This window comes from Necator americanus, chromosome IV, assembly GCF_031761385.1.
Source record: "Necator americanus strain Aroian chromosome IV, whole genome shotgun sequence".
Lineage (NCBI taxonomy): Eukaryota > Metazoa > Nematoda > Chromadorea > Rhabditida > Ancylostomatidae > Necator > Necator americanus.
In genome coordinates, this window is record NC_087374.1 from 21,476,371 (window position 1) to 21,707,152 (window position 230,782).

At 41.6% G+C, this 230,782-nt stretch overlaps 45 protein-coding genes across 66 annotated transcripts; 10 read left to right on the top strand and 35 right to left on the bottom strand.

Annotated features, from left to right (window-relative positions):
- Positions 1–1,968: 1,968 nt before the first annotated feature.
- On the bottom strand, positions 1,969–6,195 carry RB195_002214 (uncharacterized protein; the record flags this gene model as incomplete). Its single annotated transcript, XM_064199372.1, has 1 exon — positions 1,969–6,195. One exon carries the CDS (start codon positions 6,193–6,195, stop codon positions 1,969–1,971), a length of 4,227 nt encoding a protein of 1,408 aa, XP_064055254.1.
- Positions 1,969–11,872, bottom strand: RB195_002215 (uncharacterized protein; the record flags this gene model as incomplete). 2 transcript variants are annotated; one of them, XM_064199374.1, is made up of 5 exons in its annotated part: positions 1,969–6,121; positions 10,760–10,845; positions 10,911–11,125; positions 11,667–11,801; positions 11,863–11,872. In XM_064199374.1, 5 exons carry the CDS (start codon positions 11,870–11,872, stop codon positions 1,969–1,971), a joined length of 4,599 nt encoding a protein of 1,532 aa, XP_064055253.1. The 2 variants fall into 2 exon arrangements, with proteins under 2 accessions (XP_064055253.1, XP_064055255.1); XM_064199373.1 differs by lacking the exons at positions 1,969–6,121; positions 11,863–11,872 and having other exon boundaries at positions 10,704–11,125; positions 11,667–11,781.
- Positions 11,873–12,020: 148 nt separating this feature from the next.
- On the bottom strand, positions 12,021–12,326 carry RB195_002216 (uncharacterized protein; the record flags this gene model as incomplete). The annotated part of the gene is made up of 1 exon (XM_064199375.1): positions 12,021–12,326. The coding sequence occupies one exon, from the start codon at positions 12,324–12,326 to the stop codon at positions 12,021–12,023; it is 306 nt and encodes a 101-aa protein (XP_064055256.1).
- An 813-nt stretch (positions 12,327–13,139) lies between these two features.
- Positions 13,140–16,555, top strand: RB195_002217 (uncharacterized protein; the record flags this gene model as incomplete). Its single annotated transcript, XM_013444543.2, has 4 exons — positions 13,140–13,205; positions 13,280–13,374; positions 13,447–13,543; positions 16,469–16,555. 4 exons carry the CDS (start codon positions 13,140–13,142, stop codon positions 16,553–16,555), a joined length of 345 nt encoding a protein of 114 aa, XP_013299997.2.
- A 12,250-nt stretch (positions 16,556–28,805) lies between these two features.
- RB195_002218 (uncharacterized protein) lies at positions 28,806–43,503 on the top strand (the record flags this gene model as incomplete). 2 transcript variants are annotated; one of them, XM_064199376.1, is made up of 20 exons in its annotated part: positions 28,806–28,931; positions 36,230–36,336; positions 36,405–36,573; positions 37,121–37,222; positions 37,416–37,487; positions 37,665–37,824; positions 38,863–39,022; positions 39,162–39,279; positions 39,774–39,920; positions 40,459–40,593; positions 40,712–40,837; positions 40,931–41,044; positions 41,115–41,183; positions 41,669–41,728; positions 41,865–41,972; positions 42,146–42,389; positions 42,452–42,599; positions 42,660–42,750; positions 43,003–43,128; positions 43,456–43,503. In XM_064199376.1, 20 exons carry the CDS (start codon positions 28,806–28,808, stop codon positions 43,501–43,503), a joined length of 2,430 nt encoding a protein of 809 aa, XP_064055257.1. The 2 variants fall into 2 exon arrangements, with proteins under 2 accessions (XP_064055257.1, XP_064055258.1); XM_064199377.1 differs by lacking the exon at positions 43,003–43,128.
- Positions 43,504–45,490: 1,987 nt separating this feature from the next.
- RB195_002219 (uncharacterized protein) lies at positions 45,491–46,529 on the bottom strand (the record flags this gene model as incomplete). Its single annotated transcript, XM_064199378.1, has 5 exons — positions 45,491–45,602; positions 45,830–45,883; positions 45,937–46,030; positions 46,295–46,417; positions 46,481–46,529. 5 exons carry the CDS (start codon positions 46,527–46,529, stop codon positions 45,491–45,493), a joined length of 432 nt encoding a protein of 143 aa, XP_064055259.1.
- A 2,002-nt stretch (positions 46,530–48,531) lies between these two features.
- On the bottom strand, positions 48,532–53,687 carry RB195_002220 (uncharacterized protein; the record flags this gene model as incomplete). 2 transcript variants are annotated; one of them, XM_064199379.1, is made up of 4 exons in its annotated part: positions 48,532–50,185; positions 50,281–50,542; positions 50,655–51,474; positions 53,622–53,687. In XM_064199379.1, the coding sequence occupies 4 exons, from the start codon at positions 53,685–53,687 to the stop codon at positions 48,532–48,534; spliced, it is 2,802 nt and encodes a 933-aa protein (XP_064055260.1). The 2 variants fall into 2 exon arrangements, with proteins under 2 accessions (XP_064055260.1, XP_064055261.1); XM_064199380.1 differs by lacking the exon at positions 53,622–53,687 and having other exon boundaries at positions 50,230–50,542; positions 50,619–51,333.
- Positions 53,045–53,647, top strand: RB195_002221 (uncharacterized protein; the record flags this gene model as incomplete). The annotated part of the gene is made up of 2 exons (XM_064199381.1): positions 53,045–53,260; positions 53,603–53,647. 2 exons carry the CDS (start codon positions 53,045–53,047, stop codon positions 53,645–53,647), a joined length of 261 nt encoding a protein of 86 aa, XP_064055262.1.
- A 2,355-nt stretch (positions 53,688–56,042) lies between the features above and the next one.
- Positions 56,043–58,003, bottom strand: RB195_002222 (uncharacterized protein; the record flags this gene model as incomplete). The annotated part of the gene is made up of 5 exons (XM_064199382.1): positions 56,043–56,142; positions 56,201–56,263; positions 56,316–56,406; positions 57,788–57,865; positions 57,958–58,003. 5 exons carry the CDS (start codon positions 58,001–58,003, stop codon positions 56,043–56,045), a joined length of 378 nt encoding a protein of 125 aa, XP_064055263.1.
- A 3,609-nt stretch (positions 58,004–61,612) lies between these two features.
- RB195_002223 (uncharacterized protein) lies at positions 61,613–62,288 on the bottom strand (the record flags this gene model as incomplete). 2 transcript variants are annotated; one of them, XM_013452785.1, is made up of 3 exons in its annotated part: positions 61,613–61,714; positions 61,836–61,946; positions 62,262–62,288. In XM_013452785.1, 3 exons carry the CDS (start codon positions 62,286–62,288, stop codon positions 61,613–61,615), a joined length of 240 nt encoding a protein of 79 aa, XP_013308239.1. The 2 variants fall into 2 exon arrangements, with proteins under 2 accessions (XP_013308239.1, XP_064055264.1); XM_064199383.1 differs by having other exon boundaries at positions 62,262–62,273.
- Positions 62,289–62,290: 2 nt separating this feature from the next.
- RB195_002224 (uncharacterized protein) lies at positions 62,291–62,958 on the bottom strand (the record flags this gene model as incomplete). Its single annotated transcript, XM_064199384.1, has 3 exons — positions 62,291–62,374; positions 62,741–62,871; positions 62,952–62,958. The coding sequence occupies 3 exons, from the start codon at positions 62,956–62,958 to the stop codon at positions 62,291–62,293; spliced, it is 222 nt and encodes a 73-aa protein (XP_064055265.1).
- Positions 62,959–63,392: 434 nt separating this feature from the next.
- Positions 63,393–65,062, bottom strand: RB195_002225 (uncharacterized protein; the record flags this gene model as incomplete). Of its 2 annotated transcripts, none has more annotated exons than XM_064199386.1 (4): positions 63,393–63,554; positions 64,493–64,609; positions 64,816–64,923; positions 64,976–65,062. In XM_064199386.1, 4 exons carry the CDS (start codon positions 65,060–65,062, stop codon positions 63,393–63,395), a joined length of 474 nt encoding a protein of 157 aa, XP_064055266.1. The 2 variants fall into 2 exon arrangements, with proteins under 2 accessions (XP_064055266.1, XP_064055267.1); XM_064199385.1 differs by having other exon boundaries at positions 64,976–65,044.
- Positions 65,063–65,333: 271 nt separating this feature from the next.
- On the bottom strand, positions 65,334–68,626 carry RB195_002226 (uncharacterized protein; the record flags this gene model as incomplete). The annotated part of the gene is made up of 10 exons (XM_064199387.1): positions 65,334–65,477; positions 66,659–66,802; positions 66,865–66,951; positions 67,039–67,203; positions 67,380–67,517; positions 67,569–67,617; positions 67,721–67,860; positions 67,968–68,068; positions 68,177–68,321; positions 68,444–68,626. The coding sequence occupies 10 exons, from the start codon at positions 68,624–68,626 to the stop codon at positions 65,334–65,336; spliced, it is 1,296 nt and encodes a 431-aa protein (XP_064055268.1).
- A 556-nt stretch (positions 68,627–69,182) lies between these two features.
- RB195_002227 (uncharacterized protein) lies at positions 69,183–75,880 on the bottom strand (the record flags this gene model as incomplete). 2 transcript variants are annotated; one of them, XM_064199388.1, is made up of 13 exons in its annotated part: positions 69,183–69,395; positions 69,448–69,568; positions 69,627–69,760; positions 69,916–70,037; positions 71,489–71,567; positions 71,642–71,749; positions 71,826–71,946; positions 72,003–72,082; positions 72,302–72,478; positions 72,555–72,691; positions 73,312–73,484; positions 73,583–73,718; positions 75,781–75,880. In XM_064199388.1, 13 exons carry the CDS (start codon positions 75,878–75,880, stop codon positions 69,183–69,185), a joined length of 1,701 nt encoding a protein of 566 aa, XP_064055269.1. The 2 variants fall into 2 exon arrangements, with proteins under 2 accessions (XP_064055269.1, XP_013308240.2); XM_013452786.2 differs by lacking the exon at positions 75,781–75,880 and having other exon boundaries at positions 73,583–73,713.
- Positions 75,881–76,235: 355 nt separating this feature from the next.
- Positions 76,236–78,107, bottom strand: RB195_002228 (uncharacterized protein; the record flags this gene model as incomplete). The annotated part of the gene is made up of 7 exons (XM_013452787.2): positions 76,236–76,331; positions 76,479–76,568; positions 76,685–76,792; positions 77,044–77,166; positions 77,232–77,378; positions 77,927–78,004; positions 78,060–78,107. 7 exons carry the CDS (start codon positions 78,105–78,107, stop codon positions 76,236–76,238), a joined length of 690 nt encoding a protein of 229 aa, XP_013308241.1.
- Positions 78,108–78,129: 22 nt separating this feature from the next.
- Positions 78,130–82,766, bottom strand: RB195_002229 (uncharacterized protein; the record flags this gene model as incomplete). 2 transcript variants are annotated; one of them, XM_064199390.1, is made up of 8 exons in its annotated part: positions 78,130–78,204; positions 78,345–78,389; positions 80,113–80,224; positions 80,279–80,364; positions 81,551–81,622; positions 81,733–81,852; positions 82,039–82,125; positions 82,584–82,766. In XM_064199390.1, 8 exons carry the CDS (start codon positions 82,764–82,766, stop codon positions 78,130–78,132), a joined length of 780 nt encoding a protein of 259 aa, XP_064055270.1. The 2 variants fall into 2 exon arrangements, with proteins under 2 accessions (XP_064055270.1, XP_064055271.1); XM_064199389.1 differs by lacking the exons at positions 78,130–78,204; positions 78,345–78,389 and having other exon boundaries at positions 80,101–80,224; positions 81,551–81,631.
- A 2,434-nt stretch (positions 82,767–85,200) lies between these two features.
- On the bottom strand, positions 85,201–90,616 carry RB195_002230 (uncharacterized protein; the record flags this gene model as incomplete). 4 transcript variants are annotated; one of them, XM_064199394.1, is made up of 7 exons in its annotated part: positions 85,201–85,307; positions 86,057–86,137; positions 86,557–86,628; positions 87,312–87,404; positions 87,484–87,525; positions 88,939–89,097; positions 90,556–90,616. In XM_064199394.1, the coding sequence occupies 7 exons, from the start codon at positions 90,614–90,616 to the stop codon at positions 85,201–85,203; spliced, it is 615 nt and encodes a 204-aa protein (XP_064055273.1). The 4 variants fall into 4 exon arrangements, with proteins under 4 accessions (XP_064055273.1, XP_064055272.1, XP_064055274.1 ...); XM_064199393.1 differs by lacking the exon at positions 86,557–86,628; XM_064199391.1 differs by lacking the exons at positions 86,557–86,628; positions 88,939–89,097; positions 90,556–90,616 and having other exon boundaries at positions 87,484–87,556.
- A 5,524-nt stretch (positions 90,617–96,140) lies between these two features.
- RB195_002231 (uncharacterized protein) lies at positions 96,141–100,599 on the top strand (the record flags this gene model as incomplete). Of its 2 annotated transcripts, none has more annotated exons than XM_064199396.1 (4): positions 96,141–96,240; positions 97,055–98,200; positions 98,278–100,050; positions 100,103–100,599. In XM_064199396.1, 4 exons carry the CDS (start codon positions 96,141–96,143, stop codon positions 100,597–100,599), a joined length of 3,516 nt encoding a protein of 1,171 aa, XP_064055276.1. The 2 variants fall into 2 exon arrangements, with proteins under 2 accessions (XP_064055276.1, XP_064055277.1); XM_064199395.1 differs by having other exon boundaries at positions 96,219–96,240.
- A 4,379-nt stretch (positions 100,600–104,978) lies between these two features.
- Positions 104,979–105,341, bottom strand: RB195_002232 (uncharacterized protein; the record flags this gene model as incomplete). Its single annotated transcript, XM_064199397.1, has 1 exon — positions 104,979–105,341. The coding sequence occupies one exon, from the start codon at positions 105,339–105,341 to the stop codon at positions 104,979–104,981; it is 363 nt and encodes a 120-aa protein (XP_064055278.1).
- Positions 105,342–105,406: 65 nt separating this feature from the next.
- RB195_002233 (uncharacterized protein) lies at positions 105,407–105,799 on the bottom strand (the record flags this gene model as incomplete). 2 transcript variants are annotated; one of them, XM_064199399.1, is made up of 1 exon in its annotated part: positions 105,407–105,799. In XM_064199399.1, the coding sequence occupies one exon, from the start codon at positions 105,797–105,799 to the stop codon at positions 105,407–105,409; it is 393 nt and encodes a 130-aa protein (XP_064055279.1). The 2 variants fall into 2 exon arrangements, with proteins under 2 accessions (XP_064055279.1, XP_064055280.1); XM_064199398.1 differs by having other exon boundaries at positions 105,407–105,775.
- A 14-nt stretch (positions 105,800–105,813) lies between these two features.
- On the bottom strand, positions 105,814–106,242 carry RB195_002234 (uncharacterized protein; the record flags this gene model as incomplete). The annotated part of the gene is made up of 1 exon (XM_064199400.1): positions 105,814–106,242. The coding sequence occupies one exon, from the start codon at positions 106,240–106,242 to the stop codon at positions 105,814–105,816; it is 429 nt and encodes a 142-aa protein (XP_064055281.1).
- A 95-nt stretch (positions 106,243–106,337) lies between these two features.
- Positions 106,338–112,585, bottom strand: RB195_002235 (uncharacterized protein; the record flags this gene model as incomplete). Of its 2 annotated transcripts, XM_064199401.1 has the most annotated exons (4): positions 106,338–106,531; positions 106,659–106,938; positions 109,767–110,026; positions 112,510–112,585. In XM_064199401.1, the coding sequence occupies 4 exons, from the start codon at positions 112,583–112,585 to the stop codon at positions 106,338–106,340; spliced, it is 810 nt and encodes a 269-aa protein (XP_064055282.1). The 2 variants fall into 2 exon arrangements, with proteins under 2 accessions (XP_064055282.1, XP_064055283.1); XM_064199402.1 differs by lacking the exons at positions 109,767–110,026; positions 112,510–112,585 and having other exon boundaries at positions 106,659–106,935.
- On the bottom strand, positions 107,078–107,705 carry RB195_002236 (uncharacterized protein; the record flags this gene model as incomplete). Its single annotated transcript, XM_064199403.1, has 3 exons — positions 107,078–107,160; positions 107,257–107,356; positions 107,556–107,705. The coding sequence occupies 3 exons, from the start codon at positions 107,703–107,705 to the stop codon at positions 107,078–107,080; spliced, it is 333 nt and encodes a 110-aa protein (XP_064055284.1).
- RB195_002237 (uncharacterized protein) lies at positions 108,428–109,979 on the bottom strand (the record flags this gene model as incomplete). Its single annotated transcript, XM_064199404.1, has 3 exons — positions 108,428–108,548; positions 109,428–109,501; positions 109,767–109,979. The coding sequence occupies 3 exons, from the start codon at positions 109,977–109,979 to the stop codon at positions 108,428–108,430; spliced, it is 408 nt and encodes a 135-aa protein (XP_064055285.1).
- A 1,260-nt stretch (positions 112,586–113,845) lies between the features above and the next one.
- Positions 113,846–115,127, bottom strand: RB195_002238 (uncharacterized protein; the record flags this gene model as incomplete). The annotated part of the gene is made up of 2 exons (XM_064199405.1): positions 113,846–114,648; positions 114,977–115,127. The coding sequence occupies 2 exons, from the start codon at positions 115,125–115,127 to the stop codon at positions 113,846–113,848; spliced, it is 954 nt and encodes a 317-aa protein (XP_064055286.1).
- Positions 115,128–119,512: 4,385 nt separating this feature from the next.
- Positions 119,513–131,981, bottom strand: RB195_002239 (uncharacterized protein; the record flags this gene model as incomplete). Of its 2 annotated transcripts, XM_064199407.1 has the most annotated exons (13): positions 119,513–119,664; positions 121,881–122,055; positions 123,086–123,178; positions 124,535–124,650; positions 124,714–124,886; positions 125,348–125,439; positions 125,499–125,610; positions 128,371–128,423; positions 128,501–128,715; positions 128,798–128,801; positions 130,214–130,519; positions 131,253–131,342; positions 131,853–131,981. In XM_064199407.1, the coding sequence occupies 13 exons, from the start codon at positions 131,979–131,981 to the stop codon at positions 119,513–119,515; spliced, it is 1,710 nt and encodes a 569-aa protein (XP_064055287.1). The 2 variants fall into 2 exon arrangements, with proteins under 2 accessions (XP_064055287.1, XP_064055288.1); XM_064199406.1 differs by lacking the exons at positions 128,798–128,801; positions 130,214–130,519; positions 131,253–131,342; positions 131,853–131,981 and adding an exon at positions 129,362–129,407.
- Positions 130,182–131,334, bottom strand: RB195_002240 (uncharacterized protein; the record flags this gene model as incomplete). Its single annotated transcript, XM_013446857.2, has 2 exons — positions 130,182–130,519; positions 131,253–131,334. The coding sequence occupies 2 exons, from the start codon at positions 131,332–131,334 to the stop codon at positions 130,182–130,184; spliced, it is 420 nt and encodes a 139-aa protein (XP_013302311.2).
- A 976-nt stretch (positions 131,982–132,957) lies between the features above and the next one.
- On the top strand, positions 132,958–135,271 carry RB195_002241 (uncharacterized protein; the record flags this gene model as incomplete). Its single annotated transcript, XM_013446858.2, has 8 exons — positions 132,958–133,035; positions 133,513–133,580; positions 133,693–133,824; positions 133,976–134,105; positions 134,163–134,240; positions 134,483–134,577; positions 134,922–135,025; positions 135,237–135,271. The coding sequence occupies 8 exons, from the start codon at positions 132,958–132,960 to the stop codon at positions 135,269–135,271; spliced, it is 720 nt and encodes a 239-aa protein (XP_013302312.2).
- A 3,406-nt stretch (positions 135,272–138,677) lies between these two features.
- RB195_002242 (uncharacterized protein) lies at positions 138,678–142,490 on the bottom strand (the record flags this gene model as incomplete). 2 transcript variants are annotated; one of them, XM_064199408.1, is made up of 4 exons in its annotated part: positions 138,678–138,797; positions 140,792–140,900; positions 140,948–141,020; positions 142,409–142,490. In XM_064199408.1, 4 exons carry the CDS (start codon positions 142,488–142,490, stop codon positions 138,678–138,680), a joined length of 384 nt encoding a protein of 127 aa, XP_064055289.1. The 2 variants fall into 2 exon arrangements, with proteins under 2 accessions (XP_064055289.1, XP_013302313.2); XM_013446859.2 differs by lacking the exons at positions 140,948–141,020; positions 142,409–142,490 and having other exon boundaries at positions 140,792–140,911.
- RB195_002243 (uncharacterized protein) lies at positions 141,379–141,734 on the top strand (the record flags this gene model as incomplete). The annotated part of the gene is made up of 2 exons (XM_064199409.1): positions 141,379–141,475; positions 141,547–141,734. The coding sequence occupies 2 exons, from the start codon at positions 141,379–141,381 to the stop codon at positions 141,732–141,734; spliced, it is 285 nt and encodes a 94-aa protein (XP_064055290.1).
- A 5,441-nt stretch (positions 142,491–147,931) lies between the features above and the next one.
- RB195_002244 (uncharacterized protein) lies at positions 147,932–148,702 on the bottom strand (the record flags this gene model as incomplete). Its single annotated transcript, XM_064199410.1, has 1 exon — positions 147,932–148,702. The coding sequence occupies one exon, from the start codon at positions 148,700–148,702 to the stop codon at positions 147,932–147,934; it is 771 nt and encodes a 256-aa protein (XP_064055291.1).
- A 120-nt stretch (positions 148,703–148,822) lies between these two features.
- RB195_002245 (uncharacterized protein) lies at positions 148,823–149,575 on the bottom strand (the record flags this gene model as incomplete). Its single annotated transcript, XM_064199411.1, has 1 exon — positions 148,823–149,575. One exon carries the CDS (start codon positions 149,573–149,575, stop codon positions 148,823–148,825), a length of 753 nt encoding a protein of 250 aa, XP_064055292.1.
- A 214-nt stretch (positions 149,576–149,789) lies between these two features.
- Positions 149,790–150,871, bottom strand: RB195_002246 (uncharacterized protein; the record flags this gene model as incomplete). Of its 2 annotated transcripts, XM_064199413.1 has the most annotated exons (3): positions 149,790–149,899; positions 149,952–150,080; positions 150,157–150,871. In XM_064199413.1, the coding sequence occupies 3 exons, from the start codon at positions 150,869–150,871 to the stop codon at positions 149,790–149,792; spliced, it is 954 nt and encodes a 317-aa protein (XP_064055293.1). The 2 variants fall into 2 exon arrangements, with proteins under 2 accessions (XP_064055293.1, XP_064055294.1); XM_064199412.1 differs by lacking the exon at positions 149,790–149,899 and having other exon boundaries at positions 150,044–150,871.
- Positions 150,872–154,268: 3,397 nt separating this feature from the next.
- On the top strand, positions 154,269–156,419 carry RB195_002247 (uncharacterized protein; the record flags this gene model as incomplete). 2 transcript variants are annotated; one of them, XM_064199415.1, is made up of 4 exons in its annotated part: positions 154,269–154,292; positions 155,107–155,167; positions 155,944–156,041; positions 156,354–156,419. In XM_064199415.1, 4 exons carry the CDS (start codon positions 154,269–154,271, stop codon positions 156,417–156,419), a joined length of 249 nt encoding a protein of 82 aa, XP_064055295.1. The 2 variants fall into 2 exon arrangements, with proteins under 2 accessions (XP_064055295.1, XP_064055296.1); XM_064199414.1 differs by lacking the exon at positions 154,269–154,292 and adding an exon at positions 154,979–155,032.
- A 2,386-nt stretch (positions 156,420–158,805) lies between these two features.
- On the bottom strand, positions 158,806–176,654 carry RB195_002248 (uncharacterized protein; the record flags this gene model as incomplete). Of its 2 annotated transcripts, none has more annotated exons than XM_064199417.1 (12): positions 158,806–158,915; positions 171,779–171,899; positions 172,015–172,157; positions 172,752–172,824; positions 173,006–173,094; positions 173,161–173,257; positions 173,399–173,488; positions 174,241–174,393; positions 174,498–174,588; positions 174,699–174,804; positions 174,861–174,993; positions 176,607–176,654. In XM_064199417.1, 12 exons carry the CDS (start codon positions 176,652–176,654, stop codon positions 158,806–158,808), a joined length of 1,254 nt encoding a protein of 417 aa, XP_064055297.1. The 2 variants fall into 2 exon arrangements, with proteins under 2 accessions (XP_064055297.1, XP_064055305.1); XM_064199416.1 differs by lacking the exon at positions 158,806–158,915 and adding an exon at positions 171,607–171,671.
- On the top strand, positions 163,942–164,190 carry RB195_002249 (uncharacterized protein; the record flags this gene model as incomplete). The annotated part of the gene is made up of 1 exon (XM_064199418.1): positions 163,942–164,190. One exon carries the CDS (start codon positions 163,942–163,944, stop codon positions 164,188–164,190), a length of 249 nt encoding a protein of 82 aa, XP_064055298.1.
- RB195_002250 (uncharacterized protein) lies at positions 164,537–164,827 on the bottom strand (the record flags this gene model as incomplete). Its single annotated transcript, XM_064199419.1, has 1 exon — positions 164,537–164,827. The coding sequence occupies one exon, from the start codon at positions 164,825–164,827 to the stop codon at positions 164,537–164,539; it is 291 nt and encodes a 96-aa protein (XP_064055299.1).
- Positions 165,328–165,576, bottom strand: RB195_002251 (uncharacterized protein; the record flags this gene model as incomplete). The annotated part of the gene is made up of 1 exon (XM_064199420.1): positions 165,328–165,576. The coding sequence occupies one exon, from the start codon at positions 165,574–165,576 to the stop codon at positions 165,328–165,330; it is 249 nt and encodes an 82-aa protein (XP_064055300.1).
- Positions 166,201–167,025, bottom strand: RB195_002252 (uncharacterized protein; the record flags this gene model as incomplete). Its single annotated transcript, XM_064199421.1, has 1 exon — positions 166,201–167,025. One exon carries the CDS (start codon positions 167,023–167,025, stop codon positions 166,201–166,203), a length of 825 nt encoding a protein of 274 aa, XP_064055301.1.
- Positions 166,299–167,025, bottom strand: RB195_002253 (uncharacterized protein; the record flags this gene model as incomplete). Its single annotated transcript, XM_064199422.1, has 2 exons — positions 166,299–166,400; positions 166,477–167,025. 2 exons carry the CDS (start codon positions 167,023–167,025, stop codon positions 166,299–166,301), a joined length of 651 nt encoding a protein of 216 aa, XP_064055302.1.
- RB195_002254 (uncharacterized protein) lies at positions 167,127–167,471 on the bottom strand (the record flags this gene model as incomplete). Its single annotated transcript, XM_064199423.1, has 1 exon — positions 167,127–167,471. One exon carries the CDS (start codon positions 167,469–167,471, stop codon positions 167,127–167,129), a length of 345 nt encoding a protein of 114 aa, XP_064055303.1.
- Positions 167,372–171,586, top strand: RB195_002255 (uncharacterized protein; the record flags this gene model as incomplete). The annotated part of the gene is made up of 4 exons (XM_064199424.1): positions 167,372–167,439; positions 169,524–169,683; positions 170,232–170,504; positions 171,287–171,586. The coding sequence occupies 4 exons, from the start codon at positions 167,372–167,374 to the stop codon at positions 171,584–171,586; spliced, it is 801 nt and encodes a 266-aa protein (XP_064055304.1).
- A 1,237-nt stretch (positions 176,655–177,891) lies between the features above and the next one.
- Positions 177,892–192,455, bottom strand: RB195_002256 (uncharacterized protein; the record flags this gene model as incomplete). Its single annotated transcript, XM_013446864.2, has 12 exons — positions 177,892–177,972; positions 182,330–182,466; positions 182,942–183,081; positions 183,142–183,297; positions 184,225–184,298; positions 190,779–190,896; positions 190,991–191,100; positions 191,287–191,426; positions 191,551–191,626; positions 191,963–192,108; positions 192,184–192,331; positions 192,420–192,455. 12 exons carry the CDS (start codon positions 192,453–192,455, stop codon positions 177,892–177,894), a joined length of 1,362 nt encoding a protein of 453 aa, XP_013302318.2.
- Positions 192,456–193,949: 1,494 nt separating this feature from the next.
- Positions 193,950–202,218, top strand: RB195_002257 (uncharacterized protein; the record flags this gene model as incomplete). 2 transcript variants are annotated; one of them, XM_064199426.1, is made up of 25 exons in its annotated part: positions 193,950–194,003; positions 194,368–194,370; positions 194,698–194,799; positions 195,520–195,644; positions 195,712–195,815; positions 196,081–196,183; positions 196,241–196,310; positions 196,381–196,493; positions 196,759–196,829; positions 196,947–197,048; positions 197,166–197,264; positions 197,884–198,035; positions 198,161–198,251; positions 198,827–198,946; positions 199,101–199,195; positions 199,637–199,721; positions 199,776–199,858; positions 199,936–200,077; positions 200,186–200,276; positions 200,541–200,636; positions 200,740–200,827; positions 200,890–201,036; positions 201,409–201,474; positions 201,986–202,040; positions 202,139–202,218. In XM_064199426.1, the coding sequence occupies 25 exons, from the start codon at positions 193,950–193,952 to the stop codon at positions 202,216–202,218; spliced, it is 2,337 nt and encodes a 778-aa protein (XP_064055306.1). The 2 variants fall into 2 exon arrangements, with proteins under 2 accessions (XP_064055306.1, XP_064055307.1); XM_064199425.1 differs by lacking the exons at positions 193,950–194,003; positions 194,368–194,370; positions 201,986–202,040; positions 202,139–202,218 and having other exon boundaries at positions 194,719–194,799; positions 201,409–201,576.
- A 1,681-nt stretch (positions 202,219–203,899) lies between these two features.
- On the bottom strand, positions 203,900–229,192 carry RB195_002258 (uncharacterized protein; the record flags this gene model as incomplete). 3 transcript variants are annotated; one of them, XM_064199427.1, is made up of 10 exons in its annotated part: positions 203,900–204,064; positions 204,149–204,223; positions 204,744–204,905; positions 204,966–205,088; positions 206,032–206,182; positions 208,586–208,667; positions 216,725–216,865; positions 224,134–224,255; positions 227,736–227,835; positions 229,120–229,192. In XM_064199427.1, 10 exons carry the CDS (start codon positions 229,190–229,192, stop codon positions 203,900–203,902), a joined length of 1,194 nt encoding a protein of 397 aa, XP_064055308.1. The 3 variants fall into 3 exon arrangements, with proteins under 3 accessions (XP_064055308.1, XP_064055310.1, XP_064055309.1); XM_064199429.1 differs by lacking the exon at positions 229,120–229,192 and adding an exon at positions 215,345–215,497 and having other exon boundaries at positions 227,736–227,791; XM_064199428.1 differs by lacking the exon at positions 229,120–229,192 and having other exon boundaries at positions 227,736–227,791.
- Between the last annotated feature and the right edge of the window lie 1,590 nt (positions 229,193–230,782).

The window sequence follows — 230,782 nt, forward strand, 5'->3', positions numbered from 1 at the left end:
GCTGTCTCTAAGCAGGATGCAGGATGAAGTGCTTGAATTGGATCAAACGGCCATGAAAAACTTCCGTTTTGTTTTTCATACATTTGTTGTGATTGTGACGTACTGAGCTCCCATGTAACTCTTTCGTTGTTTGAATTTGCTTCGGCTTCCTACTCTTTTTTCTGCAGATGAATTTGTTGTTTGTTTTCTTTGTCGTTTGTTTGGATTTTGTTCCAAAATTGACTTCGAAATATCGTCACCAAAAGCTGAAGGGCAATCCCCTCCCCCATTGCTTCGTCTTTCAAGGCCACATCTCCCAACGGAATTTGACAAACCAATTTCTATCTGTCCAATCGGTTATCACTTCCTCACCATACACATTGTATATCTTTTGAGCCGTGGCCGCAGCACTTTCACCTTGTGTAAATTCCTACAGCAACACAAAGCGGAAGTGTATTTTCTGGTCTCTCATTTCCGATGAACAAAATGTTTAGATCCAACGTGCACAATACCGGACTGCTGTCTAGGGACTAACCGAAGTGCTGCATGCGTAACGATAACAAAATTCCTTGTTTGGGTAACCCATAGTATGGGTAAACAATAAGTGTAATAAAAACAATAAGTGCCATGTACCTGTGCGAAAATTATTTAAGACTGAATCTAATATATTAATCTTCTACATTCTATCTATTCTAATATATTCTATCTGTTCCTGGGAAAGTCGTAGTGGACGTCTTCCGTTCGGCTGAGTTGTCATGAATCGTTGGTGGTCTCTCACAACGTCCTTGCTGATGTGTTTGTATTTTTCCTCAGAACAAAACAGCTGTCATAAAACTCTTCCTCTGTCACGTTTTACACATTATCTTATGAAGAGGAGAAAAAAGAACAAACATTAGAACGTATAAGTTACTTACGAAAATATTTCCTGAGGAAATGTGAGGATATTAAACGACTTCTTTCTCTGTTTCTCATCTAAAATAGTTTTCATGTAATCCCGCGTATAGTTCCTTATTCTGTTTTCTCATATTTCGGAGGTCCACGACTTTTTTATCTCAGCGATCCCGGTTTCGTTTCCTCCCACGCCGTGTCTCCCACGCTCCTAGCGATCGTTGTTAGTAAGCTGTTCTTATGCGTTCGCCCGGCTGCACTCATCTTTATTATTATGTACGGTCGATTACAACTGGCCGACTTTGTCGCATGTTTTGTTGGCTACGATGCACCGCACACAGCTGTTCGCACCCACCGTCAGCTCCGCGTAGTGGGAAGAGGACAATCAAGTGTGGCGCTCAGCAGCAGCAGCAGCAGTAAAGTTGAGCCAGCGATAACAGCCGGACAGGCGGAGTTGGTGCCACAAGCCTTATTTACTCTGTTTCGAAGCAACGAAAACTTTGATGGAAGACTGCTCCGATTGGTTTGAGTTTGGGTTTCAGTGGATTTTCATCAGATTTCCTTCTCTGCCACGTACCTGCATGCTTCTTCTTTTTTTTCTCTTTCCTTGAAAAAGTTACTCAAAGCTTCGGAGTTCATGAGGAACGCTTTGTTCTCCAGAAATTCTTGAGCTTTCCACAATTTTTTTTAAATTTTATTTTAAATTTCAACACATTAAAGAAAACACTGATCTCTACTATTGAACTCGAACAATTCTGGATTTCCCTTAAATCCCAGCAATTTCATCATTTTTGATAATTCCTCCCCTGGTACAAAGCCTGACAAGAAAAGGAGGGGGTCGGCCACTGATGTCATGATTGGCTTATTCTCACTTCTTCCCGCTATCGGTAGCAAATCATCGTGTCTTCACGCGTGTGTTCCAATCTTTTGATGTGGAAAAAGGGGCGACCACATGTGAATGAAGGAATATGCGTATCAACCACTCAGAACGCCTCTGGGTCGTCTCCTTTCTATTAATGAACCGATCACTTTTTCTGCGTGACCTCCGAGACTTCCGATGTTTCCAGAGTATTCTCGACAGCTTCTTTCAACAAAGAGGGATCAATGCTCAGAGGAACGATATTCACGTGCCAAGCATGCTCTGGCCACATTGGTACCCGAACTGAACTGATCACGTATGAAGATTCCGCGATAGACCCCTCCTGAGAGTGCTTTCATATGTGTATCGATCGCTAAGGGGAGTTTTGTTTTTGATGCTTTTGCAGCCTTTGCTAATACACGTAGCAGGTTGTCGATTTTCGAAAAAACGCTTGAGATCAATAAGTTGTTCTTGTTGTTTGTTTTCTGATGTGGTAATGTAGTAGTAACCATTGTTTCTACTCCGTCATTCTCATGGACGTCAGATAGTGTCTTTATCGACTTGATAGACCACTCACTATAGTGATTTTCTAGCCAGCGTGGTCCTTTGATCCAGTCGTGCTCGATAATTTCTTGTGCTGTCATACCTCTGGTTCCAGCATCAGTTGGATTGTTTTCGGTGCTAACATGGAAGAATTTGACCGTCGCACCACGATTGTCGAGTTGCTGTTTAATGCTAAGTATTTTTGCTCGCTGATTTGCTACGAAAATAGGAACTTTTTTCGAAGATTTGATCCAGTACAAGGCAATTTCACTGTTCAAAACTATGTTCACTTCTTCGATTTTTGCTTGAACAGCTGATAATATGCTGCATCCTAATCTAGCTGCTATAAGGATTCCGAGCAACTCTAATTTTGGGATAGTCTGATGCTTTTTGGGGGTTAGTCGCGTCCTTCCACAGATCAGGATAGAAATTGTGCCAGAGGGAACACATTGTAAGTATGAACAAGCTGCAATTGCAATCCTGCTTGCATCTGCGAACAACCAAAGGCGTTTTTGGTCACTTGCTCCGGGTGATAGAACGTACCTAGGAATTGATAATGTTGCTAGATCTACTTCTTTACACAATTTGTACCATTCGTCGCATATCTTTTGATCGAGTGGAGTTCTCCAGTCCACTTTTGAATCAAAGATTTCTCGCATCATGGACTTCAGTCTAACCATGAGCGGTCCTGTGAGACCTATTGGATCATAAATCGAATTAATTTGGCTCACATTTCTCTTAGTCAACTTTTTATTGTGAGCAAACTTTGTTCTCACAGTAAAGTTGTCTGATATAGTATTGTAATCAACTCCTAGTATTTTCATTGATCCAGATTGGAGTTTGTCAGGATATGGAATTCTTGGATTTACTTCTTCAGAATTTGAGATATACTCGCGTAGATTCATTCCTATCTCGCTGAAGAGATACTTTGACTCCTTGTATTTTCTTACAGCTTCAGGAACCGATTCTGCTTGCAAAAGTATATTATCCACATACAAATTTTTGGCAATTTCTGCGGACAGTTCCGAGTTTTGGGATTCCAAGTAGGACAGAATCGCCATGTTTAGTATACTCGGACAAGCTGTAACGCCAAAAGGCAACCTTCTAAACCTACATTCGACGACGTTGTCTTTTGTTGGTGGGTGATTGACATTCCGAAGCCACAAGAATCTGCATAGATCCTTGTGTGCGTCTATCAATCGAATTTGTGTGAAGGCAGATTCAATATCACACATTAAGACGATCTTCTTGAACCTTGAGGAGGTAAGAATGTCGTGTATTCTGTTAACGAAGGATTCCCCTTTTCGAATGACGTCGTTCAGGCTGAGGTGGCCTCTTCGTTTAGACGAAGCATCAAAGACTATCCTTAAAGGGACCTTTTTCTGTGGCTTCCATACCCCTGTATGTGGCATATAATATATTCCAGTCGCATAGCGGTCTGCTGTGTCGAAGGTCTCTACGATCCCTTCACTGACATATTTGTTCACAAGATCGCAGTACCACTGCTTTTGTTCAGGATTAAATAAGAGGATGTTTTGTAAGGATTCTAGCCTTCTTATAGCTACTGAGTAGTTATTTTCCAATTGGATTACATTTTCTTTCAGCGGAAAGGGAGCTGTGATGATGTTGTTTTCAAATGAGATCAATTTCGAGTATTCCTCGAAATATCTTTGAACTTTTTCGTCTCCCTGGGTTTCTTCCGGCATGATACCGAGGCCGTCCAACTCAAACATTTTCTGTAAGAGTTCTTGTTCCGTGTTTCCGGAAATTCCTGTCAGGCTGTGACATACTGTGTTAGCGGTTCCACTTACTTTGCTGATTCCTCGACTATAAATTGTGGGTCCAAAAACCGTTTTTGCTATATGGAAACCAGATGGTGTTCGGATTCCGTTTGCTGGATCCGTAACTAAATCGTAGTAGTAGTCCAGTCCAACAAGAATGTGTGGATTTTGATGCTCACTACGAAACTTTGAATTTGCTAAACAAATAGTGTTTGTTTTCAAGAACTCAATATCTTCCGTGTTCAATTTCACTGAAGGGAATCCGTTTGTTATGACTGGTTTAGCCTGTATAGTCATGCAAATTTCTTCTCCGAAAGCAGTTCCTAGTTTTACTGGAACCTTATGACTTTCGAAGCACTCGATATGGCCGCCAATTCCGGACATGGTGCAGATTTCGGTCGTGTTCTTGGGTAGACTGAGTTGTTCTGCAAGATTTTCTTCGATTACTGTTTTCTGCGCCCCAGAATCGAAGAAAAATAGCACCTTTTCATATGTCTGTTTTCTGGCGTTCCAAATATTGCCTTCAGCAGTCATCAATATCAGTTGTTTGGTACTTTGACTGTGCTGATTGGAGTTTTGGTTGATCTGTGGGGGTTCCACAGACACCTGAGTGTTTATTGGTTTGAACTTTTGTGGAATATTTCGATTGTTTTCTTCTCTATTTTGCCAGCTGTGTTGCTTTTGCTGGTTTTGGCCAACACGAACAAATTTGGGTTTCGAGTTGTTGTTTTGGCTGAGTTGCTCTGTCTTAAAGCAGAAGCTCATATGGTGTTTTTGTCCGCACTTTAGACAGTCTGATTTTTGGCAATCAAAGTTGCTATGATTAGGGGAGCAACATTTCCAACAGCGATTCTGCTCCTTAAGTATCTTGCGGCGAATGCTTTGATCCGTCACCGTTCGGCACTGCATTGATACATGATTGTCCTTATGACAGAACAAGTAGTTACGATTAGTCTTTAAGTTGTCATGACTGGTCTTTGATGGGATGGCCTTGTTGATATGTTTATGGCCAAGTCTGCTTTCGACGTAAGCTTTTGCAGTGATCTCTGTTTTTAAGAGATTCATGAGGTCATCAACTGTTTGCCGGTCTTGTGATTGACTGGCCACTAATACAGATTTTATGATGTCTTCAGGGAATTTAGATAAGATGGTTTCACACCACATTGGGTCGCAGGTCTTCCCTACATGATATCCTGCAGAAATCATCTGGTTGGTCAGCATTCTTATTTGATCAAATGTTGCAGAGCAGTTGTCTGCGGAATTGTTTGCCACACTCATACTGACCAATTTTTTGACTATTTGTGATCTATTAGACTGGTGATTAGGGTAATTCTCTTGTAAAGTCTTGATCAACCAATTGTAATTTTCAGGAATGAGTTTTATCCTTTTGATGGCTGTTTGCGCTCTACCCTTTAAACTTTCTTTGAGTAGGAGTATCTTTTCCATAATGTCCAGTTCTTCCTTGTTATGGACAAGGGCTTCAAAAATGGCCCAGTATTCTGGGAAGTCGTCAGAATTCCCGTAAAATTTTGGTAGTGTGGCTTGCGGAGGTTTTATTGACCTCAGCGTCCTTTTGGCTGTGCCACTATTGCATGTGGATGCTGAATTTGATGTGTCTTGCGAGCAAGATGACATTATGGTGTCTCTCACGCAATTTTCGTTTGTACTATCAATTTCACCATCCCCTTCTTCGTTTTCTTCATTGTTGATGTTATTGTCTCTTTGGGGCTTTAGGGACATGTATCCCAGTTTGATTTTCATATTTTGGCGCATATTTTTTGTTTCATCAAGGCGCGCTGTTAGCATGAACGTTAGGTCGTTTGCTTCAGCTATCGCAGATTGTAGCTGCGATTCTTCCTCTATTTGTTCAATTTCAATCATCAAATCCTTCCTTTCGGACTTGTTTTTGCAGTTTTTATACTCATCTTTAACCTCGTTATATAATTCTTGGAGGTTTTCTCTTGCCTCTTTTATTTGCCTTATGCTACTTTGTAAAGTTGCTGTGGCTGATCGGCATTTCTGATAAGTTTCCTCATCTATTGCTGAGTACTCAACCTGTTTAGTGTATTCCCTGTAACGGGATACTAAAGTTTTTAGCGTCGTTGCGCTGAGAACTATTGGTGTTCTGTGAAAATGCAGTGCCATTTCTTTCTTTATGCACGTGCAAATGCGATAAACTTCGCTTGACCCATTGTAGCTTTTGACAGAGGTCTGATCAACTGTTTCTTGACAGTGATCTGCGTTCCAGTTACGTTTGTAAGGGAACGACTTTTTGCCCAATTACTGGGATGAATCTGATGCGCTTCACGGTCTTTGGTTTGACCGCATAAAATGCTCAATGAGCTAGTCTCTTTCTTCTGGCTTCAAAGATGTTACTTTTTGACGCGGGAGAGTAATGGCTTGTTTTAGCCGATGCACCAAACTGTATGAGTGGGTGACTAGAAACTTTATGGTATTTTATAACCCTATTTGAACAGACCAAAAAGAGGTGGTTCAGTGGAATGTCTTTATTATGTGAGTACAGGTGAGTAGAACAATTGTCAGCAATAGGATTGGATGAAAAAGTGGGCAGAGCGTAGTCTGCCGCACTCCTTGACCGTACAAGTCGTAATGTTTTAGCATAACCATAACCGCGAATAACTCCCTAACCCTTTATACCACGCCACTTATACAGCATCGGGGTCGATGATATCGGCTTAGAGGACACCATCGGATATGCTGATCCTGAGCACGTACCTAGTATATCTGTCTTTGGCAGAATAAATACGATTGAAGTGAACCCACACGCGATTCCTTCTTCCAACCACGCTATCCAGTATTATTCGATTTATTCGCTCGCGCAAACTTGGCGCAATGGCACATCGTTGCGGGATCTAGTTGCTCGTTGGATGAACATTTCCAGTGGTGGACCAGGTGGATATGTGTTTCCGCCGCATGATGCACTTATTGGTGAGCTAGTTCTTATTGGATAGCAATGTTTTCGAGCTGCGCCCATTTATCCGCAAGGGCGCCTTTACCCATCTGGATCGACGGAGCGTGTTGGGTACTGGCTCTGGAGGACAGGTTATTATAATTACGCTTTCTAGATATCGGTTCCCTCAAAGATTAAAGGCATCACCCCACGAATCTGAGGTGGTACGGATTTCAGGTGAGGTATTTGTGTACGGGATCGTAGATTATGGAGTGGTGGGTGATTCCGTCCATTTCTTGCTAATTGGCGTAAAAACGGTCCGGAAGATACGGCTGGCGCTTCAATCGAACTCGTTGTAGAAAATAGCGCGCCGGAAAGCTCGAAGCCATATCTTCCGGGCCTTTTTTTTACGGCAATTAGGAAGAAATGGACGGAATCACCCCCCTCCTCTCTCTCTCTCTCTCTCTCTCTCTCTCTCTCTCTCTCTCTCTCTCTCTCTCTCTCTCTCTCTCTCTCTCTCTCTCTCTCTCTCTCTCTCTCTCTCTCTCTCTCTCTCTCTCTCTCTCTTAATCTACGATCCCGTATACGAATACCCCAGCTGAAATCCGTACCACCTGAGTGTTAGTAGGACGATTTTGTGTTCAAGTAGCACAAGATTGGGTAGGAAATTCATTGAGAAATTGATAGAAACAAACCATGTTTTATCTACGGTTGTCGAAGTTTTACTCATGGTTCACTTTTTTCCGAGTTTTCTTTGAAGTCGAAAAGAACAGTACCTGGAAAAGGTATACATAGATCTTAAACGAAAAAAAAACCAACATACGTCGTCTAAGGCTTTTGTATTTTTGGAGATTAATGGGATTTTTGTAGAGATGTAGAATTTTTCAGTCGTTAGCGATTTTGCTTCTTGCCAATGAACCAATAATCTTTTCCAGAGCAGGAGTTTCTAAAGTGGTGGGGAAACTTGATGACTGTTTGAAAAAAAATATTTATGGAGTCACCACCATTATTCTTGTATTATATTGTAACTCTAATTAGCTTGGGTTAGAGTGTATAAAGGTGGAAATCGATTTCGATTGGTTCCTGAGACAATAAAGCTAAGTTTTTTCTTTATGCTCTCTTCGAACAATGTGATCCTTTAGGTGTTGACCATTCAAGTGTTCCCACAAAATATCGTCACTCTGGATGAGATTTTCTCCGCGAAATATAAATAATATGAATATTTGAATAGCTGCATCAGTTTTTCGCTGTTTTTCGGTTTTGCAATGTCAATAGATAGCTTCGCACGTTGCAGTGGTCCGATGAAATTGAACCGCAAGTTTCGAACGGATCGGATTTCGAGTAATTCGATACGTCGACTATCATGCGAAAACCTAGATCGTGATAATTTACAATGTCGGAAAGCTAATCGAAGAAAATACAATGACCGAATCAGTCGAAGTGTTGGGTGCTTGATGATATATTTAATGGTGTTCAAATGTTTGCGGTACCTGAATTTATTGCTAAAGTATTTTTCTTATTTCCACTTTTTCTTTCTTTCTTTCTTTTCTTTTCTTCTAGTTGGGCGGGCAGCTCGGCAAGTTCTCGGGGAAATTGTAGGTGTATTGATCTTTATTTGCGCTTGGCCAGGTTCCAATCCAGTGCAATAGGTTCTTCGGATTCTTTTTTCTGTCATTTACAAGCACGGATGCTATGGTGCTGTTATGTTCAAGTGACTTTTAGGTTCTCAAATTCACTCAGTAATTTATCTATTTACTTATTTATCTCCATATTCACTTGTTTATCTGTTCCACAACAAAGGTAGACGTTGTGATGGGAAAACAACAAATTAACAAATTTCCGCAAACAAAATACTTTTTTTCTGATAAGCTTTACTAGAACTGTGCTGTTTTTCTAGGGAGCACCCTCTTAGTTCTCTTCACTCGTATTTCTGAGGAACACAGCCGTGAGGGAGGGCGAGCTCGTAATCGTTTTTGGATTATGAGGAAATCCATTGGCGCAGGTTCTTGTAAACATTGACAACCCGTCCGCGTTCTTGCTTCCCGTAATCGTTTTGTTCTCGTTTTCTACAAAAAAAAAATGGTGGGAAGTATCCCTAACCAAACGTAGAGAATGACACCAGATCAACAGGAAGCTTGAAGTTTGACGATTTTTCTTCTGGAATATTTTAGGAATTTTCAGTTGTTAAGTTTTGAAGCCGAAACGAATTCCCAGTGATTTGTTCGTTCATTTATCGATAGTTTATAACTTACATATCTGCTTCTCTAAATACAGAACAATTAAGGTTTTTCCTTTCAATAATAGAAAAAAAGAGTGGCTAAAGTGTCTGGCGTCAACCAATCCGCTTGGGATGCGCCCCCACGTTCACTTCAATTCTGAATCGTTTGAGGTTCACGAACGTGTAACTGGCCTATACAATGACTTGCGGTGGCTAGCCGATGTGTCAAGTCAGTGTTTTTATCCTCGCAGACAAGTCTGGCACCAATTTATCGACCTCGGAGGGATGAAAGGCTTGGTGAGCACTGGGGCGGATTCGAACCTCCGATCGATCGTGCAAGCAGTGGAACCCCTAACCGACTGCGCTACACCCACCCCACTTATCCTTTCAATAAATCCATAAAAATCCTATGTTTTTTCTTCATAATTCTTATTCTCCCGTGATCATACTCGCACTTAACTATGTTTTTTTTTAAACTCTGCAGAAACATCTTAACGTTATGAATAGGCCGTTTGTTCTTTTAATGGTTATTCGTTGTGAAATTATCAAATTCTTCCTAATGGGTCTATTCTCGGTGATTGTTTTTGTTCCTTTTATGATATTCGTCCCCGTTATTAGAAAATTTCGAAACTGCTCAAAAATTTTTCATTCCATATCTCAAAGTTCTTACACGCTGTTTTTCTTTCGGGTTTTCTTTCCTTGTTTTCTTAACGCAATTTTTTCGTTGTTTTTCTCAGTTTTTTTATGTTGCTTAACCTTATTTAATTATTTGCTTCATGAAAATTCTACTTTCTCAACGGGACGGGCATTGACAAGTTTGTTTACGGCCCTGAGCCGAAACGATTAATTTGAAATAATTTAATCAACATTAGCTTGGATGTCTGAACAATTAGTGTGGTTAATGTGTTTGTGTGTTTCTCCATAGATTGCTTCAAAATTAATGGTTGTTCATTTCCCAGCTTCGTCCACGTCTTTTTTTCCAGTACTCTCAAATCAATTTTTTTTTGCTGTTTCATCATATGAGTAATTCCCGATTCATGAAACATAGTAGAAGATTTCAAGAAATTTCCAGAAATTGTTCGGATGTCAAGAAAAGAAAATGAATGAATGTGACTTTCAAATCAGATTATGGGGCCGAGGAGAGAAGGTGAAAAAGTATTTCTTTGCGCGCGACAGGTGCAAGTTCGTTGACTCAATCAATACTTGTTCGTCTAGCAACCAAGAACTTTGTAAAGGAGTCCTAGTTCGGGAGTTTCTCATGCTCTCCTCGTGACTTTTTCTTGTCTTTAATACGATTTATCTATTCAGAAACGTAAGTTAAAGAGAATGATTGACGTCGGAATTATCCCAGCACGGAATCCTTTTATTTATGCATAGATCCTTGTATAGCCTCAATAGCAGTGCAGAGCAGGCATACTATTCTTCTACTTTTTACTTTCTACTTTTTCTAATTCTTCTACCTTTTCTTTAATTTTGACCCTATTTGTTCATGTTGAAGCTATTTATTGAACTGTTCCAACTGTATTACATGTGCTCTCGTTGTTTGTCGATTTGCTCGAGCGCGTACCAGTAATACTTACATGTGTTCCAGTCGCGCACGAGGGTAACCCAGTGGCTTTCCTCGCGAGATACTCGAAGGGCATCGTACTTTTCCTTGAAGGACTTCCTAAAGAGGTCTGACCATCGGGTCGGGGGTCTTCCTGCGGTGTCGCGCGGTATCCAGTCGCTCACGGCTCTGGTCTCGTTAAAACTCATCACGTGTCCGGCCCATCTAATTTTACCTTCCTTGGCATATGCAGCAGCATCTCTAATCTTCGACAGTTGACGTAGGAGTGAACTTCGAATTCTCTCTTTCGCTTTCGTAAAGCGAGACATTCCTAACATCATCCTTTCTATTGAGCGTTCTGCGATGTTTTTTTCCTCCTGCTTGCGAAACGCCCAGGTATCTAAAGTGGATGTCAAAACTGTTGAATAGGTGAGCCGGAGCTGGATGTTCTTAGTCTGGTTCACTACGTGTTCTTATACGAACCCCAGTAATGTTTTTTTCGAATGTCCAACCCGTAGGTCATGAGAAAAAAATTACTGGGGTATGTACATTACATCACTGGTCCCGTAGGTTCATCGTGTTATTTTCCCGACCTGGATTTTAAATATGCGCAGATGGAGCATTCGAATACATTCGTTCCGTTCTTCGTGAACATAGTCTTGTTTGTGTTCAACCGAGGGTCGATCTTTTTATATGTTCTGTTAAATTCTACCAGCACTCGTTCCGCCTGATGGATGCTTGATCATGTAAGAGCGATGTCATTACCGAGGATATTGTACCGGCAGGTCGTCAACTTTCACTCCCATGTTATCCCATTCTAATTGCATTCTCGAGAGTCGCAGTGCATATTTTGGGCGGATTTTCTGTCACACTGTCGAACCTCTCTTTTCATGTCGACGGAAATGGGGGAATTTCGGTTGTGAAGATGCTATATCACTCACGAAGTATCTTTATGTATGGAGTAGGGACGCTTTCGTCGCCCAAGGCCTCCATGACCGCTTCGGTCTCGGCTGTATCAAAGCCTTCTTCAAATCGATGAGAGTGAGACAGCGGCATCTTGCACTGTCGCGATACTTCTGTGAGATTTGAAAGGGTGTGTATGTGGTCAATGAGGTTGAACCTTTTTCGACACCTTACCCGCTTCCATAGCTGTCCTTCACCTAATGTTCTTTCAATCCTGTTGAGAATTATTTTTGTGGAGAGCTTATAGACAATAGAGAGTAAGCAGATAGTTGCCGATGTAATGTGAATTTCCATTCTTGTACAACAGTACAATCTTTTCAGCTTTTCACTGCTTAAGAACTTTGCATTCCAACAGATAACGAATGAAGAGCTTCGCCAGTGTGTTGAAGGACTGGCGATTGGTTTATCAGATGGTCAGACTTGATTCTGTCGAGACCTGGTGAAGTACGATTCTTAACAGAAATGGTGACATGTCGGACTTTTGAAAAGAGGACCTCTGGGATGACATGTCCATCTTCCATCACATGGTGAGGAGGCAACTGGAAGTAGTGGTCGGAGAGATCTGGGTAGAAGTTGTGAATGGCCTTTTCAATCTCTTTTTTCGATGCTGTAGTTTCCCATGTCCGGAGAGCGGTCATTTTTGCTTAACGATTGACGAAGTTCCGAAAGATGTAACGAATGCTTTTGACCGCCTTTGCTGTTTCGGCCAATATTGTTGCTATTTTTTTTGACGTTTCATTTTACTGCCCGTTTTCAACTTCTTACGAGCTCCGACGTGAGTTCCTGACTGTCTGCAGCTCGTGCAGTTCCACGCTGACGTATTAACACGATTTATAGAGACAGTAGTCTTTTGGTGATTTCAAAATCCTGCGTAGCTTGTACAGTCGTCAAGGTGTTTTACAGGCTGATCATATTCGTCGTCGATGTTGTTCATTGTAGTATCTTCAAAAAAACCTACTAGCCAAGCGGGGAGGATGATCAATGATGGTTCTGAGACTTCGCTTCGTGGATTTTCCGGGTTTCTCTCCTCTTTGTGTGAAGAAAAATCTTCTCGAAGGAGGCGATGATCCCATCCTATTATATATAATACTTTGGTGCAACAAGGATATCCATCAGGCTAAACTTTTTATTGACGATTACGTGGCCAATTTCATTATGGCACTCTCCATCAAGTGACTCCCACGTCCACCGTGGAAAGGAGGGCTTCTGAAATTGTGGGTTCCCATGGATGGTCTTAGTCGTTATGATAAACTCGGAAAGCCTCCCTCCTTACTCATTACATTGATGGCCGTGGGTTCCGATGCGAATTTCTTCGGGCGTTCTTCGGATCGTAATTTGTTCGAAAGAGTCGATGTTTTTTGCCATACTCGTGTTGTAAAGGACACCAATTCCAACAACTACTCTTGTCGCATGTTTCTAAGAAGTGAAGTCGTCTCATCTCCGTCAGTCGTATGAAGTCGGACTTAATCTTCCTGGCTTGCAAAATCGGATCTTCAATGACCGCTTCTGATGCAAGCGTGCGTGCGTTCTGAGTACAAATTTTTGGAGCTACAATTTCCTTCGGAGTCAGGAGACTCCTTCTTATTTTTAGGTCCCACTACTTGTAAAACCCATAGGTAGGTTGCAGACCTCTTTGAGCTCCACTGGTTCTCTGAGAGAATGTGCAGTACTCCCGAATGGAAAAAGGTGGTTATTTTTTGGAGGCCACTACAAGCCATCACCCTTGCAACTTCCACTCACGTGATTGCAGATTTTCAGCGGGAATGACATACGTCAAACAAGAGCATTTTGTGTCAATCCTGGCACATCAGAAATCGGTAGATCGTCCATTGAATCCACCTGCATCTCAGGAGAGGTACAAATTTGCCGGTTCGTGATTAGCTTATTACGCGCCATCCACGTTGAGGATGCGCCATGTTGCCTTCGCCACTCGCCAGCTGTGGTGTCTCTAATGAGGGATCTCTGCACTGAATTGTTTACACTATTACATTATCGTTATTATTCTTTTATGAATGAATAAACATAACTTTATTTATGGGTTCCAAGTCAGATAATCACTTCAAAATTCCCGATCAAATTTTCACACAAAATATTCCTACATCAGAATATTTGTATTCTTATCACAGTTTATCTCAAAGGAATACACACAAAGGGGAATATCCTTGTTTTGCTGTACTACACAGAAACTTCGGAGACTAAGACTGTTAGAAGCAAAGATCACTAAACAGGATAGACATAATTGCCGGTTGCTTTCATTTGTATCCCTTTCTCCTCTTCACAGGAAGTTGACGCTATGACCTTTTTTTGGCTTTGCTATCGTTAACAATCACTTTCACGTGTGCTATTTACATTCCGATCGTTTTTTTTCGGTTTCCAGCGCCGTTTGTTCGCTGAAAAGGTGTGGTAGCATTCGGTGATTGTTACGTTCTTTTCCTTTCCAAATATCATTCCGTGTATTGATCAGTCTGCGTGCTATTCCCAGCTTCCTAATCTCCCCACATTTCTTTAAAAAATTATTCTTATATTCTTAGACATGAAGAACCATCTTGAATTGCTGCTTCTAAAACTATATTCCCTTCTTCTAATTTTTCCACGCTTATACCTTGTTTTCACTTGCGTGTTCCGCGAAACTTTTAGTTTCTTCGATTTTACTTCACTCACGGTTACTATGAAAAGTAATATTGTATAGTTTGGTCCTATAACTATTTCTGACTTTCCTCCAGGAATCTCAGCTGTTAAATTAAGCGTGTTTTAATCTAGTAGACGTTTGCATAGTCCTCTCCTTCCTCGGGTTTCTTTTTTCCAGCATAAAGATCTCTCAGTAGTACATATACACAATACATTGCTATATATATAATATATATAAGGAAAATAATTTGGAAATAATAACTTGTTAGAAAAAATAATTCCTCTCGGTGAATTTACCCTTTTTACCGCTTTCACGATGAATCTTTTCTATATTTCTCTTGTTTCCTGCTCTTAACCTATTTGAAAATTCCCCATGGTCCACTTTGTGTTTCGCATCCAAAGTGACTCATTTGTTTCGCGGAAAAAAGTCGAATGACCTTGCTGGTGTATTCCGGCGAACGTTCGATGAAACTCGCATGACATCATCGTTTCCTCCCTTTCATTGGATGACAGCACCATGTATGTGTTTGCAGCGCACTTTTGTCTCTTAATCTAATTGATCCCACCTTAGAGCGCTTATGCAACCGTATCGAGTTGGGTGATGGCACTGATAGGCTACGTAACCCCTCGACTTATGTTTCTGATGACTACAATTTACCTGGAAAGGCTTTGTGCTGTTGAAAGATTGCCTTCCTACAATGATTGCTAGTTTGGTCTTGGCAGAGAACTTCGGTATATTGTAAGAGGAAATTTTGCTAACAGTTGCAGCTACCCTGCGACATTCCCAGACTTAACGGGAAGTAATTTCTCGGAGTCATGGAGTCATGCAGAATTCCCTTCTATGTATAGTACCCTTGTATGGGGTATGTGCTCTGTGTTTTGGCGCTCCAAGACACTGCGGAAGCTTCGTGTGATTTCCAAGATTTCGTCTCAAGCCAGTGACCTAATTCATCACTTGTTACCAATATCGTGCATATTCATTTATTCATCATCCAGCATTTCCGCACGGTACTGCCACTTCTTTTACTGTACTGTACTGCAGATTCACAGAAAACGTATAGTAGGGTCAAAACGACATGAAACACGCACGCCATTCCGTACGCGGCTTCTCCTGAGGCGCCTCGGTGGAGCGTAGCGGGTAGGAGCGTGGTGAAACCCTTACTGGCACCACCCCTCGCCGCAGTTAGCGACGGTCCTTCATCGGTTTTCGATTCCAACTGTTGCCTCCACCGCGCCGTTTCGAGTGCGTACGTAAATGCACCACAACTACATTCCTGATTCATGTGGTTTTGACCAGACCATATAGTCCTTTTGACCCGACTATGTGGTCTGTTCAAAACGACATCAGTCTCAGCGTAGTTACGTAAGCGGCTACGCTCGAAGCGGCGTGATAAAGGCAGCGGTTGCAATCGAGGTGCGACCATCGTGAACTGCAGATATGGGTGGCTGTAACGAGGATCCTTGCACGATCCCAACCGCTATGCACCACACCGCTTTGAGCGCAGCCCCCCACCTGACTAACTGAGCCTCATGTCGTTTTGACACGACTCTACGTACGCCCAGATCGGAGATTAATTCAGTAATTAATGTTTTGAAGGCATCACCCCACGAATCTGGGGTGGTGCGGATTTCAGGTGGGTTATGCCTATACGGGGATTGTGAGGAAGAGCGTGATTCCGTCCATTTCTTTCTGATTGCCGTAAAAAACGGCCTGGAAGATGCGGCGCGTGTACAGAGCTGGGGCGCTGCAATAGAACTCATTGTAGAAAATAGCGCCCCGAGTAATCTACGACCCCGTATAGGCATAACCCACCTGAAACCCGCACCACCCCAGATTCGTGGGGTGATGCCTTTGGGCGAGGGAATTCCTTGACATCTTGATGTTTCACCGTTCACTGTGAATAATTCTGTTTCAATGTTTTCATAATTAGATGTTCCGCCTAACCTAAACCGATAAATAGTTAGGCCTTCTAGATTCGTTTCATTGACGGGGGATTATCATGTGCAGAGCAGCTGTGGATTCCGATCCAGTTATTCTTGGTCTTTCACTATTCAACTTTCGAGAAGCAAGTAGCGAAGTAAAGAAAACTCATGAAAAAGGCTTTCAATATAGCTCGCATTTAAAAGTTGGTCTGATTTGGCGTTCTTTCAGCAAATCAAATTTGATATTCTTCTTAGTGATGTGGAACTAGACGTTCGTCGTCTATTTGAAGATATCCCGAGATTTTCCGTGAAATGAATGCTATGTAGTGCAAACTTTTTGGATTTGGCGCCTAACCTTGGGTGTGAATAGAGGTACCTCCAATTTAACATTAATTTAAGAAAAAGTGTGGAACACTCATAAAAAAGTATTAACTGACAGAATATTGAAGAAAAACCAAGCGAGGAATAATTCGAGGACCCGAGACCAATTAACATTTGCTATCTTAGCAAGTGAAAGTTATGCGCTGCGCTTTCAATGAAAGGAATTTCGAGATTTCACGCAAACGAACATCGTCAATGAAATTTATTTCGACACGTAGCTTTACGGTCTGTTACGATGACTCACCACACTTCCTACAAATCAGCGATGAACGACTGGTTTTTGTGACATTATGAATAACGCTGTCTTCCATTTGCTATGAGAGTGTCAGGCTTAGATTTCTCCTCCTTTCTCAGTCACTTTTTTGTCCTTAGGTCATTTTTTCTGATATTCTGAGTTCTTTTTTCCAGAGATGCTTTCGGATATACCACTGTTAAGTTGTTCTTGGGGCGATCAAGATATACCATAGAAGCTTATGTGATTTTCTCTAGTTTTTGATGACACTTCAAATTTCTATCAGTTCAGGAGCATTCACTTTAGAAAAACATCGAGGTATTTCCTTAGTAAACACCACCTCAGGGTTACTACTCGTCCGAAACTAGGAAAAGAGCCGAATTCTCTTGACGTCTGAAGTGTAGTACTGTATACACACCTTCTGCAGAGTCGGGAAGAAGATCGAGTACACTAGCACTGAAGCCGGAGACGTTTAGGTTTTTGTCACGTATGAGAACGAAGTTTTTCGTCAGCAGGTAGCACTGTATTATGTGATGTCTGTAGTTGCAGAACAATATCGTTGCACACAGATGCCCTTGGTTGGGAGCATGTTTTCGTTCTGAATACCTTCAACGACGCATAACCGAGTTGATTTCAACAGACTGTAAAGATAACCATCTTTTGATTTGAAAAGTGGAGGAATCCAGTTTCCCTAGGAGCAACCACTCGTCTACAAGTAATCTTCGAATGCCTGTTGTTGTGAGCGTTTTTTCTTCATTGTTGACAGGTTTCTTTCGGGGGCCGCTAGTCGCAATTTCTCAGGGATTGCAATTATTTGCTAGATTTTATTACATACTGCTAGCAGGAATTACACAGCTTCTACTCCCTGCTTATTTCTTGCTCCTTTTCCTTCCAAAGTTCTGCGCCAGTTTGGTTTTTTCCTCTGCTCGAGAGAGAAATCAAGGTTATTTCGTTAACTACGGGACATTTCATTCTTTTATTCGTGTTCATAACTGTATCAGACTGGCTACTTTTATTATTCCGTTAGTTTTTTCTCTCGAAGTTTACTAGCTTGATACTTTTTCGATTTTCTTTCTTGATACTACAACATAGCACGAAGTTGACGACATTAGGATCTCTCCACGAAAAGCTAGGATTAGGGGGTCGGATTTTCTTAGGAGGAATCCTACAACGCGCCACGTCTGAGAGCGGGCGGACGGAAATTAATGATCCTCTTTCAGCAGTATACTCAACCAAAACGAACGAATAAACTGGTGAGAGAAAGCGTGTGCAGAAATGGCGCGTCATGCGGTGCTTCGTAGGAAAATTCGTACAGAAAGGACGATACCCACGCCGCTTTTCAGGACGGTTAGGAGGAATTGGGCGCGACCACGCATATACTCGTTTTCTGCTATCGTTGTTCCTTGTTTTTTGTGGAGAGATCGCAATACCGTCAATTCATTTTTATGCTGTCTTCAATAAGGCGAATATGGTCTGAGTCTGAGAGCCGCAATTATAGCTATAGTTGGGTCAAAACGACATGAAGCAAGGACCGTTACGTAAGTGACCGCGCTCGGAAGCGTTGCGGTCGAGACAGGGGTTGCAATCGAGGTGGGACCATGGCGAACTGCAGAGGTGAGTGGCGGCGTGAGGGTCCTTATGCGATCCCAACCGCTACGCTCCACCGCTCCGCTTCGAGCGCAGCCGCTTGCGCAAATGTCCGTGCTTCATGTCGTATTGACCCGACTATTTGAGTGTAGACACCTTATGATTTTACACTAGCAAATCCACGACTCGAATGGATTGCGCTTCCTCGACTCTTTTCGACGAATCGTACATGTCTGCCTACATGAAGTCTCCAGGAAAGAGATTTTAACACGAACGAGGAACCGTCTGCAAATCAAATGCAATTGTTGTTGTACTAAGATGTCAGAGAGTAGAATCTGGGACTCATTACCGTGAAAAAACTGAGAATTTTAGAGACTTTCCTTGAATCCCCAATTTCTTGTTATTATTTTTTCTATTCAGTCATTTTTGCGTCTCAACTCGTGTCTTTATTTATTCGTTCATTTCGTTTCATCCATTCGTTCATATACTCTGCCATTCATTCATTCATTCCTTCACTCGCTCATTCATACATCCATCCATTGTTTTTAGTGTTTAGCTGTTTTGTTTTATTTTTATTTATTATCGGTTAGCATTGAAAAAAGTACGCCGTGTTGGTGAATATTACGGCGGTTGAAATTGCGTTGTGAGTTGCTCTTGGAAAGTGGAAAAGGACGTTATTGGTCTCCGTTTTTTTTTCACTCATTGTTCCCTCGCCGTTAGATTTGTCGTGTGGGGCGTTACGGGGTTTCTAGAATTCCCCTGGAATTCCCCTAAGGAATTTGGGCGCTTATTTCCGTTGCTATTTTTTTGAAAAGAAAAAACGAGGTTCTTGGGTTGGCGCTGGTTTCGAGAGCATGTCGGCCTGGATTTGTCACTGAACGGGTTCTACAAGAGATCGCAGTCGCAGGATTGGCGGTTGTTGAGTCGGACAGGGGGATTAAGTGCTGATGTCCGTTACGTCGGTAGTGTTGCGACATGTTTAATCGACGGCTCTGCGCGACGGCTCATTTCCACATAATACCCCGATCTTCGTGGTGTTTGTGCTGTGTAAGCAGTCTTTTCCCTCGATTTCCATTTACTTGATTGTTCATGGTACTGAAACGGTTAAGTGCTGGACTTTGAGGACAGCGCGGAACGTTCCAGACGTGTACACACATCCACGAAACCTATTCACACCCTCCAGAACCAGAATTCTCTGCGAATTCTCACGAGAATCGGAGCTTTTTTCTGTCGGCATTTGTCTTTTCTCAGACATTCTAGCTATTTTCTTCACATTATTATCCTCTGCTTATTCCTCTATGGGTGATTACCTTCAAAAAATCTTCAGTCTCTCCTTAACTTGAATTTTTGTAATTTTCTAATCTACTTTCTCTTTAACTCAACTGAATAAGCAATTTTTGCTTATTCAGTTGAGTTAAATCTTTATCTGCCAAAATAAAAGTTGAAGTCGAAAGGGGCTCCGGTCGCTGAAACGTTCCTTCAGCTTTACTCATATCATATAAGGTTTTTAGTGTATTTTTCGAGAAAGGTTTGGTTCCACAAAAATTGTCTGAAATGTTCTTAAATGCTTTTCAACGAAAGCATCCACACCACATTATTGGTTCTGCTGTATTCCCGACTTTTTAGCATCATTTTTTGAAATTCAACAATGGAATGTTTTTGTGCAGAATAGAGATTAATTGTACAAATTTCCAACCCCTCGTTCCTTAAACGGTCGCCGATGAATTGTTTTGGCCGTAGATCACGCGTTTTCATCAATTTCTCGCCAATTATTCTATGGTGCGCCAGTGCAGCCCAGCTATGTTTGGGAGAATCTAAAAAGAATGTTGTTTATTTCTCACTGGCAGCGTGTATTTACGGAGTGAACCAACTCTGAGTGCAGAATGCACCACTCGAGCGTGCAACGGCTCAACATCTCTGCTTCCCGGAGAAAAATCGTTCACGGAGCGTGTTCGGGCATGCAGCTTTTGCTGCCGCCGATCTTCGATCTTTCGCACGCGACCACTTTTCTTTCGTCATTCGACCGACGGTGTCCTGAACGCCGCTATCAGCGCGCGTTTTCTCTCGAATGATACGTTTATGTGAGTGCCGGCGCAGGCTTCTCGTGCACTAGGTTGTCTCGCGAATTCCCTCCCACGGTCGTTGATATTTTTAATTCACAGCGATCTGGGTTCAAGGCCAAATTCTTGCTATCAACCTATCAAATCGATGAACGAAGACTATCGACGCTTCAGCTCACTATTGATGTTGGGAATACATTTGTTGTTGAATAAGAAAGAAAAGTCAGAAAATAGGAAAGAGAGCCAAAATGTAATTTATTACATGGGTGTTTTCATAGTTCTTAATTTGATGTGGATTTACGCGGTGACGTGACACATTCATTCGTCAATTTCTAGTCATCCATGCAGAAATTATGAGTTCGACGTATTTTCTTAAGAATTTAAATTATTGCTGAAATGGTGAATGTCTCTAATACTCTAACAGGGGAAATAAGAATCGGATTTAAGAACTAGACGTGTTTGCTCTTTTTTCAACTTAAATTTAATTTTGTCCTATTTTTTGAAGTATTTGTAGGATGTGAAATTCTGTGACAGCTCTCTCATCTGCATAATAGAAGAACGTTGTTCATTGGCTCTCCAGTCAAAGGATGGCTAACACACCGAGAAATATGACCCGGAAAGGCTCAAATTTATGTGTTTCTCTTTTCTCCCTTCAAACGTTACCTCTTACGATTTATCCACTATTTTCCATCCTTTTATCTTCTTTAATACCATCTGCTTTTTCTTTTTTTAACATCTCCTGGTTTTCTTTGTTTCGTTTCGGTTGAAACCCCAGTTGCTGCTCCTCTCATATCACTCACACCCATCTTTTGGAGCGGTGTCCGGCAAGAAATTAGGCATACTCTCTTTCACTGACCGAGGTTTTCCCGAATCTGAAGGTAAACAAACAAACATCAGCAGCTCCTTATAATTCCCCTTACAAGACGAATACAGAACCAGATTCTGTATCCAACGAAATTGTCCTAAGAGGATAAATAGGATGGAAACAAATTTATCGCCAACTCTGTTTCCAACAATGCTAGTCAGTATAATTAGCTTGATTTCCTGTCGAAAAATCGTGTTGGTAAGACGAATACGTGGAAGTGGATCCACAGGCGACCCCTTCTTCGAGCCCTGCTACCCAATATTAGTTAATTTATTTGCTGGCGCAAACTCGATACAATAGCACATCGTTGCGGGACCTACCCGTTTACTGGTAGTACACATCCAGTGCTAAAACGAGTGGATATGTCTCCGCTTAGTGGTGCTATTAAGATAATATTTGTTTTATAGCGATATATACAACTCAGTCCCATTTATCCGAGAGAGCGCGTTTGCGCCCGGGTGGAGAGACGATATTGTATACGGGCGCAGGAAAATAAAACCCCATTGACAAGGACGCATGAAGGATCTCAGTGTATTTTGCTAGAGTAAATTTTGTCGATTTTATCAGTGCTTCAGAACGGTTTTGGTTGTGAGGACATAAAGTGTGAAGTTTCGGCAAGTATCTGCTACTGGGAGGGAACCTACAACCCTGCGATGCCCAATCACCGGTTCAGCTGGCGTTGATAATGCAAATGTTGCGCGGGGACTAGTTCTCGCATCCTTTGATTTTCTAGGATATAGAAAATACAACGATATCAGAGTTGTTATCTAGCTGCTCCTTATTTTTCCACTCTTCTTTGCAAACAGCGTAGATGCGGAATTTCTTATTCTAAACCTCATCATCTTTTTCGTCTTCGGAATTTTCCAAAAAAAAGGAAGGGAAATTTCCGACTCTGTTTCTGTAACTTGAGTTTTTAGTTGCATACATCATCGTTTGAATGATGAACTGACACATTCTTCTCTCATTCAATACTTCACATTACAACAACAAAAAAAGGGCACCATCTCATGTGTTTATTCCGATTTCGCATTTGATAAGCGAACCGTGCACAAAGCGCTACCGTTCACTGCGGAATGTGATTGTTTTTGTTCACCGGAGGATGTGTAAATTATGGGGACTCCATTCGTCCCTTATTGAACCGTGCGAATCTGTTTTGCGCCGAAAATAATAATAAATTTCTCTCGGTCAAGTTCTGTTTTTGCAAGATCCCGTTTTTGTCCATCACGTTACCGTCCACGATGAGGTGCTGGACACAAATCAGCGTCTTCGTCCCTCTCTTCCTCGTCCTCTCAACCCAACAACAGGCGATAGCCGATGGCTCTTTTCACTGTTCAGCCACACGAAAGGAATAGAATTGTCCTGCTGACTTTCGAAGATAAACGAATGTCGACATTGATCCCGGATATGGAGTCCGGTTGACGGCGGTGACTCAGGAAGTTAACACTTGCACAACAATTGTGCCCCAGTCGTCGATTAGTGGTCTGCAGCAGATTGCTTCCGGGACATTCTCGAAATTTCGATCGTCTTATTCTTTTGTGCGAGTTTTCTTCTCTCGTAAAAACAGTTTTCGAACACTTCTTTCGTTTGATCTCGTGGCCGCAAACCGCTGTAGCTGGCCGAAAATGAGAGATACTGCAAGATATCTCCAAACCTTTTTTTTTTGAAACCTCAGCTAAGAATAAATCAAGTCTGCCCCATTCCTGCTAATAGCTTACACAAACATTTAGATGTTGCAGTAAGGAACGTCTACAGTAATGCTGAAAATAGCTTCAGATCAGTGTCAGCACTGAATTGCTTTTTACTCGTAACTACGTCAAAGTGGAAATGGATGGATTTTTCTACTTGAATTTCTTTCTTGAAAATCAAATTTCGAATTACTCGGTTCCAAGCTTTTCTGAGGTAGTCGGTATTTCGAATGTTCGAAATTCGAAATTTGCACTAAACACTCATTTGAGTTGATCGGTAAAACGCATGGGTCGAGCACGCTTCTTGCCTGTGCGGACTGGAGCGCATTTTCGAAATGAAGGCTGCCAGAATGAGCTATTCCAGTGATTCACGACCTTTGTCCCTTCGTCTGCTCGCGCATTTCCTCATTCCTCTTCTAGCAAAGACGGCTATTCCTGAGACACATGGATAGTATTTGTGCAGTAATCGTTTTCCCTTTCTCTCAAATTGATATTCGCTCAATCTTTCTCGATTTTTCCTCGTACTCAGCGAATTTTCACTTCTAAAGGTATAGAAGATCCGCATAGATGTGGATATTTCAATTTTTCGCAATTTGTCCTCTCTTATTGGAGGAGAAATTCCCCTTCTCTTTTTACTCTTCTATTATTCTTCTTTTTTGTATTCAAACAACTCTCTTGCTTGCTATGCGATTCTCCGTTTGTTTAGATATGAATTCCTTTGAATCGTGAGATGAAGTTATGCATAGAAATGTTGAATCACGGCCAAGCATGTCAAATTTTCCATCACGGATCTTAAATCGTGAATTCAGGTCTGAATTGGAAATATTCTACTAAATATACTTAACGATAAAAACTCTAGTGTTATTGTATAATTAATGTGCACATCGTGCCTACATGTGACAAGAAAGAAGATGAATATTAATATCAATACTTTCTCCAAACAAATGAATGTCTTTTATGAGGAAATTTTGATGGAACTAGGGCAGTACTATGTATCTTTCACCGGAAACCTCGATGTTCGAGACGCGGTATTCGAGAACCATAGCTGAGCAGCCGATCGACGAACTTCTACCGACAACAATTGTGTTCTCTCGCAATTGAATGATGCAGAAGATTCGAAGGGAAACTTCTTGTTTCTGGGCCTATACTTCCTCTTTTTTTCATTGGTTTTCCTTCATTTGTGGACTTCAAGTTAATTTTTGAATATTTCAAATTGAATTGCTCGAATTGAACATTTCAATCTGAATGTTTTAAGTGAACTCAGTTTGTTTGAAATAGTAATATTTTCTAAAAATATTACTATTTCAAACAAACTGAGTTCACTTTTTTCATATAATACAACGATGTCAAAAGGATTTTGGATTTGCTGTGTATTTTTCTTCAGACAAAAGCGAGCTGTAAATTTTTTCCCTCCCAAAAGTTGCGTTGATCTAAAAATGCTACTGGAAAATAGTAGAAGAAATGAAACATTGAAAGAGAAAAATACCAACTTTTGACTCCTTTTCTGTTTTATTCTGGAAGATTTTTGTTGTTACTGTTTTTTTTTTCGATTTTGCCCTCGGAAATATGTCTTTGAACCACATAATAAGCATTATGTGGTTCAAAGACATACTAACAACTATCTCTCTGGACAGTTCGGAAACGAGAATCCTGGAATCCTAACATTCTTTTGTTTTTGAGAGCAGGTGGTTGATTGACTTTGTTACAAAAGAGCTCTCGTCACTTTGACAAGGCTTTTGCTACTTGTCCGACATTTCCTTTTTCCCCGGATTTTAACGAAGCTAAAACGATGATGGCTACAGGGGTCGGCTGCGGTTCGGACGGATATTCAGCCCAAAAGCGGCTAAGAAATTTCCGGATGGTGAAACATCTCGCTAAGGATATATTTATTGTGTCTTTGGAGTGATAAACATGCAAAAGCGAGCGTCTTATGTTCTGCTGCAATTAAATTTGCTGTTGAAAATTCCAATCGAGCAATTTCATCTCCGTTTCGGAGATTAGACGAGTTTTCACGACGAGTGAAAGAATTATCTCTTATGCTAATTCAGCATGGTTTACGTACTGGAACGTTTCTCGGAAGATTGGACGAGGTGTGCCACCGGTACATTTATTAATCAGGTCAAGAGGCACGTCCACATTTCTGCAACAGTCATCGAGATGGACGTGGTTTCGCCACGACAGAGCTGCTTTCCAAGTTGTACAGAATTGCTGCTATTTCTGTGGATTTCCGCGTAGTTTTGGCTGCAAAGCTCAGTTTTCCGTCGGTTAAAAAAGTTATTGTTTACCATAATCCTCGCAATCTACGTGCTCTCGAAAATTTTTACATGATTACATTTTTCGAAAAACAACAGGAATTCCTTTTGTGCCAGTGCTTGCGACCCCGTGACGAAGTGCAGTGGGAATTTTCATTGTAAAATCCACGAAAAACATTGTGGACAGCTCCTAAACGCTGCGAAAGAAGTACTTGCTTATTACCTAAGTGCAGGGGTTGCAGCTGCTCGCTCAACGGGATTGATAGTTATGTGACGGGGACACTTCCGCTGCTTGTTCTTCGCCGACCGGATCATTGATCGCTTATAAATCACGGTTGTTCTATTCTTTCCCGTTTCTCATGTCAAATCACAAATTTAAATTTTGTCCAAGTGTTTCGATTCCGAAAAAAGAAAGAAGAGAATGAGCGAATTGTTGCCGCGAGAAGCCGCTTCATAAAGCCGGAGATTTCTTTCCTCGCTGCCTGCGTCTCCGGACTGGCCCGTTCCCCTTCGATTCCCTCTGTTTCTTTGCACTCCAACCATTCACGTGAACAGTGCGTTTGGAACTTCAAATTGATTATAAGTTAGTGGAAGTCTGTTGATATTCCCTGATCATGACTTGAATCAGAAAACTAGCTTTTCAGTTGGAAAATGTTCAGTTTCCATAGTGTAACATTTGCTTTCGATCTGAAAGTTCATATTAATCACTAACGTTTGATCAAATGATCTACTCGTTTCTATTTTTTCTTCAACCTTCTTTTTCGTTGCTTTTTTCCTGAGATTCTGTGATTTTTAGCACCGGAAGTTTTGAATGTTGACGTCTAGAGCTCAAAAATCTCCACTTGATTGCAGTTCTGTCCAAACGCAGCTCAGCTGGAGCCAGCCAACGATGAATGTGGCTCTTTAAAAGAATTTTGAAGTGGACTCCTTGGTGACACCAGAATAATTATTAGATATGGCAAGGACAAAAGAAAAAGAGTTTTCCGTCCTTTAAATCGTTAGTTATGTTTACGGCTGCTTTCAAGCGGTTGTCCTGAGTTGAAACCAAAATATAAATTGCCGCGTACACAACTGTATGAGTAAACCATAAGATAAGATGATTTCTTTGTTTCCCAACTACATTTGCTTCTTTTTTCTCTTCTTCACAACATTAAAAATGATCCATGTGTTTGTAAATTCTACCTGAACGCGTTTCAGTCAACTCGACGGTCAAATCAAAACGAAGAATTGCGTTTCGACAAAACTTTCTTCCTGTCAACGAAATCGCTTTCCTGCCATTCTTCGGTTTTTAAAGCATACCGTGCTCTAAAAATCACGATTGAGCTCACAAAAAAATGATTTCATTTCCTTAACCCAGGAAATGATGGGATGAGTAGCCGAAATTCACGTTTCTTTAAGACGACCTATTAAAGCCATTTCTCACTATCATTTCATGTTTTTTTAAAAATTGTTTTAATAATTTTTAATGGTTTCCAAAGTAGTGGTCAAGATTGCAAAACACTAATATGTCATTTTTTTAAAACACCTCCTCACTTAATTGTAGAAAATTTGTCACAGTCTTCATTTATGTTGTTTACTGGTTTCAACTTGATTTCAACCACTCCTCTTTCAGTGTTTTCAAAATTATTCCAGGGCATTCACTAGTTCTTTATTTCAATTATTTCTGTTATATTCCTTTTCAGTTTTAATTTTTCAGCTGTTCGCAGAGAACTAACGAAAATTTCCAGTATTACTTCGGTGTTGAAGTTTGAAAATATTTCAGCACTTGATTCCGCACCTATTCGTTCTCCGTTCATTCAGAACTTCTTTCGGTTTGTCTTCTCCCTGTTTTCTTCTTTTTTATTTTTTTTCTCGTGCGATAAATAAAGGATTTCCCTGAAGAGCCATTCTTCCGTAGTGGAGGTGAGAGGCCGCGTGTTGAAGCCACACAACATCATCAGTAAAGTCACCCGTTTGCTCTCTTTTCAATTCTTCCTTTCTTTCGTTTTCTTCCTTTCAGGACCTCCTTCCACTTTTTGTTCTGAATGGTAACGTTTATCTAGAAATATTTAGCAAAAAATCAAAAGTTTGTGTTGTGCGGAACAAAAATTCTGTTCTAGAGGATTTTTCCTTCTCTCTGCACGATTTCTCCGTTCCAGTAGTAGTGGAGAGTGGGATTATTACATAAGTCACAATTTTACTAAGAGACTTATTTGCTCAACGCCAGCTGATCACTTGATGCCATCAACAACTCTGCTTCGGCCTATTTTCGCCCTGTTTTTCTTCGGTTTCCTTTCTAGCACTTTCTTTCCCTCGTATTTGTGCGATTACAAGCACTTCGACGACTAAAGCCTAACTTCAGCATTAAATCTCTGAAACTCATAACTAACTTATGTTTCGTTCGTTGGTTCTAAAAACGACATTCTCGTCGCGATGGATTTGTTCTCTTCGCTACTTGGGAATTTCTCTCAGTTTTTGTTTGATTATTAATGATTTTTCTGAAGCTGGCTTGTTACGAAAAAGTTCGATTTCTTTTACTTCACGCTTGTTTTGTTCGAACTTACATGATTCAATTTTTTTCTGAGTTTATCAAATTTGTTCGGAGATGAGTCTCCAAGGACGACCATCTGGAAAACTATGTATTTCACGAGGGAGACAGGGAGGGAAGGTGCGAGAACGTGGGATGCGCAAAGCTGCCGCTCCTCTTCCTAGCAAGCACAGCGGTTTCCTATCCGTGAGATGATAAATAAAACACGCAGATAAAAAATAAAATTATTGGGTCCACGGAGCGAGGTAGAGTAAACGAAAACCAACATTTACGAATATTTAGGTTATCTTCTTGCTGGTTAATTGGTCAGCAGGATTAAATAAAAGTAAAATAGAGCTGGTCTCAGACGGACTTTATGTCCGTCGTTTTTTTTCCCTATGAGTGTTTCTCTTTTTTCCTAATGCTTTTACTTTTGCTATGTCGAGAAGTCATTATTTTTCTGGCCAAATTCTCCAGTGTATAGTAATTTTCGGGTACGTTGTTAGGGTGGTAAGTAGGTAAATATTGTAAATAAACGAATAAGAGGAATAAAAAAGTAAATGATACCTCAAAGGATCTGATCAACGTTTCATCTCTCATCTCTACATTTTTACTTTCACTTCCTTTTACTGGAAATACAAGTATGCGTTGTAGATACCCTCAACATTCGCATCGTATTCTAACGATTTTTTCGATAAAAACATTTCCACTTGAAATTCGTGAAATATTAAGGAACCGCCCATGACCTAATCGAAAACTAATCCTACTGTCTGTGTTCTTCAATATCCAGCGATATCTTACACGAACTATAATCTTATAATCACCGCCTTTCATTTTCTTACTTTTCATTCCTTTTGTTCCTCTACTTGCTGCTCCATTTTTTTTTTCATTCGCGTCATTGTAGGAGTGTGTTATTCGCGTAGGTCATCGAAATTAGCTTTCGCTAATTTCTTTCGCTCCAAGTTTCTTTCGCTCCACTAAATAATTGCTCCTTTCAGATGAACATATTATTACTAATATTTCCGTTGATATGTTTTTCACATGCAGCTGACGACGATGTGCAGAAAGAAACTGGGAACTCGTCCACAACAGCCGAAACCGCTGCCTCCACAACAGCTCCGTCCGTGAGTTTTTCGCTTTTTCAGGTCATAATCTCAAAATAAAGGAGAAAATTTCGACTTTGACCTTTCACCGGTTGAAAAGACTTCTAAATCCATACCGTAGATGCCTAAATTTTGTGACTAATTTTTTTGTTCGATGACTAATTAATGTGTAAAGATTTAATTTATTATAATGTAAAATCTTAGTAATCTAATATTAATAACTGATAGTGAACTTCCAGATTTCTGATTTTTCCCCTTCTTCTTTGCATTTCTGTTAGTTTTTTGTTTTCAATAGAAATAACTTATTTACTACGATGAGAAATATGCTTACATATTAATGTTTCATTCTCCATTATATGCACGTCTTTTCTACATCTCTACGTAATTTACCGTAATATTTCGAAGCACTTCTCGTCCACGCTGAGCACTAATCCACGCCTGTCTATCTGCAATTTCCTATTCTCTTCTCTGGGGAGATTCAGCCTCAGATTCGTGTTTAGACAATTGAGAGAATACCAGCCTAGTTGCCATGGGAAACACTCACAGAAAGAGAACGAAAAGGGGAGGAAAGGAAGTAAGCAAGAAAAAGAAAACAGAGAAGAAGGGAAGAATGGAGGGGAGAAGCAAGGATGAATGAACGAAGGGATGAAAAAGAAGTAGAAAGAAGCAGTTCGTTAGAAATCACCTAATGAATCACGTTTCCGTGTGTGAGTAGGTTTCTGTTTTTTCTGTTCAAATATAAATTTTAGCTGCGCTGGTCCACTATTTGCTTGTACTGATTAACAATGACCCTCTCACTAATCCCCTTCCCCATTTACACATGACGCCTGTTTTATCCGCAGCGTAGCAGACTGACCTTTCCTCGATCAACATCTTCGTACCCCGCTCATTTGTACTTCTTGTCCGTAATTCGGAGACAAAGATCGACGGAATTCCTATATCCTGTCCGGAATGATCTACTCCTACATTTTTATGCGCTTCCATGTGCTTCGAACCAATGTGTCGGAAGTTTCGTTAAGGAACGATATTTCTATTCTTCGATGACGAGCTCTTTGCTACTTGGCTGTAGGAAATCTCCATCATTCCGCTGCCCAATTTGTAGCCTTATTTATGGATAGATTGATTATTCGTGTAAGAAAAATTGACTTCAGAGGAAAATGTTCCGCGCAAATCTCTGTATTTTGCATGTAAGAACTAACGAAAGTAATATTTCCTCGACAAATATTAACAAAAGAAATTAACTGAAATCCATTTATTTTCTGGATGGGTTGATAGTGTAATTTTTTTTTGTCCATTGCACAGACATTGATGAAATTGGGTTTCAAGAAATCTTCGGAACACTGGGGATCTAATGAGATGCGGAAAAAAAGCGTCGACAAATCACAGTTGATCTATCGATAAGCCGCATTCAATGAGGAAGATGAAACGAAGTGCTTTTTTCTCTGATTACTGCTCTGATTTTTCCTTATTGCACCAGCAACGTTTTCAGTTTTCATGTTTTTCCTATGATCATGTGTTTTCTGAGCTGTATTGTTCCAAATCCATCTTCTCCGGGACAAGAAATCGCAACAGCAGCTGTTGTTTATGTTACTTTACTTAGACAAACTCGTTTTTTTCTAAGATGCAACGTTTCAAATCTACCAATGAGAGCTCTGAATCCCCTCATCGAGTTTTTTTGGTGATTTCTTCGGAACTTAAATCCACTGGTCGATGATTGTCTGAGCTAAGGGGGCGGAGTTTATTCCAATCTTTCAAACGCCTATAAATGGATGGGCGCAGATGGGTGTCGCCGCTGCTCTTACCTCCTCAATCAGTTTCCCCTTGTATGCTGTCGCTGCCTGATGTTATTAGGTGCGGTGCATTGACGCAATTTTGCGTACTGCCCTCAGGGCATACGCAGGTTTTCAAATTATGCGCGCGCCTATTCGTCCTCCAAGTGTCCAATTCTATTCATTCCATTGTCTTCCGCTCTTTTCTACTCGTTTTCGTTTCTATCAAAGAGGACACGCGAACAATGTGGCTCTCTCGTGAAAAGGGGAGTTTTGGCCGAAAAAAGGAAGCAGGAAGAGCGGCGGACAGCTGATAGCTGATCGATACCCGCTTTTTCTGGTATCTCCGCTGCTTTCGTTTTGTCCGGGATTTCTTCTTCTTTAGAGGCGGCTATTGCGCAGCCGGAAAGAAATTCCGCTCTGATTGCACGATCGATTGTTGGTTCGAAATCGTCCCAGTGCCGACCGAGCCTTCGCTCTCTCTTGGGTCAGTGAATAGGTACCAGATTCATCTGAGAGGACGAAAACGCTCTACACTTGGACACATCAGCTCGCCTCGCTATAGTCATTAAAGGCATCACCCCACGAATCTGAGGTGGTGCAGATTTCAGGTGGAGTATTCGTATACGGGATGGGAGACTACGGAGAGGGAGGTGATTCCGTCCATTTCTTCCTAATTGCCGTAAAAAAACGGTCCGGAAGATACGGCTTCAGGCGTTTTGGCGCACTATTTTCTACGGGAAGTTCGATTGGAGCGCGCCAGCTTTGTGCGGCGCCGCATCTTGCGGGCCGTTTTTTAGGGCAATTAGGAAGAAATGGACGGAATCACCCCTCTCTCCATAGTCTCCCATCCTGTATACGAATACTCCACCTGAAATCTGCACCGCCTCAGATTCGTGGGGTGATGCCTTTAAGGGTGCAAACGCGTGCATGAGCCTAAAACGATTCTGAATCAAAGTCGAACGCAAGGGAATTGATCGACGGAACACACTTTATCCTTCCTTATTTTTCTCTAGTTTGAAATAGGGTCAAGTCCGAGGCGAGGCGAGTCCCGGGCTCCTTGGAACAGCGCAGCTCTACTTTCGAATTTTCCTCGAAACCTTTCCAATTGTACACTTCTACTGGCCGGTGACCATAAATTTTATTCCATGCGCTGGTAAGCAGCGCGAGGAAAAATCCGCCTTGTCTGTTGTGATTGAGACGGATTACCAACATCGATGTCACAGAAGTGTTCCGCATGTTTTTCCCCCGTGACGGACGAATTCCTAACTTCTGAGATTCTCAATCGCTTTGTGTTCATTCTAGACATCATTGAGCATTTTCAGTAAACATTCGTCCGTGATGGCCGTTTCTTTCTTATCGAAGATAAAGTGATGTCCATCTCTTAGCTAATCAAAAACCCTACATTGTTGACTGAAAGCATTCGCGAGAAAAAAAAATTCTCGATTAGGGAAGCGGTTAAAGCATGCAGGCGGCATTTTTGCTTGTTTTTGTGTTACGCGGACGAGACTAATGCTGACAAATCCGTGCCTCGTCAATACGAGCTGCCCGGATTTGCAGAAGGACAAACTCTGGTGATTTGCTGTAGTTGTTTTCAGGCTGGTGCTAGCTATGCGTTACTTGTTGCTCTTGTTCCTCCTACCACTTTCGATCCTTGATTGGACCTGCGCTTGAGTCCCAGGTGGGAATCGCGTTACGAAATTGCTGACAAATCCGGCCTGATTGTCGCTCAGCTGTGTCGCTCCTTTCCTACCAACTTTCTTCTTTGCCTTTCTAGATGAATTACTGGTCTTCGTTCACTTCATGCAGCCGGGTCAAAACGGCATGAAGCTCGACGAAGTCGCGCAAGCGGCTGCGCTCAAAGCGGCGCAGTGGAGACAGCGGTTGGGATCGACGTAGGGCTATCGCGAACTGCAGCCGTAAGTGGTGCTGGCAGGAATCCCCCTCCATCCTACCTGCGGGCGCATCTGCAGTCCTTGCGCGACTGCAGACAAGCTTCATGTCGTACCCGAATATACCATCAGTTAGATTGGCGTCTCCCTAACGAGTGTGTGATAGTTAGATTGGTTTTTTGATAAATTATGAGATGAGAATAGCTTTTTAGAAATAACGGGGAGTAAAAAAAGGATGAGTTCAAAAAAAGTGTTCTGGCCTGACGAATGCATCGTTTCTTCAGTGAAGGTCTCGAATGCTTTGAGAAACTGTGCGAAAACGCTCTGATTTCATACATTTTGAGGTGGACTGTGGATTAAAGTCTTGCATATTCCTATATCTTTAGGGGGCAAAAGTTATGTGAGTCATTTGTCTACTTTGACGCTACAAATATGCTTCAAACATCGGAGATTCTACAAACAGCTTTTTTGAAAATCGAAGCGAAATCGATCTTAACTGATTAGTTTCATTTTCTTTCCATTTTCCATGTATTTGTACGTTCCTCATTGCGACATTCCACAAATATTCCGATGCGGAATGTCCATATATAAGCAGTGATGATTTATCGTGCCCCTTCTTCCAGGCTTCGATGTGATTGAAGTGTTTTTTTCCCTGGAAGGGGCGGGTCATTCGTTCCCGTCTCCCCTGAGGTACTCCTTCTTCTCGCCGAGAAGAAACGCGGACGTTCCTCCGTATCGCTCTGACATTCGCGGCCCTCAAAATCGTTTTGTTCCTCTCCAAGGTTTTCCTGGACATCTCCCGGGATTTTTCTTTTGTCCATACCGTAGACCTATGCGTCCATTATGCAGAAACCTACCTACTGAACTCACTGCTTTCTTATTCTTGTTTTTTTTTAATAGTTTTCTAATACATACTCAGAAGAGCACTACACAACGCTCAGAATCCCTTTAAAATACAGCTACATTTTATCCCTCCCAGGAAAGGAAAGTTCTGCAAGTTCCCGAGCTCATAACTCGCATTTACGAGTAAAAATCTACTAGAAGAGGTTCGGAGAATGCAGGTCCTCAAGAGACTTCTAATTGTGGATGGAATTTGCATTTTCCTCAATGAGCGAAGTCTGCATTCCTCATAAAAGTTTTATGCTTTTTATAGTTGCAGTCCCGTTAGAACACCAGTCAATGTCGACTCTCCTTTTTTGTGGTTCTCTAGAAACGTCTCTCGTCATTTCGTTGTCCCTGCAGCAAATGAGTAGCCATTTTTACAAATAGCACATTTTCGATCTTTCTCGAAAGATTAGAAATTCGGAACAATTTGCAAATTACTGCACATGACATTTCGGCAAAACCTAGCGACCAAACCAGATCCTTTAGAAACATGAATTTACTACGTTTTACGCGCATTTCCATGCTACGAGTTTTTGACACGCATTTCCAAACCAAATTTCCCACAAATTTTTGTTATATGGTTTTCAATGGGTGGAAACATGAGAATAGAAAAAAGTGAATTTGCAACAGGGAAGAGACCGTATCCCACATGAATCTCGAAAACTAGAGCAGGAAAACGTTTCTTGCCCAGAAATGTTCATGTTGGAGGCTACCAAGAATTCCGAACATACAAGAAATGGAATACCTCGGCCGAAAACCCATAGAGAATTTTGAAGAAATATGATATTTTGAAAGAAGGTCATAAAAATGCTTCGAACGGATTCCCAACATTATACACAATTTCCATTTACCTATAGGAATTTTTCTTTCCTTTCAATCATCACAACATGTTGCTAACTTATTGTTTAGATTATTTGAACTAAAAAAAGACTCGAATTCTTGATTTAAAAAACTTGAAAAGAATAAAATTACATGAGAGTTCCCAAATCTACAGACGTGCAACTATGGGTCATGAAGTGAGGTTGAGACCAGTTCAGGAAACTGCTTTTTTAATTTGCATTGTAATGGACGTCGTCCGTTCCCGATAAACAAGCACTTTTAGTTCAAGTGGACGAGTTTTTCTTCCTAGAAGAAGTAGAAGTGGGGGAAGAATGTCCAAAAAGACCTCCATCTCGTTGCAGTTGCGTAAGCGGCTGCTCTCGAAGCGGTGCGGTGGAATGTAGAGGTTTGGACAGGAGTGGGATCATCGCTAGATCCTCTCGGATTGCAGCGATGAGTGTTGCTGGTGAAGGTCCCACCTCGATCACAACTGCGAGCGCAACCGCCTATGCGACTGGATCGAGCTTCAGGTCGATTTGATCCGAGCACATCTTGTTGCATGCAGATTAATCAGATAAAGTATTACGTTCTGTTCTCTTTCTGTGTGATTTCCCCCTCCTCTTTCATTATATCCAAACTGCTTTCTAATTATATGCAAATTTGCTGTATTCGCGAGAAAAGCGATGGTTCTATGATGAAATCCATACGCTGTGGGTGTTTTAAGGTAGTAGGAAATGAATAGATAGTTTACGAGACTGTTCTGTGCAAAAATGCCCTTTTTCCTTCCTCTGTTTCATTCTTCGTCCACTATTGAGTTCTCTCTAAATACTCAGAAAAAAAGGTGTAGGAGCTCTTAAGAGATTTCATCGTTGTGATAATAATATGGTCAAAGAAAACAGCGAAACGAATAAAAAATAACGAAAAGCACCTATTCCACTTCTGCCCTTCAATTTCTGGAGTTGACAGAATTTTAGGAAAACAGAACAGAAGCAGTTTTGCATAGAAGAAGACAGTTAAACTGGTTTCCTCATCGTTTCCCACTAACATCCGCAGCCTGTGTGCGTAAATCGTTGATGTCAAAGAAGTGAAACTCATCCTAGAAGTCGAAGCACTTTTGCGCACACTCCTAGTTTATCTATGCAGCTTGTTTGACACTCTCTGGGTTAGTTTTTGTAGGAGAAAAATGCTGTACTACTGCAATGCTGTAATACTGCAATGGCAATGAATCTATGAAGAATTAGGGTTGTTGCATTATGCGAAGAAAGAGGGCGGGTTGAGGATGTCGGTACTGCGTTGATGATCCATTTCCCTCCACCCTCCCTCTCTGCCTCATGCGCTAATTTCGTGGCAGTTAACATCATTTTCATCCTATTTTCATTTTTTTCCGCAGGATGAAATTTTTCTTGAAAAGTTGTGTCGCTTTCGTTTTCTTCGTTTGTTTCTGTGGAAATCGAAAAGCTCAGTTTGTCTTCTCGAGTCCATAACGAGACTTCAGCCCACTCCGAGTTTATTGCGCTCAGAGAAAAACAAGCTGCAGAGCAGCTATCGCGTCCTTCCCCTTAAATCTTCTTTTTACCGTTGCTGTTCTGTGAATGTCAGTGTTGGGGGACACGCTAAAAAAACACTCCACGCTGGTAAACTTTCGGGGTTACGGAAGGAGAATTTAACGTGTGGTTACTTTGGATGTGTGAGGAGGAGGAGGATTGGCTCCTCTGTGCGCAAAATTCTTCCATCACTGAAATCCCTTTTTTTCCTTGACTGGTTCTACTTCCGAGCGCTTTCTGATTGTCTAATCCAACTCTGTGCTGGCCACTTTTCATTACCGTAGACGTCGTGAACGAATGAGTTCTAGAAACTTCCAGCCGATCCTCATGTCCTCGTTCTTTTTTTCACTGCTTAATTTTCATTTAATTCTATTTTCCTACCAGGCGCACTTATTAAGTACACTTTTTAGACCAACGCAGCTCCACCTGTAGCAGCTCCAAACACAACAATGCCGCGTCAGCCAAGTATATTTGGGATGCGAGTTGAGCTACCAGCTGATGATCCCTTTGGCTACGAGTAAGTCCTGTTGATGTCCGAATTATTTTTTTTTTCAAACTGCTGTAAAAAAAACAACCCGAATTTAGTAAACACGGAGTGTGTATTGTGACTCCCGACGAGCAATTCAAGGTGGTGATCTATGGAAATCATCTCGATAAAATCGCTCAACTGATTTTCACTCCTACGAACAGTTGTGCTGATGGCAAGCATGTTGTCGACGCTACAAACGATTTTATAGTACACTTCACTCATAAGGTGGGTCTGAAGCTGCTGCGAGTTCGAGTATTAAGGACTTTTTCCTCTGCAGAAACTAAAACTGAAAGTTCACAGAATAGCTAGATGATAAGGAGTGGAACAGTTAAAGGCAGCGCATCACGAAACTGACGTAGTACAGAAACCCAGGAAACCCGCAGAGTTCGGGATGTAGATTAGGGAACCCATCTAGGCGCCCTTCAATTCCTCAAATCTTCCTGAGGAAAGGCGTGAGAAACGGTGTTTGTTCCTACGAGGTACCTGAAAACGCACCACCCCCTATGCACACCCTGCGTCCCTGAGCGAGCGGTCGAAGACCATTGCATTCTCACCAGCGTATTCGAGTAAAACCAATGAATAGGCTGCTGAGGGGACGTGTTCTAACGTACTTCGTAGGAACAAACGCCGTTTCTGTGCCGTTTTTTTTATGACGATTGGGAGAACTTGAGCGGAACCACGCTGAGTTCCGTAATCTACGACACGTGATTTCCCCGGGGCTTCCACACTGCGTCAATTTCATGATATGCTGCCTTCAAATGTCCTCTTTCAGGCGACGTTTCATCTAATCCTTCCGATGCTTCCCGAAAGCATTCATGCATACAAAATGTGCGTTAAACCGAAAGGTGCCCCACCAGGGATGGAGCTGAGCCCGGTGAGCCCGGCAAAAGTACCAGTACTTATGTTTACTCGGACTACCGCGACGTGTGATTGGGGCAGAGCAGGCACAGGGCGGAGGGGTAGTGTGTCAGACGTAGGAGTCACTGGCGAGTTGCGGTGGCTCGGGGAAGCATAGGTGCTGGCAGCTGTAAATAGATCACCGTTAGTTTAATAAAGAAAGTTTTTAGCTGGATGACATATCAACATGGATCACGACCGAAAAACCTCCGAAAGAGTACTTTTTGCCATTGCCAGTACAGGTAGACTGCTATTTCATATGAATTTCTACTTTGAGTTGAGTTACTCTCAAAAAGAAAAAGAAAGAAAGAAAAACTGACTTTGTTCGTTCATCTGCTTCAGCAGAGATCTCCCTCACGTCCCACACAGAAACAACACTTTCTCATCTCATTTCACAGCAGATTTCTCTAAAATTTCAGATCATGGTAATCGTTTTTCTTCTCTGCCTATCCGCACTGTTCTCGGGTCTCACGCTTGGCCTAATGTCACTGACCCCACAGGAATTGGAGCTTGTCATGAAGGCTGGTTCACCCAGTGAGCAGAAATATGCAGCGGTGATTCTACCGATCAGAAGAAAAGGTATCCTTCATTCCTCTTATCGATGAACCGTAAAATTGAGAGAAATCGTTGCTGAAATCATAGGCGGCACCAATCAAGCCCGATAGCGTTTTCCTTCGCACAAACTGTTTATTTTTACATAGACTGCCGTTTAAACAAGAAACAATTGAAGAGAAATAGACAGGAGAACCCTAAACGCGTAGGAGTGCTGGGAAAACAAGGACAAAAATCGATCTCGGGAAACGTAGCAAGTTTTACGTCCGACGCGACGCTTGCGTTGCGCAATGATCAGACGTCGCGACACGAGCAAAATTTCGGGCAGAGAAAGGGTTTATCAGGAAAAGAAAGCGCGGCAACTCTAGCCTGCATGTTACCGTCATCGTAGAAAACACAGCTAAATGCTGAATTGACGGCTGCAGCAACGTGCACGTCAAATTTGACGCGACCATCTATGATGAGGAATGTGAGTGGGAGGAAAGGAGTAACGCTGTCGCTAAGCTTTGAAGATCTGCTTCTACTCTCGTTATGTTTTCATTTTTGAAGACGAGCACTTCCGTATCTGAGCTGTTTTATTTTTTTTTCCGAACGAGTGCTGAAGAAATTGCAGTCGTTACGTAATGCGATATGCTCCCGGCAGTCTTCACTGACTCTCCCCAGACTCCTAAAAAATTCTAAATTTTGTGGAATCTCCGCGGGAAACGAAGGGGGTGAGCCAAGAATAGTCCTTAATGATTCGGAGCGACTCGAACTCACTTGTGAGTGGAGCTGGCGATTGTAGCTGCACCGCGCTTCGTATCTTTCCGATCCGAAAATACCAAGCGGGGTCGTTTCGCTAAGAATGCGTATTTCTTCAGTAGTCAGGAGATGTTTTCTTTTGAGTTGGCGCTTGTTCGAATTATTTCCTGCAAAGAGCATATTTTTCGCAATACTATTAATATATTAGTGCAGAATATTATGAATGTGACTGGAATTTCAATATTTACCATACTTACTTCACTTTATTCGTTCGGTTGTTATCCATCTATACAACATGCTTTACGAATGCCTATGCATTTCCAGGGAATCTTCTCCTATGCGCTCTTCTTCTTGGCAATGTCATCGTAAACGCTGCAATTTCGATCTTGTTCGGTGAGCTGACTTCCGGCCTGCTCGCACTGCTGGTTTCTTCACTAGGAATAGTCATCTTTGGCGAGATCGTTCCACAAAGTATATGCGTCAAGTGAGTTATACTGGCTATCATTAATTCTACTCCTCGCGATATTCTGAAGGTTCTTCGAAGAAGAAAGTACGTAGGAAACGTCCCCGAAAAAAACACCTTTTGTTGTTTTCTTCACGTTGTTGCTATGATACGTTTTAAGAAAAGGCTTGGCCGTCGGCGCACATACAATTATGATCACGCAAATCTTCATATTTATTACTTATCCGATTGCATGGCCTGTAAGCAAGTTGCTCGACTGTCTGCTTGGTGACGAATATGTGAGTTTTTTTAAAGTCCATTCCATCACTTTGTACACCTCTGATTTCGAGCTTGAAACTCAGTGCAGATACACGGTTACGATGTAAGTTCTATCGTGAAGGATGTGCGAAAAACTAACAAATGAGAAAAGACATCGCTGTTGATGACATACTTCACGATGAAAACATATCAGATTGCGTTTCACCTCTCAGCGTAGTCCTGTTCCGTCCGATTGTTTATCAGATGATTGCGCATGTAATTAGTCCCAGATGCGCTGCTCTGCTAAACTCTACAATCACATTTTAAACCTTAGCTTCACCGTGCCATTAATACTCGAAGAAATCGTAGGATCATGTCCGGCTAATGGTATTAACTGCACACATAAAGGATACATGTGCATGTTGTTTTTTTTTTTCGAAAATGCGCTATTTCTGCACACATAAAGGTACATGTGCATGTTTTCTCGGAAAGGTGCTATTTTTACTTTCGAGGAAACTATGCTCAAAAATTTTAGCAAGCCTATGATCGGAAGCGCCTCATGGAACTAATTCGTATGTCGATTAAAGATGACAACGGACAAATATCGAACGAGTTGAAGATCGCGGTTGGTGCCATGGAAATCGCTGACAAAGTTGTCGAGGATGTGATGACCAGGCTGGCGGTAAGTCTAAATGTTGCGCTGTACCACTACTTGCTAGTTGTTTAGAGACTTTATCGAGATTGCCTAGACTTTTATGAATATGCCACGCCGGAATAGCTAAACATACGTACCGCGGTTGGATTTTGACAATAAATTCTAGTAAATTAAGAGGTTAGGCGAACATCTGCGTCTTCGTACTTGAGTTTCCAAAGCCTCCAATTTTACTGGTTTCGTTCTCGGAATCAAAATTTTGCTTCTTCATTGAATAGTTTTGTGACCACCACGTGCAACAAATCTAGCGTTACACAAAGTTGCTTTGGAATCAATGCCTGCAGATCGTATCGTAATATTCGGTGCGATTGTTCACCTATATTACTGTTTTGTTCTGTTCATTGTTTGTTCATTCGCTTATACAATTGTCACTGACGAAAATCTCACGTTTTCATAAAACAGACTTAGTCTATAACAGATTATTCGGAAGAATTCACGGTGGCATGCATCGTTTTCCATTGTGATGTGAATGATTCTGTTCAAATTAATTATCGGGTACTTGTCGTAGGATGTGTTCATGATTCCCGACACAACAGTGCTGAACACGAAAACTGTGGCCGAAATTGTCAGGATGGGATACACCAGGATACCTGTATATTCTGACGGCGACAAGAACAATGTCACTGATATTTTGTTTGTTAAGGTAAACCTTGCATGAGCGTTTTTCCCTTTCTTCGCCCCTTGCTTTCTTTTTTTTTCTTGTCGACACTTTGAAAATATTATGTGCATGCGTTTTCTCCTCACAACTCACCCCTTTCGAGGATCTTGCCCTTCTCGATCCTGACGATAATTTCACTGTGAAAACCGTGTGTGGTTATCACAAACACCCTGTGAAGTTTGTTTTCAACGACACTCCGTTAAGTATTCTTCTTGAGGCGTTCAAGAAGGTGAGTACGAATCATGAGATCGACGCACTAGTTTCCATAGCATGTTGGAGACCAGTGCCTAGCTGGTATATTGATTAGGCGGGTTATTTTAAGGGCGAAGGACATCTAGCCATGGTTAAAAAACTCTGCGAAGGTGATGATCACGATCCTAGTTACGAGTTGGTCGGTGTTGTCACTCTTGAAGACATTGTGGAAGAAATTCTACAGGTTGGCTACAGTATCTGTTCAATTGGGGTGCAATCTACTCAACATTCTACTCAACATTGTGATTGTTTAGGCCGAAATCAATGACGAATTTGATGTCGTTTCCGATAATGTTAACAAGATTAAAAGGAAAAATTTGCAGGTAAATTTTATCTGAAATAGTTGTTCTACATCAAAATGTCCCTTTTTGGTCTCATAGCCGTGAATTCTCATCCTTATTGGCTCTCCTTTTGAACTGTTCACTGTAACGCCCAGTTTTTTTCCTTTCTTAAAATGGTTATTCTTATTTTTATCTTCTGAGAACTAAGAATTCAGCTCCAACAGGAAACAAGTTAGCGGCGTTCATAGTAGGATCAAAACGACAATTGCGTATGCGGCTTCTCTCGAGGCGCTTCGGTGGAATGTAGCGGCTAGTACCGTGGTGAAACCCTTGCTGGCACCACCCATCGCTGCAGTTTGCGACCGTCACAACTCAGTTCCAATTGCTGCCTCCACTGCGGCGCCGCGAGTGTGTGCGCAAGCGCACCGTAGCTACACTCGCGATTCATCTCGTTTTGACCCGACTATAGTTGTGTCAATAGTGATCTTTTTTGAAACTGCAACGATTGTAAATTACTACTATTTCAGCAACGTGACATGTCGAAGATGTTCGACAAGGAGGCACCTCAAATACAGATTTCTCTCCAAGTTAGCAGTTTTCTCGTGTATTCTTCTTTTGTTTCTTCGGAGACTTGTAGAGATATATGCAGTGGGATTAAGCCATCAAAGTCTTTTCTGCATGTCCATATTTTCCTGGTAAGCGTTACAGACGATTACTTTGCAGATGCAGATGGTCGCTATTCAATGGTTGGTGGCTAACGAGGAGGCATTTTCACCAACATACATAGACACAAACGTCTTGGAACGCTTGATAAGAACTAGTGCTAGAAGGGTTGGTTACATCGTTTTGGCTTGAAAAGGTCAACCTCTTTGCAGTTCCTCAGTCAGACCGAGGAGTTTTATTATTACTTAGATTCCATTCTGTAGTATCTTTAGGGTTTGTCTGTCGAGCTTTGCTTGATCCCTTTCTGCTAAAAAATCGAATGAAGTTTATACTTCTCTTAGGTTGACATCTCTGCCTTGATGGCGATGTCCCACGATGCTGTTAACGTGCCGAGATTGGCGAAACTGTACACCAAGGACGAAATGAGTGATCGTTTTGTGCTGATCCTAGAAGGCCGAGTACAGGTCACCATTGGTCAAAGTGGAATGATGTTTGAAGCTGGACCATGGCATTGTTTCGGCAGCGAAATATTGAAGAAGCTGTTACAAGGGGCTGCCACATTAAGTCGTAGCACCTCTATTGTAGGTAGGTGTAAACTCTGAAAAAATTTTCCGGTTGACTTATGGCATGATTGCTTTTCTTCTCAGACACAACTGATCTTTCTTGTCGACGTCCTGATCTCATGTTTAAACCTGACTATTCCGTTGTTGTTAAAGAAGACTGTACCTATCTGGATGTAAATGTTGCTGCTTATGTAAACGCTTACAAATCTTCTTTGATGCAGAGGGAGAAAGGGTTTGTGTTACTCTTACCATTGTATTACTGAGGTAAGCAGTAATAACGAAGTGTTTGCAGACGGGATGACGTGTCTATCGACGGATATCCTGTATTGTCTCGCTCTCCATCTCCGACAAGACGAAAAAACACGATCTCAGCCAGAAAAGAGGTTCCTTTATGCTATATTCATGCATTACTAACCGTTATCCTTAGTGATATGAAGACAACAAAAAAAGACGGGATTGGGAATCATTTCTCTGGTTCGAGTATATTCGAACCCTGGATAGTTATTCAGTGGAATGACAAGTTACCTAATTTTAACCCTGTCAATACTCATCGTGGTTGTGGATATGCCACAATTTTATCGAGAAATAGGGCAGTGCACAACTACTGCGACAAATTGATTACTATAAATTTACAGTCGGCTCCGATACTTGATCCATCCGCTTTGCTGGTACCTGCTAAGGTACGGTCATCACTAATAGAGGCAAAAGATGCCGTCAAAGCGTTAAACGCAAGAGAGAACGGCATCGCTCATGAAAATGAGGTTGGGACTTGTGGTTTATCTTGCAGTTATTCTTTTAGCTTTAGTTTTAGTCGGAGGCACTTTGGTATTTTACACTGTCTGCTTAGGTTTAGCACGCTTTCCTGTGTTTTTTTTAAACATTCTTTCTTTCAATGCTACAGAAAAAGGGGGTCGTTATCGAAACTGTGCAGACAGAATTAGTGCCGTCACAGTTTTCCCAATCTCATTTTTCGTCCTTTTTCCAAACAAGATATCGCTCGAATACAAAAGAGCGCATCTATGGCTGTATTTTGGAGATTTATCTTTATTAATTTCTTCTGAGTGATTTCTATATGTTTTTTTTTTCAGGAAGAAATGAGCTTGTTACCGGATACGAAACTTGTTGAAAGTGTATAGATCACATAGATACGTTATTTATTCGTTGTTTACACTTTATGTATTACGGGTACGCATTTGTCGATCATGTTGTATTCTTTAAACAGATTGTCTATATCAGGAACGAATCTGCCTTTCCTTGTAAATGAGGGAGATTGTTGTATTTTCTCTGATCTCTTATTATTAGTCTGTGAGTCAATAAGTGAAGTCGCGTCAGATGTTTAACATTAGTGCCTTTACAAAATGATTATCTAGTGATAGAGTATCTAGTCCTGTTAATAAATAATAAATAGTCTCTAAGCGTGTGTTTATCTCTTTATTCCCATTGCTGTGCAGTAATGCTTGGAGTTATACCCTTCCGAAGTGTTTTTGTAATTTTAGGATTTGGTCCTTCGCCAAAAAATATGGCATGTGCAGTTAAAATTGTGCACTTTCGATTGATATTTCGAAAGGGTTGAAAGAGGAATGTACACCTAATCCTACGTCCTATAAGCAAGTACTGTTATCCCAACACATGGCCGCAGTATTATGAAACCATGGGACCATGGCGATCTGAAGAGATGGCTGGTGGTAACGTGGATCCTTCCACGATGGGTGCGTATCGTTAGGTACCCGCAGCCGATTATCTGCAGCCGGGTAAGTGCCTGCAGAAGAGGCTGTCGGTAGGCCAGAGCAGGCATATCATGGGCTACTTGTGATCACTAAGCCACGCCCATCCATCACCATATCACTGAGGTCATGAGCAATGTTTGTGTTGCAATAACGTGATAGAGTTGCCCTCTACGAAGGTTCAAAGAACAAAAAGGCAACAACGTGGCAATGTAGAAAGTGGAAGAGAACGTAGAAAATGAAGATGCTAAAAATGAAGCAAAAACATAGGAAATTTGTACAAGAACAAAACAACATCAGAAAACATAAATGCAGCTGACTATGTTCCAAAATAAAAGTTAAAAGGTGTAGAACCGAGAACCAGGTTTTTGAAAGATGTAACTGTGTGGTTGAAAAAACTGTATAGAAGATATGGATGTAGATTTGTATTTACACAGACTGTTATATCCTTGTAAGTTACTGCAGTAGTTTGTGGAATTTTGATTTTTTTTTCCTTTACGCAAATAAAATGTACAATTATTTCCTGTTCCTGGTGTTTCGTATGCAGACGTTCGATATATCTTTATACGTAAACGATCGACACTCCATACGGAGGCAGTAGCAGAGATAGCGTGCCCCTGTGAGGTATGCTTCGCACCTCATTAGACGATGAGAGTCGCTGATGAAGGATGTGATGGGCGGGGCATGAAGCAAACGCAGCGCAGCGCTCTGCTGACGCTGCGCAGCGCAATTGACGGTCATCGTTGCCAGTCGTTTTCCCTAATGATCGGCTGTCGCGGCGGCTGCGGGTACCTAACGATCGTCCCCCTTCCACGATCCCAACCGTTAGGGCCCACCACGCCGCTTCGAGCGCAGCCGCTTTCGCAACTGTCCGTACTTCGTGTCGTTTTGACCCAACTATATTAGTATGTAGTCCGTACAGAAATACTGTAGTAATGCTGCAGCGAAAATGGTTCCATGGCTGAAAAATCCTCATAACGTGTCATGCATGAGCCATATTCAACAGCAGTGTTTGTGTGCAGTGTGGAACAACTTGTTATGTTTATTATGAACAATTAGACACGTTTATTTGTTGGAGGGAACCAGCCAATTCGGCGTGCGAATTTTCCTTGTTGGTCGAGAAACCTATGCTCTTTTGGAAATTCTATTGTCGTATCAATTACTTTGGGTTTTACAAACTGAAAGCTCTCAAAATTCGATCAACACGACAGAAAATGGTTCTTTAGAGAAAGCGAAATTAAAAAGTATGCGAACTTTTCGAGTACCCAAATAAACCCTGCTGCGGAGAGAACCCTCTGTGAATAGAAATTTTTCTCCTTTAAAAAAGATTTAAAAGTAGAAAGGAAAATTAAGTGATAATATTCACTGAGGGTAGTATCGATATCGGTGCGGACACCTCTCAGTCTTTGAAGTCCTTGCACAGATCACACGTCCATTTGCAGAACTTCTTCTTTAGTTCCGTCGGGATGAAAATGCTGTCGCAGAATCCTCCCTTTTTCAATTCTGCGCACCTATAATAGGAAGGAGCTGGTAGAAATAGACAAAACCGCGTCACTGTGAATCCAGGAGCATCACCCATACGACACGGTCCTACGCCGTGGTGCTCTTCTACCTTCCTCATTTCTTCTACCATTAAATGTTTTATGAACATAATTTGAAAAGGTAACGGTCACAAGCCACTTACCGTTCTCGCACTAAATGCTCAAGTCTTAATTTTCACGAGACAACAAACACTCACTCAGCATAAGTGTCGAAGCACTTCTCGCATCGATTGCACGTTCTACGACAGAACCTGTAAGGGGGCGTCAGTTGATATCTACATGTTTGCTGAAGAATGTTCCGTACTTGTTCAGAAATTCGCAGTAGCGAGGGTCATAACATTCTGCCTTGAACCTTTTGCAATTCACGAGGGGATTGTCCTCACAAACATGATGAGCTTCTGAGATTATAGTTACTTTTTTGAACATATATTCGTAAAATATTGCAGATAGATAGCAACGGTGGTCTCAGTTAGAATAGTCGTAAAGGATGGAACTGTATTAGTTGGGTTGAAAAGTTATCCTGTGGCATCTACACACAAAACTTAAATTATTTGGAGAAGGAATTTGTACTCTGTACAACACTTGCAACACCCAACTCTTGATTTGCACCCGTTGCTGCGTATGTCTCCGGGGATTCCACACAACCCGGGCTTGCGACTTACTGGTTGTTTTAAGTGCATGCGTAGATGCAGCGTGCGAAGTTGTGGTAGCGGTTGAATCTGCTTGAATTGTAGCCGTACGCTCGGGAAATTCAATATCGGAGCTCACAAGAGCACTGGGAAATCCTGAAATACTACTGTATTTCTGGATGCTATAGTTAGAAAGAAGGTAGGCTTGGTCTAGCTTACCAATGAGAATAGTGAGAAGGAAAAATGAAACCATCTTTTCGTGGAGCATTCCGGGTTACCCTTGATTATGAAATTTGTCAAACCAATATTTATAGTAGCGCATACCCGTGTTATCTCGTACCACCAGGGTACAACTGACACTTATCTCTTAAGTTCATTAGACCTTGTGCATCGTAATGTCGATAGTCGATTCTATACAAGTGTTTTTTTTAAAGTTATTTTCAAAGCGGAGAACGCAAATAGGAAGGTGGAGGCAAAATAATAAGTTTTACTTTTGCTGTGCGAATGTCATAACCAGAAGAAAGCAGAAGCGTATAAGGTAACAAATACTGCCATAAAAAAGATACTTATATTCGTTTGAACAAAGCTCTCAGCAGTGACAACTTGTCAGAAGCTTTCCGTTCTACAATGGGCCCTAATTTCAATTTTTCATGTTGTTAGCATTCTATTTCCATTTTATCTTGGTGCATTTTGAGCTATTAATGCTCAGGCAGTTGTATAGCTTGGGAGATAATTAGGCATACAACATGATGCATAAATCCTAGACTCGAGAAGAATAACCAGAGTCAAACGTCTAGTTGTAAAAAATCTCTCCTAAAAATGACCCCCCCTCGCAGACCCTCCCAAAAACGACCCCTTCATCTCGTTCCTACCAGTATAGCTGCCCACACAGCAATCAAAATTTGGGTATAGTAAAAATAATTTAAAAAAGACAAATAAACGCCTAAAAATAAACTAAAATAATACGATATAATAAACAAATGACAAATTATTTTAAAAAGTAGTAATTCTACAAGTAAAACAAAGCATATATTGTAATACAGCGATATTAATAGAATAAATAATAACTAAAATTATATGGTCATGTTAATTATATGTTCAAGATGCCGCGTGACGTGTGCCAGATGGAAGAAGGTCAAGAATAATAATCGAGGTAGAAAAGCATTCAACCTCTCGATGGACTGACCTAGACAAGGTTAGAATATTGTGTTTGATTTTCTGTAGAATTTCTGTAATAAGGTGTGTTCCAGGTAGCTCGTATGGAGATGTGGAACAGTGCAGTGAGAAGACAAGAAGAAGAAGATGTTTATTGGAATTTACCTATATAATAAATTTAATAAATAGTTTTAATCTTCTATTTCGAGCAGCAAGGACCTCGAGCGGAGAGACTGCACGAGTAGCTCTTGGTGTTCTTGGACTTCGCGGTCACGATTCCTTTGCCGTTTCACAGCCCAAGCATGAACAGAAATAATGATAATAGCAGAAAACATTTTGCAACGAATTTCAAAAAGCTCACAAATAGACTGGAAAAAAGTGTTTGCATAAAAAACCCTTACCACTAACGCGATGATCGTTATAAAAGCGAGGAATCCGAGTACTGCGAAAAGAATAGTAGAGGATCGATCAGAGGGTGGAGCTGTCGTCGTCGTCTTATGTTGAGATGTGAGCCATGCATCTCTCAATTTTTTCTTCTTTGCCAGCCACTCCGCTGAAGGTCTTAGTTCGGAGTTAAATTCTTAAAACCGCATAAAGCTCTCTTCAGGAGTAAGGGCGGAAATATCCTGGTACATCTGTAAATACTGCAATTAGTGTATAAATAGATCCAATAAATGATTACCATAAGGCGAGAAGAGTAAAAGACGTGTCAAAATAATAAAGAAAGACTCAAGATAATAAAGAAAGGCTAACTAGAAGGCTGTCAGATTGTCGAAGATGCTCCGGTAGGCCGCGACCCATTGCACATTGGCTACTCACCAAAAATATCCTCCAGGTATATTTGCTCGGATTAGTACGAGGTAGATGTTACTGCAAGAATTAGAAGTGAGTCAGTACATATGTAGGATATAATTTGAAAAGATACTTACTTACTTAGATACTTAGATGGCCCGTCTTCACTGGACGTGCGGGCCCCAGCATCTCTTCCACTCGTTTCGTTCCCTCGCCATTGTCATCCAAGATGTTCTCAAGCTTCGTGAGTGACGTTGACGAGGTCCTTGAGCCGTATCCAGCTGAGCTCTCAGCTGGTCCATCCGTGCAGCGAACATGTCACCTCATCTCGTTGGCGTTCTCTCTCGGGGGCGTTTAGCGTCCCTTGGGATCCACTCTAGCGTTCTTTTAGTCCATCTATCGTCGATTCTTCTCATGATGTGACCGGCCCATCTATGTTTTGCTTTCGATACATATTCCGCTGGGTTGCGAAGACGGGACATTTCTCTTAAGTCGGAGCTACGAAGACCGGCAAGGTGTTGTGTGCGCCGGTTAAACTTCAGGAGACATCTCTCAAGGGCTCTGTGGGTAGTAAGTAGCTTCCTAGACGTGGCCGCGGTGTCTGCCCACGTCTCCGCTGTGTAACAGAGCGATGGAAGGACTGTCGAGTCGAACAGATGTGCACGAAGATCTTGGTCCGTCAGTTGGTCCGTAGCTTCCCTGACGGCTGCGAATGCTGCCCATGCTGCTCTCATTCTTCTATTTAGTTCTTCCTTCAAGTCGTTTTCCATGTTCATAGAACGTCCGAGATATACGTATGACGGAGTTTCCACGATTTGGGAGCCTTCAAGTTGTACTCCTCCGTCCTCGCAGTGGGCGTTCTTCATGAACTGTGTCTTCTTTCTGTTTGTTCGTAGTCCTATTCTCTTCCCTGCTTCGTTCAATTCGTTGAGCATCGTTTCTGCTTCATTGGTACTGTTCGAAAAGAGAACGATGTCGTCCGCGAAACGAAGGTTCGAGAGAAATCTTCCGTCAACACGTATGCCCCTTTCTTCCCAGGATAGTGATTTCATTATCCACTGCAATGCAGCCGTGAACGTGAACTTCGGCGATATAGTATCGCCTTGTCGCACCCCCTTTCCAATGGGTATGGTGAGGGGGCGGTGGAAAAGCTGTATCCTAGTCGTGCATTGTTCATAGCAATTGACTAATGTCCTCACATACGACGCGTCCACACCTTGATCGACCAGCGCTGACAGTATCGCATTCGTTTCTACGCTGTCAAAGGCTTTCTCATAGTCGACGAAGGTTAGAAGAAGGGGCAGGCGGTATTCCCGGCAAACCTCTATGACCTTCGACACGGTCTGGATGTGGTCCAAGCAGCTGAACCCTTGGCGGAATCCAGCTTGTTCTTGAGGCTGGGCTTCATCCAGCGTCCTAGATATGCGTGTGAGGATGATCTTGGTGAATACTTTGTATAACACGCTCAGCAAGCATATCGGACGGTAGTTCCGAAGGTCCTCTCGGTCACCTTTCTTGTGGATAAGAACGGTTCGCGAGGTCTTCCACTGGTCTGGGATCCTTTCTTTCTGAAGATAGGATGTCATGTGCGCTGCTAAGATTACATGAAGCGGATGGCCACCGGCCCGAAGAAAGTCTGCTGATATAAAATCAGGTCCGGCGGCTGTGCCAGGTTTCATGCTCTTGATAGCGACTCGTACTTCCGAAGGGAGAATCCGTGGTGGAGCTTCGCCAGTGGGGATGATTGGGCTTGGCACAGGAGTTGATGAACGGAAAAGGTTCGAGTAGAACCTCTCCGTAATGATTTCCATCTCACGATGAGAAGACGTGCGAGTCCCGTCTTCGCTCAGCAAGGCTGCTAGCGGAATATTATATTCGCGGAGATCCCTGCGGCACTTCTTTAGACTCACTCTTCTTTTTGCTGCTTCCAGAATCTTCTTCGGCTTGTATTTCGAAGGATCCTCCTGCAACGCTTTTCTGCAGCTAGTGTTTGTTACTTATTAATCGCTGTTACTAATCACTCAACATGCAATGCATTCGAATCAAGCCTCAAAGCCCTTCTTCTTCCTAACAATTCCTTTTTGGTCTTCGAAATTCGATCCAAGTTTGTCGTGCGCGACTTCGAGGCACGTTCAGCATAGGCTGGTAATCCTCTGAGCAGCATCTCGTAGTCCACGTTTGGGTCCTCCTCGATGTGCCAGTCACCTTGGGACAGGGAGTCCTCGAGTACGCAATCGTCGTAGACGACTTCTTTTCTCCTTCGTTGCCGATAGCAGATGTTCTTTTCCATCGTGTGGCTAAGTCGTATTTTCGCACGAAGATTGATCAGAACCACTACAAAAGGATGGTACTACTGAGACGTCAAGTAGACACCACCTCCGGTTGGTGAGTATGTGGTCGATCTCCGCACGAGTCGCGCCATTGGGCGATTCCCATGTCCACCGACGATGATCTTTTTTCATGAAAAGAGAGTTCCCATGAAAGAGGCGAGCGGCGGACAACAGCCCGGCGAGACGGTTGCCATTTTCATTCCGGTCCCCTAGTCCAAATCTTCCAACCCTGTATTGTTCTTCTGTGGCCTTTCCTAGTTTTGCGTTGAAGTCTCCGACAACGAATTTGTAAAAGGACTTCTCGTTGCGGACTACTTCCTCCAGCTCCTCGTAAAACACGTCCAATTCGGAATCATCAGCTGCTGATGTTGGTGAATAGCAGTTGATGATACTGATGGATTTTTGGCGCAGAGGGCGGAGGCGAAGAATGGCCACACGAGGTGACAGGATCTCGTGAGAATCGACGAGATGGACGACAGATGGATGCACAACAAAACCAACACCGCCTACATTTCGCGACGGAACCTTCTCTCCACGAATGGCGAGTGTACTTTCATTCATCTGTCGTACGTCGCTCTTTCTGCACTTGGTCTCCTGCAGAACAATCACGTAAAATTTGATACCCTCTGCAGCTCCGAAAAGGGCATGCAGGTCAGCATCTGTGGAAACTGTTCTCGCGTTGTAAGTACACAGTCTGAGACAGTCTCCATGGCGAGTCGTGCGTGTGTCGCTTTGGTCCAGAATCAATGACGTCCTGAGCAACCTGAGATTTGATCGCCTCTCACCGGTCGCCATACCGTCCGACGTCTGAGACGGCAGGGCCCAGTGTGCAGGGTGCTGAGGCAGTGAATACGCTGGAGTGGCAAAGAGACTTTTCCCCAAACTAAGCAGCCATGCCACGGTGAGCTTAGCTTTCGCCACAGGTCGTCGCCCAACCTATATGGATCAGGGAACCACCTTGCGACATTTTGCCAAGATGGTGGTGAATCTTAGCTGTGGAAAAGATAAGCGAGCTCTAAATGTGTATTCGACAACACAGTTGTACTGTTTGACGTTGATAAAGAGATGATCAAAAGTTCGATCCCCGCCGGAACCATTATTTTTGCAAAACGAAAAAACAGCTGAAAAAGAAGGAGAACGCCTTTTAAAACAATTTTTACACTATTTCCAATTATTAACAAACAATTTTACTCATCGACAATGGAAATGGACGGATGAGAGTTCGATCCCCGCCGGAATCTAGATTTTTGCAAAACCGGAGAAAAATCACTGAGGAGAACATTTCACCGGCAGTTTTTTTTTGAAATTGTATTCAGAGTACTGTTTGCCACATGTTATACAGAGGTTATTTAAGCGATTAGAACCAGGCCTTAATTGGAAATTACTGCTGGACTGGTCGGATTTTGTTACCTTGAAATAAACATGAATAACTCACTAACGAAGAGACATAAGAAGATAAAGCTGGCTGCGTTGTGTAGAGGAAAATTTGCGCTACAAAATGGCTAAAAAATCTTTTGCAGGGACTTTCTGGTTTTTTTTTTGAAACCTAGTTGAGAAAAGTTGAGAAATTTGGCATTTTTCTCAACTTCTTCTCAACTAGCTTTTTTAGAGATGAAAACTACCTGTAAAAAAGTAAAAACCTCTACAACATGCTTCAAACCGACTTTGTCTTTATAAACTAAGAGCTGAGTTATGGAAATTTGTTTGAAGTCACACAGATTTTGGCGCGTTGCCGAAAATCTGAGATTTCGCTCTTTTTCCGCTCTTAGTTTATAAAGTTTTTTCCAGTTGCGAGGATACGGTAGCGCCGTTGAAAAATTCAACTCCATATTTGGATAGAGCACCAAGAAAAACCCTTAACTGCAAATTTTGGTCTCTGTAGGTGTTCCGGTTCTCTCAAAAGCTAGTTGAGAAAAACTCGAAAATTTGAGGCAAAAATTGGGATTTATCTCAACAAGGTTTCAAAAAGACTAGGAAAGCTAGAGGCACCAAACTTTGTAGAAATATAGAAGAAATCTCTCTCTACAGATCGCAGCCAGCTTTATTGCACAAAATTCACTTTGAGCGTAGATATTCAGAAACAGGTGGAACCTACTTTGTACTAATTTTAGCCCTATTTGCGCCTGTAGATGTCTTTTTTTCGCTCAGTAGCAGCATCATAATTGCTTTTTCGACTGAAAGTAAGAAGTTCGTCACTGTCGGATGAGAAATGTGCTCTTTAAATTCTTTTGCGCTAAATGCAAAAGTAGCGCCTTTAACATGGATTCATCCCTGACGGCCACAATGAAAGCAGCGCGGCATAGATTTGAACCATCCACTCACGGTGAATCATCGGCATCAGCACATATTTCAAGAGAACATGTAATGGTCAATTAACAGATGTCCTTATCGAAGTCTTTGTAATCGCGCATGAATAAGCGGTCGATAGTGAAAGGTCACGCATAATGCACTTTATCTGCACTACACTTACCAACTTGAGCCATCGTACTTGCTTTTCATTGCAGCTATGCTTCTATTTTTACTTAGTGCTCTTACACGTCTGTTAGCTTCTAAAGATCTCGTTTGTCATCCGTTTCTAAGCGAATTTTCGACGCTACTTTTCCGTACCACTGCGAATCTTCAATATATTGAATTGACTGTAACGGAGGAGTGCCGAAGCAATGTGCAAGCTATGAAGATTGCCTCCTATGGTCTCTTAGTACTTAATACGAAGTCACCTCTGGTTAGTTTGATTTCTTTCATGTGAATTGGTAACACACAATTTTGTAGTGCTTAGACTTGATGGGTTTGACAACAAGTCGATTTTTTGAAGGGATCAGAACTTTTAGGTAGTTAATTGCATTTAAAATAATTGATTTTCTATTTCATCACCTCCACAACATTATCACGTTATTTATTATCACATTTATTCAACATTTCAATTGTTTGTGCTAGTTCAAAAGTAACCGAGAGGCTTGTTTATAGAAATCTTGATATTTTAGAAAGGATGCTCTTGCCACTGGCACGTTTCCTTTGTCTACGAGCTTCTTCTTTCTCCTTTCTGAAGGCTTTCCTTTTCGTTCAGGTAATGGGGACTCCTTTACCGCCTTGCACGTTCGACGACATATGATTTTCCACGGTTTGTGCCATCGAAGCGGCTCCGACGTCATCAAGCATAAGTTAGAACAGCAAAAAAATGTTATGTCGTCAATCGTCAAGATTAGCTCAAAAAGCGCAGTAGTTTCATTATCAGGATTATGAAGAATAAATTTTTTAAAAACCATTTTGTGGTTTGTGTACCCTCTTTTTAGCTTAACTATTTATGCTACTATAGTCTTCCCCAACTGCAACTGCGAGTCTTCTTCAATCGTTCATTCAAATATTAAACGAATTTATTTTGAACTCAAGTAATGAATATGCATCATTGACGTTTTTTCTTCCTTGAGACAATTCTTCCATTTTTTACTCGCAGATATCGGGACCTGAAAAAAAACCTTAGAATACGTTTCAGCTGTGAATATATTCTGATATGCGGTGAAAAAATGCCATTCACTGCTGATCCTCCTTCAAGTTACAGCACTGAGAAAAAAGCAGTTTCCACTTCTGTTTTTCTGCTGAATGATGTATACCTAAATTACACTAAATTTTGTATGCCTTAATATATGTTTATTTTAAATCGACAACCTCGTCTTCCTTTTCTCTTTGCTCCTTACATTTTTTCTGATTTTCCGACCCTTAGTTTAATTTTTTCTTAATTTTCCGATTCCCTCTTACGACCCCCCGTTGAGAAATTCTCAACACACGCTTGACCCTGAGAATAACGCTGACTCCGCTCGGACAGCAGGGATGAGTGGAGCTAGCGGGGCCCCAAGCTGATCCTAGGGCTGCCCGTAGAGTTCAGAGCCGCGCGGTTTGGCGGATCGGTGGCTTTGGTGGTTATTGAGCACACTGTTGTAAATAGTCAATAACAAGCAAACCGCAGAGCCACCCAACCGCGCGACCGTGCGGCTCTGAACTCTGCGAGCAGCCTTCTGCTCGCTTGCTCGCTTCACCGCGCCGGTTCGAGCGCAGCTGCGCGGATTTTCAGGTCGTTGACCCGACTTTGACGGGGTTTTGAGGAGTGTGATGTCTTCTCCATTACTTGGATGAAAATCCGCGTTTTCACGCAACTTTTTTAATTTGATATGATGGTGTTACTGAGGATAAGAAGCGTACTTTCTTGTTCTCATCTGCTACCATGATATGGTAATAAATTGCTTTAAAACGCTATCGCTTCCCCGGATGTTTGTATGAGAGAGCACTATCCAAGACGTGACTATCCGTGGGTCACGTAGTTCTCAGTGCGTCCTTACCCCACAGATGTCATCCAAGATTGTGTATCATCCTCGTCATCCACCACATCTTTTACGTATTCAAGCGGACTATAAGAAATTAACGATGTGTCACTGATCCACACTAGCACACTACACACTAGCTTTTCGCTTTCTCGCTTATCAACCATAGAAGAATACTATTGGCGCTGATAGTGAGTGCATCCGGGTTCGATAGCGAAAAATAATCGTTCTATTTCTCCGCTAATTCACTGTGGTTTTAGTACTGTTGGGAGGGTTTAGCGCAGTCGGTAAGAGGTGCGGCTGTGACTGTACGACCGATGCTTCGAAATTAGTGGAAACCAGACATTTGGTCCTTCTGGAGTTGAGAAATTGGTACCAGACTCGTCTAGGAGGTAAAAGCACTGACTGACACTGGCACCGGCTAGCCCTCGCAAGTCGTTGTATAAGTCACACACACGTTTGCGAACTTCGAACGATTCTGAATTGAAGTGGACGCGTTGGCGTATCCCGAGCGGCATGACTAGTGCCAGGCACTCTATCCTTTATCCTTTAGTAATCATGAACAAAGAAGTACATCGCATGTGTCATGACAGCTTGCAAGGTTCATTCCTGCTGTAGGACTAGAGACTGAGCACATCTAGGAAAGATGAAAGCGCTCATGGAAAGGAGTTTCTCGTCGCTTCGGGGCCTTTCGCCAGTACAGGCGCTACCTTCTATGTTAACCCAATCGACCACAAAGCGCATTAGAAAAGGGCAACAGTGAATGTGTGCGATGCAGAGAATCTGCACTGCTGCGGTCGCTTTAGGGGACATGAGCATCGGGAAGAAATCGAATTGTAAAAGTAGATGTTGGGATACGAGAGTTGTGGGATCGTCTATGTAGACCTCGGCTATTTTTTCCAGATTTTTCTTTCCTTACACTACAATTCTGATATCGGTGACCCATTGGAGAAGGCACGTAGACAGCGATAGTGCAGCCCTCGCTTTACGATGAGTGATAACAGCTTAATCAAAATAGTTTGCTCTTTGTGCGATGCATGCATTTAATTTAAAACTTGGAAGCATCTTTCATTTTTCATGGAATACATTTGAAACGGACAACAACAACACCAAAGATCAGCAGCGAGGACACCATACCATTATCTATATGTACACTTCGAAAGAAAAAGGAGTAAGCGCGAACTGGTGGTTCTATGAGCAAAATCCGCATGTCTTCTCGCAATACGCCTTCTTTTGCTCGGTGGAACTGTAGGTGCTGTTGCAGAATCCATTTGCATTCCATGCTTCACAGCTGAATTATATGCGATCTCTAGTTGGGTGGACTCTCTTGCTGATTGTTTAAAACTGACTGATCTGCGGCATCTTGGCATGTCGTTGCAGGCTCACATTTGTCGCATGTCTTTGGGCAGTATCTGTAGGAAAAACTTTAGAAGCATGGATAATGCTCTAAGAAAATTTGATTACTTATTCATTAGGTCGTTGTAGTGGAAATCTGAACATTGCGGCTTGTATTTGGTGCAATTAACGGTCGGGTCGTCCTGGCAGACAGCGGAAACTGGAAAGAAGATTTTATTGGGTGTTTGGAAACTGAAGAATTCGGAGCCCATATAATATAATACATCCAGAATCACTTCGGTTGGAGACCAAGAAAAAAAAACTTGATGTGCGTTGGTTGATGGAGGTCAATGTGAATTTTGCTATTGTAGTAGACGAGCTCGAATTGTGTGTGTTTTTCCATTAGTTCTGCAGTTTGTTTGGCTCTTACAAGGATCACCCCACGAATCTGGGGTGGCACGGGTTCTAGGTGGGTTATGCCTATACAGGGTCGGACATTGTGGGGAAGAGGGTGATTCCGTTCATCTCCCCCTGTGTCAGTGGAATGGACGACCCCGGAACGCTGTTTCTTACGACGTCCTCTATTGCAGCGCGCCACGCTTGCACCCTCCCGCAGTTCTTGTGCAGTTGTACACCACTAACATGCTTCATTATCGCAGTTCTGGAGAAACTCTTTTCTTCGTCAGTTTAGTAGTTTTTTGTGATGCCAGTGCACTTCCCCTTCAATCTGCAGGAATTAGATTTGTGCCCCAGTCTTCGTGCTACTGTTCATAGTTGGCGTTCTTTTAACATGGATTCACTATGCCTACGATTACAAAAAAAAAACGCTAATCGCGCAAGTTATGAGCGAAGAAATAGAGGGGAAATCCAATGCTTCCTTAATAAAATCTCTGAAGAGCCCTAAAACAAAACAAACGATAGGACTAATGGCAAGGTAGTTTGCTAAAACCGTGGAGTACTATACGGAAAAGGATGAAAACGAGAAGTGGACAACTCCTAGAAGTTCGTGGCGCTCTTTGAAGAGGGTTGAGAACATGCGTGCACCGATGACGCGTCAACCTGCACGCGTCGCGGTCACGCGAGGATTGCTGGGTGACTGCATATAGTTGCATACGGTGCTATGCTAGGGTCGTTTTGAAAAATGACAGCGACAGGTTGGCAAAGTTTCTGGAGACTTGAATTTTTTGAAACTGTAGACTGTGAAATGATTTAAAACACTTCAATAGAAAAGTATACCAGGGTCAAATTAACATGAAGCGCGATGCCGTTGCGTGAGCGGCTGCGCTCGAAGCGGTGCGGCTGAGCGGTTGTCGAGGTGGGACCATCGTGAACTACAGCTAGGAATATTATCAACAAGGATCCATCCTAGATTTTGCACCGTGATTCATGTCGTTCTGACCCTAATGTAGATCATCGATTGAATGGTTGGAATTTTTGCAAGATTCTCGCGCAAAAAAGGTTGTATATTTCCAATGTTTTTTTTTCTTCACATTCTTCGGATCAAATATCCTCAACTTGTATTTCCACAATTTTTCACAAATTTCAGCTGCAGAAGTAAATTGGTATACGCCTGAATGAACAATAAAACTAAAGAAACTAACCGGTTGATGTGCTGACACTAGCGCTAGTACTTGTTTTGGCAGTTGTAGATGTAGTAAGTAGCTGTACTCTGCCAATTTCTGGAATTTTCTAGCTGTTTATCACTCGACTATCACTTTATCACTTTACCACTCGAATTCTACGTTTCGCCTTAAAATAAAACCAAACTCACCTAAGCAGACAACGACAATGAAGAAATATGGTGGCACTGGTGTCATGCTGTTTTATTTTGTTGGGAACCAGAACTGCTCTCAAATCTCTGATTCTGTTTTTATAGTTGCTTCTTTTATCTCTACCAAACACTGCAAAGTGAAGGCGTAAGCCGCTTTTAAGGTGTTCTCTTTGTGAACTAGGAGATTAGTTGTTATCGGAAATGCGATGCGCTAAATAGCAGCAACTCATAAAACGGACTCAAAGATGTGTGTTAAATGTCACATGGCAGCAATATCATATGCTTTAGAGAAAATAACGCTTTTTTCCTAAAGTAGTGTTCTGCTGTGGATGGAAGGGTATGATTGCTGCTTCATTGCCCAAAATTTTCGAAGAATTGGTGGACGACAACCTTCCTGATCCAATGTTTTTGTGTCTTTTTGTTTGCTTATGTTTATTTTTGTTCTTGTTTGCTTGTCTTTTTTTTCTATTACCAAGACTATAAATCGCTTTCTTTTCGCCTCGTTGTTCCTCTTCTTCATCAATGTTCTCCTTAATGTACGCTCTGTTTGTTCTTGTACACCACGAGTCAATTTTTTTGTTGATTTCCCGAAGCAACTCTAATGTTATGAAGGGGTGACGAATTGAGCAAATGTAGACGGTGAAAAAGAGGAAAGTACAACTTCCAAAGGCAGAAGCAAACGGAGATTTACAATGTGGAACCGAAGCAGTGGGTTTTTCTTTTAGCGAGTATTTCCAAATATGAATAGAAACTCTCGAGCTTTTGAACTTGAACTTCGGACCTACGACTTACGCCTTCCGTTCTGTGTTACCACTTTGATGAAATGAGAGTTCCAAGAGAACAGTGCGATTTTCCGTCACTCCGATGGGCAATTCAGTCACATCATTTAGGTGATCTACTTGTTTGTGATCGATGAATAGCATCCGGGTCATTGCTGAAGGTCTATTTCATGACCGTGAACAAATGCTGTCGGATGCGCTGATCTTCAGTCATTTGAACTCACTTTTTCAAAGGTTTGTAATCTTTTTTCTCTAGTCACTGTTGGATTATTTATGTACACGTTTTCGTTCCACTTTCTCTTCCGCAGCCCCGCAAAATTTAGAAGGATGACAGAGGAGTTTCTTAACGAATCATACATCATATCGTACCTTCATTTTTTTTTCCTGTTTGTTATTACTATTATTATTATTACTGCTATTATTATTCACCAGTCTGAATGTCCGGCTAAAGCCGGACTTCAGACTTTCGGTGATTTTAGCTTCGCTCCCCTTCACTCATCAATGAAAGTTAATAGCAGTGGTGTTTTCTGTAAAATTATATGTGTTTTTTAAACAACGCTTTCCTTCTCTTCTTTATATTGTAAATTAAGGCGAAAGATTACGGAGTTTTCCTTCTAAACGCGTCAATTCTACATTTGGAGAATATTCGACCATCAGCTACAAACACTCCTTCGATGCCAGAATAATATAGATGCAATTTGAAAGCATTGCTCGAAGTTTGGGTATTCCTCCTGATTTCTCCCAATAGTTATCACAGAATGATGTTTTAACATTAAATGACGTGAAAGACATTATCCTACTGATAAAGATAACGTTCCACGTCAGATCACATAAACATCTTGCTGTTATTTAAGCAGCCATTTGCATGCATGTTTCCACTTTCTGGAACGGCATCCTTCAAACTTGAGGCGAAAGAAGAAGGAAATAGGCACGCAGAGGAGTCATAAAGGTGAAGAGCAAAGCGCCAAGTGGTCACAGCTATGAAACGGCTGCAACCATTTACCTTTTGCGTCATGCACACTAAGTTATTGCGCACCAATGAACTGGTCCATCGACGCCGATGGATCCGTCGCACCCCATGTTATAGCAATCTGGCGCCGTTTGACCCGTCCCACCCCCTCCTATATGTATCTAGCGCCGGCACACCAATCCGACGCCGGTGGACCCGTCGCACCCCATATTATAGCAATCTGGCGCCGTTTGACCCGTCGCACCCTCTTCTATAGGTATCTGGCGCCGTTGGACCCGTCGCATCCCCTTGTACAGGTATCTGGCGCCGGTGGACCCGTCGCATCCCCTTCTACAGGTATCTGGCGCCGGTGGACCCGTCCCACCCACTCCTATATGTATCTGGCGCCGGCGCACCAATCTGGCGCCGTTGGACCCGTCGCATCCCCTTGTACAGGTATCTGGCGCCGGTGGACCCGTCGCATCCCTTTCTACAGGTATCTGGCGCGGGCGCGCTAGTGCGACGCCGTTGGACCGGTCGCACCCTCTTCTATGCCTATCTGGCGCCGTTGGACCCGTCGCACCCCCATTTTCGAATTTCGTGACACACAGACAAACACACACACATACACACACACGGACTAAGCTCGTTATTATATATCATGATTATTGTAGTTGTTATTACTTTTATTATTACCATTACTTTTAATTCATCACTTGCTTCACTCCCGCCGTTTATCTCTCAACTTTTTTTACCTTTCACTTTTTTTCAACCTTCTTACCGGACTATCAATAACGTAAAAAATGATTCATTTTGAAATCATTTGCAGCTAGAAGTGCTCGGAGAATCACCTAGCTGCGCTCTTTGAAAGAAGTTGATCCTTGGCTAGTTGTGCTATTGTTAATTAATTGCAATCAATTGCTAACCGACTGTATAAGAAGTGCAAACCTCAAGTGTAGCCTTGCTGTCAAGGTCTGATTCGAGTAGCATGTGACATCCGCATTTTAATGGCCGACTAGATAGCGCCATTTGTCAAAGAAGTCTCCGGTCATATTCTAGTCGATTACAACTCGTCATTACTGTTAATATAGGCAGCGATACATGCAAGAAAAACACTGAGAGAACCTTATAACAGTATTTATATGTCAAATAAACAGAAAAAGGTAAACAAATCCCATGAATACACAAAACTTGTGCCGCTAACCGCTTTCAGTAGTGAGTCAATCCACTGACTCACTATTAGAAGCGATTGACGAGAACTCAGGTTACGTGACGAACATAACTTCTTTGCCTTCTAAACCGTCCTGATGATTTTTTTCTTGGCTGTGTATTCCTTCATTTTCGACTCTGCGCTGCCACAGTGCTCAGTGAACATTCGTGAATTAGTCCTGTGAGTCCGTCTCAGAAATACCGGGGATGTCCAAGGGCAGCTTGTGAGCTGTGTGCATATGAAGTCAGTGTCGTTTTCAAATCCTATCTTGTTGTACACGATGCTAGTCCATAAGTTAGAAAAATAGTAATGTAAGTTTGGTACCATTAAGATGGGCTTTCGCTCAGATCTTCCAGATTGTCTTAGTTATTGAAATGAAATAAATTCCATAAATAACAAAAATAATTCTCTTCTTAATTATTGACATCACAACACCATCCAAATACTAACAATAGCACTTAACGAACTACATTGAATCCATTTTCAAGCACAGGAAGCTAACCACCAGAGTTAGAATAACATCTGAGAAGTCATCTTCCAATTCGCTATAAATATTACGATGAGAAGCAAGAGTCGTGTACTTATCACAGCCGACCTTTCGATAAACATAAATGAAATTTCAGAGGAACTGCTGCAGGCGAAAGACGATCGGGAGATTCGACAACAGCAGTAGAAGAATAAGAAAATAACGTATACAGCTGAAATAAAAATCTAGCTTCAGTCTGTCTTATTGCGACCAACAGCGGTATCTGCTCGACCCTTTACCATCTCCTCATTCTTCTCGTTAATAATTTTCGTTACTTCTGCCGCTACTTTGTCCTGCATTCGAAAATAAAGGACGCGAATAACAAAAGCTAGCATACTTCTCCACTTCCCCTCTAAGTAAGTGAAGAAATTTGAAATATGCAAATGACTGGAGAATCTTACACGAAACACCCACCTGCTGAATAAGCTTTTGTTTCTTAGGTGGTATATAGAGATTATGACCACGTTTAGGTACAACGGGTTTCGTTTTCTTGATTTTTTGCTTAACGCCTTTGGGTAGGGTCGCCTGAAAAATTCCATTAAAGGTTGCAGCGATGCAAAAAAGAGGACTACGATGCTAGCCATCAAGCTGAACTAACAAAGTAATTGTACTTTTTCTCTGTGGCAGTGGAAGCAAGAGCCTATTTTATCCTTTTTTAACAGCAGATTACAAAATCTATAACCTAGAATGAGAAGATGTTACTTCTGTACTTGCTCTCGAAGTTCAATTTAATGAGTTGAAGAAAAGATCATGTACAGAGCGTGAAGTGTGAGCAAGAAGGCAAGAATAACATTATAGAATTTTAATGTAATCAATTCAACATCGGGAATCCGTACAAACCTTTTGCTTCATTTTATGTTGGACCATGATTATCTGATGAATAAAGTGTAGGCAGCAGCAAGGAAACACGCAGCCGATACGAAGGAGTGTAGTCGAACGCCAATAACAGATGCCTAAAAACCGAATAACATCGATTTTTTTCCCGTATAGAGTTATATGTCGTTAAATAAGTCTAGTTGTCGGTCTAAAAAAATAGAAAGAATACCGCCTCCCTTTTAAACATTTCTTTTTAATTATTTTGGCACGTCTTAAATCTATAAAAAGTCATGTCCGTGGCCGTCTAACCTAACTCATTCTCTTCTCTCCCTCCTCAAAAAAGAATCGACCTATACTACAAAATATAATTGTATAACTGCATAATGTAACTCCGTGCTCTAAATCAAGCGTCACTCAGTCCAAATAATAGATGGTAACCAGTAATGAGTTTATCTTACACACCAAAATAATTCCAAATTACTTCAACCTTATAAATCATTTACCTTATAAAAAATTCCAAAGAATCCTTTCTTCTCTGAAAGCAACCAGTTATTGATTCGTGGGACTCTCTTAAGATATGCACAAGAACAGATTACTAGAAGGGCTACTACGATAAGTCCGTCCAAAGAATATGCTGAAAAACACGTTATCAAGAACAAGCACAAAACTAGCATTCAAGCTAAGCGGAGAAATGTTAAAAAATAATTTCCTTACCGTTCATAAAATCTCACAATCCCAAGCAGGTGAATACCTTAAAGCAGCATAGTAACATCTTAAGCATAATAACGGTCTGCCAACACCCGACAGCAACTAGCAAGCCATTCAAAGCAGGATCATGGATATAAAACCAGAAGTACATGCTGTTGTAAACAACATCTCGGAGTCATAGTCGAGCATTCAAAAATAGGATTTATTAGATTTCTTATTATTCTTATTAATCTGTCTAAGTGAATCCAAAGAGATCAAAATACGAATGCTGCGAAGGAAATGTAATATACAATATCAGCGTAGCTTACAAACTATGAATTTGACAAGAGATGGCAAACATATAAGACTAGGAAACACCACAAAGAACTAGTATATATATAGTACCGCACCGTTCGGAATGTAACAAGAACTTTTTAAAACATGTGATAGATATGGATTCTCTTTGTTTTATAGTTCATAGTTCCGAAATTTCCTAACAGCTTCAGACTCGTATCTGCCAGTCTCCCATCTTGCTGAACTCTTCGTTGCCGGCTCATTGCATTCCGGTGCTTTTGCAGGCTCAGGCGGAGATATCATGGGGGTTTGTTTAGGTGTGATCCAATGCATAGACTAAAAAATAAAACAGGCCAAGCCTATCTGATTTCGACGAAAAATCTGAAATCTAACAGTTAATTCATCTGTGACTATTGCATCATAACCGATGATTTAACTGTTAATCTCCAGAGTTTGCCTAACATGCAGCTATCAAAAAAAAAAAATAAAGGATAAAGTCTCTGGCGTATCAGACCGATTGGGATGCGCCAACGCGTCTGACTACAATTCGGAATCGTTGATGTTTTTTGAACGCTCATGTGGCCTTGCGACGGCTAGACGATGCATCAAGCCAATGCTTATACTCTTCCAGACGAGCCTGGTACCAATTCCCCGACCTCAGAGCGATGAAAGTCTTGCCTGCACTAAGGCAGTTTCGAAGCATTGTTTACGCAGACACAGTCGCAATTCTTACCCACCGTGTTACACCCGTCGAAACTACCAAAACTCCACACTAAATCTAAAACTTCGGTCCTTGAAGATCATCTAGAGTTCCGCGAAAAAATATTCCCTGTTGCATCTCATCGATCAACCTCTTCTCATGATCCAAATACTCCCCAAAACAATGCTATCCATGGAGTCGTCCACAGTCGTAGAGTAGAACCCCCAAATGAAGGTCTACTGTAGAAAGTTATACCGCATTTGGAGCATTCTACAACTATTTACAAGTACACTACAACGTCGACATCCTTCCTACAACAATGTTTGTCTGCACTTGAACTCCGCCGATACCTTCAAAAGCTAGTATAGCCTTCAAACTAAAAACGCGCGCAACCGGTATCCCGCTTCGACAAAAGTAGGCTCTTCACATTTGTTTTCGATCAAAGCATCCCAAAAACAGCCTTTTCTACCTTTGAGGGGTCACACCATCGTAACTTACTAATTAACTACGCAAAAGCTATGAATGATTTAAGTGGCCTATACATTAAAAAAAAAACACCGCGACGAAATCTTACAACTTTGACGGCATCTTTATTTCGCTTGAACTCTTCGTAAGTCAGTGGAAGCAGGCAATCCAACCATGCATCGTAGCAACCACGCTGCTCTGGATCCGACAAAGTCGCATAAGCTGACTGAAAAGGTTTCAGCTATTTATGTTACTTCAACAATTCGAAAGTTACGCACAGTCCAAGAACACAAAAATATGGTCACATAATGATGAAATGATCATTAGTTGTTAATTTGGATCACCTTCTTTCTGCGTGAATACAATCGAGACAATAATGAAGAGCAAACTAAACGTAAACATAATTCTACCAAACTTTAGAAAAGAATTTACCTGCAAGCGTATATATTCATTTCTCTTCTGCTCATCATTTTCGTCAAGCAACTTGTCTGGATGAAGAGATTTCACACGAGCACGATATTCAGCAGTGATTTGATCGATCTAAAGCAATTATCTGAAACACTGCCACAGAATCTTCACATAGAAAACCCACCGTACTGGCCCTATCACATCCCAACGTGAGATAGTATTCTGGTTCTTTCTTATTTTCATTGCTTAGCATTTGATCAACAAAGTTCATCTGGAAAATCTTTTCACACTCTTTACCTTAACTCCATTGCAGAAGTCTCATTTCAGAATTTCTAGAAGAAATACAAAAGAGAAATAACTGCACAACTTTGCACAAGCTATCGTAAACTTCCTCGGCATAATATTTTATAATTTTCTCAAGCGATATATATATATATATATATATATATATATATATATTAAACACCAAACAATTACTAAAATATCAACAACAAAATCAACAGCAACCAAATTCAACAATAATCAAAGAAGGTAAAGAAAGTCTAGCCAGTTTCTTCTTTAGCTCTCCTCTTCCTGGTGAAACTCTTCTTTCTCTTCTCAGCATTCTTGGATTCTGCATGGCCATTATCACGCAAAATTTTTTGTCTCCTCTCTTTTAATGCAGCTTTTCGGAGATGTTTATAATTCTGAAATAAACGCTGCAGCTTGCCGAGCCTTCATATCCAGTGAACTGTATTACATAAAATAAGCAGGAAGATTCAGAAAAATAATACTTTTAAAGCAAATAAACTGAGAAATGCAAAGTGTAAGCAAAGGATCAAGCAACAAGAAGAAAAGTCGTCTGCAAGCAGCTTGAAATGTACGCAACGCTGATTTGATAATTTCTGTTGTTCAAAGTATGGATTTCGGTCATTCATTAATACCCTATAACAGTAAGACTCTGCTCTTGACCAAAGCTGAGTGGATACTAAAATTCCAAGTAGAATAAGAAGGACACTATCTACAAAAAATACAAACCCTCATCATACAAGATTATTTTGTTAGGATGGCTACTTGTTTTTTTTTTTTACACAGGCATGCCATTTACAATTTCATTGTTTCTCAATCATACATTGTTGATCACCCACAGATGTATTCATGAGGAATGTCTATCACAGTGTTCTATCTTTCTGAGAGTTACAATTCCCTAGGACCGGAAGTTGAGGAGGTGAGACTCAAAGAACAACTCAACAGCGGATTTCAGATAAGTGAAAGATTGAAAAGTTTTTGCTTCAGGAAACGGTTAAGGGTCCGGAAGAAGCATTATGGAGGGGGGATTGCCAACTCAACGCTTCAAGTTGGTGGCAGGTGCCGAAACGACATGCAGTTGCGCGTTGTCGTGGAGTAGGTGAGTCGCAGCACGTTTCGGTTGCTTTTCTCGGGTTCCGGCGGCCAATTCACGAAAACTTTATCGTCGACCATTGCCATTGTCGGCCATTGCCTTGCCTTGCGGGTCAGGCGCACAGATGTTCTGTGCGCGGAAAGTCGTCTGAAGAGAAGTTTCCCACGACGAAGAGGCGGGGCCAGTTGTTGACAGTAGCGTGGGCAGCGCTCCCTTGTCCAGCGCCTTGCTGATGTGGCGACCCCCTGACGTATCGCATGAGGTTACTTCCACTCAAAGAAGCTCACTCGTAGCTGATTTCAATCCATTTGCATTACAACGGTGGCACAACAGAGAAAAAAGCGTGTCCTAGCTTTCAATTTTTCCAAAGTATGAAAAAATAGGTAACCAAGCAAAAAGGTTCTCTGACTCCAAACCCGGTCGAAGAAAAAATAACAGAATAGAAAAATGTAAAGTTCTAAGTTCTAGATTAATTAGAACACTAACTTTTATAAATATATCGCGGTGATTCGCCCAACGTGGAACGATCTTTTCTAGCGGTTGTGTCCTTTTGAAATTACTGACTAGACTTTGCAGGTATGGTTCATTGCCAATGACAAAGAATTTCGATGTTGAAACACCGGCAAAAGGCTAAATAAATTTGCATTTCAAGAATACATGAGGAAGAGATCTACAATGAAAGGTTTCCTCACAGGTTTACGACATGGTGCCGCAATTTTTGCAATAACACCATCATCTTCATTTTCGTCGTAATCATTCCTGAGTATTGCCTTCAGTTTCTGCAAAGGTGCAGCCGGAATTACTTTTAGTTCAGAAGAGCATATTAGATAGTAAGATCGGTATATCTGCGTTTAAAAGAATACCACCTTATTCGATACAATATCCACACCCTTTTCTTCGCCAATAAGGTTAGGCTTAGGTTCAGTGCTCGGTGCTGCTCTCCCCATCATTGCCAAAAACGAGAAGTTGGCGTCACCATCATTGCTACCAGAGTCGGTTGCACCAAACTGTCCGGCTAACCTTGCTTTCAACTGAACAAAAGTAAAGAATTCTTAGAATGAGGTACTTTTCAGTGATAAGATGCCATTGTTTTTTTTTCACCTCCAAGTCCTCCAAATCTCCAAAAATGTATAGAATGTGAAGAACAGAAGGTTGTTGCGATATCGTTAGCTGAGAAGCTTATAACTCAAGGCAATAAAAAACTGACCTCCTCCGCGAAATTTGCTTGCATTTCGTAGTGGAAGCCATTGACCTTCTTCTTTTCATTTTTGTTAATCAGCTTAGATGCAGTCGTTTCGCTGAGCTCATCTTCATCTACTTCATCTTTCTTACAACTTGTATCCGCCTGAAAATCAGTGCATGACAGCGGTAGTAAAAACGGAAGTAAAGTTCTTACTTCTTCCTCTTGCAACCATCTGACATGTTCTTCATTAAAAGGATCAAACCTAAAAAATGAATTTCAAACAAACAACGTAGCAAGATAAATTTGAGGATAAAGTTGAAACATACTCCAAGGAAGTATTGAAGAATATCTTATCACAAATTCACCTCGTAAAAGGACGAACAGCTGCTTGCCCAGTTTTCGTTTCCTTCATCGATGACTTTAATGTTTTTTTCTGTGGTTTCACCGTACTACCTAGTACTTTTGACAAAAGCTCGAGATTCTTCAATCGCTCTTGGGTGGCCTCCTAAAATGGTCTACAAAATTATTCATAAAATAGCAATTCAATAGCAGAGTATTATGCGTAAAATGTAATCTACTGTACGGTAGTAAAAGTAATACGATGTTACTAACATTTTCGTCATCATCATCACTTCCGCTGGATTCGAACTTTTCATCAAGCTGAAATCGCGAGTCCGAGTTAAACTTTGCTTCCAGTTTCATGAGCTTCTCACCTAAAACAATGATTCCATTAGCTGTTGCAGGAAAAAAGAGTCCAACGAAAAAGATGATCCAAGTAAGACCAAATCCTGCCATATCGCAGCAAAAACAAAGATATATACCTTTCTTTCCCTCATGCCGATTAGTAATCTTGAACTGATCTTTGTCATCATCACTGTGTTCTGAAGAGCTTTCTTCAAAAAGTTTTGGACACTTCGTGGCAGTCGTTATGACAGAGACATTCTGAGAGCTCGTAGATGGATTCTCCTAGATAAAACTTGAAGAAATACACTTAAGTAGAGGAGTAATATACGATTACCAAGGAACAATCTATAGTGGCATGAACGGAAAAATTGTGAAAAAGTCGAATCAATGCCAAATTCACGTACCTCATTCTCATCGCTGTCCTCGAACACAACCCTCTTGCTCTTCTGGTCCACTTTTCTTAAAGCTTGTGACAAAACGTCTTGCCTCTGCTTCTCGAGCTGCTTTTTCGCACGGATGCTTTCAAGACGCTGAGCCTCAGAGCGAGCCCTTTTCTGCGCCTTCTTTTCGTCTTCTTCTAAGCTCATTTTCTAAAATAATGGATGAACTCAAGCATGCAAAACGCCACAAACATCAAAAATATGCTCCCTGATATTGCAGGAGAAAATAAACTTATCAAAGTCAGTCACAAACACAATTCATCGGGACATATATGATGCAAAATTCTAAACAGCAACAGAGATGGCAAAACTGAAGAAAATTAAAGACGTTAATCGATGTGTAATCAGCAATTAAAATAATGACGTAACAATTGTCGGCGTACCAGTAATCAAGATTTTCACTGCAGTGGCAAAAAAACGTGATAACAGCAGAAACAGGACATAACATTGAACAAGAGAGAAACTGGGCAATCAAAACATCCAGGAAAATCAGTCCACAGTAAATTTTAAACAGGTAAGAGTTAAGATGACTTCAGCAAAAACTTCTGAAGCAAAATAAATTGAAAATTTTGTGACAATTAGTGGAACAATTACACACAATGTTACGTAGAAACTGAGAGGAGGAAAAAACGAAAAAACAGAAAGAGGGAGTTCAAATGGAAAGAGATGCTAGAAAATCATTCAAAAGGATTTCATCTATGAGCTAAGCATCAACAGCAGTAGTCATTAATTGTAAATCTTCCAGATTTGAGTTCAACACTGCTACGAGACTTTCTAAGCCATCTTGGCACCTATCTAGATACTTCTTCAAATTCAAAGCATCCGCTTCATCAATGAAATTAGCTTCCTTCGATAGCGACGATCGCAGTGCTGCATCATCAGTGCGAAGCGTTTCCGATATTTCAGCAATACGTTCCTGAGGAAATTCATGAATAACTACAGCAAATTTTAGTGGATATTCAAAACACCTTGATCTGATATGGAGCGTTTAGTCGTGCATTAATTGACTCCAAAGCCGATTGCATGCTTTCCTCAGTGGCATCAATTCCTTGCGTGAAACGTTGAGATAACATCTGCATAGACAGCACTCTGAAAAAGGTAAAGAGAGAAAATATCAAGAAGCATCAGGAATTTGTGGTTCCCGTACCTAAGCAATCTGTGGGAAAGGCGCTGTTGTATTACTTTCTGTTGTGCCAGTTGAACGGATGCCGCCGTTACACTTGTTTCAAGTCTAGCTATACGTGATTTCATTGCTTCTACGACTGCGTTCTCCACTTGAACCTACACATGACATGTTGATTAGAAAAGCAAAGCTGTCGACCAACTACAACTCGATTAACCATGACAAAGCATAAGAAAGGACAACTCTGGCAGAAAACTGGAGAATTCAGTTAAAAATTCAAAAATATCGGATAAGAGGGCTGTCAACAACCTACATTCTCGATCTGCGCCTTCTGCCTTGCCCTCAGTTGCTCGAAGCCCCGAATTGGATATGGAAGTAATTTTTCAGGATCCGGATTCTCTCGCACAGCCTGTGCCCACAATGATGCATCAAATCCTGTGTAAGAAAAGATACATAGCATTTCAAATGGATACTTTGAGTAAAAAGTGAGGTTTTAGTTTGTTGGAATTGAACAGCAATAGAAAAAGAAATATAAAAAGGAAAGCTACGACTGTGATCAAAAGTAGAAGACATTTAAATCCAAAACTCCGGGTTTATTCAAATGCAATTTTATTCATATGTTGGCGCAACCTTTACTAACATCTGTGACAAATTTCAGTTGTTAATGGATTGCACTTGTTGGCAAAAGTTCATTCTTCGATTTTTAACATGAGTGAAAAAGATTCGGCAAAGAAATCAGAAGAATAAGGAATATTATATGAGTGTGATGCGTCGTTTGTGTGAAGCAATACGCCTCAAGAAGCCAGATTTGTGGGAAACAACTCTTGAGTTTTCAACTCGATAATGCTGATATCTCACACGACTTTGGTTGTTCACAACTTTTTCATCAAAAATTCCACTCATTTGTTCTGCAGCCGTCCTATTCACCTAATTTGGTTCAGTTTGACTTCTCAAAACTCGAAAATTATCTCTTGGTCATCATTTTGATTCGATTGAGGAGATAAAAGCGGCATCGAAGAAGGCGCTCAGAGAAGTCTATGGCTTCCGAAGAGGAGTACATTGAAGGAGATGAAGCAATTTTCAAAGAGTAATATGCCGTTTTTGTTTTATTTGAAAAGTCTAACTACTTTTTTTATAACAGGAGTATATAGGTTAATGTCACATAAAGATTTCATGTGTTCACAATAAACTCTTGAAATGCGGTGATGCGATCAACTTAGTGAAATTATAGTGGAATTGTTCGGAAAATTTTCATTGGCAGCCGTCAGAAGCAAATTTTAGGCAGTCATAAAGGCCTTTCATAATGTAACTCATTTAAAAAAAAAACTATGAGGGCCCCTCAAGAAACGAATTTTGTAAAAAGAAGTTCAAGAAACATTGTCCCAAGCATGGGTGAGATGTCTTTCCAAACTTTCCAAACAAAATACAAGTGGGAACAAATTATAACCTTAGTGATCAAAGTGTAGAGTTCCAGAGGATCACAGAGCTGCAATAGATTTAAACACTTTGTGCTCAATTGTGTGAGAAAATGATCTTCCTACAAGCAAGAAACCCGCTTGCGTGGTTGCATAAATTATTCATGAGCCGGAACGCACACGAAAAATCTCTCCGTTAATCCAAACAAAGCAGATAGAGAAAGGAGAACATTTTCCATCATCAGAAAACCGAAAAAAAGCTACTGCACGTAACAGTAACATATGAAGAAAAACCAGCATAACGGTGAAGAGAGGATATGGAGACAGAGGATGATCATTAAGAAGAAAAATCATTTTCTTGGACTTTCTAACTGAATTCTAATTATGATCATGATTACTAAATAGAAAAATGAAGGATTCCTATTTAAAGATCATATCTGAGGAGAGTGAAACAACGACAAGAAAACGAACCAGTGGGAGGATCTTTCAAGTAGAGCTCTTTTTGCTGCTTGTCCATCTTAACACGACACACGATCTTCTCTTTATCCACCTTAATTCCGAGAAGCTATTTCAAAGAGAAATTGACCACAGAACACAGAGAGACTGAATCCACATTTAACCAACTTTGAGTTGAGTTTCCAGCTGCTGTTTCTGAGTAGCTTGGTTGAAGAACTGAGCTAGCTCTTTACTAGAAATGCGACCACGAAACTTTTCAGTGACGTAGACACAAACCTAGACAGAGTAATTCTTAGCAAAACACATTATGATTCATACTGCTCCTGCCAGCAGCACTTTTTCGTTAACATACTTCCGTGAGATTATCTGGGAGCGCCTTTACACTTTCGATGTGTGCATGAATAGTTGGTTTGCTGCCAAGAATGACAAACAAGGTATCCACAAACTTCTGCTTCTGCTCACTTGTCTGATAACTAAATAACCAGGATATTCTACAAAAAAATGAGCATGTCTCTTAAGAAATAATTACTCAGTAAACGATGCCTTCACCACAAGAGCAACAATACCGTCTGAGTCGGCGTATTCTGAAGTTCGATTGTAACCAATAGCCTAAAAATGACCGAGAAAACCTATTCTGTGCCAGAAGCAAACCAAATCCCACTCTAAACAGAATAAATTTAGCGTTAGAAGCAATTTGGAAGTTTGCTGTTGTTAAATTGTGAAATAGTGAAGGTTAAGAAAGAAATATAAGGGAACGGATGGTCAATTTAATGTCTTAACAAAGAGTGTGCATAAAAAGGACCATTAGATGATGCGAAAAAGTCCCACTTTTATGCGATGGAACGGTCCTCCCTGGGTGTACTGCACAGGCTGTTGTCCATCCTTGTAGTAACCACATCCAGTACCCAAAGCAGCGGCAAGCTGATTGAGTTTTGCGACCATTTCATCACGTTCATCACCAAAAAGCTCGACCTTTGTCAACGATCGGACCAATGCATCAGATTCCTGATTTCATAGAGTTATGTAAGAGATTAAGCAGAGACAAGATGATTCTTTTCAGGTTCGGAAACGATGGATGCACTTGTAATATCCCCTGAATAGTCTGCTTTGTTTCAGTGGCCGGTTGTGCTGTAGCAGCAGAGCCGAACAATCCACCACCCAGTGGTTTCGATCCGAAGAGCCCAGTTCCTCCAGTACTTCCGAAACCAGATGTAGCTGCTGAAAAAATTCTATTTCATTGGCAAAAAAAATGAAATGTTAATGAGTTTTACTCGAAATTATTCCAAGTAAAGCGTGGCCAGTGTAGCCAGGACCAAAATTCATACTATTAACACGAACGTTAAACTGTCTTATAAAAGAGTTGGAACGCAAAAGGTAACGTACTTCACAAAGAAGCCCTAGATTTAAAGAACAATTCAAAAGTGATGAATATTTCTTTGAGTGCGGTTCAGCTTAAAGGACATCCAATAGCATCAAACAACAATAAGAATTAGCATTCTCGACCCGAAAGATACAGCGGCAGAATTTCTCAAGGATTTTCGAAAATTAGTTATGAATTCGCGCGCTGCTTTTTTTTAGTTCTCTCGTTTCATCTAAACATTCGTTTCTGAATGAATTAATAATAATAATAATAATAATAATAATGATAGTAATAATAATAATAATAATAATAATAATAATAATAATAATAATAATAATAATAATAATAATAATAATAATAATAACTCAAGAAGATTTCTGGAGAGTCTCCTTTGTCTTGATACCACGAAGAAAATCACAATTTTCCATCCCATTATTTATCTTTCTTTGGAAAGATAGAAAATCTCTTCTTTACTTACGTTTAGAAAACAGTCCTCCAGTCGTCGCTGATCCAAATAAGCCACCCGATGCAGTCGTCGTTGTCGTGGTTTTACTGCCAAAAAGGCCTCCAGACGTTGTTGTAGTTGTACCGAAAAGTGATGTTGTGGTTCCAGACTGTGGTACACTTCCAAAAAGTGGTTTCGATGCAGGCCTGTGTGATATTAATATAAAATAATGGATATAACGCCGTAAAAAGCAATTTGCTCTGATCAAAACGAGAAAGGTCTTTGAAAACGCAAGGAGCCTCACGTGGTGGTAGTGGTGGACCCAAATAAAGAGGATGAAGTTGTTGTGGTTGCAGTAGATCCAAATGTGAAACCAGAGGTAGTAGCCGATGTGGCCGTTGAGCCAAATAAAGGTTTACTTCCAAACAAACTCATCTCCACTGAAAAACATATATAGTCCGTAGCAAATCGTTCATTATTAACTTTAGGCAAAGTTAAGTGAGACGAAAACCGTCGTCTAGAAAGTCGAGAAAAATGGATATGACTGCCAATGGTATGCAGTTCCCCTTTATCGGTTCCTGCATGGTCATGATGCTAGAAGAAATCTAAAGACGCACTTGACGTGCTAGAAGATAGATAAAAGAGCAACAGCAAACAAAACGCAGTAAAAAAAGGGTAGTCAGCAAAAATGACGTAGTTTCAGCAAAAGCATGACGTATAGGTTTTTACACACGTAAAAGTTGTTAAATACAGAAATATATAACATAGAATTTGGTTCCGACCACGTCCTCGACTATTTGAACAATGTTTGTTATAATTATTTTTATAACTTCACAGTTGTTGTAATTATTTTACAACTTCACAGATTATGAAATATTATCAGCGGTTACAAACGTACTTTCTAACAAACATAATAACAGCATCAATATAAAAACGACTCATAATGCAATTCTGTAATGACCAGTATCAATAGCGAATGAAGAGACTTGCGACAAAAATAGTCTCCTTATGAAAGAAGTGTGGGAAGCAAGAATTAAAACGAAGAGGATGCGAGAAAATGTGCAAATAGATGAGCGAGTACAATGAGGAGGGGACAAGACTATTATATCTCTAAGTGGACAAAAAGTCCTTATGTACGACGAAATGACCTCTGAACATTCTACGTCCTTCCCTTAGATACATATGAGAAGGACCTTCCAGAACATTTACAAGATGCCCTCTCGCTAGAAGTCCATTATATATGAGTAAGGGAGCCTTCTAGAACGTTCCAACTATTTATGTGGTTTATATACTGTGTTCTTAACATAATTGTGCTCCCGTTCATATGTTATATATGTAACATAAGTATTTCCCAACTTTCTATCCTTTAACGTCACTTAAGTGGTCGAGGACGTCGCTGTTTCAACCAACATGACTATCTCGCGCTCTAGTGAGAGGATCGCATGGCCCAACTAGACGCGCCGCAGCGCGACCGCACCGCCCCCGAAAAGTATCATGAGTAGCGGGTATGGATACCGGCACTCCTACACACGTGTTGTTAAAACAGAATAGAAGTGGATCTGTGTGTTAGGGCGCAAACACACAGATCCACTTCTATTCTACGGGAAACAGGTGTCAAAAAGGACCCGCCCATGTGGGACTCATCGATCCATCTCTCAATTCGTCTTTCATGTGGAGTTTGCGAACATAGTGCTACATTATTTAAAATGACGTGTGACCAACTTGGTGAGAGGTAAACGGCGAGATCCTGACGATGTAAGATACGGAAATAGAAGCGCACAAAGCTTTCTTTTTTCTTTCAAATCAGTCACATATTCCATGTGATGGGGTCCAAAGTGCAGACAATACGGTGTTTGCTGTCGTCCAACTGATTAGAGTAATCATGGGTTCTGATCAGATTCTGAAACATTGGAGGAAACCATCGAAAGGATGTTTCAGAAACCGTAAATGCATCATTCTCAAAGTGAATTCGCAAAAAAGGTGAAATAGAGTTGGAGCACTCAACACTGCTCTAATTGACTGTACTTGATCTGCACTTGGGACGCAAAAATTTGTCTCTGGAGTACAAAAGTCGTTCCTAACTCTCAAAGGCGAACTGCAGAGATGTCTGGTCAATTTCGGTTTCTTTCAAAGTACACGATATAACCTAGCTATTTAGTTCCAGCATGCTTGTTTCGAGAGTTTGTTGAGATTAAGGTATTAATAACGGTTTCAGTTCTATTTTTCCTTTTTATTTAGTAGCTTTAGCCTATCTGGAGACTGAAAGACTAATGCTTAGATTTTAGACTGACTCAGCTATTCACTTCCGGTAATGTCCTTTCGATTGATGAACTATCATCCTCTCAATAGAAAGATGTGTCAATTAAGAACGGTTTTTCTGCTCTATGGACGTTTCTCCGCTCAAGCAGATGAGTGTTGAATGCCATTCCCAAACTACACCATGCAAAAAAGTTGCTCAGAAACGTTTCAATCCGCTTTGCTGCAACCTGTAAAATTAACAACTTAGCTTTACTTTGAAAAACCAGTAATATGTAGAAAAACATGTCTCATAGTCGCTATTAATTTCCTGACAGCATATGCATCGAATTAAAGAAAGAACCATCCAGTTGGATACAACAACAATATGAACACAATTCTAACTCATTTGAAAAAAAAAACAATAGTAAAACGAGACACAATAATCACATATGCTCAGATGTTATTATTCAATGAAGATCTTGCAAATGGAAACATATAAGATCATTTTGTAAAAACCTCCACGTATAAGCGAATGTTTGGCAGTTCAAGTGGACTAGTTAAACAATCAGACAGTTTGGACATCCTTAACGAACACCGATCTCGGCAACAAAGAGCAGCTTCGATGCAATCAGACTGCATCAAAAAGTCCTCTAACGCTTGACCGAATTCCTGAAGCTTTCTGGTGCGTCAAACCAATGATACGCACATAACATTTTTGCTCAATCATCCTTCTCCACTTGAGGAATAGCCTCTTCGTCATCACTGCTGCTAACCTTGTCGCCGAACAACGTTTGTTCCGATACTGACGCAGAGTCCTAAAACATGCAAGGTGTCGATGCGAATATGTCATTGGCTTGAAAGGAGAGAATGAGAAAAGAAAAGAAGACAGTTAAAAAGAAAGAAGAACATTCTTGGGTGGAAGTAGACATGCAAGCTTGCGCGTTCATCGGCAGATTAAAAACCTTGCGTTTCTCATCGGCTGGAACGATTTCCCAACGGAACGAATCTGCCTCGAGGTCTGCACGGAGTAAACGTTTAAGTTCTCTTTCGACCTGAACTGTGAAAGAAGAACAGTAGGGTAAGATAAAAAAAAAAGAAATGCTCGATAGAGAAAGTTACCAATCTATTGCATGGAAGAAAAAGAACGTAAAGAAGAAGTCTAACTTACTTCTGGGGCCTCCATATATTTCTTTTTCTTTGTCTTACGGAACCGTCGTTGTCTCACACTTTTCATGGGTGGAGTCAACCCGTGAGGATACTGCCACTGCTTCATCTCCTAAAATCACTAGTTAAAAACATGAAAGTTAGCTATAAACTAGTGCTTCGTATGAAATCCCAAAACCGTGCTTACGGTTAAGGACCCAACTATTTCCACGAAAAAAGAAATCACAACGACTTAGACATATGACACATAGCATAAATTTGGATTTAACCTAAAGATTTCATGTGTAGATAAAAGGTAAACTTGAATCAAAGATTAAATGTATGGATTTAAATCAAAATCTCATTAAGGACTAACAAACTTACCTTTTTACTGCCAGGTTTCACTTGAGACTCAGCAGGTGCTACTGATAGATCATGACTGCATACCACAATTTGAGACAAATCAGCAACTTTGTAAGTCGTTTTTTTATCAAGAGTTTTCACTACCTGAACATGCCTAATTATACAAATAACAGTTTAGAACGACTACCAATAAAAAAGATAAAACCGACTTCTACAATGCATGGTAGGTCATAGATTTTAGCACTCATAATGTGTGTTCCGAGGCGGACGTTCGCATGCCTCATATCCGTTGAAGTAAACTGTATAGCTAAATCATCCACCTCTTTGTTCTGGCTCTCCGCAAGCATTGCATCCACCTGAAACACTTCTGGACATCTTAACAAAGTTCCAACATGAAAGAAAGAAATAGGTACAGATGAACACGCGCAAAGCTGTCTTTTAGTTTGATTATCTCAGATATCCACACAGCTCCACTGATGAATTTCGAGCCAATGAACAACTCCCAGCCTATACAATTCCCGTTTCAATATTGAGCACCCACACGGCTCTAACAGTACAAGATGATCACAGTACTCCAGGCTTGTTGATATAGACATACAAAGAAGTTAAGAAAGACTATTCCATATTTTAACCTGAAAAAACTGAATTAGCTTTCGCTTCTGATATGATTAACGTCGAATAAGAAGAAGTATGCCACTTATTTTGCCCGGAATTCGGAAGTACAGCACCACTGTTGGAAACCTCCTTTTATCACGAAAAGAAATTTTTTCAAAAGAAACCAATTTCTCAAAGAGGCAGTACTAAACCCAGCTAATGCAAAAGAAAAGAAAAAGAAGACTTTAAAAAAATCAAAGAGTAAGAGATAAAAGAGGAAAAGAAATAACTACAAGTAAATAACACTAACCCTGCCGGCCACATCGGTTGGGACTCGTAGAATAAGGTGATTTTCCCAGTCTTGTACATCTTCCGTGACCTCACAGATCTGCAATAGTTGATTAGTCAGTCAGAGCACGAACTTGGAAAGAAAGCACTCCAACCTTTTGCGGAACCCGCTTGGCGAGGATTCGGGATGACCCCGCTGACATGCACAGCTTTTCGTCGCAGCAGTTACAGGACCAGTGTTCGATTAGAAATCATACAGGTACAACTTTCTACGAGCACTGATTGACGATGGCAGCCAAGCTAGAATACATTCCGCAGAAATAAGATAAAAATAAGGGGTCTTCTCAATTGTAAGACATTCATTGAAGTAGTGAATAGACGAAAACGCGATAAATCCAAAATCCCTTATAAATACCATTTACGCAAGGAAACGAACTTACTAAGAAATCAAGAATTAGGTAATTGCTGCGTAACGCCGCCCGCTTCTAAAGAAACACTGGACTGAAAGCATAAGAATTCATTCGAATTCATACGACCTGAGATTTTTGAAATCACAGTAAATGAAAATTTTTCGAAGTGCCACAATCTCATCTCGGTAGCCTAGATAGTCTTCAGCTTCAATTCAACCAAACTAAATAACAAACAACAACAATAAATGACACAACTGACAAATTATTCACAGTAGTAATATCATTAGATGATTTGACGTGGCCATATCGTCGATTTGATCACTGATCAGGACCACAGCCTTTTTCTCTTAGTTTCCACTGCCTTACATTTTCACTGAGGAAAAGATCAAAAGAAAAATTAGGGTGGAATTCAAATGTCGCTTGCGTTTAAAGTCCTTGCTGAAATAAAATCAAATGTTTGGAGTTCTTCAATCAATTTGAGCAAAAACTTCTTCAGTGAAATGGAATACCGAGTTTTTACTCAGTACATACGCAAATTAGAAGCAAAAACACCACTCATAGCTAAATTATACACTACACAACGCCACCAAAAGACATGACGTCAAGAAATCAGAGGAATTTCGAGAGCTGGCGCCGTCCACACGGCCTGAGTGCGTTTGCGTACAATGTACGAACAGCACGGAACTGTAGTAGAGCCAAAACGACATGAAGCACGGTGCAGTTGCGTAAGCGGTTGCCGCCGAAGCGGTGCGGAGAAACGCAGCGGCTAGGATCGAGTGAGGTCCTTGCTGCCACCATTCACTGCTGCAGTTCGCGATGGTCCCACCGCGATTTCAATCAATTCTATTGCTATCCCCATTGCGCCGCTTCGAGCGCAACCACTTACGCGAACGCACCGTGCTTCATATCATTCTGACTCTGCCATACAGTTGAAAGACATCACCCCACGAATCGGGGTGGTACGGGTTTCAGGTGGGCTATGCCTATACGGGTCGTAAATTATGGGGAGGGGGTGATTTCATCCATTCCTTCCTAATTGCCGTAAAAAATGGCCTGAAAGGTGCGGTGCGTGCGCAAGGCTGGCGCGCTCGAATAGAACTCTTCGTAGGAAACAGCGCCCCGAAACGCTCGAAGCCGCATCTTCCGGGCCGTTTTCTTTAGGAAGAAATGAGGAAGAGGAAGGCCATTGGGAGGAAATGAGCGGGATCCCATCGTTTCTACAATCTTCGGTCCAGTGTAGTCTTTGACCATCGGATAGCTAGATCAATCGCGGGCCTAAGACCTAAGAATTAGTCTTAGAGGACCTATGACACGTAAGTTAAAGTTACTAAGAGAAAAAGTAAGGTAGAACGTCCAGAAATAAAGGCGCCGCTGAGTGCCCAGGCTACATTTCTCCTGTTTGCGGAGATATTGATATCCATTCGACTCTAAGAAATGGATATTGATAATCACCTCGAAATAATCGAAGCAAGAAAGTGACGTCTATCCGCAGCCTAAGGCTACGCTGATACACGTGAAATTAACAAATCTATTGTTGTGTCCGATATCTTTGATTATTTAATTTAATCACGCATAGGAAGGAAGCCGCGTTCGTATACGTCCCTGTCGGTTACTCCATGTGCTTGCTCGAGAGGATTCAGAACAGAGAGGCACGTGAGTTGTTGGTGAACCACTGCCTCGGCGCCAACAAAATGTCGGCGGTTGCACATACTCTTTAAGTATTTAAGTATACAGCATCGTGCACAGAGATGAATGTCGGTTATTTATTCTTTCGAAGTTTGTTAGATCAGAATCTGACGAGATTAGGCATGGTCCATGTCAGATATTTCTGCCAACAGTAGCCGTCGCTAATGCTCAGCAGAAACATGTTGAGCGTGTCTTTGGTGCGAGACACCTGCCTCAGCCAGTAGCTGAAACGAACGGAAATAATTCTAGAGCACGGCCGACTGAGTCTGATCACCTACTATCTGTCATTTAGTATTCTTAGCCATGTGTTCCGAAACTGCACCATTTCCTGATACGTTTTTGGTTTCCAATAAACAATGTTAAGCTGAAATCGTCTCCAGATAAGGAAGTGAAAATTAAGGAAATATTTTGTCAAAAGTGATTGAAGTACGAAGCAAATGACGAACTCACCTGACATGTAATTAAATGGGATTCTTCGAAGTTTCCTTTAGAAAAAAATAATGGAAGAAATTTGTTGGAATCCTTTGTGTTGATGACAATCGACGATGCACGGAATCTTCGTATGAAGAAACTCATCAGTGATACCAAGGATACGTTCCTGTACTCAGACGGAGCTGAATTATAGATAATTGATTTACTGCGATGGTTAAGTTAGTAAGTTGTACATACAGACCGACCGGAACGTTTTGCGTGGGGGTGCGAAGCCGCGCAAGAATTTGCACAAAACCGCACGGTTTCAAGCCGCAACCAGGTGGTTCCGTTTGAGAACCTGCGATAGACTTAGCGGTGTGATTGGTGCGGGACGCTCACCTGCTGCAAGCGCAGTGCAGAGGTGAGTGCGGGTCCCATGTGTCACTTTGAGTGCGGCTTCTTATGCAATTGCACCGGGGTTTAGGTCGTTTTGACCTGACTATAAAGTTAAAGTTAAAGTTTCTGGCGTTAATCAATCCGCTCGGGATGCGCCCTCACGTTCGCTTCAATTCAGAATCGTTTGAGGTTCACGAAAGTGTAACTGGCCCATACAATGACTTGCGGTGGCTATCCGAGGTGTCAAGTTAGTGTTTTTATCCTCCCAGACAAGTCTGGTACCAATTTATCGACCCCGGAGGGATGAAAGGCTTGGTGAACGGATTCCAACTTCCGATCGATCGTGCAGGAAGCGGAACTTCTAACCGCTACACTACATCCGCCCTGACCTGACTATACCGCCGCTAAAACACCTACTATGGAAGCTCGTCAGAAGCGTACACACGACAACAAGACGCAGCGCGGCGGTCGTTTTTTGACCGACTTCTGCGTTTACGTGACTGAGAAATTAAAGAGAATAAACATCTGAAAACTTGCCTATATCTTCGAAAAGGTCCTCTTTCAGTTCACCACCTGGTTGTATTCTAAAAGGATATGTCGTAATGCCTAGTGATGGATTGGTAGGAACACCATAGTGTGCCTCACTGCTCGAGTGGATTCTACAATCGTTGTATTTCCCCTGAAACAAAAAAAAAAACGTCAGGAGCAAAGTAGTAACCACTTTAAATTTTGCAGGAACATACTTTCATTTCGACTGGAATGGTCAAGTCACCGTCATCTGTCACAAAAATAATGTCACAGTGATGTTCAGGATCCTGAAATACCTAAATACTTCATGACGGTTATCCAAAAAAGTCCTTAATAACTTCGATAACCAGGCGCTGTAAGAAAACCAGCACATTCAAGGGTTTATCACTAAACTCACATTTATATTGTTGCTTAAAAATTTTACTTCATGTCCATCCTTGCCATAGTATGTGTCTATTCTCTGCGATAATTTCCCATATGAGCAAATATTCACTATGTTTGGAATCGCCTCCCACATCTGAATGCATTGCTTCTAGTTTTTATCATATTCTCCGTTTTTTTTTTCTGGAATCGGAACCCAACCCCAACATTGGCCAAGGATCTCTGTGCGAGAAGAAGAAACATTGTGTTATTAATAACGGAGTACGGTTGAAAAGTTGTGAAGATGAGTTGCAACGTGATGGGTGAAAATTCTGGAACATACCCTGTAGAAAAACCTCTCATTGTCTAATCCATCTAGCCATTTCGATTTGAGAAACATGCATTTTCTTGAGGTGTAGATGAAAAACTCCTAGAAAAAAAAAAGAAATTAATTACTGAAATAAAATGCCGGATAGGAAATGAAAATGCTAGAACTATTGCTTCCTTACATGCTTTCTTTTTTATTTTCTTTCTTTATTTGGGAAAATATATCAAGCCGAAACAACTGCAGCTGAGGAACAAACAACACTTCACAGCAAACCCCCATTTGAAGATTAGATAGTCGTTATGGTACAGCAGAGTCAACAATGCATTAAGCACTGTGCAGTTGCGTAAGCGATAGCACTCGATGCGGTGCGCTGGAGCGTAGCCGTTAGGACCGAGTGAGGACCCTGCTACAACCGTTCATTGCTGCAGTTTGCGATGGTCCCACCTCGGCTCCAACCGCTATCTCTACCGCGCCACTGCGAGCGCAGCCGCCTCCGCAACTGCATTGTGCTTCGTGTCGTTTTCACCCGACTATAATTCTGCTTGAGTCCTAAAACTCACGTCATGATTAGCGATCCTGTAGGTGTGTAAACAACAAACAAGAACCACCACAATGAGTAGAACTAGTCCTTTGTTAAGTCGTCTGTTCAACCATCTAATCGCTGTCGTGGATATGAGGCTTGTCAGCAGTCGATCAATGGCATATGCTGGAATCAAACTACGTTCATGTTTTACTTGGTACATGAAGCGTTAATAGTAGTATTTTAAAGTATATACTTATCGTGGTCACTCAATTTATAGCCAACTGCTAACAGTCAGATCAAAATGACCTGAAGCTTAGTGAGGTTGCGCAAGCGGCTGCGCTCGAAGAGGCGCGGTGGAGCCAACTGTTGCGAGCGAGGCAAGACCCTCGCTTGCTGCAATCGGATTGTAAAAGTAAATAAGGGTCCCACTTCGATCGCACTCACTAGCACCGCATCACTTCGAGGATTCAAGTCGTTCTGATCCCATTGTAATACGGTTATTCCACTCATTATGAACAGTGCAAAAAATCGTTTGAAGTAATCAAATCTAGTACACAAATCACGTTGATAATTTCAAAATGTGAAGCAAAACGAGCACATGAAGACCAATTTTCTCATGTGTTTTTGCCTTATTTTCACATGACAAGATTTGAGAGTGTTCGGAAAAAAGTGGAGAAATCACCTACTTTTTAAAAGTTTGTAGAAAAAGAAACAATAGTGATAGAACTCACGCAGGAAATCGTTCATATCCTTTAAAAATATCACATTAGATGTTCACATGAAATTGATCTTGGCCGCATATGAAAGTGAATGATCCGATCAAATGCATATTCACGTCGTGTAGATATTCATCTTCAGAGGCGAATGTTTGTCGGATCTGGATGGGAAATCGAGTTAGGGAATAGGAAATGACGACACTCACTCTTTTTTTTTCTTGAAATCAAGAGTTTTCCGGCGTTTCAGGATGTAAACAAATTCGTATTTCAAACATATCATAACATGCACATATCACTCGATATACCTAGAATGTTTGGAGGTTTAAGAAATAGGAGGTTTTTCTCATTCCTCATTTCTTGAATGGTCTATGGTTGAGATTCTTGAGAACAGAACTGAGAAGATATTAGAAAATCGACGTTCATTTCTTGCTTCTTCGAACATTTAACGATCTCTCAATGCCTTTTTCAGTATGTATAGTTTAAAGGCATCACCTCACGATTCGGAGGTGGTACGGATTTCAGGTGAAGCATTCGTATACGGCGTCGTAGATTATGGAGATGTGGGTGATTCCGTCCATTTCTTGCTAATTGGCGTAAAAAAACGGCCCGGAAGATGCGGCCTCTGCACACGGTTGGCGCGCTACAATCAAACTCGTTGTAGAAAATAGGGCGCCGGGAACACTCGAAGCCGTATCTTCCTGGCTGTTTTTTACGGCAATTAGTAAGAAATGGACGGAATCACCCCTCTCCTTAATCTACGATCCCGTATGCGAATACTCCACCTGAAATCCGTACCACCTCAGATTCGTGAAGTGATGCCTTTAAAAAAGACGGTCGCAGAAAGTTGTCAACGTCGCACTTCATTGAGCTCAATCTGTCGGTATCGCACATTTGTTAATATATGGGTTCATGTTTTGGCAATATCTCTTTCTAGCTACTCAAAGGAGAACCTGCGACCACACGCCGGGCATTTATAGCGCAGTGCGCAGTAGCGCAGCTGTCGTCCGCCTATTTAGGGGTTCGAATCCCGCCGTTGGAACTGGCTGTGATGAAACCACTAGAGTCTCAGAATCTCATGATTGATAAACAGCAAGCTCAAATTTGCTGAGTCGGTCCACTTCTTTGTTGAAATAAGCTCCTCACAATAAGGATCCGCACCTTTTCGATATTAGCGGCTCAGAAAAAATTGAAGTTTTGGAAATGTTGTTCATGAATGAGTTATCCAGTAACAAGTGGCGAATAAATCTGCCACCAATTCACATTTAGGTGATAGATTTTCCGAATGTTAGTCATTTACCATTCTGCTGATATTTTCGTAATCAACAGATGTCTCGAACTTCCGTTCTCTCCTTAAAGGCATCACCCCACGAATCTGAGGTGGTACCGATTTCAGGTGGAGTATTCGTATACAGGATGGGAGACTACGGAGAGAGAGGTGATTCCGTCCATTTCTTGCTAATTGCCGTAAAAAACGGCCCGGAAGATACAGCTTCATTCGTTTTGGCGCACCATTTTGTACAAGAGGTTCGATTGGAGCGCGCCAGTCTTGTGCGGCGCCGCATCTTCCGGGCCGTTTTTTACGGCAATTAGAAAGAAATGGACGGAATCACCTCCCTCTCCGTAGTCTCCCATCTCGTATACGAATACTCCACTTGAAATCTGCACCACCTCAGATTCGTGGGGTGATGCCTTTAACTGGGAAATGTTGTGAGAATTCCTCAATAAGAAGTTCATTTGTTTAAGTTAGCGATTTTACTCTCTTTTTCTTCGCTGAGAATTCCTCATACATTACAAAAATATCTCTCCGTGCGACTAATATCGACGTGTTTCAAGTAGTCTTCGTATTTGAAGTATTTATTTGAGGGCACCATAACATGGAATAAATTACTATTTTCAGCTGCATTATGTAAAAGAAGGTGGTTTCTCATATATGTGAAGTTATTCCATTGGATAGCACTTGTATTCGCCGACGACACAAACGTGATAGTCCGGACATTGATCGTTGACACACGGACCAATTGGATCGGCGTCGGCACGCACTTTGGCTGCAACGAGTTTAGCTACAATGAATCCAACAATATTATTTATTGCGTCTAGTTCGAAGGCTCCTCTTTCTTCCACAAATCGAGGACCACAGGCCAAGATTTAATGGAGCAGTGATTTTTCCCCTGGCTTGGGAATGCGATGCTTTTCGCTACAATTCAAATTTTTGCATTTTTTTCCACATAATCAATAAATACTTCCTCAATACCCTCTAATCAATGACTGAAATTTCTATTGTCGCAGTTTCGTTGGCTTTTTTCTCATGAGATAATCGAAATCTTTAGTAAATCTCTTTCTAGTACGACTACAAATACAGTTAGGTCAAAACGACGACGTGAAGCAGGGACAGCTGCGCAAGGCTGCGTTCCAACAGCGGTGCGGTGGAGAAAGCGGCTGGAATCGAGGTGGGACCGTCGGTAGCGAGGATCCTTACACGATTCCAACCGCTACGCTCTACGAGCGCAGTCGGTTACGTAATCGTCTGTGTTTCACGTCGTTTTTGCACAGCTATAACAGTACTCATACAAATTGGATGCACATACACGAATAACTTTATCCGAGATCAAAATTATGAAATAGACAAACCACTGCTTTTCATCTGATCATGTACATAGATGCCAACATTGGTTTGAAAAAGTTATAAAGAAGCCAACCTATCAGTCGACACGTATGGAACGTTCCCATAGTTTTAGGACTTTGCAGCTACACGCAAAAATATCTCATTCTAACAAAAGCAAAAATTTAAACTCACGTTTAGGTCGTATACAGGTGTTATCATTGCACTGATATGTCTTTGGGCACAAACTGTTCACGCATGGTCCAAGTGTCTCGACTAAACAACGTTTTTACTTGACAGTTATGCTCACAACCAAAATACTCTCTATATGGAAATCTTTGGACAATAATTTGGATATCTGCATGCCTCAAGCGTGGTCACAACCACGATGTTGTGGTGTGAAATCTGAGAGCCCTGGTTCAATCCTACCTAAGAACTAATTGTTTACACACTAGCAAACAGCTGATAATTATTCGCAATTACACGCAAAAAACGTTGCTGAGGAAAGAGGTCGTTGAACTCAGTCTTCGAGAAAGTTCCCTTTGTGCAGGACTCAGCGAACACGACTCCGACGCAGGAAAGTGGATTGCTGTTTTTTCCTCCTTTGGCCTACGCCATCATTATAGCTTCCCTACTAGGGGAACTGTATAGAAATCACAAAAATGTAACTATTAGGTTGTGACATTTGCAGCTACCTTGATGTTTTGGATTTATTCGAGCACTTTCGAGGAGACGCAGATCTTTTTTTTTTTCTGTCACGCTGATTCCTGTATAAATTAGTTGACGATTTTACAGCTTGTCTTCTATTTTAAGGTAATATTCACTAGAAATATATACTTGTATAATATATAGTATACTACGAACTTCTTTGATTTTTCTATATCACGTTTGTGATGTTGATATGGAAAAGCCTAGTCGTTTCTTAAGCGTAACTCAGGTGATATTGAATAATCAAGCAAATGTCTTGTTGGAAATCTGTGCTCCGACAGTTACCTCTTGATCTCTCAAGCATTTACCAGGTATCATAGGTGAAATCTTCTCCAGAATTTCGGTTCTGCCGATCTTCGGACTACCACTGCAACACATTCTAAGCAGAATCTAACTGCTGTCTTATCTTTACACTATCGATAGGCGGAAACGGATGCGAGGGTCAAACTGACTGTGGCCGAGTGGACAAAAATTCCTATCAAGACTGTATATGACGAAAACTACCGCTGGAATCGGCGTACACGCAGTAATTATCATAGTTAAATTTGTCACCATCAAATTGGCTGTTGCTGACAATTTTAGTGATTCCAAATTTGGAAAAATGCGAGAAGGATGCATAGGAGAAAATTTTTGCAATGCCTTATTCACCTTCACTTTCAAATTTTGTTTCGGTGTTCATCCTCACTAATTTCCAGGATTGCACTTTCTCAAACCAGAGATTTCATAAGGTTAAAGAACTCACTTTCACTCTCATTGGGGACACATTCTGCATCAGAGCACAGGAATCCTCGTGGGCAACGATTCAGGATGCAAGGTCCCACAGCCTTGGGTGAAGCTTCAAAAATCAGTGGTATTTAACGGGTGGCGAAAAACAAACACTAGCTGCTATTCTTAGAAAATTGACTCTAACTTACAGTGTTTCAAATCAAAAGCTGTTACTACTGTATAGGCAGCAACTGCAAAAAGAGTGATTGAGATGGACCGCATAACGGAAGGTGACTTCGTGAATCTGAAGAAGTGAGATGGAAAGACAGCGTCTGTACGCTGAACTTCGAATGGAAGCGTGGTTGAGCACTCAGCGGTTGTCCTTATGTACACAGCGGTCACTCGGTAGCACTCCGAAAAACACCACAACCACAAAAAGACCACCGGCTGCATAGATATACGCACGACCGGTTCATACGATATGGGTAGCATTCATTGGATTATTTCTCGGCAACAAAGATGTACACTATAACGTCAACAAAAGGAGCTAATTTGGGCTCTACAAATGCGTGAATGTTTGCGCAAACAGGGTTCGGTAGCACCTAATGCACCACATACTTCTTCTCTTCCGTAACCTCTCTCAATGAAACAAAATCGAAAGAGCTTCCAGAGAACTTACTTCCGCTTTTCTTTATTTTCTAGACTTTAACGTTTATGCTCATTTCTTCGTTCATTAACTAAGCAGTTCTTGACTCATGTAGTATCCATAAGAATTGTACTATATACCATTGTACACTGTACGTTTTTGTATGACTACACATGGTATACTAATGGCCTACAAAAAAGGTTAAGCTCACAATCATCGCACATTTACACATCACACAGAAGACTTGCAAAGAAGCCAGCTACTCTCAGCGTTAGCCGTCAAAAAGCGAAACTTGAAGAGTGCTTTGGAAGATCACGATTTATTGCGACAAGTATGTATCATCCGAGGGGCTGCTTAGCTTATGCCGCGACTGCTGCTCTTTTTCTGCTTGATCTATCCAGGTCAGAATTCCAACTATACATTCCTTCACACTGGTCCTGGACGGCTGCCGCGTAAGTGGCTGCGATCGAGATAGGACTCTTACTCATTTCAGCGTTCTGGTCGTGGTAGGCGAGAGCCCCGCTTCGATCGTCGCAGCCTATACCGATGCTACATTTTGCGCTTCAGGTCGTCTTGTCTTACTGTGCTATACATGTAGCAAAGTGAAAACGACATGATACCCGGTGCGGTTGCGTAAGCGGCTGCACGGTGGAGAGAGAGTTTGGAATGGGACCGTTGCGAACTACAACGAGAAATGACGCCAGTAAGGTCCCACTAAATCCCTACTGCTACGCTCTGCAGCACCGCTTCGAGCCCATCCGCGTACGCAACTCCACTGTGCTGATGTCGTTTTGGCCCTGCTATACTTCTCTCACTTTCCCCAATTGAACAAGCATCACATCCTTACGGACAAGTGAGTGCGTCGCCGTGTATACGCATCTCCCTGGGTTTTTGCACATCCACAAACTATCCGCCTGTGATTTATCTCACAATACACAAGTATCATCCATAACGTGCACATTCAATCATTATTAATCCATGGCCACTCGGATTCCAAATTGTTTCTTCTTCTACGCACGATATCCGCTTTCTACGACTTTGGCCTCCACTGATGGCGGTGGCTGAACGACGACTGCAGCGGGTTGTTCGGGTGCAGGAGCCTGGATGGCACCAGTACCAACACCACCAGAAGGCACTACCATTTCATCTCCATAGGCATTGCTGCCGCGTCTTATAACTGAAGAATAAATTCATCTTTAAATGTGATTCAAAAAACGAGTTCTTGAAAACTCTACACGAGGATATGGCAAATGAACACGCATTTGGTAATACTTGATATTCGCGTCCGTGCGACAACAATGAATTTTGCTTTTATAACGTCCTGCGAACAATTGGCCTTGTTGACCACCTTTCATTGCGAACCCACGTGTTGATTGACTCGGAAAGGCGCAAATTAATTAACCAACTAGATCAAGCACCGATCAAGTATAGATCAAGTTCCGGCTTTCTTCCAATCGCGCTCGAAACGCCAGGCTTAACTTCTGCTGCTTTAAAACTTTGTAAAGCTGCAAGAATAACTCAAAAAGATATTCGTAAACGTTCCAGTAATTAGTGAGCTGAATAAGTGTGCGGATGCATTACACTTAGTGACAACTACACATTCTTTCACGCTGGCGCTGGAGATGTCTAAAAAACTTGCAAAATTAGTCTTGAGAGTGGCCGTACGCTGCTATTTGTTGAAGCTTTCAATCGACAAGAAGAGCAGATTTCATGTTTGGACTTCGCTTAAAAGCCACATTTTCTTGACAACAAAACTATCTGATTCAATCAAGTCGAAGCCATAAAATCAAAAGAATCGTTTGAATATCAATTTTTTCAGACTAAAAAGAAGATTGCGAACACATCCATAGAATGGAGTAACAAGGATTAATATTATGCTGAATTATCAAGGATTAATATTATGCTGAATTTTTCAAAAATGATCGCTTTCAAATGGACTATCGAATTGTTCATAACCGTATTCTTTCAACTTTGCCACTCAAGGTTATCTGCACTTACCAACCACAGCACAGCTGAAGTGCTGAAAAAGTGCTGCTGCTCAACCCCTTGAAATTTTCAGACTCATGCAAAACCCTCATGAAAAAGCTTACAGTTGAACGAATCAGCTACAAAGCAGTGCGATAAATTTCAGATCCGCATTTCAGAGTTGACGGAGGATTTACCTGTGAATTCACTAACGGATAACGCAAGAGGTCAAATAGTGCTCGATATGTGTTGATCATGGCGAAAACACCAAAGAAACGAACAGCCTAGGCTGGAGAGATGGGAACTGTACGTCAAATGTTCTCAACACTAGATAACCATCCGATCTTGATCGCTCCGAGCTTCCAAACAACAATGAGTCCACAACAAAAGTTCACACGATTGAAAAACTTCCTACACTGATTACTGATATAGTTGTAATCCATTGCAGGTTTACTGTGCCACATAGTTCTGTACTGAAACCACGGTCTCGCTCTGGTGAGGAGAGTCACCGTGAAGGGTTCTTCGTTCTTGACAACTACCATGAAACACAGGGGAGATAAGTAACACTAACACTACACTAACAGCCACAACCTCTGCAGAGCTCACCACTTACATATACAACACCACAGTAAGTAAACATCGAAACCAGGAGATAAAAACAAAAGCTTACCAAGATGTCGGGCCTCAAAGACACTTAGGAGTAAGAGCAACCCCACAATGCGAACGAACATGAGCGCCAGAGAGTGAGTGATTGGAGTGTTCCGCAGTGACATCAACTTTTATATGCGATCCCATACATGAAAAAGTAGGAAAACCAAAAAGTGGCGTGACGATCTTACCATAATACAAGCGCTTTTATTTGCGTTTGAGACGGGCACATTTCCTCACGAGTAACGAGGCTGGCAATCTGAGCAACGACGACAAGACATTCGTCATTGCGATTTTGATAGATGAGTGCGCAAGAATAGATTTCGTGAACGAATTTTGTACAAACCTGCTAGGAAAGCGCTAGTAACATCGCAAAAAGCGGTCTCGCCAAGATGTAATAGATTACTCGTACCTTTACGAGGTATCGGTTTTGTGATCGGTTCCATAACGTCCACGAGAAATCGGGTTTCGTACTTTCATGTTGTTTTCGTCAGGCCAAAGTTGGAACCGATGCAACTCGTAAAATTCCTGAATTTCTGTTTTCTCTTATGACGTCCGCAGATGCCGCAGACACACTTTTGAATCTATAATGAACTTTTTCCTGATTACTTATGAATTTCTTCACTTCAAAACTGTAGTCTCAAACAAGGTGGGTCAGAATCGACAGTTCACTGGAAGCGACATCAGTCAAGAAAAGCTAGACTACTAAGGAAAAAGGTAAGAAGTGTACTGTAAAATGATGCTGCGCCAATTTCAATATGATAGCTTTCCAACCGGCAAACTGCGATGCATCGTAATCAGTAGTATGCATCAGTAAAAATATTGTGCGTCTCCTGTATCTGCTTTTACTACGTAGTTTCAGAGTTAAAAGTAAATTGGTAGTATGACATCTAATTTCGCTCATCTGAAGCTTAAAAAGAAAGAACGGGAATCGAGAGGTGTCGATGCGCTCAAAAAAGCAATGCTCTCCATAAAAAAGAAATAAAGCCTCCGACAACAATCAAAATGCATCTAAGTTTATATACATACTTATATATACATATACATATATATATATATATGTATATATATATATATATATATATATATATATATATATATATATATATATATATATATATATATATATACATATACATATATATATATAAAAACTGGGATTTCAGTCTTGGATAAACAACCCCACCTTGCGCATTCTAATCACCAATTTATTCTATTTCCTTATCTTGCTTTTATTCCTCGCGCTTGATTACACACGACACAAACCAGTTGGAAGGAACGGGAATTGAGAGGTTAGTGCGCGAAAATCGGGATTCTTACTAGGGGGTTTGAATGAACAAAACATAGCTACTTTAATCCTTACATATCTAGGTTGGGCAGATTTAAGCAGGGAGAGGCTCAAATTTTGCAAGAGCATACCACTTCCTATTCTTGGAAAAGAAAACACCATAAGCGATTGTCAAGATGCGAGCATGTAGCAGATGGATCAAATATACCCGAATTCCTGCGTACCACAAAGATTTACGCGTATTCTTCAATCTATAAGCAACTTGGAACACCACCACCTCTCCTTTCACGTTATCACCAAGTCATCGAGGAGTAGGCGAGCGAGCAAATGAAGTGATTTATGGGTAGCTTGTGAGAAATGCGTCGGAATGATTTGTGGCTTTTGTCAGCCGAAGGAGTGCGAGACTACAAGCAAATTTCGTAATGAACATCGGCTTTAAAACACAACTCTTCAAACCTAGGCTTTAAAACACGTAAAAGCATGAGGGCATTTGGGCATTAACAAGTTCTGAGACTGTAGTTGCATTCTGAGACCTCATGGCGTCGTTTCGTCATATTTGGGCCGCATTTGCAAGTGCATCGTTGCGGACGAAAAGTCTAGTAGACGAAGTGGACCACAAGTGTACTAATAGACTGAGTTAGGATAAAAGGATAAAGTTTCTGGCGTTAATCAATCCGCTTAGGATGCGCCCCACGTTCACTTCTATTCAGAATCGTTCGGGGTTTACGAACGAGTAACTGGCCTATGCAATGATTTCCGGGACGAGCCGATCTGTCAAGTCAGTGTTTTTATCCTCCCAGACAAGTCCGGTACCAATTTCTCGACCCCCAAGGGATGAAGGGTTGGGGAGCACTAGGACGGATCCGTACCTCCGATCGATCCTGCAGTAAGCGAAACCTCTAACCGCTACACTAGATCCGCCCCAGATTGACTTAGAGAGGTAAGAAAAAGTGTCTGGCATTCACCTTTCCAAGAAACCTACAGCACCGTATCCTTGTTATTAACAACAAGGGATCAAGATATCCCTTACAACTTCTTTGTTCACCTCCACAAATGTATTTTTGGGACGAAATCTCTAGGAATCTTCTATGGTTCACATGAAGAAAAAATCACTTCTCACTGGAAGAATTCGTAATGTTTTGCGAAATTTTACATCTGTAGCATACAGTCAGTAGCAGAACCAAAAACGTTTAGATTTAAATACAAAGCAATCGAACGCTAGCTGTGTGTTATAGCCTTCTTTATGAAACAGTGCTTCTTTGTCATCGCTTCCTGAAGAAAAGATAGTGGGAATTCCTTATAAGTTTTGATTCTCTCCAACGATAACTTCTGAGGTGAAAGTTACTGCGACTCTCTCTCCGTGCTGCTGTTCGTTAGCGCGAAGCGACAGACACTACCAAACGCCAGCTGATCTGAGTGCAGCTGCTCGGGGATCGTCCCAGTATAATTGGAACGTCGGCGGAGACTGTAGCAGCAGCAAGACGCACTGTAATTCTCCCAGCCCACTGACTAGAGATATGGGATAAATTTGTTGAGAGGACGCCACTTCACATTCCACACCTACTCCCATTGCCATATCTTTCCTATGAAACAGCAAAAACTTGTTTTGATCTTGCGATGAAACTCGGACCTGTTGTAGTCATAAGACAACTCCAAACGACACACAAAGGATCGCCGAAAGCCGGGTGACCGTACGCATCTGAATACGAGTAGGTTAAGAATAAACAGAATGGATATGTTACACATTGACACATGGATACGTCTAACATATCCATTCCTGACGTATTCGTCTGACAAACCCTCTCTCTAATAAACTGACAAAACTCGCACTTTCACACGTAGCAAATGAAAAGTTAAAAAATTCAAAACTGAGAAGTCGTAATTGTTTTTCCTCTTAATTCTTGCAGAATCACGAGAGTGGCAAGAAGAGAAGGCGACCAACTTATGCAATCAGCAGTTCGCAGCAACTCTTTCTTTAAATTAATTCCTGACCTAAAGTTACAAAAAAACTAATCTAAAATGGATACAACAGAGCATATATAAATATAAACATATATAATAAATATGTCTGGCACAGGAGCAAGAAACATGATTGTTTCGAACTGATGATATTCTTCCTTTGTCAATAATATGTTATAAATAAATATGTAAATATGTTTAATATGTTCTATAGAACGTACTACGTCCTGAACACGCAATCAAACAGAGAAAATAACGTTTTATGAATACTAACGCCAAGTGATTAGAAGTCGACGCTCTTTAAACATGTTTCCTATTTGCCTCCAAGAAGCAAGTATTGCTAACTGTGGGAGAGTAGGTGCATGGATTCGTCAAAAGAATCGTTGGTCCAGAAGAATCTGATAAGCACGGCGCTCTGAGCTATATTCATCAAAATATGTGGAGAAAGACATCTACCGCAAAGCTTCAATTTATTGTTAGGAAAAGGAAACTTGGATGGTAACTTTAAAACAACCAAGAAACATTAAATGCAAGTACCCTAGATTACCTAATGTGCTCAACTCAGCTAAGCACACGAAATGGCATATACTAGAGTGTGGACTTGTAGATCGATCTAGCATCTTTCAGACAGATATTCCTCTTCCTTTATACGTCTAAACTTGAAATTGTATGTCAGAGAAGAGGTGAGTGCATTCACATAATGCAAGAAAGTTTTTGTATGAAGTGGCGAGGATGAGACTACTCGCAAATTAGCACGAACACGTGCGCAACAACAATTAATGGTAAAAACAATTTAAAAAAAGTACACACAGTGAGAGCCCTGATAAAAATAATTAAAATTAGTAATAATTCGCAATTAACGCAAGAAATATCCTCGTATTACATAAAGACTAGAAGGATTCTGTGGGGGGAAAAATATACGCAGTACACATTTGAGACCAAAAATATTGTGAAAAAGTAAGATAAAATGTATTTGGGGAAGGCGTAGAACTCAGCCGCGATCCTATTTCTGGAAGTGATCAACTAAATCAGTTATGGGTCCAAAACCAGAGCATTAGTTTCAAAGGATCTATGACATGTAAGCTAAGCCCAGTAAGAGAAGAAACGAATATAGAGGTTCCAGAAATAAGAGCGCGGTTGAGTGCTCCTCTTCCCAACTACACTTTACCCGAAAAGTATACCCATGGAGAACGCGCCAAAATTGGCACTTCACATAAGGAATAGTCAAGGAAAAAGAGAAATCGAAATTTGGACAGTTTTATAAGGTACAAAACAAAGCATCCGTGTTCGCTAGCGTATTAATATGCCACAGCACCATGCATGACAGATCATGGACCTGAAAACACGAAAGTGGTCGTGAAAGATCAGATGGATAGAAAAACCACTGCTTGTCAATTCATGCAGGAATGGGCAAGGTGTTCATTGTTACCTAGCGACTAGATTGCAATCTGCAAAAGAAAAGAAAAAGAAAACAGAAAAACCCAGAAAATAAACGTAGAAAGAAGCTTGGAATAAGTTCGTTCTTTTAGGCAAACCTCGTTTCGTACTTTTCTCCCATTGGATTCCTGGGTGGCTGCACAACTTGAGGATAAGACGGCCATAACGGCGATCATAGACAGACGCAAAGATGCAATCAATCATCGAAGTTAGAGATCCTCTACAAAGCTGTGCGTTTTGGAGCGACACCAACTAAACCAGTAATCAGTTTGCTTTAGTATTATGTTAGGCGCGCTCGATATACCAGTTTCTCAAGAAACCAACAGTTAGTCGTAGATGCATATAAAAGCAGAATATACTAAGAATGTCACGGCTCACGGACCCATCGCGATTCGCGCACCGTCATGCGATTTTTAAGATGGGCGATCCTGGCTCTTTGCATACATCTAGTGCAATCACGACATTGTAAGTTACTTTATTGCACAGATCCTTTGTTTTGTATGCTCTTTTAGAAAGAGTACATTATTCTCAAATGATAAGTTATGATTGGTTACTTCTACTCCTTCATAGTTGTGTTAGGTATTACATAAGTTGCTACCGTTACCACCAGTGCTCATCCATTTTGTATCCTTGGCAAAGTTTGAGCATTGTGCTGCCTATTACGTTTATGTTGTTATGCTTTATGAATATTACATAATGTAACTATATTGTTGCTATATGACTAATACAAAGTACATTTCAACATTCGAAAATTTCGTGAACTGTTAACGTGCTACGTTCGGAACAAAATCACTGAAACGTGAAAAGAACAAAACAGAGAGAAGTCTCGCAAACATGCTGTCTTTAAAAAAGAAACACTTGGACCGCATAGAACATTGTAACACCCACAGTACAAAAAAAAATGCCGCAGGCAAAATGCCACCATGGGAGCAATACGGTTAAAGGCATCACCCCACGAATCTGAGGTGGTGCAGATTTCAGTTGGAGTATTCGTATACGGGATGGGAGACTACGGAGAGGGAGGTGATTCCGTCCATTTTTTGCTAATTGCCGTAAAAAACGGCCCGAAAGATGCGGCGCCGCACAAGACTGACGCGCTCCAATCGAACCTCTTGTACAAAATGGTGCGCCAAATCGAATGAAGCCGTATCTTCCGGGCCGTTTTTTACGATAATTAGGAAGAAATGGACGGAATCACCCTCTTCTCCGTAGTCTCCCATCCTGTATACGAATACTCCACCTGAAATCTGCACCACCTCAGATTCGTGGGGTGATGCCTTTAAAGGCAGCATACCACGAATCTGAGGTGGTGCGGATTTCAGGTGGAGTATTTCTACACGGGATAGTACATTATGGAGAGGGGTGTGATTCCGTCCATTTCTTCCTAATTGCCGTAAAAAACGGCCCGGAAGATGCGGCGCCGCACAGGACTGGCGCACTACAATCAAACTCCTTGTGGAAAATAGTGCGCCGGGACGCTCGAAGCCGTATCTTCCGGGCCGTTTTCTACGGCAGTTAGGAAGAAATGGACGGAATCACTCTTCTCTCAATAATCTACGATCCCGTATACGAATACTCCACCGGAAATCCGTACCACTCCAGATTCGTGGGGTGATGCCTTTAAGTGTGGACAAGCAACTATACATGTATCATTCTTTTTCTCATTTCACCTGGGTTTCCGAACATTCCTTTGCTTCAAATAATGATGCGTAGGATGTAGCTTTATCAGCGACTAAGGGATAAATGTGATATCATGCATGATTCTAGTCAATTTTCAGTCAAACAAACATTTCCTAACTCATTCGTTCTGCTTCATCTAATCAGCTCAATATTCCAGTGTACAAACGCCAGGCTGATGCGGTCACCGTCGAAATCGGTGACTCAACGACACCAATGGCGGAGACTACAGCCGCAGAAGGCGAGACAACTGCTGCTGCCGGAGAGACCACAGCTGCAGCAGGGGAAACCACCGCTGCGGCTGAAGAAACCACAGCTGCAGCAGGCGAAACCACTGCTGCGGCTGAAGAAACCACAGCTGCAGCAGGAGAAACCACCGCTGCGGCTGAAGAAACCACAGCTGCAGCAGGGGAAACCACCGCTGCGGCTGAAGAAACCACAGCTGCAGCAGGGGAAACCACTGCTGTTGCTGAAGAAACTACAGCTGCGGCTGGGGAAACAACGGCTGCTGCTGGAGAAACCACTGCTGCCGCCGAAGAAACCACAGTTGCAGCAGAGGAAACCACAGCTGCGGGTGAGGAGACTACAGCTGCCGGAGAAGAAACAACTGAAGCAGGAGCTGAAACTACTGCTGCTGGTGAAGAAACAACTGCTGAAGCTGAAGTTACAACTGCGGCTGGTGAAGAAACTACTGCGAAACCGTACGTTGACGAACCAGTAGTTCCCAACGGTAACTACGTGGACGAGCCATACGTACCAAAGTATGGAAAGGTTACGGGATATGGAGCAGGAGAGCAGAAGACTAATAAGGTCTCTCAAAACGGATATTCCGGAAATATTAAAGTAGAGCCGTCCGGATATCGGCGAAGGCGAGCTAACGAATACGGCGACGAAAACGTAACGCCTGCTCCCGTTGATGAGAATTACGGACCTGCGCAAGAAGAAACACTCGAACCTGTAAATCAGGGATATGGGAACAATGATGCACCAAATGTAGAACCAGCCGGGTACAGGAAGAAGAGAGCAAACGAATACGGAGATGAGAATGTAACTCCTGCTCCAGGTGGTGATTCGTATGCACCAGCTCCAGAAGAAACCCCTGCACCAGTCGACACAGGATACCCCGCCAGTGAAGCCCCTCCCGTAGAGCCAGGCGGTTACAGGAAGAAGAGAGCAAACGAATACGGAGATGAGAATGTAACTCCTGCTCCAGGTGGTGATTCTTATGCACCAGCTCCAGAAGAAACCCCTGCACCAGTTGACACAGGATACCCCGCTAGTGAAGCCCCTCCTGTAGAACCAGGGGGTTACAGGAAGAAGAGAGCAAACGAATACGGAGATGAGAATGTAACCTGCGGTGGTGATTCTATGCACCAGCTCCAGAAGAAACCCCTGCACCAGTTGACACGGGATACCCCGCCAGTGAAGCCCCTCCCGTAGAGCCAGGCGGTTACAGGAAGAAGAGAGCAAACGAATACGGAGATGAGAATGTAACTCCTGCTCCAGGTGGTGATTCTTATGCACCAGCTCCAGAAGAAACCCCTGCACCAGTTGACACAGGATACCCCGCTAGTGAAGCCCCTCCTGTAGAACCAGGGGGTTACAGGAAGAAGAGAGCAAACGAATACGGAGATGAGAATGTAACTCCTGCTCCAGGTGGTGATTCTTATGCACCAGCTCCAGAAGAAACCCCTGCACCAGTTGACACGGGATACCCCGCCAGTGAAGCCCCTCCCGTAGAGCCAGGCGGTTACAGGAAGAAGAGAGCAAACGAATACGGAGATGAGAATGTAACTCCTGCTCCAGGTGGTGATTCTTATGCACCAGCTCCAGAAGAAACCCCTGCACCAGTTGACACAGGATACCCCGCTAGTGAAGCCCCTCCTGTAGAACCAGGGGGTTACAGGAAGAAGAGAGCAAACGAATACGGAGATGAGAATGTAACTCCTGCTCCAGGTGGTGATTCTTATGCACCAGCTCCAGAAGAAACCCCTGCACCAGTCGACACAGGATACCCCGCTAGTGAAGCCCCTCCTGTAGAACCAGGGGGTTACAGGAAGAAGAGAGCAAACGAATACGGAGATGAGAATGTAACTCCTGCTCCAGGTGGTGATTCTTATGCACCAGCTCCAGAAGAAACCCCTGCACCAGTCGACACAGGATACCCCGCCAGTGAAGCCCCTCCCGTAGAGCCAGGCGGTTACAGGAAGAAGAGAGCAAACGAATACGGAGATGAGAATGTAACTCCTGCTCCAGGTGGTGATTCTTATGCACCAGCTCCAGAAGAAACCCCTGCACCAGTTGACACAGGATACCCCGCTAGTGAAGCCCCTCCTGTAGAACCAGGGGGTTACAGGAAGAAGAGAGCAAACGAATACGGAGATGAGAATGTAACTCCTGCTCCAGGTGGTGATTCTTATGCACCAGCTCCAGAAGAAACCCCTGCACCAGTTGACACAGGATACCCCGCTAGTGAAGCCCCTCCCGTAGAACCAGGGGGTTACAGGAAGAAGAGAGCAAACGAATACGGAGATGAGAATGTAACTCCTGCTCCAGGTGGTGATTCTTATGCACCAGCTCCAGAAGAAACCCCTGCACCAGTTGACACAGGATACCCCGCCAGTGAAGCCCCTCCCGTAGAGCCAGGCGGTTACAGGAAGAAGAGAGCAAACGAATACGGAGATGAGAATGTAACTCCTGCTCCAGGTGGTGATTCGTATGCACCAGCTCCAGAAGAAACCCCTGCACCAGTTGACACGGGATACCCCGCCAGTGAAGCCCCTCCTGTAGAACCAGGGGGTTACAGGAAGAAGAGAGCAAACGAATACGGAGATGAGAATGTAACTCCTGCTCCAGGTGGTGATTCGTATGCACCAGCTCCAGAAGAAACCCCTGCACCAGTTGACACGGGATATCCTGCCAGTGAAGCCCCTCCCGTAGAGCCAGGCGGTTACAGGAAGAAGAGAGCAAACGAATACGGAGATGAGAATGTAACTCCTGCTCCAGGTGGTGATTCGTATGCACCAGCTCCAGAAGAAACCCCTGCACCAGTTGACACGGGATACCCCGCCAGTGAAGCCCCTCCCGTAGAGCCAGGCGGTTACAGGAAGAAGAGAGCAAACGAATACGGAGATGAGAATGTAACTCCTGCTCCAGGTGGTGATTCTTATGCACCAGCTCCAGAAGAAACCCGCACCAGTTGACACAGGATACCCCGCCAGTGAAGCCCCTCCCGTAGAGCCAGGCGGTTACAGGAAGAAGAGAGCAAACGAATACGGAGATGAGAATGTAACTCCTGCTCCAGGTGGTGATTCGTATGCACCAGCTCCAGAAGAAACCCCTGCACCAGTCGACACAGGATACCCCGCCAGTGAAGCCCCTCCAGTAGAGCCAGGCGGTTACAGGAAGAAGAGAGCAAACGAATACGGAGATGAGAAAGTGACTCCTGCTCCAGGTGGTGATTCGTATGCACCAGCTCCAGAAGAAACCCCTGCACCAGTTGACACGGGATATCCTGCCAGTGAAGCCCCTCCCGTAGAGCCAGGCGGTTACAGGAAGAAGAGAGCAAACGAATACGGAGATGAGAATGTAACTCCTGCTCCAGGTGGTGATTCGTATGCACCAGCTCCAGAAGAAACCCCTGCACCAGTTGACACGGGATATCCTGCCAGTGAAGCCCCTCCTGTGGAACCAGGGGGTTATTAATTTCTCCAACTTTTACGTTAGAAATAGTAACTTATTTGAAATAAAGTTTCCTCACGTATTGAATAACGCATTGTAAGTTCTGGTGGCAAAATGAGCCAGTTTCCTTCAGACAACTTTTGAGTTGGTTACACAATGGGATTAGTAGCACCTATCTATTGCCATCAAAGGCGCTGTTGTAACTACACAAAATCAAAGGATATCGTGTCCGAAGTTTTAGAACGCGATTTTCTAGCACAGAATATTGTTTACTCCTACGTTGCAAGGTTAAAAGAATGAAACTTAAAGCCGTTTTTTTCCACAAACATAAAGTATTGGTACGCTAAAAATGCCGAGCTTATTGCTGGGATAAGGAAGAAACTTGCTTCTTAAAGGCTGCATACCACGAAACTGAGGTGGTGCGGATTTCAGGCGGAGTATAAGGGTTCGTAGATTATGGAGACGGGGGTAGTTCCGCTCATTTCCCCCTGCATCACTGCAAACAGCTGTCGCCTCCAGAATGCTGTTTTGTACGACGTTATCTATTGCAACGCTCCACCCCTTGCGCCACTTTCGCCCTGCGATTCGTCAATTAATTCGAATTGCCTCGATAGGCAGGCGCGCTGCAATAGAAAGCATCATACAAAACAGCATTGCAGTGAATCAGGGAAAGATGAGCGGAACCACCCTGATCTCCATAATCTACGACCCCGGATATACGGATACTCCACCTAAAATCGGTACCACCCCAGATTCGTGGTATGTTGCTTTTAAGCACGCGTTAAAGAAGAGACGTAGACTACAAAATCTGTCAAACATCTCGTCTTGTAGGACAATTTACAGTTTAGAGACAGCGTCAATAGTCCAATAATTGTCTGCTCACTCGTAGGTACTTTTCTTAGATGCTTCGTAGGACGTTTCAAGGGCCGTTTCAAGGTTTTTCCGGATGATTAGGAGAAATGAAAATGAGTTTAGTCGTGTTTTTACTCGTGAACTACAACCCTAACACCGTCTATTCGTGAAGAGATCGTTACACCCACAGTTAGGTGGTACGCTACCTTTAAATTGTCTGACGCGCTGGACGTATTCGTTGATAATCGTGTCGCATGAGAAAAGGCTGTCTGAGAAGGTTTCTTGCCTTTTAAGCCTTTAAACAGTATTGCTTGATTGGGGAACGGTCAAGAGGTATCCGTATTATGTGCCGCCGCGTATCCAGGAGGCTGATGAGCGTCGTTAATTGCACCGCGCGTCTCCTGATACCGTCATAATCGCTACAGTAGCCTGATTGCTCCTCTTGTGCTACGTCTTCAAGACGCCCCGTCCACGCCACCCTCCCCTCCCATTTCGCCGCGTCTACCGCTCTTACGACGACTTTTTTTTCGCCGCACCTACAGCTCTTATGATGCGCTTTTAAAATCGAATGGAAAGGAAAGTACCTGGTATTAGATGTTGTTCGAAGGTCTACATAAAGTGTGCTTGTAAGCTAACATAAAGGAAGGAAATAATGAAATAGGTTTGTATAAGTGATATGCCATTTAGAAATGCGAGTGAAAATGAAATTATCCTGTTTCGGCTTGTTAGGTGGAAAACATTCGTCTCTGGGAATGCAAGTGATGTTTCAAAAAAAGTCCCACTGATCGGTGTTATGCTATCTTCTTTACTTTTTTCTTCGCTTTCTAAGGATTTCTTTTTGCTTATCTAGCTGGGTAAAAGTGGCATCCAACGATTAACCAGGCGCGAATAATGCTTCGCAGACATACACTGTACCTAAAGGTATATCTCGAAGATACAAAGGTCTCTCTTCACCACTAATACACCTAACCTGTCATATTGATTTTATGCAGAGAATAGATAGAAATAGAGCGATAAAACGCTGTTGAAGGAAGCTTGAAGAACCACACAAAGTTCTGTTATATAAAACTGTATAAAACATACAAGCGAGTATTGAAATATTTGACATGCGCTCTATATAAACATTACATCAAAGTGAAATTTTGAAAGGTAAAATTTAGAAAGACGTTTAAGGAATGTATACATTAATACAAGGTAAAAAGCGCATAAATTTACTGTTATTATAGCTGCTGCAGTTGAAGTTGAACAGGAATTCGGCATCGTTACACACACATTCTTATGAACTGCCAATTTAGAACACTAAGAGCATGAAATGTATTAAATTATGAGATATATGGAAATATATGCATGTTATTTCTTTCCCTGGAGCATCTTTTTGAGATAATTTTTACTTATGTAAAGTTACATTGGATAGAAGGATCTACTTCTTCTCTTTTAGTCCCAATATTATGCGCTTAGTTTACTATATCCTTACATCAGAATTCGCTGCGACAATTCGTTTTTCGCTCCCCTCTCTTCAAAATTCGCACTATCCACCGCTTCGTCGCGGCGTTGATCAGAGAGCAATAGAGGGGGGGGGTGTAGGTGATCTCAGGCGGTCGTCTAGCTGGTGGAGCGGCAGCCGTAATTACGCGGAGGAGCGCGGTGCTGGAGGGAGGACAGAAGCGGTCAGCCGGTTTTCACGGGTACCTCTTGTCCCGCACCCGGTTGATCTAGTAATTCCATTAGTTAGCATAATTACTTCTATTCTCCAATCGTGATTTTTCTGTAATACTTTTAAAAATGTCATGAAGTTCATGAAAGCTTTTAGGTTATGAAATTCCTCAAGATATTTCATAACCCAAAAGAGACTTCGCGGCGATCTCCTTACAGTGCTCGTAGAGGAAATCTTTGCTACTGAAATGATCGTGCCACTTCTAGAGGGCATCGTAGAAATTATCGTCCCATGCGTCTTTCAGTTTTTGAAAGGAGCAAATTTCAACCTTCAATTGAAACCAGGTCCCTTCGAGTTTTGAGTTGCGTTTACACTCCTGTGACCAGATCCACGGTGTTCGCAGTGGTTGACCGTCTCGCGAGTGTAGCCTAGGTTCATCCGGTTGTGTTGCACCTTTGCATATCGGTACAAACAACATGTAAAGGTACTACACAACAACACCTTCCAATAACACATACTTCAAAGTAAAGGCATTGAGATAAGCAGAGCAGCAATCACCCCTAGCTCCCACGAAAACAAGCCGTGTTCATCCTGAATATCTTCAGCGAGTCAGTTCTTGCTGTTAAGATGCGGCCTACTTTGTGTTTGTGACGAACGATGCACTTTCATCGACCTAGACTTCTGTGTTAGGTCGTCCAATTTGCGTTACGTTAATTTGTAATAATCAACAAGTACACAACAAAATTACTGGGTTCATTGGACGATGGTCTTTTCATCGACGTCTAACGTTCGCCCCATTTCTTTAACGAGTTCGAGATCGTAAGCGAAAAGGTAGCTGGCCAGGAAGATCTTCTTGCGATCGCTATACAGTGTTTCGAAAAAAAAAACTTTCCTTTAGGTATCCGAACCTGTATAGAATTACAGGTCGACCGCACTGGCGTTAGTACCATGAACACGGGAATAATTTTACGAGAATTCCTTCCCAATCACTCGCAGCTTGAAGATCGAATACTAGGGCTGCTCCATATCAACAACTCAAAAGGTGCTTGGTATAGAAAGGGATGCAAACAAAGACTATCTCAGCATCAGTTGTCCCGTCCCACCTACACCTCTAGTAACCCAGAGGATAGTCGCACGTCAGATTTTTATGATCTTCTCGGCTAGGTGGTTCCACTCCTTACTGGAGCAAAACACTTTCAACAAGCCCTATGGAAAGAAAAGTTGGCGTCCTCCGACCCCATCTTGTACAACAATGGTCCATTCTTCAGAATATTGCAGGATTCCGACGTGTGATTCCGAGGAACTTCCTTTCACATTCTAAGGACTTCAATTTGGCAATCTTTGCAGACACTAGTGAGACATGTCAACATGTGCGTACCTCTCCAATACCAATAAGTCCACATTCGTAATGGCAAAATGTAAACACTCTTCCATAAAACCTAGGATAGTCATTCCGAAATTGGTCATGAACGCTTTAACAGTGAGGATGCACCTCACATCCTCGACTATGAAATTCTGTCGGGACCGAGTGCTGTACGATTTCTTACAGTCATAAAAGCATGTCGTATTTCGGACTGTACGGGAGAACGTCTGGAATGACATTTCCGTCTTTCCTCAGATGGTGAGAAGGCAAGTGGACATTGCTCTCGAAGAGATCAGGGTAGAAATCGTCTCTGTGGTCGGGACACCAGCCATTGTTGTTTTACGATTGGCAATGTCTCGGCGGGCGTAGTGTTTTTTTCCGCCCCTGCAACTTCAACCAACACTTCTACTTCTTCTCCTTCCTAGCGCTTGTCCCGCGTTGTTGCAGGGTCCGCCTTTCTGCTTCTTTTCCATTCGGTTCTATCCATTGCAGCCGTACACAAACGCGCATCTATCATACCGAGCTTCACACGGTCTAACCAGCGAATCTTTGGCCTCCCACTGAAACGTCGAGCTTTAGAGCGGTTTTGGCAACAGAATCTTCCTCTCGCCGCAAGACGTGACCAAACCATCTCAGTCGCGCCTCCTTCATCTTCTCAGTTATCGGGACGACGCCGAAGATGGAGCGTTCAGTGTCGTTGGATACTTTCTCTTTTAACGTTACACCTGTCGTCCACCTCAACATCCGCATCTCCATAGCGTGCAGCACCCTTTCCAAGGCTTTCGTCGTCGGCCAGCACTCGCATCCGCAAAGGGCAACAGGACGCACAACCGTCCTGTAGATCTTCGACTTCAGTCGAACATGGACTTTCTTGTCGCACAGTAGGCCTGTTGCCATTTTCCATTTCATTCATGCCGCATTAACACGCGCTCGACCTTCTTGATCAATATCGCCTGTGTAAGTCACTTTGGATCAAGATATTTGAAACAGTTCACCTTGTTTAATTCGGTGCTATCGACACGAATTGAACCATCCTCTATCCTTGGTCCGCCCTCCATGTACTCAGTTTTTGATGTGTTGAGGCACAATCCATATTGCTCCTTCCAAGACTGTATTTGTTTCTGAAGATCATTTCGAGACTCCGACGCGAGCATGACATCGTCGGCAAAGAGTAGAGTCCCCGGATGCTGTTTCTCGATTTCCTTCGTTATCGTGTCCATGCACAGTATGAACAGCAGGGGTGAGAGGGATGAACCCTGATGAACCCCTACTTCTACGGAATGGCCTGCTTGTTCCAACAGCACATCGTACAACGCTGATAGACTTCGCATAAAGCAGTTTCGTCCACCGCACATATTCTTCTGGTACTCTATGCGACCTCATGGACATTTCCACTCGAGATCGAGAAAAGCACACTGCGGTTCTTCTCTCGATGTTTCTCCAGGAGGATACGGGCAGCATGGATAGCATCTATAGTGCTGCAGTCCTTCACAAAGTCGCACTGGTTGAGTGAAACGCTGACAATTTTCCTCAGACGAGCTTCCGGTACACGCTCAAAAACCTTCATCGTATGGCAGAGCAGCCGTATAGGCCTGTACGAAGTGCAGTCAGCAATGTCTCCTTTCCTTTCCAGACAGGCACGGTCACGGAAGTTTGCCAAACGTCTGGGTCCTGTTCCAACCCTCGACGCTGGGAACAGTTGGGATGGGAGGATGACAGAACTCTTCGTTACACAAGTGATTGTAGTACTCTCGCCACCTCTCCAGGATCTGACCAGAGCGGCGCAGAACGGCTCCATCAGCTCCCTAAACGATCTTGGTGTGCTCCATATCCAACGTTGAGCGATGACGCGCTCTGACTAAACGATACACTGTCCGCTCGCCTTCTCTGGTATCAAGCATGTCGTAAACAGCCTTCTAGTGGTCGGATTTCGCCCTTCTTAGCCTCCCTTTTCGCCGTTAAGTAAGCACCCCGATCTTCAGGCTGACGTGTCCTCCACCAGAGCTTATACTTGGACTTCTTCTCACGAATTGCCGCCTGAACGTCCTTGTTCCAAAACCACGTAGCCTTTTGTACTTTGGGCTTACCTAGAGTCGTATTTCCCAGAGTGTTCTCCGCGGTTAAGCGTATAACGCTGGAAGTAGACGACCACATTTCCCCAACACTACGAGTAGGGTGGGCAAGTGTAGATGGAGCCACGGCCGCGAAAAATACCTCCTTTCGATTTTTCTTTTCTGACTTCTGAATCCTGCAGAAATCGGCGATCTCGTCGGCGTAACATCCAGAAATCTGCTTGTGTTTCACGACCGCCGCTGGTGTATGTGATCAAATGCGATTTTCTTTCCCGATACTGCGTATTAGCAATGATCAAGCCACTTGCAACAGCATACTCCAGGATTCGCAACCCGTCGTCGTTACGAGCTCCATAAGCGTATCCACCATAACAGGTCTCGAACCCGTCTTTCCGAGAACCGACATGTCCGTTCACCATGTTCTTGATGTTTGAAGTCACCTCCGATTAGAAGTACTTCTTCGCCTTCCAGAGATTGGACGTACTGCTCCAAATCTTCCCAAAATCCCGCCTTCTCTTCTTCACTACAGCCCACCTGTGGCGCATAAGCAGAGTCGACTCGCTATTCCACATCTCCCGTGTCTACTCTTACAGCCATCAGGCGATCCGATAGTCTGTACACAGCATATGTCAACACGGCGTTTTCTGAGACAGTCTGCCAGTTCACGACTTCTTCCAGTAAGCGTCCCAACGTTAAGTGTTTTCAAGCGCACTGGATGTTGCTGGCGATGGCGGACTAACTTCTTTGGCCGGCTTCGTCCTCTAGCCGGTAGCCCTCGCATATTTGCCACATTGCCCGGGCGAGGACAATGCGCATCGCTTCTGGGGGACGCCCTAGCTTCTGGAGAACACATAGTTGACGTTAGCAGTATGACGCGGCGGGGCTGTTGTCCTCGGTCGGCTTGTCGCACTAGCAGGCTAGCAGCCTTTCACCGGAATCGTCGCACTACCTCCTCACTTAGCTAGCCTGTAACCTTGGGCCAAGGACCGGGCTACTAGCCGGATAGATTTGTGGCATGGTTGAACCTGCCGAGACGAACTCTCGCCACCATAGCTGCCCGACGGCCAGGGCCACCGCTGCCGCATTGAGACGTGAGGTAGAATTTGTAGCAGTCAACCAGCACTTCTGCTGTTCCTTCTTTAAGGTCTTCCTTTATCGCCTCTCCACAAAACCTTGCAAGCTCGGACATGAGTTCTTGGTTTTCTGCGGTCGATGTTGTCCATTGCGGAATCTTCCCAAAAGCCGGCTAACGTAGCGAAGAGATCCCAGTTGATGATAGTCTTGGGATTTCTCTCTCTGAACTTGGCGGCTTTCTCTGCTCTCCTTGTGAAGGAAAGCCTTCCTCGGAGAAGGCGAAGGTCTGATCCCATACAGAACTTTGGCACAACAGCGACATCCGTCAGGCGGGACCATTTACTGACGATGATGTGGTCTATTTCATTAAGGTACCCTCCACAAGGTGACTCCCGCGTCTAGCCTAGAGAGGAGGGCTCCTGAAATTGCGAGTTCCCATGGATGGTCTTAGTTGTCATGATGAACTCAGAGAGCCTCTTCCCCTGCTCATTCCATTGTAGACTGTGGGTCCCAATGTTCCTCAGGCGTTCTTCTTGATCGAATTATTTTGAAATCATCAATTATGACCTTGTAGAAGTCATTATCTTCTCGGTAGAACTTCTTCAGGTCCATATAGAAAGCTTCGATTTCTTCTTCTTCAGTAGCTTGATCTTGGAGCGACGAAGATAGTCACAGCTGGGTTTTACGACATCTTCTCATCCGCAGACGTCCGATTCGGGCTATAAGTCGTTCGAAAGAGTCGATGTTCTTTGTCATACTCGTGTTGACGAGGACGCCAACTCCACCAACACTACTACTCTACTGTCGCATGTTCTCAAGAACAGTTCTTCTCCAGTTTCATATGGCGTCCAGAGGGTGACGTCGTCTTGTCTCGGTCAGTCCGATGACGTCGTACTTGATCTTCCTGGCCTGCATCATCAGATCTTCGATGGCCGCTTCCGATGCAAGCGTACATGCGCTATAAGTACATATCGTCATTCTATTCTTTTCCCGTTTCGGTAGCCTATATGACTCGTGCAACCCCGTCTTTTTTGACGCTACCGTACCAGGCTTTCCTCCGAAATCAAGAGATTCCTTCCTATTACTGTGAAATACGAAAAAGAAAACCTCAAAACAAAAAAAAAACCATGGGCGGGTCACAAGCCTCTAGTCCCATGAGTTTTGGGAGAATGTTGCGCTCTGCCGGAGTGGACAGGTGGAGCTTATTTGTTGCAGACGACTCCGAACCGCCTCCATTGCACCTCCCAGTTACTTGATTGCAAGCTTTTGGCCGGACCGACGTGCGGGGTGCAGGATGCTCTGAGTCAGTCCTGGCTCAGGAGAAACAGGGAGTCCATCCCCTGAATCCACCCACGTCTTTGGGCAAGCGCAAGGTCGCTTTTAGCCTCCTATCCGCCACTCGGGGACTCCACATAGCCGCGCGACTGACCGGCTGTGATCCCTCTAGTGAGGGAGATCCGTGAGGCATTTCGTTAAGGAGGTAAATGCAGAGGTGGCCTTAGAGCATCTTTGCTGAATACCTTTTTCGTAGCTGGCGTCCTTCTTCTGTATACAGCTCAGGTAACAGAAATTATCGACGAGTTCGATCGGTTCTCCGTGCACCCTGATTTCAGTTGGAGGTCTCGAAGGGACGCACATCTGTTTGCACTTGAAAATCTTTTCATTTCACCGCTATACTGTTGCAGTAAGGCGTAGGCTATCCGCAGGTTCTTGCCTTCCCACGCCTTTTCAAATTCCCCCGCTCTTGACGTCCATTCGCTGTCGCGGCCTTATTGCAGTCGATTCTTTCTCTTGGCTTTTCCTGACTAAAATCACCAGTGCTGCGCCCGATACATACCACAATTGTAAGTCGATCTTGTTTCCGCAGATGCGGAGGCAAATTTTTGCGGCATCATAACCGGGAGTGTTTTCCTACAACGTCCTGGATGCACTTTGTGAAGGAATCCGCATGGCAAGATTTCTTCCTGATCCCCAACTTGAATAGCCACATGTTAGCAGAATTCCGTTCTGCATTCTTCGTCCTTTCAGACCTGGCATATTGATTTTCGGTTGAAGAGGAGCTCTCTTTCTCTTGTGGAACTGTATCTTGAAGCTGAGAAAAAGTGGACGGTGGTCAGAGTTGAATGCAACGTCCCAAACGGCTCAGGATTTCCGGATATTTGAATGAGGGATGTACCTCGTCAGAACGTAGTGGAGCTGAAGTCTGAACGTCCCCATCATCCGCTTGCTCTGCTCTTCGGGCGTTGAATGGGTTGAACCATGCCACGTAAGTTGATGCGTCAAGGCCCGTCTGCTCACATAGGTCGACAAGACGGTCACCGTCATCCGACGTGCACTCCGTTGAATGATACCATTTTCCCGGAGCATCGGATTGTTGTTCACGTCCCATCTTCGCATTTGCGTCGATTCCGAAAGACAACCTGCTGGCTGGGTATGCTAGACATCAATGCATTGATTTCATCACAGAAAAGGTCCTTATTGTTGTTTTCAGCGGTTTCTATAAATGCTCGGGCAAATATCCGATCCATTTTCCCGGAGCATCGGATTGTTGTTTATTGTTGATCCAGTGTTTCGCAGTCGTACAGAGGCACATCTAGAAGCCCTTGAGCCAAATTCCTCCAGCAGGTTCTTGTAATCGTTCCTCACAGCTATCGCTCAGCCTCATATGTTCCTTTCATCAGCATCGCCGCAGTAGATAGTATAGTCTTCGACACTGATGACGGGTCGATCTCTGATTCATGTTTCCTGTTCTGCAGCAAACGTCACACAGAGATATCATAGATCCCAGCAGGGAGGTCTGTTGGAATTCACTCGATATTGTTCGGCAGCTCAGCGTGACGGAACGAATAGTTGTTGCCAAAGATCAAATCTCCTTTTTAGGCAGTTGACCCTTCAGGATATGGGGCTTTGGCGATGTGCTGGTCGAAAACCTTTTTGCAATGTATAGGAATTTTACGCCAAAAGACCGTGTATGTCATATAGCTCATACGTTTCCAATTAATATGCATTAATAATAAATTCCCAGGTATAAGTTGAATAAGAAGTTCTCGGCCTTTTTTTTTGTTTCATTTCGACGATAAAATTATCATAGTTAGGATTAACCGATTTGAATCAAATATTTCTCTTTCCCAATTATTCAACTTTGTTTTGTTCAATAGCATGTTGTTCATTTTGATGGCAATTTCATAATTCCGCAGTTGAAGAAGTCCTCGTCCTTATTGTCAGAAAGATTGACCACCTCATTTCCTCAAGCAAGAAGCCTCTCTTGAAGCCAGTTTTATACGATCAAGAAAATTTTGGAAGTGCTTGAAAAGGTGGTACTCGCTCGGTGCTATTTCAATACGATGAATACGGTAGAACCGCCGTTTCAAGGTTTGGCCGGTTGGAGGACCTCATGGTGGATGATTGCCTTCCAATCTCACCTAACATACTGCAAAACCTTGACCGTTAATCCGGGCTTGGCGATTGTTTGGGCCGGCTAACCGCGATGGGACCACGATCTTTTTCGGCTTTTGTTCTCGTAATGTCACCTTGAAATCGCCGTATAGTGTGGCCCGATGTGATGTTTACATCGTCAGATATGGCTCACTAAAGGATTCTAGCGTAAACGCTCAGAACTTTTTACTTCACCTAATATTATGATGGCACTACACCTTTAGCGGAATGCCGGCATATGTGCCATAGTATGGAAGTCCTACATGCGGGTGGTGGTAAGACGCTGCCCGCAAATACGTGTCTTTTGAATAATACTTTGGTTCGTTGTTATATCCAGTTGCGAGTTTGTATTCCAGATCATCGCATATGGTGTGAATATGTTGTAATGAAGTCGTGTTTGTGGTCAAAAGACGCTGATTATTGCTGAAATGCTGAATATACTCAATTCATTACATGTTGTCTCTAGTCCATTGGACGTTAAGACTTCCACGTTCCGCGTCCATGAGCGGATGGTCGGGGATTGATGACATCTCACCGGTCTATTCATGTATAAAACCAATTAATAACCGGAGAGTGTACAGAGGTGCGCTTCCTAACGGACTTCACAGGAACTAAGCTAATTACGAAATCTACAATGCCATATCTAGCTTTTCCTGCGGGTTCCCTCGCCACGTCAGATTCACGATGTGGTTCCTTTGAGCAGAGTTGATTGGTATGGTGACTACGTTAACTAGGGCTACTATCTTAACGGATCAATTATCATCTCTTCCCAAAACTTATCCTAATGGCTTCCTAGCCTCTGTCTAAAAGCCTAACAACTGAAAAATCGTCCAAAGTTCGTCCTGGCTCAAAAGCATCACCCCACGAATCTGAATGTGGTATGGAGAGCCAAAGACTCAGCGGGGGTGTAGATTGCGAAAACGAATGGGATCTCGCTCATCCCTCCCTGCATCACAGTAACCAGGCGGCTTCGGAAAGCGGTTCCATTCGACGTCCTCTATTGCAAAGCGCCACCCTTGCGCCCATGGATTTTCGACGAGGCGCAGGCGGGGACGGAGCGCAAAGGTGGCGCTTTTAAGTAGAGGACGTCGTAAGGAACTGCATACCGATCCCGTCTGTTTACAGTAATGCAGGGAGAGATGAGCGAGATCCCACCCGTTTCTGCAATCACCGCCCCAGTATAGTCTTTCGCCCTCGAAAACCCATACCACGTCAGATTCGTGGAGTGATGCCTTTAACACCGCTTGGATATTGATCGGGAGATATGTTTGAAAAACGCCGTGTATAAGGCCGAATCAACAAGATACGCCATTCATTCACATCACAGAAAAAATAGCTTGTGCTTACTTGCTGACTCTCCGTGATTTCATTCTAATTACTATGTGACCAGTGTTTGCAACGAGGTAAAAGGGAGAATTTGACGAATGACTTGCTGATCCTTGATTGCTATCCAATCCTGTTTGGTGGCTCAGACCTCGAGAAACCTGCATTGCAACCACGTTTTGGCTGCACCCTTCCAACTCCCTTTTCCAGGCTCATCAATATCTTAGTGACCCACATGGTCGACCAATTGCATTTCAAAATGTAGATTATGCGGAGGAGGGTGATTCCGTCCATTTCTTCCTAATTACCGTAAAAAAGGCCCGGAAGATGCGGCTTCGAGCTTTCTCGGGCGCCCTCCTCCCCATAACCTACGACTCGTATAGGCATGACCTTCTGAAACTCGCACCACCCCAGATTCGTGAGGTGATGCCTTAACTACTTTTATTTTTCCGAAGAGGTCATCCCAGTGTTATGTATTTCTCACCAATCAACATCTATATTGCATGCTGTTACTTAGGGTCATTTACCTACTGCCTCATTACGTACTGCTGTTACTTACGTGTTTACGTTTGTAAGTGTCCGTAGTATTCAAAGGACATTATCTGAGAAAAGCTGAAAGATGAACAATAGTAATAACAGTAATGCTAAACATTCGCGACATGAAGCTCGACGCGGTTGCGCTTTAAGTAGGTGAAGCTAGTGGTTGGGATTGAGGTGGACCATCGCGAACTGCAACAGTGACATGCCGCGATTTCAAGCTGCGAGTGGTATTGCTGTGCAGCACTAAAGGATGATTTGTTCTTATGGATACGTAGGAGTCATGAAGCACTTTGCGCAGTACATGTGTACTTTACCTGTACTTGAGTCGGGTGGTATGTGTTCTAGCCAGCGAGTACAGTTTGTAGTACGTTTAAATCCGAACTGGTTTGAAATTGAGTGCAGTCGACTTAGTATGTGTTGCACCGGAGTGGCGCAAGTCCTTGTTGAAGGCGCGCGATGGCTCACTTCTCCGTATAGCGCGACAACGTGCTCAGAGCTCCACTTGTTTCAGAAGGTCTTCAGCTGTTCTAACGATCATATGAATTTCATTCGCTTTGGTGAAACCTCATCTCTGAAAGTTCCCGTTACCAAACAGTAGTGTTAGCCTTTTCTCGCATTTATTTAACGTTCGCTTCTTCAAATTTCAATTCTAAGCTGCTGTTTTTTTTCTCTCAAAAGTGATATTCGCGGTCAAAATACTAGGAAATCGCAGGATTCTGAGTACCATAAAGGGTTTGTAATTTTGTCCGTTGTAACATTTGAAACTAAGCAGAATTTTTAAAAGGAATGACAAGTATGCTGTGCCGGTCCAGTATAGTTTTCTAAAGTTGTTTCAAATTCCAATGTTCGAAAGCTCCATTAACTATGTGTGTTTTCGTTGATAATATACAATTTTGAAGATTTTATTACGAGCTTTGAAAAAGTGAAGATCTTCAATAGTAAAACTGAAATTTGAAACTAGTATCCAGATGGCTGGGCAGGTGCTGGAGCGGTTTCTGGTGGAGGAGCGGGTTGTGCGACGGAGACTGGTTCTTGCTCGGCTGGAACGGTTTCGACTGGGGCTCCTGCAGGTGCGGCACCGACTGGTTCGTCTCCATATGAGTTGGCACTTCGTTTTGACCTGTATCCTGAAGGCTCAGCTGGAGCTGGCGTTTCGGCACAGTCAGGAGAAGGCTGCTCAACAGCGACTGGCGGTTGCTCGGCAGGAGCTTCTTCAGCTGGAGCCTCAGACGGGGCTGGTGTTACCTGCTCATCGCCGTAAGAGTTGGCGCTCCTCTTGGACCTGTATCCTGATGGCTCAGCTGGTGCTGGTGTTTCGGCACAGTCAGGAGCAGGCTGCTCAACAGCGACCGGGGGCTGCTCAGCGGGAGCCTCCTCAGCTGGAGCTTCAGCTGGGGCTGGTGTTACTTGCTCATCGCCGTAAGAGTTGGCGCTCCTCTTGGACCTGTATCCTGATGGCTCAGCTGGTGCTGGTGTTTCGGCACAGTCAGGAGCAGGCTGCTCAACAGCGACCGGGGGCTGCTCAGCGGGAGCCTCCTCAGCTGGAGCTTCAGCTGGGGCTGGTGTTACTTGCTCATCGCCATACGAGTTGGCGTTTCTCTTGGATCTGTATCCTGAAGGCTCGGCTTTGGCTGGTGTTTCGGCGCAGTCGGGAGCAGGCTGCTCAACGGCCACTGGCCCTTGCTCGGCTGGAGTTTCGACAGGTACTTCGGAGGGCGCCGGTGTCACTTGCTCATCTCCATACGCATTTCTTTTGTGTACTGCAAAAAAGACAATTATTAATCCCACGAACGAATAGAATACTATATGAAGAGTTGGAATCAGTAATTCTTATTTAGTGACTCTTGAGTCTTTTTTTTTGCAAACTTTATGATATCTCCAGTTAAAATACGTTACCGAAATAACGTTTGAAGCAATTTTATGATTCGCGAAACATCTGGGTTCTCTTCCTTATAAAACAAGTCAAGAAAAGCATATCAGCTATTTACTTGAAAATATTGGACCAACTCAGTCTGGTTGGTTTTTCGGAGGAAAGCAAAGTTACAAGGAGCAAATATAATGCCTACTTAGTACTACAGATGAACATACTTGATCTAGCTGTGACAAGAGCCACCAAGGCAGGGATGAGCAGGAAAACTTTCATGTTGGCGGTGATGCCTTCCTCCTTAGTGGGTAACCTTTTATACTGTACCGCGTCTGACCTTTCAAATGGCTCGAAACCGGATTTCTTGCGCGGCATGGCTTCGCACACCCTGCTTAAGTGACAAGTGGTTATTTGATGAGATAATGCATGGAAACGATGAATTGTTATGATCAATGTCAATTTAACTTCGTTTTTCTTCTAAAGTTTATTACCACATGTGAAAGATTGCAGCAACGTGAAACTCTTTCAGTTTTTAGTGGTAATTCTCTAACCCTAGTTAGTTTTCGTTGCCTAGAGCATCATTGTATTTGTTTTGAACTTCTTTCTCTATTATTAGCAAGTAATCGATCTTCGCTGGAATATTAAATTTTCATGACTATATGACAGCCACCTGGTGGAGGTTCGATCCTGAGAGACGAACATTTCATAAGCTTATTTCTCTGTAAAGATTCAGCTGGGAAAATTACATGTGCTTTTTCTTCCGCTGAAGGTTCTCTTTCGAAGAGTTGTGCTTGCGAACTCGCGCAAAACCATCTGACAAATACTCACCTCTTTTTTGATTAGTGGACAATGATTAAGAATGACAAAACAACGAAAGCAAATACTTTTCTCATGGTTTTCTAAACTCGGTTGTTGTTCGATGTTCCTCTTTTATTTTTACATTAATTCAGTTTATTTTATTTATTTTGTATATTTGTCATTGTATTTATTTTGTTTTTTTTTAATTTCATTTGATTTACCTTTATTACCTCCATTTATTGCACGAACGATTTCCGAAATAAAGAGCCAGCGTACGTAAAGGCTGTTTCACCTTGAAGAAAGGATTTGTTTAATTTTCGTTAGGCATAGTTAGGGTCATCCCTTGATGTGGTAAACTGTGCGCATAATGTAGCCTTGTTCTACATAAATTGTGTTGATGGAATTATGGAAATCAGATTAATTGAGCTGAGCTTAGCACCATTACAAAGAAAAAACCCTCCTTGCAGCAGTGAATAAAAAACGCCTACGACGAGGCGTTTTTTCTAACATAATTAACTCGATGGAGTTAGAAAAGATGGTTGTATAATACAACGAAAGTTCTTATCTAGTTACATTTTATGTGAAACCGAACGTGAAGCAGGCAATAATGTGGTCTGCTGATCATTGTCTTCAAATGCGATAGAACAAAACATGTGCTTCAGTGTTTTGCACGATAGAAACGTTCCTCCTGATTCACCTCATCGGTATTGCCTCCTACTCGGTGGTCGAGGCGGTAAGGTACTAACTACTAACTACCAACGATTGTTTAATTCGGTATTCTTACAAGTCTTCCACTTGTTGCATTGTTTTTCTCATTGCTTTTGAAATTTGTTCAAATGTCGATTTCGATAATCGTGGAAACACTGACGGTTCAAGCATTCACATGACGTGATGTAGCCTGTTTCCTTTTCGAATATTCCAGTATTCGTAGGTGGGAAGGGGGTGTCCCGCAACTATCAGTCTCACCAGTAACGACGCTCTCATACAACATTGTTTTCTGTTCCGTTGACCTTTTTCACGACTCTACGATCAACTTCGATCTGTGGGTGCCCGAAGATGGGAAAGATAACAAATGCGAACCTGAGACTGTAGGATAGGCATCTGCTTTGTAAGGTCATCCTTAACTAGGGGATCTAAGACCACAGATTCCGCTCTGATTGCCATACCTAAGATCTCAATCTTCGCCTTACACATTTTGCTTTGGTCATGCCTCGCTCTTCGTCATTTGCTGAGTAGAGGTTCCCTAAAACAGTGACAGGATCCGTGAAAGCTAGGAAGATGAAGAGCGCAAACAAACGGTCTCAGTCCGACTGCGGTTCGGAGTAGGAGAACTTTTGTTCTTCATGCTGAAAAGTCTGCAGAATTAATTGGATAGCTGAATGCCATCATGCCATCATTTACATGACGTTCTTGTGCTTGTCGGAATGGTTTCAAAGCCGTGAATGCACAAAATATTTCAAACTCCACTTATTGGTGATTCCCTTACATTTACTGTACTGCTTAGAAGCAACACTATGTAGCGCATTGTATTCTTGCTAACTATATCTGTAGCTAAGCTGTACGTGCGCAGCGACTAATGAACTATTGACTTCTATAGTTCGTGGAAGATGGCGACGCTTATCTATCAACGACCTAGTTTCATAGAAATCCGGTGTCTCATAATAATGTCTTAATTACAGTTTTCCACGAACGAAACACTTCAGAATCTTCTCTGTGATTACGACGTCTAACTCGTTCTTATGAATCTTAATATGAAAAGTGCGGCAGCACTTGAAATCAAGTGAAGAACCAGATGTTTTCTAGAATGCCAAAATGCTCTTGTGCTTTTAGTTGAAGTGCAGCTTGGACGCATGAAAAACTGTTACTTGTCATTAGAGGAGAGAACATTTGAAGTTGTGAAAAGTCAGGAAAAAATGGTTGCTAGAGGTTTATTCGGTATCTGAAGTAGTCAGAATTGTTTTTTTTATTTGTTATTACTCTCTCTTCATTTTACTCTGACGAGAATAAGAAATCGTTCGCCTTTCCATGCTGTTTTCGACTGCCGTTGACAATAAGCGACATAAAAATAACCTATCACGACATATTGCTTCGTGAACACATTGTTTCCAAAGACTTTTCGCGAGCTAGAGAGCTGTAAGCAGCTGTAGAGGACGCCTTCCGTTATTCTCTGAGAAAGTCTGTGGCGTTTTATCCATTGTACCCTCTGAAACAATCCCTGTTTAGATTCCCATGTTTGCTTTTGCAATGACATTTTCTCTTTAAAGGATAAAGTGTTTGACGTTGATCAACCAATTTGGCTTGAGCCAAGCACTTTGGTGTTACACCACTCGCAACAGCTCCTAACTCTTCCCAACAGTTTTTCTTTGCACGGTCACTTCATCAGATCCAAAAGTTGCAGACCTCTACGTCTTGTGTCTTCATCTGCGCTGATGTTTGATCGCACTACATGGTTCAGCGCATTTTTTTCACCTTTCGAAATGCCGAAGGTCGGAAAATCGCTGACCTCGCCGAGGCGAATGATTACCGCCATTCCTTCGCTTTGAGTTGCGGCGGATGTCTGAGTGCGTGGTTTATTTTGAGTGAAAGTGTGTCCGTAGATGCGCTTAACTGGGCCAAGTAGGTAACTGCGAGGAACTCTCCTTTGCAGGAAAAACTCCAAGAGATCATCGAAATAACTCCGATGGGCAATTTTGAACAACATAATATGAGAAAAACAGTTCGGGATTTGGGATTTTCCGGGATTTCCGAATATTTGGGAATTCTGCAGTTACATTTCCCGGAAGTATCCTCCCTTCATATTTCCTAGTGGCTATTTAAATGAAATAACTCTGCATCCGATGAGTGGTTTTTGGGGATGGCTACGCGTGTAGTGGCTTTGTTGTTCGTCTTGGACTTGTCAAGAATTCTTCGTAGGTTTATAAGTCATTGCATCTGTTTGTGCGCGAAAGTTTTTGCCTTCAAATGGCATGCCTTATGCAATGAATCGCCACAAACGTTCAAATTACTGTCAGTAGTCTCTCTATAAACGTTTTAGACATCGACATCGCTTTACGTACTTCACCGTTTTTATACCCTTGCTGCTATTTTCTGTAGTCTTTTGGTTGAAATTTGATCAGGTAACACTCGTGTTGGAAAGAAGGGATCTTCTACTGTAGGTGTGCATATAAACAGCCGACTACTGTTTCATATAAATACTTTTCCCTTCAACTTATCAATGCTATGCAAGTCCGTATGGTCTACCACACGATGAAGATCATTGTAACCACAACTTAAAGAAAGAGTTCGGTCTCGCCTAGACTTCCAAACTATTTCTTCCATCAGAAATCCTTATAGATCTAATTTTCAGGTTTTTTTTCTAGCAATAGCTGGGAATAAATACAGTGAGGTCAGGTATGGTTTGGATATGATCTCTCAATATCATTGTAACATTGCAAGAAGTAATGTAGCATTATAACAAGTAATTGAAATCAAGCTGTCGATTTTTTTTAGAATTGGAACACTTTGGGGTCGTAATTCTTCGCCTTTACGTCATTATCACATTTATCACAGTTGTGTGACATTTAATTAACTGCTAGTTCGGCTGCTATTATTTGCAAAACTGCGTTTTCGACTAAAACGTTAACATCTAGTCGCGTTGACGTGAAAACTCATGGGAATCAAATGTTAAAATGACTTCTTCTACGAAATGTAAGCATTGTAATCGAAGTTCTACTTATATTTGATCAAATAAAAATCTTACAAGTGTTGAAATTGTCGAGAGGGGTTTCTCAACCTCATCGAAGTCTATCAAGCTAAGCAAAGAACGCTGCAGGCTTCTAATACGATTTATTCTACAAAAGTATATATATGTGAGTAGTTAAACAGTTCAAAAGTTTGGCATAATTTAGGTTCAGATTTATGTGCAAAGAATCCCCAAATAGCAAAGGAATATGGTCAGTTAGTTATCAGTTCAGTTAGTTATGCTAGGATAAAGATATTTGGTTGATTATAGACAACGCTGTGGCTAGAGCTCTACTATGTTCTTCTTGGACCTTCTTGAATCCGCCGTCGGTGTTTTTCATTAGCTCCTCAATTTCTTCCGTTGCGCCACAAATTTCAAGGACAACGAGTGTTCCTAAAAAAATCGTGAATAAAGAGATATTGAAGGACATAACACACTATACAGTTCAAGTCGTAGCAATGACATCATTCGAAGTTTAAACTTTGCTTTCTTCTTTCTCAAAAGTTGAATAGCTGATGTTCAGCTTGATAGATAACACTTTTGCCTATTTTGAAGATGAATTTTATCACTGAAAGATTCTTCGGAATTCTCGAGTTCTGAGGAATCTGAACATTAACGATTCTGGTTCTAACGGTGTTGTTAGCGGTTCATCACGAAGTTGTCAGTTTATTTAACTGGGTAACGTTTCCGTGGAAGAATCGCCTTTGAAAACTTGATATTAGAAAGGTACAATATGTCCGACCAACCTGGTTATCACCTACATAGACTAAAACTTAAATTCAAATTTCAAACATCGCTGTATGAGCGCTTTATACGTGTACTTAGTCGACTGAAGACCTTGGGGGTGAACAAGCTGTTGTCAGGGAAAGCTGCCAAATCTTAGAGCTATAGACCAAACACCGTGGATAGAAGTACAACAGTGATGTTATTTCAACTGATGCTGTTTCAAACGTCGAATCGCCCTCCGATATACTTTGGTCTTACAAGTCTCACTGACTCTTCTTCAAGATTAATACATTAGAAAATATTTTTGTAAGAAGTTCTTTAGCTTTGTTGCGTCACCAAACAAGCTCGACCTATTTTCTGTTTAGCTTAGCTTTTCAATCAAGTAAATTCAAATCCCTTTCCTGTTTGACGCGATATTCTCTTAAAAGGCAAGCTTTTTCATCCAATTACAAATTCGTAGATGCTTCCTAGTTCGCTGCTAAGACCGTGACTCACCACGTGTTGTGGCGCGAACCCACGAACGAGCCGGTTTTCTCGACGATGTGGTAGCTTACTTCAATAGCGAGGAGCTAAGCACACGCGTGAAAGCGCGCACAGAGATGCGCTCGCTGCGAACACTTCTACTACTTCTCGTCATTGTTCGTTTCGAACCAATGAGGGACGAACCGTATATACACTACAATGACCTTGTAAAGGCGTAAAAAGACAAGAGTCGTGTTGCACGTTGTTCGTCTTGAATAAGGAAAAAAACGTGAAGGGGAGAATTTAAGAAAAAGCAAACCAAGTTCTCAACAAAATGAGTGTTAAACTTCAAAGAAAATTAGGGACAGTACGATGAAACGAATATTGGAATTTACGAGTCACGGAAGAAAAGTTGCGATGAATGGAATGAACATCGCTTGCTACAGAAAATCTGAGGTGAGGTGTAGAGAGCACAGGGCAAGCTCTCTTCCAGAAAGATGTTAACGCTGCTCTGCTAACTTCATTCTTCATGGTGCTATACCTATGGTGTTCCTATGCTGTTGATCTGGTGTAAGTCTCACTCACAACCTACAAGCTCAACAATGCTTGAATTGCATAGGGTTAGTTTCGGATCGGTATGAGAAACAGATGATTGTTCCCGTTACAAGTCCCCTGACCTTCGAAATCTTAGACTTTAGGATTTAATGAGAAAGTATCTTCTTTAAAATCGACTACATCCTCAAAATTGATACTATTCTAAGTCCTAGTACAAAAAATTGAGGAGAAGCATTTAAGCTCCCGTAATTCGATTATAAAGTCAATTGAAACATGCGTTTCTGAATCTTTACTATGAAGCCACTTTGGAGGTTTGTGTAGGATAGTGTCTAGTGAAGTAACCGGGAGCAATTTGTTCGGACAAAAGGAATTCTAACAGTACATTCACTAAGGAAATCGGCCACCTGTGCTGATCGCAACATAATCATATTGATCTATCGCAAGATCATCGGAAAAACGCGAGAACAGAGCGTGCGTACTTATCTTTTTCGTATGCGTCAAAGTACTATAAAAGGCAGCCCTCAACTACAAGAAAAAAATTGCAAGAGGACACAAATTACGAGATACAAAATGATACAACGAAAACTCGTTCGTACAAGCTGATACTGTCCGATGCATCTATTAATGTAGCCATTATCCCCGAAAATAATCCTTTTCCACATGATGTAGGCAGGTCCAAAAGACCTGGATTCTGGTGCAGCTACGTAAGCGGGTGCTCTCAAAGTGGGACCTCATTCATCTCCGCAGCAAGAGAGGGTTCCTATTCCGTTACCGTCAGCTCCGAGGCGCCGCGTCGAACGCAACTGCGCCGCGCTTCGGATCGTTTTGACCCGGCCATATCAATGCAGAGAAGTGAGGCTGCTTACCAAATCCTTTGGTGACAAAAGGTATCTTTGTGCCGTGTTTATGCAGATCCACTTCGCACGTATTGACCAAGCTCACTGTAGATGTTGTCGAGACGGTATGTGCAACTTTATGACATCGTTCCACGAATTTCAATCGTGGAACATCATCGCTGCAACCAGCATAGTAGAAATGTCCCTGAAAAAAAGCATCTACTTGTAAGCCATTCATAACTTTTATATATTTTTATAATCGTAATTGTAACGTAAACAAAAAAGAACGTCTTTGGAGTTACAATGTGTATTCTACTGAAAAATAAAGACGTTATGACGCCATCGACGCTTAGGGCGGTGCTAACCGGCTTGGATTCAGGGTGGGGAGGGGGATGAATGATGCGCTAAGCAAAAAGTTCCGTGTCATACGCGTTAACAGAGCCTATTCTGCCTACTCCTAGTGTAGTCGATGATTTGTCTCTTTTAAATACCAAGGTAAAGGTCTCGATGGGAAAATTGTGTGACAGTTGGGGTCGCTGCAATTATAATCGGATTAGAACTACCTGAAGCTCGGTGCAGTTGCGTAAGCCGCTGCACTCGAACCAGCGCGGTGAAACTAGCAGTCGGGATCGAGGTGGGACCATCGCAGATCGCGAACGACAGTGATGAGTAGTGCTAGCAAAGGCCCACCTTAGATTCTAACCTCTACGCTCCATCGCACACATTCTTGCGCATCCGCTTACGCAACTGCACTCGCTTTGGTTCTCCTGTAGCCGCTATTGGACATAACGATGTTTTTACTAGCTCGTCCTCCATGGGTTCATTCTGGCTGATCTACAGCGTCCACGTGAATACTGTTATCGATAAGCATATGCGCGGCAAACCACAAATACAGAATTGTTTTTCTATGTTTAATAGGGATAGAAAGGACATTGTCGGGGTTTTTTCGAGATAGGGTGAGCAGTTGGAACGTGTCTTAAAAAAGGAAAAGAAAAAGCTATTTTCGTAGCATAAAGAACAACTGTTCAGATTGTTGAGCATTCCAGGTTTTAAAGGCGACTTCCCGAACCGTCAGCCAATAAAATCAACTAGCAATCAGCTCATTGCGTTTTAGTCCCTTAGAAATCGGCATGTAAGAAACTATGAATTTCTCAAACACGTCTTTTTACTAGCTTTTCTGAAGACAACTGAGAAATAAGTAGGTGAATGAACACAAACTTGCGAATTCAACGTACCGGTTCAGTTCTTTGTTCATGAAAGGGAATAGCTGAATCAGGCACGTCCGTCGAAACACCATGCGCGTTTAGTGCGGCGACATGACCAGGACTCTAAAAATGAGGATGTCCAAGAGCTATTCTCATTAAGAAATTCCAGTGCTTTTTTAGCAATCTTACCACGCCATATCAAATAAGCATACATAGAATTTCATCAATAAATCTTCTATTCGAGAAAATATTGGTACCAATTCTCACATTTTTTTTATATATTATTAAATTCGAACAACTCGTTTGTTTTCCACTCTTGTATTTCTTTTGTAATTTTCTTTTTAATTTTAAAGATATTCTTGAGAATTTACGTTTGGAGATGTCCTAAAATTACATACATTGTTTTCATACGTTCGTCAAATTTACTCATAAAAACTTGTCTTTTAAAGGCATCACCCCACGAATCTGAGGTGGTGCAGATTTTAGTTGGAGTATTCGTAAACGGGATGGGAGACTACGGAGAGGGAGGTGATTCCGTCCATTTCTTCCTAATTGCCTAAAAAACGGCCCGGAAGATGCGGCGCCGCACAAGAATGGCGCGCTCCAGTCGAACCCCTTGTACAAAATGATGCGCCAAAACGAATGAAGCCGTATCTTCCGGGCCGTTTTTTACGGCAATTAGCAAGAAATGGACGGAATCACCCTCCTCCCCATAAATTTACGACCCCGTATACGAATACTCCACCGGAAATCTGCACCACCTCGGATTCGTGGAGTGATGCCTTTAAACTAGTTTTTCTAAATTCAGTGGTCTACAACCTGCATCTATTCTTTTCTATAAAAACTAGGGGTTTAGGCGTGATGGTCATTGACACTTCGTAAAATCGTCTCAAAAAGGGATCTACGTTCGTAGATGATCTATCGATATGATTGCTGTGATAACTGGTCTTCTCAAGAACTCCACATGAATAACTGAGCTTTCCGGAAGCCGAAAGGTGAAGATACCTGTTTTTATTGTCGGGGAAAAACGATTTGAAGCCCGCTGCAGCTGCACAAGCGAATGCACTCCAAGTGGGACCCTTTCTCATCTCTGCAGTCCGATTGCAACAGGCGAACGTCCCACCTTCATAGCAACCGCTAGTTCCACTGCTCCACATCGAGCGCAGCCGCTTATGCATTTACGCCATTTTGACCCTTGCATTCAAAGGATTTATGTACTCTATTGTGTCCCACGATAAGGTGGCGTTACACCAAGCTCACAGGCGGTTACGTCGATAATACGCTTCATCAAATACCAAATAAAATTCAGCCTATTTGAAGAAGCATAGCGCTCGTGGAACAATTAAGTGAAATTAAGATCGTAGTGGTTTTCGATCTTGTCCATTATTTAGTGAACTTGAGCACCCGTGTTATTCTTCCTTTTTTCCCTTCTTTGTAGCATTAATCTGTAATTTCAACTGTTCACAGGTGCTTACTCACCAAAGATAAAACCTCGTTACATATCCTGTAGTGCTGCGATCCTCTTTCCGGAGTGAAGTCGTGAACTGTATTGGAATGACGGTTAAATAAACTCAATCGTGCTGCAGTCATGTCGTCTGAAAGATTGCATCGTACACGCATTGCCATCTGCTTGAAGTTGTTTTGCAGCAATTACAAACCTATGATAGAATCGTAGTGTAATGTCAACGGATGAAAGACAACGTTTGACGTTTCTTCAATTATTGGTTGCGTTGCGCAATGTAGCGCAATACATAACGTGCGGCAATCACGAGTTCGTAATTGCTGGCATGCCACTAGTACTGTGCAGGACTGACAATCACGGATATATACACTGGAAAAAACTGGGTAGGTTGTGAGGAAGATAACAACAACAATGAAATTCATTCAAAGGAATGCTGATGAGTTCTCCTTTTAGGATACCCTTATAAGTTCCAAAATTAAACGTCATATAACAAATTTCTGTTTATTTTCCTCCGATTACCTATTAACATTTACTGATTAAGTTACATCTAAATAATTCTTGTTTTTCACTTTCCAAAAATTCTAAATAAGATCAAAGGTGTGTGCGCACGTGACGTCTGCTGAATGTGGTTTTGTCCTTTTTTTAGAACCAAATGAATGGTTACCAAACAGGTTATGGAGTGGCTCATCGGAAACTTTCGTCGAGACCCTCGACGCTGTTCTTAGCCCAACAGTTTCTTCTCTCTCTCTAACAGCTAACAAAATTCGCAGCACTCGGAATTTTTTCTTCACATTTTCTGGCGAAATCGAACGTGAGTATGTAGCACTTACCTGCCCGCACATGGTGCCAGTACGATAAGGCAGTCCGTGCAATCGTCCACGGTTACCGTGGAAGTGTGATCAAGCACTAATAAGTTACTGTTCTGAAGAGAACACACTATACTCATTGAAGTATTGGGAACTACACAGCAAGAATTCAAACCTTGCAACTTTCAATCGCCATTGGTTGTCCAGCTACACCCCGACGAACCTCCGTAGCACTGTCAAGATCGTGGATACGGTATTTGTCAATGTCCATTCGTGGACGACGTTCCCTAAAGCATTACTTGTATTTGCTGGACAGATTCTTCTGTGTGTAGAGAAGAGAAGTAAAAGTGATCGACGATAGCGTTGTCCTTGGCTATGGATTACAATTACGACTTGTATAATTTACAGTTTATGGTCGTGGAAATACTGTGTCCTAAGAGTTGGGTACGGTCCTTGATGAGTGTTCTCTTACAGAGATAAATAGAGTAGAAATTAATGAAGAAGTTGAAGGAAATTGAGAAGGGTTTCCAGACTATGAAAAAGTTGCAGAAATCAACAGGTCAAGAGAAGTCATTCTCGAATTTTGAGTTGTGATAAAAACCTGAATTTAAAAGTTCAGGAACTAACTACGTGTTGACAGAAAGCGTAAGTTATAAAGAACGCCATAAACCTCGTTTGATTTCTAAATTATTTCTGAAGAAAGAGTGCCTGGAAGGCTTCTATTATCGCATGAAAGTCAGTTTATATTCCTTTTTTCAGGAAGAGTGAATATTATAGGAATATCTTTTCTGCCATGTTTCTTCTCCTTCAGAGTGATTGTTTCAGCGCAATTATGACAGGAATTGCAATGTTTGTTGCTTCATAGTCAAAAATTGCGGAGGATGTTGGTTTTATGGAAGGAAGAATCAAGTTTTGAATAGGTCCTAATTGCATTTATACGAAGACGTGTTGTCGTCAAATCTATTTTCGGATGTACTGAATTTTCTTCGCATTCTTATTGAATTGTGAAATCCAACATGTTTCATGATATAATAGGAGAGAAATGGAACATTTTGAGAGAATCTCACAAATCGAACGGATGCTTCGAGAAAAGTCAAAGAATAATCCGTAAAAAAATGTTCCAAATCTCCACTATCCCTAAACGCCTTCTCCTGAGTGTGTTCGTTTTTAATGGACGAATGTAGGTATTTTGGTTAGGTTGGTGGCTTCTCTTTGGCTGTTGATTACGAATAACATCGTTGAAGGGGAGGTTTGGACGTTGTGGGAGTATTTCGGACATCGGAAGGGGTTCGGACAAGCTTTTACGCCAGAATAATACTGCGCTACGATACTCAAGGGCAGGTGATGACAGCGGAACTTGTGAATCCTGACTAGGGCTGACGTGAGAACTGCGGAAAGGAGTACGTATGATGCTACGTAGAAATAAGTGAAATTGTTGGAAAATTAGAGTTCTTTGAATTGAAGATAATTTCGATTAAAAAAGCGGTCATGAAAGTTCGAACAGTTGTGATGTCAATACGTCATTTCTACGTCCGAAAAAATTCTCGACGCTGACCAATGGTGACGACAAGGAATGCATCCTTTATACACGTGGATTTCGTGGAGCGCGAGTCCAGTGAGGCTCAAGAGCCCGGATGGCGAAGTTCACTAACCACCCACTGAATAGGTAACACGAGCTGATGGAGCTGTTTCTGCACTTGATGTCGTAGCGGAAGTGCGTCATGAGCTAATAGAGGAGTCGCGATAATCCTCGCAATCTCCTAATAGCAATAGCAAGGCTGTGTTTGCGAACGCGGTTTTAGTCATAAAGATTTGCGTGTTTTTTCTTCCTTTTTTGTAATCAGCATTTGAGCATCGTGTTGGCAGCCTGTTCTCGAACGAAATGAACAGTTGTTAATTGCTGTGCTTGCTAAAAAAAAGTTAGAGGATAAATTATGCTGTTAATTTCATGGAAGGCAAATCCCTCGTCAGATTTTGGTAGTGAAATTAGTGAGCTAGGTAGAGTGGTTCATGAACTTAAACGTACTCTTTCCCTTTTCCATACTTAATGCATTTGAAGGCGTTACCTATTTGGTTCCGTTAGTTGGATCGTGGACGGTGGATGAAAACGGAGGTGCTCTCGTTCTATCGCGTAACAAGTTGCATCGTTGGGTAGACGAAGTCACGCTGAGCTACTGCGCACGCATGTCTCCAGGTTCATGAAGATAAGGGGAGGAGTGATCCCTTTCATGTTCATGAACTATACCACTACCTCTATCCCCTCGTGCAGAGATTCGAACATCGAGTTTTTTGTGATACGCTGACTTGGAAAAGTCTTATCACACGGAGAATATGTAGATGATACTGCTTCTAAGTCGAATCTCGGAGTCACAAAAGGCCGGGAAGACATTTGTAGATTTCGAACGGTGATATCTACGTTGACAATGCAATTCCCAGCTGCGTCAGATTACGCGTTTCTCATGGCGACCAACCAGTACAGCGGTGTTCCGCGACTGTTCGCTTGACAGTGGCCGCCAGTTTCATTTACTAAATCAAGACATAAGTTTGATTGTATGCATGGCACACCGACAGACGTTAGAGAGTAGAAAAAAGAGCGAGAAGAGAAAGAAAGGAAGGAATAACTCGTTATTTCCATGCAGAGTTCGTGTTGGTCACAGAGAGAAATGAAGATTTTTATGTCAGGAAAGTAAGGTAGCAAATGATAGACGCTCAGACGAAAGGATAAGTAAGAATTTTCAGAACAGAAGCAAACAGGCGCTTCAAGAATGGATAGAATGAAACAGCACCAGGTATGAAGCACAAGCTGCTGGACTAAAACCAGTGGCTATCAGTTACCGGGTGAAAAAGAGGAGCTTCCTTTTTAACTTTGCGAGAATGTGGATCCTATTCACAGATTACAGTGAATGAATGCTACGTCGAGATGCGCACGCTGTGCATGCGTGGAGAACATGTGCACGAAAGGTGTTCAGACAACAAGAAATGTTCCAAAAAGGTGTTTCAAAAACAAGATACCATTAAATAATCGCTAAAAAAAAGTAGTAGAATACCATGAGAATTTTGGCTCGTCGCTCTGTTGCTGCTCCTCCGCTTCGTCGGTAACCTATAAATTTCAGCTTTTCTTTGGATTTTGCAGTGAGGGACCAAAGCACGTGGGCCTCACGAAAACGAACTAACTACCTTGTATTGATCTTCGCGTTTGCATTTCTTTTGTCGATGGCAACATAGCCATGGCATAGTTAGAGTGGAAAAATGGAAACGTTTCCTTTGGGGTGTACGCGGTCTTTGCGTAGTGATCGGGATTATCAGGGCTTCTTTCGAGTAAGCGCCAAACGACCTCCACCGTTGCCGAGGCGACAAATCGGCGGCATGATGAGCGATCGAAGAGCGGAATGCTTGAGTAATAAATGACGTTATTTCAATGCAAAGATGAACTGGCCTCTCGCTGCCAAAGACAGCTCTAACCAACAATCGTACCTCCCTGCGTGGAATTTTGTGGTTATTTCAAATGTCGTAGATGAAGCAGCGTGAATAGGTTAATCCGTTAGGATGCAACGTTGGCTTAACATCCAATAATTGCAGCACATTTGCCTCTATTTTTGTACTTTTTTTTTCAAAGCTCCAATGCAGAAACACATGATGTCATGCCAGTTGTCGTTTCTTGAACCGACGCGTTAATAGCGCATTCATCCGGACCGTTCATTTATTGTGCTATTTTCCACTTAACACATCGGTCTTGAAGCCTTGTAGCGTGGTTCCCATTTGGAGAAAAAAAATCACGATAACTGAGGTTAGTGTGTTTAGTTCCATCTACCTACACTACTTTTTGGATGGATGCCTGCTACCCAGTGTTGTAGAAATACCGCTGCAGTAGTTCGAAAGTTATCTCGCCTCGAAATCTCTATTCAGGCCCCTGAAGAAAGTGAAAAAAAAACCAGAACTTCAGGCGAATAATAAAAAAATTGTTTTTCTTCCCTGCTTAGATGCTACTAAGCATCGTAGCATCTAAGCAGTTGTGGTCTGGTCAGAAATCCGCCCCACCTTGAAGCTCCATTGTAGTGTGGTGTCTTAGCCATGTCCCAGACATCAGAATTCCCTGTACGAATCTCAATAAATTATCAATTTTTTTCCGCATTTCTCTTCGTGCAGCAGTCAGATAATTACTCAGGTTAGTCTCAATTAATCATAGTTCATAGACGAGATAGCGGAGTCTGCGAGTTCCTCTAACAGTTGCAGATTATCGACATAACATCGTTGCAGGTACGCGCAGACGCTCCATTACCACGTCTGTGAAGTAACTTGTGAGGAGCTGTTGGTCAAATTCATGACGACAACAAAGAACGACCTTGTAACTGCCGAATGTACGTGTAATCCCTATCAACACCACAAGCACGCAACATCCACTCATTTGCGATAAACCCCTATACGGCTATCCCTCTAGCTAGCACTGTAGAAGCATTCGTCTCCAATGGATCCAATGCAGCCCAATGTATTGCACCGTAGCACCATATATTTGATGTGTTTACACGTTGATTACTACAGAAACACGCCTCATGCACCTTTCATAAACCCATGTCCTGGGGCTCCTACTAAAAAAAAAAACCACTCTACGGAAAACAATTTCACAAGCACATCTGATGAGTACCCACAACAAATAAAAACCATGTCTCCAACTTTATCATCTTCCACCTCTATAACATAACCAAACGGATCAACAATAACAGTGTTTCTAAACTTCGCAAAGTTTGTACGGGTAAACAATGTCATTAGAATGTTTGCAGTAACAAAAAAGAAAAAAAAATAAATGAAACCATCGTCGAGACACCACACTGTACAAGAGGGAGAAAATGGAAGATGAGATCTACTGCTGTGGGCAATCTCTTGAGATATGACCTGTTTCCTGGCACTTGTAGCAGCGTTTCGACTCCATTGATCCTCCTTCAGTACAATCACGTGAAATGTGTCCCGGTCGACCGCAGTTGTAGCATTTCTGACCACCACGGAAGCCTCCTCCTCCTCCTCCTCCTCCAGCTGAGGGACATTCACGTGCGAAGTGGCCTTGCCCACCGCACTGATAGCACTCTTGTCCTCGGGATCTGTAGCCTCCTCCACCTCCACGTCCACCGTCACGAGACTGAGGGCATTCGCGTGAGAAATGTCCTGTTTCACCGCAGTTGTAGCATGAACCACCGCCACCGCCTGGAATCAAATTCCTATGGAAATTGAAGAGATACAACGCCTCCGCTCACCCCGTCATCCACAAAACTGCTCCGTTCTCCACGTCAACTGCACGTAACCAGCAAGACAACTATGAAATGCAGTACTCTGACAGAACATGTTCAAAAAATGTTAGCTCATGGTTGTAACCTACAGATCTCAGACTATGCTGTCAAAATTTGAATAAAATTTCAGAGAATGCAACTCTCTCATTATGGATAGTTTCACATTTGTTCCAGTTAAACTCTTACCATAGACAAACAGAATTCTGAGGGATAGGTCGGTTCCAAATATGTTAGGGATAGGTCGGTCCCAAATATGTTGGAAGACGCAAGCTTTTTCAAAGCAAAGCAGAATATTTCCTAGAAGTAAACGTCTCCAAAATTCCATGCTACAAAAGAGGAATGGATAGATCCAACTGGAGCGCAGGAATGTTTTGCTTGTTTATAGTGTCATCCCTCGAAAATTATAGCTAATGTAGTTACCAATTCATTACTTTAAATGCGTAGGTTCTGCCAGGTTATCCATTTCATACAAAAAAAAGACATTTCGACATCAAATCCATGCTATATGCTACTGAACTCCTACTAACAACATATTAAATGGGGTAATTTCGTATGATGTCTCGCTGGCTACATAAAATAGTGGTGTAATGGAGACGAAAACATTGAATTACCTAAATACACTCAACACCCCAAACACCACCAAGTAGCACCTCCGTTGCGACCGCCTGACTCTCCTCCATTCGTACAGTTTCTAGCGATGTGGCCGGTCCCGTGACACTTGTAACACTCCATGATACCCTCTGAAAAAAAATTGGTTCTCTTCTTGAAAACTTCATTGTGAAATACATAGTATGAATAGAGAACATATAAAAAGCAACAACTATAGAGCAGGGACACTAGAAGAACTATCTACACAAAATTCCCATCCAGGAATCTTATTCCACTGCTATATCTTATTGTAATAGTAACTACACCTGTATTCAGCTCAGTAAAAACCTCTACAAATAAATGGCCCGTGCAAGTCAGAAAAAAGTCTGGAAACAAGCCAAACCAATTCATATTCAACACATGAACCAATGAGTCACGTGGCACCACAACTGAACAGAAAAAAACCAAAGGGACATAAAAGTATGAAACCCCACAGTAACACAGTTCATGAGAAAATATTTGTCCCAGGAGCTAACCACCACCCCGCGAGCTGAAGCGCACAACAAATACCCAAAAAAGTGACGGTGTTTAATGAGTGCCCAAAAATTTCACGCGATTGGCACACAGCCGAGTCAGTTGGATGTGCAAGTACCGTAACTGACGCGCCCATTCGAATCTGATTTGTCATCCTCGTCTTCCTCAACGGAGGTTGTTCCTTTTTTTGACGAGATCTCGTTTTGTTCTGTGTTTTTGTATATTGCGTAGTTCTTCCAGGAAGGAATTGTCGTCATATGTAGTTCAGTATTAGTTAGAAAAGTTTATATTTTGTAAGATGTGAAGCTTGCGCATGTCAACTACTTGAATTCGTTTTGTCTCTACATGTATTTCCTGCGGATTTCCTTTCCTTTCTGTGTGCGGAAAAGAATTTGAAATATTCGATAGGACTGCTTCCAAGAAGTATATTAACAGAGTCGAAACATCTAAGAAATATGCTCCGTTTAGAAACGCTTCCCAGGACATTCAGGAATACTCGTTGGAATTTGGAAGTTTTTAGGACTTACGAAGACAAGGAGTACTGAGGAAAAACGGGCCTAGCTTGACGGCTGCCTACCTCTCCGGCTGCGTCTAAATTTCTCTTTCTCAGCCCTTAGATTTTATTCGCTTTTTATAGAAGGCCGTGGAATGCTAATTCCTAATTCAAGCAAAGAATTTGTGTAGATGAGATGGTTATGGTTCGAGACTCAGTTTCGAAGATTAGCTGTAAAACTGCAAAATGCCCCTCGTTGAAGGGACTGGAGGCCTTAGTTTCCCTACCGAGGGGGAGCCCTTTGCTTGAGACATGATAATATAAAAGAACGTAAATTTTGATTCATTTAATGATGATGTTACCTGATAAAGCGACTGTCCCACAAGCTAAAGGATTCTTAAGTGGTTTTGTTTCAATCCCGTGAATGTGAACAGCTGTCTTGTTGGGTAAACTGAACCCTCCATTTCCTAGATTTGAAAGGAAATGTTTTGCGTATTCACTGTGATACTGAAACCCTATCTGCCACTTAAGAACGCAACGTCGAAAAGTTTTCTAAAGGCTGCGTTTAAAAATGAGGAAATGGGCCTTTCGAAGTCGAAAGAAAGTCGAATTTGAGCATTTCAATTTCCACTGTGTGTTGTTCTCGTTTACGTGTTCCTGAGTAGTCGTGTTTCTGTTGACGTCCTTACACTTCTCATCGTATATTGCTTCATTCAGTTTTGTTTAGTGTCGAGTTCGGAATGGACGTCATGGAAGAGGAGGAACGGAAGCCTATCCCATCATTGGGGTTCTATCCACACCAGCCAATTAGCACTGGAGTTAGTACTGAAACACTCTCTTTTACTTCATCGAAATACAAATGCCAATTTGCAATTTTATTGCCAATTTGTGGAGTTTAATGCTATGGGTTCGGATAATGCTATAGTTTGAAGAGAATGCGTGTGGAAAGTTTTAAGAGGAGGAAATCAAAAAAGTTTCTTTTGAAATGAACACCGAAACACATTCTACAAACAAAGTAAGGAGTATTTAACTACAAGTGAGAAAACTAGGATTCAGATTTTAAAGTGAGCCAAAGTCACATAGGAAACTTTGAAAACGTATATTCTAAAGTTTTACGGGGGAGTGTACATAGATAAGCTAGTTTCTATTCCTTGCTGAACAGAAAAAATGATGACGTAATATTCGGGTATTCAGATGAATACTCAGAAAAGAAATGAGCGGAATTTGACCAACTCTTTCAGTTCAGCGTTGTGCGCAGTTTCGTTTTCTACTGTTTACTTACGTTCTGTTTTCAGACTACACTTATAGCCATGGAGTTTAATGGGGGTGTTGTCGTTGGGACGGATTCTAGAACTAGTGCTGGGTAAGTTTTCTAGAAACTTCGTGCAATTGCTTAGGAGGTTTTCAGATGTTTAACCTTATCTTTAGATACTTCTTGTCTATGTCTTTTCTCCTTGAATACGAGATCTGTTTAGATCGTTCATTTCTTCGCGAGCCACCAATAAAATTACTCCTATCACCGACCACATGACTGTTTGTCGATCTGGTTCTGCAGCAGACACTCAGGCTATTGCTGATATAGTCAAGTATCACATAGAAGTTTACAGGTGTCTTTCGATGGACATGTTCCGCATGATCTGTCCCCTTTATCGGAATTTTTTTTTCTCAGACATTCATTACTGTTCTTTTCCTTTCTGCAAGATAGATTTGCATCAAATCCTATGCCTTGTTTTGGATCCCATATTCGCCTGGTTATAGTATGCTGGAAAACGATCCAGTAACAATCTACCGTGGTGCTCAGATTTTCCGCAAATTCCTGTACAACTACCGCGATCAGCTTTCTGCATCAGTTTTGATCGCAGGCTGGGATGAACAGAGTGGCGGACAAGTACAATTTTGTGGTTTTGTAAGACGTCTTTTTCTTCTTAGAAGTTTAACCTTCTAGCTCTATGCAATTCCCCTCGGTGGTTTCGTGACGCGACAAAAGTCGACCGCATCTGGTTCAGGATCTACGTTTGTTCAGGTGCTATCTTATTATGTTACGCATCCATCTTTATCAAGCGATTTTTATTTTCAAAGTGCTCTGCGAAAGTCTTGAAATTCTTGGGATTTTTGGAGAGTATGATTTTTCCATACTTCTTTTCTTAAATGTAACATTTTTGCGTGAAGTTCCATGGAAAACCAAAAATGGGTTTTTTGAATTTGGTTTCTTCTTTATGAGGTTTGAAAACGTAAGTGTCCTCCAAAGAAATTTGCTTCTTGTAGGGATTCCTCGACAACGCTTGGAAACCAAATCTGACGAAGGAGGAGTGTAAAGCCATTGTGAAGCAGGCTGTTGGTTTAGCTGTGTTCCGTGATGGGTTAGTTTCTTAAATTGAAATGATTCCATTCGGATTTAGAGATTTTTCCTTTTCCAATGCTTCTCGGCAGTGTACTGGTGTATACTAGTATACTGGTGCTTCGTACCAGTACAAATGAAATTGGGGTCAATTTAAAGCTAAGTAGAATAAGTTATGTTTGAGTCGTTGGAATTGAAATGTATAGAAGAATAGAAATATAGACAAGATTAGGGATATTTAACGGGATCTTACTATCAGAGAACTTTTTGTTCTCTAGGACCGAAAGCTCAGCTGGTTCACAATGTTTGATCTCGTGATTGCATCAGGATGTTTTGCTGGTGAATATGAGTTTTCTTTATTTCCAGCTCATCCGGTGGTGTTGTCCGCGTAGCCACGATCGACAAGACTGGCACTAAACTGGAACTGTTCCGTCCTGACAAGCCTGGATTTCCAAATGTTTTCCCGCCAGGTGCTCATCTTTCCTTCCCTCCTCATATTGAGCAGGCACCTGTTGCATAAGCGTGATTGCCTCTTTGGAGCTGTCTTCGTACTCATATGTGATTTGTTTTTTCTGACTAATAATATACGTGGTTTGGATGTAAATTATTGGTGTCTCTTTTCCACCATTTTCTTTTTTACATTCATTTTTTGAAGCACTTTTAGAAAAAAGAAAGTTTTAGCATATGGAATTACTGCAAGTGAGGAAGAAACTTGATTTTCATAGCACTTGCCTCGAAAACCTTATGTGAAGGCTGAAATTGATGTTCGGCAGATTTCTTCAATGCTTTGGTTATGAAAGAGTAATTAAACACCAATGAACACTTCAGTACTGGAATTTTGTCGGTGTCTTCATTGCGTCAGTAGATCTTTGAGGAAATTGCTTTCAATAACGCACCAGAGGTACCTAAGGTCACTAATTGTAAAAATACCCTTAAAGAAGTTCTTCGAGTTGTTTCTTCATTACAGTCATGATGTACGAAGAGGAAAAAAATAAAGATCGAAAAAAGATGAAATAGACTATCAAAGTTGTGTCCAGCACTATTCTAAAGATAAAAAATTTAAATGGAAATGTTTTCGTCTACTGCGAGTTCAAAAAGGAGTCTTTCTTCGGGATGAACTTGACATATCATCAGTGAAAATATTCATTCTGAATGCTCCTACGCGCGTCTTCTTTTAGTCTTCCGCCTTTGCTTAGATCATCTTACATGGATCATAAGTCAATCAATCTCCTTTTATCTCTGAATGGTGAGTGATTTCGCTTGAGGGCACTCCTAGACTTTCAAAACATATTGTTTATCTCAAGAATATTGCTGAAAACATGTATATTGAAGTTGATTCTAATCAAAGAGCTACAATCTCGAGAATTATAAAGCTTCCTTCCGCTCCTCATGAAGTTTTGGGACGAGTGGGTCCATGAAAATGCAGATTTCTGTATCTATCCTGGAGGTTTGCAACTCCAGCATAAGCATTGTGCATTGGGCATCCCATAACGGATACCCTTCAAGTTGAATTCACAACGATAGTATGTATTGTGCATTACGACAATTATTGCGCCCTAGTTGTGGGGAATAATTGCCAGATGACCAGCTCCGGATACTTGCGCCCACTGACCGGTATCACGTAATAGTAGCTAGCACGCAAAACTGTCACATATGATGATTGAGGCTTTGATTGAGTCACGCATCGATAACTCACATTTGGGAGTTGTAAGAGTAAAAGAGAGTATGGAATGGTTTGCGAGCTTATTAGTGCTTTAATGGCCTAGGATGAGGAGAAGAGTAGTTCGATATAGAAAAAGACTTAAGGATTAGAAATCTCCTTTGAGATCGCTGAACAATCCCAATTATTTACCGAAATAATACGACCACGGCAGGATTCGAACCTGTAATCTTCTGGTTCGTAGGCGGACGCGTTATCTATTGCGCCAGGCGGCCACAACTACGACCCCTATGGGCATTACTGCCTGAAACCAGTACCACCCCAGATTCGTGGGGTGATGCTTATAACTTCTATCTGAGCATTGGTACAAGGCACAACTTCTGAAAATGCGGGTGAGAAAACAAAGCAGCAGGCGATGGATAAGCGACTATACAGGTCCTGTACTTATGTTTGCGCAAGCGACGCGCTGTGTGATTGATTGCATGTTCCGAGGTCCTGCAAAACCGTCGTGGCTGCCCGATCAAGTAGGCACTGACCGAAAGAAAGTTTGTAGCCTATGCTTTAATTACTCGTAGAACAGACTCGTGTGAAAGTCCAGGTTACTTTTATTAGATGTGAGGAATTGCTACGTACTGACGCCAGCGATTCTACAGTTTGAATCTCAGATTAGGACGAAAACTGCCAGGATATTCGATTGCGGACGTCCGTATATTGTGGAAGTCCCATCAGGCAATTATCGACCTTGATATTCATCTATTTTTGCCAAAGAACTTCTGTATTTTCTAAGGTAATCTACAGACTTCTAAGATAATCTATAGGAGATCAGTTCTGTGACTTGGGATTTAAGTATTTTTCGAAAGCATTAGGTTTTTCATGTTAGTGTCGATGTTTTAAAGGCATCACTCCACGAATCTGAGGTGGTACGGATTTCAGGTGGAGTATTCTTATAAGGGGTAGTAGATTATGGAGAGGAGGGTGATTCCGTCCATTTCTTCCTAACTGCCGTAAAAACGGCCCGGAGGATGCGGCGCCGCACAAGGCTGGCGCGCTCCAGTCGAACTCCATGTGGAAAATTGTGCGCCAGAACGCCTGAAGCCGTATCTTCCGGGCCGTTTTTTACGGCAATTAGGAAGAAATGGACGGAATCACCCTCCTCTCCATAATCTACTACCCCTTATAAAAATACTCCACCTGAAATCCGTACCACCTCAGATTCGTGGAGTGATGCCTTTAAAAGCACTGTCACCAGCGCGGGAAGCCGGCGAAGAGAGTAGCTCACGCCTAAACTGTCATAAACTGACGCAACCCATCTATCCAGATCTCATCCTGGCCTTTTTCGGAGAATCGCCTCATTCACTGTGGCACCGCTACATTACCACATACCACACAGTTATTTACATCACTTTAATGCATAACAAAATCAAAATGAACAGTAGCAATCAGGTGCACGGCTCTCATACAATAGCGGACTACACGGGAACAAAATGACTGGATGGATTTGCTGGAAGCAATAAAAAAAGAAACTTATTTATCATAGAAGTAGAGGGTAGACAGCATGAGACATGATTTCCGCAGCAGAGAAACAAGGGAGATTATGAGGTCCCTTCTCTTTACCTCGCATTGAATTAAATATATGCATGCTATGGAACATTGAGGCGGGTCTGACGCGGTCGTCCCAATGTTCTGCAGCGGCTGCGACCGCAAGCTCGGTGGTTTGAAACTGACCCAGTGCTAACCAAGCACTTCGGGGTCGATAAATTGGTGCCAAGGCATTGTATGGTGGCACACGCGCTCATAAAAGCTCTAGCGATTCGAATTGCAGTCAAAACGCGTTGGCTCATCCAAAGCGGATGGATACGGAAGGGACCTTGTTATCTTTTCAAGGAACATCGCCGAAGTTAACGAAGTTTAGTAGCGTGCAAAAGTTGGCGTTGTTTTCAAAATAGCAGAAGAAATGCCATCTGTGCTGCAACAGACATCATAAGGAACTTAGTTGCTGTTTTTAGTGCATAGAAATCAAGTGGACGCGTAAACCAGCGGTTTTTTTAGGATTCATGCAAGAATACCGTACTTCAAGTACGTGTAAGCGTGTAGTAAACTGTGACAATGCAAAGTTACAGAGACGGGTCGCAATGGCGACTCCCACATGGGCGAGTAAATATGTGCCATTGGTATGTGATCTAAATGTGGAAAGACAACGAAGAAAGAACAAGAGAAGACACTATTGGGCTACTGTAACTGCTAACTGTAGAAATAGGCAGTATTGATTGGACCAGCTATGAGTCTACTTAGAAGGCTGTACCTTAAATTTTAAAAGCATTGCTTCAACGACTAGATGGAAATCTCATTACGAACGTAACGATTAGTTCATTATTCTGGACTGCTTTTTTGTGTGGTTCTATTAGAACCCATGCTATTCAGAAGGTTGGTCAATCGTCGCTAGTGTTGACTGATAAGTCCGATCAGAATCGACAGTCGACAAACTGCAGTATTCGTCCGAGTATCGTCCACGTGTACTGGCTACCGCCAACGTTGGTGCAAGTGGCCAGCAGACTTGGCGCTGCAGAAATCGATGTTCGTTGCTGAAATGACGGAATAGAAAGCGAAGCGTTTGGGGTACGGTAGCAATGCAACGCGTTAAAGGCAGCATACCACGAATCTGACGTACTGAGGGAAACCGCTGGACAAGCCAGAGATGGGGTTGTGGATTGTGGGATCAGGGGTGGTTCCGCTCATCTCTCCCTGGTCGTCGTGAGAAGCGGGTTCAAACAGTCCGTTTTCTACGACGATTTCAGTTGCAACGCTCCACTATCGTATACGCGCCGCATCCACCTGCGCAGCGGTCGAAAGCCAGTAAGTTCTCCTGGACTGCCTATTCAAGTGAAACCGATGAATATGTTGCTAGGGGGACCAGAACCTTTACATAGAGGAGCGTTCTAACGTTGCTCGTAGAAAATAAAATATTCCCACTCCGTTTTTCAGGGCGATTAGGGTGGGGGACTTTCGCCGCGGATTCCCACACCACGTCAGCTTCGTGGTGCGCTGCCTTTAACTCCCATTTCAAATACTTTTTTCCTCTTCTGTGATGGTCGCGAGTTACCCTTTGATATGAAAATCCACTAAAATATTATGATATTTTAGCAGTTCAGAGGAAAATTCACTAAAATATTACGATATTTTAGCAATTCAGAGCGATTTTTGAAAAAAAAAAGTCAATTGACAAACGGATTTGTATCACTCTAAAACTCTAAAATATCAGTTTTAACGTATATGTACGCAGCTTGCGTTTATCTCAGTCATGACTGATCGGTTCTACAACAGTAAAATGGCCCAGCGGCAATATGTCATTGTTTCCACTTGTAAGGAAAAAATTAACATACAGTCTATGTTCCAGAAAATGTTCAAAAATGCTTTTTTTTCTCGCAAAGTCTTCGCTGAAAACCATGCTGATTGCTCCAGCCCGAATTTCATGGATCGATAAAAATGATCACGGCTATTATGTCTAAAATCGTTTAACGTGGACGATACGATCAACAAAATGGATATTGGGTCCAGTTTCCAGCAGGAAGTAAAAAGCGGACGTTGATGGTGAGTAAATTGGTGAGTAAATTTGTCAAAATTAAGCAGCTGATAGATTTGTTGAATACACTTACTGTTCATTTGATTAATATGATTTCAAAACAAAATAGAGATTGGTACGGTAAATGCAAAAAGAAACTGAGAGTGAGAAAAGAATTTAGTACGGAAAATCTGATGGAAAAATTATAGTATTCTTTCCGCTTATTCAGTTTTTTTTTTACCCTTATCTTAAAGGCAGCATACCACGAATCTGGAGTGGTGCGGATTTTAGGTGGAGTATTTGTACACGGGATAGTAGATTATGGAGAGGGGTTTGATTTTGTCCATTTCTTCCTAACTGCCGTTAAAAACGGCCCGGAAGATGCGCGGATGCACAAGGCTGGCGCGCTCCAATCGAACTCCTTGTGGAAAATAGAGCGCCGGAACGCTCGAAGCCGTATCGTCCGGGCCGTTTTTTACGGCAATTAGGAAGAAATGGACGAAATCACCCTTCTCTCAATAATCTACGATCCCGTATACGAATACTCCACCGGAAATCCGTACCACTCCAGATTCGTGGGGTGATGCCTTTAAAGAGAAGACAGGGTGTCGCATGCCATAGACCTATGGGCTTCTCGTTTGCATCCGTTGACTTCGAACACCTGGATGCGCTATTTCCCTTTCGCGTATCCATGCAACCATGGAGTGACCGCTTTTAAGGTGTCCCCGCTTCCAAGGAAACGTGCAATTTCCGAACATTTTCCGGACACGCTATTTATGGACCCCGTTCGATTCGAGCTCTCGCCCTAGTTACGAATTTACGCAATTTTAGCGACACAGGAGAGGATGCGGAAGTCCAATGAGTTTTGACATTGAAGTCTTGTTTGTTGCGTTCAATGAGTATCGATCGATGAAGATCAGCAATTAAGGCGACCATCTAGGGAGTTTCATATAAAAGCACCACATGAGAAATTACTGAGTGAGGAAAACTTCCTAACGATTTCATAGAGCTGCTCACCTGGTCATAGCCTTCTACCGTAGCTGGCTGACCTCCTGTAGTACATGTGATCGCTACTGTAGCTCCTTGAGCATGAGTATTACCGAAACTCACATCGCTATAGTCAAACCTTAAAATCATCGATTGAATCCTTAACTGCTCTCGGTAATTGCTCACCTGTACTGGTCACTTTGGTCGACTGCTGACACAGGATAGAGGATCAGATCCGAACATCTTGCGCCGACATTACCTGGTGAATTATGGATTACGGATTAGGCATTGGGAAGACCTTGAATACAAAAAAAAAAGAATTTATCTTTAAAAAACTGAACTTCAAAAAGTTCCTATCCTAGGTCTTTCTCTTTTTGGACACATTGAGACTTTAAATTGGATGAACAAATGAACTAAGTGTATTTCAATGGAGCTTCAAGGTAAAAGACGTTCATTTGTTTTGCTAACACTGAAAGAGATAATTCCAAGCATCTTCCATAGGCTTCTGGACATGACAGATCATATTTCTTAGTGGCTCATGTACGAGTCTGATTGCTGCTTTATCGAGCAGGGGGCCCTGCTTATGCTAAATGCAATCAGGCATTTGAGCACAGGGCATGTGCGACCTACATGACCTGCACCATTATGTGGCAAAAGCTTCTCACATACTGCGAAAAGGTGCCGTTGTCCAGCAAATTGCCGAAGCCCACTCAAGTAGGTAAAATACATAGAGGGAATTGTTGATAACATCACTGTTTCTTTACGCCGGAATTTGTCGGCCTCAGGTACTCGGATCGGCGGCGATAGCAGTTCACGCGAAACGCCAAGTGGAACGGATGAGGCAGTGACGAATGGACGAACTCTGAGCGAGCTCCGCTGTACATCGAAAAGATTGGGCAGAAGTGTATTCGAAGACTCGCCTCGGCGACGATGTGGGCAAGTGCGTCAGGCACTAGTACCAGTAGTTGGTTAACTCAAGTCAAGTGACTTCTGATTTGATCTGGTCTGGTTTCCTCTCCTTCTTTCCACAATAGCGTAGCTTCATCCGGCGATGAAACTGGGCCGCATTGCAGTCGCACGCGTGGAAAGGTGACGGAATGAAAAATTTGGCGCCGTTTTGGAGCTCACCTCCATTAAATTTGAGCGCATCTGAGCTAAATAGCAAATGCACTCGAATTTCAAGGATGACTAGCTGTTTGCACTTGACCTTGAAATGTGCCGTGGTGAAGCATTCAGAAATTAAGTTTGGAAAACTTTTAGGAATCGTTGAAAGGGTTGTGCAAGAGGACATTAACTCTAAATTCCATTTAGACGCAGCCACGGGTTATGGCGCAACACTTCCGGCCAAAACGACTGTTCTGTTGCTTCTGCCCCCACGTCACGACCACTGCACACAGCGGCGAGAGTTCGCGCTTTACCACGCTCGAAGGTAGGCGCCATACCACCGCCATATGCTAAGGAGTAAACAGAAAAGTAGTCGAGATTTCGTGTAAATTTGCGCTTCATGTAAATACAACTCGTAAAATGTCTATTTCAAAATCATTACCTTTTGCGCACAAAAAGTAAAAATGTTGAGATGGAAATCACGAATCATGCGAAGAGGGGAGATCCATTTAGCTCCCGATATAAAGAAGTAATGAATCGTACTTGGATCATTGCTTTGGACGAATCCTGGCGGTGCACATGCTGCAGCCATGGAGAACAGCATGAATGACAACAAGGAATCCATTTCCTTACGAAAGAAAATGCTTTAAGCGCTCCGGATGCGGATTTTTATTGCTAAAAGAAATCAATGGACGGTTTCTACCTACACATATACTACAAAGTTTCATGACACTCGCAATTGAAAGAATATTCGAGATAGTAATTGAAGACAACATTCACGGTAATTTTTGCTTCCTAACCTTCGCACTGACCTTCCTCACCTTTAACGAGATACTACAAAAGGCAGCAGCTATTATCCGCACAGAGTAAAGGGACCCGAATGTTGACTTGCGTTCTTATCCGATGTGGGACTAATCGCCGGAAAGGCGTCAATGTTGTCAGTTGACTGTTTTTGGCTGCAATCACTGTTTTTCTTCTGCTACAGTAATTCGGCGCATTTTCCAGTTAGGAATTCCAACCGAAATTTCCAGGTTGGCAGATTCTAGAGCAAAAGCAAGTCTACCTTTTCTTAGGGGTTCAATTTTGAGGAATAGTTCTCTCTATATTTTCCTCTTTCGTATTACTAATTAGTTGATTGGTTTACTATCCTAAAAAAACAAAAAGACTACGCTCATCGGCTTAGACTTTACGAATCTCGTGTAACTGCATCTTGTTGCATGACAAGTACTACAAGTAAAAAACTGCGCTCTGTGGAACCGACGAGGGTCCTGAAGAGTGGATTTGCGCTCTCGCTCTCTCCCTCTCTGTTAGCACGTTATTTTGAGGGCAACTTGACAAAACAGAATAAGGAAAATAGCGATAATGGTATTTTAGAAGTAAGGATAAAGTATGTTGGGATTTCATATACGGTGTGTTTTCTTAAGGAGCGGAAATATAGTGAGAGACGGATTGTTGGATTTTGTGTACTAAAAAAAAGATGAAGAATAAGAAGAATTAAGAATGAGATTTTGAAGTGAGAGTTAAGAATTTGACAGGCGCATACGTAAAGATGGTAATTAGATAACGGCAAAGGCATGTTCAACGAAACTAAGCATCGATCTGAGCAAGAAGAAAAACGAAAAAATACTGTATGTAACTATAAGACACGCGGAGGATAGCAAAAAAGTACTCAGAGAAGCAGACAAATACATGTCATATGGTAGTTGATGGCTCTGTTCGTCCCGAAGCCCGCAACGCATCTGCCGCATCGCTTGCGGTTCCCTGCACAGCGCACACTGTCCTGACTCAATCCGGTGCGCATAGCGGCCGTTTAGATTGAAATAAACGAACACGTATCACTGAAGTACGAGAATGGTACAGAAACAAATCAATAAATAGTACAGTGGAGCTAAATGGATACAGTATGACTGTCGTAAGGAGAGCAGACGAGGAAATTCGAAACGATGGATGTATAGCGGGAAACGAAGCAGTTTAGGACTAGTTAGACGAACAGAGCGATATTCTCGTAGGTAGAATTTTGAAAGATTGCCAGAGGTATATCCTCAACAGGGAAGGACACTGCGTTTCTGGAAAGCATGGTGCTCTTTTTTCCACTAAAAATCGTATAATACACGTAAAAAAGGGAAAGAATCGAGAATAGAATAATAATAGAAAATGAGTAGATATAATGTGAAGCGATAAAATCGATATGGGGCATTATGAATCATATGTGCAGATCACAGATGTTAGATGATAATATAGACAGAGAGACGGACAAACAAGCATAACAAAACAAAAAAAGCGGATGGAAAAATAAAAAAAAATGCGGATAGGCGTAAAGATTATTCATATTTCGATGATGACATGAAATTTAAGGCATGCTTTGATGTAGAAATGTAAAAATGCAGACGAGCAATATTGAAAAAGAAAAGCAAACATTAAAATGTATCAGGAGATAAATGGTGCAGAAAGAGAAGAAGAAGGCAATGCGCATAGTCGAATCGGCACAAGAATTGAGGGAGCTTCCGTGTCATTTCTTTTCTTGAAATCTCCCGAAAACCCCGTAATAGCGTGAATTCCTTATTCTGTTTCAAGAGGAGTTTACAGTATGAAAAAGGCTGTTTGTAAGGACTGCAAAGTAGCGCCAATCCAATCAAATCGCTGCGATAATCCTGAATCCCCGCGAGAATCGGCGAGATCGTGCAGAGCGAGGAACGTGGCGAAGAGCCGAGAGATGAACCTCTCTGCACGCGAGGTGAACCGGAAATCGCCGCCTATTTTTGAGGCTGCGGAGGACCGGATAATTGCCATTCCATTCGTACACTCTTCACCACTGTCCTCACTCCCCGTTCATATGTGGATTGTTTCTGTTAGCCGGGGACGAAGACGGGTAGGGTGGTGAGCGAGGGTATTGAAGTAGAAGCAAAGCAATTACTTGCGATTAATTCGACGAATTATAGCGAAGGATCGTTTTTGAACGAAGTTCGTCACAGGTGGGCCAGTTTTGAGTGAAAAACGAATAAGTAGTCTAGATGGATGACACTACCATAGCTTATCTCAAAGAGTGTACATCTAGTAGAAAAAGAGAAGCCAGAAAAGGAGCGGAAAGAAGGAAGTCACCGAACACCCTCATTCTTATCAGAAATGAGTAGGTCAAATTTTGAAAAAGTTCAGAACTGCAGAATTTCACTTGCAGGATCGCTTCTCGACCAATCCGATCATCTGCATGCACGCTAGTGGCCTGTTCTCCCAACTTTCTTTCTTAACAGGATAATTGTTCGGAGAAGAGTGAAACCGTTTTCCTTCCTTCCAGCTGCAGGTGACAGCGAGCTAAGGTTCACTGGAATAGTGTGAAAGCTCTTTTTCCCTCACGCGGGGGAGACGAAATTTTTGGAGATCGACATAACCACCGGAGGACCATTCGTAATTCATAATTCATTGTCTTCAATCACTGTGAAGCTGATCGGAATTAATTCGTGTAATTATTTGAAAAAAAAGGAAAGAAAACAGTCACTTTTCGTGATTCCACTTCTAGTTTTGCCCTAACTGCGAGTTGTTGACGTCCAATTATGTCCATTCGAAAAATCAGGTTTAATCCTTTGAACGTGATCCGATTAAAATTGTAGATATAAATGTTCAACTCTGACTAACTTGACTGAACAGATTGTTTAAGTGTTGATTCTATCCATTACTTGCAATTGCGTTCAGCAAAATTGTCAAACTGCATGTACGTTATTGCATGTACATTTTATATTTTCATGCATTTATTACGCTGTGTTTTGAATGGTGTTCGATTGATTGGGAATGCAACTAATGCACTGATCACCTTCATTTGAACTTATCATTTGCAGATTGCAAGCGTAGCAGTGTGGACAGCGTTCCGTTTTTCCTACTTTTTTGTGTTATTAGTTGTATCTGTCAAGGCATTTTCATCTTCTCGTAGTCACGTATCGGTGAGAGAGTCCGGGTGGATGCGCGCAACCTGCCACGCCACGAGAACGAACAATAGTGAAGTGTAAATTGAATTTCTTCTCGTTTTCACACTTTCATAACCTGGCCGTTGCCCTCGTCAGCGATGACTTTCACAACGATGCATTATAAATAAATGGTGACGAAGTTACCGTCAATCTTCTTTCGTGCTCATTCTTCATCCTAGATCACGGATCATCCGAAATACTTAGAGGAGGATATATTTTTACGACACGGTAAAAACAGTTCTATTTCTACGTCTTCTCATGAACCCTTCCAGGGTAAATTACCCAATGGAAAGAAATGGTTCGTGATATTTATGTTCCCCATCCATTACCATAAATTAAGAAGTAAAATTCAGAAAAATTCACGGACAAGATAGCAAGGAGTCATTTTCTCAAGAAGCTGCAACCTATCTGTAGGTGATTCTGAAAGCACTCCTCACATACCTCAACCAGTTAGCTGGGGGTGGCGCAAGAGGTGCAGCTGCAGGTGAACGGTCGATGTCCGAACCCCTCAGCCGTTCCTTCCTCCGGATCGATAGATTGGTACCTACCTGGTCCGGGAACATGAATACATTGTTACAAATGTGCCTCTGCTCGCCTGGGCGAAGCTTCATATTCCTTTCGTAGTAAGTTACAGAGAGTTGATCCCCTTATAGTGGTCCTGATATGAAACCGGTTGTTTTTAAATAGTCGCAGTGGAAAAGCAGACCTGAGGAGTTCGTGGTTACTGAAACATTGGTATTTTGGCTTTTCAAACGACGTTTCAAAGTCTATTCGGATTTTATGTTCCCTTGTCCTTTCGCACGCGAGCATTCTCTATGCTGAATCAAACTATACTATGTCTCGAAAGTTGTACCTAACGATAACATCAAAAGGTGCAACAGATTGTATGACAAGCAATACACATTTAAGAAATGTGTTGTTTGCCCACGCAGTAAAGTAGGAGAACAAGAGGTACTAAACAACGAGCATTTATGCACTCAGCGAGGAAAAAATCTGACCTCGGAGCTCGGGAAGCGTCGGCGAAATAAACCCTACGTAACATGTACGATACGAACTGAAACTACAGCAAGGATAGCGTTAGAAGCGTTTCGAACCTTTGCTAGAAATTCGAATGTGGACATCCAGAACGAGTACTTGCCGATCATGAGTGTGACCTAACACCGTTCGTATCGTTATGCAAACCGTAGGTCAACCCAAATCTAATCACCATCTATGTAGGGTGCAAGTCACACTTACACAATCGCAGTGAGTGTCAGCGTCGTTACGGAAACTCTTCGCAAAAAAGGGGTTTAGTTCTGTAGCTCCTGTTGTATTGGAAAATCATCTTTGATGAAAAAGTTGGCCAGAAATCGATCAAAGTTAAGATATTTGGTGGCTTGAACTGCAGGTACGGCGACACTTTCAGGCTTCTGAAGAAGATGTGTCGAAATGTCAGGTGGAAAGGTAACAAATGTTACAGTTCTATCTGCTGGGCATAGTGTAGTTGATGCTGTCAATGTCGTTCGGAGCGGATTTAGACAAGAATTGCGGAATTAACTATGCACTGCTCTGAACTGACGTCACTGTTTAGTAAGTTATCAACGGAGAAATTGTTAGATCATTATAAAAAAGTTTCTTTTGCTTGGGTTTATCGAAGAGTCAGTGACACTTTTGATGGGTAAAAGAAATGATCGATGAGATCTATTTAGGTGATATTTACTGAACCGGCTTTGGTGTGCTGCTTCTGCAGATGATATTCATCAGTGAAATGCAATGCTGTGCATATACTTTATAAAAACGGCGGTATGTTCGTAGGTGTCAATATCGATTTTAAAATCGCTCAAATGATGATTATAAGAAAAGAAAAGGAAAAAAAAACTACCTGATGGTTCTTATCGAGGTGTTTTCAAAATATGTTCCTTATCAATATTCATTTCGAAAAAATGGCATAAAACAGCGAAAACGATTTACCTTTACAGGCTTTAACTGTATCGTAGATCGTAACCGTTGGAGTGCACTTGCAGTGCCAGTTTCATGGCGCATCAAGGTTATGGTGGAATTTTAGGAATACTTTGTTGTGATTTCACATTGATTACTTACTTACTTACTTAGATACTTAGATGGCCCGTCTTCACTGGACGTGCGGGCCCCAGCATCTCTTCCACTCGTTTCGTTCCCTCGCCATTGTCATCCAAGATGTTCTCAAGCTTCGTGAGTGACGTTGACGAGGTCCTTGAGCCGTATCCAGCTGAGCTCTCAGCTGGTCCATCCGTGCAGCGAACACGTCACCCCATCTCGCTGGCGGTCTCCTTCGGGGACGTTTAGCGTCCCTTGGGATCCACTCTAGCGTTCTTTTAGTCCATCTATCGTCGATTCTTTTCATGATGTGACCGGCCCATCCATGTTTTGCCTTCGATACATATTCCGCTGGGTCGCGAAGACGGGACATTCCTCTTAAGTCGGAGCTACGAAGACCGGCAAGGTGTTGTGTGCGCCGGTTAAACTTCAGGAGACATCTCTCAAGGGCTCTGTGGGTAGTAAGTAGCTTCCTGGACGTGGCCGCGGTGTCTGCCCACGTCTCCGCTGCGTAACAGAGCGCTGGAAGGACTGTCGAGTCGAACAGATGGGCACGAAGATCTTTGTCCGTCAGTTGGTCCGTAGCTTCCCTGACGGCTGCGAATGCTGCCCATGCTGCTCTCATTCTTCTATTTAGTTCTTCCTTCAAGTCGTTTTCCATGTTCATAGAACGTCCGAGATATACGTATGACGGAGTTTCCACGATTTGGGAGCCTTCAAGTTGTACTCCTCCGTCCTCGCAGTGGGCGTTCTTCATGAACTGTGTCTTCTTTCTGTTTGTTCGTAGTCCTATTCTCTTCCCTGCTTCGTTCAATTCGTTGAGCATCGTTTCTGCTTCATTGGTACTGCTCGAAAAGAGAACGATGTCGTCCGCGAAACGAAGGTTCGAGAAAAATCTTCCATCAACACGTATGCCCCTTTCTTCCCAGGATAGTGATTTCATTAACTACTGCAATGCAGCCGTGAACAGTTTCGGCGATGTAGCATCGCTTTGTCGTACCCCCTTTCCAATGGGTATGGGGAGAGGGCGGTGGAAAAGCTGTATCCTAGTCGTGCATCGTTCGTAGCAATTGGCTAATGTCCTCACATACGACGCGTCCACACCTTGATCGACCAGCGCTGACAGTATTGCATTCGTTTCTACGTTGTCAAAGGCTTTCTCATAGTCGACGAAGGTTAGAACATGGGGCAGGCGGTATTCCCGGCAAACCTCTATGACCCTCGACACGGTCTGGATGTGGTCCAAGCAGCTGAACCCGTGGCGGAATCCAGCTTGTTCTTGAGGCTGGGCTTCAACCAGCGTCCTAGATATGCGTGTGAGGATGATCTTGGTGAATACTTTGTATAACACGCTCAGCAAGCATATCGGAGGGTAGTTCCGAAGGTCCTCTCGGTCACCTTTCTTATGGATAAGAACGGTTCGCGAGGTCTTCCAGTGGTCTGGGATCCTTTCTTTCTGAAGATAGGATGTCATGTGCGCTGTTAAGATTACATGAAGCGGATGGCCGCCAGCCCGAAGAAAGTCTGCTGATATAAAATCAGGTCCGGGGGCTGTGCCAGGCTTCATGCTCTTGATAGCGACTCGTACTTCCGAAGGGAGAATCCGTGGTGGAGCTTCATCAGTGGGGATGATCGGGCTTGACACAGGAGTTAATGAACGGAAAAGGTTCAAGTAGAACCTCTCCGTAATGATTTCCATCTCACGACGAGAAGACGTGCGAGTCCCGTCTTCGCTCAGCAAGGCTGCTAGCGGAATATTATATTCGCGGAGATCCCTGCGGCACTTCTTTAGACTCGTTCTTTTTTGTGCTGCTTCTAGAATCTTCTTCTGCCTGTACTTCTAAAGATCCTACTGCAACGCTTTTCTGCAGCTAGTGTTTGCTACTAACCGCTCAATGTGCGATGCATTCGGATCAAGCCTCAAAGCCCTTCTTCTTTCCAACAATTCCTTGGTGGTCTTCGAAAATCGATCCAAGTTTGTCGTGCGCGGCTTCAGGCACGTTCAGCGCAGGCTCGTAATCCTCTGGACAGCATCTCGTAGTCCACGTTTGGGTCCTCCTCGATGTGCCAGTCACCTTGGGACAAGGAGCCATCGAGTACGCAATCGTCGTAGACGACTTCTTTTCTCCTTCGTTGCCGATAGCAGATGTTCTTTTCCATCGTGTGGCTAAGTCGTATTTTCGCACGAAGATTGATCAGAACCACTACAAAAGGATGGTACTACTGAGACCTCAAGTAGACACCACCTCCGGTTGGTGAGTATGTGGTCGATCTCCGCACGAGTCGCGCCATTGGGCGATTCCCATGTCCACCGACGATGATCTTTTTTCATGAAAAGAGAGTTCCCATGAAAGAGGCGAGCGGCGGACAACAGCCCGATGAGACGATTGCCATTTTCATTCCGGTCCCCTAGTCCAAATCTTCCAATCCTGTATTCCTCTTCTATGGACTTTCCTAGTTTTGCGTTGAAGTCTCCGATAACGAATTTGTAGAAGAACTTCTCGTTGCGGACTACATCCTCCAGCTCCTCGTAAAACGCGTCCAATTCGCAATCATCAGCTGCTGATGTTGGTGAATAGCAGTTGATGATACTGATGGATTTTTGGCGCAGAGGGCGGAGGCGAAGAATGGCCAGACGAGGTGACAGGATCTCGTGAGAATCGACGAGATGGACGACAGATGGGTGCACAACAAAACCAACACCGCCTACATTTCCCGACGGAACCTTCTCTCCACGAATGACGAGTGTACCGTCATTCATATGTCGTACGTCGCTCCTTCTGCACTTGGTCTCCTGCAGAGCAATTACGTGAAATTTGATACGCTCTGCAGCTCCGAGAAGGGCATGCAGGTCAGCGTCTGTGGAAACTGTTCTCGCGTTGTAAGTACACAGTCTGAGACAGTCTCCGTGGCGAGTCGTGCGTGTGTCGCTTTGGTCCAGAATCAATGACGTCCTGAGCAACCTGAGATTTGATCGCCTCTCACCGGTCGCCATACCGTCCGACGTCTGAGATGGCAGGGCCCAGTGTGCAGGGTACTGAGGCAGTGAATATGCTGGAGTGGCAAAGAGACTTTTCCCCAAACTAAGCAGCCATGCCACGGCGAGCTTAGCTTTCACCACAGGTCGTCGCCCAACCTATCAAGGAACCACCTTGCGACATTTTGCCGAGACGGTGGTGAATCTTAGCAGTGGTTTACTCTTAGCTAGGCTTCCGATTCCGAGAAGTCGGAATGTCGGATGTGTCGAACTCCTTCTCAGCTTGGGAGACCCTGCCGGAGGACGAACCTCCGCTGTGCATCGCAGTTCGACGCCCAGTGTCACCTCCACGCCACTATGAGGCGGTAAACCGTTGTGGAGGATCACATTAATTATTTTACTTTATCCATTCTGGAATTCTTTATTCTGAAGAATGATTTTCTTACAATGACCCTGAGTTGCTGTAATTCTCATGAAAAGAAGTTAATTGTGCTTGTTGGGGGTCGCTGCGCGTCGTTGGGTCTTTCAGATGTGCGAAGACTGCATCAAAGGAGAAAGGTTGTGTGAATGGGCCTGAATACGAGGATAACACAAACAGGGACGGTGACGACCAAGTTAAATTAAAGGCATCACCCCACGAATCTGAGGTGGTACGGATTTCAGGTGGAGTATTCGTATACGGGATCGGAGATTATGGCGAGGGGGTGATTCCGTCCATTTGTTCCTAATTGCCGTAAAAAAAAAGGCTCGACGATACGGCTTCAGGCGTTCTGGCGCGCTATCTTCTACAAGGAGTTCGGTTGGAGCGCGGCAGCCTTGTGCACGCGCCACATCTTCCGGGCCGTTTTTTACGGCAATTAGGAAGAAATGGGCAGAATCACCCCCTCTCCATAATTTACTATCCCGTATAAGAATACTCCACCTGAAGTCCGTACCACCATAGAATCGTGGTATGCTGCCTTTAAATGAAATTCGTACTTCTCCGAGAAACTGCAAAAAAGTCCTTAGTTTAATAACAAACAAGCGTTTATTTTAATCAAGTAGGTACTGTAGGAAACAATCTTGACAATATAACAGATTTATTAATATTCTACCAATACGAGAGACACTGACAAGGTCGCTTGCTTCTTTTCCAATAAACAAGATCAATCTTCGAGAATGTTTGCAGACGGCGTGAACCGAGGACAGTGAATGACTTGGAAAAGGGAACAATTAATCACAGGGAAAATCTGGCTCTGGAAACTGAGCAAAGTGAAGCATGCCAGGGAAAAAAACCGAACTATTGATGGTTAAAGGCAGCATATCACAAAGCTGACGATATTGGGTCTCTGTGGGCAAGCATGTAGTCCGGAGTGTGAAGGTACGAGTAATATGGCTGTCCCGGTCAATTCCCTCTATACGTCCTCAAAAAACGACGGGAGGGACGCTGTTCATTTCTACGATGCATGTGAGAACGCGCCACCCTTGTACACGCATCCACGAGCTCCGCATAGAGAATCAGTGAGGTCTCCTCGCCAGCCTGTTCCAGTAAAACTAATGAATAGGCTGCTGAGGAATCCGAGACGTGCAAAGGTGGGCGTTCCAATGTACCTCGCAGGAGGAAAAGCGGTTCCCATGTTCTTCAGGACGATTAGGAGGGATTGAGTGGCGCCACGCTCATACTCGCGATTTACACCTCGATCAATAAATTTGTCCACTGAGGCCCATCATCGTCAGTTTTGTGATCCGTCTTCTCTGAATTGATTTCACAGGACCTGAAGTGAAATTTTTAAAGAACGATAGAACCAATACTTGTCGTAAATGGTTTTCAATGGCGTGTGAGGAATAGACTTGAAAATGGCTAAAGGTAGGTTTGCTTTCCACTCTTTTTGGTCGAAGTTGGTCGAAGAAAAGGAAAAGGGCGTGTAAAGTAAAAAAGGTGTTGTGTGCTGACTATAGACGTGTCTACGTTGATGTAATTCGCTTAACAATATCTTCTTGTTTTTTCAAATACAAGTGCAATCGATCATAGGGAATTTGTAGGTGTTTAACTGTTCTAAGTGCTACTTCTTGTCCTTTTCGCTGCAATCGCAACTGGAATACATAGAGGGAAACTCTGGAAAGGTGAATGACAAAGGCACAGCACCATCGATACATGAAAAAAGTCGGCTAGTACTTCAAACTGGCGATTTGTGCTAGAAATATGTATTGCTCATAACCGCTGGGATGGGACCATTCCAAGAAGCAGAGCAGTGGCCTTCAATACGTCAAACTCGCGCTTTGAAGAACAGTCAAATGGTCGAGGAAAGCTTCTATTTTTGATTAAAATGCATCGACAATCAACCTTAAAAATCGTCCTGTTAATGGCGCAGCGACTGCTTTGCGTGCCACTGCGGCGGGTGCGCGCCAGGAGGGCCCGGGGGGCGCAGCCGACCAGACAGGAGAAGACTAGTTGAGACGTGTTAGGGCAAGCTATGGCGCAAAGCTTGGCCAGTGGTCTCTCCGAGTGCCAGGACGCAATGAAATGAGTAGTCGGAGAACAGCTTGAAGCCTAGATTTTACGCGTACGACAAGGAGAGAAATACATATACCATAAATGTGTCTCTTATATAATCTTCTGACAAAGCGGCCCATCTCACGGCAGTACTCGTTGATAATGACTGTGTGAGACAACTACTAGTTCCCTATTTTTCTTTGAAATCCACCACTGCGCCAGAGATGAGCCTTCGCCACCGGATTTGTTCCCTCCCCACGTGCCGAAGTGTTTTGAAGCAGTCATATATCCACATGAGCAAACTTTGAAATGTGTTAGTTGGTTGGTGCAAACGTGACTTGGCTCGTCCTGTCTTGTCGGCTGCACCCAATTAGCTCGGTGCCTCCTGAGCGCCCCTCCACAGCCCTACAACATCCTCAGCATCCTCGTAACAACAGTTTTTCAAGAAACTTTTGTGAGCCCTTATTTCTGTAATCGCGTACGAAAATTCACTGATATGACAAATGTAAAATATGGATTTTCTGGACTTTTCATTCCATTGTGACCATTCCGATGTGATAATTCGAAATAGTCGATTCTCCCTAGAAGCACTGTTTGGAGCTGTTCGGTAAGGCACGCCCGTTCTAAAAAACAGAATACCTTCAGTTTTCCTCCGTTGGATACTTGATGGAAGCATTTTCCAATGATTAATTCGCGTGGCTGGCTGTGACTGTCACGATCAGAAGAGAAAATGGCCTGCGTCGAATTGTTAAGGTTACGACGTCCGAACTAGTTTCCTTCCCCGCAATTTTTTTATCCACGATCGGTAAGAGTTATTAATCAGAGAGGACGTGAGGCCCATTCTTTCGAATGGGCAAGGACAATTAATTAAATATCACAAATCACCCAAGCGTTCCGGATATAAAACGACAGAGTGAAACAGAACTACAACGTTTGCAAACAATGAAGCGACTGTGTTGTGTACTGGTGGGTTTGCATCTATTTACGACTCGATTGAATCAACCACTCATTCATTCACTCACCCGTTTATTTATCTATTCATTCATTCCATAGGACTAACCGTAAGCTTTCTGAGTAAGGTCCTATATAATGGGTTCATAAAGCACTGAGGTAAGCCGCGAATCGTTTTCCCATGTGATGTAGTCTCAGGATTTTTTATTTGCTCCCACTCATCATGACTAATATGAAGTTGGTAGAGGTAGAAAAGTCCTCACGTCTCAGTCTTCTCCATGGTAGATGCCCTAAATCAAAAAATTCCTTTCGAAATCGACAAGTTCTTGTCGTAATTGTCTGGAATTTGAAAGGCCCGGTCCTGTTGCTTCAGCCGACCTTCTGATGTGTTTTATGATGTGTTTTAATATCAGTACTTGCTCTGTTTTTTTATTTTGCGATTGTTTCAGCGAATCTAACAATACCCACCCGATATCTATTTACAGCCGAAATCGGCGACCTATTCGTCGAAACCTGCACCATAGATCACGTTGACGGTGCAATACACTTAGAAAACCGTTGTAACACGTAACAGACTGATTATGAATTCGTTGGATTCACGCAAGGTTACACACTGAAAGGTGAGACGACAGCAAAAGATCGTGACCTCGCCGCTGACGTCGGTGGCCAAACCGACTATAAAAAATCGTCGCCGGTTCTCAATGACAGACTCTCTTCTCGAGTTCTTCAACATGAACAGACTTCTTGTCCTCGTGGTGGGACCGACCTTTTCTTTTCCTATATCTTCTTTGAGTTAACGCTTAATTCCAACGAAATAAAATTATTACAGGCCTTTTTCTTAGCAGCCCTCCTCTCAATTGAAGCTCAAAGGAGAGAAAAGGTCGAACGAGGTGAAAATTTACATCTATATCTTACCGGCTTATATCTCGAATCCATCTCACATTTTCAAGTGTTTTTCACCGAAAACTGGTGGAAAACTGAAGTCTCGGCTAGGAACGGGTAGTGCAGCAGCTTAGCTACAAACTTTTGACTTTTCCCATGGATTTTTCTGTCCATAAAAAGAGACATCAGAAGATGTAAGACAAAAAAAGAAGTCCTTATTCAAAATTAGGTGAAAGGCGTGAATGTTGGAGGAAAATATTAAAAATAAATGATTTAGATATACATGTGAATGTGATTAGACCTTTAAAATACATCAAGAGCATAGGTTCTAAAGCTTGTTTAGTTATACAAACTTTTGAAAAAGAAAGAACGTCGGACCAAAAAAAGCCAAAATATATTAGGCCCAGAAGGGATGAAAAGCTGAGTGTGAGGGGAATTTTGGTTCGTTAGGCTGTTTCCCACCGAGTTAATCCCTCCTCCCTCCGTTAAAGCAGTCCTTTGCAAATGTAATGTTGCCAAACGAATCGCCTACTACTGTCTTGATCCCTAAGTCATTCAGTAATCGCTGATTTTGAAGTTACAGCAGTCGAACAGATATGATTGAGTGAGTAGATATTTAAAAAAAAAACATCAACAAAATAAAAAGCAACTAAATGAACAAGCACAAGGAGAAAATGGCAATATTCCTGAAAAAAAAGTGATAAACTACGAAATATGCAGGGACAGACTATTACCTTTTAAACTAAAGATAAACAAAAGAAATGGAACTAAACCCGCATTTCAGTTCCGTTGTCATTCCGGGGAGACGTCTGTGAGCGAGTCTGCAGCAAACACGATGGCTGGGAACGTTGCGAGAAGGAAAAGAGGCGAAACGAATGGGAGGTAGGCAAATAGGAACAGTGTTCAAAGCAAAAAAATATGAACTTTGAAAAAAGACATAGCAATCCAAAAAAGATAGGATTTCTCAAATCTCGGACGTGTAATCTGCGGTCTTTTTATGGAATTTCTTTTGATCATTTTCGACTTTCTAAAAAGTAGAAAAACCTGAGGATTCTCCTCATATAAAGAAAAGACGATACCTAAAAAACCGTTTCTTTTTGATAGGCTACAAGTAAAACGTACGAAATTGCCAAACTTAGTTCACGAATTAACGACAAGCACAAGTGTTTTTTAGAATTACTTCTTGATCTTCAGGTGACCTGCAGTGATACTCGACCCAGTGGTGGACGAGGTGGAAAGTTCGATCCCCGCCGCCCATAGTCATCACATCATTTGTATAAAGGCAAAATAAAGCTCGAAAGCTTCCCAGTTGTAACTGCAGCACTTTAATTCTAACACGCAGCAATGATAGTTATCGACAAGTTCCAAGAAATCGATGGTTTTTCACACGCTTTCGTGGTAAACAGTTCCTAAATTAAGAATATTCAAATCTCCAAGTTTAATAAGGACTCATCCTGAAGCACATCATTTTGGAAGAAAGAAGCAGTCGAAATGAATAGAAGTGTCTTGAGGCGAAGTAGAAAGAAAGAGAACAGAAATGTCCGTTCGATCGCGGAATTTAACATAATTACCCATGATTTTAAGGGCAGCATACCGCGAATCTGAGGCGATAAGGGAATCCGCGGGAAAAGGTAGCGATCGCGTTGTAGATTGCGAGATCTGGAGTGCTTCCGCTCATCAGTCCCTAATCTACAACTCCATCTGTAACTTTTCCCTCAGATTTCCTCATCAAGTCAGAATCGTGGTATGCTACCTTTAATCACTACCGGTAAAGTCGATGTAAATGTGATGTGTCGGGTGACGCAGGGTGCGTACCGTTAGGTACCCACAGCCGATTATCTGCAGCCGGATAAGTGCCTGCAGAAGAGGCTGTCGGAAGGCCAGAGCAGACATATCTTGGACTACCTGTGATCACTAAGCCACGCCCATCCATCACCACATCACTGGTGGTCAAGAGCAATGTTTGTATTGCAATTACGTGATAGAGTTGCCTTCTACGAAGATTCAAAGAACAAAAAAGGCAACAGCGTAGCAACGTAGAAAGTGGAAGAAAACGTAGAAAATCTGTAAAGTTGTATTTTTTTAAAATTTGCATTTGTAAAGCAAATGTTGCAACAAATGTAAACATAGGTAGCTGAAAATTGAAAACGTTCCAGAATAAAAGTTAAAAGGTGTAGGACCGAGAACCTGGTTTTTGAAAGATGTAGATGTGTGATTGAAAAAAACTGTATAGAAGATATGGATGTAGATTTGTATTTGTACAGACTATTAATTCCTTGTAAGATACTGCAGTAGTTTGTGAAATTTCGATTTTTTTGCTTTACGCAAATAAAATGTACAGTTATTTCCTGTTTCTGGTATCTCGTGTGCAGTCGTTCGATACATCTTTATATGTAAACGATCGATACTCCATACGGAGGCAATAGCAGACATAGCGTGCCCCTGCGAGGCATGTTTCGCACCTCATAGACGATGAGAGTCGCGGATGAAGGATGTGATGGGCGGGACATCAGGCAAACGCAGCGCAGTGCTCTGCTGTAGCTGCGCAGCGCAATTAACGATCGCCGTTGTCAGTCGTTTTCACTGATGATCGGCTGTCGCGGCGGCTGCGGGTACCTAACGACCGCCCTCCGGTGACGCATCATCCCTCAATCATGACGCAGACTAGGCCCTCTCCACAGTGCAGTAGCAACTTCGTCGCTGCTTTTTTCCTTGGTTTTCATAGTTTCTTTGTAGAATAGTCCATGAATAGGACTACGTTAGCAGTATTAGTGTTAGCAAGGTGCTACCCTACAGTTTCATCGTTTGTCAACAACTGGAGCGGAACCTCTTACCGACTACGCTACAGCCGCCGGGAGGGTGAGGGACAAGAGGTACCCGTGAAAACAGGCTGGCCGCTGCTGTCCTCCCTTCAGCACCACGCGCCTCTCCTCACCCGATCCTAACCGCTACGCTATACCACACCGCTTTGAGTGCAAGTGCTTGCGCAACTGCACCATGCTTCATGTCGTTTTGACCCTACTACACATACGTTTAAGCCAACCCTACAACTTTTTCTCGAATTTTCCTATGAAATGGAAATCTATGGCATATTATTGAAAATACTCTCACATGAAGAAGAAAGTGAAATGAATGACGAACGACTGTAACAAAATCACTATTACCTTTCACTTGAAGCGCTATTTTAAGATTTGTTTGAAATTAGCAGGATTTTTTGGAGTCAACGTGGATAGAAATGAACCAATAGAGCCACAGCAGCGGCAAAAATTTATCGGTATAAAATGTAACAAACATTAAACTTTAACAATGTAATGAATTCCTAGTAATTCTAAACCTAACTCACTAATCAAAGAGAAAGGCACAACAGAATATATGCAGTATTCAATTGAGATGATTTGTATATAACGCAACATAGGAAAAAGGATCACTTTTCGTGATCAGACCACTGAAAAGCGGAACACAGAATCCTTAGGCGAGAAATGCCAGCTGCTGGCAAAAACGGAGAATTCACATTCTGATAGAATTTCTCAAATTTCTGAAGAACGAGTATCGATTATGTTTCGTAAAACCCTAGATCCATTGACCGATGGTTAATAAAAGAAAATTACTCTAAAACTCAAGCGGAACCTCCCTCATGAGAAACACGCTACTTTAGAGCAGAAACAGCCTTCTCCGCGGCGTCGGCCAAGTCATCGGCGCTGATGATCGGGAGACCGGATTCTTTTAGGATGCGGCGAGCCTCGTCAACATTTGTACCTGAAAAATAGGCATTTCGTCCAGAGAAAATCTCCGGAAAACCTCTTAGATAATCGGAATTACGTCTAGTTTTCATTTTATGTTGTACATGCTGTATGCTACGAATTTATGGACTGTCACAAAGATCCCAAGATAAGGTAACAATGACAAATTGCGGCACCGGTATGGTGAGTAGGGGAGTGCTAAGCACATAAAACTTTCCTAACCGACGCACAAGGGTACGGACGATTTCGCACGTATTAAATTTCAGACATAACTCAAACCATTAATTCATTTCTAACTAATTTGAGTACGATGGGCGGGTGTGGCGCAGTCGGTTAGAGGTCCGTTGTAGCCACACGGTCGAGGGTTCGAAACCGCCCTAGTGCAAACCAAGCCTTTCATCCCTCCGGGGTCGATAAATTGGTACCAGACTTGTCTGGGAGGATAAAAACACTGACTTGATCATTGGCTGGCCCCCGCAAGTCATTGTATAGGCCAACACGCGTTGGCGCATCCCAAGTGGATTGATACGCCAGTGACTTTATCCTTTTTTATCCTTTATCCTAATTTGAGTACATCCCTAAATTCTTGTTTGCAACAGTCTCTGCGCTATACGCAGGGATAGGGGAATTCTTGGAATATCTCCATAACCTAAGCACATCCAGTCTATGGGATAAGCTAAACTTTTGCAACATTTCTTTTCTACCGGCTGTGCTTATTTTCTAAATATACCTTTATTTCTTCCCATCGAATGATCCAAGGTTACTAAACCTCAGAAAAGAAAACTACCTGCACCTTACTTTCTTAGATCCCCGAAACAGAGAATTAACTTCTAGGAAATCTTCACAATACGCTAACAAATAAATTCCTTGAAAACTTATCACGTGACCATACTTTGTTTGATATTATCGCCAGAAACGCCACATCAAACGATGCAAATCCGATTTCAGTGATTTAATCATTCACGACGCACACATTAATTCCATAGTGTGCCAATTGATCAGACGTATATGAGTCCAATGTTGGTTACTAAACTCCAGTAAATCCTAAGCATTTTTTTATGTTGGTTCTTTAGTTTTACTTGCCAATTACGTTCCATTTCTTTGCGGACTTCTGCGTTGGTAAGAAATAATTTTTTTTTCACAAAAAAAGATTTTTTTTAATATAAAACCGACCAATAATTTTGCGGTTTGGAGACGATCATCTATAAGATTTTACACAAATCGTAGAAAAATCTCTCCATATTTAGCAGAACGAAAACCAATTGAGTGTGACGCAAAGCCATCCGGTCAATCTGTATCATTTGACCAAGCGACCAAGAACATTTGGGGGCAAACAACGCAACTTCAAAGCCAGTGTATCATAAAATTGATGATGTTAGGATCTTTCCATGACTAGAGAGAGGTGGGGGTGTAATTAATGAATGCTAGGGGATTACGCTCGATTCTCATTAGTGATCCAAAGAACTGATCTCGCCTTCCAAACCGTGCAAATTATAACGCCATAGAACGCGATTCCATCACCACCCATCAGTTACATCGTTAGGGAGGAGAAATTACTCAGGGTAACTTCACTCCTTTTTCTAGGGTCTGGGTTACTAAGTGGAATTGATCTTGGGCTCACACTCGGGGATAACATCCCTACCTTTATCTAATCGTATAGAGATCCAAACATCTTCGATTTCGCAATACGCTGCTTTTGAATCGCCTCATTCGCAACTGAATCTTTGATTTCACGAATGGGATGAAAGAGTCAGTCCACCCTGTTGTTTGTTTAGAACAGTCAGTTGAGTTCCAGAAAGTTCATAATTGGATCGACACTGCAAAGGGATAGATATAGGCAAGGCTATATTCCGGAAGTAATCGACACTTGTTTGGGAATCGCGCGCAGAAATTAGCCTACGCAGTGAAATGTTTGCACTTTTCATCTACAGATCATTATAGACGCCTCTGTAACACCGGTCACGCTATCCCACTTTTGAATAATAAGATATCTCTTGTGATTTTACCGCTGTATGAGTTCATACACCTCAATATGGTCTAATCACACTCAAATTATCCTCACTTTTGACTCATAACCTTTTTAAGTTCACATGCATCTCAGAGTTGACTGAATTATCATTTCCAACTTGTTTTCCTCACCTGTTAAATCCCGCAAAAGCAGATTGGTTTCCGATTTGCAAGCGCATTGATTTCTGTGCAGCTCTCTCATTTTGGATGTTTCTGACTCGAAGACTCAGTTTCTAGTTACTGTTCGAGGCATCCTCTTCACTTTTGACATGGAGCTGCACCTTGGATTGGTCGCAGAATAGCATCTTTCCAAGCAATCGGCTTTAATCCTTTCATGGTCATACTGCTAAATTATACAGCAATTCTTTGTTCCACCAATTCTTTCCGGATTTTGCTGAATTCGCGGATCTGCACATCTTTTCAAACCGGACTTTATTTCTGAGCTAATTCCAAGCTCGTTTAGGCGCTTTTATTCTGGTATATTCCATCTCAGTTCCGCTTTCTGAAACATACTTCAGCTTTCATAAATTTTGTCCTGAGAACTTAACAACGTGGGGAAAGGAAGAAGGTATTACTCAATTTCTCTTCATTTTTTAGAACGTACCTATTTTATACCGCCTCTTTTCTTTTACGTCGTGGCCCTCCATAACTGAAATTCTTCACTGCTACAAAGAACAACCGATATAGAGAGACAATACGAGATTGAAATGATCTTTTTCTGTGGTTCTCGCAATTCTTGAATCATCCACAAGAAAGAGGAGCCAATTAGTTCTCTCGCAAAAATGGAATGTACTAAAGTGTATTCAAATAAATGTTAGAACTCTGGTTACTCCGGGAAAATTCCAGTTTTTTTCGCCCTTCCCCTCCCCTCTAAGCACTTAATTAGAGTGTCGACATTCACCTCGTCGTGCTCGTACGCCTATTTGTCGTGCGAAAACACCCCAGTTCTCGTCAGCGCACGATGAACTTTCAGATGCGTGTGAAGATTGATCTCCTCTCTTACTGCTTCGACACCATTATTAATCTATTGGGAATCATTTTCAATTCTGTTTTATTGTACATTGTATGGCGGCATACGCCTAGAAAAATGCACACCTATTCTGTGCTCATTGTCAACACCATTATTGCTGATTTTACTATCGCTCTATGCGGATTTCTAACCTCAAACAGGTAAGCAGATTAAAGCACTTTCTCTCCTGTTGTTGCCCTTTTCTCCATATCGAGTCTTTTCTTTGCTTCTGTTCTTCCTTCTTGTGTATCTGCGTATCGTATCTTCTTGCTTACATTTTTGTTCTTTTTCTTTCTTCGGATAGAGTCATCATATTGTCTTTGTTAGCTCTTCCTTTCTATCAAGTTTTTCTTATTGTTTTCTCATTTTTTCTCTTCTCAGTATTCAATTGTGCATATCCTTTTTTTGCACCTGCTGCCCATTCCTCTGTGTTAAATCATATCGCTTCCATATCTTCTGTATATTCCGCTTATCTTTTCGCAACTGCATCCTGTTGGTCTTTCTCCTTATATTGCTGTTTTTTTTTTAAAGTTCTGGTTCAAACCCTTGTTCCTATTTACATATTATACGCAGGTTTTTAAAGTTAGCAGAAGGAAGACAACCTCCACTTATCACCTTTCTACGTTCTGAATTTCAGCCAGAATCAAATCAAACCTAGTATTCCTTATAACTATAACTCGAAATTTCTATTGATATCACACGATACTAGTCAGAGTCCCTACAAATCTCGAACATACTCTTAATCAAGAGCCGCAAGCGTTCACCCGGCTTAGAATCCCTACAGCAGTCTAATAAGCAAGACTCTCGAAGTAGTAAATGTGTTATGGAATCAACGGATGTTACATCTAGGAAAATCACTGCTTCAGAAATTGACAAATTCTTTTTCGGAATCTTCACACTCTCCACTTTTCCGGAACTGCTACTATTACTCGAAAATGATTTCGACTCATTTCGTCTCGCATAAGTGATTCAAAAGCTCAAAATCACAGAATCACAATCTCAAATCTAATTTTTAAAAAGACATTTATAAGAGCAACTCAGGTTTCCGTTCAACAATCAGACTGTCAATAGGCGTGACATGACATGCATCCACGAAGCGAAGCGCGTGATGGGATTTTCCTATTGGGAAGTCGCAAAAAAAGCGGCTGTAAGAGGAGTGAGTTCTAAGGAAGCATGTTGTGGGCAGTACTGATTAGAGGACAGCATGATAACGAGACAAAATATTACGTACCGCAAATTAATTACATGAATTATAATATTAGGTTGGACATCAAATCTTGTCACCATTTGTAATATTTCCTGCTTTATTTCTTACTCAGCTTACAATAGAAATTCATCAATAATTCAATCACCATCATTAATTACAACCGTGTCTCACCTGATGGGCAAGTCAGCGATCCCTTTCTCCCAGAACTGGGGAGACTGGTAGTCGAAGATGTCGCTGACCGCCCATTCGACTTCGAAGCCTTGAGGGGCCGGAATAAGTGGTAGTCTGAGGGGGCAACGTCGGGAGAATAGGGGGAATGGGGCACCGTGTCGCAGCCTAACTACATCAGTTTTTCGAGGGTCTCCTTAGCTACATGGGACCTAGCTTTATTGTGGTGGAAGTCCACCGAAGTTCGTCTCAGCCATTTTTCTCGATGCGAACTTCTGGAGCTGACAAGCGTATATGGAACCGGTGACGGTATGGCCTTGTGGGAGGAGCTCATAAAACAACATTCCCCTCGAATCCCAGAAACAACAAAAGAGACACACTACTTGACGTGAAGGTCCGATTGGGCTTACGTCGGCGGGTCTTTTCCTTGAAGAAGCCATACGACACGGTGCGCGTTAGAGTCGTAGAGGACCCTACTATCATCTCCAGTAACAAGCTCTTCGAGAAATTCTTTTCGATGGGGGGCGAAGAAAGAGAGATCGACGGGTGGATACCCGGGCAAATCGGGTGCCATCCGTCAAGGTGTGAGGGATCCATCGAAACAGCACCTTTTTGTTAGCTGAGGACCGCGAGTCGACTGACGACTGCTGAATGGCAACACCCGAGTCTTGTCGCAGAACTGCGGGTGTTCATCTCCGGATCCTCTTTGACAGCGTCGAGAATGGCGGAGTCTTGGACAGTGTGGGAGCGTCCCGACCGGGGCTTGTCTTCGATGTTGGTGCATCCGCTTGCAAAGCGAGCGAACCAGCGCTTGACAGTCCTGATGGTAGTGGTGCCCTCGCCCAATCTGCTGCTGATGTTGCGGGTTGCTGCCGTTGCTCCAATGCCGCCACGCCATAGATAGAAATGATAGCTCGAAGTTGTTCTTGCGTAATTGACGTCGTAATTAAAGTTAAGGACCCCCCCGGGCTATATGTATTTATTGTGGAGAAGATTCGAGAACGTTCTGCAACTATAACACGGTACGACATGGGTTCCGCCCAAAAATGGAAAGTTCCGAAAATTTCGAGAAGAGAGCAATTGCAAAAGAGCTAGAAACTTGAAAGCACTACTAAAAGGGACAAGAGGACTCAGAAAAGTGCTTTCGATGTATTACTGTAAAGGAATGCTTGCACCACAAAACAGTCACGTCGCTGGTTTTGAAACCTAATTCTTTTGAATTTTGATGGGGGAAAATTTAAAATTTTCAAGTTTTTTTCAGATTTCTCGGTTGCATCTCTTCCGATGGCATCTCGAGGGACTTGAAGAGCGTCGTACTTTTCTTTGAAGGGTTTCGTAAAGACCCTCGGGTCGGCGGTCTTTCTGCAGTGCGTTTGATGTTGCGAGGTATCCGCTCGTTTACGGCTCTGGTCTGACGATTGTAGTTGAAACGCATCACGAGTCCGGCCCACCTAATTTTGCATTCCTTGGCATATGCGGCAGCGTCTCGGACCTTCGGTCGGTAACGTAGGCGTGAGTTTCGAATCCCTTCTTTCATTTGCGTAAAGCGGGTTACTCCTAGCATCAGCCATTCAATTCCGCATTCTATGACGCTGATCGCATTTTCCTCTTGCTTGCAAAAGCCCACTTTTCTGAAGCAAAGGTGGAAGAAGGAAGAACGGTCAAAATTTAGATGGGAGAAATCTGAAAAAAGCTTGAAAATTTTCCCCCATCAAAATTTAAAAGAATTAGGTTTCAAAATCAGCGACGTGACTGTTTTGTGGTGCAAGCATTCCTTTACAGTAATACATCGAAAGCACTTTTCTGAGTCCTCTTGTCCCTTTTAGTAGTGCTTTCAAGTTTCTAGCTCTTTTGCAATTGCTCTCTTCTCGAAATTTTCAAAACTTTCCATTTTTGGGCGGAACCCATGTCGTACCGTGTTATAGTTGCAGAACGTTCTCGAATCTTCTCCACAATAAATACATATAGCCCGGGGGGGTCCTTAACTTTAATTACGACGTCAATTACGCAAGAACAACTTCGAGCTATCATTTCTATCTATGGCGTGGCGGCATTGGAGCAACGGCAGCAACCCGCAACATCAGCAGCAGATTGGGCGAGGGCACCACTACCATCAGGACTGTCAAGCGCTGGTTCGCTCGCTTTGCAAGCGGATGCACCAACATCGAAGACAAGCCCCGGTCGGGACGCTCCCACACTGTCCAAGACTCCGCCATTCTCGACGCTGTCAAAGAGGATCCGGAGATGAACACCCGCAGTTCTGCGACAAGACTCGGGTGTTGCCATTCAGCAGTCGTCAGTCGACTCGCGGTCCTCAGCTAACAAAAAAGTGCTGTTTCGATGGATCCCTCACACCTTGACGGATGGCACCCGATTTGCCCGGGTATCCACCCGTCGATCTCTCTTTCTTCGCCCCCATCGAAAAGAATTTCTCGAAGAGCTTGTTACTGGAGATGATAGTAGGGTCCTCTACGACTCTAACGCGCACCGTGTCGTATGGCTTCCTCAAGGAAAAGACCCGCCGACGTAAGCCCAATCGGACCTTCACGTCAAGTAGTGTGTCTCCTTTGTTGTTTCTGGGATTCGAGGGGAATGTTGTTTTATGGTTTTGAAAACGTGCGTTTGTGGTCAATCGCACTGAACCATTTTCGGAACCCTGGTTGCTCGCATGGCTGTCCTTCATCTAATGCTCTTTCTATCCTGTTTAGGATTACTCTTGTGAAGAGCTTGTAGATGACAGACAGTAAGCAGATTGGACGATAGTTGCCGACGTCTTGTGCGTCTCCCTTCTTATATAACAGCACGGTCTTGCTGGTTTTCCACTTCTTAGGAACCTTGCATTCCGACAGATAGCGAGTGAAGAGCCTCACTAGTGTGTCGATGAGGACTGCTGGAAGGTACTTCAGATTTTCAGGCTTGATTCTGTCGAGACCGAGTGAAGTACGATTTTTCACCGACATGTCCGACTTCGGAAGGGAGCACCTCTGGAACGACATGTCCATCTTCCCTCAGATGGTGAGGAGGCAAGTGGACGTGGCTGTCGAAGAGGTCTGAGTAAAAGTCGTGAATGACATTTTCCATCCTCCTTCTCGATGCTGTAGTTGTTCCATCTGAGGTCCGGAGAGCAGTCATTGTTGTTTTACGATTGGCGAAGTCCCGACGGGAGTAGCAAATGCTCTGTTCTACCTCTGCATCTTCAGCCAACACTTCTGCTCTTCTCCCTTTGAGGTCTTCCTTTATCGTCTCTCTGCAAAGCCTTGCTAGCTCGGACGTGAGTTCTTGCTTGCCTGCAGCTCGTGTAGCTCCACGTATCAGCTCTAGAGTTTTCGGAGACAGGCGTCTCTTGGTGGTTTTGAAACTCTTCGCTTTCCTCCTACAGTCGTGAAGATGTTCTACAAGCCACTCTTCGCCGTCGATGTTGTCCATAACGGTATCTTCCCAAAAATCGACAAGCGAAGCGAAGAGCTTCCAGTGTATGATGGTTCTGGGAGTTCGCTTAAAGAACTTCGCGGCTTTTTCTTTTGCCCGTGTGAAAGAAAATCTTCCTCGAAGAAGGCGATGGTCCGATCCCGTATAAAACTTTGGTACAATAGCGACATCCGTCAGGCAAAACCTTTTACTGACGATGATGTCGTCAATTTCATTATGATACCCTCCAAAAGGTGAATCCCACGTCCAGCGTAGAGAGGAGGGCTTCTGGAATTGCGAGTTCCCATGGATGGTCTTAGTCGTCATGATGAACTGGGAAAGCCTCTCTGCCTGTTCGTTCCATTAAAGGCCGTGGTTTCCGATGTGAGGTGTTCTTCTGGGGCAAATTTTGGTGTTGAAATCACCAATTATGAAATTGTAGAAGGTATGATCTTCTCTGTAAAACTTCTCCAAATCCATACAGAAAACTTCGACTTTTTCTTCGTGGCTTGATGTTGGAGCGTAACGACGAAGATTGTCAAAACTGGTGTTGATCTACATCTTCTCATCCGTAAACGTCCAATTCGGGTTATAAGATGTTTCAAAGAGTTGATGTTCACTGCCATATTCGTGTTGACAAGAACATCAACTACACCAACTCCTCTACTGTCGCATGTTCCTAGGAACAGTTCTTCTCCAGTGTCATACACGGCGTCCAGTGGATGGCGTCGTTTCGTCTCGGTCAGTTCGATGACGTCGTACTTGATCTTCATAGTTTGCATTATCAGATCTTGAATAACCGCATCCGACGCAAGCGTACGGACGTTATAATTACAGATCGCCGTCCTAGTCCTTTTCCGTTTCCGTAGCCTGCATGACTCCTGCAGCCCCGTCTTTTCTGGCGCTACCGTACCAGTCTTTCCGCCGAGACTCTTCTATTAGTGTATTTTGCATAGAAATTGAAAACCCATGAGCGGGTTGCAAGCCTCTAGTCTCATGAGTTTTGGGAGAACGTTGCGCTCTCCCGGGCTGGACAGGTGGAGCTTATTTGTTGGAAGCGACACCAAACAGCCTCCTTAAACCTCCCAGTCACTTGGTTGCAGGCTTCTAGCCGTACCGACGTGCGAGATACGGTAGTATTATGTGCCGATCCTGGCACAGCAGAAACAGCGAGTCCATCCCCGAATCCACCTGCGTCTCTGGGCAAGGACAAGGTCGCTTCTGGTCCGCGATTAGCCCTCTATCCGCCGCCTGGGGACGCGCCACGTATCCTCGCGACTAACCGGCTGTGTTCCCTCTAATGAGGGAGATCTGCGGCCCAATTGTTGTAGCCGAGGATGCTCTCTATCAGATTTCTTTCGGCCCTCTTATCACGAAACTATTTGCAATCTTCGAGACCTAACAGTGCGCACAAAATCTGAGATTTTCTGGTAATTAGATCCAGTTAAATCCACTTTTATACTGCTGATCGCTACGTAAAATTAAATTTCTCATCTTTCAGAAGTGGTTTCAAATTTTTAACTCTTTTGCAGAAATCTTACTCAGCGGTATGTCGAACCTGCGAAGTTCCATTATCACATTGTCGAAACAAAATGTTGATTTTTCCATTTTTTCCGTTGTTTTTTTTTCTAATTCGAACTTTGCACCTAACTAATCTCTTTTTGATCGTATTATGTGTCTTAATCAGAATTTGAAAATATTTCTTAGGTTTTAGAATAAAAATGAGAATATGTCAATACCAATATTTCAACAACATTTCGGCAAACTTATTTTTTTATTATTTGTTTAATTATTTACTTACTCTGCTACTTGTTGTTTCTTCGGTTGTGTCAGCTACCGCATTTCACATTTACTATTTGTTCCCAGGCTAATTTTTGATTTTGCTTTTTTAACACACGAAATTTCCAATATACTGAAGTGGCAGCTAAAGAGAACTGTCCCAGAAACGTTGGAGAAGCAACGCTTGACCCCGCATGCATCTCTTACAGAAAAAAATCGACTTTCTTCACAACAACTTATGAGGTTCAGTAGGCAATCGTAATATTTTTTTTTATAAAAGAATAGTTCCGAACGATTTCCAAGAAGAATGTTCCATTTACGGTTGAATGCCTAATTTTCACTATTCAAACATAGCTTCAAAGCATAATTTAAAGGCAAAGGGATATCTTCTCCGCTAAAATCATGTGCATTTTTCTTATAACCACCTGATATTTATATTTGCTTTAAAAACTCAAAGAAGGGATTTGTAATCCGCTCTGCACTTTCTTCTCATTGCTCAATGTCATGTTGCAGAACTAAGAGGTGGTGAATGAGAGAAACCGTTCAAGTACCGAGTTAACGCGGAAAATAACGATTTAAAAAAGGATTTTCTTAAAGAAAGTGAATGAGAGAATTTTCGGACAAAGTAAATCGAATTCGCTGGACAGTGAGCGACAGAGAGTGATTAAGCGATAAGCGGATTAACAGAGGGTAATTCAATTCTATAACCTTAAGTAAATGCCAGTAAATCTAACAGTCATATCTAGCTTTTTTCACCATGTACTTTTTATCAATTCGTTTTTCATGCATTAAAAAGAGAGCTTCACAGGAGTGAATGTTCATACACCTTTTTCCTTCTCTAAAATTCCGCATGAATAATATGATAAGACTCACTAAAGATATATAAGAAAAAAACAGCAGATTTCCTTTCTAAAACGTTTACAAAGCTGTCTATCAATGATTTTGGTCCTTTCAATTTCTTCATATTCCTCCTTATTTCTGGCTTTTTTTTTCAAACTTAGTTTCTCTTCCTTGAATCGTTTCTTTTTTAAACGTAGTCGTTCCAGAATAATTCCTTCCGGGCAAGCTATTGTCTTCATCTCGAATGGACCTTGCGTTCATCTCGGATCTCGTGCCTGTCTAGTCATCTACGAAACGCTGCTACACGCTCTCGAACATGGCCTCATGTCACAATTCATCTCTTTCTCATATCGGTACTACATCCTGGTTAGTACTAGGATACCTAGACGAAGGCAGTTAGCTGCCATCTGCCTAGCTGTTTACGCTCCGTCATTCCTCTTATATGTGAGTCAACTTTTTTTTTTAAATGGGTGTAACAGCGGACTGGCAACAGAATGCAAAATATACAGAGTGATCGAAACATTTATTCACTAAAGAATCTCCCCAGGTTGAAGACTCTGAAATATTTATATGTATTTCATATCCTTGAGTTTTTAAGAGTTTTAGGCATTTTCTCCTTTCCTTTTCATCTAAAAGGTCAGCTTTCACTTTTGGATATGGATGCGTGCTACTTCCTACATGACATATGTTATTTGTATAAGAAATAGGAATAAGGATATGAGGAAAAAATGAAGTGGAGCATTTATCATTTCCCCGAAGTGTCTTGCACAAAAGTAGGGTTGAATATTAGTTCGTACTGAAAAGACTAGTTTCGTCCCTTCACACTTTTTTTCTTAGATTGGGACTCAATACTTGACGCAGGGTTGGCGATTACATAAATCTTTCAATTCTTCAAGAGTACTCATCCATTTCAGGTCATTCACATCCGTCATAGCGATGATCCAGAACTGTTGAAGGAGATGGTAATGAAACATCATCCCACTTATAATCTTACTGGATACACAGTTTCTGGTCATTATCCTTTCACCGAGCCAACAACGCTTCTCACTGTTCTCTACCTCTTTATTCCGAACATACCTCTGTACATACTTATTGGCGTGCTCCGCCACAAGACGTTACGTATTCTCAAGGACGCCTCGATAAAATTTAAGAGGTCAAATAGGAAAATGCATATTCAACTGATGAAGGTACATTTCTTCAAAGTTTATTCATTGACTTATTCCTCTTCTCTTACAAATCATCATCGAGCCTTTTTTCCCAAATCGAGAACAACGTTAAGACACTGAAGAAAAATCGTTTGTGACAAAAAAAAATTACACTTTTGAGCTAATACTTAGCTTCAACAGATTTTGCAATACTGTTTCAGCCAGTTGATTTTAAAAATACGCAAGAGATTTTAATGAGAAAAATGAATTTTCAAGCGTTCAAAGCTGTTTTGTTTCTAAAAAATTATCAAATTTTTGAAAGAAACTCTTCCTCATGATACCTTGGAATTATTTTTTCACGTGGAATTAGAAATTGAACAAATGAAAGATATAATTTTTCATAAACTAAACTGTAGTGATGAGAGTGGTGTAGCAGTTTAGCGGTTAGAGGTTCCGCTTCCTGCACGATCGATCGGAGGTTCGAGTCCGCCCTAATGCTCACCAAGCCTTTCATCCCTCCGGGGTCGATAAATTGGTACCTCGGCTAGCCACCACAAGTCATTGTATAGGCTACTTACACGTTCGTAAACATAAAACTATTCTGAATTGAAGTGAGCGTGGGGGCGCATCCTAAGCGGATTGATTAACGCCAGAAACTTTATCATTTTTCCTCCTAATCTTCATAAAAAAAGCTTTGTTGTGATAACATTAGTTTCTAAACACACAACTGCCTTACGTTCCTAAACGCATGCGATTGGCTGAGGAACAAACGTCCCACCTTGAGTACAAAGCTCTTCGTTAAAAGTCACCATTTTCATTTCCAGGTGATCACGCTTCAATCCTACACACCATTGTTGCTGATAGCAATGATGCTGATGTATTTTGTCGGGCAGTTTCAATTGCTCAGCCATCCTGTGATCGAGTATCTCACTCAAACGGTCACTGCTTTCCTTCCACTCTGTAATCCGGTGATCTCTCTCACCTATATCACTCCATATCGGAAAGCTTTTTCTACATGGTTCCGACCAGTTGCACGGCAAGCTCCACTCATAACACGTTTACCCTCTAGGACCCCCACATTCAATGACGACAGTTCATCGCAGTCATTGAAAACTATTGTATAAAAAATGCTCTCATAAATGTTTTACATACTTCTATCGGGTTGTAATAAATATGCCTGCTTAAGTAATTCCATGTAAAAAGAAAACCCTGGAAACTCCGCAAATGCACAATAAAGAAGACGTCCAAAAATGGTAAGAATACGCAGCAAATGAAATTACATCCACTCCACTAAAAATCGCAAGAAATCGACGCACCTTGTAACCGCACCACAAGCGGCACACGAAGATTGATTTTCCGACATGCTGCTACTACTCCATTGGCTATCGTGGCACAATTAACAATTCCTCCGAATATATTAACCAATACACATTTTACCTAAAAATGTTAAGAACCACAGATTTTTCGTCAAAGATGTACGCCATATACAGACTTATTGGTAGTCGCAGCTGCCTGTAGCCTTGAACAAGTCAACATAATTAGCTGATCCAACCTTCGGATCATTTGTGATTATTCGAAACGCGTGAAGAACTTGGTCTTCCGTAACGGTGCCTCCAACATCCAAAAAGTTCGCAGGTTCTCCACCTTTCAGCTTAATTATGTCCATCGTTGCCATAGCGAGTCCAGCGCCATTCACTAAAAGCAGATATTAAACAGTCAGAACTTATCAAAAATTGCAGCAGTTAGGTTGGAGAAACAATGTTTCATTTTGAACACAAAAAAAAAACACATTGAAAAGACGGTTTGTAACAAAAAAAAAGCTCTGTCCGAGATGGAGTTAATCTGTGATGTAGTAATTTAATCCTATGGAATTTCACATTTATTTAAAGGCAGCGTATCAATTTGACTTCGTACTGATCCCACAGCAGAAGCGTAGAGTTCGGATAGTAGTTTGCGGAACCCAGCGTGGTTCCGCTCATCTTTCTCCAATCGTCGTAAAAACATACCATGCAACATACAGATTGCATTCTTTTTTTTTGCGAAAAAAAATGCGTACTACGACTGTGTAATTTCAAAAAAGACCTTACTTCGATATAGCAGAAAAAGCCTAAGGGCACTATGTTGTATTAAACACAAAAAAAAAGCAGTCACAACTTATTTCTCGGCAACAATAATCAGCCAGTTCAAAGTACATTTTAAATAATACATAAGCTTTACAAGGTAGCAAAAAGACATGGCTTAAGAATTTAATTCAAGCACATCAAGATCATCGACAAACATAAAATTCACCTAAACAAGCGATGTTTCCATCCATTCCTATGTAATTCAGATTATATTGATGAGCCTCTACTTCTCGAGCATCCTGAAAGCTACAAGTGGACTCCGTCAAAACTGAAACCAACGTGAAGTTAAGCGGAACAAAAACGAAGCACACTAAAACGAGTGTAAAAAGGAATTAATGGTAAAAGAAAAGAATTTGATCAGCATTTTAGTAATACCGGATATGAAGAATATGAAAAATTGAAAAGAGTGGCTTCTCTGACCTGCTCAGATTGATCATTCATTGCGAACACTTCTTTTTGACGAAAAGCCGCACTATCATCAAAGTTCATTTTCGCATCAACACAGAAAACTGAAAATCTTAGATAAACATTAAGAAAGTAGCGTGCAAGCATGCAGAATACACTAACACGCCTACCGCGTCCGTCACGAGTTTCAACAAATGGATTGATCTCAACTTGTGTGGCATCGACGGAAATGAATAGATTATACAACAGTTTTATCTCGTCCGCAGCCTGAAAGAGTGGTAGGATATGTAGTGTTTCTACTCAGAAGCAAACAGAGCAGGAGACAAACAGCCCGCGACGAAAATGTTCAGCAACAATGATAACCAAAATGCAAGAGGGAACTGACTGAAGAAAAAAGTGAAGACAGACCTTCTTGGCAAGATCACCACTGAATTCCAATCTCTTTGCGACCTTCATAGCTTGCTCACTAGTGATACCTACGTCAATATCAATCGGCTCCTAAAACGAACTCTACCGTTAGTATATCTACTAAAATCTGTGACTCTGTTTGAGAATTAAGCGAAGTTATTTCGGACCTTGTAATTCAGCAACTCAAACTTAAAGGCAGCGTATCACGAAATTGACGTAGTGCGGAAACCTTAAGAAAACCTAGAATTGGGATTGTAGACTACGGACACCAGAGTGGTTCAGTTCATCTTCCTCTAAATGTCATGGAAAAAGGCTTAGAAACAGCCTTAGTTCCCACAAAGCAGATTAGAATGCGCACCTTTGTGCACTCTCAGGTCCTCTCAGCGGCCTGTTCATTGGTTTTGCTCGAATAGGGTGGTGAGGAGGCACCATCCGATCGCCCTCTCCAGGACGCGCGCGTTGCAATTGATTAGAAGGATGACGTTCTATTACAGGGTAAACAGCATACGTATCCTAAGGCTAAGAAATCCTGATTTTCTAGAAAGCAGATTCAGTATGAGATAGAGAGGAAACCATAACGGTTTGAAAGTAGCAGCTAATCTTAGAGCAAACCCCATGATTAGGATCAAATTTGTCCAATTTGATCCTAATCATGGGGTCAATTTACTCTTGAAAAAATTTGATCCTAATCACAGGGTCAATTTACTCTTGAAAAAATTTGATCCTAATCACGGGGTCAATTTACTCTTGAATGAAACCCTGTACAGCAATATACAAGGCATCTCTAATTGACCAAAAACAAACCAACCAAAAAGTATTTAGGTAGAGTTAGAATAAGATACCTTGAAAATCAAGTTTGGTGTATCCCTTGCAACTTTCTCGATGTCCATCCCACCAGCTGGAGAGGCAACAACCACTGGTCCATTTGATTCACGGTCCATGATAACTGCCACGTATGTTTCCCGTTTGATCGGTACTCCCACAGCTACCATCACCTTCAATCGGAATTTCGACTACTTAAAAGGTATAGATACTAATTCAAACAAAGAGCGTAGAGAAAAAGCAGGCAACAGAATTCAAAACTTTTGTCTTTACCAACTTTCTTTACTTCAACGCCGTCCTTCGTAGTTTGATTCGTTACCAAACGTTTACCAATCATTTCAGGAATGGATTTTAGGGCTTCGTTGCGGCTTAAGTTGAAAATAAAGTGTTTCATTTCGAAGAGAAATCAAGGAAGAAAGTAGGAAAGTCTGCAAGTCATAGTCAGAGCAAAAACAGCAAAGAGAGAAAAAAAACCTACTCTTTAGTGATGAAAACACCTCGAACTTTGTCACTACCTCCTATGAAATGCCCCTTACCACGACCTCCGGCCAAAATTTGAGCCTTCACAACATATTCCACGTCACCTTCGGAATACAAGGTTAACCTGGAGAATTCAGTAGCAGAAAAATCACAAACCCACCGAAATCTTTCAGTTTCTCGGTTGCTTCTTCCATATTAGATGCAACAATGAAATTCTGAACCGTGCATCCATGTTTGTGAAGAAGTTCTTTGCTCTGATACTCTTGTAGATTCAAAAAACGTTCCTGCACTATCTGGAAAAATTAAAACCAGCGTTTGTTTTAGCGTTCAAACCGACGTAGTGGGGCGATGCGATCGAGTAAGGACCCGCGCGCTACATAGGGCGCAGTTACTTAACTAGAGACAGCGAGCTTCAGGTTGTATTTTAGTTGGTTGTATTGACCTACTTACACCATTGATTGTTTAGTTGATCGTAGGATACACTGCTCTTTGAATGAAAGAATTTAAGGTTATATAGGACATTTATGTAACCAACAAAGCAAGACGTTTATACCGAGAGACATGTGATGTTCTTACCAGGATTTTTCCAAAGGTAGCGAAATAACTACGATAACAGGAAATAAGCGTTCTTCTGAAGACTAAATTTGGTAGCTGAGAGAAGTTATAATTACGTAGAAATAATAGTTTGGCAGAACTAAGCACATAAAGATACAAGAGTTCGCAAGAACCATATAATTACAACCATCACGTATTCATCCACAGTGCCACCACTTTATGTTTTGTTCACATATCACAGCAACAGTTGACGTTGTATAATCGGGTCAAAACGACATGAAGCACGGTGTAGTTTACGTAAGCGATGAGATGGAAATAGCGGTTGGAATCGAGGTGAGGCGATCGCTAACTGCAGCGAAGGGCGAAAGTAATGAGGGTACTACCACGATCCTAACCGCTACGTTCGCTTCGAGCCGCCTATGCAAGTGCACCGGGCTTCATGTCGTTTTGACCTTACTATATATACATAAATTCCAAAGGTATAGTCGTACTTTACAGTATTATAGACTTTTTAGTCCTTCGTTTCTAGTCATTCGAGTTTGCTTTGGTATTTTCTGTTGAAAAGTCCATGTGTGGAAAAACTGCGTTCTCTGCATAATCACGCAGACGATGTCAGCGTCCATAAATCATGACACGATCTCACAAGGTGACGTTAAAACACAGAGACAGGCCGCAGTTTTTAACGTGGCCATGTACATTCAACATCTAGGCAACGATTGCGATGTTCGCATCTTTGTCGCAACAAAAATTCGTCTGGATGTTTGCTGCAGCGACTTCATCGCACGATGCAATGGAAATGACTTTAGTGAAAAGTGTAAACAGAAGTTGAGGAATATGACGGGCAGGAAGAGTGTCGTCAGCGTCAAAAATCGAACAAGGAACCTTCAGACCTTCAGATAGTGGCAGAAACGTGAATTTGGGAAAAGCTCGTGCATTACAGTAACCCATGGTGTGAATATGGGACAGGAGATCTATAGTAGAGTAAAAATGGGATGAACACGATGCAGTTGCGTAAGCGGTGCGGTGGAGTTCAGCGGTTAGGACCGTATGAGGACCCCTGCTACAACGGTTCATTGCTGCAGTTCCCGATGGTCCCACCTCGATAGCAACCGTTATCTCATCGCGTCGCTTCGAGCGCAACCGCTTACGCAACTGCACCCTGCTCTTCACGTCGATTTGACCCGATTATATGGTCTTATGAGTCTAGTGCCCAGGACAGAACAAAAAGATGCACAGTACTGCATTTTGCTAGTATACACCGGGGGAGTTATCTTTCTCACAAAAACTCCACAGGACTGAGTATCGTGTTGAACTATATTGACATATTTATTTTAAAAACAATAAATCGCACCTTTCCAACATATGACCTCTTAAACAACCTTGTGGCACATCGAAACATTCCTTAAACCTAAATATGTAAGCAATAATCGAAAAATTCTTCTGGCGTAGAAATACTGCGCCTGCTGATAAGATTCGCTGCTATCTACCCTTGCGAATAAAATTTTAAGCAGTAGTCGTCCTCTTGCAAAGAAAAAATATTAATCCTTTGTGTTGAATAATACCGTGACGAATAGTTGAAAGAACATAGGTCAAGAGAGCCAATAATAACTACATCATATCATGGTACTCAGAAATTTATCGAATTAAAAGAAAAACTCTGACTCAATCACCATTCTGACAAGTATAATGTAATGAAAAGTTCTGAACAACTGAAAATCACTGACACTGTTGAACTTTAAGAAAATGAAAGTAGGGAGGCTATGGCAACTGACTATGAAACTCTTGAGAAGCGTTTGAATGATGCTATCTTCTCATTATAGAATATCATTTAAATGTTATGGTTCAGCTCAATCAAGAAAGAAGAATAAATGCCCAACAAGGAGCAAATGACAAGCGGTCAGCTTTCTACCATTTGTTGGTGTTAAAATGACAAATTAGCATAATATAACAACATAGAGGAAATAGGGGACAAACACAGAGAAGGAGATGAGTGTGGAAGGCTAAAACTGACAGGACAGATTAGAAAGGGGCTTTAGGCAGGCAGAGCGGACAACACATGCACGAATAGCGCCCATGGCTAGGGGCAGAGATGGATCAGAACTGGAACTTGGTTGAAAACACAAATAAATAGCAAGATAAAGATTATCTTGTCCGTATACGCATCGCAAAGGTACACACTCGTACCATCTATGAGAAATGATCCATAAAAATGAGTGGAATCAAGTGGGCTCTCACTAGTACTTGCAAAAAAAAAAAAAAACTACTACGCTTGCTAGTCAAGATCTTTGACTTAGCAGCAGAATACATAAAAAGAAAGAATGAGAAATAAAAACAACGTCGACATCCGATAGTTATTCTAACAACTACAAAAACCAAATAACATCAAAACAATTGAATAGAGACGCACCAAACAGCCATCAATTCTATGAGCGTACGAGTGCAAGGACGTCTCGGCGATCGTGCAAGTTCAAAATGCACTAGCTACACTAGAGAAATGAGTCAATAATACGTCCTGTCCACTTAAGGAGCTTAGCACACGAGTGAATATGAACATTTACGTAATTATGAATGCTAAGCAGATATTATTTGGCAAAATGCACTATGGCGTACGAAACACTGGGGACGACGACATACCGCTACAGTTTCATCTTCTCGGCAACGGCAGCAATAAGGGCCGCTCCTCGAGCACTTCCTTCGTCAGCCGGTACGAGTTCCCACTGAAATAAGTCTAATTTTTGCATACACTTCGAAGACTCTGGAACTGGTTGAATTGAAAGTTCTGATCAAAGAAACGGAAACACCATTTAACCCTGGACTACCAAAATATATGCAAACATCCTGAGATGGGAAGCAAAATGACTTTGTTTGCCTATGTTACTTGACATATGAGAGAAGTCTGGCTTTAACAACTTTTCTAACCACGATCCTCTAGAAGAAATAAGCAGAAGAGGGCTATAAGCTGCACGGATAATCAGCTAACCCGCTATCGGCTTAGTTTTAGGCACCAAAACCGGTTTAAGGTGAAAAAGAAACGTATTCCGATGTCGGGTTTCAAACAGCAATTTATTTTGGTTCGATAGAAACAAATCAGAGCAACGGAATATTATTAACATCCTTGATCTATGCACAACTTGCGACCTGTGTAAGAAGAAGCAACAGGGAAGAACTCTGAAGGACGCATGTTAAAAGGGTCAGTGTTGATCAATCCCTTAGGGATTCTAGGGTGCGTTCGATTTCAATGCGGTATCGCAGACGTTCATGAATGTGTAGCCATCGATTCGTTGACCTATGGGTCAGCAGCTGAATGAAGTCAATGTTCTTTCACTCCGAGACAGGTCTGGGACTAATTTGTCGACCAGACTGATGCAAGAGATTTTCTTCTCTGGGTGCAGAGTGCTTCTCTCACACAATTCCTCTCAAATACTAGGAGTAGCAATCTACTCATAAGGTGGTCCGCAGTGATTTCCAGTCGTCTACCGCGCAGACACAGTGGAAACCTCTTGCAACTATCCTATATTTGTTTCCTAAAAGAAAATTGCTGACCCGTAATCACCGGAAATGGAACTACTTCTTGAGAGGATTCCCCAAAAAAGCGACGATTAAGGTAGTAGCTTGAAACAAACGAACAAATGTGTCCAGTCCAGGGTCAAGCGTGGTGATGGGACACGACCCTTCCGAATACGACCACCTCCCTCCCCTCCCCCTGCCCCCTACCTAGCAGAAGCGAAGAAATGCCATTTACTAGAAGGCGAAAATTTGCTGAAATGCTGTCGAAATACTGGTATTGAAATATTTTCATTTTTATTCTATTCTATTTCTACTCTAAAATCTTTTAATTCAAATTCTGATAAAGGACATGATAAGACCAAAAAATAGGACAGTCAGGTGCATAGGTCGAATCACAGAGGGACGAAGAAAAAAAAACGAAAAAAATCAACATTTTGTCTCTGCAATATGACAATGTGTCCTCTCAGGTTCGACTCCCGGCTGAGGCAAATTTATGCAAAAGAGATGGAAATTTGGAACAACTTCCAAAAGATGAAGAATTTAATTTTACGCAGTTTATAATAGTTTAAAAGCAAATTTAAGAAAATTTAATAACCAAAAAGGCTCAGATTCAGTGCACACTGTTAGGTTTGGGAGATCGCAAATAACTTCGTCATGAGAGGACCAAAAGAAAAAGTTAAAGTGGTTTTTAAGAGAAGAAGGATTGTTCTGAAAAAAAAAACGCCATTTTGCTGTATTTTTTTACCTCCTAATCTTTTTGGAATTTTTATGGGAAGAAGTTTGAAATTTTCCGATTTTTTTTTTGGATTTGTCCCATATAAATTTTGAAAGAACCACGCGGTCCGGAAACGAGAAATTCTACACATAGGGGTTTTCTTAGACCCTCCATCCGGATATATGGGTGTTTTTTTTGGAACACCGTCACATTATTTTAGAATTGAAAAATCGCCAAAATCCCAATTTTCGCCGAAAAGTGAGTAATCATGCTATGTAATAACGGGCTCATTCTGTCACGTGTGTGTGTATGTGTGTATGCGTGTGCACGTGTGTGTATGTGTATACATGTGTGTGTGTGTGTGTGTCAGTCAAGAAATTCGAAAAGGGGGGTGCGACGGGTTCATCGGCGTCGAGTTGGTGCGCCGGAGTCAGATAGCTGTAAAATAGGGTGCGACGGGTCCCGCGGAAGGTTGGAATTGTTATGCCATGCCGTATTATCGCGCAGTAACTTCGTGTGTGTGTCGCAAGAGGTAAACGTTAGAACCGTTTCATAAAGTGAAAACATGAATGATACCGGCTGCTTAAATAGTAGACAGCAATAGACAACAGTTTACATGGTCTGACGAGGAACGTTATATTTATCGATGATGTCGTTCACGTCATTTTATGTTAAACATCATTCTTTGATAGCTACTGGGGAAAAGAGGAAGAAAACCCATACTTCGAGTAATGCTTCAGTAATTGCGTCAGTGTTACAGTGGAATCGAAGGAGTGTTTGAAGCTAAAGTTTGAATATTCGCAAAATGTAGAACTGACGCGTTTATTTATAGTTGAAAAGAAAGAAGAAAATGTTGTCAGAGAAACACAATTCTCATTTTACAGAAAATGTCATTACCATTAAATTTTGATTAATTTTCATTAACTGATCAGTGAAGGCGAGCGAAGAGAACACCACAAAAAAAGTCTGAAGTCCGGCTTTAGAAGGACATTCAGACTGGCTTTGAATAAATTCAATAACTCGAAACGGCTTAGAGCGAAGCAAGTCATCTTCCAGTATTTTGTAGCCGAGGATTTTCTCTATCAGATGCTGCATCAAAGGTTCTCCAGGGTCTCACCGTTTTTTGCAAAATTTTGATGGGACTGAGATGGGAAAATGCCATTTCTCCCGTCTCTGTCCTATCAAAATTCCAAAAAGACTAAGAGGTGGGAAAAAACAGCGATGTGACTGTTTTTAGGGGCAAATCTTCTTCTCTTAAAAACTACCTGAACTTTTTCTTTTGGTTCTCTTATAACGAAGTTATTCGCGATCTGCCAGACTTAACAATGTGCACTGAATGTCAGCTTCTTTGGTCATTAAATTTTGTTAAATTCATATTTAAACTGCTGTAAACTGCGTAAAATTAAATTCTTCATTTTTAAGAGGTTGTTTCAAGTTTCCATCTCTTTTGCAAAAATTTGCCTCAGTGGGGTGTCGAACCTGCGTAGTCTCATTATTACATTGTCAATACATTGGGCATTGTCAAAACCAAATGTTGATGCTTCCATTTTACTGTTCTACGCCTGAAACTAAACATAATATTTGTAATTTATGTAATTATTTGATATTATTTGTTGCAATATTTTGTAATGTATGTAATGTATTTGTAATTTAATTACTTCGTAATATTTTGGGCTGGTTATTATGCTATCTTCAATTTACAACTGGCCAATGCACACTCCCTCACGACCCCCTTCCCTTTACGACCCCGATGGGAAAATCCCATCACACGCTTGACCCTGGTCCAGTCGCATTAGGGAGGTACACATTGCATTAGTTAGTGGACTGGACGTAACAGTGAACTGTTCTTGAAAAAAGGTTGTGATCATTGTCCGTAATTTTTCTTTCGTGACCTAACAAAGGGCCAAAACCCTCGAAAAAGGTCGATTTTTTTTATCGAGTTCGGTGAGGTGCTACAAGATCGTGGTCTGCACAAGTTCAAATACCAATACTTCTCCTAAAACTCTTAAAACAGCCAAATAAGATTTTCAAGAACGACAGTACCCGTCGAAAAGCTTTCGAAGTTTTGAGTTTTCTCATGATTAAATATGTACAAGCAAAAATTTCAACAGATTTCGTTTCTTGTGTAAAGAAACAAAATCTATTGAATTTCTTAATTTATTTTCTTTTTTTTATTTTCTTACGTTCATTTTCTTTGTGATGGAACATTGAACTTTAGCTTCTATGTCTTCGAACGAACAAAGCTGAGCTATTTCAGAGAAGAAAAAACTAAAACAAAATATTGCAGATGTAAGAGAACTGAAAAACATTACGTTGTTTTCACTCAGAAGGCAAGGAACCAAGTGTAGATTATTAAAAAGTGAGTGAATGAAAAACTTAGACAATTCACTTTTCTATTTTGCTATTGCATTTACTTCGTGGCTGTGTTTTAAATATTATAACCAGGATCGAAAAAATCTTTTTTTTACTAAAGAATATAGAATATGAATATTGGATCAGGGCACAACATTTGTAGTATAGCGAAGGTTAAAAAGGGAAAGTTATTAGTGTGATGGCTGGTTATCTATTTATTTTCCTTCAGCTCTGATTATTTCCCTCAAAAACTGGTCTGTGTACATTATAAATCCTAATTAGGTCAGTGAGATACTGTATAGAAAGAGTGGGGATGGGTTGATGAATGAAGCAATTATCGCTTCGCCAGACTGCATATTTTCCCTCTGAACGCTGTACATCAACTCTATTGTCAACTATTATATGGAATCAAAATAAATATTAGAAACAAGGAATATCGGAATATCTCATCTTCTTTCTCCTAAGAAAGTATACCAACGAAAAAAAATCAATGAAAATACCTCAGTCGACAAAGGAGCAAGATCGACTAGTTTGTCATGGAGCAATTTATGGTAGATTGGGTGGAACTGGATCAGCGCACCTCCAACACCGATCTTCACTTTAGATACATCCAAATGACGAAGAAGAGCACTTATGGCTAGAAAATTCGAATTTGAGGATGTAATAGTTAAAGGCAGCGTATCACGATTTTGACGAGGTGCGGAGCCCATAACGACAACGTAGAGTTAGAGTACTAGATTGTGGAGCTCAAGGTGCTACTCGTTTTTCCCTAATCGTTGTTTAAAAAAAAACAGTGTTCCTACAGTGTTTAAACCAGTGAACAGGCTGCTGAAAGGACAGGAACATGTCCGGGGCTAGGTGTTTCAACGTACCTTTAAGGAAATAAACGCCTTTTTTAACGACGATTAGGGAAAGATGAACGAAACCGCGCTGGGTTCCGCAACCTACTATCTGAACTCTGCGCTTTCACTGTGGGTTCCACACCACGTCAAAATCGCGATACGCTGCCTTCAAAGTAAAATCAAAATGTGAAAGAAAGGATGAGACCCTAAAGTACACTGGGAATCGAAAAAAAGAAACAACATTAATGAATAAAGTGAATGAAAACTGACCAGCTGCTACTATTGCTGCGCTACGATTCGACACCGCATAGCACACATCACGAATAATATGATAGTCACTTGAACCATGCATTGGTACATCCAATTCATCACAGATTCGACGGCAGCACTTGTAACTACCTTCTTCTTCACTACAAATGTAAACTTCTTCGGAATATAATCGAAAAATGGATCCAAATAAGTAAACTTACGCGAGAATTTCGCTTATGTACTTTGTCGGGAACGTATCCGGTTCGTCCAGCTTTTCGCACGGTTGGCCATCGAAAAGCACTCTATCCAAGACCAGCTGCGACAATACTCGACGGACTAATTCGCCCAGATATAAAGCGCCCGTTAACTTGTCAATGCTGTAATTACTAATGTTCTCAGAAGAAACAGAATAATGCAAAGAAAAACAAAGCAAATGGAATATGTGGGAAGTACAAACTGCAAGTCAAAGCAAATCAAAATCAACGGTAAAAGTGTTGCGGAATCACATTAGAAGAAATAAATTTCGCAGGAAGTGTGCGACTTCAGCTACAACTGTGACCACTCGGAGACTAGATGATTCTAACACATACGCAGTAGCTTTTTTCTTAAGCCGCACGTAGAATTACAGTCAAAAGTGCAGCTATGCGCTCTGACAATTGGTAATTATCGATGACCCTTTTTATCGAACGGTTCTGGTGGTCAGCCACCAAAATCCTAAAGCCGAAATTCCTGCGTCGCACGTCTGACTGTGACTCAGCGAGCGCATTATATTAGCGCAATTGTGCTTCTCTATACATTGGTAATGTAAGGTGTTTGGCCGACTTGACAATGCTCGAAAAGCGGCGGACTTGAAACTTCTCATCTCAAAGTGGGGGATTTATGCAACAACTATGTATTGTATATTGGACGATAAGCTGTTTTCGACCTACTGTGGCGCCTAATGGGAAAGGATCGGTCTAATTCCTTCCCCAAACCTAAAGAATAGGAAAAGAACGCATTGTTCGTCTTCCTCTCCTCTTCCCAACGGTTACCACTCTGTTGACCTGCTTGCACAGCACACACCCGCAATCTTTTTTCTTTCGTTGCAACCGCTCCTGCTTTGCTGATATGTGGTGTGTTAAATCACCAAGGAAAAATCTCCACCACTTCAGAATTTGCAAGATAATACATCACCTAGAGCGTGATAATGAAATCTATAAATGTCACCAGTTTGCATTTAAAAAGTCAATAGATATCTACGCAATGTTGCAGCCGAGTTGCAAAAGGGTAAAAGTATTCAAAAACACACAAAACATTAAACTAACATTTGTTTTCCTTGATGAACAGATGCTGCATCAATTTCTTTGTCGAACTGTGTAAGAATCGAATCCAGTTCGCCCTAAAATGAAAATAATTCGTCGTAAAATGACACCTCAAGCATCCAATATTCGTCATTGAAAAATCATTCAACTCAATTCCTATGTGGCTGGAATCATAATATTCTCTTTAGAATTCTGATATAGTGAGCGAAAAAACCGGGCCTAAACCGATCACAGCAGCAGTGCCACTGAATTACATCGCTTCCATTGTTTCATGCTGTCTAATCAAAAAAAAAAAAAATCTCGTCTCAAAAAAGTCATATCATTTGGAGACTTTTATTATTAAATCGTGTGTACACTAGCTTATTTAATCTTTTGATGCTACGGCACGAACAAATCATGCCACACAAGGGATTTTCAGGAATTTGTAAACCCCTGCTGTTCATAACGACCGTCTGCCCGCAAAACACACCCTACATTCTAGACCAAAGCACACTCACAGCAACGGGCATATGGATAGCAAAAAACTCCTCACTTTGCATACTTCGAAGATGACGCTCAGTTCCCGGAAACTTAACGCACCACGTGGATGCACAAGAAACAAAACGACTGCTGCAAACGCATTCACTGTGCTTTTCACGCAATTCACCTCAAAATTCTGACTAATAACCTGGGAGGTTTTTGTAAATCCCTGCTTCTCCGCACATTCATAACTATTCAAACAGATAGATCCCGCATGCTTCGGTGATTGCGATGATCGAGAAGCTGAGAGAGCAGCAGATCGCGTGACAAGTCGGCAGAACAGAAAAGCAATGAAGAGTAAACATTTTAATGTCTTACTCAGCGAATAACAAAACAACAAAGAACTATTATCAGAATAAAGCATGAGAACCAAGGATTTGATTAAAGGAGATAGTTCCTGATGGGTACAGCAGCTAATATAGTAGCTTAATCATAGCTCAGAAAAGCTGCAACCGAAAACAGTATCTGGTAAGTTGTCAAAATAAATACTTAGTCAAAGAACAAAACTGAAACGGAAGTGACTCTCAAACTTCAAGAGCGAGTATCAAAGCCCATTCGAAGTGTTCAATAAAAACTATAGAAGGTTGGGCATTCATAATTCATCGTTTGCTCGCTCATGAATGAATTTGGGCTGTGATAGCCAACATTGGTAGATTGGCAAAGAAAAGATGAAACGTTTGAAGGTTCAAATAAAAGAGGAGTTCTAATCTTAAGCGCAAAATAAAATGAAATTATCTGCAAGATATAATAAGTTACTTCGACAATACCAATTAACAATTCTAGTAAGTAATCCGTTCACAAAGAAAGGCCTTTCTACATCCACAACTGTGATAAGTCCTCAAGGATGAAAAATTTTCTCCAAACCTGGAAGGATGGTTGTTGTATTATACGGAAAGGAAGGAATCTAACAGCAAAATAGTGAGATGCCATTTACAACTCGTCATCATACATGCGATAGCGAGCCCGTGCTCCGACCACATTCATTTTTGAACGGTTGGCGAAGGGACCCATTCACCTTAGTGCGGTTGGCGAAGGGATCCTCAACACTTGACATGCACCCCATCAGCAGGACCCCCTTCACCGGAGAAGGGTCCGGCTCCTCCCTATCCCTATCTATCTCACTTATGCTCGTCATGTCACTTTGATATGATGCATCTTTTTTTAAATCAAAAGAAGATTCACAGATATAAAACGGTTTAAGACACTAAGTCAATTATGAGCGAATTGGTTGCTTATCCAAGAAATTCTTTCGTGCTAGGAAAAAAAACTGAAGCATGATGATCAAGAAAGATTCTTCAGACAACACCACTGAAATCGAAAACACCAGTAAAAGCAGAAAGAAGAAACAAAGGAAAATTATTTAGTGTAGTATTCGCTAATACCAACATCATGCTATATAATAACGCGCTTAGTCCGTGTGTATGTGTGTATGTGTGTATGTGTGATTTTGTCTGTGTGTCACGAAAATACTTCATAATCATGTAAAACTCTGCACCGGTAGGGTACCGAACTATTGCCGTGCACCTGATAGGCGAGCGCTCTACCTTTTCACCATTGTCCAAAGTTATTAAAACATGTATGTTGCCTTTGATAAGGCAAGTTAGTTTCTCTCATATGTTAGTGAAAGTAAATAAACTTTTCTGTGAATATATACTCCCAAAATTGCAAACTATCATGCTGTACAATAACGAGCTTATTCTACCACGTGTTTGCGTCTGTGTATGTGTGTGTCTCAGTCAAGAAATTCCTCAGAGGGAGACAAATACTATGGCGTCGGCTTAGCCAGATAGCTGTAAAATGGGGTGGGGCGGGTCCCACGGGGTTGAAATGGTGCGCCGGTGCCAGAAAGCTAGAGGGGGGACAGACGGGTTCCATCTATTTCCCAGCATGTCTCCCTAACACTTTTTTCATCCTCTTTCAAAAGGAGGTAACACACGTGCAAACGACTGCTTAAATGCAATACGTAATAACCAACAGTTTACGCGATCTGACGTAGAACGTTGTTTTTATCGCTAGAATAGTGATATTCACGTCATTCCATGATAGCACACCGTTCCTGCTAATAGCTGAGAACGGAGCAGACTCATACTTCGAATAATTTTTGAAATTGTGGAAGTTTGAGGGAAACATAGATATGAAATCAAGCAGAATTGCTCTCCAAATATAGAACTGAGAGTTTAAAGAAAAACCATAAAATTATTCATCTATTCTTAAGTATTCGGGTAAAAAAAATGGACAAAGCTTTGATAAAAAAAAAGCAATTCTAATTTCCCAAAAAATGTCGCTACTGCTATTTCTTATTGGTCGGTGAAAACGAGCGGAGCGAACACCAAAATAAGCCTGAAGTCCGGCTTTAGCCGGACGTACAGGCTGGTTAGATATAACCATTTTGCAGAATCCAACTATTGGTATGAAGTGCAGCAAAATTCTTTGCCGGACAGCTTCTATCTTCGTATTTACTCAGAGTTCCCAGTAAAATCCAGAAAATGAAGTTATCAAAAAAAAATACTTACCAGAAAAAGTCCAGCAATAAAATTAATACAGGGCAGAATTTTGAATTAATTCCTTTGGATATTGTCAATGCCAACAACAAATAAGTGTTCTCTATTTATCCCAATTGAAAAAGAGTGCCCATTTTCCATCCTACACTTCTCTACGGAAATAATTAGTCCCGCAACACCTTTCTATTCACGCATCCACTTCACTACACTCACTGTCGAACCGAATGGACGCTGAAGAGATGTAAAACTGTATTAGAAACACAATCACGAGTTTTGGATTCTCACGGGACACTTTAAATCTCTCCAAAAAACAGAGCTCCCAAAAATCGATCTAAACAGCGAGGAGGAACAGAGGAGCGAAGGTATTAGAGAAGAACTCTTATCTACAATAAAGGTCCTGTTCCTACAACACGAAAACATCGCTGGTTCAACGTTCCTCTTCCCCTGGACTCGCTCAAGATTTGCTCAGGCATTTCAGCATGTCGTCTCGAACTTTTCTTACGTGCTTTAAAACATCACAGCACGTGGTGTGCTTAGTTCATCAAAGCGGACACGACATAAAACACTGCAAAACGTGACTGCGCACATTACACCTCTGGGGTTAACGACAAGTGTGCATAACGCGGGTGACGTCATTCACGAGAAATGAAGCTCATTTCTTGAGTTTTCTAAACAAAAACTCAGGTAGAGTGGATGCACTCTTCGGTGACGATAATCAACGTAACATCACGTCTTCTCTATGACCCAAGCGTCAACGTCCGATTTCCAAAGTAAAAAATGACAGAGGACTCAGTTGCAATGATTAGCAACGCAGCTGACATTCATCGAGATGACAAAAAATATCTCAACGATATTTTGTCACAAAACCGTTCCCATCATCAAATGCAACACTTTTTATCTGGACGTGACTATTTCTGAGCAGAAAAGTTGCACACTAGAGACGAGAACTTTTGAAAGAATCTGTAAAACTGCATGAATTTCATTATTTATATTTACTTAATTATTTACAACAAGAAGGTAAATAAACAAATAATAAGTAAAGTTGTAATATCATATCTTATCATACATATCATGTCTTTAATTCATGCATGGGAGTTTGATCTTCAAAAACAATAAGATGAATCACTGAACAAGATTTTTCATTAAAGAAAAGCGATACAGGTCAGAAGGGCATTGTAATGTAGGAAATACGGTTGGAACAATTACATGGTAAATTTTGTCGTTTTTGAAAATTAGATTTCAATGCATGAACTATTGAAGAATTGCGTTAATACAACTTCACTTATTATTCATTTAATTGCTTTACTCCTGTAAATAAATGAAATTCATGCAAAAAGTTATGATTCCGTCACGATCCTTAGTGGTGCTACTATGCTGTCAGTCAATTCGAAGAAACAAAAACTCTCATATTCGTTTATGTTGTACCGATAGCTGCCCATAAGAGTAATCCCAATATTAAAAAAGAATGCCACACACGAAGCAATCGAACTCAGAATTACTAGGAAGCCTCCACATCGACACAATGATCAAAGTCTCGTTTAAGAAAATACAACTGAAATTTAAGAACTCAAGAAAGATTCCATTTAGTGAGTAGTAGTGATTTATTTCTTATTTTGTGTGGTAGGTAGATTTCCACATGTGAATATCTCAAAAGGCCACAAATGGCAATGTTTGATCAAAAACGCGAACTTCAACTAATACGATGATTGTGTGTGCTGCTGTTATCGTTTCTGAGTAATTTTATGCCCAAAACAATACTAATTTTTTTCAGAGCTTGTTTCAAGAGTCCCACATCTGCTTTGTCCCGTATTGTAAAAAACCTTGAGTGTATTGCATGCATGGAATGTGGTAAAAGTCCTTGGAAATCAGTTCTTCAAAACAATATCTGCATGAGTTCAATGTTGCAACGCTCACGCTACTGCATTTTGCCTTCCACTATTGTCTTATCGATCAGAAGGAAAAAACATGCTAGAAATAATAGAAATATACGAGCCAAAGGTAGCCATCTCATCCTATCGTGGAAAAACCGAAATATTTCAAAATGAAAACACATAGGAATCCAGTTTATACTAATGAGAACTGAGAAACGAAGACAGTGGGACGTTGACATTAAGTTTAGTCTTGTGAGAGTTAGAGAATAACTTAGACTGGGAACGAAGTGCTAGATTCTTCGCGCTTAATCACATTATTACATAGAAAACCATTACTTCTTCTCAAAACCATGTTATGTTACCGCAAGGAAATCAATTGTTTGAAGTTCAATAAATTAATGGCAACAGAGAACAATGTCGTCAAAGAAAGGTAGCACGTAAGATTATGTTTGCAGAACCCGGCTTAACAAAAATGCTCTTTCAGGGCGTTCTCTGGGTCTCAAGATCCCCGCGCATCACTTTTCCACTCAACTGCTCATCAAATAATTAGTAACAAAAAGTGCTCGCCATATCCGCATCTTACTTGTTCCAATTTTACCACGAGAACATAAACCAAGTTACTTCTTTTACATAAAGTGCATACTTGTTATTAAGAGCTTAGTACGATACGAATTAGATAAGTAAATGATAACAGTGAGTATTTTCTCACATCTGCACCCTTCCCTGTCCAGCTACAATGTTCCTTGTTCATATCTATCGCGATGACCCAGCCAATCGCCAGCCACTGCTGGTTGGTACAAGGTACACCGCGTCGGTGAGGGCAGTAGTAAACAGAAAAAACGAACAGATATCAGTCTGAGAATGGAGGACGATACTAACTGTGCGAAATCGACTTGTGCCACAAATAGAACAAGCTGAGAAGTAATCAGACTCCGAAAACAATAGAGTGAGCCACAGAACAAAAGATTAAACGATAAAACAAGTTATCAGCATGGAATTAGCAGCAACACCTTTCGAAACCGCAAGGCAGATAAGCATGTTGGAAGTCCATCATATAGTAAGAGCGCTATTTGCTCAGAAGACGAGTTGATCTCTCGTCCAAGCAGCAAACGAGAATTTCCAGAGGTAATCCCATTTTCTGCTTCTAATTTACTTAAAACGAATAACTTTCTGCTCTCTGAAGACCCAAAGAAAAAGAAACTTCAACTGGGGGAGGGAAGCAAATTCTGTGATGCATTCAAAATCACACATCTATTTCTCCATACTCCTTTACAACACAAAAAAACGTCAGGGAACTAAAAATTAGCTAGAACAACGTAACACTAGCACAAAAATGTGAGTGTCACTGATTGTAGTTGATTTCGAAGAACATTTGTTTTGAGAATGCTAAAGTTTCTTTTAGTGAAGAATGTCAAAATTGAGAATTAATCACACACGAGTATTAGTAAGAAAGAAAACTACCAGACTCAATAGAACACATGTTCGCGGAGAATTTTATAAACGACGATACTTAACACTGAATCAGTAACGACAACACTATATGTTCCACAAGACATATATGTTCGCAAAATATAACAAACACCTTCGACGAAATCTAGCAAGAAATACCACAATAGTTGACCCAATTAGGAATTAAGAGACTGATAATTCTAAATGCGAAACGTACCTTTGATCCAAATTCCTCCCATTCGGTAACAACAACCATATTCGGATGCTTGTAACCCACAGCAGCTGCGTCGAACTTCGTTATGCGAGACGTTTTCTCCAGGTACGACGAATTGCACCTACAATTGATGAAAAATACCTTCGGATGAGGATAACTACAAAACATTAGATATAAAAAGCTTGAGGATGTCATATCAAAGCCTTCTCGCTTACCCGTATCCGATAACCACACCAATCGTGCAATCAGGACCATATTTGTGGCCAGCAGCTGCAAGTTGACCAACTGTATCATTCATAACCGCTTTTATTTGGGCCTTAGTCGACTAAAAAAGAGGATATTCACGTGTTACCTCTTTCTACGAAAGAAAAACGGAAATTCTTATTACAAGACTAACAAGTGTAACCACAAATGTACGTACTGCCCTTACTGTACTTCTTAAAATAAAATAAAATAAAATGTATAATATTAAACTGAAGACAAGAGGAAAAGTGGAAGTTACAATGCATACCATGTTCATTTCTAAAGCCTCCTCGAGAAGCTGAACAACATCTTTTCTCAGACAGTCCTTGATATCAAATCCTTTCGTCCACCAGAGAAGTCGAGCCGATCTTATGGACAACAACTCACAAGGATACGAAAATACAAAACCTGAAGGAGAAAAGGTATGATGAAAATCTCGAGTTCGGTCGGAAGAAGTGAAAAGTACGGGACATTAATGTATACGCACACAATTATCTACTGAAAGTTGCTAAGAAATCATGGATCAACTTACCAATAGGTAAATTTGCTTCTACCAATCCGAATTCTTGAAGAAAACGTTGGAGACAGTTGACAATGAAAGTGAACAGCTGCAAAAAGATATGTAATATAGCAAATTGTAAAGAGAGATAATGAGCAGTATTAATAGTAATCTTTTGTCTTCTGTGAGTTACTTGCTCAAGCTTAATGACGAACACCTTTACTTAGATACCGTTTCTCTAGTAGAATCCTTCCGACTTTAAGATTTGATTTCACATATGTCATCGAAATTCAAAAAAATAATCTAGGTTTAAGTCTACAGTAGCTGTAAACACTTCAAAACTATTAACAAAATTTGATAGTTTAAAAGGGGGAGGATCAGTTCTCAGCTAAAAAAGCATACAGAATCGCTCTTTCCGTCTAATCTCTTTCAATTATGAGCTCACTTGATCGCCTGTTCCTTTCATCACGTGATTAGGTACAATATAGTTGTTATTGACTGCAGCTGGTTCACGTCCTTTACCGTTGAGAGTTAGTAACATAATGCGTAAGTTTTTGCCCGAAAGATCGATAGCTACATATTGACCCTCTTCTGAAAAAATTGAATTGAACCAAATGAAAAACTTCGACGGAAAGGCCCAAAATCTAGTGCAAATTTCTTACTGACCTGATCCATCCGGCAACGCTGGCACATAAGAAGGCAGCATGGCTATGCTAGACCCGTCCACACTAGCAAGACCTGCTTTCATTTCTGCCTCTATTTTTTCACTGATAACGTGCAAGTCATCGTCGCTAATGACGAATTTATTCAAAATCTAGAACAGTACGCATTTAAAGAGTTCTATAATTAAAGAACGGGAAATTTTGCAAAAAAGAAAGGAAGTTATGGGAAAAAAAACCTACTTCCTGGACTTCTGAGCGATCCAGCCTCATTCCCATATCTTACTATGTATATGCCTTATGACAAATCGAACTAGTTACGAATGCAACTAGCTTATCAGATGAACACTGAAACACTTGGAAATTACGAAAAGAGAAAAAGCTGCAGCTTTATGCTTAACAGAAGAGGGTACGAGTTCACAAATCATTAACGAGCAAAACGACCATGGAACTATCGGGTTTTCTACATCGGACTTCATAGGAATCAGTGCTAATGCCAGAAACATGAATTGGTTAAAAATGCAGCCCGAACTGAAAATAATAGGTCGCAGGCTGGAAAAACTCCGGTTTAGGAGCAAGAATGTTCTCTCAACCACATTCTGCTAAATTTCGCCACAAAATAAATAACATCGCAAAAAATGAGCGCAAATTTATAATTAATTATAAAGTTCAATAGTAAGGGAAACTGGAAAGAAGGTCATACATTTATAACTTCCACAAGGAGGACACCCACTCTGTATTTGAGTTGTAAAAGATAAATGAAGCAAGAAATCATGAGAAAAGGCAAGATCGCCAAGAGAAGGTGAGAGATATAGATATTTAGACATTTAGAACAAGCCAGGATTACTGCGCAAAAGAAAGGCGTACGGTAATCGGAACGCACACACTACACAACGATGGAGGATGCATCGATCGGGACCACCACGGAGAAACTTCCTCTTACACGGATGCATGTGTTTCGAAGTCATTTCATTAGAATGATTGACACGACCAAAAAAGACAACCTATTCGTCTAAGCTCTCCCAGCCTCAGAAATGCTGATGATATCCAAATGAAGAAAAAAATGTGTCCTTGACATTGCAGTGAGGGGAAAAATCGACTAAATCAACTGAAATTTGTCCTTTTATCTCGATGTTATCTGTGTCACTGGAATAGATTGCGAATGAATTCTAGCGTGAAGGAAAAATCTTATTTGTATCAATAAGCACAGAATTCTTAGATTTCTATCGAAACGTTGACCACTGTAGTAGCATATTATGTCGGATATTATGAAAATTATAATGGGATACAAAAGTAGCAAGAAACAGGAGAAAGTAGAACAAGTTACAAGTGATTGAGAGGAACAAAAACAGGAGCAAAAAACAAAATGTAGGAATTCATCACTCGATTCCATCAAACCGTAAATACAAAGCGAGTTCACGAACGAAGAGCACGGCACTGTTATAGGAGATTTCTTTAGGTTTAGGAGAGGAAAGTATGAATTTCTCAACATCACTGCAGTTCAAAAGAGATCTATATTGGAATGTACATGTCACCTCCCTTACTTGCACCACACAAATAAAGGCAAAACCAAGGATGATGAAATTGATCAAGGATTCAGAACGAAATATCAGAAGTCTCTCATCTAGAGAGGACTGTTCTGCTGTAAAAACACCAACCACATATGACAAATGAATTCTGATTTTGATGAAGGAAAAGGTTACACTTCACGCAGGGGGAGTGGATTTCAGAACATGAGTAAAGGGCACACCATGAGAAAGAGTTCGAACCGTGATGGAACGAGCGAAGCTGAGTGCGGAAGCCCCACCCATCAAACACCTCGAACTCGTGACGGTCCCCTCATATTTCAAGCTGAACAAGTCGTTCCAAAGAAGCTGATAACTGGAAGAATTTTTGTTTAAAGGACTATTTTATGGGTCTAGCAACGGTTGTCTGTTACGGTGCATTATTGGGCCGATTTCCCGACGAACGATCGTTCGACCGCAATCGCGGCCTTTTGCTTTCATTCTGCTGTTTTCAGTTGTTGGTCTCGCGTCGGTGTTTTAAATGTGTGCATAACTCGATATCGCGATCCAAATTTTGCAGTGTGAGTTGTTGTTTGTGAGTGAGAACCGCCGGAGCACGATATTCTAGGCCTTTGAACTAAGTTAGAAGTATCTTTGGACTTACGTCATGTTGGTGTTTTTTTGAGGAGGTATGTCAGTATTTGTGGCTCTACTTGATTTAATTTGCGCAACACTGCGGGACTTCACGATAGTAGAGAAATGATTCACTCTGCATACTATCAACGCATACTTTTACTTCGAGTGGAATATCCGTACTCAACTCGCAAAAAGAAGTAAAACAAATAACAAAAGAAGAGTCATGAGCAGCCCTATTCCGGTATTTTGTGTTTTCTGACGAGTATTAGGGAGTGTTATATCGATGTCTCATGTTTGCCTGCCTGTGTTGTAAACATTCCATTTAATCGAGCTAGACTCTTCGATGGTGGCATTTCTTCTTTTAAATATCTTATTACTAGGATGTTTGGGGATCTTCAGTAATGGTCAAAATGGATATTAGTCGAAAGAAGAAACCGCCAACGAGTTCGAACACAAAGCTGTCAAACGGAGGATCCAAACAGGTAGCAGCGATTCCTCAATTAAAGCGCTTCACGAAACTGACGATTTTGGGGGTCTCTCTGGGCAAACGTATATGTCTGGGTCTACATAGTGTGCATGTCCCACTCAGTTTCCTATAACTGTCTTGAAAAATGACATGGAAAACAGTGTTTCTTCCTACGAGGTACGTTAGAGCGCGCCACTATTCTACACGCTCCGCTTCCCTCAGCAGCTCATTTACCTAGTTTTACTTGAATAGCCTGCTGAGGAGACATTGTTTCTCGACCGCTCTCTTGTGGACGCGGCGCGTGCACAAAGGTAGTGCGTTTGTAATTATGTCACAGGAGCAATGTCCAAACCGTTTTTCAGGACTATTCTGGAGAAATGAGCGAGGGCACGCTCATACTCCTTATCTATATATTACAGTTACAATCGAACTCTATATTTGCCTACCTAAACTCCAACACTGTCAATTTCGTGATGCACTGCCTTTAAAAAGTGCGTCACGAAATTGACAGTGTTGGAAGTGTTGAAAGTATTTCATTTAAACTTCGTTTACTGATTTTGATTTTCCTGTATGTGTATCGCCAAGACTTCTTAGTCTCATATTACTCATAAAATCAATTTGGTCTGTGAAATTGTTTCAGAGTTACAGTAGATATGTATTATTCATTTCTAAATGGACTAATGTAGAATTTTCCCAACTTCAATATAAACGGATGTAGCTATGAAAGTATTTACAGCAGAACAAGAAACAACGTAGTGCTTCCAATGGACAAACCACACCGTCCACATCTGCCATCGATGATGAGTTTCCCGAATCATCCTCTTGCTGTTCCACCAATCAATTGATGCAATCTTTTCAGAAGTGAATTTCTCTCAATCCGCGCCAATGATTACGTAAACGTTTGTTCTCAACAACATTTTGATTTCAGACATCTTAATCTTGGTTGTGATGTTGGCGAAGAACCTGAAAGTTCGAGTGCGTCATCCGGCCAACCAGCAAATGTGGATGTTGTAGTATCTTCATCTTCTGATGGTGAGTCACTTCTGTTTTCACTACGTCTCTGACTGGCTGTCATCCCATGTCGCAGAACTCGTTCTGTTATATTGATTCGATTGCTTATTAACACTTCATTTCTGTTAAAATTGGGCAGCTTTGTAATGTCTGTTATGTATTCCACGATTAATAGTTGTCTGCAGAGTTCGGTTTTTCCGCATCTCTCGGTTTGTGTTACCTATCCACATTCTCTTATTTACGTAGCTCCATAAGCATCTGTTCTTACTCAGTCTTTTTTCTTTAGTGGTATCGTCACAAGCTCTTGATCCTGGTAATTCCCATGATAACCCAGAGTCTGATAGGATGGACGACGATGGTTACCCAATAGTTGTTGATCTTGGCACCAGGTTTTTCCTTTTTTCTAATATCTACTCCGCGTTTGGTAACTTCCGAATACTGCTTAGTGAAAGACAGTCACGTCTTGCTCGACAGCGTCTCATCGATGAAGTTATCCAAGAGCAAGCATTTGACCAGGTTGTCTTTAAACCACCGAACTATGTTCGATTGCTGCTTCTTCCTTGTGCAAATGTCTGTAACCATTCAGGATGTCATCGAAGAACTCGAACGTGCGAACATGCGTCGTGTGTTTGAGGACATCGAAGATCCAGAAGGAGAACACTCAGCGCAAAGACGTCGTGCTACTGCGAACGGCATTCTGTATGCTATGCTCATCATAAGTTCACCCGGACTAGTAATTCGTTCTTTTCATGCATATTAGCTCACGAGGGTGAAAGGAGATTTCGTAAGGAGTTTAAATAAGCGAATACTCATTGTATGAGAAAATGTTGCCCTGCTTTCTTCTCTTTACTCGTCAGCTTGATTTTGAAACATTTGAAACTGGATATTCAATGCGTATGCTTTTTTATTTAAAGCGTCCGCTGTTTTGATCACCTTATTTGTTGCCTTGATCTTTTTTTTCTAGAAGTGGCGAAGATTCACTGACGCCACAAGTAGAAGCAGCAATTGCAAATTATATGGTACGAAAATATGCAGGTATTTATGTTTCTTGTTCTTTTTACTTATAGAAGTAGTGTTCCTGCGCTAAACGATGTTTTTTAACATTAGCACTTTTGTTGCCGTTCAGATTTATGTGTCATTACTATTATTTAGATCCAGCTAACAATTCGAGTGCTGTTTTGCACATGGAAGAACATGATGAACCAGGACCTTCATCGTCAGATAGACTAAATAGGCCTGCGAATATTCTCCCAGGTGTTTAGAAATCAATTGTATTTTTTTTTTCAGAAAATACGACATCGTATTTAAGCAGGGTGAATAGGGTATGATGGTGAATGAATTATCAGGCAGTTGTAATTTGATTTCTTTCAGCTAGTCGCAGTATCTCCGATCATCCGGCGAACAACTTTCTTGCAACAGCACGTCGAGCTAGTCCCATAGCGGAACCCAGAAGTAATCGAGTTCCTGGAGGTAAATTCATGACATATTTTTGATAAAAAGTTTCAATGATAGTTTAAAGTCTTGTTTGTCTTTTTCCGAGTAAGATTTCTACTTGTGCGACCATCTTTTTAAGGTTTTTATATGGCATATGTTATTTGTATTTCTACTCAGTTTTTGGCTTGAACCATGCATGCAATAGTAGGAGCCAGTGCTCCGACCCCCTTCACTTCTGGACGGTTGCCGAAGTGACCCCTTTCACTTGAGCTGCACCCCTTGAGATAGAACCCTTCACCTGAATAGGATACAGCTCCTCCCTATCGCATTTTTGGTTTGAACGGTGATCATCGCTAGGATTTCTCGTGAATTTTGGAATCAAAGCATCTTTTCATTTAAAATAAATTTAGGAAAGACATAGCGCAGATATGATGCGAATACCAATTGCTCATGTATAGAACAACTGATCTGGATTTACCACCTACGAAATTCTCGTTCTTGGTTTTTTTTTATGCTTGAATGAGTTTGTTTATGGAAAACGATAGCTTCCAAAGATTCTCCTCTTTCTATACCAACATGCTACACTATAAACCTTATATTTTTTCACAGTATTTTAAAGGTTTAAGTAGAGTTGAAAAGAAGTTATTGTATTAAGGCATGTCGCTCCGTGCAGCAAACGCCGTGGACGACAGTCCGCTAGGATGGCAAGGAGCAAAAAGCACGTTGAAAGAGAGGATAAGCTATATGTACTGTAAGGATGTTTTGGCTGATGTATATTTCATTGTTGGAAAAGACGATACGAGACAGGTGAGAAACCCAAGCATAACTGAGTGTTTCGCTGACTTATGAAGTTCCTTCAGTTGTTTGCACCAATCTATGACTGATCTGACTGCTCAATAGTCCCTTCGCTTTCCCACTAATCTACTTTTCAGCGAATCCCTGCGCACAAATTTGTTTTGTCGATCGGCTCTGTTGTTTTTGATGCGATGTTCAACGGCGGTCTCACACCGCAGAATTCACGAGGTATGAACTGAACATATGATTCGAAGCTTCTGTGCAAGGTTTCCTTCAATCCGTCGTAGAACGCTGTGTGTTTCAAAGAAATCTTGTTATTTTTTCGCGGTAAGATTGCTATTGTCCTTAAAGCACTTATAATCGGAACTACCCAAAAATATTGGCATCCTGGTTATTTTCCGTGTTTGCTCATACTTAAAAACCTTCATTTCATAATCACCAAAGGGTAATTCTTGTATTTGCCTGGGCAATAGAGATATTTCCAGTCATTGTACCGATTTATTAACTTTCTTATTTGATAGAATCGTTTTTGTTTATACATCGATTCTGTCGAAGATCTTCCACTTTTTGTGTTGTGTTCTATTGTCGTCTCCCGATTTTGCTTGCCTGTATGTCTCTAATTTATATTTTTGTCAAGACAGAAAGTGTTCCCAAATGTTATTTTTCTTTTTGGAAATACATCACCCGTCACCTGAAAGTAATTTGTTAGAAGCAAGGGTAGAGGATCTCCTTACACATAATAATACTTTAATGCGCAAGTTCTAGACCGAGGTTTCATAGTTCGTAATGGTTTTTTTTTTCAGATCCATTGGAAATTGAATTGCCTGATGTGGAAGTTCCTGCTTTCCGTGCACTTCTTCGTTTTTTGTATTCAGACGAAGTTGAGATTGGACCAGAAAGTGTAATGACTACTCTCTACACTGGTATATACCACTATTTTCTTATCAATGTTTCATTCTTGTAGCAGTTGCACAAAGGGTTTATCGTTTTCATCGTTTTTAAACATTACTTTAAGGCAGCAGATTTTATTCTTCGTATGATCTGTTTCTTCTAGTTGTTACCATATTCTTGTTTAAGCGAAGAAATATGCGGTACCGGCTATGGAAACTGCGTGTGTCGAATTTCTCAAGCAAAGTTTAGGAGCTGACAACGCATTTATGCTGCTTACACAAGTAAGAATTTTGTTTATAATGACATGACATTAATTGGTTGGTGGCATAGAAATGACAGCTTCATTTGAAATGTTGTTTCCCTTTGTTTTTCTTTTTTTTTTTTTTTTTTTTTGAAAAGAGAAGAAACTAGTCCATCGTGATGTAAAGACAGCTGATCGTAATTTGTGGGGAAAATGGGAAAAGTTACAATTTTGTTTGGTTCGCTTCACTGTTAAGAACTGACAATACTGCACAATAGTAGATTTCTTTTCTTATAATAATAGATTTGAAATTTTTTGTACTGTTTTAAATGTAGTTTGAAGGTATCAGTATCTATGCATTTTCTGTTTTTTGTGAAGATAAGATATGTGATTGCACCACAGAGTTACTACTACCCAACGCCATCGCGTATACGCTGTATCTCTGGTTCAAGTGCCGTCATTGTAGTATTGGTATTTTAAGGCTCGCCTGTTCGATGAACCGCAGTTAGCTAAATTGTGTCTAGAAATCATCGACAAGAATACATTTGAGGCCTTGAATGGAGAAGGTGAGCAGCAGCTCGGACTTTTTTGTTTTTCTTCAAAATAGCACCAGTCTTCAGGTTTTACTGACATTGATTTGGAAACTTTGTGCATAGTGCTTGCGAGAGATACTTTGAGAATCAAGGAGGCTCAACTATTCCAGGCATACAGATTCACTACTATTTACTTCGGTTGATTGCGTTTTGTACATTCCTGAAGTATTAATGCTATCAATTTGAGGCAGTTGTGAGATGGTCTACAGAAGAATGTGCTCGCAGAGGACTTGAGCCAACTACAGAGAATCGAAGGGCTGTCCTAGGTCGCGCCGTGCAACTTATTCGTTTCCCTCTAATGACAGTTGAGGAGTTTGCGCAGTCTGCTGGTGGGCTGTTTGGATGTTATTGACTTCTACTCACCCATATCATGTTACTTTTTTCACGCTCTCTTCTATCATTTTTCATTTCTTCCCTTAATGTTTTCATGGTTCTAGCTCAGTCTGGATTGCTTACGGATCGAGAAGTGGTTAATTTGTTCCTTTATTTCACCGTCAATCCAAAACCATCAATAGGATTCAATGATAAGTATGTTCAGTCTCAGTATTTGTTGTATTTGGTAGTATGGATTATTATTGTATATGATTTATTCCACCATTGCTGTGACAACATGTTTGTTCTGACCTTTCATCATATTTAAACAGTTTCGGTTATCTCCTCAAAATAGCTTCTAGATTCAAAAAAAGTAATCATGATAGGAAGTTTTCAAGCAATGTTAAAAAAAGAAGTTCTAGAAAAGTAATCACATTTGGGTTGTCCAAAGTTATCTAGACATGCTCCGGTGTTTTCCAGCCCAAGATGTTCTGTAGCAGGGAAAGAACTTGTTGTCAGTCGATTCCAACGTATTGATGGGCGCTGGGGCTACAGTGGGACACCGGATAGAATAAAGTAAGGAATATTGCATCAGAAATTCTGGTCAATATCATGTTCTAAGTTCCTGTCTTTTCTTTTCGTTTTTTTTTCTATTGAATTAAGATAGGGATTCTCTCAGATTTACTGTGGATCGGAAGATATACGTGGTGGGATTTGGGCTGTATGGAGCTATTCATGGCCCTCATGAGTACCAGTGCACAATTCAAGTATGTCCAATATTTTTAAATTTTGAAGTGCGAAATCGATTCCGAAAATGGCTACGTTCTAGATTATCCACTGTGGTACGGGAAAAGTATTAGCGCAAAATGATACATCTTTTGTATGTGACGGCTCATCCTCTACTTGTCGCGTTTCATTCCGTGAGCCAGTGGAGATCACTCCTGGAGTGACCTACATTGCGAGTGCTTGTTTGAAGGTATTTTTAAAAGAATCGTTGGAAACATCTCTTGATCTTAGATGAAGTACATATAGCCAAACGCTGCACATATCCTTGGTTTTTTTTTTTTTTGGAGTCTGACTTTAAATAATAGTTCGTACATCAGTGATTATTTTGCTATACGTTAAATATGTACCATTGATATTAAATGCAAGACAGTATTGACTTTCCTTCTTACTGGGATACTTTATTTTTCTGGATATATTTTTGTTCAGAGAGAACAATTCTTTTTTCGTTAATGATCAGCAATCTGATTTTCAGCATTGAGTGAGTTTGTAGAAACAGCCATGGTCGGGGCAGCTAACAAAACAAAAGGTAGCATCGTTGATTTTGGAACGTTCTGCTTTACAGGGCATGGACTCCCACTATGGAACAAAAGGCCTTCGTCGAATCGTCCACCAGTCTGCAGCTGGAGGCGTAGTTACCTTCCAATTCACCTATGCGGCTGGCAACAATAATGGAACTAGCGTCGAAGACGGGCAAATTCCAGAAATTATCTTTTATACAAACAATAACTAATCTTTGCATTGTCTATAGGCCCTATACTCCAAAATTTTTGCACTATTCTGCTGCTTTTCGAAGGAATTCTCTGCATGAATTATGAAATCAATTTAATATCCTTCTTTCATCTAGATGTTTTTGTATGAGCATACTCGGTGAACACTTCTTGCTTCGTATATCACACTTATATTTTTATGTTGTAGTACTTTGTACAATTTTGAAATAGTTATTAAATTAACTAAAGGAGAGCTCACTGATAGATTTTGAATAAATGTTTGCTGGAAAAGGTAGTGGAAGGAGAATGCGTTTGATTTCTAAAGCTGTTTTCTCTGGTCAGTATGGTATGGTGTTGTGTATGAACAGCATAGTAGTATATTAAACATTTTTTCTTTATATATTATATTCTTTCTTTATATATTTATTATAGTGGAGCCAATGCAGCACACTCGCGAAGAGGTTCGGCTACGACAGTAACGTCGAGGGTTCGAAACCGTTGTGAAGCTAGCCATGCTTTTCATCTTTTAGGCATTGACAAATTAGAAACGACTCGTCTAATAGAAGAGAAACACTGATTTTATAGATTGGCTAGTCCCGCATACATTGTATAGGCTGCACATGTTCACAAACCTCTACGATATGGAACTGAAGTCGAACGCGTAGACGCATCCCAAAGGGATTGGTCAAGATCGTGAGTTTCATATTTTATCCTTAGATCATGTGGCCACCTTCAACAAAACACAGCTTGAATGCTGATGTGACTTACTTGACCTAACTGGTTGGTTGGTGTTACTGCCTGACGCGGTTTCCCGTATTTTGGCCGAGGAGTGTCGTCCTTGAACAGAGCTGAACAGAGCTCTACCCACCCTCGATCTACAGCAAAAACTCGCACAGAATTCATCCATTCGGCGCTATTTCATAGCCTACGAGACTTGTTGCTGCGGGACTATTGATATCGAATGACTGACACTCTGGGTATTTGCCCTGTTTGGGCTTTGGACGATATCGCCATTGGGTAACCTCCCCGATTTTACTGTACAGTTCGTGAGTGCCCAGGACATGTATTCGAGTGCAAGGTTGCATTCGATACGAGCAGGGCTTAAGGGATTACAGGTACCAATTACGCAGATCCAAGAATCCATATTAGTGGGCACGCCTAGGGAACCGAACCGATCACTCCTTCACCACGCCTTCTTGTAAAAATGTTGAAGCAGTGAATATTTTGTTACAAATGAAGGATTTTGTGGATCGTTACAACTAAAATAATTCTTTGCAAGGAGAAGAATGTGCTTAGGGTGCGTTTTGAAACAGTGTAGCCAGATATGTGACAAAAAATAATGTTCTACCTATAAACGAAAGTTGGTGAGGAACTCTTTCTCTCTTTTTTACTTCTCTTTCGTGCTATACTCTAAAAGCGTTGGCAGTTGTTGAGGAGATAGTGGGTTCGAATGCAAGGTTCTTAAGTGTAGGTGTAGTGTGCGTGTATCAGATAGAGAAAGTTCAGGCTGCTGCCGATGTGTTGCGATTGTTCGAAAAAAAGTAGCTACCAGCTAGCATTTCCCAGTTAGCAAATAAGATCGAAGTGATCATATTCTAGGTAATGTCAACATAGAAAAAATGAAAGAAAAACGAATTGACTAGATTTATTAAAGTGAAACATTCATGACTAAACAATGGAGACTAAAGCAATCGAAATTCACACAATATTAGTAGCTAAGATGACCTTCGGAAAAATTGCACTTGAGTCAAATAAATATTTTATAATTTATAGCACGTATATTGAAGAGAATGAAGATACCTCGTCACAGGGTCTCAAATTCCAAGTGCATCAATAGTGGATGGGTAGTGATTGAGATGAGTGAAAAAGCAGAGGTAAATCTTAAGATCGAAGCAGTTTTTGGATATTCGGTTCGTTTTTGTGATGAGTGAGATGAGCCTGAAGATTTGGTCACCTCAAAGCATCTCAAAGTTGCGCATATTCATGGTTTTACTGAACCACGCAAACAAAAAATCTATTCTCTAAAGTTATGCGACCAGAATACGATGAACAACAACAACAAAAAATTTCAACGCGATGGTCTGCTTTGTTCTGTTCTGCAGTTGTGGACGTATACAAACATAGTGCACGATAAACCTTGATCAAAACGATACACTTCTCTACAGGATCGTAATGGCACAAATCCGACTAAAGCAACGAGAAGTTCGACGTAGTTACAACGACGACGAAATATTACTTCTTATTTAAAGCTGTGTTGAATCCAGCTGCTCGGCAAAACATCAGATAGGCACACCAGAATCTTCGCTTCCGTCCACTTCCATGAAGGATGAGATCGACGAACGCAGCTCAGCACTGATTGAGTTCTGCGCACCATAGTGCCTCAATAACTTGCTGATCGACAAACTTGGCGAGTTCTGCTATCTTCTTGTCAGCCAGCTGGTGGCAATGGTCCGAGTAACGCCCTTTTGGTAACTTGGAGCATGCCGTGCTAGCGAATGAGTTTATATCTGTCTGAACGAGCAGGACCTTTGCAGGAGGATCTGCAGCATACCTCGTACGCAATACTAAAATATGTTCTATTCTATCAATAATAACCTTTGCTGTTACCGCATAATTCTTCGCATTCTCCAGCATTCGCTCGCAGAAAGCGCACGTGATTCGTTTCTCTTCCTGAAAAGTATAAGACAGGAATTTTAGAATTAGAACATTCCTCTTTTCGTAGTTGTCCTTCAATTTAGAAACTTAAGTTTATATTCGAATTCCTACGTAGATACACATAATGAGGGTATATTTACATTAAAAGAGTTTGTCACTATAGTGGAGGTTACGAACTAGAAGCTGTACTGACCCCTGAACAAACAGAATCCAACGCCGAGAACGTGTACCTCTAGGTACACCCGCAACGAAGAGAGTGCTATACTTAATAAGCCAAAAAGAAGGTTCTTGGAAAATTTCGTTCTTGTGCAAAAACAGGAACAGCGTGGAGCTCATAAAATATGGAATTTAATACGCCAAGGCTTCTTTTTTTACATAGAAGCTGATTTTCTAGAAACCTTTTTTCGTTACAAATTGACGATGCGAGAGCAAATGCAGCATTGAGATTTTAGGAAAAATGATCGGAGGTGAAAATCTTACGTAGCTCAGCGAAAACGAGAGGAAATAAAAGCAATACCCTGTTCTGTAAGCTCACATTTTTGCTATTCTGATCAGTATTCTTACGATCCGCTCGATCTTGTCTAGCTTTCTTTCGATGGATTCCAGATGTCGTGGTTTCAGCAGAATGTTCATCTCCTCCAACTCTCGGAGACGCAGTTGATATCGTGGACGGATCTTCTGGAGGTGTCCCAGCTACCTGAAAGAGAAAATGAACGCTTTTTATGATTTAGTTCCGTAGGCTGAACCAAAAACCCACTGCAAATGGGTTGTCTTCTTCGCAGAGACTCAATCGAACACAGATATCTTTCGTGGAAAAGTCATAGTTAAGAGAAAAGTAGATTTCTGGTAATGAAGTTTCCACAAATGCGAAGCACTGCTCCTGAAAATAGAGTTTAAGATAAATTCACTTTTAGAGAAGTGATGTAGCGGGTGCAAAAGTAGGAGTCTGTGGAAGAGAATAAAGAAGCCCAACGATTTGTGTACTTGTCCCATCCCAAAACAGATGGCAAAAAATGCTGGTCTTAGAAGATATCTGCAAACAAACCACTGCATTTCGAACTGTCCAAGGTTTTGAAAAAATCAGAAAATCGAAGACCTTCAATTTTCGGATTTTGGTCAGAGCTCATAATGCCAACAATCTGACCTTAAGCCACCTTATCACAGCATAGCCGCAAGATCTACACTTAGAGGCAACATACCACGAATCTGAAGTGGTGAAGGAATCTGCGGGAAAGGGTTGGGTTGGGATTGTAGATTGTGGGATCCGGGGTGGTTCCGCTCATCTCTCCATAATATCGTAAGAAATGTAACGTGAAAGACGTCGTTTTTCCCGACGATTTCAGTTGCAACGCACCACCCTTGTACACGCACCGCATCCAAGTGAGTGCGGTCGAGGGTAGGTGATGTTTTCTCACCAACCTACACAAGTGAAACCGATGGATAAGGTGCTGAAGGAACCGGAACGTGTAAATAGAGGAATGTTCTAACGTATCTCGCAGAGGCTGGTGCGATGCCCACGGCGTTTTTTTTTACGAAGGTTAGAGAGAGGTGAGCAGAACCACTCCGAATCCCGGAATTCACAACCTCATCTCCAGTTTTTCCCGCAGATTTCCTCGCCACGTCAGATTCGTGGTGTTCTGCCTCCAAAATTCGAACAGCAACAGAATTATTTCGAAATCAATAGTGTCGTCTTCAAAACAATGATTTTGCTATTTTTTCTTCACAGATACTTTGTTGTTGTGACCTCACAGAGTGTATGTAGACATTCCAAGTAATATGAATAAAAATGAAGATGTGAGAATAACAATCTAAGGGCGGCTTACCTTAAGAACAATAGGCAATACACGACACTTATCGTGTAGAACTGCCCTGAGCTGATTTTGACTCAATCCTACTCGGTGCTTGGTCACCGAGAGGAGCTGTGAGCAGAAGAAGCATGCCAAATTTGAAGGTGATGGTACAGGTGTAGCAGTCCTGAATAAGGAGTTATGAAAGAAGAAATAAAAGCGTTCGAGTTCTGATCTTAAACGCACTACTTATCGCAGAAACCTTTAGTACCTAAAACCATAACAGCATTCTTAAAGACAGCATACCACGAATCTGGCGTGGTACGGATTTCAGGTTGGTAGTTCTTATACGGGGTCGTAGATTGTGGGGAAGAGAGCGATTACGTGCATTTCTTCCTAATCGCCGTAAAAAACGGCCCGGAAGATGAGGCTTCGAACGTTCCGTGGCGCTGTTGTGTACGAAGAATTGTATTGGAGCGCACCAGTCTCGTACACGCGCCGCATTTTCCTTTTTTCCAGCGATTAGGAAGAAATGAACGGAATCACCCTCTTCTCCACAATCTACGACTCCGTTTAGTAAGTCTCCACCTGAAATCCGTACCACCCCAGATTCGTGGTATGCTAAATACCTTTTTTGATGATTAGAGGTGAATAATCTAATCAAAAGAACACTTTTTTCGTCAACATATTATTCAGATATTAGTTTCGACGTTAGATCCCAGTTGAGAGCGTTTAGTAGGTTTTTACCGACCACTGTAAACCAATTAGTCTTTTATTTTCCTTTTCTTAACGGGGAACTCATTCCACGAATGAGAACCGTGCTGCGAAAGAAACTGATTGCTCCGATAGAAGAGACAGTAGAAAATTATAAAACTAGATAAGAAATTTAAAAACAAAAACAAATTGAGCGGAAATGCAGATATTGTGAAGAGTACATTCTCGTAAAATTAAATGGATTGTTATTACTATTACTACTAGTATTAATAATAATAATAATAATAATAATAATAATAATAATAATAATAATAATATTATTATTATTATTATCATCATCATTATTACGCCACTCTAGTTTGCGAAAAAATGAGGACTGATCTAACCTTAATTAGACAGAAAAAAGAGCTCTATAGCGATGAATCATTCGAGCAAAGCAAAATAAACTCGCGAGTTTTGTAATCGTAGACGTAGTGCAATACCAAGTTCCGTCTTAGAAAAATGGCGACTACGCACAAGATCTTAGAGGTACCCTGGGAGCGGAACAAACAGTAAAATTAATGGAAAAGGGTTCTATCAGAACTGCAGGCTATCTAGACTTACTAGACTAGTTAGACTTATTGTAAGAATAAGAACTGAAAACTATGAGAAACAAGAAGAGAGCCCTGGAGAGCCTATCGGGGAGCTTATCGCGGTCTGTTGAATACGCCGCCATTAAAGGCGCAACACACCTCGATACAACACGTTCGCTCCTAATACATTGGGTCCTGGAGAATACATTCTTGTTGAGGCCAAACCGTAACAAATGCTTGAACTCAATCAGACAACTCCTTACATTCGGCTTGCACTCCATCCAAAAATCTCTCGTGCTTTAACAATGCACTTGAGCTACAGATAAGTGGGTCAAGAGGCGCTAATTGCGGCACTTACGTACCATGCGAAAATGGTTCAATATGCTTTCTTTTTACATGCAGCAAGAGTTGCTCTTTGAGGATTTTCAGAAAAAAAGAGGTTTTTTCCACTCTTTTCGTCGACATTCTATCTTTCGGAAACGAACTTAAAAGTTATTATATATATATATATATATATATATATATATATATATATATATATATATATACCAGTTAGAATGTCCGGCTAAAGCCGGACTTTAGAATTCTGTGGTTTCAGCTTCGTTTCCCTTCACTGATCAGTGAAAGTTCATAGTAGTGGCATTTTCTGTTAAATTAGATTTGTGTTTTTTTAAATAACACTTTCCTTTTCTTTTTTTCATTATAAATTAAGTCGAAAGATTAGGGAGTTTTCCTTCTAAGCACGTCAATTCTACATTTGGAGAATATTCAACCATCAGCTTCAAACACTCCTTTGATACCAAAATAATACAGATACAATTTGGAAGCACTACTCGAAGTATGGGTGTTCCTCCTGATTTCCCCCACAGTTATCACAGAATAATGTTTTAACATAAAATGACGTAAACAACATCATCATACTGATAAAGATAAGTTCCACATCAGATCATGTAAACCGTTGGGTACTATTAAAGCAGCAGTTTGTATGGGTGTTTCTACTTTCTGAAGAAGGCATACTACCAAGTTGAGGCAAACGTGCAAAGAAATGGATACGTGGAGGATTCATAGAGGTGTAATGCAACACGTGCAGTGGCCATGGATATGAAACGGTTGCAACATTTAATTAACCTTTCGCGACATCCACACGAAGTTACTGCGCACCAATCCGACGCCGGTGGACCCCTCGCACTCCCTTTTTCGAATTTCGTGACACACACACACGTGACAGAATAAGCCCGTTATGATCATGATATATGATTACATAGGGAGATATCTTCACAGACGAGAAATTTGGAAATACTAACCTTTCATCCAGAAAATTGTAGTCGTTTGATCCACTCCATCCAAAATAGGCGCTAGCGGCACCAATAAACGAGGCGACAACAACTGAAAATATAATAATAAACTGGATGTATAAAACAAGCAATCGTGTAATGAGAACCAAGTATCTAGACGAAGATTGGAGAAGAGAAGTCTAGAACTGTTGACATTCACTCTCCTAGTTATATCCTTGATAAAAATTTATTTTGCCTCCAAAACGCTAACAAAGTAATGATACTAGGATATACAGAGGTTGAGTTTCAAGAACAGAACTCACAAGCGCTTGAACTGTAAACGTGAATAGTCCTGAAATTATGAGAAATGCCAATGGAAGACTAGGGTTGCATGCAGAGTTCACAGCCGCGAGGGCAGCGAGGTAAAATGTAGTTTGGGGTGGGGACACTAAGTGGCGCTCACATTTCTGGAATTGAATAGCTAAATCGATCAAGGTCTTAAGACCTAAGCATTGGTTTTGGAGGATCCATGACAGGATCTAGGATCTGTATAGTAGGATCAAAACGAAATGAAGCATGTACGCAGTTGCGTACGCGGCTTCTTTCGAAGCGCTTCAGTGGAGCGTGGCAGTTACGAGCGTGGTGAAATCCTTGCTAGCACCATCCATCGCTGCAGTTTGCGACGGTCCAATCTCGGTTCCAACTGCTGCCTCCACCGCATTGTTTCGAGCGCGATGAAGACAGCAGTTGGAACCGAGATGGGACCGTCGCAACTACATTCGCGATTCGTGTCGTTTTGACCCGACTATAGTAGGGTCAAAACGACATGAAGCTCGTAGCAATTGCGTATCCGGCTTCTCTCGAGGCGGTGCGGTGGAGCGTAGTGGAACCTTTGCTGGCACCACCCATCGCCACAGTTTCCGACGGTCCCATCTCGGTCCCATCTCGGTCCCAACTCCTGTCTTCACAGGCCGTTTCGAGCGCGTACGCAAATGCACCACTACTATACTCGTGGTTCATTTCGTTTTGACCCGACTATATAACCTAAGAGAATGTTACTAAGAGAACAAAGTAAGATAGAGCGTCCAGAAATAAGGGCGCCATTGACTGCTCTCCCCAACTACATTTTCCCCGTGCGGCGCTGCCTGCGCGGGTACAAAATGCGGGATGCCTAAGCTTTTTGCAAAAGTTCACATTTCATTCAATCTCAGTGTTGCGTTCCATTGTGCGTTTGTGGACTTACTGTAGATGTCTGCACAGTGGGACTCTTGATTAGCGTTGCTCTCAGACTGGAAGCGAGCAAGCAGAAAACGCGTCAGTGACCACGTTCGTGATCACCCTCGACGAGCTTGGAAACCGAGTCGGATTTTACTTGATTGACCATATTTTGCAATTTGTTGGTTTTCTCGCAAGTCACGGAGATCATCTCTCATCCCACCCCAACCACTTATCTTCATATGTCCAAACAGTGATCTCATAGGTTTGCAGATGATAAAGCCCTTCTTTTGTCCTGACATTAAGGCAGTGAAAAATACCTACCATGGAAAAGAAAGCAATACTGTCAACGTTGGTCGATTAAGTAGTTGACATATCATAAGTTGCCTAAGTGCTGCCGTTGATGTACCACCGTACGTTAAGGTAACGAGGTGTCCAAGCGACAGTATTGCAACAAGTTCAAGTTGTTCACGGCTGCATTCCAGTGAAATAATAAAAACACTTGCCCACGGGATTCAATGCGCTTGGTAACGACTGTACGATCGGCGGTTCGAAGCCGCTTTAGAGCCAAACAAGGGGGTCCTTCAGGGGTCGTGGCCGGTCAGGGAGGATAGAAACACTGACTTGATACATGGGCCTAGCCCTCCGCAATTCATTCTATTAGCTACACATGCGTTCGTAATTCCCAAATGATCCTGAACTGAAATGAAATTGGTGGCGCATCTCAAGTGGATTGATTAACGTCAGACACTTCATATAGTTTATCGTTATTTTTATCCTTGTCGTTCACGAAGTAAAAAGCATAAGTGTAAATGAAAAGCTCTTCTCAAACCTCCCTTTCACACAAGACATTTTCCTCTTTTTGAAAACTACCCATGAAGCAGATTTGCTCAGGGAATTAAACGAAGCAGGAAAAGAAGAGTCCGATCTGGCAGGAAAGGAGCAAAGTTCTTGAAGAACGACTACTGGGAAGACGAAGGAATAGAACTTGAAGGATCCCAAATCACGGAGTTCGTCTTAGGTGTACCCCTCACGCTCCTCATGAAGCATAACTTGAAGGAAGTGCTGAAAAAATGGACTTGAGCAAAGACGGCTGCTTTGACATCCATAATAATGAAACGAAAATGAAAAGATTTTTTTTATTGCCGATGGAGGATTTTAACACAATTTTCTCCATCATATATCCTCCTCGCCATATTTTCATTTTATCAAGCAGGAGTATGTTTCCAATCTCATCTCTTTTTTGAATGGTTTCGTCTATAATTTCGCTTAAAGAAAAGTGCACTGGTATCTGACCTTCATAGCCAAGACACCAACGAGTTTTATTTCGCAATGTCCCTGTGTTCCTTCCGCCGAATTTCCTTCATGTTTCCATTTACGGCATCCCGCAATTAGCACTAATCCTCATCCGAATGCAGATGTTTTTTTTTTTGTTGTCCGTCATGGCGTTGAACTCGATAATGAGGTCGCGCCAATTAGAAACGCCGTATCGGATCCGAGATGACATATTCGGTCTAGTAGGTGGTTATGACTGTAAATCGACTCAACTGTCGAGATTCTAAAAATCTACAACGAATTTGGTATGATTTTCTTATATTGCTGTCAGAGGAAATATGTAGTATGAGCCCCACTTTTTTGTTTTTATGGAAAAAAGTAAAAAATTTAGCAATGAATTTCCAAAGATAGGCATCACTTGAACGTGTTATCGGATTTTTACATTCTACAAATACGATTTTACTGCTGTGACTTAGACTGCAGAAGAGGTAAAATTGGCTTTAAGAACTAGGAAAGCGAAAATGGAGAGGAAAAAAAAGAAGAGAAGGATGCGAAACCACAAAGAAGTCTTGGAAATATAAACTTCGAGCAATTCTTCTTCCTACATTGCAGCAATACACTTGCATATTCCAATAATCAAAGAAAACTCATAAATCATCTTGGAATCAATGAAACAACGACCCCAAGAAAAACAAAGGTAGCTCAGAAACAGTGGAGAAAGAGGTCATTGTTTGTAAGTGTACGATCTGAACAAAAAAAGGAGAATAGTAACAAGTTGTACTGGCTCTGGAGGCAAGAAATCGAAACATGGAGAGGTTGAAAGAGTCTTAGGAACAACGAAATTGAATGCGTCCCTTATCTCTACACAAAGATCTTGCTAAGATAGCAGTCAAGGGTACGCAATGAAATTGTCTTTTTTTTTAGAAAAGAAATATAATCCAGAGAAACCTTCTGAACTGCTCCTCCTTTCAATTCATTTTTGGAAGCTGCGAAGAAAAGAGCAGAGGATAGACTTGCCTAAAAAGCAGGGGACCCCAAAATGATGAATTTTGAATCCGATAATGATTACTCACAAAGCAGGAACTCCGAGAATCTGAGAACAAACACATTAAAGTCTATGGATTAAGTAAATCAGAACTGCTACCAAGCAATTTCGCTTTCTGATAAACTTCGAAGCATTTGCAAACAAAAGTTTGGTGGCATATGAGGAAGGTTCAGTGAGTTCACTGAGGGACATTTCTCGCGTAATCATTTTTATTTTTTCAGTTTGTATATACCTTGGGTCAACCGACTATAATATAAATAACCATAATCATGATATAAAATTTATCAAATCATAGCTTTTGACATGAAAACATTCTCCCAACATTCTCACAGCCGTCTTTCTTAGACGCACTACCCCACAAGTCTGAGGTGATACGGGTTTCAGGCGGGCAATGCCTATACGGGGTCGTAGATTGTGGGGAAGAGGGTGATTCCGTCCATCTCTGCCTACTAGTGTAAGCGGACGACCCCGGAACGCTGTTTCTTACGACGTCCTCTGTTGCAGCGCGCCACCCTTGCACCCTCCCGCCTTCGATTCGTCCGAATTGGTTTTCGACCAATCGCAGGTGGGGCGGGGCACAAACGTTTCGCACTGCAACAGGAGCAGTTATAAGAAACAGCATTCCGGGTTCGTCCGTTTCCACTGGTACACGGAGAGGTGAACGGAATCACCCACTTCCCCAGCATGTAAGACCCCGTATAGGCATTACCCGTCTGAAACGCATGCCGACCCAGATTCGTGGCGTGATGCCCTTAATGAAAATCTCTTTAAAGACAAGAACTAAAAATTTTCTGAAACCGTAAAAGTGACAGCCGCTGTATACTTTGTTCCCTTTTTTTGAACTCGTGTTGTGTAATTTTGTTGTGGTAATATTTAGGTTGCTGGAGTTTTTAATAGCAGGGATTTACTATTTATTCACCAAGACTGAATCCATATACAAACCGACTAACAAGAATCATAATGGGTCATTGCGTGTGTGTACTGTGCAAACTATACGTCCGTAAATCGCATGTTCCGGACCGCATAGAGAAAAATGTTTGTTCTGGACGCTTCCGATAGATGATAGTGTTTGTTGTGTGGTGCACGTAGCGCGTGCATCAATGCACTCTTGGAATAGGCGACGTTTCGGCGCCGCGGAATCTTCGTCGCGTGTCTCGCGCAGATCTCTTTGAACATCAGGAGGGATGCGCGAAAAACGGCCCCCTTAGTGCGTACGATGATTTTGACAGTTCAATAGCGTTGGAAAAACTAACGATTGTTTGTTCGGGTCGATCGAAATACGGTGCGGAAAGAAAGAGAACGCGACGCCGTAATCGTCGAAACGTTCTTTCTAGTGCAGAGATAGGCCCTCAAACGATGTCTACTTGACATTTTCAAACTGGCTCCTGCCGGTGTAGTTGTATGCGGAATGCCGGAGAGAAAATACCAGCGTATCTGGTGCTTGAGAACTCATGGTCCTTGAGATTCCACAAGAAAAACAAGGCTCTCACTGAAAGAAAATAAAATGCGGTTATTTAGAGTGTTCTCCGTACGTTCTCTTTAGGACATTCCATAATTGCGCTCGTTTAGGATGACCAGAGAAATTGAAATGAAAAAAAAAAACTAGACTGAAAGGTATTGCTGTGGAAGAAGAGGCAGGTTTTCTCACAATTTTTTTTCCTCGGAAAAGAAGTTCTATCTAGTTCATTTTTAAATCGAATTTTCTAGTTCAGTTCTTGAGGATATAATACTAGTGGCCCTGAAAGATTCCCTCCAATATCGTCCAGTCAAAATTTCTTTATTTTTCCGGTTCTCTCGAGAAACTCAGGAGGAGAAATTCAGTGTGTCTGGAGGTTTAAGTGTTCGGAGAACACCGCTGTCATTAGATTTAGTCAGCATTCAGAAAAACATTACTTCAAATACAAGAAGAATTCCTCTACAGAACGACAACAACAAAATCACATTCATTTCATCTATGATCTTCCGGAGAAAATTGGGAGCTACATCCTTCTTCAGATTTTGTCTCAGTCCAATTTGCGAAGAAGAAACGAAACAAAAACAGATTTTTTGAAGACGAAAAATGCATAGCTTGTCGTCTCTTCTATCTTTTGTTATATCGAAGTGCTTGCTTCCACAAAGAGCATAACAGCGAAACTGCTACAGAATTTCCAAGGTAGAGGCAAGGAACTCTTTGGTATGTCACTCAAGAAATAACAGCTGTTTGTAAGCCTCTATATTTCTCTTACGAAAACTTTATTATTTAAGTTCCATTTATCCGTAAGTTTCTTCTCCGACGGGCTTTCCTTGACAACCCTACCAAGACAAAATATTTGAAGAAAAGAAAAAAGTGAGTTAATTTAACCTGCACCAATCATGCTAGGAAATTATCCAAGAAGAAGATATCAGGTTTCCATCTGTTGCTAATGTGGACTGGGTTTGTTACAGCCTTACTTTATCCTAGATCCAGCTCAATTTTTTTAAATTCAAGTATTGCGCTAAAGGCTCCAGCAAATAACTTTAGTCCATCTGGCGCAGCTGTGCCAAGCGGTTTTCTTCTCTCCAAACAGTTTTGGAACTTTCAAGAACTAAGCTTTCCTAAGCAGACTTCCAATCTAGCTTGACTCAGTAGTTCACACAAAAACAGGAAGGTCTGGAATACTTGTAGGTCTGTGCTAAATACTGAAATGAATTTTTCAGGAAGCCTATCTAGAGGTGGATCATCTAAAACAGTTATTTCTCAACAGGTAGGTCGCATAGTTTGATTAGAAGAACTTTTAGAAGTACTGAACAAAAAAGAACATGTGTAGAAGAGGCCTTTGGACTCTGAGAAGCCAATGTAGGCCCACGTATTTTTTTTTTGAGATATATGTGATTTTTGAGTGAATAAGGGTAAAGTGCAAATACTGGATGAGAACTGCTGTGGAAACCCAAATTTAGTTGTTCCATTTGGATATGAGAAGACGTGGCGTAGCTTGGCTTCGACAAACAATACCAGGTGGGATTGTTTGGTTGTGGATTAACTCCAGCAATGTAAGGACATCAATTGGCACAGATACGAAATATATGAAGAGCATTCACGAGAAGGTACACTGGACATCAATAATTTCCACAATTTCTGGATTCTTCTCATGACTTGTGGATTTCGGAAGCACAGGAACGTTTTTGTCCATCTGGCGCATCAATAACCCAATTTTTTGTATGTTTATGTCAACGTAGTAACGTTCACTATGTATCCGATGAATTTCGAAGAAAATTCTTAGGAAAAGATCTCATACTATAGCTCATTTTCTCTCCAACCATCGACGATGTCCCGGATGAACCGGCACAGAATTGGCAAATTAGGGCGTCCATTTGGTGGTTGTTGATGGGATCAAGGTGACCGACTCTCTTACCGCTATTAACGCTTTCATTTGCGATGAAATTTTTCTCTGAAAAATCCTCTAAAAGTCTAATTTCACTCAGCAAATCAAGTTTGGATGGCGCTGCTCACCTTCACTTTGCGCAAAGATGTTCAGTTTCTTTTTTTTGTGGGTCAAAACAGGAATGAGAAAATGAGGTGTGATGAAAACGATGAAATTCGGCGAGGTTTTTGTGCTTCAATGGTAGGTAGGAAGGCAAACTGTGTTGCTGGTGCTAAGTGAGACGTTCTGGTGTCGGCAGACCAAGTTCATGCAAATAAACGGAGCCTCTCCACGAGGGAGGTCGATGGGTTTTTCGAGGGGTGCGAAATGAAGAAGACTGTAGAGCAGAGACTACTTCCGAAGAAAGTATTCAGCATAAAGACGGAGAAAAACCTTGTTTTGAGAAGTGACTCGTTTCAGTGATTCTAATGGGGCGAATGGATCTGTTGAAGTGAGGTGCTTTGAGGCTAAAAGAAGGACCAAGCGGTTCTTTTCGCACTGGTCTAGAATTGTGCTTAGCAGTTCACTTACAGAATGTTCATAAAATACACATTCAATCTTCTTATGTCATCTTCTTATGTCACGTTTACCTACTAAAACAAGTCTGTCGCAAGAATGGGGGTTCGAATTAAATAGAATACAGGAAGAATAGTGCCATAGAATAATTTCGTGATACTTCTAACTCTAGATGTTCTAAAACATAGAATTCCTGACTGATCGCTTATTTCTCCATCTCATGCAGGAAAATTTAAGACTCCAAAATGCGAAAAAATATCATTGTTCCCATTAAGACCACCAAAGTTTTGGGAGATCGTCGAATGTAAAGTCTTTTAATCTTAATCAAACTTGAGGATTTTAATCAAATTCTTGAAAGATCACGAGAAAAAGTACGGAAAACGAAGCTTAGGTCAGATAGAATAAGCACAACAGGTTCGTTCGTAGAATGATTGGGAGGTGAAACAGACACTATAAGGCATTCACAACTGATCGATTTTCAGTGAAAACAAGGGAAAGAGATGATTGTGAAAGAAGAACGAAAAGGAGGAAGAGGACGCTACTTGGGGGGTAACAAGGGTTTGGGGCGCAATATGGTCACTTTCTCACCGAAATCCATTCCAAAATAGAGGGGACTAATAGAAGAAGTAGTAATAGTAACAGTAAACGTGAGCAGTGGATTAGAATGACGAAAAACACACATACTTTTGGTCCTTGCATAAATAGCACAGGCCATAAATTTTTAAAATCTGAACTCACCGAGAATGTGCATGTTCGATGACGCGACGTTCTCCTCCTGGTCAGTGGGCGGAGTATGCGGCAGGTGGTTGAGAGTTTCGGAGAGGGTCAGAAAGGGAAGCAGGCTCTCAACGAGACAACGTTTCACAGAAGTAGAATATCCTAAAATTCGTAGATTCTAAGAGCTCTTGAAAGTTAGGGAAATAAGAAAAATCTCGTAGTGACTATGATTCGTTGACAAGGTGTTTAAATACTGTTGAAACGTGGCGAACAGGAATCACGTTGATAGAAACTGTGAACGAAAACGTGATTCGTTGCAAATAATGAAAAGTTTTGATTTAAAAAATCACTGGAACCTTGATGATAAATTGAGCAAACTGAAGGTGTTGTGACAATCTATGGAAGGAGATGATAGTTTTTGGAAGATTCTGCTGAAATTAAATTTGCGGGAATACTTTAAAACCTTGATATCTCCGCAAGTACCCTTGTGAAAGGACAGTAAAGTTCGTCTTTTTCTGAGACTATTTCTGAGACCTCAGAGACAGGACAAATCCAGGACAATACTGCTCCTCAATAAAAAAAAGGTGTAATGACGGGTCGCTCTGATGCTCCTTCTCTAAGAACATGTTTGAAAACCTTCTAGGGATTCTTATGAACAGCGTAGACGTATGTATTTAACTGGCTTTTCCTTACCTTCCTTCTTCATAAACTCATTTCAAGTGCGGTCGATAGGATGATTTTTCGATTTCTCAAATATAATAGTAGGTTTAGATAGCTTGCGCTGCTGTGCTATTAACTAAAGGCATTCAAAAATATGTTCCATTCATTCCTTGCATTTTTTCGCTTTTTGTTCTTGTTCCTTCTCCAACTAAAGAGATGGATGAAATTAATCCCTATCAAATCTTCTTCGAGATATTTTCATCTTACTGGTACGTTTTCCTGAATGTTGCAGAGGCACTCTCTCTCCGGCCCACCCTCTCTCGCCTTCCTTCTGTCGTCTTTGCACTCTCTCTTGTCATGGTACCTCGCCTGATGTAGACAAGAAAAAGCAAAGTTTTTTTCTTTGCAAATATCCAAGACACTTTAAAGCAGATTGAGTTTTTGACTCCTCTGTTACTAGAAATTTTGAAAGGAATTTTGCTGATAATTTGATAATAAATGAAAGAAATTGTATCATGGCTACACATCCTCTGCGAACGTATTCACTAAGCCCATAAATTTGAAATGTAAGAAACGTTTTCGAAAGTGTATCAGGGAATAATATGTTCTATGATTTATGTTTATACTTCTTAATGAACCCACACTGATCACTTTGATTTAGTATTCGAAGAAGGAGCATTAATAAACTCCACAATGATTCCAAAAAAAAAAACCAACTCCACACTGATTCCTTCACGGCGACTTATGAAAAGGGTCTTCAGACCGTAAATCTTAGAGAAATGTCTGCGTAATTCTAGGCTGTAGACGTGCAAAGGATCTACCTTAGCATTTGCTGAATAATTACCATAACTCGCTCAATCAACTCCTGGAAAGTCAGCCACAAAGGTATGAACTCTGACCGGATATATTTATGTTTGCCTGTACGTAAGTGGAGAAGAAGAACATTTCTTCCAGAGAATCCTCAAAGAGACTCGTAATCAATCCGTTGAGAAGTAAACATGTACTTATTTTTGTCAATGTTTCTTTCCTTTCCCAGCATTTCCAAAGTGGTTCTCCAGCTTTTCCATTCCGTGATAGTGATGTCTATTCAATTCTTTGAAACCAATTCCCTTCTTGCCCCGCATTTCCTACCTTGAGAGATTCTAGATCCATGCTTATCAATAAGAATAAACTGCTACGCTATTCTGAACGTAATCCACTATCCTTTGTGTTTTTCATATTTGAAAACATTAAGATCCCGAATACTGGTCTCGATGTTGAAAAACGACACCGTGCTAAAATCGTTAAAGTTCTAGATTTTGGATCAGGCCTTAGTTTTAGCAACATGCGCAAATTATTATTTTTTCTTTCGTGCGGAAAATTATATTTTTCCCAATTGTCCCTAGATTCAATCCATTAGACAAAGATTGTGCCAATAAACCAAGCCTGTTCTCCTGTGTATGTTTACAACTACTGTATTTTCCGGGCCTTCAAGGTAGCGAAGGCAGAGGAGAAGAATTTGCGAAGTTTTCTTGCAAACACATAATCATGCCAAAAATCATAGATCCTTGAGGCGCAATTATCTCGGATTCAGCCTTGTTAATGTGTAGCCACAGGTAATTTTTTCGAAAAATATTTTAGTGGTTGGTTTTAAGAGTTCCAATTATATCTAATCGATAGAGCTCCCGCTCACGAATCTATTCATGTTTAGATTTTATGGTAAGTTCAAATTGGTGTGTTTTATTTTGAAAAAAAAAAGACTAAAAAGACGCGTATCCGCGTCTTTTCTTCTCTTCTTCTGTCGAAGAGTTAGCGATTCTACGGTAATGAAAATAGAGCAAACGAGGAAAGATATTTCAAGCACTAGAAATGCAGCAGAAATATTCTTAAAATTAGAAAAAAAACTTCCTCTCTCTTAAAAAACTCAAAACAGGAACGCTCAAGTTTCTGTTTTGGTTTTCCTTGTTATGATGGCGGATTTCCACGGGATACTGCAATGATGGTGGACAATGAGATTCGGTGATCGTTGTGGTCATAGTAAAAACACCAAGAATTGAAACAAATGTTTGATTCTTCCGAGTGTTTATGGAAGGGTTCCGGCTCTTAGAGGACAAACACATTTCTGTTGTGCATGGACATGGTGAGATATGAGCGATGCACTTGAACGACTTTTAGTGATTAAAACAAAATATTACATCCAACAGAGTAATGATTGAATACTTTTTCAAAGGATACGAGGATTAAAATACGTTGTGAATTTTGCTGCAATTCACACTTCATCTCGCATACGTATTGAATAAAAAGTCGCGTATGTGTATCCACGTCTTGATTGTACTTACAAGTTCCAGAAATCTCGAAAGGCACATTAGTAGTTCAGTTTAGTGAGGAATAAATTTCTAATTTCCGAATAGTCATCAGAGTTTCTCAGCCAACCAATAAGCGCTCCGCATCTACATAGATGTGCACGTGCCATGTGCGTTCATCATGTGAACGTACCTGTGAAGATTAAAAACGTCTGTCAATGCAGTAACGACCAATGATATGATCAATCATCACTGGTTTGATTCCATAGACGAGATTTTATGAGACCAGATAAATAGCTCAGTAGGGTGCTGCCAATACTATCCTCTCCTCTTGCACTCCATATCTGTCTATAACTGCTTAGTGCTGTTTAATACCACACGTACACTTAACAAGAGTACCATTTCTTCAGCTCGGGGATTTTCGAACTGCTTCATTCATTTATAATCTTGGATGATTATAGCAAAATTAGTCCTAACATACAAGCAGATTGAACTTATATTTAGTTACAAAGCAAAAGAATAACTTAAAGCATGAATGGAACGAGAAATAAAAGCCAGAAGTAAAAGTAAAGAAGTTTCTATTGTTATTTCTAACTTATTCAGATGTGAAGCGCTCAGTAGACAAATATTTTGGTGGACTATTTCGTTCAACAGTTTGATACGTGAACAAGTGGATTTCAGCTAGTATCTCCTTATACAGGCGCGTGTTGGCCAAAGATGATGCGAGCGCGTTATTTGCAGTGGGTTCATTGACAAAACACTTCACAACTCGGCCCGTGGCGGAAGACGGTCGAAACTCGAGAGTTGTGGCGACGCTGCAAAAGCCACGGATAGACAATGAAGGCAAGAAGATACGCGACACCATTGGTATCACAGAGGGTTCACGCGTTCAGTTAGTTGGTTAGAAGAAATTACGCCAGTTTTTGTCTTTTAACCTCAACAAAGTGTCCTGAATTTTTTTTTGTGCATATTTTGGTCCTACTTCAATAATAGGGATGACTTTCTTCAGAATTTCAAGGACGTTTTTTCAAGGAAAACGCAGAAATTAGAGTGCAATCTCAAGTTGGCTCTTTCCATAACATATGCGAGAAGAATTTATTTGAAATTTCTACGAAAAAAGGGACAAATCGAAATGTATTAAAGCAGTTTTTCTCTTTCAAGTTCTCTGGATTAAATGAAGATGAAAGTGATCCGCTTTGCTGATCCTTTTCGTACATGGTCATGGAACATACGACATGGCTGGTTAGACCGCGATTTCGCCTCTAGATTCGCCTCATTAATTCAGGATGAGATAAATCCTGCTGTGGTAACTGTGAGAAAAACGATGAATCCAGATGTGTTGCATCTTGTATATCCGGCTTTGTAGCTGGGAAGCCATAGCAACCACGAATTTTACAGGGACAGGTGATAGATGAAATGCTTTACTATTGCTGCTTAAGTCGGTGGAAAAGGGAGACATTTGAAATTAAAAAAAGATTTGAAGTGAAAAAATATATATGAAGACAAGTGAAGGAAGATTTCATGGAGAAAAAAGAGGTTTAGCAACATAGAAAATCGGAGGATCCTAAGAGTGAATGGAATGCTTTAGCCTGCGGTATATGTATTCTGGACCTTATATCCATAGGTCACGAGAGATTTCTCACAAAAAATTTGAAGCAATCTCTCTCTTTCTTCCTATTCTTTGTGAAAATGTTTTTGTGGAAGAAACAGGGCGTTGACAAGTTCTCGAGTCGTGCAATCCTTAATTAGATTAGATTACAACATTGATACGATTATTCTCCACGATAAAGTGCAGTTTCGTCTGACAATTCCAGGAAAAGTCGATAGGACTTTTTTATCCGGTAAAAATGTTTTATAACCCCTTGCAGTTTATCTATCTGTGTAACCAAGGTTATTTTACGCTCACAATAATTGTTTGGAGTTGATAAGAAAAACAATAACATTATTATAACCGAAAAACTTATTTACAACAAAGCCCTCATTTTAATTTGAAAGAATGGAGGAAATTCTAGAACCAAGGCGGACTGATAATAGCTCCAACAATAAAACCTTCTCGGATCTAATTAGAAATACAAGCAGTTACTGCCTCAAATAAAAAAAAAATGAATGTGATTGATGTTATAGGTCGGTACTACCGCAGAAGACTTCACATTTGCAACAACATAGGGCAGCCAGCGTGCACTCAGCTACTCCCCAAGGGTATCCTTCCAATATATGAGTACCATACCGTCATAGAAAATAAGTACCACAACTCTGAATCTTTTCTGGATTTTTTGAAGCAAAGTGAAATGGATTTGTCAGGTATTAATCCAGAAATGTTATTTGTGAGTGTCTTCATCTTCCATATGTGATTTTTTCTTTTTCAAAATCGAGCTTGAAAGAGGAAATGCTTCAACGGTTCTTCCAAAAATTATGAAACGCGAAATCACACACAAAACCAGATTCTATCGAAATCAAGATAACTCTGCATAAGTCATTATGTAAGTCGGGTAACTGTCCATTTCTGTGGTACAAATTGTGAAAACAAAAGACGTATCATTGGAGGGGAATCGTCGGACAATTGTGACATGTAGCGAAAAAAAGCGACTGAAACTCGATACGTTTTCATCTCTTTGGACAGCTGATCTTGGCAGGGAGAAAAACACATGGCGATTAGATCGCTTGCGTCGCCATTTCATGGTTTTGTTTTGTCCCTAATCCGATTTCGTTATGTCATTGGAATGGAGTTTTTAGATGGATGAAATCTTGGGTGGGACCTCGCTGGGTCACCTACATAGATCTTAATTACGTAATTATATCTATGACCATAAAAGATTGTAAATCAGAGACATTTCCTCAACCTTTCCTTCCTCCTATTCTTCTCAAATTTAGATTTAAATTTTGATTTTCAATTGTCTTCAAAACTTTGAAGTTTACTTCTACTTAAAAAATAAAGTGTACATCGATGAGCAATCTCTACTATGATACGTTTACGCATTCGATTTCAATTCAAAATAATTTGAGATCCATGAATGCGTATGCGGGAACGAATTCAGTTCAGTGGCTTGCGGGAGCAAGTCGACGTATCAAATCAGGGTTTTTTCTCATCCCAGAGAAGTCTGGTGCCAAATTATTGACCCCGAAGGAACGAGGGCCTCGGTTGATTCTAGTGTCGAACCATCAACCGTTCACTTCCATTTACAGCAATTTTATTCGTCCATTGTCATTCACTGAAGATTTCCCAAAGTCTTGTAGTTTGCCCTGGAAATCCTGTGGCATAAAATACATACTTTAGAACACTAGAAATGTGAAAAAATTTTCAAACATTAGGGGAGATTCTAAAGCGAGATTCTCATAGTAGAGGCTGAAAAGAAAAAAGAGTAAGAAAGAGGAAGAAAGACAATCAAAAAGATGAAGAAAAGAATGAGAAAAGGAGCAAAGTAAGTTTCCGCAGTGCACCAGAACATACCAGTGTATTTTCACAATCAGACGAAGCAGACAAAAAACGCGGAACGAGAGACTTCTCACATACAGTATGACAAAAAGAGTTAGGAAGTTTTAGAACAAAATTATTATTGAATATTTTAGGGAAGTAATTTTCTGATATTTGTATAAATGTTGTAAGACGTTGATGAGCTGTCTCATTTTTCCATTTTTTGCCGCTGTTAATTAGTTTTGCTACAGTTTCTCAATTAGCTAACGGAATACAGTGATAAGTTGGTTGAAGATTTATTTTCTTTTTTCCAGAGCGAACAAAAAAAGTGCTAAAAGTGTTAATAGAGTAAGGTTCGCTTTTAAAACGAAACTGAATTTATTTAAAGAGAACTTTTCACTAATAAGTACTACTAAACTAATTTATTGAATAGAACTAAAAAAAATCACTCGAAAACTTTGTAGAAAAAAATCATCCGTCCCTGCTCAGAACAGAGCAAGAATATGTGAGGATATTTGATTTAAACATAAAAATACCTCTAGTTTGTTTGAAATGATGTGAACAACGACAGAAATGTTCCAAAGATGTAACAAACTGGAGATGAACTAAAGTAGTAGCGCTAGCTTAGCAAGGATAATCGTCATGAATGGATTCGTAGTGGAAAACTGGTTCACACCGCCCCAAAAAGATTGTTTTTGTCGTTGACGATTTCAAAATAACCTCGATATAAGTGCGTTTATTTCTAGGACGCATCCGAAAATACGGTAGCACTTATGTATGTTCTATGAATAGCGATCGTGTTAAGGCTATTAACACGGTCCTAAACTGTTTACAGCTCTCATCTACGTTCCAAATTCACAAGAAAAAAGTGCGGTGCTTTAAAATTCGTCCCAGAATTGAGGATTTTGGAAAACGTGTCTCCTCTTTAAAATGGCTCCTTACGATAACTATACCATATATTATGGTATACTTATCGTAAGGTTTCATTATAATGCTTATTTTATATTTCAGGAAAATTCACGAAAAATTAAACACCACTTCAGTAAAAGCTCGAGGAGCAGTAAAGATGGTCCCACCGGATTCCCCGGCATTACGCGTCCAACGGATATGCCACGTGAACACGCGAACATTCCTCGACGAAGCCGCGCACCAGTTGTTCATTGAGACGCAAACAACCGTCTTATAAGCTCTTCTGATCCTAGAGACACAAGGAATCACACAGTTATAAGGAGATATGTAAGGAAGACCGATTAAGAAAGCGAGTTTTGTCCAGATATTACCTTCAGGAAGTCTAGAAATCTTATTAAATGAACTCTTTTTCTTCAAGGAGGTCAGCGATACAGAAAGTTTATCTGGTACGACTACAAAGTTGAGATCACCTCACATCACAAAATTCCAGTGGATGTGTCTGATTCTCCAAAACCGTTCAGATCTCGTGAATTATCACCAAGACGGTGAAGCAGCGCACGATTGGTGGTAGGTAGCGAGAGTCAGCTATTTAAGAAGCAGCGAAGGTGAATCTCTTTAGGATACGCATTATCGCTAATTGTCTGCCGAGGCATAATCGGGACGTGCTCGAACATTCACCGGGACCCTCTCTCTTTACACACAGCCTAAGCGCTCTTGAATGTGAATGATAGCTTCTAAGAAAAAGAAAACATCGCTCAAACGGTGTCGATGTGCAAGGTCGGTCGTGGAGGGCAAACTAACCGTATGTTTTCGTAGATGAGATGTTTAAAGGGTCGAAGCGGGGCTATGTTGACTAAACAAGGAAACGCATGATCATACAGTAAACTTTACAACATTGAAAATGTAATCGTATGAAAGGTGAGACATCGTTTTGAAAATAAGTCTTCTCGAAATCATTTAGTAATTCATTCATTCATTGAGAAAATGAAAATAGACACGCGATACCTCAGACAAAATGAATTCCACTTGTTTTCTGGCGTTTATTTTAAAATCTTTGCGGAGTCATAGATATGCTAGAAAAAAATTCTTACTACTGAATAAGCAGGGATTTTCTTTTTCAGAAGCTCCTCCTGGGAAAAGAAACAGCAATATATATCTTATGACCAGTTTATGTGCTTCGCATGTCAACTTTATTTACACCCAAAACACTACTTTTGAGGGTGTCGCCTCTTTTTCCTGACTTGTCATGCAGCGTAACTCTGCTCCAACGACCAGTTCCTTCAGAAAAAAAAGCACAAACATCTAAATACCTCTTATTATCGGCAGTTTTGCCATTTTTTCTAGTGCATGTAAGGATCCTAAGAGACGTAGAAAATCCCAAAAAAGGGCATCGGCGCAGAATGTTTTTGAGTAAGAGAAATTTGGCTTATTTTGGTTGAAAAAAATGTCCGCAACACACGTACAAGTATTAACAACCAGTAATAGCACCTAAAGAAATAAAAATAAGGATCAAACAACTTGTACTAGTCGTACAAAGTCCAGTTTTGACAACATTATGATTAAAGTAACTGAAAGAGCAATTTCGGAGTAAGGAAACAAAGAGTTCCAGAACATCCGTTGACTATTCTCAATAGTACAACTAAAACGAAGGAGAGAAAGTATGTAAATGATTTCTTTTTTCCTTGAAGTTTTTTGACACATTTAAGACTACATATGTAAGGAAAAATATAATGCAAAATAAAAATGTGTAAAGATGAATCCCTGCAATAATAAGTCAATTGATAATGGAATGCAGTTCATTTTTGAGGTAGGCCACCTCATTATATCAGCAATCAAAATATGGGTTGTATCCAAAAAATTACCTTCTAAAAATGACTACTAACACTAAAGCGCACAAATATTCTGGGAAATTCTAGCCAAGCAAATGTGGAAATCTATGGAGGACGAAGTCTCAACAGATGAAGTCAGCGCCAAGAACTTCTTCAACCGAGTGACTGCGATATGCCTTCGATTGAGGCACGGGAAACAGAGAAAAGAGAATGTGTGCTTATCAGAGTAGCAGAATTCGTTGCGGTCACCCGGATGAAGTCATTCGCTTTCGAATGCAAATGCAGCCAAAATAGACAGAAAACATTAGTCGAAATGGATAGGATTCCTTCCAAGGAATTCATCTCCGCAGAAAATGAAACAAACACTTCGTAAAAGCAGCATCTTTGAACAAACAAGATGGGAATGTGTCTAATTGTTTCACATGTTGTTCAACTAGTTTTCATGTATGTTTACTTTTATTGTAAATCCACGTAACTAATCGAGACTCGGAGGCATAGATTTTCCTACCATATCCACATATAGCTCAAATAGCAATATCGAAGGTGATAATTAGAAAAAGGCTGCATTTCTTTTCACGCAGATAAATTAATTGAACGGGTTACAACTTGAAAGTGTGCATGAAGTAACTTTTTTCAGAGCATCCGTCTCAAATATCAAAACTTTGTGAAATCTAGATGTTCTTGCTAGTTTATCCGTCTTAATATACGCATGATAGGGACAAAACGGCATGAAACACGGTGCGTAAGCGGCCGCGCTGGAAGCGGTGCGATGGAGAAGGCAGTTGGAGTCGGGACCTCATGAACTTCAGCGGAAAAGAGTGCCAGCAAGGATTCGCTTACGCAAATGCATCGTGCTTCATGTCGTGGTGGGGCCTACTATATGTTTAATTTTCGAAAAATTGACTATTTTATGGGATTCTGTCGGAAATAGAGACGAAGGGAATGGGAACATAAACTGCAGAACGTCCGTAGGTCTAGGGAAAACTGAAGGAAATAATCGACATCCACAAAACGGCAGCGACGACGTCATGAGTTAGGCCAGGGGTATGATGAGTGATCTACAGTTCTAGAAATTTCCGCTTGGTAGTTAAGAACCGTGTGATGGACGTGAACGGACACGTCCGGACGACTCGTTTAAACGCGTGTGCGGGGCGATATTCCGGGAGAGAAACGCGGTGCATCACAGGCGATCGCGTTCAGATTTCGGTTTTGTCAGTCCAAATCAGCTTCAAAATTCCCGCGCTTGTCTGCCCGTTACATCTGTACTTTCTATATATAGACATGAACTCGTCCTGTTTCCGCGCGCACACACACGGAAGCACAAACAATCAGAAGTTGTCCTCAAAGAGCAAAAGTGCACATTCTGCTGCACAATAAACAATCTTTCACAGGTTTCCCTTGGGAATAACTTGCGTATTGCGGCTATACACGTGGTTTTTTATAGTGCAAGTACTGGCGGGCAATCGACAATTTCCTGTCTTAGGAATAAGACCTCACGAGCGGACAATTATACGATTTCACCCCGACTCCGCTCAGGACGACATCACGATGCCTAACAGATTTCGATGGCCGACGCGACGCGAAACTAATGGAGATGGACAAAAACTCATAGAACTGCCGCCAGAAGGCATCGTTAGCGGTGTGAAGCCCGAAAAAAGCACGGAATGAGGCTAGCGAAGCCAATTGGCTACACTTATCATTACACTATGCTCGAAAAGGTCCCGAACATATGTGGTAAAGAATGAGATGAGTTTTTCCTGGATCGAATATTCGCTATAGATATATAAAACTGTTACTCAAATAAATAATCAAGTAAAACTTAACTAAATTACGGGGATTTGAGTAATTTTCATGTGTTTCCATGAATGCAGATCATAGAAAGAAAAAAAGTTCACCACTGTCTACACGCGAGATCTGGTCTCCGTTCTATTTAGACTCACATTTCTTTTTTCGCGGAATCACTGAGCACAACTGCAGGCTCTCTTGTTCTAGCCATTGCTGGATATTCAAACTTTTCGTGGATGAATTCATCTTGTTCATCTATTTATCAATACAAACAAAAACAAAAGAAAATATACGTCGAACTTGGAGACGGGAAATCGTAGAAATAGTCGAGCACTACTCATAGCACTACTCAAAGCATCTACTCGAATCGAGGACTCAATTTTGAAACGAATCTGGTAGTAACGGAAGGAGGCTGCAGCGAACAGCGGGGGTGATGCCGGGGAGTCGTTGTTTGACTAATGACCTATGGGAACCTTTTTCAAGTGTCATTTCACCTCAACGACACGCGTACTGAGCACGATTTGCAGGCTGCAGCAGCTCTTATGGACAGAAAAATTCGGTGAACTTGATCAACAGCGCAGCGAAAAATGGGAATCGTTCAACGAGTTCCACACCAAATAAATAATTGAAGAATAAAGTTATCCCACCACTTATAGTTTTGGGCGCTTTTCAAATGCTGCACAAATACTTTGGATGTGGATGCCACCTTTGAACACAGAGAAAAAGAAGAAAAAGCAGAGGACAAAAAAATACAAGGAAAGGGAAGGATGTTGAGGAAGAAGAGGAAAGGAGGTAAGGAAGGAGAAAAAGAGAGTGAATTCCGCTGTACATATATCATTCGAAAATAAAAATCATATTGGCTCATTCGAACGATTACATATACAATAAAAAAGAAGAGAAGGTACAACGCACTTCAAACTTAGGTACCTAAACTTGGACGGCGCATCGTACAAAAGCTTCTCTTAAAGCGAAGCCTTTGGATTACACTAGTTATACTTATCCGCATTCCTTACGAAATGCGAGCACACCACGAGAAGAAATTTTCCTAAACGAATGTATTTGAACAGTACCAACTTTTATATAAAATTAGCTGGAGATTTGTAGCTAGCTAGGATCCTCTAGAAATCGTATCTTAATGAGCAAAGTCTGTAAAGCAAATTCTAAATTTTACGAATATTTTTCCACAAGTTAATAAAAACCACCAACAAGAAATTTTCCATTTGTGAATGACCTCCATTCATAGGGTGACAAGGAGACAACTAGAGAATAATAAAAAAATAATAATAGAAGACAAAATAATAAAACAACTGGACTTTATTTAACGTAAAAATGCTACTATTTGGAAAAGTTGATCCTATCTTTGATAACAAATGGTTAGCAAAGAAAACGTGCAGATAAAAAACACGTTGCAAGCAGATGCTCGAGTAAACAACATGGCAAAAACGGTAGGCAAGGCCTCAATTCCCTCGTGTATCGTTGCAACTATGTCTACTAGGCTGTTTAGAAAGGAGGGGGTTATGCACGCGTGCACGTACGTACGTATGTGACACCGGTAATGATTTGCGTCCGGTTCGTATGAATAGCCAACCGGCTGCTGATCCTTCATACCCATCAACAGCGACCGATGTGTTCAGTGGTATGTCAGATATTAAACAGTGAAAGCGTACCAAAAATGAGATCAAAGAATCCTGAGTACTAGTTAATCTCCCGGAAATTTCCGAAAATTTCTTGTTGTTTCTGCTGAATTCGCTTTTCGCTGGCAAATCCCTGCTGTTACTACTTTGAAGAATATTCATAGGATAAGGATAACATTTCGAGTATTTTGTACAAATTTTAAGTCTCAGTTTTGAAAAAGTACTTTTAAAATAAAACAGAGTAACGTCTCTCCACCCAAAGGCACTTCAATCGTGTTCACACCTGCAATTGAAGAACTTTCACCGAGCATTCATTTCAGTACAAAATACATGTAGCACATTTGCTACAGTAATTCTACCCATTAACTATAGGATTTATATTTGACTTCAAAGGAATTACTAACTTCTATAGCAGACGTTCGTAATTTCTTAGTGACTGTTGCCGTAAACCATCGAACTCGTGCTTGTTTAGCTTGATTAATGGATTTTTCTAGATTTCCAAAAGAACACTTCAAACAATCTTCAAACGCCTAGTCAACCTAGTGACATTAATAGATTTTAGCTTTTGAGCGTCGACTCGAACTCTCAAAGAGAGACGATTGAAATTCGCATTGTCAAAGAGTTCGCTTGACAATGATCACAAATATCACACCTCGAATATGACCTCTCCTCTCTAAACCACCCACGATGTTCACATTTTGTCTAGTGTGTCCGGATGCCTCTAAAAGTATTTAAGATTTTTAATTATAATTCGGTATTTAGAAATAATAGCACACAATTATGCCCTTCGGTTCAATTAATAACCTGAAAAAATCTTTCAACCCTGTTTTTGTCTTTTTTCTTGCAATTCCTCCTTTTTTCTTTACACTTTTTTTTTGTTTGAAAAGTGTAAAATCGATTTTCGGTTCTTCTGTGCCTTCCTACCATACTGTTTCCGTGAATCTATAATTTTTAATGCTATTTATTCGGATTGAGCGATTTTTTTCCAACGTACAGGATTTCTGTTTGCATACGTATGATGCGTATGATGTCTAAGTTATCCTTGAAAATTATATTATATTATATTATATATATATATATATATATATATGATTGATTTGTCGTTAAGATTCAAAATGTATTAATATGTAGGAGTTCGTGTTACCGCTTACTATGATCCAGTTCTTACTTTCTCAGTTCCTGAAAGTTGCCAAGTCAAGCTCCATCACGAGCAGTCAATCGATCTCATGTTGTGCTCTACATTTTCCACTATTTCTTCAGTCTACAGCCTTGGATAAACGACACCGTAACTAGTTTCCATATAATACGTCGACCTTGATACAATGTACGGATTTGCATGCGCTGCCATTGTTATCCGTACAAAAAACCGGTGATAATTGCAGCTCGATGAGCCTCGACACTGACATGATGACGATCGAACGATGAGGTCAGCCGAAGCCGATCAGTCGATGTTTTGTATCGATGGCTCTATAAAAGCGATCGATGGCCTCGACTGCAATTTTTAGGTGCGGTCTCGATGAGAAAGAAAGGAAGTTCTTTTTTATTTAAAAAGTGGATACTTCAGAAAA